Raw genomic sequence first — 288358 nt, forward strand, 5'->3', positions numbered from 1 at the left:
CGAACGCATCTAGTGAGCGGGTCTGAATCGAGCCCTCAGAACGAATATAAAACTGACTTTTGGAAATAACAGGATTATTAATTTTAATTAGAAGTTTTTCGTCGGCGTGGGGGTCCGGCGCTGTAAAAATGACTGGAAAATGGCCGCCACAGCCATTTTCCTGTCATTTGTGCATGCGCAGTAAAGGAAAAATGGCCACCATGGCCATTTTCCTGGTGACCAGCACATCCTCTATAACTCTGGCGGTGGACGCGCACAGCTCAGAGCGCTGACAGCTGCTGGACAGAGAGGAGGGGGCCTGTGTCAGAGACTGCACACAGGGCCCCTCCTCTCTAGAAACGCCCCTAATATATTAAGTTAAAGAAAAATATGTACATTCATCCACTTTTCCACAGGTGAAAAACCAACACCAGTGCTATAGCCTGTGGCTCCACAATATTTTGTATTAGAAAAACTAAACACACAATAGAGAAACATTTTAGCTTAAACAAAATCGTCTCCAACCTCTCCTTTAACTATTATATGTCTAAATCTAAAGAATGAAAAAAAAAAACATACAGAAATTGCTCCTAAGAATTCATTTGTGCCCAGTCAATTAGTGATTTTCCCAATCTCCAGTCAAGCTCAAATCTTTTCTGTTAAAGAAAAATAAAATAGTGTGACCAGTTAAGTCTGATGCTAATTAGCGCTTTTGCACCCGCTTGGTTACCGTTAACGTTCCCTGGATTTATCAGTAGTTTCCACTGTTTCATTTATATCCTTGTTTTTTTAACAGTAAGAATACAGCAGTAATTGTTATGAAGTTGTTGATGGAATCGGTATGACATACCGCCGAACTTAAGCCCAGCGGATGTAATACCGAAGCCGGAAGGCAGAAAATCCTGACTAAGGTAAGTTCTAACCCTAACCCTCTCCTCTCCCCCCCCTAAGCCTCCCTTAAGGGTGCCTAACACCTCCCCCCCTAGTGCCTAACCCTAACCTTCCCCCAGGGGTGCCTAAACCTAACCCCCCCTCTCCTCCCTGCACCCTAAACCTAACCCCCCCTTTCCCTAGCCTATCCCTCCTGGGGGGGATCCTTAATCCTAAATCCCCCGGGAGTCCCTAAACCTAACCCCCCTCCCGCGGATAAGAGGTTCAGACGCCTGGCTTACCTTCGTTAGGTATGGCGGGCGTTGGGATTTCGGCGTCTGGATAATGACAGGCGTTGGTATTTCGACGCCTATCATTAGTTCCATGCCGGGATTTCAGAGTTGGGAAGCCAGCGGTCGAAATGCCGACCGCCGGCTTCCTGACTACATACCATTGTTGATGCTTACAGCCGCATATATGTGTTGTATTTTAATTTGCATGTATCCTAATACTTAAAAATGTACCTGATTTCAAGCTGCTGCAGACATTGTGTCAGGTCAGCTACACCTCTTAATTGTATACTCCATCAAGTAATCCTTGTGAACTTTTAACCGTGGTTTAGAGAGAGAATAGGTATGACAGAAAAGTATCACTGTTCCTGGCAGAAGTTCAATAGGACAAACAGGTCCAAAGGTTGACAGGAAAGAAGTTGATCAGCATTTTTCTTATCTCAAACATCTCCGATCTCATGATACTGAGGAGACAGTATATAAAGGCGCACATCCACATGCTGACTAGGGAAAGATAGTACGATTACGACATCGTAATCATACCTGCAGTGCCTACACTGAATGATCAGTCGTTCAGTGTAGGCACCCTCCATCATCCCCGGACACGGTCAATCTGTCGTTATCGGCAGATTGAACAGCATGTTCAGGTGATGATTGATGTCAAAAACGACCAGCGGGAGCACGCATCGCAGGTCGTTTCCGACATTTGCATGCCCGATTAACGAGCGATTGAATGATAACAATGTCATTATCGTTCAATCGCTCTGTTTAATCGGGTAGTGGATACCCGCCTTAAGTCTGCACAGTTGCAAGACCCTAGATCCCGACAGTGACATCAGACGGTGTCTAATGAATTATCAGTTAAAGTGAAAATATTCACAGCAAACAGTAAAGCACTCATCTACCAATAGACTGGTAATTGTCAGCCACGGAAATGTAAGGACAACAGAGAGCAAAAGGAAATGAGATAAACAGAAGATTTTGCAGTGGCTCAATTCACGACTCTAGCAGTTCTGTCAGTAATCATTTACAGTATATAACATGGTGTTCTGATTGACCACTGAACAGGTGAAACTCATTGAATAATTAGAAATATTTGGGAATAGAGTAATGCTGGGTACACACTGACCGATATATATTGGTCATTCAGTTGTACGGCTGATAATTTATTTTGTGTGTGAGTCAGCCAGTGTGTGCAGACAATATGTCTGTGAATGATGTTGTTCACAGGCATATCGCATTGGCTGTGTGTAAGAGCAGTCAGCTGATTGGTATGTGACCTCACTATTTAAATATAAAAATCATACAAACTCGGCACTCACCTGCTTATATTCCAGACTGTAATATATTTAAATTCAGGGAATGTTAGTTCCAAAATAGTATAAATATATATATAGCTCTCTCTCTCTCTATATATATATATATGTGTGTGTGTGTGCAATATCTTATAAGCACGTCTGTATAATTTTAATATCATTTAAAGTGATTAGCACTGAGGGCCTGATTCAGACTCGGACGCTATCCGCAGTGCGCTCGCTCTTGCCGATGGTTGCTAATCTGCACATGCGTATGCATCGCAGTGCGCGTGCACAAACTGCACAGTGCGTTCGCAGATCCCTCGCTCGCACAGCAAAACCAGCCCAGCAGAGTGAGTGACAGGAGAGGCCGTTTGTGGGTGGTGACAGGGGCAGTCCAGTAAAAACGGGGGAGTGGAGGTGCGAACGCAGGCGTGTCTGAGTGTTTCAACACCGTTTTAGAGGCATGCATAATTAACAGGCAGCGTCATAGTACACGTCACCAGCCATTTTTTTACTCTGTTTTCCTCGCAATGCTTGCGGTAGAAAAAAGCTACCACAAGCACTGCGTTCACATCCGATAGTGGTCGATGTACCGAGGAGATGACGTGGGGCAGTGGGCATCTCTGCATTCGCTAAGGGGAGTCTGCATACACAAAGCGAACACTCGTACAGGTAAGATGGGAGTGCTTATGCCTTGGCGAGCGATCGCTCCCCGCCGCTCCACTTTCAAATATTTGCATACACATTGAGCGAGCGTACGCTCATAGCGACCGGGTCTGAATCAGGCCCTGAGTACAGAAAACAAGCTGAAAATGAAATAGGAAAAATTGTTGAACTGATTTGTCTATACTACAGCGTTAAATTATCAAATAATATGTAACTGTGTTATCAGATGTTCAACTTGGTAGTGGATTTATAAGATGGCCACAAATAAACTTAAAATCTTAAAGAATAAATTCACTGCATAGTGCACAAGCACTCTAGAAGTAAACAGTTATTTCGTCAATACTGACCTTTACAGTGAGCTCAGTGATTCACTCTTCTTAATAAAGTTATGCTGTAATAGGATGAAGGAAATGGTCTTCAAGTCTTGGAATCCTTGCAGTGGGCTGCAGTTGGATTTAACATTTGTGAAAATGCAATGATTAAATCACAAGCAAAAGGTTGTATCTTCTATCACCATGGCTATAGGTACCAAGAGTATAATACACAAAGTTTTACATACATAATATTATTACATACATTGTGCCATTTTGTATATTGTTGCTATTTCTCCATAAAAACTCAAACCAAACAATAGACACACTCCACAACCCCACCACTTAATTAAAATCCTCATATTGGAGATAGAAGGCAAGGGTTGGAGAGGACAGGAAAGGAAACAGTAAAAGTAGGGAGGAGTGGATCACAGTTCATCAGTGCAGCTCCTCCGTGGCTGGTCATGGGGAAGGGCCAGTGTTGAGTAACACAGCAGTGGTGGAACCAGGACCATCCCAGATAATTTCAAGCTGCCAAGACAAGAATCTCCTACAACTCCAAATCCAGGCCCTAGGATTTCTGTCTAGGTTGGCTATTTGGTGGATCCTATTTGCTAGAGCCTGTCCATGGTGAAGCGACACAGCTTCACCCACATGAATGGTGACAAAGCCAGACAGAGTGGTAGAGATCAAGGTAAGTGCACTTTTTATGTGTGTGATGTGTTTCTATGCTAGGTGTCGTCTGTGTTTTTTCTGTGCTTTATTTTATTAAGTTATATGAGATCTGTCACGTCTGAGGGTTGGTTTGGGCTGGAACAGGCATGGGAGATGTGAATAAACCTGGGTGGCTTAAGCCAGGACTTCCTTATGTATTGCTGTGAGGAGGTAGAGAAGCTGCAGAGGATGATGGGCCTGAAGGCGAGGACAGGAATAGAATGTCTTTAAAAAAACAGCAGGTTGGAATGAGAATTTGAGATTATAATACTGAATGAATGAGCAGAATCAGATTGGGACAGATGATGCTGGATTGAGCTGGATCGGTTTGAGACCGATGTTAATGGTTTGAAGAACTTGATGGTTTTGAACACGATGTTGAATATTAATGAATTGATGAACTTGATCGGTTGGGACCGATGTTGATGAATTGAGGAACTTAATTTATATGACTACGATGTTGATGAACTTTATCGATTGGGACTGATGTTGGAGGTTTTGGCTGGAACCGATGGTGGCTGTAAGAACAAGTCACAGTGGTTAAAACCAGACTGGTGTGCAAGATGGTATAGGAGACTTGTTTACCAGATATAGGAACTGGATATAACGAACTGGGGGCCTGATTCAGCAAGAATCGCAGTGGCAAAGATGCATGCAATCGGTCGATTAATTCGCATTGCGCAGGCGTATGGATCGCCGTGTGTGTGCGCGAACTAGCAATAGCAATGGGGAATGCGTTTGCAGAGCTACGCAGACCCCAAGCACATTGATTGACAGGAAGTGCCGTTTGTGGGTGGTGACTGTGAAAGGGCGAACACAGGCGTGCCAGTGCGTTGCAACGCCATTGCAGGGGCGTGCATAAATTATCCACTGCAATACCATACGCAGCATGAGGGCTCATAGCGTGTGCTGAATTTAGCAATTCCGGAGTGAGGTCTGACCTGCCTTAACTGTGCGTATGGGTCCGATGTTACCGATTATTTTGTTATGTAGCCCTAGTATATGGATGTGAGTAAGGGGAAGTGGGGAAGTCTTATGTTAGGCTGTGATCGCAATGCGATTGTAAACATTTGCATTTCACCGCTGATATTAGCAACTGAGTAGCGTGCGTATTAACAGAATATCGATCCTTGCTGAATCAGGCCCTGGGACCATTCAGATACAGAGGACCTCATTCAGAGTCGGTCGTTTCGGCTGCACGGTCGTACGCCACCGATGTTCGCTAAACTGCGCATGCGTAAAATTCGCAATGTGCGTGTGCAAACTAGCTGTTACGATCGGAAATATCTCTCTCCTTGAACTTGGCCAGGTCATTAGTTTGAGTGACAGGATGAGGCGTTTGTGGGTGGTAACAGGGGAAGGTGCTTGTGAACGGTGGAGTGGTGATCCGAACACAGGCGTGCCTGACTATGCAAACGGCGTTTTATGGGAGTGCATAATTAACAAAGTAGTGTCATAGCACACGTGACATGGGAGGATTTTACACTGACTTGATCGTAGTGCTTAAGAGAGGGTATGGTCAACCGTAATCTCTACGACCAGCTCCGATGGTTCCCGATTGTCTCGATTAATCCTTATATGCCCGGAGATGACGTGTAATGCGAACGAGAAGGGGGCGTATTTTTAGTCTTACGGCCGCATCCTCCCCTTGGTCGTCCAGCTAACGATCCCATCTTAACGACGCAACTTGCGAGTGCATCATTTGCATATACGGCCCCTTTTCCCTTACGACCGTGCGGCCGCAACGACCTACTCTGAATGAGGTCCAGAGTACCTGGGAGCTCAGCACTGAGCTGTAACTTCAGAAAGCAGTATCGTTGGACTGGCAACAGAATTTATAGGGGAGGATTCCCAGGGATTGGATGCTGCCATCAGCTGGTCTGGGAGCAGTGCTCTGAGTGGAGAAAAAGTTTGTCAGGTGACAGAGTCCAACTTGGCTGCGTCCATATATTTGTTTATGAGGGAACTCTGTCGTGCAGCCTGTGTGCCATCATGCTGGGAAGACATACTGTGAGCGAGAAGCTGCGGAGAGCTATCTTCATGCACAGTAACAGAACACTGAGCGGACGGGGCAGGTGAAGCACAGACAGACCTCAGCACCAGCCGGGAGCGATGTGCAGCGTGAGCAGACTTCTGTGCTATCCTGGACAGGCACCGGAGCGGTAAGTATGTGGTTTTAATAGTCCGAAGCGTGACAGGATGAAGCCAAAACCCAGCCTCTGATTTTGCATCTGGGCATCAAAGTATCAGAATACAATTTTAAGTAAGACTATGCTTGTGAGACTAATTTTTATTATTCATGTTTGCTGATTTGTGTATATTTGTGCTTTTGTTTCTTTTTATAACCATTATTTTTGTTTTGAGCGGCAATTCATAGAGTTAACTGCATGGACTTAGTATTGTATTCGGTGAAGTAACCTCCATAAACAAACAAATAGCTAGATAGCATAAAACTACTACTGAGTAAAGTCTTGTTGAAATCTGTAATACAGATATGCAATTATTTACAAACATTCTGTAGTTAAGAAATGTGAGTCATAAAACTAATTGATAGCTGTTGGAACAGAAGTTGTAATCAAGTGGTATTCGTACAGAAATATCCTATGTTTTCCTCATCAAAGTGATTATTGATTGGCTTAAGGAAAATCTGGTGACCGAGCATATGGGGATATCTCTTATCCGATTGGATTAGCTCTAGAATCCAACTATCCTTTATCTGAAGGACTTTAGAATCAATACCTTAACAAGGAGATGAGTGCCAGGCCAGAATTATTAGCCTAAAAGATTTATTTGCAGTTCTCTCTGTTGCTGAGGGATAACTGTTGCTGAGGGATAAGGGAAAACCCCACATTTGTCTTTGTAGAGACTCTCAGGACTACATTCTTCTGTTTACAATGGACAGCATGTGCTGTGTACCAATGACAAAAAGCGACATACTTACTATTTTTTAATCTGTTATAAGAAATTGCTACAGTAAGTGACTCTTCTAACATTTTATAACATAATTGTAAAACTCGAGTGGTTTGAACTTTTACTATGGCTCCAACGCAAAGCCTTATTTTCATTTATTAAATAAAATAAATAAATTAAAAATGAAAAGCTACCTATCATTGATAGAGTCTATAGGATAGAATACATACAGTATGTGTTCTATAACATGAAATCATGAATGTTCATGTATAGCTCATTATGTTGTGTAAACATATGTTGATATAGGAGTGGGCAGAATAGCGGGAATGACTTTCCGATGTGAGAAAAACAGTCTGGGATTACTAATCCCTATTACCAAGAGCAGATGTTGATTGTCCTATTAATCAAAGCAAGTCATTAGACATTTAATTACACTTTTGAAGCTATCGGTGGCAGTTTGTTTTGCTCAGTTTATCTCAATCCTTGTTAAAAAGTTGAATGGCGTGTGTGATGGGCAATTTCAATAACTGAAATAAAGTATAATTTAATGAAGTGATTAATTAATTAAGACTCCTTGAAAATGTTAAGTATTTTAGAACTATGAGTAGTTTGCGATTGCACAGGATTGATCTTGACACATACTAAGCTATGGTAAATTATGCAACATTTTTTTCTGAGGGAAAGGCAAAAAGTTATTTTTTGCCATTTAATACCTTGAGTTGAAGAGTTGAAGGTAGGTTGGCTATAATTGCTCCCACATTATGTGTATGGAAAAAATGTGTATATAATTGCCTGTATGCAGGGTTGTATGCATCAATGCTGTCAAACCGTTCCTGTCCGCATACTTAGTTTTATAGCCATCACTATTATTAGTGCACACTTGTATAAGTCCTATCCCTAGTGTCAAAGATCTGAAAACAGATTGAATAAGGCGCACACACAACTATGCACAACCCGAAATTCCGTCGCTTAATTTGGTGACACCTGGTGTGGCTGGAGTGAGTCTTCTCCACGAAGCCACGCCCCCTTATGAGTGCCAATCAATGGGCTTGCTTTACCCAGCGCTACGGCAGCTGCTGGGGGCAGCCCCCAGCCTCACTCGTACCTGCCGTGTGGCTGTTTGGTGACACCATCCAAAGGGGTGACACCAAAATAGCAGAGCAGCTCCACTATTTTGGTGTCACCCCATCGGATGGTGTCACCTGGTGCGGCCTGAACCCCCCTAGTGACGCCAGTGCGTCAAAGCGCCCTTACTGAATTTACAGTACCCTACAGTACAGTGTCGGACTGGGGCATGAAGGGCCCACCAGGGGAATGCAATCACAGAGGCCCACTAAGGACCGTAGCCAGTTGCTGGAAGGTGTGTGAGATACGGCCAGAGAGGAGTGGCAAGCCATTAAAACAAACACACTGGCCCCCACAGGAAAAAAACACACACACTGGCCCCTACAGAAAAAAACACACACATAGTGGCACCCACAGAAAAAAACACACACACATTGGCCCCCACAGGAAAAAAACACACACATTGGCCCTCACAGGAAAAAAAACACACACATTGACCCCCACAGGCACAAAACCACACACATTGGCCTCCACAGGAAAAAAAAACACACATTGGAACCCACAGGACAAAAACACACTGGCCCATAGAGTGAAAGAAATAAAACACACTGTCCCCCACAGAAAAAAACAAACACTCTGGCCCCCACACAAAACAAACAAACAAACTGGCCCCCACAGTAAAAAAAAAAACAAATTGGTCCCCACAGTAAAAAATGTTAGCACATTGGCCCCCATTAAAAACAAACATTACTTATTGACTTGTTAGTAGCAGAGGAGAGGAGCTTCCAGACCCTGACTGAATGTACACACAGGAAGTCAGCACAACCTCAGCCAGCAGAGAAGGCACAGCCTCACATTGTCACTCCAATGAAGCTGCGCTGTAGATCTCCACGGGTTGGAGGAACATTTGATGGCTCCGCCAATCAGAGCTCAGCAGATGATCCCCTTTGCAAAGTCTCATGGAGTTTACCCAGTAGTGCAGTACCTCAGTAGCTACTGGGCCCCTTTAACACGCTCGCTGCAGCCGCCACCTGGTCAGTCAAAACAGTTGATGACTGCCTGGCAAGCAGCTGTGCTGCACCCTATTATATTGAACAGGGCCTTTACTGTAGGCCAGATAGAGGCATGTCTATGAATCAGTGGGGCCTACAAGGTATCTCTCCGACAGGCCAGTCTGAGCCACCTGTTACCACCCCAAACACAGTGGGAGTTGCTACTGCAGGTGATCAATGTTGCTGGACTCTGGTTGGTCAGTGTAGTCAAGTGATCACAACCAAGATGGTGGTGCCAATGCTCAGCATATGCGGGTAATAAATCAGGAGAGATAACAGACTACTATGCTGGTTGGCAAGTACAGTTCTCAGTGATGCCACCTGCGCCCAGGACGGACGCTGATGGCCGTGAGAAGGCACAGCCTCACATTGTCACTCCAATGAAGCTGCGCTGTAGATCTCCACGGGCTGGAGGAGCATGTGATGGGCTCCGCCAATCTGAGCTCAGCAGAGGATCCCCCTTTGCAAAGTCTCATGGAATTTACCCAGTAGTGCAGTACCTCAGTAGCTACTGGGCCCCTTTAACACGCTCGCCACCTGGTCAGTCAAAACAGTTGATGACTGCCTGGCAAGCAGCTGTGCTGCACCCTATTATATTGAACAGGGCCTTTACTGTAGGCCAGATAGAGGCATGTCTATGAATCAGTGGGGCCTACAAGGTATCTCTCCGACATGATGGAGGACGAGAATTCCTCAGCCACAGAGAAACGTACCATCCTCAATCCTCAGTGTGTGGCAGCTGTCACTCAAGTCTCCACCTCTCCTACCTGCAAATGTTTGCAAAAAATTACTTCAGTGGGCTTATTACTCTCGATTTGCATGACATGCTGGAGTTTGTAAAATTAAATAATTAATAATGTCTGTTGCGTGATGGTACCACCAGGAATATGACTCCCATTCACTACTGTGATATAGATAGGAGAGGAGGTGGGAATAAATGGAATGACTAATTTCTTAGCTAATGTTGCTGTCATGAAATTCCCAGCTGCTCCTGAGTCAAGAAGGACTGGTATCTATTTTGACCCAAGAGGATGCTTCAGAGTAACATAAATGATACAGTTAGGTTTGTTTGGAGAGTGAATAGACACTCGTAGGCTGACCTGAAAAAAGAACCAGGAGCCAGGGAACAGGAGTGCAAGTGACAACAGTGCAAGTCCAGGTTTAAATAGTTTGCTCTGTTGCTGGACTCTGGTTGGTCAGTGCAGTCAGGTGATCGTAGCCAAGATTGCGGTGTCCATGCTCAGCAAATACAGGGAAAGAATCTGGAGAGAATGCCAACCACCTTGCTGGTTGGCAAGTACAGTTCTGAGTGACTTCCTATTGGAAGTGCTACCTGCCAGTCACATAAACAACAGGCAGTCCCAGGGGGAGGTGTCTACTCCCCCTAGGTCTGCCAGTCCATGCTGCTTCCAGCAGGAAGCCGCTTCTCTACTTTTTCGCCAGCCTTACCCGGCTCCTTGGGCTGCAGACGATGCAGCCATTTGGAAGCTGGTGATATGCATGGTGCCACGCCACTAGTGCGCATGTGCCAGTAACGGTGCCTGTCAGATCGATTGTACAGGGCCGGGACCCGGCCAGGAGAAGCCAGGTGAGTAATTTTTGGCAGTGGCAACCCCCCTCATCTAAGAGGGTAGAAGCCGCTGCTGATCATAACAATCATGTTTGTGACCACCAGATCGAAGCTTCTCACTTCTTAAAGTTAGGGGTATATTTACTGAAAGTCGTTTGTAATCAATTTTAAATCTAAAGCAATATTGTGTTTCTGGGGCTAAATCACACATTTACTAACTCTTAATGAACAAAAAAAAATAAATGTCTGTTAGTAAATTGTGATTGAGCCCAAATCACATTTGCAGGCAGTAGGTTCAGCAAGGGATGCAGACAGAGGAGTCTGCCTCTGATAGCGTATACTTTTAAGATGGACAAGGTAATTTAATTGGAATTGGGTTATTCATTTTAATGATGGGGGCTATTAATTAATTGGTGGAGTAATAGTAGGGACTATTACTTCAATTCTAGGGTAGTTTGGTGGTTTAATGTGACAGTAAGTAGAGAACAATGAGGCCTAAATATTTAATTGGGTGCAGAGTTGTGGAGGGATCCTTCTTTATTAAATGTCAATCATATTAATTAATAATGTCTAGCTAAAGGCCCCCATACAACTGCGACGGATCATCGCGATGTAGCGATGGGATTAGAAACGCCGATTCGCCGGTCGGAAATGCCAACCGGCAGCCATCGATGTTCCGCGATCCGTCATAGGTTCGGTGAAATTCTACATGTTCATTTTCACCGATCTGCCAATGACGATCATTTTTTGATCGTGATCGGCATATTTGTGAAATCCAACAGGTCGGATTTCAGCGATCCTGACACGCCTGCATCTCGCCGACCACCCCCCGTCACCTCCCACAAATGGCACTTTCTGTCAATCACTATGAGATGGGTCTGCGTAGTCAATGCGATCACAGTTCTGATCGCTGTGGCCGATTCGCGCGGAATGGGATTGAAATGCCGGTGGCTGTTTAGCCGGTTCAAATCCCGACAGCGGCTGCCTGAGTACCCTAACTCCCCCCCCCTTTCTAACCCCAACCCTCCCTTAGTGGTGCTAACCCTAACCTACCCCCTGGGGGTGCCTAACCCTAACCCTCTCCCCTAGGGGTGCCTAACCCTAATCTCCAGCCCCTAAAACCTAACCCCGCTAGACTCCCTAATCCTAACCCTCCCCCCCCAGCAGCTAACGCTAAGAGCGCCCCGGACTTACCTTTGTTTGGGATGTCGTCCTCGACATCCTCTTCACCAACTGTTGTAGATACTTTAGTTATATTTACAAATGTTTGTAACTAAGACTTATACATTTCATGTACAAATAGACCTGCAGCTTTTTTTTACTGGTTCACAGCAGTGTTCTCAAGGAATTTTCTTTCTGTTGTCTGTTTTTAAAGTATGTAATCCCTCTTTTTTTCTGTTACAATAGTGAAACAACTACTGTTTTAATGCTCTTAAACATTCTAGGAAAATAACCCTTAAATGCTACTTACTGTAGCAGATTGAAATGTGTAGACTTACTGTATTAGAAATTGTAATCTCTCCACTACATGGTTGATTGCACTAGTAGTACAAGTTAGTTAATCCTCTTCGGCCAATGAAATAAAATAAGGATTACTTTTTCATTTACTGCTACTGAGTAGGTCATTAAAACCTCATAGACACTAATGAGTCTGAACAGGTGATTTGGTTCTCCCTTACAGCAACAAAATAACATTCTGAGAGCTGCATCTTTATTAGCTGCTACAGTACATCATAATGACTTTAGATACACCTGTTTTTAGATTCAATGAGAATAAATCAACCTGCGGGTCAAAAATTGAGGAAAGGGGAAATGAAGTGTCCAACAACAGTGTATTTTTCTCCCTAGAAATATGACAAATATAACAGCAACCGGTATCTGTGCCTTTAAGATAAGTCAGCTTACGTGGAAATTCTTGTCCTCTAAAATGTATACAGTAGGTTGATTTTAATGTTTCAAAAAGCATATACAGTAAATCACAACAAAGCAAGCTGATATTCCAAGAATACAGGGCCATGATTTCTTATTACTGACTCACACTGTGGATGTTTCAAGGCTACCATCTCTTCTCCCATCTATGCACTCTCTCTGTCATCTCCAACTCTCCCTTCCCAGTCTCCTCTCCTTCACTCTCTCATCTCCAGCACCCCTCCCCACACCCAAATCTACCGTCTGCTATTCTCCTATTCTCTCCTCCTCGCTTGCTAACCCTCCTCTCCCCTCTATCCACTTTGCTTGCCAATCAGACGGCCTCCTTCTACAGCCTCACCATCACCTCCGCTCTCAACTCTGCTTCCCCCACCTCTGTCCCACTTTGCCGCTCCAAGTCCCAACCATGGCACACCAAATTTACCCGGTTCATTCACATATGCACAAGCATGGCCGAACGCCACTGGAGGAACTCCTACGTCTTTGCGGACTTCCTCCACTTCAAGTTCATCCTCTCTTCCTACTGCTCTGCCCACTCCCTTGCCAAGCAATCTTTCTTTAAGTGTATCACATCTTCTTAGTCCTCAAATCCCCACCATGTCTTTGCCAAATTCAACACACTCCTTCGCCCCTCCCCCTCTCACTGCCACTGACCTTGTCACCTTTTGCACTTCGAAAAATCAAAAAATCAAGGCCATCCATCACAAATCTCCTCCTTCCAACAATCTTTTGCCATCCCTGCAACGGCACTCTTCCCTCCCTCCTGCCACCTACCCTTGTGCTCATTCTGCTCCACCACAATCTTCCCTTGGCCAAATTCTGGGGCCACTTCTCCCTCATCCTCCTGTACCTCTCTGCGGCCTTTGACTCCATGGATCGCCCTAACCTACTGCAAACCCTTTGGACCATGGGCCTCTCTGAAACCTTCCTTGCTTGGTTCACCTCCTACCTCGCCAACTGCTCCTTTTCTATCTCTACCTCTTGTCCCCCATCCACACTTCCTGTGGATGTCCCAGGGTTCTGTCCTTGGCCCCCTGCTTTAATCTCTGTAGATCTCCTCCCTGGGTGAACTTATCAGTTCTTTTGGCCTCCAGTATCACTTCTATGCCAATGACACTCAACTTTATCTCTCCACTTCCCTCCTCTCTCGGGTGTCCAATATCATCTCCACCATTTCCTACTGGATGTCCTAGAGCTTTCTCAAACTCAACATAGCCAAAACTGTACTCATTGTCTTTCCTCTATCTAAAGTTTCCTCCACTCCTGACATCTCTATTACTGTCAACAATACCACTATCTTCTCTGTTCCCCAACTCCGTTGCCTGGGTGTAACTCTGACTCTTCCCTCTTCTCTGCCCACATTCAATCTATTGCCCTATGTTGTAGGTTCCAGCTCTTCAACATTGCTCGCATCAGACCCTTCCTTTCCCAACATGCCACCAAATCCATTGTCCACTCACTGATCATCTCTCATCTGGACTACTGTAACCTTTACCTCACTGAACTCCTCTGCTCCCATTCTGCTATTCTCCAAGCTGTACTCAACGTTGCAGCTAGACTTATCTTTCTCGCCCGCTAGTCTACATCTGTCTACCATCTCTGTCAAGCCCTTCATTCCTCACCATCACCTACAAGGCACTCTTCAACTCTGCTGCCCTACATCTCCAACCTCATTCCACCATCCCTGGTCGGCCAATGACCGCTGCCATACCTCCCCTCTAGTTACCACATCACACTCAAGAATCCAAGATTTCTTCCATGCTGCCATTGGAGCAATCTCCCTCATTTCATCAGACTATTCCCCAGCCTGCAATGCTTCAAGCAAGCATTGAAAACCCACCTGTTCATAAAAGCATATCCATCCACCACTTAATCATGGCAGCATGTAGTCTGCCTCAACCTCTTACAACTCCCAAATCTCCCACTCCTGCCCTTAGCTCCCTGTACACTTGCTCACTCCTTATGTCTTCCATTTGTCTCCCCCTTTTCCTTTAGACTATTAAGTTCCATGAGCAAGGTCCTCCTCCCTCCTGTTCTCATTACCTACACCAGCTACACTCTACATCTCCTCCTTGGGCTCTTTGCCCCTTAACTCCACTCCTTCATTCTTTTAGTTCTTTCAGATGACCTAGACCTATTATCTGCACCCACACTAATAGGTGCAGGTTTCAGCATAAATTTCCATTGCACCCCTTGCATCAGTGGCTGTGTTGAGAGTTGTAGTGCTATTAATTACTTGTCAACTGTATTGAACTGTTCTCTGTACTGTACTGTTTTACCCAGTACTGTCTTATTGTTTTGCTCTCTGTACAGTGCTGTGGACCACTTGTGGCACCCTATACATAAAGTTTAATAATTTAAGAGTAATAATAATAATAATAATAATAATAATAATAATAATAATAATAATAATAATAATAATAATAATAATAATAATAATGGTGTTGTCAGGTTAAAATTTGAGTGTTTTTTTTTTTTTACAAATACTTGAAAGTATGTGAAGATATAGGACAAATACAGTATGTTCTAATGCTGTTTTCAAATCTCCCGTCAGAAAATGTAAGGCCCAGTATAAATTAGACAGATAGGGCCCCCCTTTACCCCACCACCATTTAGCCTCTCCCATTTCCCCACTTTTTAGCCCCTCACTTTTCACCACACCCTTTTAGCCTTACCCCTTTCCGCATCCTCTCTCTTTTGCCCTGCACTTGCTATCTTTCCTCTCTCCACTAGAAAAAATACATAAGCTTTGCATTTTATTCTAGTCTACTGGCTATTGCATATAAAACTCATGCACAGAGACATAGATGCCACTGACTTTGCATCCGGAGCAGTAACTAGACTTTTTGGTGCCCTGTGCCAGAGAGAGCATCGTCGCCCCCCCCCTACCCATTTTATAAATAGGGACATAAGATAGTGCTCCTGAAAAAGGTCCATGGCCTCATGGGGAAGGACCAGGGAAGAGATGGGCAAGTCAGGAGATGCTGGGGATAAAAGAAGAGGAAGCTATGAGAATGATAATAAACAGGAAAATTGACAGGTCCAAACAGCACCCCCTGCCCTGCGGTGCCCTGTGCTATGGTACTGGTCGCACTGCCCTAGTTACAGTCCTGCTTTGCACACACTCCTTTCCTGCTCTCATTTTTTGTGCTCTTCCACCTGCAGTGCTCAGCAAAGATTATTTGTTTGGGACCACCCCTCCTCATGACATGTTCTGGCGCAGCCAAGAACATTTCGTAATTTCATTGTACAAAGACTACAGCCTGAGAACCTCAGTGCCGTGAGTCTCTTTGCGCTTGTGGTGGAACCCGAAGTCCACCGAACATGCAGTGGAATATGCAATCCACAATGCCTCTCCCCTCAATATATGCCAGTCTCAGCCACCCTTCTCTGTGGGCCCATAATATTATTATGTGTAGCAGCACAAAAAAGTGAAGAGCAAAAGTAAGGGTTCCTACGAATTCCGGTCCCTTTAGAGATGTACTCCCGTGAGTGTGGCCATGGCTGTTGTCATCCTGACACATTCTCACAGGTATCCTGCTCAGAGCATGACATTTTCTACCAACACGAAAGAAAACCAAGGTTGGAACTGCGCTAATGAAATGATAAGTATACTGATGAGGCAGAGTAAATATAATTATCAAGACATGTAATTAACAAAATAAAACATCTAATACATCGGTATAATGGAACAACGGGCCTGATTCAGCTTTGGGAATAGAGTAAGATAGCAGCAAGTAACTGTGCATCTTGGTAAAACCATGCTGCACTGCAAGTGGGGCAGATGTAAAATGTGCAGAGAGATTTAGATTTGGGAGGAGTGTGTCCAAACTGAAGTTTACATTGCAGTGTAACAATAAAGTTGGCCAGCATTTGTGAGCTACATGGAAAAGCAGCCAGTATATATCCCACATGCAAAACAATTTATGTATTTGTACCCCTTGCATTTGTCCAGGTTCACATTTACTTGCTATATCTTAAGGTCTGTACACACTAGACTATGTCTTTTGTGTACCAACCTCATAAGCGATGGGACCCGGTGCGTACACACTTGCCGATGCCGGCAGCGATGAAGCGGCATGGCCCTCGTTAACGATGTCACCGTCCAATGGGCGATGTTGTTGATGATGCGAGGGAGCACACATCGCCAGCGACATAACAGTACACACTAGACGATGTGCCCGCTATGTCATGCGATCTGCCTGGATCGGACAACATATTGTCTAGTGTGTACCCGGTATTACTCTATTGCCAAAGCAGAGTCAGGCCCAATATACGTATTATTGAAAAATACTGATATTAATTATATCTCATTATAAAACCGCTACACGGGGGTACCATTGGAGGAGGATTAGGCTATGGGACTTTTACCATTTCCCCCTCACACACGCGGTGCACAAAACCCGGAAGTAAAATACCGGAAGTGAGGCGCCGGCAGACAGGGGTCATTATCAATTAGGAGGCTGTATGTGTATGTATATAAAAGATGTTCCATAGTACAAGCACCATTTTGCCCTTGAAAAAGTCTCAGAATGAGATGAAACGCGTTGGACATTCACCTATACTTATTTGTGCTTTTAACAATCAATCCCTGTTTAAAGGGTACTTCTTTTGTAATACTGTTGAATAAACAGTCATTGTATTATTGATTACCTAGTCATCCTTACAACATAGTCTCCCCATACACACCCACATGCAGTGATTGTGGACACAGACTGACACAGGACCAGCAGACTTCAAGGTCAGGTAAGTCATCATATTCCTACCTTATGAAACTGCATTCTGGTGTACCTGTCACTCTGATACTACGTTCCTCTTCTGAGGTGGTGAGGAAAGTGGAGGAGAAGGAGACTGCATTCCTAAACATCCAGACCACGTTTGGTTTAAAACAACAACCTGCCTACAGTTTTTGCTGACCTAATTGTAAACACGTAAAAGACTGCACGTGCGAACACTCTGCCGACAGATGTTGCCCACCTGATTTATATTATAATTTGCAGGTAACACCCAGCCTCAAGTTGTTGCCTACCAGTGTGGTATTACGATAAGACTGTGTCATCCTCATTGGGACAAATATACATTACCTTACTATTGGGGACCTTATACTTGACCACTGGATTGTTTCCATACCAATAGGACTCCAGTCCTGAACATCCAGCCTCAAGTTCTTGCCCACCAGTACATCATTTAGACTGTTATATAGATATATTTAGAAGTGACTAGATATCAATACCACGGAGCGCTTTATCTATTTTGGTATACTCAAACCTATGTACTGTCTGTCAGGACTTTGGATGCTAATTTGTACACAAATTTGTACACTAACTTGTACTCAAACTTTCGTAGTGTCTGACTTTGGATGCCAATTTGTACACTAACTTGTACATAAACTCGTACTCAAATCTGTGTACTATTTATCAGGGTATTGTATCTAGTTCAGTGCTCAAGCCACAACATCGGCTCTCCAAACCAAATCAATTGTCAAACTCTTCAGTACGGATTCTAAGCCACAACATTGGCTCTCAAAGCCAAATCAATTGTCTAACTCTTCAGCATCGGCTCTAAGCCGCATCATCGGCTCTCAAAGCCAACTTAAATATCTTCCTCTCGTCAGCACGGGCTCCGCCACAATAATGGCTCTCAAAGCCAAATCAATTATTTGACTCTTCAGTATGGGCCTCAAGCCACCTTTTCTATTCTTATAACTATACCACATTTGCTACCAACAGCATCTTGAACCAGCTTCTTGCCGCATCGATAGTGTACCACTTCCTGTTCTGGTTCTATTCTCATATCTACTATCCACGATTTAGTCTCCATTCCAACGGTCCAGGCGGCCGCCTAAGTACCGGTGAACGTATCCAAGTTCTAAGGGAACAATGGGCAGTTGTTATTGGCAGAAGATCTCACTAGCCTGGTTCTAGACTTTTTCACATGGTGTAGGCATTAGATATCATAACACTATGCTAACGAAGGAGCATAGGCGGAAAAGGCTTCAATTTTCATGCATGTATCGGAATTGGACCTCCGCTGATTGGCGAAGGGTTGCCTTAGCCATGTTTTCTGCCTCATTGAACGGATGGATGTTGGCGTATCAGACGAGAAAACATTGGAGAACAAACACCTTGCAACCACTGCTGGAAGAACACAAGCTGGCGGTGGCAGCGTTATGGTCTGGTGAATGTTTTCATGGCATTCTCTGGGCCCACTCATCCATGTGGAAGGCACCCTCAACTGATTTTTTTATGAATTCATCCTTGCAGACTACGTACACCCATACATGCTGATTGTCTTCCCTGAGGTGGATGGGATCTTCCAGCAAGACAATGCGACATGTCACAGGGCTAGAAATGTCCAAAAGTGGTTGGACGAGCACGACCAAGACTTCAAAGAACTCCTGTGGCCACCTAATTACACGGACTTGAACCCAATTGAGCATCTGTGGGACCACTTCGATCATTGTGTTCGCTCTATGGATACTGCACCACGCACCCTCCAGCAGCTGTGGGATGCACTGCAGTCAGCATGGCTCCAGATACCTGTGCCAACCTATCAGCACCTTATTGAGTGACTCCCATCCCATCTAGCTGCTGTCCGTGCTGCACACTGGCTATTAGCTGGTGGTCATAATAATGTGATTCAACTGTGTATATAATTATATATATATATATATATATATATAGTCAGTGCTTTTATATTTCATTATATACAACTGATGTCAAATAAATAAAAGTGTTTGTGATTAAGTAAAGGAACTAAAGAATCACAGTTATTGTAAATAGAGTCCTGTACTCATGCACAGGGTTCAATTACCAGAAATGTCCCGGCGATGTAAATAAATGTATAATAAGCTTAGGAGTTCCAAAAACCAGTTTATAAACTGTCTCCAAAATAAAGAAAAGTGGTGGTGTTGCCCATAGGAAATTTAGTATATCATTTACGAGGATGCGTTATAGACATGATGGCTATAATCTGACTGTTTGCTATGGCCCCAGCATCTTATAAATCAATGTAGATCAATGCATGTTTATTCTCCAAATCGCAAGATGTAATAAATGGATATTTGAAGGATGAGAAACTAACCTGTCTCCCATGTGTCGGTGGTTTAAATCCCACACATCACCAGTGGCTTGTCCCATTCCATCGTGTTTTAGGAGTGTTTATAAAAATAAATATATTTTTTTAAAATATGGCTCCATCCTCCAAAGTGTCGCCAGCACTATGTCTTGACAGTCTGGGCTGGAGGCACTATAGCAGGGGAACATGCAGCATAGGGTCCCCCTACCATAATGTCATTCCAACCCTAGTCTGTTCGGCATAGAGCTGAACTTCCTAAGATAATCGGGACCACAAAATAAAATATGCAAGCTGCATCCCTAGGAAGATCTAGGTTCCTGGTGACAACGCCGACGCTCTTCCCACAGACATGGGCAGTGGGAGTGGTGTAATACAAATGGTCAAAAAAGTTGCTTGCAAACTTCAGATCCCAGCAAGATCTGTTAAGGCAAACGTGTATAGGCTTCATTAGCGCATGTAGGGGGGATTTCTGAGTACCCAGAAAGCCCCCTGACAGACTGGAGATCAGGCACCATATTCTTAAGTTCCAACCCTCTCACGGCAAAATGCTTCAATTCGCAGGTCAATCAGGAGGAGGCAGAGCCAATATGACGTGATTCCATTAGAATAGCAACATTTGGCTCCGCCCCCCAACTGACCAGCGAACCGCAGCATTTTGTTGCTAGACAGAGGGGCCTAATGACATGGTGCCAGCCTGCCATGTCCCATCCGTATCGGGTCTACAACCCGCAGCTGCTGCAAGGTATATGTGTGTGTAATGTACAGTATGTGTGTGTAAGGTTAGTGTGACAATGTGTGTGTGTGTATAATATATATATATATATATATATATATATATATATATATATATATATATATATAATTATGTATTAAAAAAAAAACAAATAAATTGTGGCACTCTGAGGCTGGTGTAAAGCAAAATGTATTAAATGTTGTCACAAAAGGTATCCAACGTTTTGGGGCTCTGTGGCTCCTTTGTCAAGGTGTGACAAAGGAGCATGGAGTTTGGCATTGTAATATGCACACCAGTCAGAGGCAAAATATAGGTAAGTCCTGCAAATATTTAGATTGTGTAGTGCAGCTTTGGTTAATTTTTGAGGCACGAGTCCCCCTGGATTGCGGTGCCATGGGGTGGCTTAGTTGGGCTAGTTTGGGGGTGTCCTGTGCTCTGGATTTGAACCCTAGTATGTTAGGGACCTACCCTACAGAGGTTACCCGGATGTGGTGGGTAGGCCCATAACCTTGGCCAAGATTATGCCAAAAACCTCTATTTACTGCAAAAATGTATTTATTTGTATATAATCAATTAATTTGGAGTTGTGCACTTGTATTTATTCTTGTGTATATATTAATTGTAGCACCTCCAATTATATATATATATATATATATATATATATGTTCAGGGTGTGCAGTCTGAGGCCTAATCTCTATATATAATATAATATATATATATATACATAGTCATATACACATACACACACAGTATGTATGTGTGTGTGGAAACCCCCTTGTAAAAAAACAGTGTTTGCCCCTGGGCTTGCTGGCACTTGTAGAACTACTGGACTCTAAGGACCAGTGTGTTGTATAGTCCACAATTAACAATTTAAAATAATATATATCATTGTTACATAATTTGTATAACAAGAAATATTTATTAAATGCATTGCTTATCTGAGACACAAAACATTACATTGCAAAACTGAATACTGATTTGATCATTTAGAAGAAAATGTGTATTTGCAAAGCTACAATAACTAGTGTCAAAAGCTAACTGCACACATATTTAAAGGGACCATTTTAAATAAAATGAATCTGTTTGAATACTTTTATGTAATATAACCCATAAAATAATATTTCAACTGTTAGACAACAAACTGCAGAATAAATATGAAACTAAAAGAATGAGAACTTCATTTTACTTTGTGAAGATTCAAAGGAGTCCTTGGGAGTTTTCAGCTCTTTTCCAAATGGTAACATAAAGCGAAAGTCATCTTTTTCTTCATCAGACGCTTGTGGAGACTTTGATGAAAATGGAAATGCAAATATACTTCCTGAAAATGAATTATAATGCACTGGTGACTCAGCAATACTGTACATTACACATGAAACACAATTTTTTGAACACACCTATAAATTAACATGCTACATTTATGTAATAGCTGTACAGTTTCTTCTATATTTCCTTTTTTTACATGTCTGCATGAAATTCAGTGATATATTCTAGCCAGATATAAGTCATGAGTGTGTACAAAAGAGAGAGAAAAGCACAGTCCACCATTGCTTCAGTGCCTGGGATATGAGAAGTGCTCAGTGTAACTATGGAAGTCCCCGTCACTACCTATTCCATGTATCATCTCGAAGCAACCACAGTGAAGCCAATACTAACACCATGTACCTCTTCCCCAAACCAGCCACCAGTATATCGGTAAGCCGCCCATAAGACCCTATTCTATCACACAAAATAGCACTGTTGTTTAACATTTATTGAAATAACTCCCCAAACAATGAGTCACCAATTTATTAAAGAAAAAAACCCTGACTTCATCCTGCATTTATCACGCTTTAATAAAGCTTCAGCCTTTCATTCATATGGGCCTATTACTTTCAGAGAAGTTTCTACGTACAGCTCACTACAAACCCAATGAAATGGGCCATTGACATGATTGGGAAGCAAAACAGCCCAACGCTGGTTAAACCACTTGTGTTACATCCTAGTGAGTATGTTCATAATAAAAATAGAGATCAATAGATTTATTCAAGTGCTGCGACAAAAAGTGCACTTCAACCATAACTCAACCAGATGCAAAAGTGCATGGTTATGGACACATGAACATCATTTAAACACCATTGGGTAACTAACCTTAATGTAAGGTTTTAAAAAATCTGAATGGCTTGTACAATTTAAATCAGAAAATTGAACTGTCTCAATACATGTATTTAAAGTAATTTCCAAGATTCTAAGGATGCAATATTCTATTGTTTTGGGTGCTGATGGCTTGCCCCATTAAAGTGTGTTTTAGGCATGTTTATAAAAATAAATACATTTTAAATAAATATGGCCATATCCTGCAAGGTGTCACCAGCACTAGCGCTCACACAGTCTAGGCAAGTACAGGTATTTTTGCAGTGAATAAACCATGTGGAGTCCCCCTGAAAATGAGACTACCAGCACCAGAATTTGATGGTCTGTGCTTGGGGCACTATAGTACACATCATAGGGTTCCCCTACCATAATGTCATTACAACGCTAGCCTATTTGGCATAGAGCTTCATTTCCTAGGTACCCTATCCCCTAGGAAAAACTGATCTCCTGGTGATAACACCAACGCTCTACTCACACCAATGGGCAGTGGGTGTGGTATGATAGAAATGGTCAAAAGAATGTTATTTTTGTGCTTGCAAACTACAGATCTCAGCAAGACCTATTAAGGCTAAAGTGTATAGGCATGCTGGCACATGTAGAACTACTGGACTCTATGGACCAGTGTGTCATATAGCCCAAAGTATACCATTTAAAATAATATATATCATTGGTCCATAATATGTATAACCAGGCAATATTTATTAAAAGCATTGCTTGTCTGTGACACAAAACATTACATTGCAAAAGTGAATACTGATTTCATAATTCAGAGGAAAATGTGTATTTGCAAAGCTACAATAACTAGTGTCAAAAGCTAACTACACACATATTTAAAAGGAACCATTTTAAATAAAATTGATCTGTTTGAATACTTTTATGTGATATAACCCATACAATAATATTTCAACTGTAAAGGTACGATTTTTTAAACGATACTGCCGTTTTCAACCGATTAGAACAACAAATCGATTTGTTGTCACTTTTCCTGGCCACTCCTCTCCACCATTTTGTGCTAGCCAGCGGGGAGACAGAAGATGCATCGTGAGGTTGTTTGCTGCCAAACAATACATCGTTAACGATTTGCAGTCATTAATGACCCATCTAAATCGTTTGTACAATCGCTCCATGTGTATGCACAAGATCGTTTGTCCGTGAGTGTTCAGGAGTTCAAGGGAAATCGTTAACGCGATTGGATGGTTACCTACATCATACCGCGTGTACAAACCTTTAGACAACAAACTGCAGAAGGTGAAACTAAAAGAATGAGAACTTTGGCTTACTTTGTGAAGGTTCAAAAGAGTCCTTGGGAGTTTTCGGCTCTTTTCCAAATGGTAACATAAAGCCAAAGCCATCTTTTTCTTCATCAGATGCTTGTGGAGACTTTGATGCAAATGAAAATGCAAACTCATCGCCTTCCTTTTTACTAAATATACTTCCTGAAAATTAATTATAATATATTGGTGACTCAGCAATACTGTAACAAAAGCCCCGTACACACTGGACGATGTGTGTACGGAGCGGGCCCGGCATCAGCAACGACGGCATAGATGGGGAAGGGGGGGGATTGGACTGCATGTACAGATGACTGGGGATATTATTGATCCGCAGGAGCGCGCATCGTTTTACGGTAAGTGCACACACTGGACGATTTGAACGATATATCGTTCACAGATATTGTTATCGTTCAAAGTAATTGTCCGGTATGTACGGGGCTTTACACATGTACGTACGTATATACGGGGCTTTACACATGAAACATGCTTCCAGAACAAACATATAAATGAACATTCTACATTTATGTAATATCTGTACAGGTTCTTCTTTATTTCCCTTTTACATATCTGCATGAAATTCTGTGATGTTTTCTAGCCAGCTATAAGTCATGAGTGTGTACAAAAGAGAGAGTAAGGCACAGTCCCCCATTGCTTCAGTGCCTCGGATATGAGCAGTGCTCAGCAGCCACCACATACAGTGTAACAATGGAAGTGCCTGTCACTACCTATTCCATGTACCATCACGGAGCAGCAGCAGTAAAGCAGATATTACCACCATGTCCCCTTTCATAAACCAGTTACCAGTATATTGGTAAGCTGCTCATAAGACCCTATTCAATCATACTAAAAAAAGTAATAAAATAACATTTATATTTAACATTTATTGATATAACTCCTCCAAACAATGTATCACCAATGCAATAAAGAAAAAGATCCCGACTTCATCCTGTTTTTATCACACATCAATAAAGCTTGATCCATTCATTTTTATGGCCAATTGCTTTCAGTGTTGTTTCTACACATAGATTACATACCTACTGAAATGAATGGGCCTTTGACATGATTGGGAAGAAAAACAGCCCAACGCTGGTTAAACCACTTATGTTAAACATTACTGAGCATGTACATAATATAGAGATCTGTATAGAGATGCTGTGACATTGTTGAACACACTGGAATAATTTAACTAATAGCATCCAGAAAAGAGCACCGCAATGCAAACTCAAGCAGATGCAAAAGTGTACACAAATGGTTACTGACACAGGAGGAGTGTTTAAACACCATTGGGTAACTAAAGGGGCCCATACATCTGAGGTGCATTTCGCCCGATCAGTTGCACCGATCGAAAACGGAATTGACCCAATCTATCATATGGCTTGTACATCTTAAATCCGAAAATTTAACTGTCTCAATATAAATGTATTTAAAGTAAATTCCAAGATTCTAAGAGACAGCCAAATTCAAGTCCATGATCCAGCGGCATATCTACAATGGGAGCAAGGTGTACCCTGCACCCATTGCATTTAATTACTTGTCAGTACCATATTTCTGAATGCTGAAATCTGCAAGATGTGTCTGTATCTGCAGGTATATCCAACTCAGAATCAGGCCCAATGACTGTAACTGGGTGCGGTTAAGAGTGAATCCATGATTAGGCCACACTTTTCTAATGGAAGTTTACTATTACTTTTAAGAATTTTTGAAAAGAAAAACATTCAAATCCAGCAAAATAATACAAGCGTGACATACATTTTGTAATACTGTACTTCTTTTTTACTGCCTTTCCTATTCCTCCATTTCTGTGATACTAACATTCATATACCTTCAAACAGTACCCAACATTAGAATTAGGATAACTTCGGAGACAGGTTGGAATGGTTGCCTCTGATGGACACCTTAGCTATAGATGCTATATGTTCCAGTTTTCACTAGATCGTACCGGTTTTTGGGCATCAGACCCGGCATCCCGACAAATGTCCTGGTTTTGGAGGAGGGAGGCAGGATGGTACTCACTGAAGGGGCGACCGCTGTCACAGTGAGGGTGGAAGAAAATGAGAAAATGCGTACCCATGGTCCCAGTTGGTAAATTACTAGTAGTGCGATCATGACTATAATACTGGCATAGGTTTGGTGTTATTTCAGTTTTATGATAGAATTGTGTACTGTTAGTCGTGTACTGGTATTTTGGCTACTATATGGTGCTTACTATCTGAATAAGTTTATATAGTATCATCAATGTAATCATAGGCTGGTATGGGGCGTGGCCACGGCGTCTATGGAGTAGCACATGCAGGTGTGAGCTCTCCAGTGTAATTATCCTGCACCACCTCCTGTTTCCAGCGCCCCGGGAATAGAGTGCACTGGGCAGACATCGGAGGTCCTGGAGCACCTGCTGCGCTGGGTTTGGGAGCAATTTGCAGCCTCCTTAGAGGCAGACTTTCCGGTGGGTCTAATAGCCACGGCGGGTCACGTGGGACGCCGACGGGCTCCGTGTCTCCGTGCGGTGCTGCTATACACGCTGCCACATACAGCCTTGCTGGACTCTCCCTACTGGCTGGCTTTGACACCCTGCCTTACCTGCTACTGGATGCCCCGGCCTGCTGTCTTGATCTCCTGTATGGGTGCCTTTCTCTCCTGAGGGCTGGATGTGCTGCTGGTCGCCATTTTGTTTGCTGGGCTGTATACTGAGTCTGTGGCTTCTCCTAATACAGATATAGTGCTTGGTGCTGCTGATACTGATATTTATCTATTTTACACTACTATACTGCCTCACCTATTTATTATGGGGAAAACGCATCATGCTGCTGCAGCAGCAAAGCTGGAGCGTTATTCTCATCAACGCCGCAGCCCCCGCCCCGAGATGAACAGGATGTCTGTTCTCCTCCTGCGTCTCCTCTTGCCGATACTGTACCGGAGGACTCCTCTGTAGCTACCTTGCAGAGTGTGCTGGATGCAGTCATGGCCATTGAGAAAAGGCTCGCTGACAAGATTGGCAAAGTGCAGTCTGACCTATCTGTAATCCATCATGATCTGCAACGAGTCCGGGAGAGAGTGGGAGAGGTGGAAACATGTACTTCTACACTTGAGGATACAGTATCCCCGTTAAAAGAAAAAGTGGCTGCTTTGGATTCTCAGATGGCTACGGTGCATAAGAAGATGTCGGATATGGAGGGGCGCCTTCGGAGTAACAACGTCAGATTTGTGGGGCTACCGGAAAAAGAGGAGGGCTCGAATCTGCAGGAATTTCTGGAAAAATGGCTGCTGGAAACATATGGCCAGGAGGCCTTTACTTCACACTTTGCAGTAGAACGGGCTCACCGTGTACCGACCAGAGCGTTGCCTCCTGGAGCCCCTCCGCGTACTTTTATTGCCAGATTTCTTCACTATCAGGATCGTGATGCTGTGATAAGGCTGGCTCGCAGTAAAGGTCGAATGGAACGTAATGGGTCCCGGATTTCGGTGTTCCCTGATTTTTCTGTTGAAGTTCAAAAGGAGAGGGCACAGTTTCTCCCAGTCAAGCGTCGCCTGCGGGATCTCAACCTCCCATACGCCATGCTGTTCCCATCTAAATTACGTGTGGTAGCGGATGGTGAAACAAAATTCTTTTTCACCCCAAGGGAGGCTGCTGTGTGGCTGGATCGTCGTGCCCCGGCCAGGAGGCCGCTAGTTAATGACTGATCAAGTTCGTAACACGTAACTATGCTAAATATGTGACTGTCAACATGGTCAAATGTTCTCCTTTCTTTTTTTTAGGTCTTACGAATCTTGATCTAGAAATGTTATTTCAGATGTTCTGTACATTTTGTCAATATATTGCCATATTTTATTTCTGTGATTAAGTATATGGTTATCTTAGTGGCTGTGGGATGGTGCGGATTGGCATCACAACTATTTTTTAAAATATTTGTACAGTTTTTTATGCTTCCTAACCTATTAGTATTCTATTTTTGGGTCAGGACAGTATTTTGTTCTTATTTCTCTATTCCCGGGGTGTGCAACACTGGTGGGTTCCCTGTGTTTAGAGGTCATTATATATTTTGCCTGACCCCTTGTACGGGATAAATTGTTATATGTTCACGTGGTGAGCTTATTTTTCTGTTGGTTATCTGTGAGGGAGGGGTATGGGAATAGGTATGCTGCAGTTGGGGTTGGGTATACAGGGAGGGGGGATGGAAGGGGTAAGGGTTGTAGTTTTATTATTTTATTACTTTTTTTTCTTTTTTTTTAAACTTTGTGTGGTCTCAAATTATTATCTATTGCAATATTATATGTTTAGATTCCAATGTCTAGTTAGCGCAGGGTGTGCTTATATTGTAGGTTTATACAGTGCTGCCCTTTGGATGTATATTTTGGGAGGAGATGATATCTTGGCTGGAACGTTATGACGCAAGCTAATATTAATGTTCTCACTTGGAACGTACGTGGTCTTAATGATAAAATAAAACGTTCCCTAGTGTTACAACAGCTTAAACAATATGGAGCAGATATAGTCTGTCTTATGGAGACCCACCTGGTAGGCGGGAAACTGTTGTCCCTTAAAAAACCATGGGTGGGTTGGGCTTATCACGCATCACACACTTCTGCCTCCAGGGGGGTCTCCATTCTTGTCTGCAAATCGGTCCCTTTTGTATTGGAGATGGTGCAGACTGACCCAGGGGGTCGTTATATCTTTTTGAAATGTAGGATAAATAATCTATTACTTTTATTGTTGGCATTATACATACCGCCTCCTTACTCTTCGGCAGTTTTAAAAAAAGTAGCTGAGTTTATGGCCTTGTCCCCGGGAACATCTACAATGTGTTGGGGATTTCAATAATGTTTTGGACCAGGCTTTGGATAGAAGGGGTACGACTCAGAAAAGTCCTTCTCCACAAGGCAACAGGTTTTCGTCATATGTGGCTGTGCTGGGCTTGGTCGATGCGTGGAGGACGAAATACCCTACTGTAAAACAGTTTTCCTGTTTTTCGCACTCTCATCTCACGTTCTCCCGGATTGACCTGGCACTCCTCACGTGGGATATGCTGCCTAGAATTAAATCTGTGTGCTATGAGACCAGGGGAATCTCGGACCATTCTCCATTGACACTTAGCCTAGATCTGGGATGTCAAAGGGGCCAATCATTTTGGAAACTTAATTCATTTTGGTTGACCCATATGGGGGCGGGCTCTGATTTGGAAGAAATGTGGAAGGAATATTTTGAAATGAATTGTGGTACGGCCCCAGTTCAGGTAGTATGGGATACTTTTAAGTCTTTCCTTAGGGGGACTTTGATTAAACGTGTTGCTGATTTAAGGTCTTTTTACAAAAAAAAGGAATTGGAGTTGGAGGCTTCCTGCCAATCATTGGAGCTCACTTACCTAGCTGATGGATTAGAATCATCCAAGGATGCATGGCTGTCTGCATAGAGGGCATGGAACGATTGTTTGACAGATAAGGCTCGATATAAATTTTTATTCAACTCACATTCTAGATATGCAACAGGTGATAGACCTGGTAGTTATTTGGCCAATTTAGCAAGATTAGAATGTCCTTCTATAACTGTAGTAGAGATTGTGGGTCCAGGGGGCATAACTTATGATCAAACACCAGATATTACACAGGAGTTTGTTAGGTACTATCAGCGGCTATACAGTTCGGGCATGTCATATAGTAATGAGGAAATGCAACATTATTTTACAGATATAGTTTTACCTCAACTGTCCCCTGAGGCAAAAGTTTTCCTGGATTCCCCTTTGACTGCGGAGGAAATTGGCATAGCTATAAGATCCTTCCCAAACGGCAAGGCCCCGGGGTTAGACGGGATTCCTTTGGAATTATATAAAAAACATAACCAGTTTTATGTGCTTCGCCTACTCGAGCTATTTAATCAATTGTATGAATGTATTTCTCTCCCTCAATCCATGTCAGAAGCCCTTATAATAGTGTTACCAAAGCCGGGAAAAGACCCTAAACAGACGGAGTCATACCGGCCTATTTATCTCCTCCCTACAGACATTAAAATCCTTGCTAAAGTCCTGGCCATTAGGTTAAATCAAGTGATTGCCCAGTTGATACATCCAGATCAGACTGGATTTATGCCAGAAAAATCAACTTTGCTTAATCTTCGACGCCTTTTTACCCAACTGCAGATTTCACACGAGGATCGATCTTCTAAAATAATTGTGTCATTAGATGCCACTAAGGCATTTGACTCTGTGGAGTGGCCTTTCTTATGGGAGACAATGAGGGGCTTTGGGATAGGCTCTGGCTTCATTAAATGGGTTAAATTGCTATACTCGGCGCCTGTGGCTAGGGTATCGGTCAATGGTTTTGTCTCATCCTCTTTCCCTCTTTTGAGGGGTACACGGCAGGGCTGCCCCATGTCACCCATTCTAGTTGCCATGGATATTGAGCCTTTGGCCTGTTTGATTAGGGCTAGTCCTGCTGTTAAGGGATTTTCCATGGGAAACAGATCAGATAAAATAGCATTATATGCTGACGATATCCTGCTCTTTATCTCAGAATACGACACTTCCATGCCTAATGCCCTTGCAATTATTAACTCCTTTGGAAAGTATTCGGGTCTGTCGATAAATTGGGACAAATCATGTATACTTCCCATTAGAGGAGTGTGCCCTGTTGTTCCGCTTATATCCCTCCCATTAAGATGGGTAAACTCGTTCAAATATCTAGGTATATGGATAACTAACGATCCGCATAGTTATATGCCATTAAATATTAAGCCGCAAATAGAATATTTAAGATCCCAGGTGGCTACATGGGGAAAACTGCCATTAACACTCACTGACAGAGTAAACCTTGTAAAAATGGCTTTACAACCAAAACTCCTTTATGCGTTGCAACACTCCCCAATATACCTCCCTCAGAGTGTGTTCAGACAAATAGATGGATTGTTATCCTCTTTGATTTGGGTTAACCATAGAGCCCGTATTCAATTGAATACACTTACTAGGTCACGGGATGCTGGGGGACTGGCATTACAACATTTTAAGTTTTATTATTATGCGACGCAATTGGTGCAATTGTGGATATGGATACAGGGTCTGGAGGCGGATAGATTACCGACTCTTCTGGTGGGACAGGAATCCCGGGGACATACTCCACTCCAAATACTACTTAGTGGCAACCTGAGGGGTGTTAGAGCTCCATTAGTTAGGCAGGCGGTCTTGATTTGGAGGCAGGTCACGCAGATTTTCCAGGGCCAGGGATGGGATCCTGATACTCCCTTACTCAATACTAAGGGGCTTGAGGAGCTTGCCTCGCTGCAGGTAGACAGGGTCTGGGGGAAATGGCGGGTGAACACACTTGGACAACTATAAGCGTCTGGGGTGTTTAAGACGGTTGAACAGCTGCAATGTGAGTTTAATGTTCCAAAACAATATTTTTACAGATATGTCCAGCTTCGTCATGCTATAGATGCACAATTTGTGGATGCCCCCCCAATGATCCGGGATTCCCCTGTAAAAATTTTATTACTGGGTGCTGGACCAAGGCACTTAGTGTCTGTTATGTATGCAGCTTTAATGCGAGAGCATCACGATATGGATTTACCATCCATTAGGCAAAAATGGGAAGCTGACCTTGGACTATTGCCAGACGATGTGTGGAAATCAGCCCTGGGTAGTCCAAGAGTAGCTACTACAACAGGTCGGTTTCAGCAAATTCAACTGTTCCTGCAACAGAGAATATATCGAACGCCAGATTGCTTATTTAAATTCGGTGGTAGATCTGATTCAAAATGCCCAAAATGTAACTCCCCTAATGGTAATTTTTGGCACCTAATATGGTCATGCTCTATTATAAGTTCTTTTTGGGAAGAGGTTAATTGTATATTGACATCCACTGGTGTTCCTAGGGATATGCTAACACCTATGGTATGTACACTAGCTGTTATTGACGAGGATACATTAGATTAGCATTTTGTACAATATGTTGTTAATTTATGTATGCTCGCAAAGGATTGCATAGCTAGAACATGGTTGGCCCCTGAGAGTCCAACAATAGGACAATGGATAGCACTGGTAAATGAGACCTTGGCACACGAGAAATTTGTATATTTAGCCAGGAAGGCTGAGAAGAAATTTTATCTTGTTTGGGGTAGATGGCTAGACTCGCCATATGGGAAGAGACAGGAAGAGAATAGATTTGATCAGGCGCGGATAACCAATGGGGATAGAGATGTGCATAGTACTTAGTTTCTTTGTAATAATTGTAATGCAGCCGAAGGGATGTATATGTGTATTGTGTTACATGCTCGTATGAGGTTATAAAAGTGCTTCAATTTAGGTATGTAATGTATAGACGAGATGTATGCCATAATTGTGAATCCGTGGTGTAATATGCCCTGTATGCTTTATATTATGTTATTGGATATGATTTATATAAGAGACCACACAGAGATTGTTTAATGTGATGTACTTTATTATTGTACTTATTTTGTTTTCTGTTTTATGTTCTTCTTTTGTTTTTTCTTGAAAATAAATAAAAACTATTAAATTCAAATCATAGGCTGGTATCAGTGTTATATCATGGAAGTTTAATTAATAACAGCTTTGAATGGTATAAGTAATAACCGTGTGTAATATAGAGACTGCAGTTTTTGTTAAAGATGGTTACCAGCAAGTGGGTTAGACAATGGCATTACATGTGACACTCCCCTCCCCCCATTGAAACATGTGCTTGATTCATGGAAGTTGTGAATTAATAGTCTTGTGATTATAGTTATAATTCTACCCAGTTTTGTTGTTGTATAGTACAAATAGGTTGTTGTAGTTATTATAATTGTGATCATTAATGGATATATGATTTGCCAGTGTTCTCCCCAGAAAATATTTCCAGCCGGGTGGCATCAAGAAGTAGCCGGGTGGGAGCTTTCGCAATAATAAACTATTTAAACCCTGACCTAATGATTTAAACTTGAAATAACAATTTATATATTGATTCTCGTCTTCTTATTAGAGGCCCAATCGTCTGATTAAGAAAAAGCTGCAAAGTCTGTAGGATCTGGTCCTTTTTATACAGCTCCCAGATACTGTCCCCACTTGCAGGCTCCCAAAGTGCCGGGTGGTAGGCTTTTTCTTGCCAGGTGGTGCATCCGCAATAAACAGCATGGGGAGAACACTGATTTACAGAGTTACAACATAATGTGAGTTTTCTTACTTTCAAAATGGAGTGTATTATGTGAGTTCTCAAAATGAAGTTTGTCTAGAGACCATGCGGTTTGGACAATAGGGCATGTGTCATTCCCAACCCCCCCCCCACACACACACCCTCACCAGCCATCTTGGGCATGTGCTCTCAGCAGACACTTATCTCTCTCTCTCATTGTATTTTGAAGTTTAATCACTGTTTTATGCGTATGCATATCAACTGTACCTAGTCATTGTATAAATTCTTTGCGCTGTTTGTAATGAAAGATCAAAGCGTGTAACTATACTCTTTTATGTGAATAATATCTTTTGTGCTTTGGAAACACAATCCAAGTCTGGAAAGCAATTATTTCTTGTGCGACTCATTACGCTATTAAGCGACAATTTGGTATAGCAGATTAGCTAGAATCCATACAAAAATGGACGGAAGACCTCTGGAGAGATGTTGACCTATGCCATCTTGAGGGAGAATGGACCTTTCCACCAGGTCCCATAAATGCTTGATTGGGTTCATGTCAGGCGAACTTGGTGGCCACACCATTAGTCGGACTCTCCAGAACGCTCCTTGGGCAAATTCTGGACAACTTGGGACCGACGACATGGTGCATTATCCTGCTGGAATATTCCATCGTTGTGGGGATGCATGAAGTTCATGAAGAGCTGCAAATGGTCATCAAGTAATGCAACGTTACTGGTCAATAACGTGTTCAGGTGGACCAGTGAACCCAACTTACAGTATGCTACGTGAACACACCCCACAACATTATGAAACCACCATCTGCCTGCACGGTATCTTCCTGACAACTGGTGTCCATGGCCTCATGGGTTCTGCCTCACACCCGAACCTTACAATCAGCCTGTGCCAGTGCCAGTCCTCCAGGGTCCAATTAGCAATGTTACAAGCCCAGGTGAGGGGCTGTGTTCCATGATATAGTGTTAACAGGAGCACTCTGCTGAATCTTTTGCTCCCATATCCATTAGAAGCGAAAGAACGCTAACACTAACCTGCTGGATATATATGTCTGGTACCTCCTGCATTGAATGTGGTTTGAGCCAGTGTCGCTTGTCTGTCACCATGGTATACACGTGATTGAGGAATGTGGAATGTCCGCACACCTCCAGAAATGTAATTAATGTCACCTTGCCATTAGCAGCCTAGCCGGTGTTCAAACTGACTCATAAGATGTCAAATTACAACTGATGCAGGTCTGGGCAATTCGAAGGCTTCACAGTACGTTGACGCCACCTACCATCACCTTTACATACTGCTATCCCATGACTTTTGGCACTTCAGTGTATTTTACCTTCACTGCAATATAATTCCCATATTATGGGATTCATGGAATAGGGTGTGAACTGACTACACCAGTGGGATCCCTACGACTGTGTCCCGGTTTTTTATTTTTAAAATATAAGCAACCCTACTCTTAGCTTGCTTAGAGTCTTTGGGGTATATTTACGAAGTGGTGGGTTTGAACAAAAAATTTAAAGCAGAACTTAATATTAGTTGTCACACAGTGGACTCTCAGGGCCTGATTCAGCATAGATCGCTATTCTGCTAGAACGCACGCACCGCAGTTGCTAATATTAGCGACGAAATGCAAATATCGCATTGTGATCACAGCCTAACATAAGGACGCCCACTTCCTCTTACACACATCCGCATACTTGGGCAATTAAGCAAAATAATCAGTAACAGCGAGTAACATCAGACCCATATGCACAGTTAAGGCAGGTCAGACCTCACTCAGGAAGGACTAACTTCAGCGCACGCTATGAGCCCTCATGCTGCGTATGGTATTGCAGTGTATCATTTATGCATGCCCCTGCAACAGCGTTGCAACGCACTGGCACGTCTGCGTTTGTCCAACCACCCCCGCCCCCCGTCACCACCCACAAACGGCGCTTCCTGTCAATCAATGTGCTCTGGGTCTGCGTAGCCTCTGCAAATGCATTTCCCATCGCAATTGCTAGTTCGCGCACTGCGATGCTTACGAATGCGCAATGCAAATTAATCAACTGATTGCGTGCGTCTTTGCTACTGCGATCCTTGCTGAATCAAGCCCTCAGACCCTCTTACTGCACCCGGCGCTGCCAGTTCATCAGCTGGCATGTCCCCACTGGTCAGTCTTTCCAAATCACACATGCTGTAACAAGCATTGACTCTGGATGATGGTATTTATCCTGAGGCAAGCACGGCATGGGTGCCTCCATCTTACTTTGGTCAGCTGACTCCTGAGGATTCAATCACTGACCTATTTCTTCTCACATGATCTATGCTACTAATCAACATCCAAAGCTCCCTATTTAAACTTCTCACTTGCACTAGCACAGTGCCAGTACAAGTTGTATTTTACCTTCCCTGGTTCCAGTATCAGCAGCTGTGATTACTGACTCCTGCTTCAGATTGTGCATCAGTGCACCTACGGTATGCTCACTTCCAAACACTGTGCTTGTTTTCTCTTGCATTCAGTTGGTGCTCAGCCTGTCCTAATTATACCTGTGTGCTTCTCTGCCTCAGCCTGCACTTTCCTGCATGCAGTTCAAACCTGCACATACCTGCCTGTGGATTCTACCTGCACATACCTGCCTGCGGATTCTACCTGCACATACCTACCTGCGGACTCTATGGCGGATTCGGCATTGCATGTATGTGCAATGCTGAACGCAGATTCCAGATTAACAGGAATCTGTGCGTGTGCAGAACCCGTTCTGCGAATGTGCAGAATGGGTCCTGCATGATTGCACGCAGCCCCTTCTATGCCTCTGCCTGACTGACAGACAGAGGCATTTAAGGGGCGGTGCGGGCACGGCTGGCATTCTCGAAATTGGGGGTGTGTCTGCCCCATTATTTGGGAGTGGCAAGGCCAGGGGCTGCGTCCACTGATGCAGTTTCCTGGTCTCGCAAGACGGCCAGCCTGAGTAAGCTGAGGCTTACTCAGCTGGCCAGTGGCCTAGCGCCTTCCACCTCGGTCGCAGTGCTGGGATCGCAAATGCAGCAGGGGGTGTCCTACACCTCCTGCTGCATTTGCATATTAGCAAAGATGGAATTGCAAAGCTGCCTGCGTGCAGCTTTGCAATTCTCTAGTAAGCTGAAACACCCCCTCTACCTGTATTTATTGTGTGCAGTCTCTTCCAGTATATTCCTGCATGCACTATTTACCATCGTTTGCTAAATCGTACAGTCCCAGTTGCAGCCTGTGTATTCCTGTATACAGTTCACACTACAAGTCTTCTACATACCATCCTGCAGTACCTGTCGCTGTCTACAGGCTTTTTAGCAATCTATTCCGACCCTCACCTGCAGAGGGTGCATATCCCTAGTGTGTATTCTACGTTTGGACTATTCCACAGTGTTCTTGAAACTACCACATCAAGCACCATTTTTTTTACTAGTGTTCTAGCCTTCAGTTGTATTACTGCTACAGACTTATATAAATGTTCTGTGTGCTCATTGACTGCAAATTTGCTATGCCCTCATATCAAAATAAAAAGCGTAATGCAGATATTGTTATAAGAGTACATTGCACCATAACATTTATTATACATATAAGGGTACTAACCAATGTCTTTGAAATGGGATGATGAAGTGGCATCCACACCAGAAAAGCTAATTTGCTGAAAAAATAAGAAAAAAAGAAAATGGATACAGTTTAATATCAAAATAGTTTCAATAAATAGGGGCATTAAATGATTTTGTAAAAACATTTTCTCTATAAATATTTATCATGTCAACCACCACCTTAATTGCATTTTAGTATCTGTAAGGCTGGGTACACATTTAACGATGTGTACCCAGCCAACCTGTCGTGCGACGGGACCCGGCATCGGCGAGTGCATACACACTTGCTGATGTCGGGAGTGCCATCGAAACGGCGGGGGCCATGCTGCATTCGGCAGCATAGCCCTCGCTGACGATGTCACCCGTCGGACCTGCATGCTCCTGCACATCGTGTACACACTAGACAATGTTGACGACATGTTGTCCGATCCAGTCTAGTCTAGTGTGTACTGGCCATAAGAGTGTATCAGGGCCAGCTTTATGTAGATTGTATCAACTTTTATTTATTTTGCTTTATGTGTGCATAATACAATGTACATTTCCCACAGCTACAGACATTTAACTTGTGTTGCCCAAATAGAAGTGATGCTTGTAGATATAAGGAATTGCAGCACCTACAATCGCCAGTAATACACTTAAATACAATTATAGAACAACCTAGAGTTATTGCATTGACTTTTGAGGAAAAGAGGGGGAAAATGGGTTAATGCCAAACAAAGCTATATTGTAGGTACATGCTATAATTAAATGACAGAGGGTGCCTGCCATGAGAGAATAAGTAGCACAAAACATTGGATCATTTCAAGTTTTAGCTGAAACGCAGTGGCCCAAAATAATTGAGGTTATTTCCAATGGGATGCCAACACCCAATAATGCCTAAAGGCCAAGATCAAAATGCACCGAGCTCATCCAGTACTTTACAAGAAAACCCGTTGTCGTATGAAGCTAATGGGCTAAACTAACCTCGCAGCCAGAATCCGTTTCTAGGGAAGATCACCTTTCCCAAATTAATCCCAGAGCTTTTTTGTGTCACCCAGGGCCGCAACTAGGGGGGGTGGGGGCACCCACCACCAGTGTCCTCCAGCTCGGCGCCGCAGGGGGGCTCCAAGCCCTTCTGGGGTTCTTATCTCCACATCCAAGAACGTGTTGTTACCTGTTAAATTACCCTATTGTTCTTTCCATGTAGAGCAACATTATTCCTCTAAAATAGAATAAAAGATAAGCTGCATACACATGTAAAGATTTTCTGTCCAACCATCCAACTAGTTGATTGGTTGGAATGAAAACCTGGTAAGGTGTGAAAGCAAATGACAATCAGCAATTTGCTCCCAAACGCCGGAAAATGGACAAAAACGGTTGTTTGAACAAATTGTTTGGATCAAACATTTAACAAACTTGTCTGATGACCATTTTCATCTGTTTTCTGGCATTTAGGAGCAAATTGCTGATCATCATTTACTCCCATACTTTACCAGGGGAGTAGTATTACCGCCGGACGTAGGGCCGGCGGTTCAAATCCCGATAGCAGCAGCCCGGCATGGGTGAAAATCCTGATCGTCCCTAAGGTAAGTATCGCTAACCTAATTCTACCCCCTAACCCTTCCTTAGGGGTGCCTAACCCTAACCTCCCCCCAAGTGCCTAAACCTAACCCCCCCTTCCCCGCTGCCTAAACCTGTCCCACGGGGGGGTGCCTAACGCTAACCTACCCCTGGGGGTGCCCAGCCATAACACCCCTTTCCCCTAGCCTAAACCTAACCCTCCCGGGAGGGGGGGGTGCCTAACCCTAAGTCCCCCCAGGAGCCCTAAATCTAATCCTCCCCCCCCAGCGGCTGCCCGCACCCGGCTTACTTTCGTTCGGTATGCCTGGCGTCGGTCTTTCGGCATCTGGTTAATGACAGGCGTCGAGTTTTCGACGCCTATCATTAGTACCACGCCGGGATTAGAAAGTCTGGAAGCCGGCGGTCGACATTTAGACCGTCGGCTTCCAAACTACATCCCGTTACCAGATTTTCATTCCAACCAATCAACTAGTTGGATGGTTGGACAGAAAATCTTTATGTGTGTATGCAGCTATAGTCCTATCCTTACAAAAACTAACAGTAATTATGTTTGTTTAGAAAGAAATTTCATTTTAACAATGTATTTAGATTCTGATTCAGAAAGCAAATTTGTGGAGAACCCAAGTTGCTTCATTGAGTGATCATCTCACTTGGATATGTTATATTGTATACCATATTGTACTTAAGCCTGCTCAGGAGATATTCATCTGCCTAAACAGTATCAGCACAGATACAAGGCTGCCAATGTATGCCTCGCCCCCCCCCCCCCATTTTTTTTCAGGCTGCAGCAATATTACATTATTTATTGCTCACAATTGCATGTGATAAGTCTGTGCTGGGTCATTTATATAGAACTATTGCTTTTGGTAATACCTGTGAATGTTCCTTGAGTGATATGTATTGAATGACTATGATTGTGCACGTTTCTAAAAATTTTTGCAAGGAGCAACATTAGTGATACGGTCTCTTTGTCTTCTGACCTTATTTTGAAATGCTAATTTAGATATAATATCTTCACCACTACACAGTGGCGTCATGAGGAAGGTGCGGGCTGCTCCTGGGTGTCATCCTCGGAGGGGTTGACACCAAAATGCCGGCTCCTCTGCAGTGACAGGAGTCGGGTGCTTCAGTGTGACATTCTTCTGCAGCACCCGGCTCCTGTCATAGAAGAGGAGCCGACAGTACAGACTGCCCAGTATCTGGGGGCAGCACAGCATCTCCGGTGATGCTGGGCTGCCCCCGGAGTGATGTTATCAGGATCCCCCGTGAGACCACGCCCCTTTATTTAGGCCACGCCTCCTTTCTGGCCTGTCGCTGCTCCGCCGCACCAGGGGTATACAGAGTGCACACCAGACTTCTGTGACGCCTCTGCCACTAGATTAAAAATGGTAATTTAAACTGTTTGCACCTCCATGCTTAATTTGTATATCTGAAGCTATAAACGTTTGGGCAGACTTATCATTTATATAGTCTGAATACCCTAAAATTTAAAAAAAGGTGAAATAAAACATTGGTTTTAAATTTACAACTAATTCTATATATTTACATACTTAAGAGTACTCCCTAAAAAGGTATCACTTCTGTATTAGCCTAGGCTAATTTCTGTTTTGAGCACACTGTTTTTCGATTCCAGGGTGCACACACAACTGTGTATTACTATTTAGCAGGTGCTATAGGACATTATTTGTACATGTTGGTTAATATACACATCTGTTTTGAGACACAATCTAATTCTGTGTAGGTTCACCCTCCAAAAAATGTAACTACAGTATATTTGTAATCAGACAGAGTCGGATGCAAGTCCAAATGCGTATGGCTCCTGCAGCTATCTGCAGACTGCGCATGCTGCGTACTTTGCAATCTCAGTCTGCCCATGTGCCGGTCCATGCATACACACACGGATGGAAATTGAGAGAACTGGACTGATTTGTTTGTTCACGGATTATACTTTGCATGAAATGGGCGTTTCAAGGTGGCAACTGGACGATAGCCATGCGTACACACTGAATAGATCCGTCTTGTGGGAGTGCCGTGGGCGTGTAGGCCGACTGCCATACTCGTTAGCAGTGTGCAGAAGGAGATGGGGAGCAACCAGCATGGAGTGGGTATACGTGCCAATACTAAAGATGACGGCTGCGGACGGAAAAACAGTGGGTGGTCCGGCCATCTGCATGGAAAGGAACAGATAATCGGCATAGATGCGCGTATACTCTCACTGGGCAGCAAGTAGGTGGTGGATAGAATAGTGGACTCAGATGCCTCTGACTCGAAATCAGGCCCAAAGTGTTAATACTGTTTAATTTTAGAACTGCCACCTAAAGATACATTTGCTATAAATATATATATTACCTGATCTGGAAAGTTTATTGACCCAGATGTGGATTCAAGACTACCAGAGTTAAGTGTTTTGGGTGTAGAGGTCTTTAAAAAATTAAAGTAGGGTGATTTTTCTGTTTGTCCCATGGTTGTTAAGCGTCTGAAATTAAATCAATAAACAACATAATTTACAAATTACTAGGTGTTATATAAAAGTGAAAAACAACAATTTCAGTAAAGCATCACAGTAGTTTAGTAATTAAATGCAAATTACTTAGTTTCTTGCATATCTAACTAGCAGTGGCGTAACTAGAGGTGGTCGAGCAGGGATTGAGCCCTGGGCGCCATCAGGCCAGCGACGCGGGGGGGTGTGTGTGCACCGCATGACGCGGTCCAGGGTACTGGTCAGTGTAGTGCGGACCGGCGGGCGCAGGAGCGGGGATTAAGGTGTTTTTTTATGTGTGTGTCTTTGTCTGGCACTGCTGGGGGGAGGAGGGGGGCACTGCATAGTAGTAGTCCCCCCGACTCCTACTAGGAGCACTGCATACGGGAGACTACTACTGGGGGCATTATATAAGGGGCACTGCACAGTGGGGACCACTACAGGAGGCATTATATAAGGGGCACTGCATAGGGGGAACAATACTGGGGGCACTGCATGGGGGGACTACTACTGGAGTGGGGGCATTATATAAGGGGCACTATTGGTGGCACTGCATAGGGGGGAATACTACTGGCGGCACTGCATAGGGGGGACTACTACTGGGGGCAATGCATAGGGGGGACTACTACTGGGGCACTGCATACGGGGGACCACTACAGGGGGCACTGTATAAGGGGCACTACATAAGGGGGACCACAACTGGGGGCAGTGTATAAGGGGCACTACTGGGAGCACTGCATAGGGGGGACACTACTGGGGGCACTGCATAGGAGGACCACTAGTAGTGGCACTGTATAAGGGGCATTACTGGGGGCCCTGTATAAGTGGTACTACTGGGGGCACTGTATAAGTGGCACTACTGGGGGCACTGCAAAAGGGGCACTGTATAAGGGTGCATTACTGGAGGCACTGTATAAGGGGCACTACTGCAGGGGGCACTGCATAAGTTGGACTACTACTGGGGACACAATATAAGGGGCACTGCATAGGGGGACTGGGGGCACTATATAAGGGGCACTGCATAGGGGGGACTACTACTGGGGCACTGCATAGGGGGGACCACTACTGGGTGCACTGTATAAGGGGCACTACTGGGAGCACTGCATAGGGGGGACCACTACTGGGGGCACTGTATAAGGGGCACTGCATAGGGGGGACCACTACCGGGAGCACTGCATAGGGGGATCACTACTAGCGGCACTGTATAAAGGGCATTACTGGGGGCACTGTATAAGTGGTACTACTGGGGGCACTCTATAAAAGCCACTACTGGCGGCACTGTATAAGTGGCACTGTATAAGTGTGCATTACTGGGGGCATAAGGGTGCACTACTGGGGGCACTGTATAAGGGGCACTACTGGGGGCACTGTATAGGGACACTGCTACTGGGGACATTACATAAGGGGCACTCCTACAGTGGGCATTGCAAGTGGCGCACTACTACTTGGGGCATTCAGGTGCATATGGAATGGAAAGGAATGTTCCCAGAGTGACGAGAAACAGTGGCGTGTCATGTTGCCCCGCCCCTTGTGCCATGTGACCACGCCCACTTTTCCGCTGCGTGCACCTACTTGAGGGGGGGTGGGGGTTTTTTGGGGGGCTTTTTTTTTACTTGCGTTGGGCTCCAAATACAATTACTAAACAGTTGTATCTATACCTTGTAAAGTGGAATTGTTAATATATCTAATTTCATAGTAACTTTTTGTATATTGTCAGATAAATACATACAAATCCATTGAAGATTGGTGAAAATTCTGTCCTTGTTTTTCCTTGCGGCTTTCAGATTGTTTAACAAAGGTACTTGTTGCACTTGAGGGAGCAAGTGCAGCGAATGAAGATGGAGTCCTTGGGATGGCTAGGACGTCAGGTGGCGACACTTCTCCATAAGATTTACATTCCATTTCTTCATAACTTCCACAATAAGACTGTATAATTCAAAGAGGCAACTGATGAAATTAGGAATTTGTAAGTTGCTACAACATGAGAATTTAATTAAAGAGCAAAGAATTAAGACAAGGTTTTGCTCAAAATTGCCTGTGATGAAACATATACAATTTGTTTGATGGCAGGAACAAATTATAAACTACAGGGCCAAAAATAAATCATCATAAACCTACACTCTACCTGAGAAGCATAACCTGAATCTTTAGAAGTATCTCTGACATCAGTGATCTGCTGTTTTCTGATTTCTATTAATAAATGCAAGAACATGAATTAAGTTACATTATACTTTTCACTTTGGTTCAAGACACCTAGACAATAACTTCTGTTCACCCAAATACAAAGGGGCAAAAAACTTCAATGTCAGGCTCTGGATGGGGCCCGGAAATGATGGCCCAGAATCCTTTGATGCACGACCTGCTCTTCTGAGTATGAGCGGAGGCAGGGGCATATTTATAATGGGTGCAGGGGACACGGGCCCCTGGGTCCAGTGCACACCCTGCACCCATCTTATACTCACCTCTCCGGAGACCCACATCGGCGCAGGTTAGTGCACTGTAAAAAACATCTGGAAAATGGGTGCATTTTCCCGTCGTTTGCGCATGCATAGTACAAGGAAAATGGCCGCCACGGCCATTTTCCTGGTGACCTGCGCATGTGCTATACACTAGAGTGTGCCCAGAGTCTATTACTGTGGCGCTGGCCGCGCATCGCTCAGTGCGCTGCCGGCCGCCGGACAGAGAGGCCCGTGACGGAAACTGCATACGGGCCCCCTCCTCTCTAGATACGCCCCTGAGCGGAGGCAAGCACATGACAACTGGGGCTCTATTTGGGCTTTCAATATCTCTGAGAACCCATAACATATTTATTCAACAAAAATAATCTAAATTGTAGAAACTATGGGCCTGATTCACATGTAATGCTGATGTTCAAGTAGTTGAGTGACTATTAACAATTGTGCATGTGCAAAGAAGAAGAAAAAAAAAGCCCCTACGGTGCTTGGGTGACACAAAGCGTACGCACAAAGATGCTATTGTGTACAGGACAGACAGTATCAGAAATGGATGGACGTTCCAGGGCAGTGACTGGGAGGTGGCTAGAAGTGAACGCAAATAAAGTCAGTCTCATGTTCGTGCTTTAGGAATGTTGCGAGCATGTCAGTGAAAGTGGCTGCGGGTCATCACGTGAGGTGCCTCGAAAAGTTAAACTGAACCAGTCCTTTACTATGTTGCCTGTAGATTAGTGGATGAAGCTTTTGGTTTCTTTGCGATTTCTCTGGACATCATACAGCGTGTATTTGGGTGAATTTTAACCAAGCGCTCACCAGGTAGGGTGACTAGCAATGGCAGCAGATATACGAGTCAAGGTCCCAGTCTACCAATATAATATGATAAGTACAAAAACTGGGGTCGTGAACCGCATCTAAGTGAAATTTCTGGGATGCCCACTCCTGGGAAAATTATTAACATCCTAAACTATGCAATCATGGACTTGTCTGGAAACCGTGTTTTAACCCTTTCCAAACTGATGAGCAGCAAGAAGTGCTTCTTTATTATTGTAGATGCCTTTTCTTCTTGCCACGATGTTAACAGAAATTTGAATGCCCCAGGCTGAGCTGTGTATATAGAGGTGGTGGCACTTCCTAATTATTAAATAATTTGCACTGATTAGCGGTGCCTGGATCAAATTACCTTCTTTACTGATTTGAAACCTATAAAGGGGTAGTTAAATTTTAGCAAATAGGGCCTGATTAAGAGATGGACGCAGCTACGTTCACTCTTGCGCCTGTAGCCAGAATCGCGACTGCAAGTATATGCAAATCCTAGTATCAGCTCTTCCCCTGGTGTACAAGCCTGCATTTGAATGTGCAAGAACTGAAATGCACACTTTCTGCGTCTCTGCAGGCTGTAATACAGCCGGTAATTCTCTAGATGCCACCAGTAGTGCACCATCTCTTGCACCACCAACACTTGCACAGGCCCTATGGAGGTCTTGGTGGGCCGTGAGGGTTGATGGTGATTTGACAGATGATTTCCAAGACTTCTATTAATACAGCCGTCAGGAAAAGTACTGCAAATTCCAATCTGTGCTGGAGGGGCTGTGGATTGCGGGGCACATATTCTGGTGGGATTGCCCTCTTATTTCACAGTTCTGGGATGTAGTTCTTAGGTCTTTGTATCCAGCTTCTTGATGTTACAATCCCTAAAGACCCACTGTCAACCCTGGTCTGTCATCCGATTAAATCTAATAGGACATTTTCTCAATGCTGCTAAATTATTAATTGAAACTTTGATGGAATAAACCATCGCCATCCATGTTGGAAGTTATTAATAAAATCTGTAATGTGGCTTCTATGGAATAAATAACCAAACTGCTCCACGATAAAGTTGATCAATTTCAAAATAACTGGGATTCCTCATAACTGCTCTCTCCCAACCAATATGAGATGTTCTATACAATACTATCTTAACCAGTGTCTCCCCCATCTCCATTCCTTTCATTTCTCCTTACCTTCTCCCTCCCCCTTTATCCATGCTCCCCGTTTTTGTGTTTAGAAAATCCATAAAATTCCAACAGATTTATATATATATATATATATATATATATATATATATACTCTGCAGCCTTCTGTCAATGTATTATGGTATCCTGCGATTTCTGAGAGAGCTTCTGTTTGTTTTCATAGGTATCTTTTTGCCTTGTTGTGTAACTTCTTTCTATTGCACATAAAGAAAGTGAAAAAATAAAAAGTTAAATATATGGCTGTCATGGATAGCAAAGTTACATCTGGACAAAGACTCCAGGATCAATGTCCTCAAAGAGACCAACGGCAAATTGCATGATTTCAATGCTTAATGCCATTTTTGACAAAAACAACAGCATATCCCCACAAGACCCTCTAACTAACCATTAAGCATGGTGGCAGAGGGGTGATGATTTTAGGTTGTTCTGTAGACACAGGACACAATCATTTAGTATTTATTCTAGAGTATTCTTAGAAAAATATGGGGGCATTGGATCACATAACAGGACAGACACTCTAGCAAATCCACATTTGTACTTCTGAGAAAAAAAGTGAGGGCTTTGGAATGGACATGTCAAAGTCTTGACCTCAACTCCAGATGCTGTGGAGATGCTTCCACAGATCTATGCATAAACTAATGTCCTCATTCATGAACTAAAGCAGACAAAAGCTGGGTACATACAATAGCGATGTCATTCCAATTTGGCCAAATCAGAACGACAAATCATGCATATCATGCCATGTGTATGCGCGATATGCGCTCCCGCGGGCGCATGCAACGTCGGCATGCTTGATGTGCTGCATATCAAACCTGACGATATCGCATGATCATTCCATCTTTCATTAATCGCTGCAGTGTGTACCGGCAATCATGTGATGTCCAGGTTTCCGGAGTGTCCCTGGACATCGGCACGATTGCCGGTCGCACAACTGTGTACCCCGCATTAGAAGGAGTTGGACACACTTTCTCAAATACAATTTAAGAGGCTGATCATATAGAATGCAATTACTTTAAGTTATAGCTTCTAAAAGTAATTCTACAAGCTATTGGATCATTCAGAGTACTTACTTTTTTGCATGTTTGCTTACATTTGTTCATTATGTGTTATTTGTCATATGAGATTCAAAGTGTATAACTTGGTCAGCAAGATCATTATTAGTTTTGTCCTGATATGTAAAATCACAGAGTTGAAAGAGGGTGTGCTGTATTTTTCACTAGTGCATGCTATATTTATTCAACTACATTAACAGATAGATAAAATTAACTAGTTTTTAATAGGCAATAAGATACCTATGAAGAGTGATATGACTAAGGAGCTCATTCAGACCCGCTCGCTAGATGCGATCGCTCGCACCGAGCGTATGGAAATTTGGCTAGGTGACATAAAGGCAGCGGCTCGCAGGGCAAGTCATAAGCACTCCCACTTTGTTTTGGCAAACGCTCACTTTTTGTTTGTAGACGCCCACCAGCCTGTCTAAAGACGCACACTTGTGTACGTCATCTCCAGAAAGTGCATGAAACCACTGGTACATCGAGCACCATCGGTTGCGATCGCAGCGCTTGAGGTTTACTATACCCTGCCGCAAGCACTGCGAGCACTTCAGTGTATATTTCTAGCAAGTGACGTGTCCTGTTAATTGTGCACGCCTCTGAAATGGCGTTTAAAAACTTAGGCACGCCTGCGTCCTCAACTCCACTCCCCCATTACTACTGCCCTGCCCCTGTTATCACCAACAAATGGCCTCTTCTGTCACTCATTCCTCTGGGCTGTCTTTGCAGGACGAGCGAGCGTGCCCCAATCACTCGTACTAGTTTGCGCAAGTGCTCTGTGACTCTATGTATGCGCACATTTGCAAACATCGGCAGCAACAAGCGATCGCTTGCTAGAGAGCAGGTCTGAATCAGGGCCTAAGATAGAATGTGATATGTTACCTGTTTCTTTGGCATCCAGTTTTCGATGTGTTTTTTCAGGAAGAACCAACCTGTAGTATATAAAGTTATATATATGTACCTATATATAAATATACATCATCACACTCTCCCGTTACCCATACCCGCTGCCTTGGTGCCATCATTGACATTGCCCTCACCTTTATACCTTTTTTCCTCTTCTGTAACACTGTCAATACATCCCATTCTCCCTCATGACGTTACCAAAACCATGGCTCATTCTCATTATCTCCCAACTTGATTACTATCCTTGTCCTCACAGCCTTCTCCTTCTACAATTCATCTTGAATGACGTAACTAGACCAATCTTACTCTCATGCCACTCCTCATCTGCTGCTCCACTCTGCAAATGTCTTATTCAATTGCAGCTGCTCACTCTCCTCTACAAAGCTCTCACTCATGCTTTCTCTTCATACATCTCTGATTTTGCCACTGTATAAACACCAACTATACCTATCCACCGTTATATATTTGTCTAATTCCTTTCTCCAAGATCTGCTGTGCTACTCCCCAACTATTGAACTTCTCTATCCTATGTCTCATGTTTATCATGTTGGGAGATCAACATTCTGCGCTGTCTCAGTCTGTTCCCGCAATGCCGGTAGGCACTAGGACTGTCGAAGCTGGATAATTGGCTGAGACAAGATCAGCTTAAAATTAGATCGTAAAGACGCCATCTTGCGACTGGCCGCAAGACGCCATTTTAGGAAATGAGATCGTAATACGCCATTTTGCGAATGGCCGCCCAAGCGCCATTTTAGGTAAACTCACACTTAAGTACATATGGCGATATTACTATTAGCATCATGCGATTGCATCTTTCACCATTTCTCATACACACATTAATACGCACAATTGCGCTGTTAACTAGTCGCATATTAGCGAATGCATAAGATCCTGTATGAAAACGCTGTTTATTAGCTTCATGCGCACGCATCTGCCCCAAGTTAACTAGCGTCTTTATATCAAACCCCAAATACTTACACAGTACATATACACATAAAAGGTGTCATAAGCTTTAAAGTATAAGATTCAAGTTTGTTCATTTATTATAATTGCTGTGAAATAAAGGTTATTTGGTAGCTAAGGTTTAATACATGATAAGTAAGCCATGTTTGATATTATACTGATTTGCACCCTCTCCACAGCTTCCCGGTATCGTCGGTGTGAAGATCGCAACATGCATTCTCAACTTATGGACCGCAGAGACTTAAAGCACCGAAATGTACATAATATGACCAACTGTTAGGATGTGCATGAGGCAGGAAACCAGAGACAACCAGTTGTTAGAGGCTGGACTGTGTCTATTTGAATCAACCTGTTAAATGCTCTGCAACAGATGCATCCTCCTTGGGAACCAATGGCATCAGCGACAAGCCTCTCTATTGTGTTGTCTGTTTCTGTGAGAGTATAAACGTGTGTGTTGTGACCCCAGTCTGAGTCTTCTTGCTGAATGCTGATTGACGGGGGTTTCTTGCTGATGCCTACATCTGGTCCAGAGCGCTGCATATGTATAACTGTACTTGGGTCTGTATAATTCTTTGCGCTAAATTGTACTTAGATCATAGCGTGTAACTGACTGTACTTTTACTGGAAATATCACTTTGTGCTTTGGAACCACAGGTTCAAGGTCTGGAGTCTTTATTTACTATATGACTGCGTATGCAAAATAGCGTCATCCTTAGAGGTTTATAGGCAGGATATTAGAAAGTATAGGCAGGGTATTAGAAGGTATAGGCAGGAGTGTATAGAGGTTCTAATTCAATATCCTTAGGACCCATCTCCGCTCTTACAGGAGATGTGTCCTGCTGAATGCACTACTGCGCATGCACGTTTTCCTCCTCCACCGTCCTTGGTGCACTCCACATTTTTCTGGCCCTGTAGAACCATGCTGTACCACCACCGCTCAGGTGCCCAAGCACGCTGCTGGGCCCCACAGTGAGTAAGCAGCCTGATGGTGCATTCTGCACTAGGTGCACTACAACACCCAGCTACCCCTTGCTTGCTACAGGCTGACACTGTAACATTCTAAATCAAAGGATAAGGTGAAAGGGAAGACCACTGCACTAGCAATTTATCAATTTAATATTCCAAATTCTGGTATACTCCAAACAAATATTGATACTGAGTGGGGTGCTGCCAAGGACAGTGCACAAATACACAAACACAGTCCAACCAGAGGGAGAAGAAATGTCCTATAGTGGCGCCACTATAGGACATTTCTTTTCCCTCTGGTTGGACTGTGTTTGTGACACTGTAACTCCACTGCTAATACCACTCTGTGCATACCACTGTTTAACCCCTTTATTACTTGTTACCCTGCTGTTAACAATAAACCTACAAGTCTGGTTAAGGATCACAATGCCGCTGGTGCTATTTGTTAACCTTACAGGTTCAACACCAAAAGGACATATCAACATGTCTCTCCACTTGTTATGTCCTACACTGAATTATTTGTGTAAGAGCTGTGCTGGTTGTTTACTCATACATAAAAAATGTTTACTTATGTTTGTGCATTGGGGCAAAATGGTTGAACAGTGGTTATCATTGTTGTCTCACACAGTGCTGGAGTCCTGAGTTCAATTCCCAAGCAGTACCCCTTCTGTCTGGAGTTTGAATTCTTTCTGTCTTTGCTCTGGTTTCCAAGACATACAGTATATGGCAGGTTCATTGGCTGTTTGCTAAAAATGGCCACGTGTGTCAGGGAATTTAGGCTGTAAAGGTGCGTACACACTGGGCGATTAAAGTGGACGACTGAATGATAACGATATTGTTATCGTTCAGTCGTTCACTTTATCGTCCATTTTTTCACCTAGACGATAAACGATAACGACGAACAATGCACGTTCCCGCAGGTCGTTCATCTTTATTGTTCATCTGGCAAACATGCAGGCCAACCTCACAATATTGTCAGGTTGCTGCATGTTGGGGAATAGGGGAGAGAGCCCGTCACTGAACGATATCGTTAATGATATCGTTCAGCGGGTGTGCTCAATGTCATGAACGACATTGAGCACACCCTGCCAGGGATACAGTAGACGATATCGCTCAGGGAGCATATCGTCTAGTGTGTATGCCCCTTAAGGCTTGAACAGGGACTAATGCGCATTACAAATATTGTATGTACAGCATTGTGTAATATGGTGCCACTATATAAATAAACAATACTATGTTACATTCATGAATCTACATGCTGACTGTCCAGCGCTGCAGAGTATGACGTTGTCTTTACAAATAAACAATTTTCTTCCAGAATTTCTTTCCCAATAAATGTGTGAAATGCTTACTACTATTACCTTAGCTGAAGTTGAGGGCGCAAATTGGTTGTTGCTGGAGCAGCGTCTTTATTTTCATCATAAATGAATGCCTCCTATAAAAATAAAGCAGCATATACAGTTTTTCACATTTTATACTTTTGTGCTTTTATTAATTCAAGGACATTGCTGAACATTAGACAAATAATACAAGTTAGGTATAGTTAAAACACTGTCATAGTAGTATCAAGAATACAGACGATAATATAAGTAACCCTGTTTATGCTTAAAACTCTAATGGCCCCTATTTACTACAATCTGCATTTAAAATGCAGTTGTATTGTGATAGTTTTGACTATTCGCATTGCGAATTTAGGAAATATCACATGGATGTACTAACATCTTGCTGCAGGGACAGAGCTTGTGATAAAGCTCTGTCCCTGCGAATTCCGCCACACACTTCTCTCTGTATTTACTGGAAAAAATACAGGGAGAATGAATCCGCACATGTGCTGCCAGGAGATAGCGCAACCGGTGCTCCGGTGAGGTCAAGGGGGCAGGTGGAGCTACAGCTCCAGGCCACCCCATGAAAATAGGCCCACAGGACCTACGGCAGTGCATGCTGTGTTGACAGAAATTTTTTTTTTCCTGTCACCACCACAGCGTTCCGAAGCCCCGTCCATTCTGATGCCAGAATCATCTCCCATTCCACCCCTGCTGCCCGAAGCCCCGCCTACCCTTGGGCCTGCGTGTAAGTCCGCCTCCAGACTGTCTGAAACTCCGCCTCTGAAAGTCCATTCTGAGTTGCACTAAGCTCTGCCCCATAAACGCATTAAGCTCAGCCCCCTTCAGCTGTATACTCCGGGATGCCCAAAGCTCTGGCCCTGGGTATTGACCCCACACCCCTCCCATGGCAACTGAGCTGGCACACTAGTCAGAAAACTCAGTAAAAAGTATACATAACCAGAGGTGGTTGTGATGTCTGTGTGTGTACATATATATATATATATATATATATATATATATATATATGGAGAGAGAGAGAGAGAGAAATAGAGTAGCACTCACTTTATAGAAAATGCATCAGCTGGGGTGCAAATACTTAAGCCAGTCCAAGGGGAAAAGCCATAATATTCAGAAAAAAAGTGCACTCACCAGGCTCTTTAAAAATTTTGAAATTATACTCATCATTTTATTGTAACATCCATGTAGATAGCGATAGCCTTTGGTTGACGTTTCAGTCCATACACAGACTTTTCTCAAGACCAGCTCCTGCCATATCACAAGACAACAGATAAAGATATGTGCTCCCAGGAAACCACCAGCTACTAAATAGCCTACAGGATACAAATACTAGAAGTCTACTAACAGCATCTGCAGTGGAACGCAAACGATCACCCGGTTGCTAGGTGATGCGTTCCAGGCTCTGTGAACATACCGGAAATGCTCCTGTAGGCGATGCTTTTATGAAGCAACACGGGACAGTGGTGGTTTCCTGGGAGCACATATCTTTATCTGTTGTCTGGTGATATGGCAGGAGCTGGTCTTGAGAAAAGGCCTTGTATGGACTGAAACGTCGACCAAAGGCTATCGCTATCTACATGGATGTTACAATAAAATGATGAGTATATTTTCAAAATTTTTAAAGAGCCTGGTGAGTGCACTTTTTTTCTGAATATTATGGCTTTTCCCCTTGGACTGGCTTAAGTATTTGCACCCCAGCTGATGCATTTGCATCCCAGCTGATGCATTTTCTATAAAGTGAGTGCTACTCTATTTTCTCTCTATATATACCTTACTATTATACCCGCGGGACACCCTGGGACTATTGAATCCTAGGGATAATACTGGAACACATTACCTGAATTATTCTGGATCATTGTGATATACAGATAATCATTTAATCTATGATCTATGAAATAATTAACCTCATCAACACCGAGTGACACAGTGCTATTATGAATGTTTTACTGGCTATAGTTATTTAGGGACAGAGCAATGATATATCATCATCATAGTGAGACCTTTATGGCAGTTTAAAGATTTGGTGTCAAGATACCATTAAAAGGTATAGGACTTACATATTATTGGATATAAAAGCTGCTATCTTAGGTAATTACATGATATTGTCTTACTACATAGTCTCAGGAAAGATACTTTGAGACAATACCCATAAGTAACTTTATACAATTTTGTTACAGTGTAACCTAGCCAATTTAGCATTCACAGATAGATATTAAGAAAGATCCGAATGACTGACAGCACCAGGAAGTGTTTTCAATCACTTTTCATTATAATCTTTTTTTCACTTTCTAAATTCCTTAATTTTATATTTCGCCAAGTACATCTGTACATCATATTTTAGAAAACATAATAAAAGTTATATTTTACTGTTTATTCAGAAAACATAACATGGGCACATTGAACCCATGAAAGTGCACTGGACACTATATCTTATCTTTTCTCTTTTTTCTAATGACAATATTTATATAAGATGGTCTAGTAGCACGTCCATACAAATACATTTTGGTTTAATATTCCTATAAAATATAATGTTATATGGGGTTTCATATGAAGAGAACATTTAGTAAAATTTCTGAATATAATAAATATACATGGATAATAAGGTCGGTGCGGCACCAACAGTGTTTTTTCTGCTATGGTGAAGTTATGTTCTTTCCACTTCCGGATTATGGCCCCAAGAGTGCTCACTGGAACATTCAGAAGTTTAGAAATCCTTCTGTAACCAATGCCATCAGTATGTTTTGCAACAATATGGTTGCGAAGGTCTTGAGAGAGCTCTTTGCTTTTACCCATCATGAGATGTTTCTTGTGTGACACCTTGGTAATGATACACCTTTTTATAAGCCATCAATTGGGACTGAACCATCTTATATTAATTTGCACTGACAAGGGGCAGGATTGCTTTCTAATTACTGATAGATTTCAGCTGGTGTCTTGGCTTTCCATGCCTTTTTGCACCTTACTTTCTTCATGTGTTCAATCCTTTTTCTGTGTAATTTCACATTATTACACATAACTTAATTTATGGACATCTATGGTTTGATTTCTTTGAATGTGTGGATTGCATGGGTTGTTGCTGACTTTTGGTGAAATGTCATTAAAATAGCCCCATTACAAATATATTTACTGAGAAAAATGTTGAGGTGATCAATACTTATCTTACCCATTGTATGTATGTGTGATACATATATATATATATATATATGTGTGTGTGTGTGTGTATATATATATGTAAATATGTATATATATATATATACCAAACGCAGGGCAGCACTCCGTAACAAACATGTCCAACAACAGTAGGTAGTTTTGCAAAACTACCTACTGTTGTTGGACATGTTTGTTATGGAGTGCCGCCCTGCATTGGTATGTTCAGTCTGCCCTGCTGCTAGAGGCCGACTGTGGAGGGCACCCGGCTCAGGAATTTGTGGAACCCATGAGTGCCGGAGTATTGGATGTTTATATATATATATATATATATATATTATCATACAAACTCGGCACTCACATGCTTTTCAAACTGCAACTCCTTTGAACATAGGGAATGTTGGTTCCAAAATATTGCAATAATTTGTTAAGCTGGCCATCGCTTCACGGTCATTCCCATCTAGCCAGTCCCTACACTGATTCTCATATAAATGAACTTGATCTGCCATCTTGGGCTCAAGCTTGCATACATTCTAAACATGAAACTGGGTCCTGCCTTAAAGAGACAGGACCACACCCAGGGCTATCAGTTAATAAGCACCTGGAAAAAGAAAAAAGTTTGTCTTACATTTGAAAAACAGGGTGCCCTAGCAAGTGTGACCACAAAATGTAAATAAACGACAGGCTCAATCCACGGCACTCAACCATCTGGGGTGTCCTTGGTATGTGACCACACCATCTACATAAAAAATATCATACAAACTCAGCACTCACATGCTTTTCAAACTCCAACTCATGCAAGCTTGAGCCCAAGATGGCAGATCAAGTTCATTTATATGAGAATCAGTGTAGGGACTGACTAGATGGGAATGACCGTGAAGCGGTGGCCAGCTTAACAAATGATTGCAATATTTTGGAACCAACATTCCCTATGTTCAAAGGAGTTGCAGTTTGAAAAGCATGTGAGTGCCGAGTTTGTATGATATTTTTAATGTAGATGGTGTGGTCACATACCAAGGGCACCCCAGATGGTTGAGTGCCGTGGATTGAGCCTGTCGTTTATATATATATATATATTAGGAATTGGTCAGAAGACCAACAGTGGCATCCCAATCTTCAAAACAGGGGCTCTAACCCTTCCCCTTTCTTCCTCTAACCCTAACTCTCCCCTGTTGGTGCCTAACCCTAACCTCCCCCCAGTGGTGCCTTAGCCTAACCCCCCCTTCCCACACCCTGAACCTAACCCTCCTGAGGTGGTGCCTAACCCTAACCACCCCTCCCCAGTCGGTGCTTAACCCTTACCAACCCCGGGAGGTCCATAACCACCCCATACCTGGGCAAATGCTTACCCTTACCCATATACTTACCTGGGGGATGTCGACGTCGGTATCTTGATCCCTTCAGGATCGTGGCATTGGCTTCTTGATGAGCGTCAGGATTCCGGCGTCGGTATACAGATGTCCGGCATTCCACCACCGGCATCTTAACCGCAAGTGGTAAATTAAGAGGGTTCAGGAGCTTGAGGTGCACATAAGGGGACCGATTCTTGACTTGGGACAAGAGCTGGCAGTGCAAGAGATATCGAAAACTTCAGAAGCCCTCCCTGCATCGTATAGAGTACCACCTCTGCACTGTGTGATGGGCATAAGGCAAGGACTAAACTCTTAGTAGCACATAGGTTTAATAATTTACCATTAATATATTACAACACTTTAGTACCAAACTTTACATCAGTTAAACTATTGTGTATTTTAATGTAGGCTATCCTTCACCTCATTAACCAGATAACGGTTGTAGACGAAAGCTGCTGAAATCAGATATTCTTGAGCGCTAACTTTTCTTGTATATTAGTCCATAAATAAATTGATATGAAATATAAACAATAACTATGGTAATAATCAAACTACGTTAAATTGGATATATCTACTTATCTACATTGGCAGATATTTCATGTTGAGCAATAAAAGAAAGACCTGTTTGTCTTCTTCCACACATTGATCTGGTCTTGGTACTACACTGGTGCATTTGTTGGTGTTGCCGGAAGTTTTTCCTTCTCTACCTGCATAATGATAATATCATAATAATCCCATAACGCATAAATGTTTATTATTTGTCTCATATATAATTACAGAATATATCATTACAACAATACAGTCAGATGTTAATTAATTCGTTTAGAAGCACTAAAAAGAAAAAAAAAAATATTAACTAAAATGTACCTATTTCATTGAAGTAGGGAGATAATTCAGCATCTCTTGGTGGTCGCACTAACTTCTGAGGCAAGTTTGGGAGGAGTAGTAGCTGTGGCCGTTTTTGATTTGATTGGCTTAATCTTGTTTCTCCAGTGAAAATTCTATTTCAGAAATATTACATATATTTTTTTTTTAATAAAATATAAAGTAATTTGTCAATTGAGAAATTCAAATTGATGAAATATATTTACATCTGCAATTATAGATCTGCCAGCTAAAATCAGGCAGACACACTACAGGTATAAAAGTAAATATTTCAATAGAAAATGATTTCAACCTGTAGGGTGTCTGCCTTATTATAGTGGCAGATCTAGAACTGCAGATGTAAATAAGAGATTAAATTGCATCTTCTATTTTATTTGAATGACATACAGTACAATGCACATATTTTAATTACTGTATATCCTCACTAGCAAATTAGTGGTAAAAGAAAGAGCAGTGATTAGACATAAGCGTCCCAGTGATGTGCTGCTAAACTGGTATGGAGACAGTGATTTCTCACGATCAGTGGTCTCACAAATGTTTTTGTTTTGTTTTTTAAAATATTTTACCAGCTATAAATTACGACAGCCAATCAATAGCCAATAAGACAGAGCAGACTAAATCAACAGCATACTCTGTATGCATGCATGTAGTTTTATACCAGCCATTGTGGTGCACAAGTCACCTGTGCTGGGATTTGTCAAACTGTGTGCCTACTGTCTAAACATATAAATGTACTCAACAACTTATGCCAGGACATAGGGCTTCATTCAGAGGCGGCCGTACGGTCTACGACCGCATGGCTGCCTCGATGTTTGTCCAGTGCGCATGTGCACGAGGGAGGGAGGGAGCCGGCTCCTTCGTGCGCATCCTTGAGACCCGCTACGACCGACAGCGCCGGTCGTAGCGGGTCTCTTTCCAAAGGGGGCGAGCTGTCGATGTTAATGACAACTCGCCCCATTTGGAAGGCGGGCCGGGGGAGTGGCAGCCCAAACGGAGGTGTTCCCATGGGAACGCCTGCCGTTTGGGGGAGGCCCCACTGACATCACTAGTGATGTCAGTGGAGAGCTTCCGGCTCTGACAGAGCCAGAAGCTCTCCGGGGCTTACGAAAAGTGAAACCCTACGCAAGGGTCTCGTCGTAAGCCCCGATGGTCGCGATGGTCTATGACCATCGCAACCATCACCCTAGCGGTCGTTAGAGCTGTGGGTGTAAACCCACAGCCTAACGACCGAAACAGAGGCGGCCGGTCAGGATGCAAGCGGCCGCCCAGTTTCTGAGCGACCGCTTGCATCCTCCGACCGCCTCTGAATGAAGCCCTTAGGCCCTCATTCAGAGCCGCTCGTTAACAGCAGTACGCTCGTTGCGTTCCGATGTTGAGAAAGCGCGCATACGTCGGTGCAACACTGCGAATGTGCGTACGGCATATTGCAAGCTTTTTTTGTCTCGTTCGTCAAATTGCGTACAGGAAGTGACATGTCAAATGTGATTGACAGAACAGGGCGTTTTTGGGCGTTGACGGGGGTGGAGATGGAAAAACGCAGGCGTGGCGAGGCGTTTTTTGGGCGTACATACATTATCTAATGCGAACGTCAAATGTGTTCGTACCAAGTCATATGTCACTGGATGATCCTTTTTCCATTCAAACTGCTCGCACAGCTTGGGGTCTGGATTACTCAACCACATTGGCGATGGCCTTCTCCTCCGACCCGGCCCTCCACGATGTTTCATCGATTAATCACGGCTTGTCAGAAAAACAATTAGTTTTGTATTGAAAGCCAGCTTGTAATGTGTTTTGAAATCAGTTTTTTTGGTTAGCACAAAACCGTACGCAGGTGGAAATCATAGCTGCTAATGTCAGGATTACACAATCAATTAGCGTACATTTGTTGGTCTGTTTTTTTTGGTTGATATTTGGTTTTTGTGCTATTGTAACAATAATGTCATCATGTTTGTGTGTATTTTTCCATTTCGCTTTTGTCTAGAGAATTTGCATCCTTATGTAAATTTTAAAGTGTTCCTTAAATTGCCCTTTTTTTTTTTTTTCGTTTTAATTTTTTGGGAGCTCGTTTTTGCCTTGTGGGCCAGGATTAAATGTAAACCATTTCTAAAATAATGTCAGAATACAATGTCGAACATTTTTTCTAAATTTATTGGAAACTAAAAACATTTTCTGGCACATTTTTGCCCCAAACATTTTTGGCAGTGTCATTCCAAAAATTTTTTTAATTTGTGCAAACATAAAAGGTATGGAAACTTAAATCTAAAAATTAAAAACAATTCACAAGAAAGGAGAGGGAAGTTTTGGCCAGAAAGGAATATGGGGCAAGCACAGAAGGAGTGTGGGAAAAGTAGCCAGTGCTGTCAAAGTTTTTTCCCCCGTTTGGCTGGGGGAGGGTGGGCACCAGACCAGGTCCGGGATGTCATCGGGCTGGCCTGTCCAGAGGCAGATGTTGTGGCCTCTGGACTAGGCACAGGGCTAGGCACATTTGGAGGATTGGCTGATGTTGTGCCAGAGGTGGAGGATCCTGATGTTCCGGCAGGAAGGGAGGTCGGCTCCACCATGTGCTGGCGAACGAGCTGCTCCAGGGCATTGGCGATGCGGATGTTGGCCCTGGTATTTTCCGCCAGGGCCTGACCAATGGTCACGTTGGCCGCAGCATTTTGCTCCAGGGCCTCAGCCACCCGTACCAGACTGGCATCCATCCTCTGCAGAATCTCCGTATGGAAATCCGATTTAAAATTGAGTTCTGTGAGGAGGGACACTGCCTGCGAGGGGGATTGCCCTGGACTGGCTTCTGCAGGGTCCTCAGCCGGATGTACTGGTTCCTCCCCTGCAGAGCCAGCAGAAATTCTGCGGCCAAGGCTCCCCTCTGGAGCAGACTCATCCGCCTGTGTCTCTGTTGGAAAAATGAGAAAAGAGTCACATTAGAATCTACATATTGGCACAATAACATTTCAGAGTTGGTGACATCACAATATTTACCTGGGACAACATGAGGAGCCGCAAAGTCTGGCATGTCCGTATCCATGTTGGACACGCCAAACACCTCCACAGCCTGCACACACCCCTGTGCCAGCTCTTCTAAATCATTCAACTCCAATGACACAGGGGTGGGACCCCCACCTGTCCCCCTTGCATGCCTAGCCCTGTCCGCCATTTTTTGTTTCAGGCGATATTTGAAGTCTTGCCATCTGTGGGTGAAAAAGGAACCATTATTCTGTTTTTTTGGGGGGGTTTGGTTTTAGGGGGGTCAAGTTTTTACTTACAGCCGTTTGACATCCCGGGCTAGACGGACATAATCACCCACCCTATTGACAGCACTGGCTACCTCCTCCCACATTCTCCACTTCTGGCTTGCACTCATATTCCTGTCTGCCTGTGGCAGGATGTCCACACACTTCTGAACCAAAACCTCCATCTCCTTTCTTGTGAATTGTGGCTGCCTTTTCTTTTTCCCTGCTTTGGCCGGAATACTGGGCCCAGCAGCCTCTTCCATGTCATCCTCCTCACCTATTTGTTTAAATGTTGAGAAATTTAAGCTTGCAAACTTGCACTATATTATGTTTCAAAATAATCATTGTTTGGAAATGCATGAAATACTTACCGGCAGACTCTTGGCCATTGTTTCCCTGGTCTGTAGCCATTTCTTATCTCCAAACAAGAAATACACCAGAACGTTTTTTTTGGCTCGTGACGTATTTATACATGCGTCCTTATTTTTCGGCCGCATCATTGATTGTGCGTTCCTATGATCACTCCTTAATTTGTGCGGGAAAATAAACACTATTTATGGCTTGGGGCGTCTCGAGTCGAGGTGGCGGTTGTTGGAGGTTACGTTGGTCGGGGTGGATTGTTGGCGGGATTTGGATTTGGCGTTGTTTGGAGTTGTTTTTGGTTTGTCTTTTTGAAGTTTTTTTTTCCGTTCGCTTTTTTTGGTGTGCTTGTTTTCTTTGTCGTGTTTTTTTTTGGTAAGTTTTTGGCCGTCTTACTTTTGTTCACTTTGTGTCTCCTTCTTTTTGTGAATTTTGGCTCGTTAATTTATTCAAAAATCTCCTTTGTTAGGTTTCTTTTGGCTCTGCCCCAACGACCTTTTTATCCGGTGACTTATATATCCTCTATTGATAAGTTTATTTTTTCACTTGTTTATTACATGTTCATGTTTTTTTAACGCAACTTTGTTTGACCTTACACTTTTAACCTTTGGTTTTGTGAGTCCGAAATGTATGAACTAATTCGTGCTTTTTTATCTGCGTATTTTTTGACTTGTATTTGCGAACTAATTAGCGCATTTTTATCTGTTTTCTTTTTTGTCTTGTATTTGCGAACTAATTAGCGCATTTTTATCTGCTTATTTTGTTCCGTGAAATTGGTTGTTTTCCCTTTAGCATTTTTTTAATACATTTGGGCCCAAATTGAGGTAGTCTGCGCACTGTCGTTTTGCTCTTTGCCCAAATGTGTGTTTCTCCCCTTTTCTGTTTTGTCTTGCACCCAATTTAGATTCCTAAATGCCCACCCTAAATTGTTGCATTGTTTATTTGTTATTATTTATAGGTTTGGACAATCATGACAATACCCCGGCATGTAAGCATCATTGGATTGTATCATCAAGCTAAGTAATTTTTCAAATATTTTTGCCCAAAAAAGCCTTACATTCAAATCTTGCCATTTCAGGTTGATCTTGGTCGGATTGTTCTGGCCATGCTCCCGGAAGCCGACCAACCTCAATCTCGTCCCAGGCGTAGGCATCGTAGGCGTGCAAGGCCCCAGATCTATCGAACACGTGTCACCCTTTTTGGAATGCCCGATGATGAGGTGTTAAGACGCTACCGTCTTCCGCCCCAAATCATCATAGACACTCTCTCATTAATAGAGTGATCTTGAGCGGCAAATTGACAGTCCTACAGCAATACCACCACTTACGCAATTTATGGCGGTGTTACATTTCTGTGCCTCAGGATCGTTTCAAACAACGGTGGGAATAGTGGCTGGAATCTCCCAATCCTCCTTTTCCCGGATCCTGAGGGCAGTGATGGAGGCCCTTTTCAAGCACCTCCATCATTTTATTCAAATGCCTTTGGATATGGGTGCCCTTAGTGTGGCCAAGGCAAATTTTTACCAAATAGCTGGCTTCCCACACATCATAGGGGTTGCGGATGGTACTCACATACCACTTCAGCCTCCAGCACGGCTGGAGGCCATATTTCGCAACCGGAAACACTATCACTCCCTGAATGTAATGGTGGTATGTGATGCCTCCCTCCAGATTCTGTCCCTGAATGCAAAATTACCCGGAAGTGCACATGACTCATTCGTCATCTGGCAATCAGGGATATGGCACAAATTAAACAACCTACAAGCTGGTAATGCGTGGCTTCTGGGTAAGTGGAGACCTTTAGTACATAACAATGTTAAGCTTGATACACAGTGATCCTGATGTTGTCACTTCTTTTTCACAGGAGACAGTGGCTACCCTTGCACGCCCTGGCTGCTCACTCCTTATTTGGCTCCCACACCAGGGCCACAAAGTAATTTTAATTCCGCACTTACAGCCACCAGACAAGTAGTGGAGCACTGTATCGGCCTTTTAAAAGGCCGATTCAGATGCCTCGACCGCTCTGGTGGCGAGCTCATGTATTTGCCGGATATGGTTTCGAAAATTGTGGTCCTGTGTGGGATATTTCACAACATCGCCATAAGGAGTGGCGTCCCAATGCAGCCAGAGGATGCCTTGCCTGAGGATGGCCCCCCCGAGGTTGGTCGGAGGTCAGTATGTGGGGGGGCCATACGCGATGATGTGGTGGCCAGATATTTTAGGTAATTATTGGCAGCAAAGAAGTTTTTTGACACAATGTGGTAAGGATTTTTGGAGACATTCTAATTAATTTGTTTTTTGTTTCCCATCTTCTGTTTGATTTCATAATCTTTGGGACTCAAACGATGACTACTTCCTGCTACCCAAAACAAACCTTCATGGGGACACATTGGATATATATTCTGGAACCAATATTGAAACGCAACATTTGTGGAATCATGCTGGCATGCTCCTTCATCAACCAGTTCTTGATTTTTCTTTACTTTTTTCATATGGTGTTTGATGGGTTGTATTTTTTGTTATCACTGTGTGTATTGTTTGTGAGTCAACACTTTGGTTTTTTTGTTATGTTGTGAATAAATGTTTTGAGAGTGTAATTTTGCAAATTTTATTGACCATTGCAAGCAAGTGTAACCAGGTTCACCAACGTTAAAATTGCTTAAGGGTTAATCCTGTAATGACGCAATTTGATCTAAATTTAAATATGCTTTCTGGGTCAAAACAAACACCAAAAGGTATTCTGTACAATCAGTAGGCTTTGTAATCTCGGCCTAAGCAGGTTTCCCCCCAAATTGGAACATGTAAAATGTAGTAATATATAAATTGTCACATACAAAAAAAGGCCAAGCAGATTGTTACTGTTAGCTGTTTCATGTGCCTGTTTCCTAAAAAAATACAACACACAATCTTAGTGACATTAATTGCAAATACTTGCTGGAAGAGTCTACTTATGTCAGTGTAAACAATCTAAGATTTGGAGACAAGGAATGAGACAGAACGCTAAGTTTAAATTTTTTATTAATACAAAAATTTTTAAATGAAAAAAAAAAATTAGGGACGCAGGATCACAGACATACGGTCAAGGACCACCAGCAGCCCGATGACGTAGACCCGTATCCTTTGGACGCACCCGGCTAGGTCCGCCAAACGCCTCTGGTCCTCTGTGGGTTAGAAAAGTGTGGGGCTTAATGCATAATTAATGAAACCCAATGAAAAAACAAGCCAAACAAAGGTATCCAAAAATGGCAATATTGTGACCAAAAGCACATTTAACCCAAAAAATCCAAGGACACAAAAATGGACACCCAAAAAATTGCAAAAATAACCAACAATTTTTGACAGGTGGGATATGTGTATGGGGAAATCAGCAGTAAAAGATAAAGACAAACAGAGATCAACACCAAATTCAGAAAAACCAAATAAAGTAAAAGGCACAGACACACGATTAGATCCAAACATTTTAAAAAAACAAAAAAGATAAAAGGGAAACATACCGTTCAAAATGACGCCTGGCCCAGAAGCAACTCCCTCGTCCTCCTCGGAGGTGGTTACATTCCCCAACGAGGTGGGAGGGGTGATTTGGGATTCAGGGGAGGGTGTAGTTACGAGAGGGGTGGTTGGAGGGGAGGGGGAATTGGGATGGAGGGGAAGGAGCCCCGACACATGTGCCACAGGGTCTGTGCAGGCTGGGGAGGAGGGGGAATTTAGGGAATTTTGGGGTGTGGATGTTTGGCTGGGGGTTGGGGAGAGGGGCCGAGAGCGCCGTCTTTGACGGCGATGACGCCGTAGTCTTCGCTCTGCCCCTAAAAGATGGAAAACAAATTGTGGTTATTTTAGAACATGACCTTGTTAAACGCTAATTTTTTACACCACAAATATGTAAACATGCCCATGCAGATATGAGTACAAAGAATAAATAGGCCATACATGACAACATGCACATGCAGATATGAGTACAAAGAATAAATAGGCCATACATGAAAACATGCACATGCAGATATGAGTACAAAGAATAAATAGGCCATACATGAAAACATGCACATGCAGATATGAGTACAAAGAATAAATAGGCCATACATTAAAACATGCCCATGCAGATATGAGTACAAAGAATAAATAGGCCATACATGAAAACATGCACATGCAGTTAGGGCCACAAAGATAAACATGAAAACCACAGTCAAAAAAACTTACTTTCCGCGATCTGCATGCGAAAGCATGCCAGCAAGCGGGGCGTCCGCCGTTGCAGGTCGGACCACCTGCGCTCCAGCTGGCCGATCTGGCGGCGTGAGCCGAAGGAACGCAGGCGGCCACGTACCTCCGCATATGCGGAACGCTTTTCCCTATTGGTGATGGGGGGAGGCTGGCTGGTGATCCGCCTATCCATCACTTCGGTTAACACCATCAGCTCGCGCCTGGTGAATGCCGAGGCTCTCATGATGGCAATGGTGTATTTTATTAAAAACAATTTTAATAAAGCCCCAAAAACAAATATGATTGGCTAATGTATTTGGGTAATTAACAGGACAAATTCTATTGGTTAGTGTATGAGTCATGTGTTCGACAGGGCCACAAATCTATTGCGAGTTATGATAGGCTTGATGCAGTGACATGCGTAAGCTAATTTAAATAAAGAAATGAACCCAGTAAAATATGCGTGGTTAAAAACAAAGAAAACAAATGGATAATTGGCTCAAACATGTATTTTGACAAATAAAAGCGAATGTTTAAGCCGTACGTATTCTGCAGGTAAACACAAACACGGACAAGACTAAAGTTTATTGCATTGCCCAAAAAAAATGACGAGCAATTAAGATAATTGATATATTGATTGGCATGATACGATTGAGGGAGGTAGGCAGAATAAAGGAGCAGGTAATCGGAATCTGACAGGCCCACTTCCGGGTTGAACATGTGCGCGCGTTCCCTGCAAGCCACATTGGGGATGTACGCTCGCTATTTGGCACGCTCGTTAGTTAGAGGAGGGGTTGGTAGAGTTTGGGGAGGATGTTTAGATGCGTTCGAAATTACGAGCGAGTGCTTGAATTAACATATTTCTGTACGTACGCCGAACGTACGTACGCCCACTTGCGTCCGGGTCTGAATGAGGGCCTTAGTCTGCTGCTGTTGGCCTACTCATTTTATGTAAACATTTCATTGCTTTATAGGGCCAAATAGTAACATGAACATAGAAAATGGTAGATTACATATGCAGATTAATTTTATCAAACATTAATACATAGTTTAATGATTTTATTCAACGGGACATTAGTTTGTGGTGTGAAAAATCCTAAAAATATACCCACAGTTCAATACGTTAAGCTGGCCACACATCTAAAGATTATCATTCCAACCAGCCAAGTAGTTAGCAGGTTGGAATAAAAATCTGGTAATGTATGGTAGCAAATGACAACCACCCGTTTGTTCCAAAATGCCGGAAAACGGACAAAAACTGTCATTCAGAGAAGTTGTTTAAATGAAACGGAATTAACTTGTTTGAATGACCATTGTTTTTCCAGCGGACTTGTTATAATGCTCTTGAGTGTTTATAGGTCACATTGGTTCTAACAAACCCATATTTTACTTTGATGATAACTACACCCCCCCTCCTTCCTTCAATCCACCTGTCATGAGCTGGGAAATTGGAAGGGGTGGACCCGAATTGGGTTGAGTGACAGACACCTGGACCAGAAGGGAGTTTGAATTTAGATAGTTTAATGTCATTCTTTAACATACAGATGAAAGAGGACTAACTGAGTGATGGTAAATAAAGTCTTTGGTGCAGAGATGCACAACTGCAGATACTTAAAACAAACACAAAAAGTCTCTGAGGTTCAGGGGGTACTGTGGAGGAGAGTTGCAGGGTTAAATACTGTAGAACTTGTAGATGAGTTGAATACTGTAGCAGAGTAGAATATATCTCCTGGATGGAGTATGCAGGATTGGGAAAGCACTTTGAATAGAACTCCGGGATGGAGTGTGTTGGATTGGGTGAGCACTTTGAATAGAACTCCGGGATGGAGTGTGCTGGATTGAGTGAGCACTTGGAATAGAACTCCGGGATGGAGTTTGCTGGATTGGGCAGGAGTACTCCCGGCTGGAGTACACAGGAACAGAGTCACAGGTGAACTGGAACTGGAAACAGCAGGGCTCAGAAGCATAGGTCTGGCTAGAGGAAGAGCACTATTGTACTGGCAATGAGACAGGGAAGGGCTTTTATATCCCTGGTCGGATGGTGATTGGCTGGAGTCACTGGAGAGTGCTGCTGACTGGATGGGCTTGGATCACCTGACCTGATCCAAGATGGCCACGCCCATGATCCAGAGGTCTGGCATGCAGAAGCACTGGAAGTGCATGGGTGTGGCTGAGACACCTAGGCAACAGCGGGGATGCCTTGGCCCCACACTGGATACGAAGTGCGTTCAAATCCGACCCCTCATGTGGGCAATCGTATACCTGTCGGATCCTCTTATTTACCTGCAATCCTCACTGCCCAATGACTGAACATCTCACTGCCTAGTGCCACCTGATCTCAGAGAAGGGAGGACCTCCACTGAGATGTTGGTGAGGATTTGTCCCAGTGAGCACAGGGAATGCCCTTGCTGTTTAACAGCTGTTTTTCCTTTGCCCCCTTAAACAGAGGACCTATCTGGGTGACTCCATATTTTGGCTCATATTTTGCCTGCACAGCTGGTGCTGAATTTTTGTCATCCTCTGTGGGGCCAGTCTCCAGTGACTGTGTAGCTTTGCTATTTTAGATCTCCTAAGGCCGTCTTTTGTCAAATACTCCTGGGGGAATCGGTATGAAATACCACCGGCCGCAAGGCTGGCTGTTCGATTCCCAGCAGCGGCAGCCCAACAGATGGACAGATCCCGGCAGCGGCAGCCCGACAGCGCTGGAAATCCTGATCGACCTCAGGTAAGTATATACTAACCTAACTACCCTAACCCTCGCGGCGTCCAGCATCGCTTCGATCGGGATGCCGGGCACCTGTCTCCCGGCGTCGAGAAAATGACAGGCGTCTAGATGTAGACGCCTGTCATTTAACCCACGCCGGGATAAAGCAGTCGGGAAGCCGGCTGTCAGGATCACGTCGCCGGTTTCCCGATTGCATCCCCTCCTGGGGACCTCAAATTATTAAGTGGAGATGTATCTAGCTCCTTTCAGGATAGCTTACTGGTACACCCCTTTCAGACAGACATCCTGGGATATACACGGGACGTGAATTTCCCGGGTCTCAGTCCCCGACCTTGGTACAGAGCAGGGTCGTGGACCAGGGACTCTTCTTTCACACATAGTCTAGACCCGGGTCAATGCGAGTAGTACTTTGGCATCAGGTTACCAATTGGATCATAACATTTTATTTATTATACTGTAGATTTAACTCAGTGTTCAAATTTTCTGGATATTCTGTGTCGAAACCGGATAATTGGGTAAGACAGAATCTGTTTGCAATCAGGAAAACCTGCACGATGCCATCTTGTGAATGGCAGCAAGTCTCCATTTTAGAAAAGAAAGCTTACACAAGCGCCATTTTGTCAAAAATACATAGTACACAAACCACAGTGCAAAGTTGCTAAAAGTAGCACGAACAGCTTTTTAACAATCTTCCCCAAACACATACCGACAGTGTTCAGAATACATAAAATAACTTTCCAACACATTAAAATCACCACAGACTTATATTTGAGCAACAGCAAAGCAGTGGTGTTTTCCCCGCATACATACATTTAAAAGCAATGGTCCCGTAACGCAAAAAGGATAATTATTACTTGGTTTAAATGCAATGTCAGTATATAAAGAAATGAATGTTTTCTGTAACTATGGCTTAGTAAATGACAATTGGACTGTGTTTGGAACTGTACTGATCTACTCTGTTTCCACAGAGTTCCGGTGACATCAATATGAAGATCAGAACATGCGGCTATGAAATATAAATGTTAGAGAGAATAACTATTTGAAATGTTGTAAGCCATAGCAGCTTAGATTTACATGTGGGGGATGCAAAGGGAGGTTGGAGACCTTTTGTATCCATTTGAAATTGTCCAATAAATGCCCTGTAACAGATTTCTAACCCTTACCAAAGGACAATGACATTGTGTAGGCTTGTTTACATTTTTGTCCAAAGGACTGGTTATTCCAGTCTAATCAATAGAGATAGCTTACTGGGACTAGAATCTAATTAGCAGTAGTTTCAGGTAACCAAAAGGATACTCCCTTTCTGATGACCTCACAGGTGAAAGGGGGCGGGAACATAGCATGCACATTCTGAGAACACACAGGCCAGCAGACACACTTGCAAGAGGGATTTTGGAAGAGAGAGGTTCCCTCTCTCACAAGACAACGGAAAATGGGTCTCAGTTCCCCTGGGTTATAGCTAAGTATAAATTGTGCAATATTTAGCCTATTTGGGTGTCTGTAGCTATTTTTGGTGTTAATCTGTTATTAGCTTAGCGTTGTTCGTGGTTTGTAGTTTGCTAAGGATATTCATGAGTCTGTGTTAGCATACAGTGGATGATATAATGTTATCTAATCTGTACTTTTCATCTACACTGTAGGGTACAATAGTCTGTTATCAGCATGCAGGAAAGGGATTGATTATGGAGTTTTTGTAATATTTGTAAATGATTGATGCTGGTTGATTGAGATCCTCTGGTGAGCTGTGTTAGGGCCTTCCCATGTGCTTGAACAATATCTCTGCTTGGGAGAGATAGGCTTGGTATGTGTTGTATACTCATGATTGTAATCATAGGGTGGTATCAGTGTTATATTATGGAAGTTGAATTAATAACAGCTTTGAATGGTCATAAGTAATTGCCGTATGGGTCAGATAGGTATATTGTCTGCAGTTTATTAGAGATGGCTACCTCCATGTGGGGTGAACAAAGGAAATTATAATTCTATCCAGTTATGGTGTTGTATGGGTCAGATAGGTATATTGTCTTTATTATAATTGTGATCATTGATGGATGTATGATTTACAGAGTTACAACTTAATGTGGGTTTTCTTCATAATGGAGTTTGTTTGTAGACCATGTGGTTTTGACAATAGGGCAGGTAGCTTCATAATGGAGAATAAAAAGTTCTGACCCATACAATAGTCCACACAATAATCCGTAATCAAAGTCTAATAGTTCCAATTCCTTTGTAGTAGGGGAGGATAATTGGAACTTGAATATCTTCTTAAGGAGCTTCAAACACACTGTAATCAGGTGGATTTTCAGAGTCTCTTACAGCATGGATTCATATATATGGAAAACAAGAGACAAAAGAAATGCCACCATAGTGTATTACAGTTTTAATTATAATAACAATTTCACAATAAGATGCAATAAAAAAACGGATACTGATTTAAAAATAAAGGCGTACCAGATGTAGTAGGTGTACTGCTGTAACACCTAAATGCGCTTAATGGAAATAAACACCTCCTGGGTACAGGAATCTGCAATCCTCCAAAGTCTGCATACAGATGTCTTCAGTCCAGTACTCCCCTCTGCTTATGTCGCCCTTACAGGATAACACCAACGCGTTTCAACTCTCCAGAATTGAGTCTTTTTCAAGGTGTGATTTTCCTAATGAACTGGAATCCTTTAAGTACCCTCCCCCTGTACTCAATTGGTCAGTTACAGATCTCATACTCAAACAATATCTAACATACATTATCACATATGACTAGACATAAACATATTCCTTATATGATTTCAAGCCAATGTTTGACCATCATGAGGTCAAATGAGTCCATAAAACACAAAATTATATCATTGGAACGCACTCTGCCGCATTTCCGGTCCGGGGGTGACCCGCATACGTCACTTCCGGCGTCACCTCCGGTCCATCCTTAGACTCTGTCCTCCCAGCCCACAAAGCCAGGCATAGGAGGTTCCTACATGCGGATCACCTCCAGGCTGGTTTCAACTCTGCCTTCATATCACGATGGCCGGGAACTCACTGCCCACGTGACCGCTAGTGTCACTTCCGGTATGTGAATCTCCACTCTCAGCTGATGTAATACCAGAATGGCCCCAAATCTGTGGAGCGCAGCAGGAATACCCATTCCTACTCGTCATATCCGGTCTCGTCATGCATAACGCACATTAGCACCATGGAAACCAACAATAAATAAATAGATAAATAGATACAATAACGTGGATCATTAAAAACACTCTTAGGTACATAAAACTATAAATAAAAGCACACATCTGGATTCTTAAGTAAAGGGGCATAAATCCTGCCTAATTAGTGACCCTATCATACATCAATAATAATAAAAAATATATATGTTAAAAAAAGGGGATATATAAAATCCAGTAAAAGGTGTATATATTATAAAAACCATTTCAGCTCAAAATCTGAGTTTAAACCATTCGGTTGCAAGGTCATAAGATCAAAAATATATTTCATCTCCGTTTTCGCCAAACATTTCTCATGATCTTTGTTCAATCTCCAATGACCTCTCTCTATTTTTATACCCATTATGGACTTAATACCGTTGGTGGATTTGTTATGGTGTTCTTTAAAATGAGCTGATAATGAATGTTTTTCAAACCCTTTTTTAATATTTCTGAGATGCTCTGCCCATCTGTCTTTAAGGGACCTCATTGTTCGTCCAATATATTGGAGATGGCATGTGCATTCTATTAAATAAATACAATTTTTACTGTTGCAGGATATAAATTCAGTAATCTTATTGGTTTGTCCCGTTTTTGTAGATTTGAAATCTTCTATTTTAGAGGCTTGTTTAGTGAAAGTTCTGCATACTATACAAACCCCACAACAATGGAAGCCTTTAGTTGTAATTCTACCTGTTCTTTTTGGTGGGATTGCGCTCTTTACGATCTTGTTCTTGATATTAGGTGCTCTCCTATATATAAATTTCGGTTTCATGGGAATAACAGATTGTAAAATTGGATCTCTAGTAAGTAGGTTCCAATGTTTCTTAACAATTTTTTCTACCTCTTTGTGTTGCGTATTAAATGACGTAATAAATGGAAACAGAAAATCGTTTTTGTTTTCATCTTTCTGAGTGGAGGGTTTCAGAAGGTCCTCTCTATTTACCACAACCATTTCTTGTATATGCTCATCAATTGTGTTCTCTTTATATCCCTTTGCAATGAATCTCTCCTTGTAAACATTAACTTGTTCTTCAAAAACTTTTACATCGGAGCAATTTCTGCGGACACGTCTGACTTGTCCTTTGGGAATATTTTTGAGCCAATTAAAATGGTGGTTGCTGTTAATATCTATATACGCATTACAATCTGTCTGTTTACTAAAATTCTTAGTTTTTAAAAAATACCCTTCAACACAAAAAGAGATTCAGCACCTTTCCAAATAAACCAAATGTCGTCTATATATCGATACCAATATGCGATATTTTGGCTAAAAGGGTTATTATTCCATATCGTAGTCTATAGATTGTAAGCTTGCAAGCAGGGCCCTCTTACCTCTATGTCTGTCTGTTATTACCCTGTTTTGTTCTATCAATGTTTCCAATTGTAAAGCGCAACGGAATATGCTGCGCTATATAAGAAACTGTTAATAAATAAATAGTTCTTTCCCAATAACCCATAAACAGATTGGCATATGATGGCGCAAAACGGGTCCCCATTGCTGTTCCTCTAATTTGTTTGTAATATTTACCCGAGTACCAGAAAAAATTATTATTTAAGATAAATTTTATGCCTTCCGTTAAAAACATAATTTTGTCTTCTTGTATCTCTCCTTCTCGTAAAAAATATTACGCTGCTTCTATTCCTTTATTGTGTTCAATCACGGTGTATAAACTTTTTACATCAGCTGTAACTAAAATGTAGTTATCATTCCAAACTAGACCATTGGTTTTATTCAGAATGTCCGTAGTGTCTTTGATATAGGATGGTAACTTTACAACTTCTGGTTGTAAATAAAAGTCTAGAAAGTGTGATAAATTTGCCGTTAACGAATCTGTTCCTGCCACGATCGGTCTTCCGGGAGGATTTTTGATATCTTTATGGATCTTAGGGAGGACATAGAAGACAGGGGTTACGGGTGACGGATTTATCATATAATTAGCTTCATTTTCTGATATAACTCCTTGGGTTTTGAAATTAGTTAGAAGAGTGATCAGGTTTTTCTCGATCTGTTCGGTAGGGTTCGTCTTTAAAATTTTGTATGTTTCTATGTCATTCAGCTGCCTTAATATTTCTTTGTCATAATCTGTACTATCCATTATGACAATTCCCCCTCCTTTGTCGGCTGGTTTTATTATAATTTCAGAATTTTCACCAAGTTCCCTAAGTGCTTGACTTTCTTTAAATGACAGATTGTTTTTATAGGAGGTTTTTTTCTTTATATCTACTTGTTCTAGGTCTGAACTGACTGCTTTTAGGAAACTTTCAATGAAGCATCCACGATTAAATGTGGGATTGAACAGAGATTTTGGTTTAAAAATTTCCCTACTGCTCTCCCCTTCTGGTTTATTACTCAGAAAATATTTTTTCAAAGATACTTTTCTAACAAATTTTTGTAGATCCAAATAGGTTTCAAATTTGTTTAACCTATTATTAGGGGCAAATTTAAGTCCCTTTTTCAATACTGAATCTTCTTCTACCGTTAAGGAGTGTTTACTCAGATTGAAGATTTTTGTATCTTTGTCTCCCTTTTTCTCTTCGGGACAACTGTTTTTAGGGGTTTTGATCCTAGCCTTCCGCCCCCCCCCCGACATCCTCTGTACCTCCGTTGTTCTCTTTTCTTTCTATTGTCTAATTCCAGTTGTTTCGTCTCGTGTTCCAATCTAAAAAATTCCTATTACCCATAGGTCGGAATCTATTTCTCACTGGAAAAGGACTTTTGTTTCTTTTTTCGTCGCTAATATGCCACTCATCTTTAACAAAGTAGGTATCTCTTGGTGGACTTCGAACTCTTTCTCTATTATACATGCGGGACCTCGGAAATCTCCTCTCCAGTTGTGTGTTTCTTTGTCCCTTATGTCCAACCCACGACCTTCTTGGGAAATCTCTATTATTCCCTCTGAAACTAACTCTCCTTGTTTTTGTATTTTCGGGTCTCCATTCTTTAATGGGTATCTTCCTCTTCTGAGAATATTCTATATCCTCTTCAAACTCATCACTGTCACATGAGCAATCTTCATCATGTGAATATAGACTATTCTCTACAATACATCTATATTGAAATGAAGACCCATTATCTTTTTGTGCTTTGTTGTATTTAACAGAATTACTCTCTTTGAGGTCCCTTCTGAATTTTCTCTGCTTTCGGAGAATGATTTCTTTTTCTTTTCTCAGGATTCTACTTTCCATGTCTTTCTCCCTCATAATATATTCCTCTTTCTCTCTTGAGGGAATAAGTAGTGTGGTAATTTTATTAATTTGATCTTCCAAATCTATTAGATCCTGCTTTCTTTGTTGTATAATTAGTTCCATTAATGCCGTGGAGCAATTATCTAAAACATTGTTCCACCTGACATTAAAATCACTATCATTCTCATTCCATGTAGGTCTTTTTTGTATTTGCAGACCTCTCGGTATGATATGTTTAGCCATGTAATTTTCTAGTGTCACCACCTCCCACCAGATTTTACTTTCTTTTACTAAAATGGCCTCTAGGTTTTTCATCATATAACCTATATTAATTCCTGCCTCTTCTTCATTACTCTCTAATGGGTCAAAATCTTGATCTTCAAAGACTGTATTAACTAATAACTTTCGTTGATCTCTATATCCTAACATGCTGCTGCTGGTTTCTTTAAACACGGATAGGAAATGCTAGAAAAAGGATTTATAGAAAGGGATATAAAGAGAACACAATTGATGAGCATATACAAGAAATGGTTGTGGTAAATAGAGAGGACCTTCTGAAACCCTCCACTCAGAAAGATGAAAACAAAAACGATTTTCTGTTTCCATTTATTACGTCATTTAATACGCAACACAAAGAGGTAGAAAAAATTGTTAAGAAACATTGGAACCTACTTACTAGAGATCCAATTTTACAATCTGTTATTCCCATGAAACCGAAATTTATATATAGGAGAGCACCTAATATCAAGAACAAGATCGTAAAGAGCGCAATCCCACCAAAAAGAACAGGTAGAATTACAACTAAAGGCTTCCATTGTTGTGGGGTTTGTATAGTATGCAGAACTTTCACTAAACAAGCCTCTAAAATAGAAGATTTCAAATCTACAAAAACGGGACAAACCAATAAGATTACTGAATTTATATCCTGCAACAGTAAAAATTGTATTTATTTAATAGAATGCACATGCCATCTCCAATATATTGGACGAACAATGAGGTCCCTTAAAGACAGATGGGCAGAGCATCTCAGAAATATTAAAAAAGGGTTTGAAAAACATTCATTATCAGCTCATTTTAAAGAACACCATAACAAATCCACCAACGGTATTAAGTCCATAATGGGTATAAAAATAGAGAGAGGTCATTGGAGATTGAACAAAGATCATGAGAAATGTTTGGCGAAAACGGAGATGAAATATATTTTTGATCTTATGACCTTGCAACCGAATGGTTTAAACTCAGATTTTGAGCTGAAATGGTTTTTATAATATATACACCTTTTACTGGATTTTATATATCCCCTTTTTTTAACATATATATTTTTTATTATTATTGATGTATGATAGGGTCACTAATTAGGCAGGATTTATGCCCCTTTACTTAAGAATCCAGATGTGTGCTTTTATTTATAGTTTTATGTACCTAAGAGTGTTTTTAATGATCCACGTTATTGTATCTATTTATCTATTTATTTATTGTTGGTTTCCATGGTGCTAATGTGCGTTATGCATGACGAGACCGGATATGACGAGTAGGAATGGGTATTCCTGCTGCGCTCCACAGATTTGGGGCCATTCTGGTATTACATCAGCTGAGAGCGGAGATTCACATACTGGAAGTGACACTAGCGGTCACGTGGGCAGTGAGTTCCCGGCCATCGTGATATGAAGGCAGAGTAGAAACCAGCCTGGAGGTGATCCGCATGTAGGAACCTCCTATGCCTGGCTTTGTGGGCTGGGAGGACAGAGTCTAAGGATGGACCGGAGGTGACGCCGGAAGTGATGTATGCGGGTCACCCCGGACCGGAAATGCGGCAGAGTGCGTTCCAATGATATAATTTTGTGTTTTATGGACTCATTTGACCTCATGATGGTCAAACATTGGCTAGAAATCATATAAGGAATATGTTTATGTCTAGTCATATGTGATAATGTATGTTAGATATTGTTTGAGTATGAGATCTGTAACTGACCAATTGAGTACAGGGGGAGGGTACTTAAAGGATTCCAGTTCATTAGGAAAATCACACCTTGAAAAAGACTCAATTCTGGAGAGTTGAAACGCGTTGGTATTATCCTGTAAGGGCGACATAAGCAGAGGGGAGTACTGGACTGAAGACATCTGTATGCAGACTTTGGAGGATTGCAGATTCCTGTACCCAGGAGGTGTTTATTTCCATTAAGCGCATTTAGGTGTTACAGCAGTACACCTACTACATCTGGTACGCCTTTATTTTTAAATCAGTATCCGTTTTTTTATTGCATCTTATTGTGAAATTGTTATTATAATTAAAACTGTAATACACTATGGTGGCATTTCTTTTGTCTCTTGTTTTCCATATATATGAATCCATGCTGTAAGAGACTCTGAAAATCCACCTGATTACAGTGTGTTTGAAGCTCCTTAAGAAGATATTCAAGTTCCAATTATCCTCCCCTACTACAAAGGAATTGGAACTATTAGACTTTGATTACGGATTATTGTATGGACTATTGTATGGGTCAGAACTTTTTATTCTCCATCGTTGTTTTCTTTGGATCATCATCTATTTTGCGCTTGGGTGTCATTTTTGATTGTTGTGTCTATTGAAGGTATTTTAGGGATTGCCTTGGTACACCTTGAGCAGCATTTCACGGCAGCGCAGGTTTCTATAAATCCTTTTTCTAGCTTTATAATGGAGTTTATCTGTAGACCATGCGGTTTGGACAATAGGGCAGGAAGCATTCCCAACCCCCCCCACACACACACACACACCATCACCAGCCATCTTGAACATGTGCTCTCAGCAGACATTGATATCTCTCTCATTGTATTTTGATGTGTTTCTCTTTCTCTCTCTCTCTCTGTTCTCTGTCTCACTGTCCTCTGTCTCTCTGTCTCATATTGCTCATTGTATTTTGATCTTTAATAACCGTTTCATGTATATTAACTGTACCTTATGACCTAATGTTTGTACAATTTATTTGCGCTCATTATTAGATCATAGCGTTGTAACATCTGTACTTTTACCTGAATAATAATCTTTAGCGCGTTGGACCGCTATTCAACTGTCTCAGTACTTCATTAATGGTATAATCAAACACAGCGCTAATTAGTGACATCTTGTGGTTTTAGAAGGTATAGGCAGGTTTTGTCTTAGAGGTTCTAGGCAGGTGAATCTTAGAGGTTTATAGGCAGGAATGTATTAAAAGGTTTATTTACAAATTCTACATCTGGCTGGTGCACAGGTGTATTCATTAAAAACTCTGTCACATTTTAAAAGATCCACAAGTGGTCTGAAAAACATGAACTGTCAGGGGTCTTGAAGACTGAGTTTGAGAAACACACAGAATTAGCATCTTTTTTGCACCCTACACCCACAAGTTTGCACACCCACAAGACATTTGATACAGTCTTTTAGCCATACTTACAGTAATTTGAAATACTGCAACACAACTGTTGGTGATGATCTTATTAGACTCATGCAATTTTTTATACAACTGTTCCCCTTCCTTATTGATCAGTGGTCTTGTGGGTGAGAAGCAAATATGGTCCGGATTCAGAGATGACGGTATTGCACAGCCGCACAGAAGCGGCTGTGCAATACCATCCAACAAAATGTAAATGCAAAAGGTGTCTGGAGGAAATAAACACCTCATTGCAGTATCTGAGAGATTTGAGTACAGCGTCCATAGACGCTGCCTCGGATCACCATCACAGCCATTGATTTAGTCTATTTTTTAGGTCAATTTTGACTTTAGTAAATCTCCGATTTGCAAATTAAACAGAAAATCGACCAAAAATTATTCTCCAAGAATCCAAAACCCATGGTGCGTTGATTGGTAGAATACGGCTTTGTGTAAGCGGGGGGCAACAAAGGAGACAACTCACAGCCTGAATGTAAATTACAATTTCTTACGCCATCCATACACGGTGCAATATAGTAGCTGATCCGATGGATTGGCACGATATAGCTGCTATATCGTACCGTGTATGGGCATGATATCGTCCCGTACGTGCTCCCGTGGAGTCGTACATCGCATCCCAAGATCTTACGGAAAATTTGCTCGATCGGGGGATGTGATGTACGACCCTATGTTGCGCTATGTGGTTGTGGGAGGGAAGTTCCGGCATATCGGGGCGTTCGGCCAAGACTTCGCACCGTGGGCCCGATTCAGAGCCGCTCGCAAGCGCTGAAGTTCAGTCACTACGGGGCTTGCATCTGTGGGCGGGTAGGGGGGGTGGCCGGACAAATGCAGGCGTTCCCTATTAGAGCAGGACGTCCACTTGGACTTCCGGCAGCTAGACCCTACCCCAGGGTCTCGTCGAAAGCCTGATGGTCGCGTCTATCGCGACAGTCTCCTGGCCACTCGCACAAGCTGTGGGTGGTCTCCCACAGCTTTACGAGCAGCCAGAGAACAAACAAAACAAAAAAAACGCCCTCATTCAGAGCGAGCGCCCACCAGCAGCGAGCGGCTCTGAATGAGGTCCTATGTGTGGGGACCGCCCGATATGTCGGGCATCGGATCGGCCGTCGTCATACATGGTGCATGTCGCACCGTGTATGGGCCGCTTTATTTGTTTGATTGTATTTATTTGATTCATTGCTGGTCGTTGAGGTGGCACAACGTAACTTAATTTTGCTGCAGTGTTTGGTGCGCTGTTTTTCTAATCACATTTGTATTCGATACAGGTTCACAGCCTTATAAATTTATTGAAGATGAATATAAGCATGTGGAAGAGAAAATGACCTTGAAAATAGTAGCAAAAACGTTATTCTTTGCTTATATGCGGATAAACGGCCTTACATGTGATTTATACGGCTTTATTTGTAAAGTGCATATTTTGGACATTTTGATATGTTTTTTAATATAATAATTTGATCTATATGTAAGTTATCTGTCTCCCTTGTTCAATGCCCTTCCTTATGATTGAATACTTAAAAAAAAGCCTTATAATCTAATATAATTGGATCCATTTTGTTGCATTTCGGGGGAGAAGGCACAGGCAAAGAAACCAAGTCATATTTTGCTAAATAATTAGACTTTGAGGCAGCATTTAGGATTTTGAATAATGCACTTCTGATGATTTTATTCCCCACTCCTAGTTTGCAGAGGCTTTTTATAACTAATACAATTGTGTGTGTGTGCTCCTTGTAATGGAAACAAGATATATGCTGTATAAGTGCACATTTATACAGTGTAAACCAGTTTTAACTTTATAAACATTTACATACATTTTGTTACATATATTTTTGGCAATATTATAAGAAAATTAATTTTTTCCCCCATTTGTTATAACATAGCTCATCACATGTAAAATGTAACTATGACATTATACAAACATTGTATTTGTCCTAAAGAAATGTCATGTATAAAATGTGCATTCATTGGTATTATGTTGAAGCATATCAAAATTCTAAAAATAAGTCATGTCTACAGACCTCCAGTACTTCAAGGGCTACCATTATGTGATGGTGTGTGTCACTATTTCTATAATTATCTAGAATAAAAAAAACTTTATTAGAATTTTTAGCCTCACCCTTGCTGAAATTCCACTGTGAGACATGTAGTGTTATTCTCTGTTTCTGTAATATCTTCTGCATGCTGGAAAGTGAAAACACCTTTCATATCAAGTAATATGGTCATTTCACAGTGTTAGAGAATTTAAATTAGACCTTTGGAATAATGTTGATAACATTAAATCATTTTCTATCACAGGGCCTGATTCAGAGTTGTACACAAACCCGATGGTCTACGTACAACTCCAATGTTTTGCAATCTGCGCACGCGCAGGATCTGTACTGTGCATGTGCAGATCGGTGCTTGCGACAATGGTCGCAGTGCCCCCTAAGCCGCAGCATGTTAATCATCAACCATTTGGGAGTGGCGACAGGCTGTCTTCTTGAAAATAGCCAAAGTTTTCAATGCGGATTCCCTGGCCTCTGCTGCGGGATTACACCAGACATCCTGACTAACCTGTGATCAGATGCTGTCTTCAGATGCAGCAGAGGATCACAGAAACCAGCAGGAGGAGTCTACTTACACAAGACGCCTCCTGTGGGTTTACAAAGACACAGAGGCTGTGTTACAGTGTATAACTCTGAGTCAAGCCCATAATACAGTTGCAAGATAAAATATGTGAACCCTTTAGAATTACCTGGATGTCTGCATAAACTGGTCATAAAATGTGGTCACAAGAATAGATAAACACAGTCTGCTTAAACTAACAACCCACAAATTACAATACTTTTCTTACCCATACTGAATACATTCAAAGTAAAGCGTCATGTTTAAAGTTAAAATGCAGACAGCGCAAATGCTTTAAATAACATTACATCCATGTCAGTATTCTTCTCTTATCATCGACTGTCGACAGCATTAGTGTCAAGAAAATCACTACTGACCCATCAAAACATGTAATTGTTTTGTGTCTTATGTTAGTTTAAGCAGACTGTGTTTGTCTATTCTTGAAACTCAGATCAGATTTTATAACTTTTATAACAAATGTGTGCAAAAATCCAGGTAACTCCAAAAGGGTTGCCACTGTACATAAGATGATACAATTACCATTAAGGTATATTTTTTATCATCAGGCTGTGAACAGGTAACAGTTGTTAGTATAAAATTCCACTTCCCAGGGCTGGAGTTAGCATTCTGCAGATGAGGGCTGCCTACATGTGGCCAGGGCTGCCATCAGAAATTAGGGGTAACAACACACAACCTTTCAAACCATTTTAAAGAACACCATAATCAGAACTCCAAAGGTCTGAAATACATGGGGATAAAAAAGTGGAAAGTAACTGGAGGGTGTCAGGACTGTGTTTTGTGATCCTGACCGTGATACTGGTGACTCAGTGGTGGGACTCGAGATCTGAAGACTGGTGGGTCTGATATAGTTTCTGCGCATGTGCAGACACAGGATCTGAAGAAAGTGAGGCAGTGAAGTAATACGTAGGTAGAATTCGAGGTATAAACTCAGGTACTGGACTTTGGCGATAGCCTGGACTCTGCAGAAGAAAGACAAGGAGACTGGACTCAGGATATAGCACAGGTAACTGAACTCGGGGGATAGCACAGGTAACTGAACTCGGGAGATAGCACAGGTAACTGAACTCGGGGGATAGCACAGGTAACTGAACTCAGGAGATAGCACAGGTAACTGAACTCGGGGGACTGAGAACTAGACAGGCACAAGGAGTTGGCTAATACAGTAACCAGGGGCACAGAGTCTAAACACACCAGCAGTTTTCTCCAGGGAACCCCGTAAGGAGATTTGGATTTTGCAGCAACTGGTGTGCAGGTCGTGGCCCCCTCGTGGGGTCTCCCAATGACACTATCTAGTCCTCTCTGAGAATGCTGAGGCCTAAGCACCAGATCGACGGACCAAGATAACTGTGGGTAATGTAGTAGGAGCCGATGGTTAAAGATCCGATTATTCCAGTAAATCTGATGGTTAAGGATCCAATGATTCCGGTTACAGTTGATGGTTATGGATCCGATGATTCCAATTACAACTGATGGTTGAATGAGAACCGGTAAAGTTGGTTATCGGGTAGGTACTGATTGTGCTGGGTTTTGGATAGGTACCGATTGGGCTGATTATCGAATCGGAACCGATTGTGCTGGTTATCGGATAGGAACCGATTGTAGAAGGGGACTTCCACACTTGCAAAGGAGAGAGGAGTCCGGAGCCTGGATACGTAGCACGGGAGTGAGACATGTTGTTCAAGGCATCGCTGACCAAGGAACGGACAACCAGCCTGGATAGATGACCTGCACAGGCTTGCATACCAGCGGGTAGGTGAGATCCGCAGCGCTGTATACCGATTCCTGACAGAGGGGAGGAGATTATGACAAGATACTCAATAGAGAGGAATTAAGGTGGATTTTTACACTGAAAACCTTCAGACCCCAAGGGTTAAACATTGATAATGAAGTTAAAGCAGCTATCACAAGCTAACTTAGAGATAGCTGAACAGCGATTCATATAAAAACATTAAAAATATATGTAAATCAGCCGCTATGACATAATAATCAAGGTCAGGCATAGTACTCCCAACAGGTTTATTACCTGGACATACATTACTATGAGAATGACACAGAAGAGCTCTTCCACATAAGGTTTATTTAGATGGTATGCCAAAGTATTACAGTACATTTATGCTGAACCAGTACATTTATGCGGGGCACCACAGCCAGAGAGTGACGGGGTACACTGCGGGCAGCAGCGCTGACCAGGGAACGGACAGCCAGCCTGGACAGATAACCTGCACAGGCCTGCATAACAGCGGGTAGGTGAGATTCCCAGCACTGTATACCGATTCCTGACAATATATATATATATATATATATATATATATACTAAGGGCACGAATGCTCTTTATACATATTACTAGAATCAGCATTTAAACAGCCAATCACCCATGCTTCTTGTTTTTTCTTTGCTGGGTGACCCAACTGAGTCAATGCTACAATGTTTTTTAAATTATTTTGCAGGGGATATGTATCACCTTTTCGTAGCCATCAAATTAATTTATCCTTTTCCTCTAATTCCTCCAATTGAAACATTTTGGTTTCATACCATAGGGTCATACGAAAACAATGGTGGATTTGTTGCCTAATCGATATATTTAAAGTATTAATAAAGGATTCCCAAATTTCAAAGAAATTCTCTATTCTTTATGTAGGAAAGTTTCCATCCAGTCCATCTTAAAAATGTGAAAGAGTTTGTCTTTGAACATTTGTATGGATGGGGGGGAAGATTTTATCCACTGTTGGAATATACATTTCCCAGCTACGGCCGAGAGCACCAAGAGCAATTTATGACATCCTGGCGTAACTCTTGAATCTGTTGTTAAGATTCCCCAGGATAGCCCATTCAGGAGTCAGCGGTAGAAAATTTGTTAGTTCGGAAATTGCCAATTGTTTATTTGGTACCAGAATTTTTTAACAGAGACACAATCCCACAGGCAATGATAGAGAGAGGCGTCAGCGCTAGTACATTTTGGACAATTAGAGGAAAAGGATAAATTAATTTGATGGCTACGAAAAGGTGATACATATCCCCTGCAAAATAATTTAAAAAACATTTCTTGATATGTTATCGCTGTAAGGACTTTGTTGGAGTATAAGAGTGTTTTCAAAATTTTGGATTCATTAAGATGCGTGAAGTGTTTCTGCCAGCGTGTTATACCAGTTTCGTAGTATCCACAGTAATAAGGAGTTTTCAATATCTTATAAAATAAGGATATTGCTCCTTTTGTATTATCTGGAGCTTGAAAGGCTATGTCTAATTGATTCGTCCAATCCATGTGAGACAATAAGGTGATTACTTTAGATACATAATGTTGTGCCTGCAAAAAGGCTAAATTATGAATTTGTATAAAAGAGAATTTAGTATGTGCTTGAGCAAAAGTAAGCACTTTAGATGTATCTAAATTTGTCAGTTGACGATTATTATTTAAACCATTAATATTCCAAAAATCAAAGAGAGAAGCCAAATTTTTGTTGCTCAATAGTGGGAGAAACAAAGAGTATGAGGCATTTAGTCTCCACTTGTTACGAACAGTATGCCAAACCGACCATGCTGACATCAGAAGAGGGTTATTCAATACTTCCATATAGGGGTGAGCGGGTTCGGATTTCTGAAATCCGAACCCCCCCGAGCCCCCCCGATCCGAGTCCGATCCGAGTCAGGCTCGACTTTTCCCGCCTGACTCGGATCTGAAATCGAGGCAAAACGTCATCTTCCCGCCTTCCGAGTCTCGCGGGTTTTGGATCCTATATAAGGTACACACGTCGGCGCCATTTTCTCACTCGGCTGTGGACAGTGAAGAGGGAGGGTGGGAGTTAGGGCTGTGTAGTGTAGTGTAGTGCTGCTGTTGTCCACTACTTCAAAGTCCATAGGGGCTGGCTGTGTTGTGCTGTGCTGCTGTTGTTAATAGGGGCTGTGTCCACTACTTCAAAGTCCATAGGGGCTGGCTGGACTGTGTTGTGCAGTCAGTTCTCCATAGGGGCTGTGTCCACTCCAAAGTCCTGTGCAGTGTCCCAGTCCTAAAGGAGTGCTGTAGTGTTGTCCAGGGGGTGCTCTGTCCATCAGGGGTGCTCCCCCCAAGTGCTAAAAAAATAATATATTTTCTGTGTTTGTGAATTGTGTGCGCAGTAGCCGCACGTGCATCAACAAAGTAGTGCCAAGCGTGCGCCTGTGTCATAAGTAAAGGGCCGGCTGGCTTGACCGTTAAGGGTGCTGTAACCCCCGAAAGTACACTCCAGTCCAAACCAAAAAAAAAATTATTTTCTGTGTTTGTGAATTGTGTGCGCAGTAGCCGCACGTGCATCAACAAAGTAGTGCCAAGCGTGCGCCTGTGTCATAAGTAAAGGGCCGGCTGGCTTGACCGTTAAGGGTGCTGTAACCCCCGAAAGTACACTCCAGTCCAAACCAAAAAAAAAATTATTTTCTGTGTTTGTGAATTGTGTGCGCAGTAGCCGCACGTGCATCAACAAAGTAGTGCCAAGCGTGCGCCTGTGTCATAAGTAAAGGGCCGGCTGGCTTGACCATTAAGGGTGCTGTAACCCCCGAAAGTACACTCCAGTCCAAACCAAAAAAAAAATTATTTTCTGTGTTTGTGAATTGTGTGCGCAGTAGCCGCACGTGCATCAACAAAGTAGTGCCAAGCGTGCGCCTGTGTCATAAGTAAAGGGCCGGCTGGCTTGACCGTTAAAGGGTGCTGTAACCCCCAAAGTACACTCCAGTCCAAACCAAAAAAAAAATTATTTTCTGTGTTTGTGAATTGTGTGCGCAGTAGCCGCACGTGCATCAACAAAGTAGTGCCAAGCGTGCGCCTGTGTCATAAGTAAAGGGCCGGCTGGCTTGACCGTTAAGGGTACTGTAACCCCCGAAAGTACACTCCAGTCCAAACCAAAAAAAAAATTATTTTCTGTGTTTGTGAATTGTGTGCGCAGTAGCCGCACGTGCATCAACAAAGTAGTGCCAAGCGTGCGCCTGTGTCATAAGTAAAGGGCCGGCTGGCTTGACCGTTAAAGGGTGCTGTAACCCCCGAAAGTACACTCCAGTCCAAACCAAAAAAAAAATTATTTTCTGTGTTTGTGAATTGTGTGCGCAGTAGCCGCACGTGCATCAACAAAGTAGTGCCAAGCGTGCGCCTGTGTCATAAGTAAAGGGCCGGCTGGCTTGACCGTTAAAGGTGCTGTAACCCCCGAAAGTACACTCCAGTCCAAACCAAAAAAAAAATTATTTTCTGTGTTTGTGAATTGTGTGCGCAGTAGCCTCACGTGCATCAACAAAGTAGTGCCAAGCGTGCGCCTGTGTCATAAGTAAAGGGCCGGCTGGCTTGACCGTTAAGGGTGCTGTAACCCCCGAAAGTACACTCCAGTCCAAACCAAAAAAAAAATTATTTTCTGTGTTTGTGAATTGTGTGCGCAGTAGCCGCACGTGCATCAACAAAGTAGTGCCAAGCGTGCGCCTGTGTCATAAGTAAAGGGCCGGCTGGCTTGACCGTTAAAGGGTGCTGTAACCCCCAAAGTACACTCCAGTCCAAACCAAAAAAAAAATAATTTTCTGTGTTTGTGAATTGTGTGCGCAGTAGCCGCACGTGCATCAACAAAGTAGTGCCAAGCGTGCGCCTGTGTCATAAGTAAAGGGCCGGCTGGCTTGACCGTTAAGGGTGCTGTAACCCCCGAAAGTACACTCCAGTCCAAACCAAAAAAAAAATTATTTTCTGTGTTTGTGAATTGTGTGCGCAGTAGCCGCACGTGCATCAACAAAGTAGTGCCAAGCGTGCGCCTGTGTCATAAGTAAAGGGCCGGCTGGCTTGACCGTTAAGGGTGCTGTAACCCCCGAAAGTACACTCCAGTCCAAACCAAAAAAAAAATTATTTTCTGTGTTTGTGAATTGTGTGCGCAGTAGCCGCACGTGCATCAACAAAGTAGTGCCAAGCGTGCGCCTGTGTCATAAGTAAAGGGCCGGCTGGCTTGACCGTTAAAGGGTGCTGTAACCCCCAAAGTACACTCCAGTCCAAACCAAAAAAAAAATTATTTTCTGTGTTTGTGAATTGTGTGCGCAGTAGCCGCACGTGCATCAACAAAGTAGTGCCAAGCGTGCGCCTGTGTCATAAGTAAAGGGCCGGCTGGCTTGACCGTTAAAGGGTGCTGTAACCCCCGAAAGTACACTCCAGTCCAAACCAAAAAAAAAATTATTTTCTGTGTTTGTGAATTGTGTGCGCAGTAGCCGCACGTGCATCAACAAAGTAGTGCCAAGCGTGCGCCTGTGTCATAAGTAAAGGGCCGGCTGGCTTGACCGTTAAAGGGTGCTGTAACCCCCAAAGTACACTCCAGTCCAAACCAAAAAAAAAATTATTTTCTGTGTTTGTGAATTGTGTGCGCAGTAGCCGCACGTGCATCAACAAAGTAGTGCCAAGCGTGCGCCTGTGTCATAAGTAAAGGGCCGGCTGGCTTGACCGTTAAGGGTGCTGTAACCCCCGAAAGTACACTCCAGTCCAAACCAAAAAAAAAATTATTTTCTGTGTTTGTGAATTGTGTGCGCAGTAGCCACACGTGCATCAACAAAGTAGTGCCAAGCGTGCGCCTGTGTCATAAGTAAAGGGCCGGCTGGCTTGACCGTTAAAGGGTGCTGTAACCCCCGAAAGTACACTCCAGTCCAAACCAAAAAAAAATTATTTTCTGTGTTTGTGAATTGTGTGCGCAGTAGCCGCACGTGCATCAACAAAGTAGTGCCAAGAGTGCGCCTGTGTCATAAGTAAAGGGCCGGCTGGCTTGACCGTTAAAGGGTGCTGTAACCCCCGAAAGTACACTCCAGTCCAAACCAAAAAAAAATTATTTTCTGTGTTTGTGAATTGTGTGCGCAGTAGCCGCACGTGCATCAACAAAGTAGTGCCAAGAGTGCGCCTGTGTCATAAGTAAAGGGCCGGCTGGCTTGACCGTTAAAGGGTGCTGTAACCCACAAAGTACACTCCAGTCCAAACCCAAAAAAAAAATATTTTCTGTGTTTAGCCGCACGTATATATCAAATCGATATAACATAAATGGAGGACCAAACTTTCTCCGATAAAAATAAAATAGAGAAAGATCAAGAACCACTTCCTCCTAGTGCTGAAGCTGCTGCCACTAGTCATGACATAGACGATAACATGCCATCAACGTCGTCTGCCAAGGCCGATGCCCAATGTCATAGTAGAGGGCACATACAATCCCAAATGGCAAAGTTCAGGAAAATGACCTTGAAAAAGACATTTAAATCAGCTGAAGAGAAACGTAAACTTGCCAATATGCCATTTACGACACGGAGTGGCAAGGAACGGCTAAGGTCGATCCCTAGTATGTTCATGACTAGTGGTTCAGCTTCACATGACGATGGAAGCCCTCCTCCCACTAAAAAAATCAAAAGAGTTAAGCTGGCAAAAGCACAGCGAAGAACTGTGCTTTCTAAGAAGATATCACAAATCCCCAAGGAGAGTCCAAGTGTGGTGGTGGTTGCGATGCCTGACCTTCCCAGCACTGGACGGGAAGAGGTGGCTCTTTCCACCATTTGCACGCCCCCTGCAAGTGCTGAAAGGAGCACCCACAGTCCACTTGCTGATATGCAAATTGAAGATGTCACTGTTGAAGTACAACAGGATGAGGATACTGGTGTAGCTGGCGCTGAGGAGGAAGTTGGCGAGGAGGATTCTGATGGTGATGTGGTTTGTTTAAATCAGGCTCCGGGGGAGACAGTTGTTGTCCGTGGGATGAAAAAGCCCATCACGGTCATGCCTGGGCAGAAGACCAAACATTCCACCTCTTTGGTCTGGCAATATTTCTATCCAAATCCGGACAACAACTGTCTTGCCATATGTACCATATGTAAAGGTGAAATAAGTAGGGGTAGGGACGTCAACCACCTAGGAACATCCTCCCTTATACGGCACCTGCAGCGCGTTCATAAAAAGTTACTGTCAAGTTCAGAAACTTTGGCTAACACCGTAAGCAGTCCAGGGACACCTAAATCCCGTTGTCCTGTTGTATCCAAGCGCCTGCAAACCACACCGTCAACTCCCTCCTCGTCAATTTCCTCCTTAGTTAGGATCGGAAGTAGTCCTGCAGGCCATGTCACTGGCATGACTGACTCTCCTATCCGGGATTCCTCCGGAGGATCCTGCATTGCTACGCCTACTGCTGCCGCTGCTGCTGTTGCTGCTGCTGGGAGTCGTTCATCATCCTAGAGAGGAAGTAGGAACACCACTACTTTTACTAAACAATTGACCCTCCAACAGTCCTTAGCGAGGAGGATGAAGTACGACAGCAGTCATCCTGAAGCAAAACGTATAACTGAGGCCTTGACTGCTATGTTGGTGTTAGACGTGCGTCCGGTATCCGCCATTAGTGCAGTGGGATTTAGACAATTGATGGAGGTAGTGTGTCCCCGGTTCCAAATCCCGTCTAGATTCCACTTCACTAGGCAGGCGATACCGAGACTGTACAGAAACGTCAGAAAAAGTGTCCTCAGTGTCCTGAAAAATGCCGTTGTACACAATGTCCACTTAACCACGGACATGTGGACAAGTGGAACAGGGCAGACTAAGGACTATATGACTGTGACAGCCCACTGGGTAGATGTATCACCTTACGCAGCAACAGCAGCAGCGTCACCAGTAGCAGCATCTCAGAAATGCCAGCTCGTTACAAGGCAGGCTACGCTGTGTATCACCGGTTTCAGTAAGAGGCACACCGCCGACAACCTCTTAGAGAAACTGAGGGAAATCATCGCCCAGTGGCTTACCCCACTTAGACTCTCCTGGGGATTTGTGATATCTGACAACGCCACCAATATTGTGCGGGCATTACATCTGGGCAAATTCCAGCACGTCCCATGTTTTGCTCACACAATAAACTTGGTGGTGCAGAATTTTCTGAAAAGCGACAGGGGCGTGCAGGAGACGCTTTGGGTGGCCCGAAAAATTTCTGGCCACTTTCGCCATTCAGCGACTGCGTGCCGAAGACTGGAGCGCCAGCAAACACTCTTGAACCTGCCCCGCCATCACCTGAAGCAAGAGGTTGTGACGCGGTGGAACTCAACCCTCTATATGCTTCAGAGGATGGAGGAGCAGCAAAAGGCCATACAAGCCTATACATCCACCTATGACATAGGCAAAGGAGGGGGTATGCACCTGACTCAAGCGCAGTGGAGAATGATTTCCGTGTTGTGCAAGGTTCTCCAGCCCTTCGAACTTGCCACACGTGAAGTCAGTTCAGACACTGCCAGCTTGAGTCAGGTCATTCCCCTCATCAGGCTTTTGCAGAAGCAGCTGGAGAAAGTGAAGGAGGAGCTAAGACGGAGCGATTCCGCTCGGCATGTGGGACTTGTGGATGAAGCCCTTCATTCGCTTTGCCAGGATTCCAGGGTGGTCAATCTGTTGAAATCAGACCACTACGTTTTGGCCACCGTGCTCGATCCTAGGTTTAAAGCCTATGTGGTGTCTCTCTTTCCGGCCGACACAAGCCTGCAGAGGTGCAAAGACCTGCTGGTGAACACACTGTCAGCTGAAGCGGAACGTGACACGTCAACGGCTCCTTCTTCATTTTCTCCTGCAACTGGGGCTGCCAGGAAAAAACTTAGGTATCCTAAGCAACCCGCTGGCGGTGATGCAGGGCAGGCAGGACCAAGTTTGGACATCTGGTCCGGACTGAAGGACCTGGCAACAATTTCTGACATGTCTACTGTCACTGCATATGATACTGTCACCATTGACAGAATGATGGAGGATTACATCGGTGACAGCATCCAAGTAGGCATGGCAGACAGTCCATACCTGTACTGGCAGGAAAAAGAGGCAATTTGGAGGCCCCTGTACAAACTGGCTCTATTTTACCTGAGTTGCCCCCCCTCCAGTGTGTACTCCGAAAGAGTGTTTAGTGCAGCCGGGAACCTTGTCAGCGAAAGGCGTAGGAGGTTGCTTCCACAGAATGTGGAGAAGATGATGTTCATCAAAATGAATTATCAGCTCTTCCAGGGAGACCAGCCTCCAGAAGGTACAGAGGGACCTGTGGTGGTGGATTCAAGTGGGGACGAGTTAATACTTTGTGAGGATGAGGATGTACACACTGAAGAGGGTGAGGAATCGGTGGATGAGGAGGATGAGGATGACATCTTGCCTCCATAGAGCCAGTTTGTGCAGGGACACATTAATTGCCAGCTTGTTTTGTGGGGGCCCAAACGAACCAATCATTTCAGCCACAGTTGTGTGGCAGACCCTGGCGCTGAAATGATTGGTTTGTTAAAGTGTGCATGTCCTGTTTATACAACATAAGGGTGGGTGGGAGGGCCCAAGGACAATTCCATCTTGCACCTCTTTTTTTTCTTTGCATTATGTACAGTTTGGGGCCTAGTTTTTCAATGCCATCCTGTCTGCCACTGCAGTTTCACGCCTAGATGGGTCACGTGTTTGTGCCGCCCACTCGTGTCGCTTAGCATAGTCATCCAGCTACCTCGGTGCAACCTTTTGGACATAAAAACACTATTGTGAGGTGTGAGGTGTTCAGAATAGACTGGAAATTAGTGGAAATTAAAGTTATTGAGGTTAATAATAGCATAGGAGCAGAAAAACCTACAAATTCTGTGATTTTAGCTGTTTTTATGCTTTTTTAAAAAAAAATACAGATCCAAAACACAAAACCCAGAACCCAAAACACGGAAGGGTGGTTTTGGCAAAACCAATCCAGATCCAAAACACGAAGAAAGATCCAGATCCAAAACCAAAACACAAAACACGAAAAGTGGCCGGTGCACACCCCTACTTCCATAGTGATTTCAGATTTGTTTAAATGTAAGAAACTGATCAGTTCAGTATGTTCAAGAAAGGATTTCTCTATGAAGTAATTAGAATATAAACTGGAGTGTGATATCCAGTCTTTTATTTGTCTACAAACGGCTGCTTGATTATATATTTCCATGTTTGGAAAATTAATTCCTCCCTCCGATTTATCTCGTTGTAACAACTGAAGACTAATGCGAGGTATTTTTTTTTCCATATGAACTGTCTAAAAGCCAATTAATTCGTTTAATATCCGATTTTGTGAGAACTAGAAGAACTTGTATAGGGTACAGCAATTTGGGAAAAGTGACCATTTTTATAAGGTTTGCCCTACCAAGATAGGACAATTGTAGGTATTGCCATTCTTCTAATTCTTTTTTTTTTTTTAATATTTTTATTGTTAGAACAACAAAATATTGTGATACAAATATATTCACAATCATCTTCAGCATAGTAAAATAAAGTAATCACTTTGCAAAAATAATCATTCAACAAAATAATTATAAAATTTGCAGTATATAAATCCAGATATAAATTGCAGTTGTGCATATTAGAAACATTTACATACATTGTTACATATATCAATATAGTCTATAGGTCGGCTACCATTATGGTATAGATCAAAATCAAAAAGGGGGACTATTATCAAGTACTTCCAAGTTAAACCATGATGTTAGCTGGAAGCATCTCCATAAAGAATCCTTAAGTGATGGGGATAAAGTATGAATATAGGGCAACCATGTGCCAAAAATTTTTTCAGTGTCATTTTCTTGGTGGACGTCTCTATCCAGTCCATTGTAAACAAAAATATAATTCTAGGATGTAATAATGTAAGAGTAGGAGGGTTAGGTTCAATCCATTGTGAGATAATGGTCTTTTTAGCAGCTGCAGTCAATTTGGTCATAAGAAGCTTATTTCCCTTTGTCAATCCCTGAGAGTGTGTGTTTGCCGATATATTCTAAAAAGCCCAATCTCTAATGATCACAAAAACAATTTTTAGAACTTCTCAATATAATTATTAAGTTCACCCCAGAAAACCTGTACATGTGGACAATCCCACAGGCAATGCACGATATCAGCATTAGGGACTGAGCAGTTATAACAGTTGGCGTTAGGTGCATCACCAATAATGTATTTCAGTTTGGGGGTGTAGTATGCCCTGTGTAAAATTTTGAGATGTATTTCAGCATAAGAGACTGATCCCAATTGTTTATTCATTTTAAAACATGAAAGAGCAATAGTGTCTATGGGGATTTGCGGGAATACCTCTTTCCATTTTACAAGTCCTGTAGTACTTGTTTCTAAATCAATAAGAGATCGGGCACAGGAATATATAAAAGATGTTAAAGGGATAATAATAACAGGAAATTTCTCCTGCATTTGTGAACGAGTGAGAGGTTGGAGTGTTTGGTTGTGTAAAAATTGGTAAATATATTGAATGCCACTGGTATGCCAGCATTTAAATTGGGCTGAATTACCAGGTGGGAAAGACGGGTTTCCCCATAATGGTAAAAAAATTAAGGACAATTTGGATAAATGGGATTGTGAACTAATAACACGCCATGCTATGCATGTCGTATTTATTAATATGTTTTCTCTAGCTTCTGGAGATATACTAAGAGGATGGGTATGTAAAAGAGATACCAAGTTATGGTGGGGGTAAATGCCTGCTCCATAGAGTATGTGGTATAAATGTTATGACCCCCAATCCAGTCCATTGCTATTCGATAATCAGCGGCCATAGCATATTGTCTGAGACATGGCAGATTTACCCCTCCTAAATGTGTCTGCTGTTGCAATTTAAACAATGAAATTCTGGGTCGTTTTCCTGCCCATATAAATTTTTGTAGAGCCTGATTACAAAATTTAAGGTCTCTCTTATCCGGGATAATTGGCAACATTTGGAGAATATAAATAAATCTGGGGAAATTGATCATTTTGTAAAGGTGATATCTACCTATGTAAGATAGTGGAAGATGGGCCCATTTATTGAAATCAGTATATGTTTTTAACAACAGTGGGGTGTAGTTAACCTCATATAATTGAGAAGAGTGCAAAGGAACATTGACCCCTAAATAAGTGATATATTTATCTGCCCACTTAAAGGGAAAGGAGTTTCCCCATCCTGTCCTAGCCTCCCCAAAATAGACCAAGGTCTCCGTTTTAGCATAGTTAATTTTAAAACCCGCTATTTCCTCGAACACCCGCAGAATTTGCAGGAGTAGCGGAATAGCCTCCTTGGGGTTAGCAAAATATAATAAGAGGTCATCAGCAAAGACCGAAAATTTTATCTCATGTTTTGCAAAGAAAATGCCTCGCCAGCCCCTTGTTTTTTCAAAATGACGTAGTAGGGGGTCCAAATCAAAAAGTAGTGGTGAGAGCGGGCAACCTTGTCTCGTACCTCGAGTCAAACAAAATGGTCTGGTGTTTAAAGAATTTATTGTCAAAAAAGGCTTTCGGATCCTGATATAATGTTTCAAATATGTGAATAAAATCAGGGCCAAATCTTTGATAGTTAAATATGCGTATTAAATGAGACCAAGACACTCTATCGAATGCATTGTCAGCGTCACAACTCACTACAATATGTCTTTTACTTTTTTCCGCATGTGTCTGATACATTGCTGCTAATACCATGCGTATATTGGCCCTCATTCAGACCCACTCGCGAGCGGCTGTCCGCTCGCAAGTGGGTCGATGGTCCCCACTGCGCATGCGCACGACGGAGGGAGCTCCGTCGTGCGCATGCGCGAGACCCGACGAGCGAAGGACTTTCCTTCGCTCGGAGTGTCTCATCAAAGGGGGTGTCCTGTCGATGGTGACTGACAGCACGCCCCCTTTGGTGGGCGTGCCTGCCAGACGGAGGCGTTCCCAAGGGAACGCCTACCGTCTGAAGCGGGCACCACTGACATCACTAGTGATGTCAGTGGGAGTGATTTTGGCTCTGATAGAGCCAAAATCACTCCTGGCCTTGCAGTTGAAAAACCCAACCGCAGGCTTTTACTCGCAGTTCCGATGGTCGCGATGGTCATTTTGCACGCTCGTATATGCTGTGGGTGGTGACCCACAGCTATACGAGCGTCCAGGAGGACGCTCCATATTAATGGAGGTGGGCCCTGATTCAGAGCGAGCGCTCTGGTCAGAGCGTCCGGCTCTGAATCAGGGCCATTGTGAGTAGAGTGACGTCCTTTAATAAAGCCTGTTTGAGCCGGATGTAATAATTTAGGTAGTAAAGATTGTAAGCGCTGGGCCATAATTTTGGAAAACAATTTCAGGTACTGATTGAGCAAAGAAATTGGGCGGTATGAGGCGACCAGAGCAGGGTCTTTATTAGGTTTCGGTATAACTATAATGCGCGTGGTATTAAATGCAGGTGGTGCCGGATTTCCACTAAGTATTGAGTTATATAAAGCTAAAAGATGGGGAGTGACCTGTGGTGTGAGTATTTTATAATATGCCGCTGACAGCCCATCAGGGCCCGGAGTTTTACCAGTAGGTAACGCTTTTATAATAGAGGTAATCTCTTGCTCTGTTATAGGTAAAAGAAGGCTCTCCCTATCCAATGATGTAAGTTTAGTTAATCCTGCCTGTTTCAAGAACTCCATTCCTTTATCTGAGTCATCCATAGATGCCTGGTATAACATTTCATAATACTTTAAAAATGCTTCTGCTATTTTATCAGGCATCCTAGTGGATTCGGAGGGGGTAAAATTAATTAAAGAAATAGGTTTAGAAGACGTGTAAGATTTTACCATTCTTGCTAAAAGCTTACCAGGACGGTTTCCCCAATGAAAGTATTTGTTTTTTTGAAAAAAAAGTTTGTTTGGGCTTGTTCCGTACATATCAGGTCATTTAAAGCCTTAGTATCCCTATATCTCTCAGAATGAGAATCAGAAGGATTCTGCAACAATTTGGCATAAGCTGTGGCTACTGAAACACTGGCCTGTTGGGACCTTTGCTTAAGAGATTTTCTCTTATATGAGACATAAGCTATCAAATGGCCCCTCATGACTGGTTTAGAAGCTTGCCACAGAAGATTGATATCGTGTTTATGGATTAGATTGTCACCTATGTAGTTTTGAAAATGACCTATTAATTGTTGTTTAAAGTCCTCTGAGGAGGAAAGATAGTCTGGGAAACGCCAATTATAAGAAGAGAGAGTGGGGGATTGCAAACGGAGAGTAAACCACACTGGAGCATGGTCAGATATCAGGATATCCGCTATCTCAGAGTCTATCACTCTATTTAATAAGGTTTCAGAGATCAACCAGTAATCCAACCTAGAAAATGAGTTATGTGGGTGGGAAAAATATGAGATATGGTAAGAACTTACCCTTGTTATCTCTATTTCTACGAAGTCCATAGGGTTCCACAGGATACCTTGGGGTATAGGTGTGACGTCAGTCGCAGGGCACCAAAGAGTTAAGCTTTCAGCCTCCCAGGATGCACTAGGTCCCCCTCCTATACCCCGCCCCCGGGCCAAGGCACCTCAGTTAGTTACCAAGCCATAGGCCGGAGGAGGAGAAGGAAGAGAGAGAACAAAGATCTGGACACATACAAGAATCACATTCTCACCAGAGGGAGACGGAAAACCGGTGACCAGAGCAAAGCCCATCTGCAGCACAGGTGCGACAGGGCGGGAGTCCTGTGGAACCCTATGGACTTTGTAGAAATAGAGATAACAAGGGTAAGTTCTTACCATATCTCATATTTTCTACTTCAGGGTCCATAGGGTATCCACAGGATACCTTGGGGATGTCCCAAAGCAGTATCCTTTAAGGGTGGGGACGCTCCTGTGCAGAAAGGAGAATCCGCCGCCCGAAGGAAGCATCCTGAGAGGCGAAGGTGTCAAACCTGTAATACCTCACGAAGGTATGGACAGAAGACCACGTAGCAGCCTTGCAGATCTGAACTGCCGAGGCACCACGTCGAGCTGCCCACGAAGGACCCACAGACCTAGTGGAATGAGCCTTCAGAGAAGGAGGGACCGGTAGGCCTTCATGAAGATAAGCTTCAGAAATAGCCATACGGATCCAGGCTGCCAAAGTTTGCTTTGAAGCAGGCCAACCCTTTTTACAGAAGCCATAGAGGACAACAAAGCGTCCGACTTCCTAAACAAAGAAGTGCGGTCAACATAAGTCCTTAAGGCCCGCACAACATCCAAAGAGGCCTCACCCACGGAAAGACCCGGTGAGTAAAAGGCCGGAACAACTATTTCCTCGTTAACATGAAACTGGGAAACAACTTTGGGAAGAAACTCGGGCCGAGTGCGGAGCACTGCCCTGTTCCCATGAAAAACCAAGAAAGGGGGTCTACAAGAAAGAGCCCCTAACTCAGAAACACGTCTGGCCGAAGCAATGGCCAGAAGGAAAACAGTCTTAGTTGTTAGCCATTTAATATCCACTGAGCCCAGTGGTTCAAACGGCGGTCCTTGGAGAGCCCTCAGGACCACAGCCAAATCCCAAGGCGCCACAGGTGGAACAAAGGGCGGCTGAATACGGAGAACACCTTGCATAAAGGTGCGCACATCCGGGATTGTAGCAATCCTACGGTGAAACCAGACAGATAGGGCCGAAACCTGTACCTTCAAAGAAGCAAGGCGAAGCCCATGATCTAGTCCCGCTTGCAGGAAGGCGAGAATCCGAGACAGACGAAACTCCCGCGGTGCATAACCTCTCGGTCGACACCACTGGAAGAACGTATGCCACACGCGATGGTATATCCTCGCGGAAGACGGTTTCCGAGCTCGTAACATGGTACGCACCACAGAGCTGGAAAACCCCCAGGACCTCAGCATGGCCGTCTCAACAGCCACGCCGCCAAAGACAGCCGAGTCAGGTCCGGGTGAAGAGAAGGACCCTGAGACAGAAGGTCCGGTCATAGCGGCAACCGCAGAGGACTGTCCACGGACAGACCCTGAAGGTCTGAGAACCAGTGCCGTCTGGGCCACGCGGGAGCTATCAACAGGAGCGTCCCTCCTTCCTGTTTGAATTTCCGGATTACCCGTGGAAGAAGGGAGACCGGAGGGAACAGGTATGCGAACCTGAACGTCCACCGGACGGACAGAGCATCCACCAGAGACGCCCCTTCGTCTCTTGTGCGAGACCCGTACACCGGCAACTTGTTGTTGTGCCGGGACGCCATGAGGTCGATTTCTGGAAGACCCCACCTGTCCACCAGTAGTTGAAAAACGTCCGGGTGCAGGGACCATTCCCCTGGATGAACGTCCTGGCGACTTAGAAAGTCCGCCTCCCAATTTAGCACTCCCGGGATGAAGACCGCTGATATGGCCGGAAGATTGCGCTCCGCCCAAACCAGGATCCGAGAGACCTCTACGAGAGCCGCCCGACTGCGAGTTCCTCCTTGCCTGTTTATGTAGGCCACGGTGGTAGCATTGTCCGACTGGACCTGCACCGGGTGACCCTGGAGAAACCGCTGTGCCTGCAGGAGAGCATTGAAGACCGCACGGAGTTCCAAGATATTTATTGGAAGCTCCGCTTCTGTCGGTGTCCACCTGCCCTGGAACAAGTGTGGACCCGAAACTGCTCCCCAGCCCCGAAGACTGGCGTCCGTTGTCAACAGGACCCAATTTGGAACCCAGAACGGACGTCCCTTGTTGAGGTGGGTCGTCTTTAACCACCACGCAAGGGACAGGCGAACCTCCGGGGTGAGCACAATCGTCTGGAACTTCAGAGACTGAGGCAGCCCGTTCCACTTGGACAGGATCAGGTGCTGCAGAGGTCTGGAGTGAAACTGGGCGTATTCCACCATGTCGAACACCGACACCATGGAGCCCAGTAACCTCATCGCCGAGTGTAAGGACACCCGGCGGCTGTGCAGACAACTGCGCACCCTTGACTGTAAAGCAGAGATCTTGTCCTCCGTCACGAAGATCCTTTGCTGTCCCGAGTCCAATAAGGCTCCAAGATGCAGAATCCTCCGAGACGGGATTAGAGTGGACTTCTGCCAGTTGATTAGCCAGCCATGCCGTTGCAGCAGTGCAATGGTCAGGTCCAAGTGGTGTAACAGGAGCTCTGGAGATCCTGCCACCAATAACAGGTCGTCCAAGTACGGCAACATGCGGACTCCTTGCAGCCGCAGAGAAGCCGCCATGACCGCCATAGCGTCCTGTATGTCCAATGACACCATGTAGTCCCCAGGTTCCAGCGCCAGAATGATGGACCGTAGGGTCTCCATCCGAAACTTCGGGACCCGCAAAGACTTGTTGAGTGCTTTGAGGTTGAGAATCGGACGATATGACCCATTGGGTTTCTGTACCAAAAATAGATTTGAATAGAAACCCTGGCCCCTCTGGGAGAATGGAACAGGCACTATAACTCCAGCCTGGAGCATAGTGTGCAATACCTTCCGCAGCTCCGTAGCCTTGTTCCGGTCTGATGGTAGACCCGTGGTGAAGAATCGAGCCGGGGGTCTGTGCCGGAAGGAGAGGGCATACCCGTGAGAGACCACCTCCAGAACCCAAGTGTCTGTCGTAGTGAACGACCAACACCGGGAGAACTGCAGCAGGCGGCCTCCCACCCTGGGATCCCCCAAGGGGAGACCCGGACCGTCAGGCCGCAGGCTTGTCATCTGGCTTGGGGGCCGGACGTCTGGTACTCCATGCCTGTTTCCGGGGCTTGACCGATTTCTTAGTGCCAGCCTGTCGAGGAAACGACTGTGGTTTGGGCCTGCCCTGGGCCCTAGATGACCGAAAGGACGATGGTCCAGAACCAGAAGGAGCAGCGGCCGACGGGAGACAAGCAGATTTGGCTGCCGCCAGCGTGGCCACAATCTTATCCAGATCCAGACCGAAGAGAACTTCTCCGGTAAACGGCAACGCTTCCAGACCTTTCTTGGATCTGCGTCCGCCTTCCAGGATCGCAGCCACAAGGTGCGACGAGCAGCTACCGCTGCTGAAGAAATTCTAGACACCAGAGTACTAATGTCTAGAGCCGCCTCGTTGATGTAGGTGGCCGAATCACGGAGATTGCCAATCAACTCCGCCTGTTCGGCCGGACAGTCGGATTCAAAAGAAGCCTCTAATGAATCCGCCCAGCGCTCCATCGCTCTGGCAACCCAGCAAATGGCCATAGCCGGCCGTGCTGCCCCCCCTGCAAGGGAATAAGCGGACTTCAGGCAGATTTCTACCTTGCGGTCCGTAGCATCCTTAAGGGAGGACATGGATGGCATCGGCAATGTGGCACTACGGACAAGACGGGTCACGTGAGAATCCACCTGTGGAGGGGATTCACACTTAGCAAAATAATTATCCGCGAACGGATAAGCCACCGCCAGGCGTCTCTGCGGCTGGTATCTTTTGCCAGGTTGTTTCCACGCCTCCTCTAAATGGTCCACCAACTGACCCGAAAGAGGAAAGACTGTGGCATCGCCCTTCACATCTTTGAAAAAGGCATACTTAGATTTAGCCGCTGGGGGAACTTCGTCCTCAATCACCAAGGCTGTGCGGACCGCCCGAATAAGTCCAGGAATATATACTTTGGACTTAGCATCAGCGTCCTTAGTATGGAAAGGTTCCTGATCGTAAGGATCCAGAATCTCCCCATCATCAGACGTCCCTTCGTCATCCTCATAAGGAGCGGACAGAGACGCCACCGGCCTTTTATGAGGCCGCATCACAGACTCCCCTTGCAACACATCCGACAAGTGCTGTACAGAACTCGTCAGGGAGTTAACCCACGCTGGCTCCTGAGAACCCGGGAGCGGGGAAATAGGGAGACTGTGGGGTACCACCAATTGTCGTGGGAACCCCTGCATGGGTGACGACACCACAGACTGCTGGGACAAACCCATCGGAGTAAACGCGGGCTGCGGAGCTAACTGGCCCACTAAAGCTGTTAACGCCTGAGCGAAACAAGCCCAGGGCGGCTCCTGTACCGGTGCTGTAACCGTAATAGGCCGCGCCATGGACAAACACTGCCGGCAAAGGCCCTCCGCGCTACCCTCCCCCTCCGCTAACGGTACTTTGCACGTGGTACACTGTAGCCGGAGGGGAAAATCACTTTCAGACATTATGGCACCACTTATGTGACCTCTCTCACCAATTAAGTATTAAATAGGCGAGAGACCACCCTGCAGCACCGCACCGCAAGGGCTTTAGCAGAAAGAACAGGGACAGTAATAAAGCTGACAGTTTAGAGAAGAAAAGTTACAGGCAGCGCTAGCACAGTCACATACAATGCAGAGAAATAACAATTCCTGCACTAACAGCGCTGATCACTCAACTACACAGACACAGGGCCTGGTAGGACACAGCGCTGCATACACAGACCTGAGCCACAGCGGAGGAGAGGTATGCGGGGGGACCCAGACCACGATGCTTCCTTCCAGACTTCCAGCAGCGTTCACCATGCATTGCAGAGAAGATGGCCGCCGAGGAGCAGAGAGAAGCTGGCCTGGGGGAGGAGCGCTGACACAGGACCAGTCAGCACAGTGCAGAGAGGGCTGTGTGCAGCGGGGGAGGCGCCGGCTGTGAGACAGGGAAGGCGCGCTCCCCTGGCATGCATTTAACCCCTGGGACGCCGCAGCGCTACCGCTCTGCTGCGGTCCGCTGTCCCAGGGGGTAGTGGAAGCGCAGGTTGGTCGCCTGGCTCCACGCTGCAGCCAGTCCCCAGGGAGCCCCCTGCCTGGGGACTTAGGACCATGTGATCAGCGGGGACCCACCGCGGGACCCCGCTGCTTACCTCTGTCCCCCTTGAATCCGGCCATGGTCCGGAGCATCTGGGGTCACCGCTAGCTGTGACCCCAGACGCCCACCAGCATCCCCGGATCAGTACCGGCGTTCTGGTACCGGCGGGGTGTAGGGAAGACAGCATGGACGTCAGGACTGACTGTCCATGCTGTTCATCCAGATGTGCAGCCACAGCTGCATGAAGAAAAAGCTTCAGGGGCTCTTCTAGCCCCCACTCCAACAGGTGCACCCGACTCCGGCCGGGCACCAAACTAAACTGAGGTGCCTTGGCCCGGGGGCGGGGTATAGGAGGGGGACCTAGTGCATCCTGGGAGGCTGAAAGCTTAACTCTTTGGTGCCCTGCGACTGACGTCACACCTATACCCCAAGGTATCCTGTGGATACCCTATGGACCCTGAAGTAGAAAGAATGTATATTCTCTGGACACGGGATGTAAATAGCGCCATGGGTCTATCAAATGTAATGTGTCTATAAGTAGCGATAGAGTGGGTGGTGCACCACATTGAGTCCCACCCCTCCCCGAGTTACCCGAAGAATCTACAGCGGGTTCCATAGTCACATTGAGATCGCCCCCTAAAATTAGTTCCTTCTGCCCAAACCAGTAAGTTTGAGTATATATCAGAAAAAAAGGATGTATTAGGGCCAGGGGGAGCATAAACACATGCAAAAGTAGATATGTCTCCCTCTATCCGCAATTTCAAAAATAAAAATCTACCATTTGGGTCAGCTTTTTCATCTAATATCTCATAGGTGATAAATTTACTAAATAAAATAATCACCCCTCTGGTTTTAGTAGTGAAAGATGCACTTTTAAATTCCTTTACCCAATTGTCCCTAAGAGTGTTCGAATCTCCTTGCTTCCAGTGAGATTCCTGCAAAAATGCCACATCTGGTGAAAAACGTTTTAAATGGCGCAATATTTTCTTCCTCTTTGTAGGGGTATATAGCCCTTCAACATTCCATGTAAGGAATTTCAATGTACTCATAGCTAATGGCCCTTGTGAATTTGGTGTAGCCATCATCCAATACCAGCCCTAGGCAGAAAGTATACGTATATATATCTATCGGTTCCTCCCATCCAGTCCCAGCAAGCTGGACAAGTGAGGAAGATTGTATAACACAACCTATATTCCATGGTGCGCAAATTGAAAACAAAAACTGCATTTAGATAGCAATTATTAGCAATTATCCAGAAAATCCTAGCATCATTTTTAATTTTAAGAACCCAGGAGAGCAAACAAAAGAGTTGCTCATAATTTGCTTCTAATTCTTTAATAATTTTGTCTACCATATATTTGATATTAAAAGAGTATAGATTATGAATATTTTTGGGAAGTCTAATTCCTAAGTATTGGATTTCAGTATCTGTCCATTGTAATTTATCAATAACCAAACTGTTTTTAGTCACCGAATTGTTTAAAGCCATTATTGTGGATTAGAGTAATTTATAGTGAACCCCGAAAATTTTCCAAAATCGTCTAATTTGTAAATAAGGGGAGTTAGACTATCACCTGGATTTGACATAAAAACCAGAAAGTCGTCAGCAAAGGCTGAAACTTTAACTTCGGCTTGACCTAAGGAAATTCCCTTAAGAAGTGGCCAAGATTGTATTACTCGTAATAGTGGATCCAGCGCAAGGTTAAATAGCATAGGAGACAATGGACATCCTTGACATGTTCCTCTATACATCTTTATGGAATCACCTAGTAATCCATTAATCAAGAGTTTCGTGTGAGGGGAAGTATAGAAATGTTTAATTATGTGTATAAAGGAGGGACCAAATTGTCTATTTTGTAGAACTTCAAACAAATAAGGCCATAGAACTTTATCAAACGCCTTTTTGGCATCTAAAATCACCAATATATTAGGTGAATGATGGTGGACTGAAGAAGAATAGAGAGCTGCCACTGCCAAATGAACATTTTGAACTATATGTCTACCGTGTGTAAATCCAGTTTGATGTGGTGACAAAAGGGAAGGAAGCATTGACTGTAAACGACTTGCAAAAATTTTGGCTAAAATCTTATAGTCTTGGTTAAGGAGGGTGATAGGTCTATATGAAGAGACAGATGTTGGGTCTTTGTTGGGTTTTAAAATTAAGATTGTGTATTCATCATTAAATGTAGGATATTGAACTGTTAGTTTGTGAATCTGTTCAAAAATGTGTTTAAGAGAGGGGATTATTTCTTCTTTTAAACTTTTGTAGAAGTTTCCATTAAAGCCATCCGGCCCCGGAGATTTATTAATAAGTAAGCTATTTATGGCTTGTAGAATTTCATTCTCATCTATTTCAGCGTTGAGAATTTCCCTCTGCTCTTCCGATAATTTAGGTACATTGGCTTCTCTGAGAAAAGAATCTGCAAATATTGGATCTATAGGGGATTCTGAATAAAGAGAGGTCAAATAGGATTGAAAGATTCGGGATATTTCATTTGTTTTGGTTGCATTAGTATTAGTTTCGGAATCTATTAATTTAGTTATGAATTTTTTTTTGTTGTTGTTGTTTTACCATGTATGCTAAAATTTTGCCCGATATACCACTTTGTCGATAATATGTATTTCTAGTATAGTCTAGTCTGATCTGAGATTCCTTAGACAAAAAAGTCTCTAGAATCTGTTTATGTTCCAAATATGTTTTTATTAGCAGCAGTGGTATGTTGAAGATAGTGTCTGTAGGCCTCCTTCATACTATTCCGCAAAGATTGAAATATTCCCTTACGTACACTATTATTTCTAGCTATATACGAAATTATGTGGCCTCTCATTACAGCCTTCGAGGCTTTCCAAAAAAGAACCGGTTCGTCCCAATGCTCAATATTGTAGTCCACATACTTTCTCCATTTATTCTTCAAAAATTTTTGGAAATCATCGTTCTGAGATAAGAACGACGGGAATCTCCAAATACGTGACGCATACATTGTATCATTACGAGATAGATTAAAGAGTATAGGGGCATAAAAATATAAATTTATTACATGAAAATATCACAATTAATAAATAAGATCCACAATAAAAATAATAATAAAGTAGTACAATTGATCAGGACAGGCTATGAAAGAATATATAACAACATCCGTTAATGCAAAACCTGATAATCACATATAAATGTCTATGTCACTTAATTATTGAACTTTTATCCTTATGTATTGGATGTCCATACATAGGATCGTATTATCAGTATAGTTAAGAACTGGGTCTTTGTTTAGAAATATAAGTATTAATAACCCCCGGTTTAAATAGCAGCCAAAATGGAGAAAAAAATGAAAAAGTCAATTATAATCATACATCATTTGTAGTATGGCAAAAAAAGGGGTCCTGATGTATTCAGGATATCATCCAATTCCAAATTGTAGCTGATATTGTAATCCACTGTTGCTATGTAATGATGAGGATACAGTCTTCGATAGTGTACACACTTACGCATTTGTATGGACCTTTCCCTGCTTGCAGTCTTTGCAGGAAAATTGTTCAGCATTGGTGTCAAAATTCGATATCCTGGATGTAATAATCACCAGAGCCTTAATCCAGCAGAGGGGCAGGACAGATGGAAAATGCAGCGTTCTTAGCTGTCAGCAGTGACCCACAGCTGATACCTGCACTTAGTTCCTGTTCCTCCATATGATATCCTGGATGTAATAATCACCAGAGCCTTAATCCAGCGGAGGGGCAGGGCAGATGAACAATGCAGCGTTCCTGCAGCTGATACCTGCACTTAGTTCCTGTTCCTCCGTATATCCTGGATGTAATAATCACCAGAGCCTTAATCCAGCGGAGGGGCAGGGCAGATGGAAAATGCAGTGTTCTTAGCTGTCAGCAGTCACCCGCAGCTGATACCTGCACTTAGTTCCTGTTCCTCCATATGATATCCTGGATGTAATAATCACGAGAGCCTTAATCCAGCGGAGGGGCAGGGCAGATGAACAATGCAGTGTTCCTGCAGCTGATACCTGCACTTAGTTCCTGTTCCTCCGTATATCCTGGATGTAATAATCACCAGAGCCTTAATCCAGCGGAGGGGCAGGGCAGATGAACAATGCAGCGTTCTTAGCTGTCGGCAGTCACCTGCAGCTGATACCTGCACTTAGTGGGCCTGATTCTGACCCGCTTGTGAGCGCATCACGAGTGATGTCAGTGGTGAGCTTCCGGCTCTATTAGAGCCGGAATCTCACTGGGGCTTGCGGCAGACGAGACCCTACCACAAGGGTCTCGTCATAAGTCCGATGGTCGCGATGGTCGAGACAATCACCTGGACGCTCGTAAAAGCTGTGGGTGGTCACCCACAGCTTAGCGAGCGGCCAAGAGGCCGGCTCCAATAAAAAAAAAAATGCCCTGATTCAGAGCGAGCACTCTGAAAGAGCATCCGGGTCTGAATCAGGGCCAGTGTCTGTTCCTCAATATGAGAGAAGTATCTCAGAGCAGCTCTCCGGGGGGTAAATAATTCATAGCCTGTCACAGCAGCTCTTACGCGTTTCACCTCCAGGTGTAACGGAGGTTTCGTCAGAGGAAGTAGTCACCCATCTCCAAAGCAGGGATTTTGTGGATGGAGCTGACCAATAGCTTTTACGGTCTAATTATATTCAACAATTATCTCATTAGGTCCTCACTTGTGTGTGATACCTCACAGTATTCCATTAATCAGAGATTAAATAAAATAAAACAATATATACTTTTAAAATACACATTTATAAAATGTCTTACAGTATATTAACAATTACATACTGTATGTATAAATTTATGTTAGCATCATCCAGGAGTGTTCAAAACTAAACTCAAATATTCCCAGCTGAGTACTCTTTATCTAGATTGAGCCATGGTTCAGTGGCAGTGCTCCCGTCTGGCACACTACACAGCCCAGGTTTGAATCCCATCTAGCCAGCTGCCGTATCTATTCCCCAAAATCTTTTCATAAATATAATGAAATATAATCCCAACAAATATTGACATATTTTTCCTTGCCACTTTTTCCAAAGATAAAGAGAGCAGTCAACCTATTTATATAATGGTAATATATCACTAATTAATCGGATATATCAACCCCATATTGTGACTATTTCCACAGTCAAAATAAATTGAATCATATGGGACATATGATTTCCCTTGGTCCCATAGTCCGATAAATAGGAATGCAACAAGGGTATATTTAATATAAAAAAAACTCTTCTAAAGAATAACCGCACATCAATATTTGGTATACACAACCATCTTTTGTCTAAGGTGGAAAACATGTACAAACAGGATATAATATATAGCTAAGATAATGTTAATATCCCTCAGGAAGTACCATATCGAGTATCTTCTCAGTAAGGGTAATTAAATAGATGAGTGGTAAAACTTGTAGTTCATATCCAAAGAGGCCATTAATAATTAAAACCATTGAGCTCAATTGAATCATTCAAACCCTGTGGAAATAAAGTTCCTAATGCAAAAATCCAATAAGCCTCACATCTGCATAAATTTGTAAACTATCGCCCTCCCCTCTGTGTGGTTGGGACATGTTCAATGGCCAAAATAGTAAGCACATCAACTTCTCCCTTGAGTTCCTTCCATACATGACTGGATAGACTATGCGGCAAAACTCTATTTCTTAATGTTCCTCCTATGTTCCAAGAAGCGAACCTTAAGACTACGTGTGGTGCGTCCTATATACTGGACACCACAAACACATGTAATGAGGTATATAACATGATCCGAGGAACAATTCATGAATTGTTCAACGATATTAACCAACACCTTGTGCCTGTCTAGTTCTCAGTCCCCCAAGATCAGTTACCTGTGCTATATCCCAAGTCTAGTCACCTGTGCTATCTCCAGAGTCCAGTCTCCTTGTGTTCCTTCTCCAGAGTCCAGGCTATCCACAAAATCCAGTACCTGAGTTCATTCCTTGAGTTCTACCTACGTATTACTTCATTGCCTTGCTATCTTCTTTTTTTTTTTAAAAGATATATTTATTAACGATCCACACAAAATACATCAAAATATGTCTAAAAAAAGACAGACAAATTTCACTGAACATAGCAATATGGATATTCAAGGACATAGTTCAGTGTTAAGAACAAAACTGTGGGATACAATTTTACATTTTTAAAGGGAAAATAATTATAAACATTTAGAGATCAGCAAAGAGAGCAGAAGGTGAGAAGAGAAAGGGAGACAGCGTGGCTAGAACTGTCAAAGAAGAAGAGTAAAAGGGAGAGAAAGAAAGAGGATTAAGTGAATGGGGAACAAGCATTGAATGAGGACAACCATGGGGTCCAAACTTTATGAAATGTTTTGCAAGAGTGGTTAAGGATACTGGTCATGTATTCCAAACGCTGAACCGACCAGACTCTGTTAATGACTGACTGTAGGGAGGGAGGCAATAACTATTTCCAATCCGCTGCAAGCTGACAGGAAGCCGCCGAAAGGATGTGCCTGATTAATTTGTTTTGATGATAAGTGGCAGCCGGAAAAGGTAGAGGTAGAAGAAAGAATTTGGGGTCTAGAGGGATCGGGAGATTAATAATTGAGGATATCAAATTCTTAATATTTAGCCAAAAATTAGTGAGTTTTGCACAGCTCCACCAAATGTGGAAGTACGTGCCTTCTGACAAGCACCCATGCCAACATCTATCAGATGTGTCAGGGAACATTTTTTTTATTCGGGAGGGGACCAAATACCATCTGTAAAGAATTTTATAGATGTTCTCTTTTATTCTGACGCATATGGAACTGGAGGCGGCTCTCTCCCTAATCTCCCTCCATTCATCAGGGTTTCACCCAGGTCCCGTTCCCAAGCTGCTTCGTGTAGGTCACGTGTGGAGTCTAAAGGTGTAGAGAGTTCTAAATATAGAGCTGATATTAGGCCAGCAGTGGAAGAGTGGCGGAGACACCGCATCTCAGTAGGAGTCAGAGAACAATGAACAAGGCGGTGTTTAACTGTGCTATGAAAATTGCAAATATTGGAAAAAATATTTTGATGGGATATGAAATTTAGACTGGAGTTCGGCAAATGAGGGAAAGGAGGAGTCACGGGTCAAATCATTAAGATATCTAATGCCAGCCGTTTGCCAGGGGAGAAAAGCTAAAGGAGTCATGCCAGGAGGAAACTCTGAGGAGTTAAATAGTGGGATGATTGGGGTGGGAGAAGGAGAGAGGCCAAATTTACGGGTGACTGTGTCCCATAATGACAGCAAATGAAGGACATTGTTAGTTCCTTTGGGGCATTTTATACTGATTTATATTCTGATCCTGTCATAGATCATGCTCAGAAGCAGGACTTCTGGGATAAACTGGTCTTGCCGACCCTCTCTCCTGAGCAAGCAGAATCCCTTACTGTTCCCATCAGCCAGGATGAGGTTTCCAATGGTATTAAGGGTTTAAAGGCACTTAAAGCTCCCGGTCCAGATGGATACGCAGGGGAATTCTTTAAAATCCTTTCCTCCCTTTCTGAAGCCTCTATACCTTTACATTTTAACTCTGCTATACTTAGGGTTCTGCCCAAGCCCGGTAGAGATGTCATACTGCCTGCTTCCTATAGGCCTATATCCTTGCTAGATGTGGACTATAAACTATTCATGAAAATTATCTCTAATAGGATGAAAGTTTTATTACCTGATGTTACTGATTCAGATCAGACCGGATTTATCTGGGGTCGCCACTCCACTGTAAATATTCGCAAAGTGGTTTCTGTGCTGCAGTCGACTGGGTCTTGTCTTGCCCACAGGTTATTATTTCCATGGATGCGGAGAAAGCATTTGACTTAGTCACATGGGATCACCTGTACTATACTTTGATGAAATTTGGTTTTCCTCCTAAATTTATTTCCTTATTGAAAGCTTTAAACACTGCCCCTTCCACCCAGGTATTCAGCAATGGCTTCCTATCTGCTCCCTTCTATGTACAAAGAGGCACTCGTCAGGGTTGTCCTATGTCTCCCCTTTTATTTGCGATAGCCCTGGAACCCTTGGCTGTAGCACTACGTCAGTCACATAACTTTACAGGTATACGTATTGCTTCGGCCGAGCTTAAATTGTCACTATTTGCAGACGACATGCTCCTGTTTGTTTCCAACCCCGTTTCGTCTATACCAAGTATTATTTCTCTGTTAGCCCAGTTTGGATCATTTGCAGGGTATAAAATCAATTTACCCAAATCAGAATTGATGCCTCTTGCGAATATCACGGCAGCGGATTTGAGGGATCCTGCCTATCAACATTTTCGTGTTCCAGCCTCCCATTTCAAATTCTTAGGTATTAATATTCCTGTGGTTACCTCCTCCCTATATCGTCTTAATTATACTCCTATTATTGCCCAACTGACTAAATTGTTGGATACCTGGAAGATGCTACCCCTGTCCCTACTTGGTAGAATCGCATTACTTAAAAGTGTAGCTTTTCCTAAATTATCTTACTCCATACAAATGCTCCCGATTAGGATATCACTAGCAGACATAAAAACCTGCACCAAGCTATTTACCAAATTTCTGTGGAGAGATGGCAGACCCCAGTTGGCAGTGAAAAAGTTACTACTTTCTAGGTCTCATGGAGGGCTGGGTCTCCCCGATATTCTCACATTTACTAGGGCGGTGCATTTTAGGTATATTGGTGATTGGTTGTTGAACAGGGAAACGTATACCCATGCACCTACTGAGGTAGCTATGTTTTCACCTTACTCAGCTGCTGCTTTGTTGCATACGCCTAAAAAATCTATCCCAACTCACATATTTCATAATGTCTTATTTCATGATACCTATTTGGCCTGGAGAGCTATTTGCACCAAACTATCTAGACCCTATACCGCCTCGAAGTATATCCCTTTTACTGGCAACCCTATGTTCCCACCAGGACTAGAAAACTCTGGCTTTTGCCAGTGGAAACAGAAGGGTATTGCCTTAATTAAGGACATTTTCGACCCAGGTGGAGTTATTCTCCCTTTCTCTACCCTCCATACTGATGCCCATATTCCACACAGACAATTCTATATGTACCTTCAAGCCACTCATTATGCTTGTTCTCTTCAATTCCCAGTTCATTCCTCTAATTCACCTGACCCTCTGCACAGTCTCCTATCCTTTCTCGTGGTACACCCCTATAAGACTAAGTATCTTACTACAGATCTGGTGGGGAGTTCGCATGACAAGGTATGGAAACATACATTTTTATCATAGAGCAGAGACCTGGCTACTGTCACTTCCATGGACTGCTTGTTGCATACTTATGATGCTACTCTTAAATTTTTGCGCTGTTCCTGGCTACAAGAGGTTCACGTCAAAACTATTAATACAGCATATATTTTGCAGGCTCGCAGGAGCTTTATGGTGCAAGGGGAGACGGGTGATTGCTTAAAATGCAGGCGCCCGAATGCTAAATTTTTTAATAATTTCTGGACATGCCCTAAGATCGCAAAGTTCTGGGGTAAGGTAATGATCTTTATTAACTCTATTTTTCACCTAAAACTTTATAGTGATCCGTTGGCCTTATTATGTGCTAATTTCACAAACTGGGATTTGGGCCCTGATAAATCTCGTATAGTCCCATTACTGACTGTCATTGTCACCGTAGCTAAAAAAGTCATTTTATGTGCTTGGACCTCCCCTTCCCCTCCCTTTTTGGGAACGGTTAAGTCTATTATGCTCCAGACCCTGTATTATGATAGACAAGCAGTTTTCCCTGCACTGGAAGGAGGGGTTACATCCCTTTATAAAAAATGGGGCGCATATATTGAATCACTCGACTCCCCTACACAAGCTCAAATTTTGAAGGTGTTTGAGACTACCTCGTGGTATTTACTAAGACAGTTATCTTGAATGAAAAGGAAATTCTTATGTATTGTATTTCCTTTTGCTCAATTGTAAACCTGGATGTTCCTATTGTGATAGGATCACTGGTAAAGTGGTCTGTGACAGGGACATTTATCCCAGATTCCTGTCTTATGTGTTTTAAATCCCCAGGAGAAAGTCTGCAGTGTAGCAGGCTTGAGTCTCGGCTTTTTGAAAAGCCGGTTTGGGACCTGGGGGTTGTGGGTGAGAGGAGAGGGAGGGCTCCACCCACGGCCACTTCAGGTTTTGGTTCTCTTAGCCTGGTAACAGGCTTGTTAGGGTTCCCACCTGAGAGTGGCCAATATAAGCCTAGTGTGTTTAGGGCTGGGGGTCTCACCTGGGAGAGCACGCAGGGAGTTTGCTCAGAGACACTTGGAAACCTAACTGTGAGTGTTGTGCTGTGCCTTTGTTGCTGGCGAGGGCATTAGGCCCTGCCAGGTTCTGGTAGTGAGGGAACTACCTGTGAAGTTAGTGCCCGACAGGGCTAGGATTTATATTTATGTTTTCTTTATATTTCTGACATTGTACAATAAAGACTGGCGCCGACCAGCTTGTACTTGCATCCAGACTGGTGTGCTGCTTCCCTGCTGCTGTGGGTGTGTGTAAGAAAGGAGTCCTTCTACCCAGGAGAGGGAACCCCTAATCTGACTGTGTCACACTATATATAGTATGTATGCTCAGGGAACATGCTCTGTACATCACCCTGATATTGACCATGTATTCTCTCTTCATTGATTCTTCTGCAACGCTGCCTTTCTTTCTTCCTCCAACCCCCCCCTCCTTTTTTCTAATATTTGTATTTTTTGCTGTTATTTTTGTGTTTTTATCCAGATATCCATATGTATTGTTTTACTTTTCTTTGGATATTATAATATTGTTCATGGGCTATTTTTGTACTGTTATACAATTATTATTCAAACTGGGACTATATTTCTACTTCCCTAATGTATGTTTAGCATCTGAATCCACACACCAGTTTGCTTTTCCCAAGTTACCTTTGTATAACTATTGCACATTGTTATTTACTGTTATTGATATCTGCCTGTAACATTTTACATTTTTTTCTGTCACTTGATTTTTGAAATTCCAAAATAAACAGATCTTTAAAAAAAAAAAAATTACAGCGAATGAGAAATGATAAAGTGGTCACGGACTCTTTTAGGGTGACGGGCACCAAAGAAGGGAAGCAGGAGAAAGCAGTCCTATTGCCTCTGCTTCAATCTGAACCCAAATTCTATCAGAACTATGCCATAAGATGCACTGAGCGAGTTGAGCAGAGTAGTAGTAGTGCTTAAAATTAGGGATACCCAGACCTCCTGCCCGAGATGATCTCTGAAGAATTCGGAGACGTACCCGTGGACGTTTTCCTGACCATATAAATTTTGGTGTCTGGGATTGGAGAAATTTGAAAACATAAGGGGGGACATGTATAGGGAGGGGCTGGAAAAGGTAAAGGAGTCTAGGCAAGATATTCATTTTAACTGTATTAGTATGACCTATCCAGGAGATGAAATGATGGGTCCACGAAGCCAGGTCTAATTTGATTTGGTAAAGAATGCGGGGGAAATTGGCCTGAAAAAGTTGATGGTAACGTTTAGTTATAAAAATACCCAAATATTTGATTTTTTGGAGATGCCATTTAAATGGGAAGAGATGTTCCAGAGAGACTTTGTCACTTTGGGGGATATAAAAGTCAAGGACTTCCGTTTTATCCAGGTTAATTTTATATCCGGAAAAATAACCGTATATTTCAATTTCAGTCAAAGTGGGGGAGAGCGAGGAAAGCGGGTCCGAAATGGACAACAAAATGTCGTCTGCATATAAGGCCAGTTTGTGCTCCGTGGATCCAACTAACACCCCAGATATACCTGAGTTAGCATGGATTCTAGCAGCTAGGGGTTCTATTATAAGGGCGAAAATAAGTGGCAAGAGGGGGCAGCCCTGGCGGGTGCCATTGGATATATTGAACGGGGTAGATGTGGAGCCATTAGCGGAAACGGTAGCTGTGGGAGAGCAGTATAGAGCTGAGAGACCCCTCAAAAATTTGCCAGAGAAGCCCATCGACCCAAGGACACCAAATATGAAAGGCCATGAGATTCGGTCAAAGGCCTTCTCGGCATCCAATGACATCAATAATGAGGGAGTTTTACCTTCATGGATGGTGTGTATTAAGTCGATAGTCCTCCTAATATTGTCAGGGGCCTGACGTCCAAGGACAAACCCCACCTGGTCAGGATGTATTAGAGATGGCAGAAGGGGATTCAATCTAGTAGCTAGTATTTTAGCGTAGAGTTTTAGATCTACATTGAGTAAAGAGATAGGGCGATAACTAGAGCAAAGTGAGGGATCTTTCCCGGGTTTTGGTATCAAAACAAAATATTTGCTTGTGTCGTTGCGGAGTCAAATGGGGCACCATCTAATACCTTGTTAAAGAAATCTGTTAGATGGGGAACTAAACTTTCGGCAAATTTTTTATAGTACTGAGCCGAAAAAACCGTCGGTGCCAGGGGCAGAGGAACCTTTGATGGATTTAATAGCTGCGCGTACTTCATCCTGCGTAATGTCAGCATTTAAAGAGGAAAGATGAGACAGGGACAATTTAGGGAGAGGGGTGTCGGCTAGATACGTCTCCAGATCAGCACACCGGGGAGGAGGGTCCTGAGTAGGGGTTGGAAGATTATATAGTGAGGTATAAAACTGTCTAAGTTCTTCGACAATTGCTAAGGGGTCATAAGTGTCGGAATCAGAGCTCTGAGAATTAATTTTATCAATTACATTCAGTGCACGTTTCTTTTGTAATTTTCTAGCCAACAATGAGTCAGCCTTGTCAGCTTTGTCGTAGAAACGTTGCTGACGTTTTTGTAGAATAGAGGCAGCTTTCTGAGAGAGCAAGGTATTTAGTTGGCCTCGGATAGTCAATCTGAAGTAATAAGTCACTAGTGGGGTTGAGCTTATGGACGTCAAGAAGTGTAGATAATCGTTGTACTAAAGAGGATATCTCAGCAGCGGCCCGATTATGGGCTGCTGAGGCAGAGTTAATGAGTTGGCCACGAATGGTCGCTTTATGGGCTTCCCATATGATCCAAGGTGCTATATCAGGAGATGAATTGAACGTAAAATAGTCAGGTATGGCTTGTTTAATGGAGGTAAAAGTAGATGGATTAATTAAAAGTGCATCATCTAGACGCCATCTACGGGGGCGAGGGTAAAGTTGAAAAAAATCAAGGGTAACAAAGACTCCAGCGTGGTCTGTCCAGGAGAGGGGGGTAATTCCGGCTTGAGAGGTCTCAGGAATCAGCGAGTGGGATATAAACATCATGTTGATGCACGAATATGTGTGGTGCGGGACCGAATAATAAGTATAATCATGTGCTGATGAATTTTTAAGGCGCCAAGAATCATATAAATTATATTGTTTAAGCAAGGAAGATAAAGTCCGAGCGTCCTTCCAAGGAGAAATGTTAGCTTTATTGGTTGGTGATGGGGTTTTATCAAGGGCTGGGTCAAGTGTAACATTAAAATCCCCGGCTATTATGAGACGACCCTGAACTTGTCGCTCAATGCATCTAAACAGTCTAGAGAAAAAGGAACCCTGTCCCTGGTTCGGAGCATAAACAGAAACCAAAGTGACTATAGTGGAGCGTAACGTACCAACAACTATAAGGAAACGACCCTCGGGGTCTGAGAATGTGGAAGAGTGCAGGAAAGGGATCTTGTTATGAATAAGTATCGCAACACCCCGTTTCTTGTAATCCGCCGAGGCAAAAAAAGTTTGAGAGAACTGCTTTCCCTGCAATTGAGTGTGGGTACCTGTAAGATGGGTTTCCTGAAGGAACACAATATCAGCCTTTTCTCTCCTGCAGGCGCTCAAAGTGATAGTACCTTTACGTGGCGAGTTGAGGCCATTGACATTAATTGACAATAACTTCAAGGCCATGGTAGCAAAAAGGAAATATCTGCAAAAGAAGAAACATTATGAGGGCCACAAATATTAAGGAACTTTGGGCCTGATTCAGAGCCGGATGCAATTAGCGCTCGCTCGTCCAGAAAATAGGGGTGGCTATTCAAATGAACCGTTCGCTCTTTGCGGTCTGTTCACGCCTCTATGTCTGAACGAGCGAACAAAACTTGCGGTCGTTTTTTGGGAAACTACGCCCCCTGGCCGCTCGCATCCTACGTCATGTCCGCTATTTATTAGATTAATCGAGTACATCGACCAGGGTATGAGCTGCTCGCTATTCTTGTGGTTGGTTTTTGCTACCACAATTTTGCGAGCAATTCTGGCTATAAAATAACCAAGTGACGTGGTCAATGACGCTGCTGTTTTAATTATGCACACCCATAAAACGCCCGTTTTGACCTTTAAGCACGCCTGCGTTCATATCTCCACTCCCCGTTTTCAAGCACCTTCCCCTGTTACCACCCACATACGCCTCTTTCTGTCACTCAAATTATCAGGCATTCGCTATTTTGCGAGCACATGAATTTCGACCACACTGACTGGTTCGCACATGCGTATAACGATCCGTACGCATGCGCAGTTGGGCAAACATCGCTCGGAGCGAACGAGTGGCCGCTTACGAGAGGCTCTGAATCAGGCCCTTTGTTCCCAAAGACAGGCAGTATGGAAAATGGAAGAGGAAAAAGAAAAGAGAAGCCACGAAAAAAAGAGAAAGAATAAGGGGAAAGAAGAGGAAGAGAAAAAATAGCCCATACGGGCGACAACCCTTAAACACAGGAACCCAGAAGGGTTCAAAACAAATAAATGTATAATATATGAATAAATATACAGGAAGTACAGGGAGCATGGGGGCCATAAGCATATACGATTAGGAAACCCCAAAAGGGGACCCAGGGCCTTTAGTAAATATAAAGTAAAAAAAAAAAAAAAACACACACTTTGCAGAAAGACTTAAATACACGATATTACATCTGTAAAATGCTTTCGCAAGAACATACAGTCTAAGTAAAACCTGCGGAAAACATATTAATGAGAACCAGAAAACGAGCTAATGAGAATATGTGTGACCTAGCTAGTAGCAGTAGGTCACGACCTAAGAAACATATTTTCAAACAGTGAAATGAAAGTCCAGCCATTGAGCTAGAAACCGTAATGTATAGTCACGGGGGAGGCTCAGGTGGAAACAATCGAAGTGGTCAAAGAGAGATAATGGAAGATTCAAGTCGGGGCAGTAACGCGGTCCTGACGTCTTGTGACCGTGGACCATTCTGGAGCCGGAGGACGAGAGCGCTGAGGCTTGGGTGATGAAGGTCTAGAGGACGTTGATTCAGGAAGAATGTTCAGTTTTGAAAGTAAATCTTAACCCTGTTCAAGGGATTTCACGGAAAACGAAGAGTTAGCTGTGAATACTTGTAGCTGGAAGGGGAAGCCCCAGCGATATCTAATATTATGTTGTCGCAGGATTTTAGTAACAGGTTGTAAATCTCGTCGTGTCTGAATAGTAGACGGGGCCAGATCTTGAAATAATTGAATGTCCATATCCTTGTAAGAAATGACGGGCGTATCTCTAGTCGCCCGGAGTATTTGATCTTTGGTACAGTAATAATGAAATCGGACAATGATATCGCGAGGGGGTTGGGAAGAAGAGGGTCTGGCTCGGAGGGCTCTGTGAGCTCTATCCATTAGGCAGTCCGCTGCTGAAATATCAGGGAGAATGTGATGAAAAAAACGTCTAAGAAGGACTCCAAGTCCGAGGCAGAGACGGATTCAGATACATTGCGTATTCTCAGGTTATTGCGGTGGGAGCGATTTTCTGCATCCTCTTGTTTTTCCTTAAGGGATTCCATTTCAGCATGAAGACGAGAGAGTTCCTTATCCAGAAATATTTGGGAATGACAGAGATCGTCCGTTTTTATTCCAGGGCGTCCGTCCTGGAGCCTAAAGAAGACAGTTCCGATTTAAAGTCGTTGACCGCCTTGGCAAGTTCCTGAGCAAATGCGGTTTTGACGCCTTCCAAAAGATTGACCATAAACGCTTGTATTTGTGGATCAATTACAGATTCAGCCTCTCTTGGCGGTTGCCTTACTATCTTCAGCGCCTGTGTCTGCACATGCTGAGAAACTGTATCAGACCAAGCAGTCTTCAGATCTCGAGTCCCACCACTGAGCCACCGCCATCACGGTCAGAATCACAAAACACCCCAGTCCTGACATATAAATATTAGTGACAAAAGCACGAGAAAGGTTAAACACGAGATATATTTGTCACAGGTTTCTGACCTATATCTATTAAAACCTCAGGAAAATGTTTGTGATTGTAAAACAGACTAGACGTTTGGGCTTTAGTAAAAGCCGGTTAAGGGTTCCTGAGGTAATGGATGGAGAGTGAGGGTGGGCTCCATGCATTTGGCCCATTCCAGGTCTACAACCTGAGAACAGGCTACTTAGTACTTGCACCTGTAAGAGGCTGATAAAGGTGTGTCAGGTTTTTTTACTCAATGTCTCACTACCTGGGGAAACAGGCAGCAGGGTTGTTAAGAGATTGCGTTTTACTGACCGTGAGTACTGTTTATATGCCTATGTTTGTGGTAGGGGCATTAGGTCCTACCACAGTCGAGAGAAGAATTCTGTTAGTTTAGTTAGAACCCAGACAGGGTTAGGATTTTGTTTCATGTTTTCTTTTACTGTACAATAAACTGGCTTTAGCTAACTACACTGAATATATATATGAGAGCGAGTCAAAAATTATCCGGACTCCAGTTATATTAAAACTTCTGTTGGCCGCACTGTCTTATCAACACTTTCTGTACTATGTCACTGTCTCCCTAGTCACTGCTGTGCAGATTTGAATGTGTTTGGCAGTTCATTTGTGACTGCAGTGAAAAAAAAATATGGCTGCCCCGCTTGTGATTTACACGAAAGAGCAGCGTGCAGTGATTTGTTATTTGTGGTCTAAGGTTGTGTCTGGTGCCGATATTTATTGAATACTTTGTGCACAGTATGAAGAAAGTGTTTTGTTGCTAAGAAGTGTGCATGAATGGATAGAGAAGTTCAAAGAAAGTCACACAACTGTTAGCCATGAAGAAGCCAGACGCCTGTCCATGTCCACGACTGATGAGAACATTGAGCGTGAACTGATTCTGTTGGATAAACGAGTGACAGTGGATTATGTTGCAAATTATTTGCAAATCAGAAGCCCTAAGAGGATGAAAATTCACATCTGATGTAGAGGTGAAGACAGTGGTGCATTTGTGGCTCGCAGCTCAGCCTAAAAACTTTTTTAATGAGAGAATACGAAAGCTCGTTTACAGGTGGATAAAAAAGCAGAGATTATGTCGAAAAATAATGTATTTGTCGTTTCTGAAAGATGATTCAAATAAATTTTACAGCCAGAGTGCGGATAATTTTTGGCTCACTTTTTATATATATATATATATATATATATATATAAATATATACACAGTGTCGGACTGGGACATGAAGGGCCCACAGGGGGAATGCAATGGTAGGGGCCCACTCAAGGGAGGTGGTGCAAAGCTAAAGGGATGTGGACAGCTAGCAGAGGAGCTTAAGTAAAATTTTAAAAACATGCACAGGCCCAAAGTCAAATTAAAAGTAAAAAAAAAATAACAATAACCCTGAATCTGGTATTCTAGTTATAGTTTAAAACCGGGTAAGTAATATTTTTATGTTCAGTCTCCAGAACGCATAGGGTTTAGAAGCTGTAGCTCCAGTCATCTTAGGCTAGCTTGGATACAGCTATCAGCATTGTAAAGTCTGAAATGTATATACATTGAGGGAAAAACCCATTGTTAGCCCTGTTACATTAAGGTGCCAGCGCCTGCTGTGCCCATCATATAATGCAGAGTTGTCGCATTGCTCAATATATAATGCAGAGTGTCGCAGTGCCCATCACATATGTAATATAGTGTCACAGTGTCCACCATATAATGCATAGTTGTTGCATTACTCACTATATAATGCAGTGTTGCAGTTCCTGCTATATCCATATAGTGTCACAGTGCCCTACATATAATGCAGTGTTGCAGTGCCAGTTATATAATATAGTGTCGCAGTGCCCACCATATACGTAATGCAGAGTGTCACAGTGCTCACCATATAATAGAGTTGCACTGACCCCCATATAATACAGAAAGTGCCGCAGTGCCCACCATATAATGCAGTTGTCACATTGCTCACTATATAATGCAGAGTGCTGCAGTGCCCAGCATATAATGCAGTGTCGCAGTGCCTGTCATATACGTAATATAAAGTGTCAAAGTGCCCGCCATATACATAATAATGTCACAGTGCTGACCATATAATGCAACTGTCGCAGTGCCCACCATATATGTAATAGTGTTGTAGTGCCCACCATATATGTAATATTGTCGCAGTGCCCAAAATATATGTAATGCAGTGTTGCAGTGCTCACCATATATGTAATAGAGTGTCCCAGTGTCCACCATATAATGCAGTGTCACAGTGCCCGCCATACAATGCAGAGTGTCGCAGTGCCCACCACACAATGCAGAGTGTCACGGTGCCCACCAAATAATGTAGTGTTGCAGTGCCCATCATATAATAGTGTATTGCAGTGATTGCCATATAATACACTAAGTGCCAAAGTGACCGCCATATACTAGAGTGCCGCAGTACCTACCATATAATGCAGTGTTGCAGTGCTTACCATATAATAGTGTCGTAATTGACGTGATATAATACAGAGTGCATCAGTGACTCACATTTTACACAAATATGAATACACCCTTTACACACACACATACACACACAATACACCCCACCCAGACACACACATACAACATTAATACACCTTCATAAACCATATTAAAAAACAGCATCCCCCATAAAAAAACAAATCCAACCCCTCTCGCCCCACATATACCAACCAGCTTAGCATACACTAAAATATTTTTCACACCACCAGTCACACTTACCTGCCCAGAGGGAGGATGTCTCTCAGTATTGGATGGACCTGGCTCCTCTGCTCTTTGTTTGTGTGCAGTGAATGGTGAGCGCCAGGCTGTGCGTGACATCACAGGGGTAAATGGTCGGTATCTAGTTTACCCAGGAAGTGAGCGGGGCTTCGACCCGCCGAAGGGCTGCACGGGAAAGGGTCTGAAGTTTCACTCGCTCATTGTTAGGCCCGCAGGGCAGTGTACCCCCCCGTTTGTGGCCCGCTAAGCCCCAACCCCTTACTGAAAGGGGCGTGACCACAATGTACTAGGGCCCACCGGGGAATTACCTGAATCCCAGTCCGAGCCTGGATATATATATAGGTTGAGTCTCCCATATCCAAATATTCCGAAATACGGAATCATTTTAGCATGACTGAGATAATGAAACCTTTGATTTTTGATGGTTAAATGTACACAAATTTTGTCTAAGGCACAAATTATTAAATATATTGTATAAAATTACCTGCAGGCTGTGTGTATAAGGTGTATATGAAACATAACTTAATTTCATGTATGTACAAACTTTGCTTGAGCCACAAAATTATTGAAAATATTGTATAAAATTACCTACAGGCTGTGTGTATAAGGTGTATATAGAACATAAATGCATTCTGTGTGTATATTGGGGTCCCATTCCCAAGATATTTCATTATGATATGCAAATATTCCAAACTACGGAATATCCAGTTATCCAAAATACCCCTCGTCCCAAGCATTTTGGATATGGGAGACTCAACCTGTATATCAAAATGTGTGGTGTGGCACTCACAAGATAAATAACACAGGTCTGCGAAATTTAAGGTATTGAAAGCTTTTTAATAATACTTTTATATTCTTAATTATACTCCTGTGTACATCAAGAAATAGTATATTAGAAAAAAAAATGACCACATCACATTTACCTATAAGGGGGTTACATAAATTTTTAAGAAAAAACAAGAAGTTTAATTGTTTTTTACATATTTATTGTGAAATACGAAGAAGTGTAGATGATATCAGTGTTTTTGTCTTAATTACATAATAAAATAACAATAAAATCAAACAATAATAGAAACAAAACCATAATTATTGAAAAAATCGTTAATATCTTGTTTTTTTTGTCTTCAAACTTCATTTTGTCGCTTTTCGCTTATAAGATTTTTCTGAGTATCATCCAGCAGTAGTCAGCCATCATGCTGATGTCCCAACGACCGTGGTATCTTCTTTCTACATCTTTAACGCCTTGGTGGAACCGTTCACCCTGTTCTTCACTGTAGTCTCGGGAAATGCTCAATATGGGAATTCAAAAAATTTACCTTTAAACTCATATTGCAGCCAAGGTTTCTGTAACTATTAAGCATTTCCCTAACAATTTCTTTGTATTTTAGATCCTTGACATTGCCTAAAATTTTTTAAATCACTTGTTTGATGGAAGTCCAAGCCGAAAGTTCCACAATATTCATAACACGCCCAAAATGTTCATCTTTTAGTAACTTTCTAATGTCAGGGCCTGTGAAAATGCCTACCTTCAGTTTAGCATCGGATAGGTTACGGAATTTGGTGCAAATATATTTGAAAGTTTCTCCATCTTTAGGCAGTGTTTTACAAATTGTTTCATCAGTCCTAATTTTATATGTAGAGGTGGAAGTAAAACTTTATTTGGATCTAATAAACTGGATTTGATGACATTATATTTTCCAATTTCTAAACTTTTTTCGAACTGGCCAATTGTTTTTTTGCCAATGTAAATTTTTAGTTCTGCTATCCCATTCACAGAGGAAAAATGGGAATTTAGTGTAGCCTTGTTGCTGGCCAAGTACCATGCATAAAATTTAAGATCTCCACATATTAACCAGTTGTGTCTTGCATATCCAATCAGTTCCAAAACAGTTTTCAAATTTTCATGTTTCTTTAAGATAGACTGAATGTGCTAATGGTATTGACGCGTATGTGTTGCCATTGTGCAATAAAACAGGTTTTAAACTTCTTTTTGAAGAATCTATGAATAACCTCCATTCTTCAATAGCAAACATTTGCATTTAGCCTTTGATATCATTGCAATAAACGATATTGTCCTCTTTCATAAAAAAATTTGTAAATTCTTCGTCGATACCAAAAATACAGTGCCTTGCGGTATTCACCCCCCATTTGCATTTTTCATGTTTTGTTGCCACACAACGTGGAATTAAAATGGATACTTTGAAGGTGTGCATCATTTCATTCACAGAACAGTTGTGTTTTTTTTATATTGTGAATCAAACAACATTTAGGACAACATAACAGAAAACTTCAGCGTGCGTAACTATTCACTCCCCTAAAGTCAGTACTTTGACGAGCCACCTTTTGCGGCAATTACAGCTGCATGTCACTTTGGATAAGTCTCTATGACCTTGCCACATCTTGCCCCTGGGATTTTTGCACATTCCTCAAGGCAAAACTGCTCCAGCTCCTTCATGTTGGATGGTTTTCGCTTGTGAACAGCAATCTTCAAGTCTGACCACAGATTCTCAATTGGATTGAGATCTGGGCTTTGACTAGGCCATTCCAACAAATTTAAATGTTTCCCCTTAAACCACTCGAGTGTTGCTTTAGCAGTATGCTTCGGGTCATTGTCCTGCTGGAAGGTGAACCTCCGTCCCAGTCTCAAATCACAGGCAGACTGAAACAGGTTTTGCTCAAAAATATCCCTGTATTTAGCACCATCTTTCCCTCGACTTGAATCAGTTTCCCAGTCCCCGCTGCTGAAAAACATCCCACAGCATGATGCTGTCACCATGTTTCACTGTGTGGGATTGTCTTGGGTTTGCGCCAGACATAGCGTTTTCCTTGGTGGACGAAAAGTTACATTTTAGTCTCATCTGACCAGAGCACCTTCCTCCATACATTTGGGAAGTCGCCCACATGCCTTTTGGCTTTTTTTCTGGCCACTCTTCCATAAAGCCCAGCTCTATGGAGTGTACAGCTTATTGTGGTCACATGCACAGATACACCAGTCTCTGCTGTGGAACTCTGCAGTTCCTTCAGACTTACCTTTGGTCTGTGTTTTGCCTCTCTGATTAATGCCCTTCTTGCCTGGTCTGCGAGTTTTGGTGGGTGGCTCTCTCTTAGCAGGTTTGTTCTGGTACCATGTTCTTTCCATTTGATGATGATGGATTTGATGGTGCTCCGGGGTATCATCAAAGATTTGGATATTTTTTTTTATAACCCAACCCAGAGTTGTACTTCTCTACAACTTTGTCCCTGACTTGTTTGAGAGCTCCTAGGTCTTCATGGTGTGATGCCTCTTGCCTCTGGGGCCTTTCAGAAAAGGTATGTTTATACTGACAGATCATGTGACACTTAGATTTCACACAGGTGGACTTCATTTCACTAATTATGTGACTTCTGAAGGTAATTGGTTGCACCAGAACTTTTGAGGGGCTTCATAGCAAAGGGGTGATTACATATGCACATGCCAATTTTCAGAATTGTATTTATAATGATTCTTTTTTATATATATTTTTCTAATTTTACTTCACCAAATTAGACTATTTTGTGCAGATCCTTCACATAAAAATCAGATTAAAAAATGTAATAAATTACAGGTTGTAATGTAACAAAAAAGGTAAAAAGCCAAGGGGGGTGAAAACAAAGCAGTATGTAGTGTGTGTATTATGAAATATGTATTACTGTATATGTGTGTGTGTAGTGTGTATGTGGGGTTAAAATGAGCTGGCACAGGGCAAAACTGTGTTGCATCTGTTGTATTTGGTTCCAAATTCGCCAGCTCACCTTGTAGTTGTGTATGCAATGTTCCTTTATACAGTATGGGGTTTAGGCCCTTTGTAAATTTCCGCTCCAGGCCCATGTGGACCTTAATCTGGCACTGGGCAGGGGGAAGTTTTATGACGAGAACTGAATTGCAACGATCTTTACTACCGACTGAATTCATTTAAGACAATGTTTTATAATAAATGTAGGCAGAATACATTTATTACCTTAAAGAATACGTAAAAAATTGTTATTCAGCAAAATGTGATGTGATATGCAAAATCGGGAGTCATTTTCGTATTCAGAAGCCAAAAATCTATAAGTATCACATCAATTCATTAAAAAAAGCTTTTTCATCACAGACCTGTGTAATCAGTCAGATTCAAGCAGCATAATCCAACGTTTCAAAGTATTTACTTAGTCATCAGGGATAAAGTAAATACTTTGAAACGTTGGATTATACTGCTGGAATCTGACTGATTATTTATCCCGTGAGTGCCGCACCACATATTTTGCTATATGGATTGTGAGGGCTCCGGGTAATATACTGCTGTTTATAGGAGTGCCGATTCTCGATGAGATATATATATATAATTTCATCGAGGATCGGCACTCCTATAAACAGCGGTATATTACCCGGTGCCCTCACAATCCATAAGGATCCATATAGCAAAATATGTGATGCAGCACTCACGGGATACATAATCAATATATATATATATATACATCTTAAAAAAGTGTGGTCAGAGTTACTTAAACCACAATGCTATAAAGATCAAAGAACTGTATATTAAAAATATTATTTGTAAGGATAAAACAGAACTCATTCATAGCTATAGAGATGAACATTTATAGCTGCTGTTTAAATTGTGTATTTGCCAATTTTGTTGTCAGATATACTTCATTATAATGTTAATGTTCTCATGTACTTTTATTTAGAAGCTTAATAAAAACATACGATTACCTCACAAATATATTTTATCTTCTGTTCAAGTTCATTGACTTTTGGTATTAATTCAGAATTCGAATGTGACATTTGAGAAATCTGTTCAAAGGTGTCATTAGTGTTCTTCCTCAGTGTTGCACTTCCAAAGTATGTTAAAGAATAACAAATACAATATTGGTTTTATAATTTGTGGTAAAAAAAAATATAAAAATCACCTTTCCTTTCCTTTTCCATTAATCTTGAGAAATATACTTTTAGTTAAACCTATGATGAATCATAATCTGTAAGGATGATTTGTAGTGCACTAAAAGAACAAAATTATATTTTCACAACAAACTGGCCTACCCCTGCTTTATAAAACTTGTTCTGTTTTATGCCCAGCAAAAGATCCTCAATCATACATCTAATAATTTAGGCTGACCACATGGTTATCAATAAAATTTTGTTGGACAAGTTATGTCAGTTGTCAAACCAGTTTTTTTGACAGGTATAAGTGCCTGCTGTTGACTTTACTCTCTTGGCTCTTAGCAAGTGACAAAACTTTTGATAGTGCAAGGAGTGCAGCCATTATAGTGCCTAGAGGTGAGATGGCCCCGGCATTACCTCGTTGCTCGCTTTACCCAAGACCCTTACTGAGGCCCCAGATTGCTGCCGGAAGCTGCCACTCTGCTATCAATAGAGCAAAGCAGAAGGCCTCATCTGCACAGCGCATTTGCAGTAGCTGCAAGCTCAAGACCAAGAGCAGAACAGGGGCATTGTGCTCCTCCTAAATTTTTGCCCATTGATGCACTGTTCTTCCACTATTATTACTGTTATATCTCAAAATAGCGACTTCCCTATAGAGGTGCTAAAATAAACCACCTTACAAAAGCTACTACATCAAAAATAAGGGAATTGATAAAACGACAACAATATAAATAAAAACAAGCTATTAAAAACACTATTGATAAAATTGAAATGTACATATACATCAGGCTTATACAGTATATAAAAAAAACTACAAATCTTGAAGTTATCATTTTTGCCTCATGTGATTTTTAATTTCTAAAGGTCAGAAAATGTCAACAATCCACATTTATTGGCATTTGTAGGCATACATTTATAAGGCGAGGTTGAAATATTTAAAAAGCAACCCTAAAAGCCTTTTGTTAGGAACACATAACTGGCTTTAATTTGATATACCACATAACTGGGTTTAAAGAAGTCAATATTTCAAGGTCACAGACGCAAACACGAGTACTGATCGAGAAAAGCGCTATATAAATAAAATAATTATTATTATTAAATCAAATTTTGAAAGAAAATTATATGGATTTAAATTTTTAAACATATTATGCTTATTTCTTAATGTTTTACTTCAATACCAAACTTCAAGTTGGTACCTCAATGGGATCTTTTTTTTTCTAGTAATTTCTGTTTATAGTAACATAAAAATCTCTTATTTTGCTCTATGTTGCAGTGAAATATCAAAGAAAACAAAATTGACAAGTTTTTTGTGTTTGTTACTTTCTCGATAGTATTTTTTTTTTTTTAGAAAATGGTTACATTAACCATTGTAGACAAAAATCTTTTTTTTTTTTTTATTTTCAAATAACATTTTTTTATTGTGTAGAGCACCAAAAGTGTCAATACATAATGCAGTATGCAATATAAGGATTACAATTGCATGGCTTTGAATAAACATTCAAATAATTAAATATCTCGTTACAGAAGAAAAATGGCAAAACTTACATTTATGAACAGAAATGACCATCTATCAATAGCCATAATGAGTAGAATACAAAGCTACACAGATAATGAGCTAATACATTAAATTATAGGGAGACATTTGTTATGGTTACAACCAAATTGGTACCCATGTGAGAAAAAAAAAAAAGAAAAAGACGGGGGAAGGGGGGCAGGAGCCGCGCAGGACAAGACGACCCAACCTACAAGAGTTGCCTCAAATGGGAAGAGGAAGTCGATGCATTTACTACATACTAATGGGAAGATCTCCCAAAAGTCGCCATTGCTCATACCACATGGTATTTTTCAAGGCACCCTCAATTCTCTGTTGAAATTCCCCAGGCAAGGTGGAGATGTAATTTTCCCATGTGTCAAAAAATCATGAAGTCAAGTGCTCCTCAATGAGGTTTCAATCCAATCCATATTGAAAATATGGAGTAATTTAGTTTGAAACATCCTCAAGTGAAGGAGAGGTCGATATCCAAATTTGTAAAATAGCTATTAGTGCTGCTGCTTGAAAAGTTAAGAGCAGCTTTTACAGTACATCCCCTTGCAGTTCACTGTGTGGTGGGTACCATCCCAAATATAGCCCACTCTGCCGTGAATGGGATATGGTTTACCAAGTTATCATGGGAGAACTTCCTAACCACCAGCCATTATTGACGTAGTAATGGGTATGACCAGAAACAATGGAGGAAATCCGCCTGAGGGGTTTGACAACGTAAACAGTTATGCAAAGAAGTAATTCCTGCTAAGAATTGCCTATTGGGTGTGAAGTTAGGACTATAAAAGATGTTTAAAAACATTTCCTGATATTGCGGTGCAGGTAGTAGTTTAAAGGAGCTACGCAAGTTGTCAAAGAAGGCAACAAATGTTAGTGAGGGGAAGGACAGCCATTGACTGACCTCTGACCTAACCTGCTTGTGATCCATCTGCTTTCTCAAAATAGTGTAATGCAATGGGGATCGCAACATACCATTAATGGCATTTTGCCAATCCAAATTAGAAAAAACCCTTACTACAGAGCTTGCATAGTGCTGTGTTTGGAAGAATGCTAAAGGGAATTGTTGGAGTATCGGGTATTTTTATTTGGCCTGTTCAAAGGTTAATAAACTGTTATTTTATTAAACTGTTACATCCACGACATTACTCACTCCCTCTCTCCACCATAACGTAAAAGGAAAGGATGCAAATCCTGGAAGTCAGGATTTGTCAGGAAAGGCAGAAATAAGGATTTATCTGCATTTAGATTGTGTTGGCGGCGTAATATATGCCACAATCTCCTCATGGACCACAATAGGGGTTTTTCTTATGCTTCTTGACTAATTTCTGCATCATGCTGATGTAAGAAGCTAATTAAATTTTCATCTGGCAAAAACTGTTTATCAATGATTGAATCAGTATATTGCTATTGTGTAGCCAGTCCTGCAGGTAGCGCAAAATAGATGCATGATTGTAGTAGGTTAAATGTGGAAAATTAATTCCTCCTTTGTTCCTAGTCTGTGGTAGCTTTAGGAGGGCTATTCTAGGACACTTGTCCTTCCAAAGAAATTTCCTAAATAAAGCATTCATTTTTAAAGTGTCTTTATGCGTAAGCAGGAGTGGCAAGGACTGAAACAGATAAACGTGGGAAAATCACCATTTTTATTAGACTTACCCTGTCTAGGTAGGATAACAGGAGATGGCTCCACCCCTCCAACTCCCATGCAATAGATGAGATAGCCTTGGTAATATTTATCCGAAAAAGAGTAGATGTCGACCTTGGTAATTGAATACCGAGATATGTGATGTGAGATTTGTCCCAAGACAAAGGAATATGTCTACTCCACAACAGCTGGACCACCCCTGGTGTTAAACATAAGCCCACGGATTTGGACATATTTACTTCAAAACCAGTGACACTTCCAAAATCATTCAAAATATTTAGAACTTTGGATAGGAAGCTTTAGGATTAGATATATACAATAAGACATCGTCAGCAAATGCCGTGAATCGAACCTTGGCGCTACCTATCGGGATGCCCTTAAAGAAAGGAAAGGATTGTAGGATCCTAAAGAGTGGGTCAATTGCTAAATTAAATAATAAGGGCAAGAGGGGGCACCCTTGTCGTGTTCCCCTGTTCATTGTTATTAGAGAACCATGCAAGCCATTAATAATTAAAGATGTTGTAGGATACAAATAGAAATAGCGGGCAAGGCTTATAAATGATCAAAGTCGCGTTCCTTAAGAACCCGAAACATATGGGGCAATGCTACGGTGTCGAAAGTCTTGTGAGTATCTAAGCACATCAACATGCAATAGGGATTCGAGTACAGAGAAACCGCTATTACAGCCACAATGGCAGTTCATATTGCCTTCACTGACTGAGTACCTCGAACAAAACCCACCTGATGATGAGTTAATAAATCAGGGAGGATAGCCTGAAGCCTATTAGCCATTATTTTAGAAAATATCTTGAAATCAGTATTTAGTAAGGAAATGGGTCTATACGCATCTATTAAAGTCGGATCTTTGCCCGGTTTGGAAATCAGAGTCGCATAGGCGTTAGTAAAGGAGGGATAAAAAGGCTTATCATGAAAAAGCTTACCAAATAACTCAAGGTTGGTATGATTTCGTTTTGGAGAAGTTTAACATATGCCCCAGTGTAACCATCAGGTCCAGGAGACTTATTCAATGGTAAGTTTTTCAATACTAACTCCAACTCCCAATTCATTATATCAGCTGATAGAAGATCCTTGACTTGACTCAGTTTAGGAAGATTTGCATTCTCCATTATTTTAGCTTGCAAAGTTGTATCTATATTTTTCGCAGCATATACTGTAGATCAGGGTAAAACTGATTAAACCGCTTCAATATTTCCACAGTGTAAAGGAGGGTTCTGCCAGAGGTCGGATCTCTAATTGCAGAGATGAATGAGCGTTTTTTGCAAGGCTTCGACATCATAGCTAGCAATTTGCCTGCCCTATTGCCCCATCTGTAATAGGTATGTCTTGTATAATCTAGATGCTGACTCGTCAGAGAGGTTAGAAACGACTCTAACAGCTTTTTGTTTTGTATATATTGTTCTAGGGTTGAGTCAGAGGGGTTGCTGTCACGGAAACTACATGATGCAGCCTCCTGCAGTGATTGGTGTTTACTAGTGTTATCCCTTTTTAGTTTTGCAACATAACCTATTTTGTGACCCCTCATCACCGCCTTGGATGTCTCCCAGAAAAGTATTGGATCATCCCAAAGGTTTATGTTGTCATCTAGGAAGTTGGTCCAAGAGTATGAAAGAAAATGCTTAAAGTCTTCTGACTTGGAAAGGTAATCTGGGAAACGCCAAAAGCGGTCCCGTGAATAATCGTATTGGTGCATAATCGGAAACTATAATATCTCCTATGTCCGTTGATAGGACCTGAGTCAGAAGCGAGGTATTTATTGAAAATTAATCTATACGTGATAGGGAATTATGTGCTCTAGCGTGGTGGGTATAGGATCTATCTGTGATGTTCAAAAGACGCCAGGGATCCCCAATCTTTTGTTGTGTTTAGTGAAACAAAACTACAAATATTTACAAAAAAGTACAGTAGGTTGTCAATATTAAAACTAGAAGACAATCGCAGGGCGTTCATTGAAATAACATGACAGAAAAAGAAACTAAATTATTACATTATGTAACTTAAATATAAAAAAGGTGCATACAATACAAAAGAACAATTAAAAACTTGGCAAATTAAAAGTGTCACAGTGCATTATATTAGAAATTGAGATTTATTTTTCTCTGAAATTAAAAAATTAAATCTAATAAATTAGATCAGTTTAGACTGCTCAGAAAACTACTTGTGTGGTGCAGGATGATGATTTATAATATTACCCAAATAAATTATTAGGTTTTTGTATTCAACTTCAGAGACAAAAAATCTCAACTTATAATATAATACACCCTTAAATGTTGTTGTCTCCAAGGTACAAGACAGTTAATAAAACCCATTTCTGAAAAAGAAAATACCACTGACAAGATTATGAGAGTAACAAGCCCTACAAAATTTTATATGTGGTTATAATGTAGTGTGTTATAATGTATTACAGCAGACATGTATACCCAAAACACATTGTAAAAAAACACTTGTTAATTTGTGTATATTAAATGTCCTGCATATATAATAGTGTAATATTTTTTAGTTTTTCTTTGTTAAGGTATAAAATATCAAACACAGATATATACATTTTTTTTTTCTTTTGACTTTTTAAAAAGTCTATCAGAAATTGACAATAACTAATACTGTATAAAATTAAATTTAGATAAAAAAACAAAAATAAAACAAATTCCTGCATTTTAATCTTGTTGCATTTCTGGAAGAATTTGGAAGGGGACACACTTGCAGATGTGTGATGGTGCTGATTCTGCTTCTGTGGCTGCACCAAATGTCCCAAATCCACTTCTTCCTACAAAATAATTCCATCCAAATGTGTCTGGCACAATGTAATCAGACCCAATATGTGTTGACAAGAGACAAGTATCAAGTCTTAGGAAATCAGAGAGGTGCTTCAAAGAAGCAATATTATCCAGATTTCATAGTAGGACCAAGTTCAAAAAAGATCATGGAAAGATCTGTATGGAAATTGTCAAAAAAGTTTATGCTATGTTCTGAAGCTTCGCAGCCGACTCAGCAGAATAATCCTGGTTCCGGAAAGACTGTCGGGTACCCTGCCCAGAACTGGTTCCTGGCTCGGCAGGGCACTGGTCCACCATGGTGGAGCACCCACTTTGGCTAGGAAGTCTATCTTTTATCTCCCTAAGATCTTGGCACTTCTGCTCTCCTGTGCACTCTGCCCTCACACCTGTGCTCCATTTCCTTCTCTATACATATACACACAGACACTTTATTTCCTATAAATATATTTGACCAGATTAATAAACACCCCGGTTATGGGGTCATTTGTTTGAAGACTGGAGTCTCTGAGTGCCGCCTAATTTCCCTTGCTGTCTATATTGTGGGGGTGTGTGACCCCCAGAGAGGGCACCGGAGCAGATATTAAAGAGAGAGCACTGGAGTGCCGGAGTCTATCTCTGTATATATATATATATATATATATATATATATATGGAAATAAGTGAAAAAAAAACAACTGTCATGTGGAGTAATAGACTATAGATTGGTAAATTGTCAAGTTCAAAGTTACAATTAGCATTAATTGCGTGCGCACAACAAGCAATCAATACTAACCTAACATCGAATGCTGTGTAAAGACTGCTTCAGGTCCCGTTACCAGTAGAGAACCTGTGATCAATTGCGTTCCCTCATGAATCAGATTGCAAACGCTATTATATTAAGTGCGTGTGTAAGGGGAGGTGGGAAGATTCATTCTATCATGGGCAGTTTCCTGTTTTATTACGCTCGATCTGCATACGCTATTTGCATATACACGCACGCACATATTGCGCGTGTACACAATATTGCAATCCATAGTGAATCAGTCCCAGTGTCCACTATCTCTAATCCATGGCCACGCAAATGCAGTGCGCCTTTAGTACATTTGCAGTAGCAAAAATCCCTCCCTTACGTCCGACATCAACATTGTGTCCACATGTGAATCAGGCCCACTATTATGAGCATGCACTATTACCATGCTAAAGAAATGATTCTACGTGCTTCTCAAACATCGGCTTCAATACCCACTGCCTTAGATCTTCAAAGCTATGAAGACTTGTCACCAGCCACATTAGCTATTTGACATTCTTTTTACCATGTCATGTCTGTCTTGTGAAAGGCTCAGATCCAATATAGATGGGGATTACCCACTAAACTGATAGTACCTTCTCTCTGGAAGAGGGCACCAAAGTGCTCTTCACCTGTCAGATTCCCTGTGATAGCACTGCTGTGGAACACCGCCCCTGTGTACAGAAAGAGCGGTCAGTGGCAGGTTAAGACTGACCTTCATCTTGTTTGGCCACAAGAAATGACAAGGTATCCCCTTTAATTCATATTTATTTTAGCTTTCCGCCATGTCATTGATATGGATTTGGATTGATAAATAGTTTTGATACAAAAGATGGGGATCAGTGCATCTTAACTGGGATACAATATACGCACACATTCCAATTCACAATCTTATTTGATGTTCCACTGCTCATTTATTGTGTTACACAGTATAACTTGATTTGGTGGATGCATTTTATTTGTGTTTATGAGTATGGAGTTTTACCAATAAAAATTATTTAACACTATGAGAAGCCCATCTTTTTTTGTCCGGAGGTTTATGGTGTCATATTGAAGTCTCATGTTGCAAGGAAGTTGATCTGGGGCATTTTGATGTGCACTGTGACAAGAATTAGGATTGTGAATAGATCATTATTTCCTATATTTGTCCCACATTTTATTAATCTATATATGAAATATTTCCATTCCTTTGAGGACCTGGAATCCTTAAGAAGAAACCCAACTTCATATTTGAATTGTGAGCCTCCTGCTACTCCTTGTGCTGTCCAAATCTGGTTTATATATTGTTTAAGGGCATTGTTCATTTATAGTTTCTCTTTTTCAGTATGGTACCCTCTACCATATCACATAAGCAGTTGGTGAGAGGTGCTGTTGTTGTTACCTTGTTGGTGATGTATTGCTTATTTTCAACATTATGTCATAGTTAAGTTATATATTATTCCTAATTGTACGGTCTATTATATATCTTTATATGGTGGGGGTTTAGGTACTACCCCCAGTTCAAAATGTCTAGTTGCTTAGGTTTCAGCTGCCTTTTTCTGACCCTCCTATGAGTGTAATTTATGTTACTTTTTTCCTATGCTTCTGCATTTTATAAATGTTCCTTGAACACCTATCCTAAGGAGCTATGGGTGCCGATTTCTGTCAGTTCAACACCTGGCTTTTCACTTTTTACACTGCAAACATGCTTAAGTTATTGTCAATGAAATTTAGATTTTTGTTATTTGATGGCAACAGTGCAAAATCACACATTTTCACTTTACCATAAACTAAAATGACTAAAAAAATCAAATTGAGAGCCCAACTTTAAATTTTGATATGGACCATCTTAAAATATCAAGGAATAAACACAAAGTTTTTAAAATTTGAAGACATGTTTTGGGGAAATATGTGACCTTAAAATGTTGATGTCCTTAAACTAAGTCATGTCACAAATGCCAAAAAGTGTGGATTTTTCACACTTACAAATCCTTATAAAGCAATAACTTCATGAGATAATTTAAAACAAAAAAAGTATATTTTAGACACTGTTATAGTATTAATTGCATGCAGAGAATAAAAGTAAGTTGTAAGGTAAGTTGCATTGGACAACATGATATGGAATGACCTCAACATATAAAAATTAAATAAATAGGATATAATATTTCAAGTAATAATAATAAAGCAATTAATATTAATAAAAACATATATAAAATAAATAATAATTCTAACAAATAGAATTTTTTTAGATGCATCTGATATGTTCCAATGACATCAAAATGATGGGAATGTATAAATTTAAACTAGCAAAATTTAGTATCGTATCGATACGTTGCTTGGATGCAAGAGTCCCAAATAAATTATTCAAACAATTTCCATAATATGAGGTCTAAAAATAAAGTGTGTATTTGTCACCTCCACTAGTGTTTATGACAACGTGCTCTATCCATGTAACCTTTAGGCTGTTAAGTATATCATTATGAAAAGAGGTAAAATTTATAGTATTATTATTTTTCTGATTTAGAATATTATGATGATCTAAAAATCAACAGCAGATGTGACCTACAAACAACCAGTAGGCCATATCCATATAAATTAATTAAGTAAAATTGCAATTCTCAATTAGAATATTCTCACCTAATACAAAGAAACTAAATTTATATAGCTTATTTGGGTGTTTCTCTGTGTGACGGGTGAGACATTTACATGCATTCAAGTATGTGAACTGATTCTATATCACAAATGTATTAATTTTTTTCTGGTGTCCAAGTCTTAAATACTTAATTGGTTGAAAATATATAGCAGAAAAAAAAATATTACAGTAAATCATTCTTTCTGGAATTTTTGATAATTCTGCGTAATGCATGGGACTCTCTTTGTAGTATGGAAACAGTTCACGTATTTGAATGTATGAAAATATCCTGTGTGTCACACAGAGATCACCCATTTGTAATATATGAGTAATTAAGTGAATAATACAAGTGGATTGGCTGGTCATGAAACAGCCTCATGGCTTGTTTATTAACTAGCTATCATTTTTCTACAGTTTCTTTTGTTTTGTCCTCCTATTCTTAAAAAAAAAAGTTGCTAAAATGCTGTAAATTATTTTAGTTCTTAAAAATACAGCTGTTTCTCCAGTAGAGAGTTACTAAATAATGGATCCTGCTTTAAGATCCTGTTATATTTTATAGTAATATTTCTTATCTATACTGAACTGTTTTAAAACTTGAAAAAAAAAGAAACAAAACAACACTACCTCTTAATGAATATTTAGGTGTTTCCAGCAAATGATGCCTATTCGGGAACTTCCTTGATGTATTACTTGTACATTATGCACAAAAACTATATAAAAAATAGTTCTCACAGTCCTCATTAATTTATTGGTATTCTCACTGCAATCTATACCCTGTCCTAGATAAATATTGTCTACAATTTCCAACAATTATTTTTTCCTCTCAGATTTAATTCACCTTTTGATAACAGATTTAATTCAAATTGAATGTTGATACGTATGGAATATACAGGTATTTGTACATAATTTATTTTAGATTTCAAAATGCTACAATTTCATGCTAAAACTTATTTTAATTATCTATAATAAAAAAAATGCAAATGGATACAGTTGTAAACTCCAGTCAATATAAGATGCAAAAGGTGCAGGTTCTGTGAAAAAAAAAAAAAAGAGAAATTATATTAATTATCAAGTTTCCATTTGTTTTTCTGCCTTCTCCTGAAATGGAAGGAAGTTCTGTTAAGATAAACAATGGTCATGGATGCCAGAAGTAAACTGTCTTTCTTTCAGATTTGTACAATAGCAGCTTTAATATCAGTGGCTTACAATGCTTCTGCCTTTCTGTGGCCACACACTTATTCTACTCACAACTATAACTGTAAATCCAGTAGCTTATGCATCAATTGTATTGTACACCTCCCTTAAATTATCCAATCATTTGGGCATCACCATCTTTGTGTTCTGTTTCATGTTATTGTATATTGTTTATGTTTTATGACCACATCATTTTAGAGTGCTACATAATATGATGACTCATTATAAAGGACAATAATAACAAACACTAAAATAATATTAATATATTTACCCAAAATATCTAGAATGCGTTTGTCCTTTTTCTTCCATTGTAGGTCATATTTCAGGATCATGTTCTGAATATCATCAATCTCTTTGTTTAATGAATGATATTTCTTTGCGAGTGTGAATTCCATATACTTTTCTTGATGTTGCTTTAAGATTTCTTTATATTTACACACCGAATCTTGATATGTTTTTCTGTAAAATAAAAAATGAAGTAAAAACAGATTATCAGGTGCATAATACTGTTCAAATCAATCAAGTGAATTAAATATTTTTAACATAACAAAAGTAAACCATAATAGGCTCACAAAGATGGAAGAATCATACAGTCAATGTAAACAGATACATACCTTCCTATAAGCAATACAAAAAGGGAACCGTAGCTGAAGCATGCAGCAGACTTCTAAGTCAGTACTTGTAAGGCTGATTGTCATTTGTTAACTTTCACACAGAATTTTTTTTAAAACAAAACTGATTACTTTTGGCAGTTTCTACATAACATATTTTGAAAATAAAGAAGATATAATGTATTTACAGAACAGGTGTCAATCCAGTACTTAAATTTTTTTAGTATGGAGCCTTTTGTTTACAAAAGGTGCCTTTTTACTTTTAAAACAATAAGAGAAGATCATATAAATAACATATCACAATTCATTTCAGTTGTGTTTGCTTGTAGCAGGTCTATCTGTTTACGCTATGAAAGTATTTTCCTATAGTTTTGGAAACCTGTGATGTGATAAGGAAATTTAGGAATCTACACTAAATGTAGAGTACAACATTATTATCCAAATCCGGTCCACATCTTGGAATTGTGAATATTTAAAAACTTATCTTAAATCCACTTACTTACATGCAAGCAAAATATTATATTAATGCAACCACTAAGTGGTTTTCTGATGTTGATTGGGACAACCCTAAAGATAAGCTACCTCTCTCCAAACCCATTGTCTAAACATGCTTTATCCACTTATTACTCTTTTCTGAGAACACAAATTGACCATGCCCAAATACGTACCGGCATGAGTAAATGGACAATAGATATTCGAAACTTTAAATACAATGCTAGCCACCTCTAGGAAAATACTTCCCACGGCACAATACCAAGAGATGTTTATTTCACAGGGCATACTTTTCTCCCCACAGACAATTCAGGGCAGGAATGGTGGTATCGCCCTCATGTCCTCGATGTCAATCTCCATTAGCTGACTCATATCATTATTTTTGGTAATGCCCTCTACTTAGAATATTTTGGTTGCAAGTGCGTAAATACGCTTAAGATAATATGGTGAATTATCTGCCTTTTACCAATGAATGGGCATTGTTTGGGATATTACCGGAAGGTCAGAGAGTCACAAAAGGCTGTAAAAAACAATTACTGACAATTAGTGCGGTAGCACGTAAAGCTATCTTACAAGTCTGGATAAGTATTTCCCCTCCTACTCTAAAATTATTTAAGGAGAAACTTTTCCATGTGTTTAACATGGAATGGGTAGAAACCACATTAGAAAGGGTAATTCAGGTCTCTACATTTTTCGACACATGGGACAGTTATATCTCAATCTTGCTTATTGATATTCGGAAACATATCCATGCATCATTCAAGAATATTCAATGGTATAATCTTCGTGAAATATCTAATGACCCCCCAATCACTCTGGAATCTTAAAAACAGTTTATAGTAGAGAATATTAATACACTTTTATATACAATATGTGTTTGTGGATTTATCAACATTGGAATAGGGGTATATATTTATGTACATTTATTGTTTTATTTTTAGTGGGGGTGTACTGGGTTCTCGGTCTCGCCTCATGACTCCTACCTCATTTTTGACAAAATTTAAACAAAAATATTATTGAGAACATTGTCTCATTGTGGTAGAATGATCTAATTACTTATGTTCAGCTAAACATATGTGTATATACTATTATTGTGATGATTTGAAACCATTTTGTTTTTGATTCTGCCTCCAGCTACTAAACTGACATGTAATAATTATTGTCTTTTTATTTATTTTTTCTCTGTATATTGTATACAGTGTTTCAATAAAAAAAAAACAACTTATCTTAAGGTGTCATAGCATCAGAGGATGGCAGAGTATCTTTATTGAAGGAATACTGTTATTAATATCATTGTATTTTCCCAACATCCCTATTACATATAAAATACTAAAATGTACAGTACCATACATTCTGTAAACCGTAAATATGCAGAAATTGGCATTATAAATCAAATAAACCTGATTTCAATTGGGAGATAACAATATCATAGATAATAAAACTGATGCCTAGGTCTTTAAAAATCAATATATCTCACTTGTCTCTGAACAGAGTACAGGAAACCATCATGCAGTATAAACTGAATACAAAGAAACATAAAGTGCATTGAATCCACATGTACAGTTGATCATCACAAACCTAGGTAAAGGTATATTCAGCCTAACCAATAATGTGGTAACTCAGGTTGTCAGCACCGGTATGCAGTCGGGAAGCCGGCGGACCTAATCCCGACAGCCGGTTTCCCGACTGTCATATCCCGGCAAGGGTCTAAAGACAGGCGTCGATATGCCAACGCTTGTCATTAGACATCCCCCGGGAGCCTGACATCCCGATCGAAGGGACGCCGGGCGCCGATAGCCGCTGGGGGGGTTAGGTTTAGGGTTCCCGGGGGCAACTTAGGGTGAGGCACCACACCGGTAGGTTAGGTTTAGGCTAAGGGAAGGGGGGGTTAGCGTTAGGCACCCTGGGGGGACTTAGGGTTAGACACTCCTCCGGGGGACTTAAGTATAGGTGGCGGAAAAGGGGGGGTTAGGTTTAGGCACTTAAAGGGGGGATTAGGCACTGGGGAAGAGGGTTAGGCACCCCTAAGGGAGGGTTAGGGGGTAGAAATAGGTTAGTATATACTTACCTTTGACAATCGGGATTTCCTCCTCTACCAGGATGCCGCTGTCGGGATTCCAACCGCCGGGCATGGATCCGGTGGTGAATCATACCGATTCCATCAGCACCATGTGGAGTATAATATACATGGTGCTAACAGCTTGCGCTTTGGCAAACTTCTCATTATATTTTGACCTAAGCACTGCAATTGCACCGCTTACAAAATCATACATTGCAGGCACTGAAATCTAATTTCTTTTAATACTGTGCCTTTAAAAGACTGAATATCCAACAAACACACCCACCATACATCCCGATACTCATCTTCTCCTGGAGGGGAAATGCAGATGGTCACTGATGGGGGTGGAAGAGATCCATATGAATTTGGCATCCACAATGCATACACATGACTTAGAAGAACAATTAACACCTCAACACACAGTTCTCTTGAATGAGTTTGTATTGTTGCCATCCAATTTTGCCTATTTAGTGACCACAGAGCAACTGCTGAGATGCGTATGATTCTGAATCATTTGTTCAATTGCAAAATAATATTTATGCAACCAGTAACACATGCTCAATATGCATAAAGTCGCTAGATTCGGCCGCATTCATAGTTGCATGTGACTTAGAATCAAGTCCATAGTGCTTAGTTTATAATGTCTAACACACAGTAATTTTGCAAATGTGCCATGTTCAGTTTTCAAGAGTCCATAAAAGTCAATTTACAGGGCCTGATTCAGAGGTGGACGCTGTTTAATTCTTTGTACGCAGAAATACCCACTGGCCATGCCTCTAATGTCCATCAGAACTAAGCTGCCAGGACCACTGAAACTGCGTACACAGACGCAGTCACTGGCTGTTACACGCCCACAAAACACTTGTGACATGCCCGTGTTTGACTAGCCACCCCCTCCTAGTTACCTCCCATAACCACACTAACTGTCAATCACTCTGAATCCAAATTCTCACTGCAAACGCCATCTGTAACCAATCCAGATGCATGCGGAGTAGAAAAAACATCATTCAACTGCGAAAACATCAGCAAAGTGTCCACCTCTGAATCCAGTCCTGAGAATTTATGGAGACCTGATGTATGCATTATATGTTGTAGTAATGCATGCATTGCTCAAACTATATTATGTTGCAAGACTTGTTTAGGCTATTATTTAACTTGGCTAAGTGCCAATCCACAGTCTATATAAAATGTATCCTTCAGAGATGTTGTCATTGCTCAGAAATGAACAAGTACCTGTGCATTTTCAGATAATAACATTTTATGCTGTGTCATCTGATCAAAGCATTGAAATGTCATTGTATTCCTGCGACATTTGGTATTTTCTGCTGGACAGCTGGTTTCTCTGACTACTGAACCTCCTTTTGCAGAAACTGTATAACTTCAGGTAACGTATTTTATTTTATATGAATTTTCTGTAATGCAATAGTAGTCAGTCATTCCTGTTTAACGGGGATGACTCCAAACACTGACTCCTTGAATGCTCAGTCCTAGAAGTTCAACTTCCTTACTGGCCCAAATTGCTAGTACAACGTAACCACTTAGTTACAGCTCTGTGCTGTACTTCCTGGTACTTTGTATCTGCATGGTTCCAGTCCGATACCTGTTACCATCGGTTCCAGTCCGATGGTAACAAGTTCCAGTCCGATACCTGTTACCATAGATTTCAACCCTATATCTGCCTCATCTGTTCCAGCCCGATATCGCCATCTCAGGTTTCAGTCCGGTCGCCAATAAAGTCACCAATCCTGTTCCAAGAGATTGTCCCAAGCGCACAGCACATATAAGAACAAGGACCAGCAGATGTTGTTAGGTAGCTACCTTAATAACAAGAGGACTAGAAAAGATATACACAGCAGCGCTGGGTCCTGGTCTATTATTTCTATATATATAGAAAATCCAGCGGGTGAGTGGTACCTTGGCTGTGCGGAACAATTTGCTATACGTTATCTAATTAACACCATCACCTTGTTGTTATATCTCTACTGTGGAGGGTCTTGGGTACCCACCTTCCCGTTTCCAACAAAAGGAGGTCAGAAACACATTGTTATCAATGCAAGACTTTTTTTTGGAGATGGCATTTATAGAGAAGTATCAACTCCTTTAATCATCGAATTGTAATAAAAGGGACACTTAATTCATATATATATATATATATATATGTTGTTTCTTATGTCTTTTTGTGGTCACAATTTGAATTGATTTATTGTCACTTTTTTATAAAATTTATACATTTTTTGTACATACAACATTATCTCTCTTTTCTCATGGTCTCTTATATAATCCTTTAAACATACATGTCAATATATATATATATATATATATATATATAATAGACCGCTGCTGTATATATCTATACCAATCCTGTTCCAGTCCGGTCGCCAATACAGTACTAGTCCGGTCACCAATCTGATTCCACTCCAGTTCTAGCACAGCTCAAACTCAATTTTTGTCACAAATGGTGTCTGTGAGTTACCTCTCTCAGGTGATGAGTGGGATTCAACGGAGACAGACATGACTGGAACCACAGATGACGTAGATAGCTCTATTGCAAGATTTATGTAGCAGTGAGAACTGCCTTTGATGATGAATGACAGTAACTTGGAGGAACTGGACTGGGACCGGCGGGAAGACTTGATGAGTTGAACTGGTGAACTTGGAACTTGACTCTGGACTGGAATAACATGGATTGAACTGATGAACTTGGAACTTGACTCTGGACTGGAATAACGTGACAATGGCTGAAAGGAAATCAGGTAATGCTGAGACGAGGGCTAAACAGGGTAATCCGGAAATGGTGTGACAAAGGCTGGAACTCAGGTGCAGGCTGGATAGGGTAATTGGGAATAACAGGTTCAGGAAGGACTCGGTAGGTTTGGGATTTTAGGTTCAGGGAGGGAGTGGGTAGGTAGAAGGAGCAGGAGTTGATCCACAGCAGGAAGCACGATGCAGGGTAACATGATGCAGGTTTGCAGGGTGCCAGGGACCAACCAGGAGTAGGGCTAGCAGCAGAGCACAGGACTAAGGTCAGAAGCACAGGAACTCACTTATAGCTGAAGCTGAAAACACAGGAGTTGCACTGGCATGAGAACTAGCAGGATTACTGGATTGCCAGGTATTGCTGTAGCAGGACGTCTGGATTGCCAGGTATTGCTGTGGCAGGTTTTCTGGATTGCCAGGTATTGCTGTAGCAGGTTTTCTGGATTGCCAGGTTTTGCTGCAGCAGGTTTTCTGGATTGCCAGGGGCGATGAACTGGTCTGGGAACCAGCAGGTTTTCTGAATGCACCAGGGGTTGCTGTCAGCAGGAGCCAAGGATACACTTCTACACAGAAACAGCACGAACCATACACCACGGGAAGTAACGAGATGTTCAGTCCCAGAATGCTATCAGGGGAGGATATATATACCCTGGGTCTGGCTGCAATTGGTGGATATGGACAGGTGGTCTGGCAGCAGCATTCTGAGTGGTGGAAGGCACAACATGCAGAGGGAGTATTCATCTCTGCAGCAGTGAGTCAGACCCACACCTGTGATTCCAATCAGGGCTAGAAGTGTTCACAGACAGGAAAGGACCCAGGTGAAATAATCACTGTGGGAGGAATGCATAGAGAAGTGCTGCAGCAGCATGATCAGAACAGGTCCTCCAGGCAAATTACACATACAGATCCATGGAGACAGCTAGCAGTGATAAGTCAACAGGCAAAAGGTGAAAACTAGACAGGTTCGTGACAATTTTATCCTAATCACTCATCCAGACTTCATTGTCTCTAACACTACTCGGTTGATTCCACTCAGGTGTGACAGATATAGGCAGTCGCCTAGGTCTCAGTCAGATGAAACGGGCAGGTCCACCTGTGTTTGCTGAGGGAGGTTGTGAATGGGGGCATCCACGAGTTGAATGGGTGTGTCCAGCCGTGAGTGGGGGAGAGGGAGTTAGCATCAGATTAGGAATGGCCACTGACGATCGATGGTTTTGTCATCAACGCTAATGTTCCAATGGTTTGTTGCCATCGATAGCTGTGATGTAGCTAAGGATTTTTTTCACCCCCAGTGCAGGGGAACGAAACTTAGCCCTACCCTCAGCTGTGCCACTACACACCGCACCCTTCAGTTCCACATTTTTGACAGCAAAAGAAGCCTCCATAAATTTCTATGGTGGTTGCATAATTTTTAACTTTACCAACCATTCCGGAGCTTGGCCCTGATAGCTAACGCCATTTTTGGATGGTAGCCATTGTGGCCTATGGGCTACAGTCCATAGAGTTTATCAGGAAAGGCTACCTGTAGCACAAGCGTGGTCAGCAGACTGCACATTCGCAACAGCACAGCGTCGGATTTGTCGCCATCGATGGCTGTGATGTAGCTATGGATTTGTTTTACCCTCCCTGCAGGGGAATGGAGCTTAACCCTGCCCCCAGCTGCGCCACTAAGCACCACGCCCTTCAGTTTCAAATTCTTTTTTACAGCTAAAGAAGTCTCCATATATTTTTATGGTGATTGCTTAATTTTCAAATTTACCAAGCATTCTGGAGCTTGACCCTGACCAATGTGGATATTAGCCTTTGTTGCCTACAGGCTACAGTTCACAGAGTTTATCAGGAGAGGGATGGCCATCTGCAGCACAAGTGTGGTCAACAGACTGCACATGCGCAATAGCACGGTGGCAGACCCGAAGGAGAAGTGAAATTAACGCATTAGCAATCACTTCACTTCTAACACATCTTAGGGTCAGAGCCCCTGTCCCTGGATGTGACGTTTAATAAATTTTTTTTGTATATAATTTCTTATTGCCACTTATCATGGCAATAAAAAATTAAAATTTTCGGGTCTAAAACCTGATCATTAATAAATATGCCCCCAAGATATTTTTGTACAGATCAGCTTGATTTTAGTCTGCATTCTTATTTCAGAAATTGAACTGGGTCAGATTTCCTGGGTTCTATGACTGGAGATCAGCACAGCCTGATGACAGAATAGGAACAAACGCCATCCTTTATTGGAAAAAATAAAATGCCAGAGTAAGCAGATAGTGTCTGTGGTGATAAATTTGTGAGAACCTTCCAATCAGACGTGATTATAGAGGTCTGACTTGAATACAGTGACATATTGACTCTGTAGATGCAACAGTTTACCTGTGACAGCCAATTAACCCCATCCCCTTCTGAGTAAACACAGGACATGCAGTCAGGGGGCATGCCCTTCCCCGAGATCTTTCTCCATCCTTGTCAAGCTGTTGCACCAGAAGAAAAGACTATCCTAAAGAAAGGTTAAGATGGCATTTTCTAAATACATTCCTGGCTGTTTTCTTTGACTAATAATACAGTTCTCTGCTTAGCTATTGTTTGCTGAAGTTATTATAACATAATATATGTAAGACAATATGTTAAAAAGGAAATGGCTTTACTGGGTTTATTGTAGTCTGACGAAATCTGAATTACACACAACAGTCATTGGTATAAAGTTCATGAGCACTTTTCGATAGCTCTTGTTCTTTACAATATTTATAACAGACATTTGCAATATAACTCAGAGGGATTCACTCTGAGAGGGACATTGATGAGTTTTATTGTTTTGTGATAATATACCTAATGATCAAAAGCTTAGACATATTTTTATTATGTTTGTCAAGCGCTGCAATGTGTATTTTCAGAAAAGAATAGTGGTAGTTTTCTAATGATTTGGTTAATTTGATTTTAAATGATAAGACAATACCTTGTTGATTGACACAATAGCCACTTCTACTGTAATTATTGTTAAAGGTAATATGCTCAGTTACTGGTAAAAATGATTACAGCTGTTGGGTTATTTGACAGTCAAGATCTTTTGTGTAAACTTGGGTGTATGATCTCCTGTGCACCAAATGGAGTTTGTTTGTATGCCAATACAGAATATTGGGGGAGATGTACTAAGCCTTGAAGAGTGAGAATGGAGAGTAAGGGGGTCATTTAGACCCACTCGCGAGCGGCAGTACGCTCGCAAGTGGGTCGATGTTCCCCAATGCGCATGCGCACGACGGAGGGAGCTCTGTCGTGCGCATGCGCGAGACCCGGCGAGCGAAGGACTTTCCATCGCTCCGGGTCTCACACCAAAGGGGGCGTGCTGTCGATGTTGATTGACAGCACGCACCCTTTGGTGGGCGTTCTGGGGGCGTGCCTGCCAGACAGAGGCGTTCCTATGGGAACGCCTACCGTCTGAAGCCGGTCCCACTGACATCACTAGTGATGTCAGTGGGAGTGATTTTGGCTCTGATAGAGCCAAAATCACTCCTGGCCTTGCGGTTGAGAAACCCGACCACAGGGTTTCACTCGCAAGTCCGATGGTCGCGATGGTCAAGACCATCACGACCATCTTGTTGGACGCTCGTATATGCTGTGGGTGGTGACCCACAGCTATACGAGCGTCCAGGAGGGCGCTCCATTTTAATGGAGGTGGGCCCTGATTCAGAGCGAGCGCTCTGGTCAGAGCGTCCGGCTCTGAATCAGGGCCTAAGTACCAATCAATCAGCTCCTGTCACTTTACAGACAGGGCCATATTAAATTAGAAGCGAAAAGCCGTTTTCCGCGAAAAAGGATCGCCAGTTGCGGATTATTGCATGGTCAGAATTTATCTCCAAATTCATTTCCAGCCGGATTTCACTTACGCAGAAAGTCAATGCAATGTAATAGGTGAAAAAGATTTGCCTAAGAATAGCAGGAGAAAAGAAGTGCAACATTTTTATTTTTAGGTGCAAACATGGGGAAACCACTCAGAACCCTTGGGATAGACCCACAAAGGACAACTGTGTCAAAAAATCCCGGCGAAAAACTAAAGAACACCCCAAAAAGTACTTTGAATTTGGGGGCGAAAAAGCACAGTGGGGGGACAAGCATAAAAACTAGCGAAATAGACTTCTTGGGGGTCTGCAAGGATGGATTAGTGTTTTTAAGATTGCAGGTGATTGCAACAGGTGTGTTTTTCACATTTTTAAAAACATCACTTTAGAGACTTTAAAATATGCTAGCACCCATTTTCAAGTACCCCAAATTTGACTGGACTACTTATTTTCATCAAAAATACTTCTTAATGCATTTCTTCACCACTTGTGCAAAGACGCTAATAACAAGCAATTGAAATAACTTAAGTACCCCAAACTGTTTTATTAGGTCTATTCGGACACATCTACATTGATCCCCAATGTTACTGCATCTGTTTGGGGGTTTGAGGCAGGTTTACCCAATTCTGACAGAACTTTCCGTCTGTTCTGCATTCGCCACTTGCTGTTTTCGCCTGTTTTGAAATTGATTACGGCAAATAGCAGGGACGTGCATGATAAGTTTCCCCGTCCGAAAGACGAGATGTCAGCGAAAAGTCCGGCAGGTAAAAGTTTTGCGCGGGTGCGTAACTAATTGAATACCGCCTGTGTTTGAACGATGACAGTTAGGAGCTGATTGTTTAGTACTTTATGTCTCTCCACTTTATCTCTCTTTAAGGCTTTATTACATCTCCCCCATTATATGGTACAAGATGATTTCTAACAGCCAAGGGTTCACAGATTCTCCAACAATAAGTAGTCCAGCCTCAAACGAGCATTTGATTAATTTAATAACACAAGGTGGCTTCTCCCTCATTCAATGCTTTAATCTGCCCACCTTCACTTGCAGTTTCTAAACAAAACACACAAAAGGAGCATAGAGTTCTAAGGACAAAATTACAATTTTGTTCCCATATAGAACAAATGGGACATTGTATATTTCATGGATATAGACATTTAGCTACAAAAAAGGTTAAAGAAATTGTATAACGTTGTATTTGTATAGGAATGGGTATGAAATCCTGACGCCGGAAGCCCGATCAGTGGACATCCTGACAGGGGCAGGTAAGTACCCTATTCCTCCTCTCTTCCCCCCCTAACCCTCCTTTAGTGGTGCCTAACTCTAACCTCCCTGGGGGTTCCTAACCCTATCCTCCCCCCCCGATGGTGCCTAACCCTAACCCTCCCAGGCTGGGGGTGCCTAACCCTAACCTGCCACCGGTGGTGCCTAACCCCAACCCCCCCCTTCCCACAGCCCAAACCTAACTGTCCCGGGGGGTGCATAATCCTAAATTACCCCCGGGGGTCCATAAACCTAACCACCCCATCCCAGGTCTAATGCTTATACTCACCCAGATCTTTCGTTCGGGTTTCTGGCAGTCGGGATGCCAATGCCGGTGTCCTCAACCCCTTCAGAATAGCAGTGTCAGCATTTTGGTGGGCGGCGGGATTCAGGTAGCGGTATATCGGCGGTCGGCTTCCTGTCCACCAGCATATTAATTACATCCCATTTGTATAAACCTCATGCAGTTGCCACTTTACAAACACGAAAACAATCTTAGAACCTAACTCAGATGCTTGCACCCAGCAATATCTTCATCCTACACTGTAACACCTTAAATTCTGCTACTCTTCTGACTTTATTTTTCAGACTCAGGGTTCTATTCATTATCACTTTACTTCTACAAAAGTAGGTTAACATTTTTCACCTACTTTTGTAGAAATGATCAGGGGCGATTCATTATAAAGGTAACGCAGGAGATATCACAGATATCTCCTGCTTACCTTTCAGTTCCGATCTGGCCCGCTGTCCCTATACAATAGTATGGGGGACCTAAATTCATCAAGCTCCGATAATACTACATTTTCGAAGCTTGACAGCGGGAACCTTCGCCAGATGGCGCATATCCCCGGACCAGTCCCAGGTTGCAAAGAGGGAAAGAGCAAAGTTGAATTTCTCCGGTGAATTTGTATCCACCGCTGCTACTCACAGCAAGTTGGAAACTTAATTATTGGGGTCGCCTGGCACCCGATTATAAAAAGACCCTTTAGAGAGAGGAGAGAGCATAGGGCACACCTGTCTTTCTATTGCTGCACAAAATGTATCCTTTCGCTCTGATCTGATTGATGAATCTATACAAAACCTTGACTTGCATCACATGCGACCGCACCACCCCGCTGTGTGCCCCAGGGCTTTAGAAAAGGAGATCTGTTCTGCACACACATCATTTCCAACATTAGGTACTTACTTATGACTAGTATATTTGTAGCAAAGGATTTGCTATGAAGTCGCAGATTAAGCAAATGCTAAAGCAGTGCAGAGACTTTTGAGCATACTAATGAACCTACACAGAGACACCACTGGCAGAGATGAAATTATAAAAGGAATGAAAATTCTAGCAACGCAGTTAAAGAAATTGCGATGATAATAATAAAATAATGATGTAATGTCTGTACTTGCACACCAGGTGAGCCAACATGCAATCAGCTTCTTATCCACAGGAAATCTACACATTGGAGTGGGAAGGTTATCAGCTTGAAACTATAGATCTGTGGTATACTACAGAGAGAAAACCAGTCGTGCATGCCACTTTTTCCAGCAATGGTGCATATCACTTAGAGCACAACCCATGAGACAAATGCAAATATATATTATATATATATATTGTGATAGAAGCACTGGTAAAGTGGTCAATGACAAGTACGTTTGTCCTAGGTTTTTGGCCTATGTGTTCTAAAAACCACCAGGAGAAGTCTGTTTTGTAAACAGACCAGAGTGTTGGTTTTTGAAAAAGCCGTTTTGGGCCCTGGGGGTGTGGATATGAGGAGAGGGAGGGCTCCATCCACGGGCAATTCCAGGTTTTGGGCCTTTCAGCCTGGTAGCAGGCTCATTAGGGCTTCCACCTGGAACTGGCTGATTTAAGCTGGGTTTGTTTTTTGGCTGAGTGTCTCATACCTGGGGGGAGCTGGCAGTCTAGCCTGTTCAGACACTTGGTTAAAACCCTGTAAGTACTGTGCATGTTTTTTGTTGATGGTGAGGGCAATATGCCCTGCCATTGTTATAGCAAGGGAATCTGCTGTGTAGTTAGTGCCCAGCCGGGCTAGGATTTATGTTTATGCTATTGTTTATATTTTTGTGTGTGGCACCATAAAGACTGGTGCCAACCAGTTTGTACGAGATTCCCAGACTTGTCTCCTGTTTCTATGGCTGCTGTGTGTAAAGAGGGAGTCCATCTACCCCCAGAGAGGGACCCCTGTCCCAACTGTGTCACATTATATATATATATACACACACACACATACATATATATATACACATACTGTAGATGTTTTACAAAAGCTTATTTATAAGTATTGGTTACCACATGTAGCGGATCTTACCTAGGGGTTGCAGCCCTCCAGGAAAATAACCCCACCCAGCCCCATGAGGGGTTGGGTACAGGATGCTTGTGCTAGGGATCCCAAAGGTCACACCTGTCAGTATCCTAACCCTTCCCCCCTCCCTGCTGCCTAAATCTAACCTCCCCCTTAGTGCCTAACCCTAACCTCCCCCTAGTGCCTAACCCCAGTATGTACCGTCGGAATGCCGGCGCCGGAGTTCTGACAGATGTTGGCATTATGACCACATCCCCCCTCAAGTAAGTCCCCATTATGCTAGCCTATGCACTGGCAGCCTTCACATTGGAAGCGCTTTCAGTTCCAATAGGAAGCTATTTCTGCTGTCAGGCCAGTGTTACCTGGCTTGTAGGGACTGCAGCTGATGCAATCCATAGAAGCCGGGTTTTGGGCGTAAGGCGTTCCCCCCCTTTGCCTGTTAGATTGTTTGCGCATGAGCAATGAAACTGAGGGCCTGATTCAGCAAGGATCGCCACTGCAAAGCTGCAAGCAGTATTGACATATATAATGATACTCTGTTCTATTCTCAAACATCAAGAAATTTATCTATTGCTGGGTATTGTACGTATAATCTATATATTTTCATGTAACATTCATTGCTTTAATAAAAATATTTATAAGAGAGACTTCCGGTTCCGGCTGTATGGCTTGAGGACAAGCGTGCAGTAGCTCCGCTATATTCAAGCCCTCCCTGCCTTTGTTCACAGCTTGGTAAGCCTCCAATTGAGCGTCTCTTACCCAGCATCATTCCTTAACGTTTCCGGACGGAGATGAACAAATACATTTCATCAGACACCAGTGAAACCCCCGCAGCCACGCCAAGAGAAACGGCGTGCTGATCCCAATATGGCGGCGGGTGCTGATGGAGACGCTCCCTCTGCAGCTCCAGCTCCTAAGACTGCCGCTGAATTAATTACCCCTGCTACACAGGTAGGATGCTCTCCTGAATCACCTACAACATATGGTGATATTGTGGAAGCCATAAAATCCACCATGGCTCCATTACTCTCACAAGCTGTGACAGACATATCCACGCAGCTTCAGGGTTTAACGCAGAGGATGAATGACACTGAGCTCCAGCTAAAAGTCACTAATCATGATGTGGCTGACATAAGGCATGAAGTTAAGCGATTACAAAAGATAAATCGTACCTTCTAAACAAAGTAGAAGATTTAGAAAACCGGTCACGCCGGAACAACATAAGGCTGGTGGGCTTGCCGGAAACGGTCAAAGGAGCTGCGTTGGCACATTTTGTTAGGCAGACATTGCCCTCCCTTCTAGGCATTGAGGATATTTGTCGGGACTTAGTAATTGAACTGGTCCACGGTTTAGGTCCTCAGCCGGCTTCCTCCCCTACTCGTCCACGTGGAATGATTTTTAAATGCCTTAACTACCTACATAAATCTGCTATCTGGTCCGCTTCACATAAGATAAGGAATATCACCTGGGAGGAGCACAAATTATACATCTTTCAGGATTATTCAGTTGAATTGTTCAGGGCACGCAAAGCCTTCTTCAATATATGTGCTCAGTTGGTGAAAAGCAAGTGCAAATTCGCTATGTTATATCCGGCAACACTACGCCTTTATGTGGATTCATCACATGTGGACTTCTCCACCCCAGCAGATGCCGCTGGAGATCTCCATGAAGAATCTCAGTCGCAGACATCAGATATCGCGGATCAGTGATATGCCTCTTTATTGTGATATTTATCCTATATTTGATATTGTGTAGTATTATGTATGCTAACTTTAAGAGTTAAATGAATGCTACCTTTCATTATCGGATATATTACATATACCAACCAGACCTGCCGTTTTAGGTATAAGGTGATAATGTCTTACTGTTATCTATTTCATTCTGTTGATGCCGTGACTTTTACTTTTTACCTGTTATATAAGTGTTCTTCGCTTCATTACACAAAGAAATGTTAGGATTAGCATATACCAAGTCACAAGAAAACAGATTGGTTCCTGCTGGAGTATCTACTATCTGTTAATTCATTTTATGTAAGGGTTACCACTAAATATTATTAGATGCTTAAGCCTTACTTTGTATTATGACACTATACTGTTACAGTCATGGCAGAATAATAGTTATGAGAAATGGGGGGGAAGAAATAATATCCGCTGTGACTGTTGAATTGTGGGATAAATTCACCAATATATAGAAACAAGTGAAAGCGATGATACCAGATATACAAACTTAAATTCTAAATCACTACCAAATAGTAGAAAGAAAAGAGAGAAAAAAAGGAACAGGGAATTGCATATTCGTTTTAGACAACCAGTATTCTTTCTGGGAAATATAGACGTGGAACAAATCTTTCTCAATAAAGAGGGGAACTAGGCAGGGATGCCCTCTAGCCCCACTTCTCTTCGCAATAGCCCTCGAACCACTGGCCATAGCATTGCGTTCTTCATAACTATTTACTGGGATTCGTGTTGGCAAGGTTGACCTAAAACTTGCTCTCTTCGCAGATGATATGCTGCTATTTGTTTCCAAACCTTATTCGTCATTGCTAGAGATCGTCTCCATTATTGAGGATTTTGGAACAATCTCTGGTTATAAGGTCAACTTTGACAAATCCGAATATCTATTGGTAGACTCTAACTGTTCTCTGTCCTCTGATCTCGCTTCCATTCCTTTTTCACTTACCTTTGCCCCATCTCACATCAAATATTTAGGAGTATTTATACCTGCTACACTTACACATCTATATAATTTGAATTTTACACCAACCATCAATAAGATTATTTCTCTGCCTGATGGATGGCAACATTTACCTCTCTCATTATTAGGAAGAAATGCTGTAATCAAAAGCATAATTTTCCAAAGAAGACTACTATTTTATGCAGATGCTACCTATAACGATCTCCAACTCTGATAATAAACGCTTTGCTAGGTCAATTTGTAAATTTCTATGGCAAAACAAAAAACCTAAAATTGCTTTCACCAAAATGCTGGAAAAACTCGTAAGGACGGAGGACTGGGTGTCCCAGATTTGGCTTCCTACTTCCTGTCTGTATTTTTTCATTATATAAAAGACTGGTTGTGTGAAACAAGTGTATATACTGACTGGAATCTTGCCTGTTCTTCGTTCACATCCTTTCTCACCAGGGCCGCTCCTACATGCTAAATCCTCAGATATTCCATCAGATTTGTCTAACCATAATAAGTTTAAAGCTACATATACAACATGGGTTATGCTAAATAAGAGATTTTCTAGATCTTTTAAACACACTCCTTTTATACCCTTATGGGGTAGCCCATCCTTTCTGCCGTCACTGGACAATGCCAAATTTACCACGTAGAGAGACAAAGGACTGAACCTAGCATCCAAGGTCTTTGATCCTGGGGGTTCAATGCCACCATTCTCCTATTTACAGCAACAATACCTCACAATGAGTTTTACATGTTCTTACAAGTCAGACACTTTATTAATTCCATTCCACCCTTGCACCAGGACACTTCTTCTCCTGATCTTATAGGGTCATTATTGAAATTATCACCAGATATCCATTATAAGACTAGGTACATCTATATTGACCTTGTTAAAATCACAGCTTCACCTTCGTGTGGTAAACTTCTCAAAGTCTGGCAAATAGATATTCCTACAATCCAAGATATTACAGTTCTAATACATTATTATGATTCTACTTTAAAAATCTTGCAATCTACTTACTTACAAGAGGTACATATAAGAACAATACATAGAGCTTATGTATCCTCCACACAAAGAAAGCACTTAGTCGAAACGGAATTAGGTAATTGTTGCAAATGTCGTGTTTCAAATGCAAATTTCTTTAATTGCTTTTGGGATTTGTTAGAAAATTAGGAGATTCTGGAATGAAATTGTTAACTTTAGTAATGTGATGTTATCTCTTCAACTCTATCCGGATTCACTTGCTTGTTTGTGTGCCAACTTTGGGCGCAGGAAATAGGTCTTCAATTCCCTTAATAACTATGTTAGTCACTTTAGCAAAAAAAATAATTCTTATTCTTTGGACCTCTAAATCCTCTCCTTCATTTACTAAAGATGACACAATTTATGTACTTCGATAAAAAAAGCTACTTTGCCTAATCTGGACAAAGGGGTAGTAAACTTCTATAAAAAATGGGGTCCGTACATAGAATTATTACCCTGTGAGGAACAAACTCAAATCTTTACACTGTTTAGTAATACAGAATGGTATCTCCATAGACAAATTATGCTTAATTCATAAGGTTAGGATTGTAGTATATAACAATGGTACCCGTCTCTTCCATAGCAATGAACACCTCCCTTTAGAACAATATTCCTTTTAGTTGTTTTTCACCATGTAATCTATACTTTTATATACATATGCTGATTTCACTTAGTGACTGTGTATTCTGTTCCCCTCCTTTCTCCCTTCATCATTGTTTCCCCTTTGTGTTTTCCTTCTATGTTGTATTTGATGTACATGTTGTTCATGTTATTATCTCTTTAGATTTACTGTAACTATTTTCATTTATACAGTATCTGTTTTTTTTTGTTTGTTACAAAACAATAATTCTAGCCACTTTCCAGGGTCCAACCACATTTAAGTCTTTGGGATGTTGATCTTTTGCGAGAATTTGTATCTGATTGATCCTGCGAAAATTGTATATGATCAGTGCTGTACTTGTTACGCAATTTGATATTCAATATATGTACTATTGTCAATATGCTGTAAAAACTTCAATAAAAAAAGATTATAAAAAAATATATATTTATAAAAAAAACAAAAAACAAAATGATCAACAAAAATCAATATGAAAATAGTGACAAATATTAGTCACTGGAAATGATGAATAGTCATAAAAGGGCCACTGCAGTTACCCGAAAAGAGGTAGAACAAAAAAATTGATATATTGGATGGACTGCGCAAATATGTGAGTTCAATATATATTAAGAAAAAGGGAACGTATAAGAAAAAAAAACATACACACCTATAACTGGGGGTGAAAATTGGACTTGCGTAATACAATTAAATAGACATTGTAAAGGAAAATATATAATATAATCAAAATAAAGCATAAAATAATATATCAATATAATCTCATAAAACAATAAACTGTGCACATAAATAGTAAAAAACATATGGTGTAATCTTAGATATTTCTCATATAACCTTACATATCTCAAATCATACATATGATACATGTTTGTTTTTAACTAGAATAAACAAAAAAAGTATATACTCTATGTCAGGGCTTGACAAATTTTTCTAAAATCTAGGAGCCAGGATGAAATTGTAGGAGCCAGACCACCGCCCCCCCAAAAAATTTACAGGAGTGGGTAAGGAGCACAGCTCTGTGTGTTATGCAACTGTTATACACACTATACTAGTCCACAAAATGGCCACAGTTGAATGGATACAGTAAAATGGAGGCCAAACTGCTCTGCACAGCTCCCCTGCTCCACCCTCCAGTAATAACAAACCACATTTCACATAAAACAATGGTGCCAGAAAGTACAAAACCCTCCTCCCCTCATACCACTATCCCTCTGAAGCCGCTCCGCAATCCCTTGCCCAGCATAGACCCTACTACTGGAGGATCAGCATAGACTGGGACATATAGCAGGGATCAGACTAGGCCAGGATGGAGAGGAGTCGTCAGCGCAGGCTGGGACAGACACAGGCACAGCAGTCACCGCAGGCGACACTCAGCACATGCACTCCTGTGCATGACATGAACACTGCAATACTATAGGCACAAATCTCCGCCAGAGCTGATGAGGATCCGCTTCCTTCCTCACTGCAAAATCTGGTAGCCATGGCGACTTGACCCCCGGGATTTATCGAGCCCTGCTATATACCCCTCTTATTCCATTCATACATATTAAGAGGTACATTATCTGCGCCAGCATACCAATAACCTTCTATAGTAAATCTCTTTGTGACTTTGGAAAGAGAAACAACCCCTTGCCGGCAGCAATAGAAATAACCCTTAATAATTAATTAACCCACAAGGGAGAGCGCAGTAAAAATCTCAGAATCTCCTTAACCCTGATTCAGTATAATTTTATAAACAAATCTGTATTTGTGAATATAATTACCAAACCAACTTTACATAACTGTCATTTACATAATTTGATCATAAAAACATTTGACAATTTCGATTACATTTTTTTTTTAAATTATCTAGTTAAGTGGTTAGAATTGCATTTGAACACGTCCCTCTCAAATATAAATCTCTACACATTTTAAATCTGCCCCACCTGCAGAGAAACATGGTTTTCCAAGGTGCAAAGTTACTTGCTTTTTTCTTGCTTTGCTTACAATTCCGAATGAGCCCCTTTATGCTATAATTTCACTCTGCAATCTGCCCCCTCAACTCTATTCCCTCCCAACTCCCCTGCTTCATCTAATATAATGTATGTACACTTCTAGCTCATCACGTCAACCTACCTCTCTCCACTGCTACATTCCCATCCTCCTTTAAACATGGAATCAGCTCCCCAATCCTAAAGAAACCATCAACTGACCCAGCCTCTTCTCCAACTGCTGCCCTATTTCTCTTCAGTCGTTTGTCTCCCAACTACTATACTACTGTACTTTTCTCATTCCCTTCTCGACTCACTGCAATTGCGCTTCTACCTCATTCCAGAAATAATCTGTGAAGCTATAGTGGTGGTGGTGTGATGGTGTGATTTACTTAATCTCCAAGTTTGAACAATATGTTGTTGAGTTTAGATACGCACAAGGCGTTCGACACAGTATTATGACCACATCTTTTTATGGTGTTGGGAGTCCATAACTTTCAAACCGAATTCCATGCTTAATTTTTTTAAATGTATTTTTATCATGCCCAATATAACATGTTAGTAGTTAATGGCATAAAAGGAAATAGGATTGCTATAGGGAGGGGTACACTTCAAGGCTGACCACTTTGCCACTGCTTTTTATTTTGTCACTGGATCCTCTCCTTTATATATACAAGCTTTGCCATCTTTTAGGGTATTGGAATTGGATCCTGTGAAATCAAAATTTGCCTTTTGCAGATGAACTTCTTTAAGTAGCTAAACCCCTGCTGGCTCTTCTCTTAAACAATATACACTCTTATGGCAACATCACTGGGCTGGTAATTAATATTGATAAGTCAGATTAAATGTTTTGTGTCCCGGGCACTTGGTACCCTGATGGGGTCATTCAATCCCACTACAGTGGACTTCTTTTATGACTTATCTGGATGTCAGCCTAAGAATTCAGCAAATAAACTGAATATAAACTGCACAATTAGAGATATTACTGATATTTATGCATCTCTGTTTATTTACCAAAGCTTTGCACTTGTCTCTGGTGAACTTTTTGCTTTTGCTCCTGTGTTACTGTGCCATTGGTTAATCCGGACTTGCTGAAGGTGCCCCCGCAGTGTACCCAGCCGTATGCAGCCAGGTTTCTCCTTCTCATACCTTTTCTGCTGGGGCTGATAGTACTCCCTTTCGTCATCAGATCCTTGCTTCTGAGCAGGGGGTTATAAACAATTTTGGAGCATAGAAGTAGATATTTCTATGTTCTGCAATACACCAGAAAATTCCTTGAACACCGGCTGGTGTCTGCCTTTTGTAGTAATGCCTTCACTCCCCAGTTCGTAATGAAACGTGCACATCATCTTCCCTCACAGCAGCTTCCATGGGGGGCTCCCTCTCAGACATTTATAGCCCACTTTCTATTTCTTCAAAGATCGGGACACTGTATAGCGACTTGTTCACATCCAAGGTCCTCTCAAATTTGATAATAAATCTATTTTTGTTTTCCCTGATTTTGCTGTGGATGTTCAAAAGACTAGCACCTAATTTCTGCACAAGGGCAAATGCAAGACTTTATACACACACACACATACATGTACATAAACATACACTACTGTTCAAAAGTTTGGGGTCACCCAGACAATTTAATTTATTACATGAAAACTGACTTTGCAAAATGAATAGAACATATAGTCAAGACATTGGCAAGGTTAGAAATGATTTTTATTTGAAATAATTTTGTCCTTCAAACTTTGCTTTCGTCAAAGAATGCTCCTTTTGCAGCAATTACAGCATTGCAGACCTTTGGCATTCTAGCTGTTAATTTGTTGAGGTAATCTGAAGAAATTTCACCCCACTCTTCCTGAAGCACCTCCCACAAGTTGGATTGCCTTGATGGGAACTTTTTGCGTACCATATGGTCAAGCTGATCCCACAACAGCTCAATGGGGTTGAGATCTGGTGATTGCGCTGGCCACTCCATTACAGACAGAATACCAGCTGCCTGCTTTTTCCGTAAATAGTTCTTGCATAATCTGGAGGTGTGTTTTGGGTCATTGTCCTGTTGGAGGCGGAAATTGGCTCCAATCAAGCGCTGTCCACAGGGTATGGCATGGCGTTGCAAAATGGAGTGATAGCCTTCCTTATTCAAAATCCCTTTTACCTTGTACAAATCTCCCACTTTACCAGCACCAAAGCAGCCCCAGACCATCACATTACCTCCACCATGCTTGACAGATGGCGTCAGGCACTCTTCCAGCATCTTTTCACTTGTTCTGCGTCTCATAAATGTTCTTCTGTGTGATCCAAACACCTCAAACTTCAATTTGTCTGTCCATAACTTGTTTCCAATCTTCCTCTGTCTAATGTCTGTGTTCTTTTGCCCATATTAATCTTTTCCTTTTTTTGGCCAGTCTCAGATATGGCTTTTTCTTTGCCAATCTGCATAGAAGGCCAGCATCCAAGAGTCGCCTCTTCACTATAGATGTTGACACTGGCGTTTTGCGGGTACCATTTAATGAAGCTGCCAGTTGAGGACTTGTGAGGCGTCAATTTCTCAAACTAGAGACTCTAATGTACTTGTCTTCTTGCAGAGTTGTGCACCGACGCCTCCCACTTCTCTCTCTACTATGGTTAGAGCCTGTTTGCGCTGTTCTCTGAAGGGAGTAGTACACGCCGTTGTAGGAAATGTTCAGTTTCTTGGCAACTTCTCGCATGGAATAGCCTTCATTTCTAAGAACAAGAATAGACTGTCGAGTTTGACATAAAAGTTCTCTTTTTCTGGCCATTTGGAGAGTATAATGGAACCCACAAATGTGATGCTCCAGATACTCAACTAGCTCAAAGGAAGGCCAGTTTTATAGCTTCTCTAATGAGCAAACCCATTTTCAGCTGTGCTAACATAATTGCACAAGGGTTTTCTACTCATCCATTAGTCTCCTAACGCGCTTAGCAAACACAATGTACTGTACCATTAGAACACTGGAGTGATGGTTGCTGGAAATGGGCATGCATACACCTATGTAGATATTCCTTGAAAAAACAGACATTTGCAGATAGTATAATAATTTACCACATTAACAAGGTATAGAGTGTATTTCTGATTAATTTAATGTTATCTTCATTGAAAAAAAGTGCTTTTCTTTAAAAAATAAGGACATTTCTAAGTGACCCCAAACTTTTGAACGGTAGTGTGTGTATATATATACGTATATATATGTATACACACACATACACTGTGTGTATGAGAGAGGGGTATTGTGTGATTGAAGCAGAAAAAGGAGTGCTGTGCAGCCAGGTGTACTGACCTTTCTACCTTAGGTCTGTTCAACCATCTTCTAAGCGCGGGGGGGTGGCGTGGTGCCACTGCTGCAGCTGTGGGGATGTGCGAGCTGGACTCCCTGTGGTCACCAAGCTGCACTCCGCTTCCGGCTCTCACCTATTCCACAGTGAGTGGCTGTGTGCCGACTACACTCAGAGTCCAGTCTGGGAGCGGGTGGGAGACTGTGGGCCTGATTCAGAGGTGGTCAGAGGATGCAAGCGGTCACTCAGAAACTGACTGGCCGCCTGTTTCGGTCGTTAGGCTGTGGGTTTACACCCACAGCTCTAACGACCGCTAGGGTGATGGTCACGATGGTCATAGACCATCGCGACCATCGGGGCTTACGACGAGACCCTAAGGTAGGGTCTCACTTGTCGCAAGCCCCGGAGAGCCTCCCCTGGGAACGCCTCCGTTTGGGCTGCCACCCCCCCGGCCCGCCTTCCAAACGGGGCGAGCTGTCAATCAACATCGACAGCTCGCCCTTTAGAAAGAGACCCGCAACGACCGGTGCTGTCGGTCATAGCGGGTCTTACGCATGCGCACGAAGGAGCCGGCTCCCTCATGCGCACTGGACAAACATCGAGGCAGCCGTGCGGTCGTAGACCGTACGGCCGCCTCTGAACGAAGCCCTGTGTGTGGGCCTCGCTGCTGCTCCCGAGCAGTGGGTGGGGCCTGGTGGTCCCAGGAGGAGTGGGCCGGCCAGTGTCTGGCTGGACAGAGCTGCCTGCTGGATGAAGAGACAGCGCGGTGGGGATTGGTTGAGACGGCGCCGGCGATTGGCTGCTGCGGTGCTCTGCACGTAGCACAGCCATACACAGCATGTCCTGCAGAAACCGCTCAGATTTTAAAATCGGGTCCGCGTATTTTGCAAGAACTGGGTTCGTCGGGGGGGTTTCTGGGTACTCTGGGTCAAGAAGAAACTCGGGATCTTCAGATAACATATGCAATGCTCTTCCCTGCTCATGAGACTACAAATTTTTTCAACACTCCGAGTGAAGCTGAGGCCTGGCTTGATCACCATCCTAGAATACATCGCTGAGCCTGCTTACGTGATGCACTTTGTGTTGCTTTATTTACCCTGTCACTGTGCCTTTTGATCTGTTTATATAGTACTCCTTATGTGGGTCTCCGTTACTTAACGGTAGAGGCCTGTTACTTATAGCTTTAGATCTTTCTCTTGATGTGCTATTGGTATGAAACCAAACGAGGTCAACAAAAGGCATCAGTGGAATGTGAGTATACAGCAATACAACAGTAGAGACAGTAGTGGCGGTAACAGCAGTATAAGTGGTAACAGTGGATGTAAGTGGCAGACCACCCGGTCATGTAATACAGATATTTGTAGGTACTGTAGCTTAGCACAGTAAATGTGGCATGGCCGCACATGCGCAGTAACACCCTTGGTGGCCATCTTGGTAAAGGGCATTGGACCGATTCAGCAAAGGAACATACAGGAGAGAACGCTGAAGCACACTCCTTTCCAACACTTTCAAGCACTCTTTTTACAGTTAGTACTTACTAATTCTTTTCTGGTTTGTGCAGTGACCTATTACACTGCTTCCATCTGCTGCCTTCTGCGCTGATCAGAATGTACTGTATCTGACCTTTGATGGGGGGGGATATTGTTAGGTAGTTGTGTGGTTGGGGGTTTAAGGTTCCATGTATGCCGAGGTTGGGGGTTATCTATACAGGGTGGGGGGTTATGGGAGGATGAATGTCTTGTTTATGGGTATACTTGTTTTATTTAGATCCAATGGTGAAATTGTACTTTACTATTTTCATGTATTCTCTTCTGGTAATTGTCTACTATATGATAGCTCTAACAGTGGAAGTATACATATGAGTTGTCCAATCTCTTGTTGGTTAGGCTGTCTCCTCTCATAATGTGTATCTTTTGTACTTATACTATACTGCTTTAAAAAAAAAAAAAAGCTTTTATATTTGTAGTCTGTATGTCACTGAAGTCTCATAAATATCTTGGCTTTATGCCACTTGGGCCTGAATGGATGCTTGTTTTACGTATAGTGCTTATCATCGCTTGCTCACACCCGCTGATCCATTATATCTTTTTATCCATTTATTTCTTATTCTTTACTTGCTTTTTCTCTATTTGCTATATACTGGACATTGGAACATTACACTCTGGTTACTCGGTTATCTCCATCTAAGCCAAATTCTGTTTCTTGTCTGTTTTGTTATTGTATTCTTTGTGGGTGTCAATCTTTAAACTCTTTAATAAATATTATGCAATTAAAGTTGATTATTGCCCAATTTGTGTACCTTTATTTGGAATGCACACATTTGGTTTCAGAAGCTTTGTCAACCTAGAAAAAAATGGGGGCATTAATTTCTCTGATATTACCAAATATAATCATGCAGGTCAGTTATATTAAAGGACCGGCTCTATGGGAATGATTCATATACCAATACCACTCTATAGTCTCCATTTTTAAGAAATATTAGTATTGTTTCTTACATCTACATGACCAAGAACGGTCACAGAATTAACGGGGCAATCCTCCTCTTGCCTACGACAAAATTCTCACATCACGAGTGTTAATTCCCACAGATCTCTCTCCATATTTTTTATCAAAAAACTGGAATTGCAGGATGGCATGGCTTCCTACCCTATCATCATTTGGGTTGATTGGAGTGGTTAGTTCATGTCACCATCTTGTTAACAGAAACAACCTTTTACATTCACTGAGGCAGTGGAGACATTTGTGATGCTAGGAGCCTTACTGGTGGCATTTCCACAGGCGCAGCACTATATTTCTATGGTTATAATGGTCTCCACAGACAATGACTGGGATAATCTATTGAACAAACTGCTTTTACAAACACTCATCTATAAAAAAAAATACAGAGAAAAATGGAATTGGTGCTCATTTATAAAAAGGCTATTTCCTACTATTATGTGTTACTGAGAGAAACCATGATAATGTTTACAGTGACTTGAGGCAATGACTTACAAATCTCCCCTTCCTCTTTACTTAAGGGTTAGTACCAGTGGAGGCTCCAGAGATGGGGCTGCAGTGCAGTCCAAAATTCAAATAGGGCAACCACATCAAATGCCAGTGAGCCTTGGCCGGCGATGTTTGGCAGCGTATGGGGTGTATCAGGTTTGGATTATTTTTGAACCCGGGGTGGATGCAGGAGAAGAAACTGGAACGGGTTTGCAGTATTGAAATGCAGCAGGTTTAATAGGAGTATTATAATTCATGAAATGGTGATGGATATATAAACTGGAAGAAATAAACTAGTCCAAGTGATGTGTGGCTGAAAACAAATGTCTGGCAGAAAAACAAAGTCCAATTAGTGAGGCTGGAAACAGGTGTCAGGCAGAGAAAACAAAGTCCAATGGAGGTGAGACTGAGGAACAGAGGTCTGAAGTACTGGAATGGGTTCTGAGTCCATAGAGCTGGAGGGTTCACAAACCATGGTGTGAGTAACGGGGTATAGCAGGGTAGATGCGGGTATCCGGGAACAGCCTGTGATGGAGACAGAGCACTGCCTGGACTGCAAATATCCCACTGAGCACAGAGAACTCTCACACATACATTGCACTGGCAACTAGATGACGTGCTGAACACCCTTAAATAACATGGGAAAGTGCATGATAGGCTGCTGAGAGTAAACACAAAATGCTCCAACCTGATTGGCCCATTCAGGGCACATGCCCAAAACCAAGATGGTGGTGCCCAGCAATCCCCAGCTTGGCAGCGCTGCCAGTCTTACATGTCACCATATGGCTTGTACCCTTCAGACATCCACGCGCACCTCACGCCAACTTCCAGACACCAGCACCACCACCAGTAGGCCTGCGCCAAAGCACCCGCACAGGCAGTGACCGCGACTCACCAGGTATAACAACTCTGGTCGTGACAGTACCCCCTCCTTTACGTGTGACCTCCAGACACTTCCCAGGTTTCACTGGGTTAGAGGCATGGAATTGCGAATGAGGCCAGGAGCGTGAACATCGTCTGCTTTAATCCAGCAACGTTCTTCTGGGCCGTAACCCTTCCAGCCCAGCAGGTACTGGAAATGTCCATAACAAAAGTGGGAGTCCAGGACTTGTTTCACTTAAAATTCTACCCCCCTTCTCAGTGAGGACTTTAGGAGGTGAAGGTAGGACTTTGAGGAACTTATTGAGAACAAGGGGTTTTAGTAGGGAAATGTGAAACGAATTAGGTATCTTGAGATAAGAAGGGAGTTTTAGTTGGTAGGCGGCAGGGTTAATGACCTCAATGATGGAAAAAGGACCGATGAACTGGGGAGCAAATTTCATGGACAGAACCCTGAGGCGCAGGTTGCGGGTGGTAAGCCAGACCGGATCCCCTACTTGCATCTTGTGAACAGTTCTACGTTTCCTGCCTGCCCATTTTTTATATCGCTGAGAGGTCTTGAGGAGAGTAGCATGAACTTGTGCTCAATTCTGAGCTAATTTCCATAGAGTAGAATCAAGTGCAGAAACATCATAGACTGGCACGTCTTTAAATACAGGAACTCTAGTATGGAGACCATAAACCACATAGAATGGTGACTGTCCGGATGAAGAATGGTAAGAGGAATTGTGCGTGAATTCTGACCAAGGAAGAGAGTCAGACCAATTATCTTGATGACAGGTGAATTCTTAATAAGGTCTCCAGTTCCTGGTTCACCCTTTCTGTAGATCCATTACTTTTGAGGGTGATAGGCTGTAGAGAAATTTAGTTTGACTTGTAGAACAGAGAGCTCTCCAAAATCTGTCCACGAACTGTACTCCACGGTCTGATACAATTTCAGTTGGGAGTCCGGAATATGTGGTGTACGAACAACTGAGCCAGTTCAGAAGCGGAGGGTAGTTTTTGGAGTGGAACATAATGGACCATCTCAGACAAATGGTCGACCACCACCCAGATGGTGGTGTAGCCATTGGAAACCGGCAAGTCCGTCTCGAAATCCATGGCCATATGGGTCCATGGACAGATTGGAATAGGAAGAGTATCTCCGGCAAGAGCTTGTCTAGATGTTTTGTGTTGGGCACATTGGGTGCAAGAGGCAATGAACTCTGCCACCTCTGATTTCATGGCAGGCCACCAATAGAAGCGTTGCAGGAACTATAACATTTTACGGATACCTGTATGGCCAGCGAAGCGAGATGAGTGAGCCCAAGACAGAAGTTGTTTCCGTAACTCCGGAGCCATGAAGGTTTCCCAGGAGGAGGTTGTATTTGAATGGTAGCGAAGATCTTAGAGTCAAGGACCGGGATCTCTCTGCTGACTTCCATATTGCTATCTGAAGAGAAGGAGCGTGACAGAACATCATCATTTTGATTGAGGGATCCAGAACAATAAGAGAGTAAAACTAAACCGTGAAAAGAATATGGCCCACCGGGCCAACCTAGAACTGTTGCACTGGATATTTAGGAACAACAGGTTTCGATGGTTGGTGTATACAGTAAAAGGAAACTTGGCACCTTTGAATAGGTAACGCTACTCCTCCAAGACTAACTTAACCGCCAGTAGTTCCTGCTCTCCGATGGCATAATTTCTGTCTGCCGGGGAATTTTTTTAGAAAAGAACCCACATGGGTGGATCTTATTGTCCTCGAATCTCTGCGAGAGAACAGCTCATACAGCCTCAGAGGAAGCATCCACCTTTAAGAAGACCTGTTGCTGTCTGATTGTCTTAGGTCTGTAGCTGATATAAAGGCCTGCTTTAACATTTGAAATGCCGTCTCTGCCTCAGGAGGCCACTGGGAGGGGATGGCCCCTTTACGGGTTAAAGCGGTGATGGGAGCCACTAATAACAAAAATCCTTTAATAAACATCCTGTAATAGTGGTGAGATCCTGTGGTGACAGGGGCTGACGATTAAAAATGGGGGAATGGAGGTGCGAACGCAGGCGTGCCTGAGCGTCTCAACGCCGTTTCAGAGGCGTGCATAATTAAGAAGCAGCGTCATAGTACACGGCACCTGGCTGGATTTTACACTGAAGTGCTCGCAGTGCTTGCGGCAGGGTATGGTCAGCCATAAGCGCTGTGATCGCATCCGATGGTACTCGATGTACCGATGATTGCATACACTTCCTGGAGATGACATGCGCAAGTGGGCATCTAAAGACAGGCTGGTGGGCGTCTGCATACACAGAGCGATCGCAATCCAAAACCTAGTGGGCGTGCTTATGCCTTGCCGTGCAATCGCCTGTCTCGCGGTCCAAGTTGTTTCTAATGGTGCATTGTGTAAATAGTAGTGTTGTGGTTATCACATGTCCAAGGTAAAGTCCTGGTGTGAACTACCAATTGATTCTGTAGGGTGGGTGTTCTACTATGTTGTACAACAATCAAGGGAATCAGTGTGCAAAAACTTGGGGCTGGATTAACGTCTGTAAGTCAATTGGTTCCATCATTAGTCTTTATTGGAAATCCCCGATAACATTATCAGCATAGCACTGTGTGTGGGATATCCAGATTCCCTGGCACAATATTCACTTTATTCCTTTATGCTTTTGACAGGTTGGGACACCTCACATGTGCATAGCAGCTAAAGGTATGACACACACCTTAGTAGCACGGATAGTCAACATTTCTTATAATGAAGTGAACAACCTTCACATACTGTAGCATATACTATATCTTAAATGTAGAGAAAGTTAAAATGGCAGAAACATTTCACAAAGAACTGAGGGACTGATTGAGTAAGGATCACAAATGCGATCGCAGCTGCGAATTTGCAAGAACGCAGCAGCGAAAATATGCTAATACTTGTCAAAGCTCAGCCGGCATAAAGACGTCCACTACTGCTTTCTCACATCCGTCAAATGTCGCACTTTTTTCGTAAACATCGGTATCGTCAACGCATATCACACAGGTACACAGCATTTACACCAAGTCTGACCAGCCGCAGACACTGCAAGTCTCTTAGCACGCATTGGGCTCTCAAGCTGCGTATGCAAACGCAGTGGCTAAGTTATGTACGTCCAAGCAGCGGCGTTCAAACGGACAGTCACACCTACGTTTTTCCAACCACTCTCCCATCACCACCCCCAAACGCTGACAGCCTGTCACTCACTCTGCGATGGATTCTTCTGTCCGTCCATAGTTGCAGTGCCATCGCAGTACACGTGCAGAGTGGCTTATACACAATCGCAATGACTAACAATCTCTCAATCTGTGTACATAGCTGCATTTGCGATCCTTACTGAATCGGGCCCTAAGTGTCAATATGAAAGATCAGTAAAATAAGTAAATATAGATGCCAAGTATAATCCAAGCTCAATTTGATGATCTATTGCAAAGAGGAGATCTACCAGAGAGAGAGGGGAAACCGATCACAACAAAAAAAAAACAAGTGATGATAGGATTGAAGAATCCTCTAAGATGAGTCAAGTCTCATAACAGGAGATACAGCTGAAACAGCAATGTATCTGCGTGCGTAGTGTAGGAGGTAGGTGATCTATAAAACTTTCCCAGACAGAAAAAAAATGAACATTATGTATGGTTCTCTTTGTGTAATGAAGAATACACCCACTCCATACTAAACACATAGTAAAGTTTAGGGGAAAAAAAAGAGGCTCAGTCAGGGGATAGCCCCGTATACGAGATATCAGAATGCACTTCTTTGCCACTCCAATCAGAGTGCGATAAGGTGCGAGAAATTAATATTTTTGGACAGCCTAGTGGACAGCAAAAGCGTGTGTGGTGGGAAAATTATGTTTCGTTTAATAAATTCATCAAGGCCCTTTCAAGAGACTGAATGGGTAAGGAGGCCACTACATTTTCAAATACAGAATACTTACATTTGATAAGAGAAAGGTATTAAAAGTATTAATGTCAGATAGAGATAATAATCAAGATGGCGGATAAGGGTGGAGGAGTGGTTGTGCAAACTACGTGTGATTATTTAAAAGCACATAGGCAGTTAAATAACACTTTGTTCTATAGAGCCCTTCCCCACAATCCTACCATTACATTTCAGGGTCAAATTATGACCTTGCTGGATGATGCTTTGGCCAGTGGCGCAATTTTCAGGGACACATGGCATTTTTTGTTTGCAACACATCCAGTGATCCCTATATATTATCACCTTCCCAAAATACACAAATACCTAATTGCACCTCCTGGGCATCCCATTATTTCGGGGATTGGGTCCCTCACTTCCAATCTTTCACATTTTGTAGACACCCACTTACAGAGTCACGTAGTCACATTGAGATCATATATTAAGGACAGCACTCAATTTATAAACATGATTCAAAATGTAAAGTGGAAAAAAACATTACTTTTTAACATGTGACATGGAATCTTTGTATTCTAACATCCCACACACCAAAGGTGTGGAAGTAATTGGAAAATACCTATCCACTAACTCCAATATGGAAGAGGGACTATGTGACTTTGTAGTGGCCTCTATTCTATTTATTTTAGAACACAATTATTTTTCTTTTGACACCAAATTTTATTTACAGACAAGGGGGACTGCCATGGGTAACAGGTTCGCCCCGAGCTATGCCAACCTCTATATGGGCTCGTTAGAGGAGGAGCTCATTTGGGGTGGAGACTTCGGGGCGAACCTGGTGCTCTATGGCAGGTATCTTTTTTTCATTTGGGATGGAGATATCACTTCTATTCACACCTCTGTTAATCACTTAAATTCCAACACATATGGTTTGAGATTCACCAGCACGATTAGTCCTACACATATTCAATTCCTGGATATTGCGCTGCTGGCAAGGGAGGGATAATTTCTACTGAGACCTTCTTCAAAAAGGTTGACTCCAATAGTTTTTTGAATTATGGTAGTAGTCATCTCAAAGCATGGTGGAACAATATCCCTAAGAGTCAGTTCTTTCGTATAAAGAGAAATTGTTCCAGTGATATCAGTTACCAAATACAGGTGAGAAAAGTATACGAAGCATTTGTGGAGCAAGGTTACCAGACATGGATTCTAGACAAGGCGCTTAATGATACAAATCAGAAAGACAGAGAAGAGTTGTTAACTGGAAACAAAGTCTGCCCGCAAGTAGATAATTGGGCTGATAGCTGTTCATTTATTACACAATTTAATACTCATGCTCATATAATTAAGGAAATTATTTAAAAAAAATACTTCCATCTTAAAAGCAGGTCCGTTTTTAGGCCCAGAACTGAGTGATGGGGTTAAGACTATATTTAGAAGGCCCGATAATTTAAAACAGAAATTGGCCCCTAGCATGTATAGGAAAAATAGGATAAGTGAGAATATGGTTCGCAATAAAGAAGAAGGAAAAAGTAGTCAAGATATTAGTCATCACCTGAATTGGCTACCACAAAAACCAAAGGGTTTCTTTACACGTGGAAGAGAGAAGTGTATAACGTGTAAGAACGTAGGACATAAAGAGAAAACTTTTCAGTCTAAGACATCACAAGAGGTTTTTCCTATAGAGACCTATCTCAACTGTTATTAAGATTATGCTGTGTATCTCATTGAGTGTGGGTGTGGATGCCAATACGTGGAGCGGACCACATGCACACTCAATGTCCGAGTTTTAGAACATCGAAGGAATATCTTAAAGAAAATCCGGCGCATAGTTTGTCGAGACATATCAATGTGTACAGATGGGGACTTCAGTAGTATAAAGATAAAGGCAACTGAACAAATAAAAAGCATGGACAGAGGAGGGAATAGATTCAGTCTATTATGCAGAAGGGAGGCTTACTGGATTTTCAGGCTATAAACTTTAGAACCATGTGGTCTCAATTAAACTATTGAGCTCAACAATATATGATCTTTGCCATCTTTTGAGATATTGTATTGAACCCAATTTTCTCCACACTATATATGGCCAGATTTTCCCTTCTCCTATTAGTTACATGTCCGTTCTATAGGATACAGTAGCGTTCCCGCTAGGCTGTTTTAGCAGGGCGTGGCGCCCTGCCCTCCTTCTGGAGGGCAAAAAGCACCCTGCCCTCCAGGAGGAGGGCAAAAAGCGCCCTGCCCTCACAGCCTGCGGGAGCCGTTCTCACCCGCGGGACGCAGTGTCCCGCGGGTGGAGAAACATGCGGTGACCCGGTCACCGCTGGAGAATAGACGCCGGGCGCATGCGCCCGGCATCTATTCTCCCTGTCTGCAGGGCTTGGGGGCTGCCCGGCGTGTCCGTAAGTGCCGGGCACGCCCCCAAGAGTGACAAAAAGGGGACGCATCTTATAGACATGCCCCCTTTTCCGATGACCATGCCCCCTTCTCGGTCGCGCGCACGTGCATGCCCTCTCTAGCTCTGGCGCCCTGCCTCCCGCCGGAGCTAGAAGGAACACTAGATACAGTGTATATATATATACAGATCGGTATAGTTACACAAGTCCTCGGTCTCTTGACTTTTCCTTCATCCTTTTTTCCCCCATCCTCTTTTTCTTATCTGACCATACAAATATTGTTGTCAGAATGGTTGGAGCTTTTTCTCTTTCTTTCTTGTTTTATGTATATCCCTCATATTTTAATGCACAAGAACAGATAATTATTACGGTATATCATGTGTATTTTTATGTATGTACATATTATATTTATGTTTTTTATTAATTGTTGTATTATGTGTCGACAGATTGTTATTATGTTATACTATATACATCTTATTGGTTATTTAAATAGTCAAATAGTGTTGAGAATGAGAAAAATAATGGTATAGATTAAAACTAAAATACAAAAAAATAGATAGTAAATAGATAAATAATTAATAAAGAAAAGGTTTTTTCAGGATATGTAAAAATGTATGTTCTAATTATCAAGATGATAGTGAAAATAGGGGAACATATGTTTTTCCAAAATAAAATAAATTATTTTTAGTAGGAATATGTAGACACCTCAAGGTATGACAAGAAATAAATAATAAAAAATAGAGTAAAAAGTATTTCATTGTTTTTTTTATTATTCTTGTCAAATATAACATTATTTGTGGAATGTATAGTGATATGTTGAAGTGAGTTAGATTCACTCTCCAGGATAACGATGATAAGGCACATTACCAGTTAACTTTTGATTAGGATTAAAAAGTGACCAATCCTCGGACACCATGAGGGTTACAAGGAAACACCAATGGGTGAACAATCATCCTCTGATGAAACCGCTGTCATAGGGCGGAGAAACGCGTCAGTGACATTTGGAATGCAGGTGGACTGGAAAACTGGAAGCCCAAAACAGGAAGTAGCGAAGCACTAGGCACCAGTGAATCCCATCACACACAGCGCTGCCAGCGGCGACGAGTGCCGTGGACCAGCAGTAGAGGCCCCACTGCCTGATACCTCAGCATCCTGGATCGTTAGGTGTGCACAGCAGACACATTACAAGTGTCCAGGAAACATTGCATACACGTCGGCAGCAGCTTCTAATACCCTCCCCCCATGTGTCAGGGGTAGAGGTCAAGATTACCACACTGGATATCGATCATTGAGTTGGTTGGTAATGTACTGTTTATTAAATCATTTTAAAGTCTTGCTGACCGTCTACTAAATACTAACCCATCCATCACTAACTTGCTGCGACTGCCTATTAACGCCATCTGCTTACTGACTGTGACTAAAATTTCAAACATCTAATACTGTGCTTCATAAAATTTGACATTTGAACTATTGGTAATTTGATATGCAAATGTGCTCTGACTCAGAATAACCAGGAAGGAGTATTTCACTTTTTAGTATTTTTAATTATTTTTACAGAGCCGGATCCGTGCTTTCTCTATTTGATGACAATAATATTCATAGTAATTACTATCCATCTGTGTATCATTGATTAATTGATCTAGGTTTTAATGTGATTATGTGCAATAAATGTTAAATATATTTTAAATTAGCAGCCGTTGATTAGTGCTCCCATTTTTTTTCTTTGGTATTTACTTTTTTTAGGTAGAGGTCCAGGTCCACTGTGTGGGGTCAGCTTTAATAGCTGTATATAAAATAAATTAACCAATTTCTAGTAACATGCCAATATTACATAGCGCCCACATCTCTCTTTGTTTTCTTTTTAAGTAAGGCAAGATACAGTGAATAGTATATATTTAGTCACAGTCTCATATGGACAGACTTCCATGTGTTCCAGGAGAGCGTTGTCAAAAACCACAGTAGATAATTCTGATTTATGCATGTCAATAAAGGAAATTATACTTTATCCAGGAAGGAACAACAGAAGTCGTCGTATAGGTAATTGTAGAATGGAGCCAGTCTCTGATCACTCAGGGAATGCTAACAAAGCTGTAATGTTTAGGAAATTGAGGCCACACTCAGTTGGGGGAAGTTGGAGCTTAAGGTGACTAATTCTGGGGCACTTATGCTGCCAAATAAAGGCGTAGAACTCACCATACATTAATTATTGATCTTTCGGGGAAAGGACAATTTACAGTATCTGTAGGGATAGCTGAGTTTAGTAAAGCGAATCACTTTAAAAAGATTGGCAAGACTGAGGTACAAGAGAGGGAGATTCTGCCAACTGAATCTCAGATAAGACTTGTTTAACGATGAGATTTTGGACATGATTTTGTAGTCAAGATTAAGAAATGTGATAGGCCTATAAGAGCAGACAGAATCAGGGTATTTATTAGGTTTTAAGAAAAACATTGTGTGGGAGTAATTAAATATGTTGTCCCTATGCAACTGTTGGTATAAAGAGTTAAGAAAAGGGGTAATATGGGGATGCAGGTGTTTATAAAACTAACTGCTAAAGCCAGCAGTGCCAGGTGTAGTGCAGGGTTTCAAAAGAGGGCTCTTGATTTTTCATATAAGGCTCAAAACTCTGCTGCAATGTTGTCCAGTGAGGTGATGTGGGTTCCAATAGGATGATGTCTAAGGGTCAGAATCAGTCTCTTCTTAAACAGAGTTTGAGATATGTTAACTAGGATAGCTAGTAGCAGTGGGTAAAATATGTGTGTGTTTATAGGTACTGAGCTTCTACTGTCACCCATGTAAAAATGGGCATAGAACGGTGGATAACTGCATTCCTTGTTCCTATATCAAATGAATATGAAAGGGATAGTCTGCATCTGCTGTCAGCCAGGGTAATGTGAATCTAAATTGGAAGAGCTTTTGAAATACTGAGAGTAAAGACATAAATAATAAATAAAGAAGGTAGACACCTGTATGTGATGTGAATTTATTTGTGCTGATGGTCTGGTATCAGAAGGATCCCCTGGTGCTCACCATGGGGGAGGGGGGGGGAATAGTCTGACCTGTGTTTCGCTACAACTAGATTGATCAGTCAGTCCCGGCCATCTGGAAGTATGACAGTATTTACCTCTAGCTAGAACCAACGGCAAACTTTTCTTTTTAAATTCACATTAACAGCCACATCATAGTATGAGTGTTGGGGCGATAACCAATAGGATCACCAATACAGTGATGGACATGAACGATAGCCACTTGTGGGCAGTAGGAGTGAAAAACCCAGAGCGATCACTTCATCGTAATGTATGCCTAATTGGCTTTGCAGATCCATAGATGGAAATTATTTATCTTATATTAGAACTGAGACTATAGCCACGTAGTGTTCACTCTAGCTCCGGCGGCAGGCAGGGCGCCGGAGCTAGAGAGGGCAACTTTGTGCGCGCACATGAAAAAGGGGCGTGGCCATGAAAAGGGGACGTGTCTATAAGATGCGTCCCCTTTTCGTCATACTTGGGGGCATGCCCGGCACTTACGGACACGCCGGGCAGCCCCCAAGCGCTGCCGACAGTGAGAATAGATGCCAGGCGCATGCGACCAGCGTCTATTATCCGGCGGTGACCGGGTCACCACATATTTCTCCACCCTCGGGACACTGCGTCCTGCGGGTGAAGAAGGCACCCGCAGGCTGTGAGGGCAGGGCGCTTTTTGCCCTCCTTCTGGAGGGCAGGGTCCTTTTTGCAGGGCGCTGCACCCACTAAAACAGCCTAGCGGGAACGCTAGCCACGTAAAGGAAAAACAAAAGTGCACAATCACACTGTATGCATCTACACTGCTAGAAACATGCTGTGGGTGTAACCAATCACGCTTTCCCCTGTAATGATTGGTATACAAGCGGACCAATCATATTGTGAATCCAGTTTGTTAAGAATAGACGTTAACTCTAGTATCCACTTGACTTGTCTAGATGATTTGTACAGCTGTAGGTGTTCCTCAGTGAGGATAGTAATATAGTTAGATAAAGCAGAAGACATGGCTCCATGGATAGAAGAGGATTTTTGCCATTCCTTTGGACACCCAGCCTGGTATAAAAGAACATTTCGTATCATGTCCAGGGTAAGCAAAGCAGAAACAGGTGCATGATCATAAATGAGGATATCAAGGTTAGCCATAGAACGCAACCTTGGAAATAACTTGTTTGTGAACCGTATTACGGTGCACAGGCAAAAGGAATATATAAGATTGGTCAATTGAGTTATACTAACTGCCAGGGATTCGTCAATAAGTGTATATCCTTCCATTGGGAAGTGACAGGTGGCATGGAAGAACATTTGTCAACCATATGTCTTTGAAGCAATTAAACTGATAAAGTAGTGAAAAATCACAGTTGAGCAACTTTTAACAAAAGTGGCTCAGTGCCTATGGTAACAACCAGGAGTACAAGCAATCTGAGTGTTTCCCTCATGCTCCAGGCCCAATCTATGGACACATTCAATGAGCATAGGAGTGGCAGAGGTTGGGAGACCCAGGACAAGGAAGAGAGACAGGTCTACTTGAAGGAAAGTAAAAAGATCAGGCCTTTAATGGATTCAGGGACCCCTATGAAATGGAGACTGTTCCTCCAGTTATAATTTTGTAAATCGCCTAGCTAAAAGTTTGGCATGACAAAAGGTCGACATGTACAAAAGGTCAACAGGTTGAAAAGGTCAACAAGGAAATGGTTGACTTTTTTTTTTAGGGTTAGGCACTGGGAGGGATGGTTAGGCAACAAGGGGAGGGTTAGGGTGAAGATTAGGGTTAGAAAAATAAATTAAAAAACGTGTTGACCACTTCTGTGTCAACCATTTTCTTGTCAATCTTTTGTACCTGTTGACCTTCTATACTCATTTTTGTAATGTCGACTTTTCTGTGTTGACCAAATTAGGGTCAACATTTTTTTTGTCGACCTTTTAAATCACACACTGATAATGACAGACTTTCCTTTAGCTGCATTACCAGTAGGGGAAACATTACCAGTATTAAGGAAAAGGGAAGGTGAGGCATGAGCAGAAGAATTTGTGAGTGAAAGTCAGACTGGGTTTGTCTACTCTTGTACATTTTGCAAAAGGGATTCCTGTCCAGATACCTTTTCAACAGAGGGCAACAGAGACAGTAAAAAAGCAACACAGGTAAAATACAATAAAATCTGTAGCTAGAAAGTCGAGATAAGAGACAAAAACACTCAACATTATAAATACCTGAGCTGTTTTAAGTCGAAAGCACGGGTTTCATCACTAGGACAAGGAACCAATAGAAGTATAGTTCAGATTAGAAACAGGTTGAATATGAAGTAGTCCAGCAGTTTGAGAAATTACAATCTCCTAGGCAAGCAGCAGCTCAGCAACACCACTGTGAGTCGGGTAACAGCAGAGGACCCAGGAGCAGACAGGAACCCCCAACGCATTTTGTTTATACCAAACTTTGGTATAAACGAAACGCGTTGGTGGTTCCTGTCTACTATCTTTCAAGTCTACACCCCTAAGGAAATATCACGGAGGTTCCCTGAATTTGGTACCATTCAGCTTGAACATTCCAGATCCCTAGTTTGGGTGAATTGTCCTTGATTGATACACTATATTCCAAGTTATTATCTTGTACGTGTTCTTAATCTTATCTTTTCAATTATAAAAATTTTGATATACTACCCTATGGTGTATTTCTTGGTTTTGTTTTGATGCCGGGCTACATTCTGAAATTGGAAACTATATGGAGATCGTGTCCTGATTCATTGTATCATTGCTTGGAAATTAGATCAGCATAATTATTCATATTAAACGTACGCACATTATTCTAAAAACAAATGGTGTTCTACATACTACACTATTAGCACCTTCTTGTTTTGTTTTTACATCTTATCTACAGATCCACTCTCTGGCGAGGATCATACAAGAGGAGCAGCTTAAATTTCTTGTTTTATTTTTTCCGATTGCTATTTAATCTGTATAATATTTGTGTCACTACTAGCGCATTCAGGGTTTGTGAATTTTATTCCAGAGAATTTACCTTTCTCTACATAGACAATTTCTAACGGGTTTAAGCACTTTTATATGTCTGAAGTGCCATTGAGTGGAATTTGACGGGAGAAACTTCGTTATGTCCCACTCACCCCAGAATGGGTTACATTTATAATCCCACCATAATAGGAATTATAAAAAGCTGCTAATGGTAATTAGCTCAGTTTGATCTATGCAGGGTTTGTTGTATTAAAAGCAGTTAAATATTGCAAAATGAAAGAAAAAACAGGTGCTTAGCAAATGCTGTATTTTCATGGTCCAAACCGCTGGTGATGCTCATCGGTTTTGATTTAAAACCCAAAATGACACTTGGTAAATATACCTCTAAGAATTTGACAAACTTCATTTTACTCTTCTTGGGTCTCATTTACAGTTGGACGGATTTTGCGCCCTCAGCAAATGCAGAAAAATTCTGTTGAAAAAAAATGTATGCCCAATTCAAGATACAGCAGTATTTCTGCATCATACTGTATCTACAAATGGAAATACTTAATGTATGCCCACAATGGTGTAGATATGTTATTAGTAAAACCAAAAGTCACATTATCCAATTAGTACAGTTTAATTTAATGAAGTGTCACATACACTAGAACAGGATCTTTATATTAATAAATGTGAAAGATGCATTTTCCATATGGAATGTAATGATATATGCATTTGAAATGTAATACAATACGAACACACCCACATCCATTGTTTAGCAATTTATAAATACAATACTGATCTTATTTCCTGAAGTAGCGTAAATGGAAAACACTAATAATTTTGTGGGGCTCTCCCAGACTTCCAAAAGAGTGGGCCAGTCTCCCAAATGCCGCCCACTTCATGAATGGAGTAGACAACCCAGTGGTTTGAATGTTTTTTCGAGGCCCCTGCTGTAAAATACAGTATCGAACTATGGGGAGGTGGGCACCATGGCATGATGGTGGCACCTAGTCTTACCTTCCTCCTGCACCTCAGACATGATTGCCTAGCCAAATTTATTAAAAGCTCTTACTTTTCCTCGCCACAAGGATCTCTCTGTTTATCTTTGTAGACTTCTTTTATTTCTGCTTTAAATGGTTATAACTTAATGGGAAGGGTAGAATATCAACGGTTAAAGATATATACACATGAGGCTAGTAAATATCCTATTTTTGTAAGTACAGGTTAAGTCTCCCATATCCAAATATTCCAAAATACGGAATATATTCAGCATGACTGAGATAGTGAAACATTTGCTTTTAGATTGGTTCAATGTACACAAACTTTGTTTATGGCACACAATTATTAAAAATAAAGTATAAAATGGCCTATAGGCTGTGTGTATAAGGTGTATATGAATCATAAATTAATTTCTTGTATGTACACAAACTTTGTTTGAACCACAAAATTATTGAAAACATTGTATATTATTACTTTCAGGCTGTGTGTATAATGTGAAATATAGAAAAATGAGTCCGCACAAGTAATACAAGAATAAATTGAAATATAACGTATGAAAATCAGAACAAGTTAGTAAATACCAACATAATGGTCTATCACATGTAATAAATTCTGGATGACTCTAGGTTGGTGGTGCACCCGCAAAAATTTGTGCAATACACATATGGGGAAGTTATTGTAAAGAACAAAAACTAAAGAGAAAGACAAATATGCCTTTGTAGGCGCACTCTTGAGAAAAATATATGGAAGTAATGAATAGAATGTAATTAAAACTTAACATTTAATAAATAAACTTACTAAAAGGAATTCTCTTCAATTGGGTGATTCATACATAATTTAAAAAAATTCACACTTCGACATTTAAATAAATATCGACATAATGATGCTGTAATCAGAATCAGAAAAAAATCATGGTGATAAATAGTTGATATATAACTATTATTTATCACCATAATTTTTTTCTGATTCTGACTACAGCATCATTATGTCGATATTTATTTAAATGTCGAAGTGTGAATTTTTTTAAATTATGTATGAATCACCCAATTGATGAGAATTCCTTTTAGTAAGTTTATTTATTAAATGTTAAGTTTTACTTACATTCTATTCATTACTTCCATATATTTTTCTCAAGAGTGCGCCTACAAAGGCATATTTGTCTTTCTCTTTAGTTTTTGTTCTTTACTGCAAATTTGTTCGCAGCTGCTATGTGAAAATATGCAAATGTTGCATCCCCCGGGAGATATATTGAGACACCCACCTGCGGTTTTCCAAATCCAAACATCTGCATACAATATCACATCTGCGTACAAAGATGCTGCACTGGGCACAGATCATTCGCTTGTTACAGTCCTGAGTGAGCCTATGGTCCCACAGAATGGCCATGGGGATTGAGACGCTGAAGCCATATTTCTTGCATACGGGATCGCAGACGCACGATCTAACACTCCCGAAACGTTCATGACACGCCTGCATTCCTTGCTGCCACTCTGTTACCTCCCCCAAATCCTCTCTGATTGTCAATCATACTGCAAATAAATAGTTGCTGCGAGCCACTATAGCAACGGACCTTGACGCATGAGCAATGCGACTTAGAAGCATGGCGGTTTACTGATAATTGCTCAACTCTGTAAACATCGGATATTAATTACAACTCAAGAGTCAGGCACCTGATTCAGCAAGGAACGCAGTTGCTAATACGCATGCAATCGATCGATTAATCCGCACTGTGCATGCATTGAACCGCGCGAGCCAGAAACTGCGGTCAGAACTGCGTACGCGGAGTGTACAGATGTGAGTAAGGGGAAGTGGTACCTTTTACGGTACAAAGTAAATCTCCCTATGGTTTTTGGAATATGTATCAATAAATTTTGTTAGACTTTTAAACACTATGAGGAGCATCTTTGTCTATAATCTGTTGTTGGAGGTTACGGTTCTATGAGTTTGAAGTGGCTGGGATGCTGCCCATATGAATATAAGACAAAGATACCTTCCAGGGCACATTTCCACCTATATAAAATGAGCGGATTATCGTCCATTGTAAAGTGATGATCTGATAATCTACTGTTGCATCCCCTTTTGTTTTGTTTAAGATACTTTTTTAAGACAGATACTAGTGCTTGGAGGCCTTCTTGTTATTTTTGTAGTGACTTGATTAAGGTGTGGTGAACCCGGGCTGGACACTTGCGACTGGATTGTGCGCGCAGGTTATACCACCATTTTTTTTCCTTTATATTAACTGTGCAAGTCTTTGTAAATAAAAAAAAATAATAAAATGGTATATAAAACAAGTTTTCTTAGTTATCATTCTTGTGGGTTATTTTGTTTTTTAAACCCAGAGTGACTAAGTTGTAGTCAAGAAAAAACACCGTTACCCTATATGAATTGCATCAAATGCAATTCTTTTACAAAGCAAATTCTGTGCAGTCACAAATATATCCTGGTTCAAGTACAGTTCAAGGGGCTGATTCTCGGTTGGGAGGAAAGCAAAAAAATAAGCAACTTTGCACCTGGACAAACCATATTGCACTGCAAAGGATGCATATACTGTACTTTTATTATTTTTACATGCAGAGCAAATACTGGCTGCTTTTGCATGAAGCCCACATATGCTGGACAGCTTTATATTTACACCGCAATTTAGATTAGAATTTGAACACACTCCTCCCAGGTCTAAATCTCTCTGCACATTTGACATCTCCCCCACCTGCAGTGTATCACGGTGATGCCAGCTGCAAATTAATTTTTATTCTAGCATTTTTTGCTTTGCTCCCAACTCAGAAGCAGCCACAGAATGTGTTACTTCAGGAAATATGGTACAATCTGGCTCAGAAGCCGTACGGAGGGGTGTGCGAGCGGTGCAATTGCCCAGAATGCAGGGCCTTGGGGGCAGCACCATTGCTGCCCTATGGTCCCTGCATCTGGCTAGCAGGGTGCTTTGAATGGCAATTAATGCTTTGAGTTAAACTGTACAGTTTGATCCTGATTTTGAGTCGCACGCAATCCATAGGCAATGTTCATGTACAGATGTGCCCAGGTATCACGTGGCATCACAGCGTTATCTCACGCCACGCATGGCGCGCCACACACCACGCCATGAGTCGCGCCACAAAGAAAGTTTAGTAATGTAGCGTAACGCTGGAAAAGTCATTACGTGTAATACAACTTTTTGCCCACCAGATGTCACTTTTCCTAAACTACATAGCGCATGCGTCTGATTTCATTACGTGTAATACAACTTTTTGCCCACCAGGTGTCACTTTTCCTAAACTACATAGCGCATGCGTGTGATTTCCAATGTACCGTATGTTCTGTATCACCGCCCGATGATTGGTTGACAGAAGTGGTGATTCGGTACACTATACAGTATTACAGCGTTTTCCACATGGAATCAGGAATGTACGGTATAATAAAGCGGTAGAAGGTCTAATAAAGTTTGAAATCATTAAGCTCTGTATTACCCACTGACTGTGCGGTTGAAATCATACTTGCGCAAATGTAAATACTGTCGGCACTGTCCCAGACTTAGACATTGTAGTGGTTTCATTACTTTACAAACTACAGAACCCTAGTAATGGGTGAAACGTGTGGCCTAGCGGTCTAATGCCTAGTCTCACTGCTTCTCCCTTCTTCTTGTTCCGTGGGTTCGAGACCTTGAAAATATGTTTTTTATTATTATTTTAAAATCTTCACTTAAAATATTCAGTATTCAATACAGTACATGTGGAGCGCATGCCCAGTGCTTCGGGAGTCAAACAGCGAAATTTGGATTTTTATTACTGTACCTTAGAACGCAAACTTGCGTCAATGCCGGCGCTGTCCCAGACTTGGACACTATAGCGATTTTTTATGAACATCAACTGGTAGTGGGCTCTGTTTAAGAGAGTGGGCCCTGTATTACAAACTGACTGCGCGTTTAAACTGCAAAATTGCGTCAATGTCAGCGCGGTTGGCGCATGCCCAGTGGAGGGGTTACAATGACAATGGAATGTGTGCCGCATGCCCAGTGGAGCCAAGCCATAAACCAAGTAGCGCTTATGCCATGGCGCATGCCCAGTTGTCTGCATTCCTACAGTACTGTTGAATTTTCACACTTGTGCCATTCTGCACTGTCCGAGACTTACAGTATACACAATAGTCATTTCATGACTTCAGAAAGTGCTACAGTAGTGGGCTTTGTTTGGGAGGGAAGTCTCTGTATTACAAACTGACTGTGCTTTAGAGCGCAAACTTGCGCCAATGTCGATGCTGTCCCAGACTTGGTAACTTTAGTGATTTAATGAGTTCAGTAACTGATAGTTGGCTGTTTGAGAGAGAGGTCTCTGCATTACAAACTGCGTTTAAACCGCAAAATTGCGTCAATGTCAGCACAGTTGGCGCTGTGTTGACTTATAGCCAGCTTCGAGGGGTTACGGTACAAATAGGATCTCTGGCGCATGCCCAGTGGAGGGGTTGAAATGCATTGCCAGTGGTGCTGCGCCATAGCCATACCCTTGTAGCGCTATGCCATGGCGTACAGTATGGAAGATCATACAGTAGCAGGTCATGACAGTGAAAGTGGGATCTCTGTATTACACACTGTGTAATAATAATAAAAAGTGAAACCTTGACTGTCTAATAATAATAATAATAAAAAAATTTAACCTTCCAGGTTTCAAACCCGGAACCGGGTTGTACAGACGTCTGCAATGTAGAAGTTCTATTTCTTACCTCTACATTACAGCCGCCTGATTACTTCACCGTACGGTACTGTAGATGTCACAAAGCACTGTAGAGGACAGATGCAATTCTTACTAGGAGAGACTTGTGGGCAAGGGGTTAGGTGATCCGCCTTGCTAACACTTCTCTCCTTCTGTTCGAGACCTTGATAAATTATTATTTTTTTTAAATGTTCACTATAGTACTGTAGTTCAGTATTGTTATCCAACCCTTACAATACTCAATACATTATACTGTATATGTGCCCAGCTACAGTACTGTAGTTTGTTGCTCCATACGGTACCGTACGCCATATAGCGCATTGCTAGTTGCGAGCTACACTGTGGCATATTGAGTCTCATAGCACTGCGCATGCCCAGTTGTCTATTATTGTAGACTTACCGTACGGTAGACATTGTAGTGATTCCATGATTCTAGGAACTACAGTAAATGCAGTAGTCTAGGGGGCTAATCTACCATTTTCTTGTCCCGCTGGTTCGAGACCTTTAAAATATATACGGTACTTTTATTTTGTTTTAAATCTTCACTAATACATTATCCAGAAATTCTGGCATTTCTATGCCACAGTACTTTATGACAAAAAAGTGTAACCTTGACTGTGTAATAATAATAAAAAATAAAAAGTGTAACCTTCCAAGTTTCGAACCCGCAAAAGGATTGTACAAGCTACGTAATGTATTGGTTTGATTATTTACCATTACACTACAGCCGCCTGCAATACCAAGGTTGCACCTGGCTTGAGTGTGTCCTACAATACTGTACGTCATCGTACGGTATCTCAGACGCATGGCCAGATCTATACCCATGTAGCGCTTTTTTTTTTTTTTTAAATTCTTCGCTACTTTTGTTCAGTATTGTTATCCAACCCTTACTAAACTCAGTAAATTTTATATATTAGGGGGTAAATTTACTAAGATGGGAGTTCTTCCACCCCCAAAATGAAAGTGAATTTTTGGGGTGTTCTGACTTTTTTTTTTAAAAAAATTATGCAGTTTACAGTACCTTTAGGGGACTGTCTTAAGGCTGCACGTTGAAGGCTTCCAGCAACGTTGCACCCCAATTCACCACTTTTTTCCGCCTGCTATTCATACAGTAGGCGAAACTTTTTCACATACTGTCTTACTGTACATTGCATTGACTTCCCGCCTACGGTAGGCGGAAAAGCTTTCAAATTGAATACAGCGATAATTTTACGCCTGGCGAAATTACGTAATCGGCTAAACTTTTTTTAGCCGATCACGTCTTTTCGCTCCAATGGGTCTATTTACTGTACTAAGCAGTGTTAGTAAACAGAGTGAAAAGTGATAAGAAAGTGAAAAAGTGCCAACCAATCTGCTCCCAACTGTCATCTCACAGGCTGTGTGATGATCTTCCATACGCCATGGCATAGCGCTACATGGCGTATGGCTTGGCGCCACAGATCCCATTGTACCCCTCCATTTCTAATCCATTGCAGATGGCTGACAGCCACCATAGCGCCAACCGTGTAATACAGAGAGCTCTCTCTCATACAGATCCCACTACTACTGTACTTACTGGACATGAGAAATCACTATAGTGTGCAAGGTTGGAACAGCATCACCATTGTCACAAGTTTTCGATGCAACGCTATTTTGCGCTTCAAACGCACAGTCAGCTTTGAACAGAGAGCTCTCTCACAGACAGAAACCACTCTAAGATACAGTCCAAGAGACGTCGCTATAGTGTGCAAGGCTGAGACCGCATCTACGTTGTCGCATGTTTGCGTTTTGCGCTTTAGGCGCACAGTTTGTAATACAGAGCCCTCTCTCATTCTATACAGTCCGTTCACTACCAGTTTCTGCAGTTATGAAATCACTATTGTGTGGTGCAAAATTCAACGGCACAGTCAGTTTTTAATATACAGTATAGACACATTCATAGCGGCACACTAGTTGTCCTAGCAGATGGGGGATGGTGTCCTTGGCAATGGTCACTATTCGTAGCATTTTTCAGGACACTAGGGCAGAGCTGACTGCTTACACTAAATGGATTAACAAAGCATCCTTTATTATGGTAATGAGAGGCTCTTGCTTGCTTTGGGGGAAGGGACCTGATGCACTGTGTAGGACTCTCGGCCCACTGGGCATGCACCAGAAATCCCATCGCAACCCTCCTACTGGTCATGCGCCCTCCAGAGATGAAAATTCAACAGCATACCGACTGCAGTAATACAGCCAACTGCGCATACTCAGTGATGATCTTCCATACGCCATTGTACCCCCTCCATTTCTAATCCATCGCAGATGGCTGACAGCCACCATAGCGCCAACCGTGTAATACAGATAGCTCTCTCTCATACAGATCCCACTACCGTACTTACTGGACATGAGAAATCACTATAGTGTGCAAGGTTGGAACAGCATCACCATTGTCACAAGTTTGCGATGCAACGCTATTTTGTGCTTCAAACGCAGTCAGCTTTGAACACAGAGAGCTCTCTCACAGACAGAAACCACTCTCAGATACAGTCCAAGAGACGTCGCTATAGTGTGTTAGGCTGAGACCGCATCTACGTTGTCGCATGTTTGCGTTTTGCACTTTAGGCACACAGCTAGTTTATAATGCAGAGCATAGTCAGTTTATAATTTAGAGGCTTCCTTCTCAAAGAGAGCGCACTACTGTAGCGGTTTCTGAAGTCATGAAATGACTATTGTGTACAAGTCTTGGACAGCGCAGAGTGGCGCAAGGGTGAAAATTCAACAGCATACCATACATTAGCGTAGTAATACAGACAACTGTGCATGCGCAGTGATGATCTTACATACGCCATGGCATAGCGCTACATGGCGTATAGCTTGACGCCACAGATCCCACTGTAACCCCTCCACTGGGCATGCGCATGAAATCCCATTGCAACCCCTCGAAGCAGACAGCCACCACAGCGCAGACATTGATGAACGTTTTGCACTATTTAAACACACAATCAGTTTGTAATGTCTTACTTTTAAGCAGCCTTTTAAACAACACTACAGTATTACAGTACAACACTACTACAGTAATTTCACTATAGTGTCCAGAGCAGACAGTGCCAATAAAAAAAAAATATAGAGTATACGGTATATTCTTTTCCAGGGATCGAACCCGGGACCATAATTCTTCCAAAGTGATCACCTAACCACTAGCCCACATGTCAGCTACAGTGAACCGCACAGAGCGGCCTCATCCTTGTGCACTCTGCCCGCTGTTTTTAATTAAAAAAAAAAAATTGTCATACTGTAATTCATCCCATCTCAGTGAAAGCTGTGCATGCATCTCATTAATCTACAGTATCGGTTATATACAACTCGGGCAACTTCTCTACTGTTCAGTTACTGCACCTTACGGTACAGTATATATGGTATATAGAAATGTATGTACAATACTGTATGTGCAGTGATTTGCATCCTGTTATAAGATCTTACTGTACGGTACAGTACTGTACTGTATGTACATTATGTGACATTAAAAATAGTGGTTGTGCGAACATGCAAATGCTGTGATTGTGATATCCATCCAATTTACTGTAAGTTTAACAGTGTGGCATTCAGTACTAGGCATTCTGGACAAATTACAACAGTGGAGCACTCGCCACCCAGCGGTTAAGCACTGTATTACATGCAGTAGCGTATCCTTTGTTGAAGAATACCACGGTACGTCACAAGTCCATGGCGCGACTCAGAGGCCTGCACGCCATGCCAGAAGTCCATGGCGCGACTCAGAGGCCTGCATGCCACGCCATGAGCAACAAAAATAGCTGGGCATATCGGTAGCCGAGCAATTATTTGCAACTGTGCATGCATGAAAAATTATAAAATCTCCTACATGCGTTACCCTGACTGGACGCACAAAGGTGCTGTGGTGATAGGGACACACGTCATCAGAAGTGTGGCAGAAAAGTGATGGGCGTTCCTGGGCAGTGACTACAAGTACAAAAATGGTGTGTTTAGTGGGCATATTAGAGGAATGCCGCGGGCATGTCAATGCAAGCAGCTGCACACACAGCAGCACAGCCACAAGCATAGGAGGCCAGGGACAGAGACACAGCACTTGCATAGGGCTGGTGCAGTTTTTGATGGTGTGATTAATAGTGGAGTATAAAGAAGCACCAATCTGTATTACAACGTGCACAGCAGCTAAAAGTGGGCGCCTGAGTCCTTGCACAATCTGCATACGAAAGTACACCAGGGAAGGAGTTGGTAGGCCATTTGCAATAGATGAAGCTGCGTTCGCTTTTGCGTGCGACTGCGAATTAGGCCCTATATCTCATGCAGTAGAATTGTTTTCCATATATAGATATATATATATATATATATATATATATATACATACACACACACTGTATATAGTGTATCATGCATGTCAAACTGAAACAGTAAATTGCTTCTCAATATTTCCAAAGTTTACAGAAGTTTTCAAGAAGTCATTTTTACAACTTATTTTCTAAACCAATTATTTATCCATCTTCATTTGTACAAATACGTGCTGCCTTAGTACACAACTGATGCACACTTTATGGATATTATTTTTAAGATCAATCACGGTCTTGCACAAGTTGATTGAAAATGTTAAGAGTTCAATAATGTTGTAGTCCACTTGAAAAAAAAAAAATAAGTTTTCCATAATAAATCTAGACTCTCCTGGGAATCAATTTCCCTTTCACTTGAAAAGATATGTACTATCCTGAAGTGGCTTCTGAGTGGCTTGCATCAATTCCTCTACCACAATCAACCTCCTGAGACTCACCCAGCCCATGCCAAATAAAGCTAGTTATAAATTGCTCAGTATTATATATTTCATAGAGTGCAATGGCATATATCTGAAATTGATGAAAAAATAAAAAACATTTGTTCAACAAGTTTGAAATATGTATTTGAAATCAAGACTTTTAAAGGTTAGCTAGCACGAGTTTAATATCGTTATTTAAACCGAATGGTGTTTCTGTCACCATTTCAGAATGAACTATATTTATCCATATGTTTTCATAAAGCAAATTTGAGCATAAAATGAGTAGATGAACATTTGGCTGTCAGAGCTGTCGCACACTGTATAGCAACATGCAGACTTAAAAGCATTCCACAGACCCTCTAATGCATGTTTATATATTTGTTGTATTTCTTGAGCGTCACCACAGAGATATTCATTACAATGGTTATGACTTTACATGAACATGGGAATGTGTCTTATGAATGTATTTTCAAGTTAACACATATCGGACAGGTAAGCATGGTATACAAGTAGTCCTTGTTTCCTCAAATAGTTATTGTTATGTACAGTAGTAACAATGTAATAATGAACAGGGAGCATGATGATTCACATACCATGAACAACATAGTTACTGATGAATTTTAAGCATTTTAAACTAATACTCTGTCCACTTTAAACATAATTTTAAAAAATCATCTCATTTATTATATAAAACTTATGTACCACATACTTATCATTTTCAGATGTATTTATTGCATTGTCCAATTGACTTTGAAGGAATGATACTTCTCTGTTTGAAACGGCACCAGGTGGTGTATGTCTGATATAATAAAAAAAAAGTATTAACCAAATTCTATTTCACTAAATTGATACATTCCAGTTTCAATTTAACTTAAAAATTCATTCTATGCTGCTATATTATATTTATAAAAATATTTAATTTATAAAATATATTATATTTATACAAAGCTCTGTACAATTATGGTAAAAGGTGACTGTGGATCCTTAAGCAATTAGACTGGGGGGGTGTAGGTTTAGGCTCAGGCTGGGAGGGTATTGTGGGGAATGGGGTTTGCAGCTAGAATTGTGCTACAGTGGTACAAGATGGGGACACACTGAAGGGTTATTATGATTGGCCTGAGTAGTAGAGGTTAGACTGTGTGGGGGTTAATAGTGAAATTACACTGCTCAAGTAGGGGGAGGAGGATCTTATTTTCCATTTAGTGGTGAGTGTATATATGTTCCACCATTTGTTATTAAAGGAACCATAAAAATAAAGATCTTCAAATACACTTTACAAATAATTACAACTCTTAAAGAAAGCAGGACTTTGCAAAATGTGTGTTCGGACTATTGGCGTGCGCAATTCAGCTGTTTAAGATTAACAATCCCTGCGGGTTGCCATTGCGCAAACATTTTTTTCTGCATATGCGAACCATCAGAGTTCCTTTTTTGCATCAAATTGTTTTGATGTGATGTTTAGTTACCATTGTATCAAAAGTTTTGATGGCGGGCGCCCAGCCATCTATTGATGGTGGGCTTCAAATGTCCATCCCTACTAAAGGGTGTGAAGGCGCACACCCTACATAGCCCGTGCGCACACTTATAGTTTAAACTATGTCTTATTCAAATTACTTCTATAATCTATACCAGTGGTTCTCAAACTCGGTCTTCAGGACCCCACACAGTTCACATTTTCTAGGTCACCCAGCAGGTGCACAGGTGTACTCATTACTCACTGATACATTTTAGAAGATCCACAGGTGGAGCAAATTATTTCACTTGTGATTCTGTGAGGAGACGTGGAAAACATGCACTGTTTGGGTTCCTGTGGCCTGAGTTTGAGAACCTGTGATCTATACTATACTTTCTTAGCACTTTACTTATTTAATACAAAGAATGTTCTAAATGAACAAGATTATCTAGTCTGATCTAAACATGAAACATATCCATCTCAGCATTTCCACACCTGATAAAACTCTTGGCTGTGTACTAGAAGGTTCTTTTTGTTATACATGTTCCAATGACTATGGAAATTGAGGCCATCTCTGCTGCCTTTGATACTTGTCAAAAAAATGATCATATTCTCACACCACATTCCTGCCATTTCCACAAGTTTTACGATATATCAAATTGCTATTTTATGTTTGTTCCAACGTTCAAGAGTAATCAGCATGTAAATTTAAATCACTCTCGATAAACGTGCAATTTCATACTCAACGTTTATCCTTATCTCATTCTCCTGAAAGCTGCCGAGGGGGCCCTTTGCCAGTGGCTAAATTTGTGTTAAGCCAATTTGTTTTCAATTTTACTTTCTAGAAGCCCATGAATCCTGTATCTGCAGAACTCCCAGTTAAAAGTTGTGAATGGCAATGTCCTCTTCACATACAGTAGACAAATCCTAGGGCTCTTATTATTGTTTTATATTTATAAGGGTGCTGACATACTATGCAGCGCTGTACACCGAGAGGATAAAAGACAAAGATTACATACAATGAAATGAAACAAAAGATATAGATGGCTCTTGCCAAATGAGCTTACAGTCAAAGCAGTTCGGGTGTCACGATCCAGTGCAAGAATTCCTCTGTGGAGGACAGTGAGCCGAGGTGTTCGGGTGACTAGGGGAGTGACTAGACTAGGTCTCCTAGTTGTGGCCAAACCCAGGTTTGGCTAGACCTGCCCAGATGCGCGGAGTCTAACTCACTTGGTGGTTTTCTCCAGTGACCCCTCCAATTGGGATTTGGTTTTCAGCTGCACCAAGTGAGCAGGTCGCGGCCCTCTGGACAGGTACCTGGGAATGGCAGAAGACCGGAAACTATAAAGAATGCAATAGCACTGGAGGTGAATGGAATGAATGAACTCTGGAAATAGAACTGAATGTTATAACACAGGCATGGACTGGAAATAGTTAAGTATGCAGAAAAACACAGACATATACTGGGGATTGCTAAGGCAAGAGCAGAGTGGACTCAGAGAATATATGGGAATGCTAGAAATGATTGAAGCTGATTACCAGAGACAAGACACTGAGCAAAGAACACAGACATATACTGAAGATTGCACAGACAAGAGCAGAGTGGACTCAGGGAATATATGGGAATGCTGGAAATGATTGGCAGAGACAAGACATAAAGAGAAGTCAGGCATACACTAGGAGAATGCTAAATGCAAGTGCAGATTTGCACTGACAAGACAAAGGGCAGATTGACACAGATATGTGCTGGGAAGTCCAACTGTGAGCTAATTAATACCAGCAGGTAATCTGACACCTCAGTGACACAAGGAATCTGCAATACTAGCAGCACATATACAAAGACACACAGACATAGAAAACAAAACAGTCTGGATACTGGGAGAGAACTACTCTCAGACTAAGAATAGCTTGGAAGCTAATACTGGAAACTGGAGAACTGTGAACAGGCTGAAGTAACTCTCTGAAAGATTAGCACAGAGCAACGCTGGTATCACTGGAACAGAGAAGAAGTTGAACAGCAACTTCCTGGAGTTCTGGAGGCGGATTTATACCCAGGGGTAGCAGATTACTGAAGCACAGCATCAGCTGACTGAATCATGCTACCATAGGTTAGGAGTACTGTCACATGAGAGGAACTGTCATAGCGGCGCCCATGATGGGAACTCCGATCCCCAGCACACACAGCCGACCATGGAAGCTCGCAAAAAGCACCTAAGGCAGAATACTCAGCCCCACATCCATCACTGCACCAGACGTCTGACCGCAAGGAAGTCAAGGGAAGCCGGCAAGGAGGTGAGAGAGGCCGATCCTAGGCTGAACCATGACATCGGGTTACACCTGAAAAATATAGAAGCAGAATAACTATTGTACCAGTTGGACTGGAAAGTGTTTTGCTATTACATTAGAATTACCAGCAATCAATGGTCTGTAGCATTAGTAGTGGTACCTCATGGATGAAACGTGGAGAGACAAAAGGAAATGGAGACACCAGTCACTGAACAAAATTTTAAATAGTCTGTTGCTCCAAAATACAACGCTTGAGTCTAGGTAGGGCTGTAATTACTTGCTCTTGTTGAGGTCACACTGACTTTCTTCTTACCCAATCCTGGGCAGATAACTCCCACCTTCACCCATGCCCTTTTCTAACATAGGCAGCTAGTCCGCTAACAACTTAAGACACAGTAGGGCTAATTCAAAGCCGCACCTTAAGTGGCTGTAATTGTGGGCAGCCGCAGAAGCCTGATCTACTACTTTATGCTAATGCGAGAATACATTCAACTAATGTGGTGGTTTGCAAACAGAAACCTGTACCGCCCATTGATATTTCACTGGCCACCTCAACCATCATTAGTATTGGCACTTGCACCGGCCCTATACCAAGTGCAAAAAATCCATCAGTAACAGGCTTCCTTTCCCCGTTCGTACAACTCAAAATCACACTAAGCTTTTGATATACGTCCCTGACACTTCAACAAGTCATGATGTTTACGTGCAACCGCTTTGCCAACATCCTATTCAAGCCCCACAATGCTCTATTCCACGGAAAGATCTATCCGACTAAGTTCCATCCAGACAAACACAAAAATAAATAGGTTCTACGAATGTGCTGTGTGCAAAACCTTGCCATTTTCAACTATGATGAGATCCGTGCAACTCAGAATCAGCCCCAGTCTCTCTCAAGTAATCCAGTTTTTCTGGGACAGATCACATGTCCATCTCCAAATTGGACCTTGTTTAGGTTGCCTGCCTTTTACAGCACTGGTTGTACTCCGCTCACAGCTTCATACAGTTTCTCTGGACTCCAGTCTGCTTCCTGTAGGCCTGACCTTGTACATACTTGATTTACATAATCAAATGTCTGCCGGTAAAATGATAAGAATTTTCAAAGAGAGGATGACACAACATAGGTCCTTTTTTACCTGACATTAATAAATAAGATGACAAACATTTTTTTTTGATGCGGAACTTCAGGAATCATCTTCAAATTACATTATTATCGATTGGAAGGACGGAAGAGGTACCAGACCTCTAGCTTTGTTAAAAAGGTCAAATGGTTTTATGACCTCAACATGATCGCCCCTGGAGGTTTCAATTAATGTAATACATTGAGTATGCTTTTTGATTAATACTAACTTCATTGATGGATGCATATATGGTTCATTCTTATAGATGGCAAATGGGTTAGCTTAATTTTATGCCTTTGCTTTTCTTCTTTTTATGTATTAGTTTTACTGTGTTTTTTTTTCAGTATAACTGTTTAAGTGGAATGGGTATGAAGTCCTGACGCCAGCAGCCCAAAGGGAGAAGATCCAGACAGGGCAGGCAAGTACTCTATCCCTAACTCCTCCCCCCCTAACCCTAACTAGTGCCTAACCCTAACTCTCCCTCCAAGGGGTGCCTAACCCTAACTTCCCTCAAAAAACACTAACCCTGCTATGCTCCCTAAAGCTAAAACCCTCCCCCCCCGCCGGCTAATGCTAAGGATGCCCGGACTTACCTCGTTCGGTCCGGCGTCGGGATTAAGATAGGCGCCGGTATTTCAACGCCTATCTTAAATCCCTTGTCGGGATTCGGATGTCTGTATTCAGACCGGCGGCCACAACCCATAACTACATCCCTGTTAAGTATAGCATTATGATACACTGACTGAAAGTATCCTATGATCACCTGATGTATATGATTAATGTCAAGTACTGTTATTTTGGTTCCAAGATATTGACATTAATTTAAGTTGTTAAGCCAGCCAACTCCGTCAAAGTCTTCCCTTCTGGCCAGTCACTACACTGACTCACAAAATCAAGGGAACTACTCTACATCCTTTGCCATTGTCACATATTTTATACACAAAACTATGCTTTTTTTTTCATCGGTTGAGGACTGCTAGCTCATTGGTTTACAGAGACAGAACCTCCCCAAAGCAAGTCAATTAATGGGCACCAGGGGACTTAACTGACAATAAGTGGCTTAATAAGGGAAAATGGGGTACAACAGAAATGTGACCATAAAATGTTAATATAAACAATATGTTTAGTCCACGGCACTCAACTATCTGTGGTGCCTGAGGTAAGTCACCTAATTAAACTGCATTTGATTTAAATTCAGGAAATGTTCCATGGTTATACAAGATCCTCAGGGGATTTCTCATGTTTCCTCTAGTTATTGCTTTGTGCACACTTCCTGCCCTTGGTTGGCCTTACTGTGACTTCTGATATGGGCTATCCACCACAGCCCCCTTCTCTGTACTCTACTAGTATTGTTATAGATATTACTCTTTGTACTCAGGGTGATGCTTCCCCCTACCCCCTTCTCTGTACTCAACTACTGGTAGTTATCTTTCTACTCAGGGATATGTCCCCAATCCCCACTGCCCCTCTTTCTTCCCATTCCAATAAAGTCGTATCGAAGGGAATATGTAAACCCACTGTACAGCCGTGGCCAAAAATTTTGAGAATGACACAAGTATTGGTTTTCACAAAGTGTGTTGCTTCACTGTTTTTAGACCTTTTTGTCAGATGTTACTATGGTATACTGAAGTAAAATTACAAGCATTTCATACGTGTCAAAGGTTTTTATTGACAATTACATTAAGTGTTTGCAAAGAGTCAATATTTGCAGTGTTGACCCTTCTTTTTCAAGACCTTTGCAATTCGTCCTGGCATGCTGTCAATCAACTTCTGGGCCACATACTGACTGATGGCCGCCCATTCTTGCCTAGTCAATGCTTGGAGTTTGTCAGAATGTATGGGTTTTTTGTTTGTCCACCCGCCTCTTGAGAAATGACTGCAAGTTCTCAATGGGATTAAGGTCTGGGGAGTTTGCTGGCCATGGACCCAAAATTTAGATGTTTTGTTTCCCGAGCCACTTAGTTATCACTTTTGCCTTATGGCAAGGTTCTTCATCATGCTGGAAAAGGCATTGGCCCTCATTCAGAGCCGCACGTTACCAACAGTACGCTGCGCATGTGCGTACGGCAGATTGCGAGTTTTTTTTCTCTCTTTCCTAAAATAGCGTACAGGAAGTGACATGTCAAATGTGATTGACAGATTGACAGAACAGGGCGTTTTTGGGTGTTGACAGGGGTGGAGATGAAAAAACGCAGGCGTGGCGAGGCGTTTTTGGGGCGTACATACATTAGCAGATGCGAACGTCAAATGTGTTCGGACCGTCTCATACGTCACTGGAACATCCGCTTTCCCTTCAAAATGCTCGCACAGCTTAGGGTCAGGATTACTCGACCACATTGGCGATGGCCTTCTCCTCCGTCCCGGGACTCAACGATGGTGCTGCGATTAATCGCGGCTGGTCAGTAAAGTAATTAGTGTTGGATTGAAAACCGGCTTGGTATGTGTTTGGAAAGCAGTTTATTGGGATAGCACAAAAGCGTACGCAGGTGGAAATCAGAGCTGCTAATGTCATGATTACACAATCAATTAGCGTACATTTTTGGGGTTTTATTTTGGCCACAATTTGGTGGTTATGGCCTATTGTAACAATAATGTCATCATGTTTTAATTAGCTCCCCTTTTTTTGGGTTTACTGTGGAATTTGCATCACTATGTGATTTTTTAAACGTTCCTTAAAGAGGCCTTTTTTTTTTTTTAAGAGGGTCAGTTTTTGCCTTTAGGGCCAGGATTAAATGTAACCCATTTGTACAATAATGTCACAATACAATGTCAGTTTTTTGTTTTAAATTTATTGTTTAAACACAAACAAATTGGCCTAATATTTTGTTGCCTTTTTTTTGTGGCAAAGATATTTGTTAAAAAAAAAAAAAAAGCCATAACTGCTAACATAAACGTAAATACCAAATGCAAAAACATTTCACAAGAAAGGAGAGGGAAGTTTTGACCAGAAAGGAATATGAGCCAAGCACAGAAGGAGTGTGGGAAAAGTCGCCATTGCTGTCACCGTTTTCTCGCCCGTTTGGCTGGGTGAGGGTGGGCGCCAGACCGGGTCCGGGATGCCATCGGGCTGGCCTGTCCAGAGGCAGATGTTGTGGCCTCTGGACTAGGCACAGGGCTAGGCACATTTGGAGGATTGGCTGATGTTGTGCCAGAGGTGGAGGATCCGGATGTTCCGGCAGGAAGGGAGGTCGGCTCCACCATGTGCTGGCGAACGAGCTGCTCCAGGGCATCGGCGATGCGGATGTTGGCCCTGGTATTTTCCGCCAGGGCCTGAGCAATGGTCACGTTGGCCGCAGCATTTTGCTCCAGGGCCTCAGCCACCCGTATCAGACTGGCGTCCATCCTCTGCAGAATCTCCGTATGGCAATCCGATTTAAAATTGAGTTCTGTGAGGAGGCCCACTGCCTGCGAGGGGGCACGCCCTGGACTGGCTTCTGCAGGGTCCTCAGCCGGATGTACTGGTTCCTCCCCTGCAGAGCCAGCAGAAATTCTGCGGCCAAGGCTCCCCTCTGGAGCAGACTCATCCGCCTCTGTCTCTGTTAGGAAAATTGCGAAAAGACTCACATTAGAATCTACATATTGGCACAATAGCATTTCAGAGTTGGTGACATCACAAGACTTACCTTGGCCAACATGAGGAGCCGCAAAGTCTGGCATGTCCGTATCCATGTTGGACACGCCAAACACCTCCACAGCCTGCACACACCCCTGTGCCAGCTCTTCTAAGTCTGTCAACTCCAATGACACAGGGGTGGGACCCCCACCTGTCCCCCTTGCATGCCTAGCCCTGTCGGCAAGTTTTTGCTTGAGACGATATTTGAAGTCTGCCCATCTGTGGAATGAAATTGGAACCATTATCCTTTTTTTTACAATGGGGTTTATAGGATGGGAAAGTGTTTACTTACCGCCGTTTGACATCCCGGGCTAGACGGACATAATCACCCACCCTATTGACAGCAACGGCGACCTCCTCCCACATTCTCCACTTCTGGCTTTGGCTCATATTCCTGGCTGCCTGGGGCAGGATGTCAACGCACTTCTGGATCAAAACCTCCATCTCCTTGCTTGTGAAATGTGGCTGCCTTTTTTTTTTGGCAGCTTTGGCGGGTTGACTGGGGCCAGCAGTCTCTTCCATGTCATCCTCCTCACCTATTTGGGTAAATATGCAGATTTAGCCACTTCACAACTTGCCCAATATATTTGTTTTAAAATAATCATTGAGACAAAATGCATGAAGGCCTTACCGCCGGATTTTTGGCCATTGTTTCCCTGGTCTGAAGCCATGTCTCTGCTTCCAGAATGAAATCAACCAGAAATTCAATGTGATTTCGTGACGTATTTATACATGCGTCCTTTGTTTGCGGCCGCATCATTGATTGTGCGTCCCTATGATTCATCCTTAATTTGTGCGGGAAAATAAACACTATTTATGGCTTGGTGTGTGTGGAGTCGAGGTTGGGTTGTTGGATTGTTGGCGTTAAGTTGGTTGGATTTGGTTGTTTGCGGTTGGAGGATTTGGCAGAGTTGGTTTTTTGTTTGGTTTTGCTACAGTTGTTTTGGTTTTCCGTTCGCATTTTTTTGCTTTTTTCCCCATCCTTTCCTGATTTGGTAAGTTTTGTGCAGTCAAATTTGTGGCCAATTGGTGTCTACTTCTGTTTTTTGGTTAGCTATTTTTTTTTTAACACTAATTTCATTTTTTTTAGTTTGTTTTGGCTTTCGGACCCAAAGACCTTTTTTTTGGAAATCTTATATATTCGAGTTGGGTAAGTCCATTTTTTTTCTTGCATTTGCGAACTAATTAACGCATGTTTGACTGTTGGTGTAGTGACTTGCATTTGCGAACTAATTAACGCATTTTTGACTGTTGGTGTAGTGACTTGCATTTGCGAACTAATTAACGCATTTTTGACTGTTGGTGTAGTGACTTGCATTTGCGAACTAATTAACGCATTTTTCGAGGCTTATTCATCATGTAAACCAGTTTTGCTTTTCCCTTTTCCATTTTTGGGGTCCATTTGAACCCTATTTGACGTACGGTGTGCAATGTCGTTTTCATCGATGGCCAAATGTGTGTTTCGCCTATTTTATGTGTTGGCTTGCAACAATTTGACAAACAAAAATTCACCCTCTAAATTTTTGATGTCTCATTTTTGGCTTTTTTACAGTTTATACGTATCATGACAATACCCCGGCATGTAAGCAGCTATGGATGGTATCAGAAAGCTAAGTTGTTTTATGTTACTTTTGGGGTGGCTCAAAAGCCTTACATTGTAAACTTTGAATTTCAGGTAGATCTGGGGCGAATTGTTCTGGCCCTGCTCCCGGAAGACGACCAACCTCAAACTCGTCCCAGGCGTAGGCATCGTAGGCATGCAAGGCCCCAGATATTTCGAACACGTGTCACCCTTTTTGGAATGCCCGATGATGAGGTTTTAAGACGCTACCGTCTACCTCCCAAAATCATCATAGACACTCTCTCATTAATAGAAAGTGATCTTGAGCGGCAAATTGACAGTCCAACAGCAATACCACCACTGACGCAATTTATGGCGGTGTTACATTTCTGTGCCTCAGGATCGTTTCAAACAACGGTGGGAATAGTGGCGGGCATCTCCCAATCCTCCTTTTCCCGGATCCTGAGGGCAGTGATGGAGGCACTTTTCAAGCACCTCCATCATTTTATTAAAATGCCTTTGGATATGGGTGCCCTTAGTGTGGCCAAGGCCAATTTTTACCAAATAGCTGGCTTCCCACACATCATAGGGGTTGTGGATGGTACTCACATACCATTTCAGCCTCCAGCACGGCTGGAGGCAATATTTAGAAACCGTAAACACTATCACTCCCTGAATGTAATGGTGGTATGTGATGCCTCCCTCCAGATCCTGTCCGTGAATGCTAAATTACCCGGAAGTGCTCATGACTCCTTCGTCATCCGGCAATCAGGGATATGGCAGAAATTAACCAACCTACAAGCTGGTGATGCGTGGCTTCTGGGTAAGTGGAGACCTTTAGTACATAACAATGTTAAGCTTGATACACAGTGTTCCTGATGTGGTCTATTTTTGTTCACAGGAGACAGTGGATACCCTTGCATGTCCTGGCTGCTCACTCCTTATTTGGCTCCCACACCAGGGCCACAAAGTGCGTATAATTCCGCACTTACAGCCACCAGGCAAGTGGTGGAGCGCTGTATCGGCCTTTTAAAAGGCCGATTCAGATGCCTCCACCGCTCTGGTGGCGAGCTCATGTATGTGCCGGATATGGTGTCTAAAATTGTGGTCCTGTGTGGGATATTTCACAACATTGCCATAAGGAGTGGTGTCCCAATGCAGCCAGAGGATGCCTTACCTGAGGATGGCCCCCCCGAGGTTGGTCGAAGGTCAGTATGTGGGGGGGCCATACGCGATGATGTGGTGGCCAGATTTTTTAGGTAAGTTTGAACAAAACTACAGTGTTTATACCTAATGTGTTTGTGTTTGTTTGCGAACATCTAATTTTTTTTTTTTTTTCTCACCTTCTGTTTGTTCACATAATCTTTGGCACTCCAACGCTCACTACTTCCTGTTACCCTTACCAAACCTGGATCTGGTCCTTTTGGGCATATATTCTGGAACCCATATCGCAACGCCATGTTTGTGGAATCATGTTGGCATGGTCCTTCGTCAACCAGTTCTTGATTTTTTGTTTTTATTTAATTATTTCTTGGTATGTGTTGTATTTGAATTTATCACTGTGTTCTTTTTTTGGGAGTGACCACTTTGTTTTCTCTGTTATGTTGTGAATAAATGTTTGGAGAGTGAAATGGTCTTCCTTTTTTGGGACGTTAACAGCAAGTGTAACCAGGTTAACACAAGTTACATTTGACTAAGGGGTAAACCAGTACTGACGCCAGTTGAGCTAAACTGAAATATGTTTTCAGCTTCCCAACCCACACCAAAAGGAAGCCTGGCCCAACCTTGGGATTTGTAAGATTGGCCTAAGCAGCTTGCGCACCAACTAGGAACCTGTAAAATGTAGAAATATGTAATTGACACTACACCCAAAAAGGGAAATGACATTGTTACTGTTATGTGTTTCTTGTGTCTGTTTGACATACAAAGACAAAACACAATCTAACTTTTAAAAAAGGGAAATCCTTGCAGGAACAGTCTACTTATGTCATGCTAAACTATCTTGGTTTTGGATTTTAAAAATGAGCCACAACGTATATTTGTCTTAATAAATTTATTTTTAAAATATATCAAAAATAAAAAAACTACTGCCGAAGGAGGCCAGACAGCCGGTCGAGGGCCACCAGAATGCCGATGACATGTTGGCGCATCTGCCCCACACAATCCGCCACCTCTTGCCGACGCCTCTGTTCCTCTGTGGGTGAGAAAAGTGTGTGGGTTAATACAATAGGGAATCCACATTAAAAAAAAAAAACACAACCAAATCACTCCTAAACCCAAACAAAACAAAAAAAAGGGGGGACTGGCAAAAATACAAGGCCTAGGTACAAATTCCCACAGGTATGATATGTGTATGTTGAAATCACCAGGAAGAGGTAAAGGCAAACCTTCAAAATCACCAAAAGTCAAGCCACAAAAACACGAAGAAAGGCACGACACATGATTACATACAAACAGTTTGTGCTTTAAAAAAAAACAAAAAAAAAACATACCGGGAGCCAAAACGGGAGCTCCGGAAATACCTCCATGATCCTCCTCGGAGGATCCGTCATTCCCCAAAGAATGGGGAGGAGTTATGATGGACTCCGGGGAGGGGGTAATTGGAAGAGGGGTGGGTGGATGAGAGGGGGAAGTGGGACGGAGGGGAAGGAGGCCCGACATTTCCGGGAGAGGGTCTGGGAAGGATGGGGAGGAGTGGGGAATAGGGGAAAGATTTGGGGTGGAGTGTTGGCTGGGGGTTGAGGATAGTGGCCGGGAACGCCGTCTGGACGGACGGTGACAGCGGAGTCTTGGCTGTCCCCCTAAAATATGACAAAGAAATTGCGGTTAGTTTATGGACAAATCCGGGCAACAAAACTAAAAAAAAAAAAAAAACCAACAAATAAGCCAAATAGCAGTAGACTGAATAAATCAGAAATAGAGGGAAAACATGCACACGCAGATGAGTAGAAATAATAAATAGGACAGACAGGAAAACATGCACACGCAGTTTGACCCACAAACACAAACATTAAAACCACAATACATAACACTTACTTTCCAGGATCTCCATGCGAAAGCATGCCAGCAAGCGGGGCGTTCGCCGTTGCAGGTCGGACCACCTGCGCTCCAGCTGCCCGATGTTGCGGCGTGAGCCGAAGGACCGCAGGCGGGACCGTGCCTCCGCATACGCGGAGCGCTTCTGCCGGTTGGTCATGGGTTGAGGTTGGCTGGTGATCCGGCGATCCATGACCTCCGTAAGCACCAGCAGCTCGCGCCTGGTGAATGCGGAGGCTCTCATGATGGCAATGGTGTTTTTCTTATAAAAAATCTTTTTTGATAAAGTGTGTAAAAATTTTCTGATTGGCTAATGTATTTTGGAAATTAACAGGAGCAATTTTATTGGTTAGTGTATGAGTCATGTGTTCGACAGGGCCAGAAATCTCTGGAGAGTTATGATAGGCTTGATGCAGTGACATGCGTAAGCAAATTTAAATAAAGAAATGAACCCAGGGAAATATGCGGGGATCCACAGCAATAGTACAATTGTTTAATTGTGGTTCACATGTTTTTTGAACAATAAAAGCGAATGTTTCATCCGTACGTATTCTGCGGGTAAACACAAACACGGACAAGAGTAAAGTTTCTTGCATTGTGTTGAAAAAAAACAAACAATTAAGCTAATTGATACATTGATTGGCATGATACGATTGATGGAGGTAGGCAGAATAAAGGAGCAGGTAATCGACATCTGACAAGGCCACTTCCTGTTTATACTTGTGCGTGCGTTCCTTTCAAGCCATTTCGGGGATGTACGCTCGCTATTTCGTACGCTCGTTAGTTAGAGGAGGGGTCGTCAGAGTTTAGGGAGGAATTTTAGATGCGAACGAAAATACGAGCGAGCCATTGAATTTAAATATTTTTGTACGTACGCCTAACGTACGTGCGCCCGCTTGCGAGTGGGTCTGAATGAGGGCCATTGTTCATTACTAAACTGTTCTTGGATGGTTGGGAGAAGTTGCTCTTGGAGGATGTTTTGGTACCATTCTTTATTCATGGCTGTGTTCTTAGGCATAATTGTGAGTGAGCCCACTCCCTTGGCTGAGAAACAACCCCACACATGAATGGTCTCAGGATGCTTTACAGAGTGAAGCTTATTAAAAATGACTACAATATAATAACCACTCGACTTTGAAACAAAATATTTAGACAAGGCTTTTCTTAGTAAAATATAAAAAAATTAATATACATATTCAAAGTTAGCAATTTTGACACACGAGATCTAAAAAATCTACCACATAGTAAAACATACATGTATAAAATAGTGTCCCTTGGACTTCAATTGGTCCTTGTATAAAACAATGTGAAATAAGGTAACTTTTGAGTATAAATCCTCAATAATGAATTACAATTGATCACAGTCTCCTGTATAGTTTAGTTGCATACACATAGTGTGCAATGCTCCCCGGCAAGTTGAAAAAGCACAAACTGAGATTCTTTTAGCTTAAGTGCACTGGATCCAGAGGAAATGCTTTCACTCAATATTAGTGTCTGCCTCCCTGTATAACTTGTGGAAGATGGCGGCAGTGTGTCTCTGCTGTATGGCTCTCATCCTGAGTCTGGGGAACCACAGGGTGTATGTTTACAGCGGCTTGTGCGGTATAACGGCACTCCTCTCACCGGATCCTCCTCGTGGGGATCACTTGCCTCTGGTTACAGCCGGTGATAGCCACTTGGTAATGGATGCACGCTAATGGAGCTTGGTAAGACTAAGGGGTCTATGTACTAAGCAGTGATATGTGACAGAGTGAAAAGTGATAAGTCTGTGATAAGTGCCAGCCAATCAGCTTCCAACTGTCATCTCACAGGCTGTGTTTGAAAAATTACAGTTGGGAGCTAATTGGCTGGCACTTATCACAGATTTATAACTTTTCACTCTGTCACTTATCACTGCTTAGTACATAGACCCCTAAGTCCTGAAAATGGTACAGGTCCACACAATGTGACAAAGCAGGTATATCTGGATTGCCTGGATACAGTCTGTGGGCACTGCTATCCTTTTGTCGACCGGATTCACTTCCTTTAGGGAAAAAAAAAAAAAATAGCAAAATCCCTATTTTTGTCTAAAAATTTGGAATTTCTTTCAGAACCCTTTGGACACCCCCTTCCCCCGCCCTTAATGATAAATTACCCCAAAAGTTTTTTTTAATTTGCGGAAAAAACGACCGGTCAAATTTTGGGTGAAAAAAATAAAGAAGATTAGAAAAAAAAAAAATCTATAAAAATGGGTTTAATGTATTGGGTCTGGTATTTCCAGGGGCTATATAAATGCGTCAAGTGTTTTAAACATTGCACGTGGTTGCAGCAGCCAAGTTTTTAACAGTTTTTAAAAGTGCGCTTTTACGACACGAAAATATACTTGCACCTATTTTAACATACCTCCAATTTACGTGCAACAGTAATTTCCTGGAAAAAAAAAAGCTTTATATAATTTCATTTTTTTTTTCCATATACGCAAATTATCGCCGACCAACGCAATTTAAGTTCCCTAAATACTTTTATTACGGCCAATAATACAATTCTAAATCAATTTCCGATGTAAGTCAGCCATTTTTTGGGGTACAGATGCAATTTCCTGCATATCCTGACTTTTTCAACTATTCTGTTTTTTCATAGCTCCTATCCATTTTCGCCTGTTTTTGGCGAAAACGGGAGCGCACTTGCGTAAATTAGCCAATATCGCCAGCAAAATCGGCCAATTTCGCACCTAATTGAATACAGCCCTAAATCTTCAAAAGTTCTCTAGAACTACAATCCACAGTTGCTTAATGGATATCTTTCATGTGATAGCCAAACTTATTGCACATATAAACCATTGCATAGAATATTTTGAATGTTTATTATACTAATAAATACAACAATTACCTATACTACCACTATATTATATTAAATTTAAAACCTTTCAACTCTGTTAAGGCCCCCACACACGGTGCAATTTTTTAAAACAATTTGGCTGTTTTCGACCGATTGGAATGACAGTTTAAAAAGTGCCGTGTGGACATGATACCTATGCGCGCTCCCATGGTCGCTGATCAATGGAACCTGCAGAAAGATATCTATCTTTCACGATTTGGCACTCATCGTTTCGTGTGTGTGCACGATGAGTGATGCGATCGACAATATGTTGTCACTTATCCTCAGCGTGTGTCGTCTGTGGAGAATTTGCCAGTTGTTTATAGTGAGTATACCCAGTATGGCGGCAATGTATTCCACTGCCACACCAATGTAATTAAACCCACTGCCCCACCAATGTAGTTAAACCCACTGCCCCACCAATGTTATTATTTCGCCACTGCCCCATCAATGTTATGTCAGTGTAGTTTTCCACCAAATTATTTTATTAAAAAGCCCACCAATGTTGATGTTAAATTTGGTATTAAAATACAATGTCAAATTTAAAACACAAAAAATAGTTTTTTAATGTATTTAAAAAAACAACCAATAAACAAACATTTTTTTAAAAATCTAACAGGAAAAACATTAACAGTTAAAAAAATAATAATAATTGTGTATTAAAACAGTTATTTTTCACTTTTCCTACAGATATGACTAGTGCAAGAGAAAAGGAGAGATGGTAAAACTTACCATTGTTAACTCTCGTTCTTCGAAGTCCATAGGGTCCACAGGGGAGACAATGGGGTGTAGGTGGGACTTGGGAGGACAGGACACCAACAGCAAAGCTTTTCAATCCCAGGATGCTCCGGTCCTTCCCCCTATACCCCCGCCCACAGCAAGAGGGCAACAAAGTTTTGTTAACAAGCCCAAGGCAGGAGCAGGATAGGAGAGAATAAAGACTGGTACACTGAAGAATCACACTCTCACTCAGATAAGGAAACAAGTGACCAAGTGAAGAAACCCATAAAAGCCAGGTGCATCAGGGCGGGTGCCCTGTGGACCCTATGGACTTCGAAGAGAGTTAACAAGGGTAAGTTTTACTATAACTCGCTTTCTTCTTCAGGGTCAATAGGGCTCCACAGGGAGACAATGGGGATGTGCAGGGGCCTTGGAAGGAGTGCTGGTCGGTCACTGAGCCCCACCTGTGGAGCTAGCGTCCGCTGTGGAGTGCCCAGTCTGGGATCCAAAAGGGGCATCCCTTGTCTAAGTGGGACGTCTGTAGCCACCAGGCTAGGGACAGGTGAACCTCCGGGGAGAGGCCCATGGTCTGGGATCTGAGCAGATGGGGCAGCCCGTTCCACCTAGAGACGATCGAGTGTTGTAGGGGCCTGGAGTGAAATGGAGTGAACTCCACCATGTCGAAGGTGGACACCATGGATCCCAGGGTTTGCATTGCAAAGTGAATTGACACTCGGTGACTGTAGTTGTCTGCGCACTCAGTGTTGTAATACTGAGATTTTGTCTGCTGTTAGGAAGATTCTCTGAACCTGAGAGTCCAGGAGAGCTCCTACCATTCATTGAGGTGGTGTCAAAGAAGACTTTTTCCATTTGATCAGCCAACCGTGCGTTTGTAGAAAGGCAATGGTTACCTGTAGATGGTGGTGAACAATTTCTGGGGAGCTGGCCAACCCCAAAAGATCGTCTAAGTATGGGAGCAGTCTGATCTCTTGAAAACGAAGATAAGCGGCCATAGCTGCCATAATCTTGGTAAAGACCCGAGGAGCCGTTGAAAGGCCAAAATGCAGAGCCTGAAATTGGTAATGTTGCTGTAGTATAGCAAACCGGAGATATTGCTGACTAGGTGCCATAGGTACATGTAGTAAAGCGTTCTGAATGTCCAGAGACACCATAAAGTCCCCAGGCTCCATAGCCAGGATAATAGAGCGGAGGGTTTCCATAGAAACCTGGGCACCCTGATAAACCTGTTCAGAGACTTGAGGTTGGGGATAGGCCGATGAGAACCGTTGGGCTTCTGAACCAAGAAAAAGGTAGAATAATAGCCCCTCCCTCGCTGTGAGGAGGGGACCGGAATTATTACTCCTGAGAGCAGTAAGGACAAAATGGCCTTTTGAAGCAGCAGGGCCTTGCTTGGGTCCGGAGCACCATGCAGTTCAAATTTTTCGGGCACCACGCAGTTAAAAATTTTCTCCCGGGTTGCACTGGGTCTACCTCTATACCCCGCCCCCGATGCACCTCAGTTCGTAGCAAGCCAAAGGCCAGAGCAGGATAAGAGAGAGAGAAGAAAGTCTGGAACACTCAAGAATCACATTCTCACATAGAAGACGGAAAAACTGGTGACCAGAGTGAAGCCCATCTGAAGCACAGATGCATTAGGGTGGGTGCCCTGAGGACCTATGGACTTCGAAGAAAGAGAGATAAAGGTAAGTTCTTACCATATCTCTCATTTTCTTCTTCATGGTCCATAGGCTCCACAGGGATATCTTGGGATGTCCCAAAGCAGTCCATTTAAGGGTGGGGACGCTCCTGAGCTGAAAGGAGAATCCGTCGCCCGAAGCAGGCATCCTGATAGGCAAAGGTATCGAATGCATAATACCTCAAAAAGGTCTGGACAGAAGACCACGTGGCCGACTTACAAAGCTGAACAGCCGAGGCGCCACGACGAGCTGCCCACGAGGGACCCACAGACCGAGTAGAATGAGCAGTCACAGAAGGCGGTACAGGAAGGCCCTCCTGAGTTTAAGCCTCAGAGATCATCATACGAAGCCATCTAGCCAATGTTTGTTTATTGGCTGGCCAACCCTTCTTGTGAAGTCCATATATAGGACAAACAAGGAGTCTGAATTCCGAAGAGAACGGGTACGGTCCACATAAATCCGTAGGGTCCGTACCACATCCAATGAGGCCTCACCTGCCAAGAGGTCTGGAGAATTAAAGGCCGGTACTATAATCTCCTCATTAATGTGGAAACTAGAAACCACCTTAGGAAGGAACCCAGGGTGAGTCCGAAGCATTCCCCTGTCCTGGTGAAATATAAAAAATGGGTAGCAACAGGAAAGTGCCCACAAGTCCAATACACTCTTCTGGTGGAAGCTATAGCCAGAAGAAAAACAGTCTTTGCCATAAGTCATTTGAGATCCACTGAGTCCAGGGGTTCAAATGGAGAGCCCTAAGGACAGCAGCCAAATCCCAAGGAGCCACAGGAGGGATAAAGGGAGGCTGAATCCGGAGGATGCAGTGGAGGAAAGTGCGGATATCCGGAAGAGCAATTCTACGTTGGAACCACGCAGAGAGCAGAGACATGCACCTTCAGTGAGGCCAGGTGCAGACAGAGATTCAAACCCGCATGCAGGAAAGCCAAAACTCTGGATATCCAAAACACCGGGGGATCGTAACCCCTGGGACGACAACATTGAAAGTAGGTATGCCACACCCTGTGTTAAATCCTGGCATATTCTGGTTTACGCGCTCTGAGCATGAAAGATCTGAAAAACCTTTGGACCTTAGGAGGGATGTCTCAAGAGCCATGCCATCAAAGACAGACAGACGACCCAGGTCCGGGTAAAGACAAGGAACTTGAGACAACAGGTCCGGACATTGAGGCAACGTCTGGCCCACGCTGGAGCCACCAGCAGGACAGTGCCTCCTTGTTTAAACTTCTGAATTACTCGGGGAAGGGAGACTGGATGGAACAGGTACGCAAACTGGAAGGTCCACTGTACCGACAGAGCGTCTATCAAGATCGCCCCGGCATCTCTTGTTCTGGAACCGTACACTGGCAGTTTGTGATTGTGTCGGGTGGCCATGAGGTCCACGTCCGGAAGGCCCCACCTTTCTACTAGGAGCTGAAACACCTCTTGGTGAAGAGATCATTCCCGTGGATGCACGTCGTGACGGTTGAGGAAGTCCGCTTCCCAATTGAGAACTCCTGGAATGAACACTGCCGATATGGCTGGGAGATGACCTTCCGCCCACGTCAGAGTGCGAGACACCTCTGTCATTGCCGCCTGACTTTGATGATTGATGTAAGCTACAGTCGTGGTGTTGTCTGACTGAACTTGCATGGTCTTTCCGTGAAGTATTCTGGCTAGCTGTAGGGTCTTGAAGACCGCCCGAAGTTCCAATATGTTGATTGGTAGGGCAGATTCCTTTGCTGTCCACCGCCCTTGAAACGAGTGTGGACCCGTCACTGCACAAGAACCCTGGAGATTGGCGCCCGTCGTCAGAATGACCCAATCCGGAATCCAATAGGGGCGCCCATTTGTGAGGCGACACGTCTGCAGCCACCAAGGAGAGCGCCATCGTTTGAGCTTTTATCTGATGGGGTAATCCATACCACCTAGAGAGGATCAATATCTGCAGAGGCCGGGAATGAAACTGGGCATATTCCACCATGTCAATACCATGGATCCCAGTAACTGCATTGCTGAGAGGATTGACACTCGGCAACTGTGGAGGCATCTGCGTACTTGCATCTGCAAAGTGGAGATCTTTTCTGCGGTCAGAAAGATCCTTTGCTGTTGTGAATTCAACAGAGCTCCCAGATGGACCATCCTCTGGGATGGAGTCAAGGAGGACTTCCTCCAATTGATCAACCACCCGTGAGTCTGAAGCACAGAAATCATAAGCTGTAGATGGTGGTGAAGTACTTCTGGAGACCCTGCCAACAGTAAAAAAAAAAAATCGCCCAGGTAAGGCTACAGGCGGACACCCTGCATCCGCAGATGGGCTGCTATTACTGCCATAACTTTGGTAAACAGGTGCAGTAGAGAGGCCAAACGGCAGAGCCCGAAACTGAAAATGTTGTTGCAGTACAGCAAACCTGAGAAAACACTGGTGAGATGAAGCAATCAGAATATGCAGGTATGCATCCTGAATATCCAGCGACACCATAAAATCCCCATGTTCCATAGTCAGTATAACTGAGCGCAGGGTTTCCATCCTGAACCGAGGAACCCTGAGGAATTTGGACCCGATTCAGAACCGCTCACTGTGAGCGATTTTCGCCCATCTGCGCATGCGTATAATTCGCAGTGCGCTTGCGCAAGCCAGTATTTGCAAACTGATTTTGGTTGGTCGTAAGCCACTATCAGGTAGCTACTTTGAGTGACAGATAGTGCCGTTTGTGTGTGGTGTAATCAGTGGGTTAAATAGTTAATTTCTACATAGGCATATAAGTAACAAACACATATATACCCTTGCTAGGCCTCTTTGAGGTTTAGAATGAGATTGTCTTAATACAGTTGCTGTTTTTCCATAGAATGGTCAAATGACCTTTTGGGGTCAAAGATATAAATTGAGGCCTAGCTCTACCTGTCATTTCTATTGCAACTATAAATATAATGAGCCATTCATAGCTTCTATGTTCTTATCAGTTAGCTACATTCCATTGGAATGACCATAAGCTGTGTAGAAATGCTAAGCATTATGGGTAATTAACAGTGATGTCCAGACTCTATACAAAGGAGCCTTGAAATAGAGTTCATCTCCAGACATTAGGATACGTCATTAATGTATGTCTTTGTCTGGTAATATCTTACTGCTTACGGAGCATGTGCAAGAGAGATAAGTTTGGTCAATGCTATGCTGGACCAATGAGTGCTTGATACCTAGCACTGTATGTAATTAATATGGGCTTAATATCCAGAAAGCCAACACCCCAGACTAGGGTATATAAACCAGAGGTACACAAAGGACCCATTAGCTCGTGTATGGACCGAAGACTCTGCAGAAGAGGTGCCTGCAATGTATATTGATTATCTGGGCGTTGTGAAACAATGGGCTCCCCAGAGAGAAGGTAAGATGAAGTACATCTTATGCTGAAGATGATGGTTTACTGGTGTCATCTGAATACATAGACAAAAGTTGAGTATACAGTATACTTTGTATGTTGTTTGTTTATTGTTTGTTTGTTACTTGTAAATAAAGTGTGTTCATTTGTACTCGCTCATATTGGTCACATGTGTACTATTTAATTTCAATCAGAACGAAACCCACCGTTATGCACTTGTGGTAACAGGGGAAGGCGCTTGTGAAAGGGGGAGTGGTGCTGCGAACGCAGGCGTGTCAGGCCGCCAAAACGCTGTTTAAAAGGCGTGCATAATTAGCAAAGTAGCATCATTGTACACGTCACCTGCATGTATTTCAGCCCACACTGATCGCAGAACTTGCGGCGGAGAAAGGCAACCTCAAGGGCTGCGAGCATCTCCGATGGCTCTCGATGTTACGGATTAATCCTACAATTCCCGGAGATGAAGTGTGTTGCGAGTGGCAAGGGGGCGTTTTTATACACTAACGAGCTCTCATTGCCGTAGCTCGCTAAGACATATAGGGCATCCTTACGCGACGCAGTGCGAGCGCTTAATTTAAATATCCGGCCCCTTTTTGCCAACGAGCGATCGCATTTTGCAAGCAGGTCTGAATGAGCTCCTTTGTTCAGGGACTTGAGATTGAGTATAGACCGATAAGATCCGTTCAGTTTCTGAACCAGAAAGATTGGAGTAATAACTGGTTCCTCTCTTGAGGTAACGGAACACGTACTATGACTCCTGTTTGAAGCAAGGATTGTATGGCCTTCTGAATTTGTAAGGCCTTGTCTGTCTGACAGAGGGCCTGCACAGAAAAACTGATGGGGAGGTCTTCTGCGGAAGGAGAGGGCGTACCCATGAGACCCCACTTTTCTTACCCAGGTGTCTGTGGTGGTCTGACACCAGCACTGGGCGAACTGAAGAAGTCGCCTCTCACCCTGGGATCCCCCAAGGGTTTGCCTGTCCCGTCAGGCTGAGGACTTGTCGTCGGACGTCTCATACTCCAACCCTGCTTCTTGGGCTTGGCAGTCTTTTTGGGGGCTGACTGCCTAGGAAAGGGCTGACCCCTAGGCTTACCTTGGGGTCGATAGGACCGAAAGGATGAAGTAGATGCCGAAGGCAGACTCGCAAACTTAGCAGCTACCAACTTATCCACAATCTTGTACAGGACCAAACAAGATTTCACCATTATAAGGCAAACCCTCTAATTCTTTCTTAAGAGTCTGTGTCCGCTCTCCAAGAACGCAGCCACAAGGAGCGGCGAGCTGAAACCACAGCAGCTGAAATCCTGGAGGTTAAGAGGCTGACATCCAAAGCAGCCTCATTAATATAGGTAGCTGAATCACAGAGGTTGCCCATGAGATTTACCTGATCTCGGGTAGCCTCTGAAGAAAAGGACTCCTCTAGGGAATCCGCCCAGCCATAGCCATGGCCACCCGGGAGATAGCCATTACGGCCTGGAAGCTGCCCCTGAAAGAGAATACATTGATTTTTAACAAACCTCCAGCTTCCTATCCGTAGAATCTTTTAAGGAAGACATGGACGGCATAGGTAGAGTAGCACTTTTAATTAAGCGCGTCACATGAGAATCCACCACCAGTGGTGTTTCCCATTTTGTACAATGTTCCTCAGGAAAGGGATATGCATAAGCCAGGCGTCTTTGAGGCTGGTAACGCTTTCCAGGTGATTTCCAAGCCACTTCCATGTGTTCTACTAGCTGATCAGATAAAGGAAATACCGCAGAAGTAATCTGTATTTCCTTGAACAGGGCATGTTTGGACTGGGGAGCTGGTGGTTCGTCCTCCTCTATGACTAAGGCTGAACGGATAGCACGTATCAGTCGAAATATTGATCTTAGACTTAGCCTCCGCCTCTCGCAGAGAGGGCTCGGAGTGAGAGACATCTAGAATCTCCCCGTCATCAGATGTCATGTCATCCTATAGTGTAGACTGAAATGACGGCATAGGCCTTTTAGCCGGTCTAAGGGGTTTATCCCCATGCAGCCATAGCCTGGAGGGCATTAGAGGTAACCGCCAGGGTCTGCACTGTAGTAGAGAATGTATCCACCCACGGAGGCACAAATGGAACCTGCATGGGTGAGACCTGTTGAGGCAGGACCTGTTGAGGCAGGACCTGTTGAGGCAGGCCCTGTGAGGGCAAAACAGACTTCTGAAGGAACCCCATCGGGGAAAACACAGGAGGTACTGCCAAATGCCCTGCAATGGCCGAAAATGCCTGAGCAAAGCACGCCCAAGGAGGCTTCTGCGAGGTGGCTAAGACCATAGAGGGGCCTGGAGGATTATAACACCTCACACAAAATCCCTCTTGCACCATGTCTCCGGGAGCAGAATTGTGCACATCATCATCACTACCAGACATAACGTAGAGAAGAGAGTGTACGCTGTAAGTGCCAAAACCACACAGATATTGTAATATATTGTATAAATGTGAGGTATAATACACACCCTGATAACACTTGTACTGTAAGGGCTCAGAGAAAAAGAAAATGTAGAGTAATATGGCTGACAGAATGAGAAAGAAACACAGACAGACAGCGCTAGCTTAAAGTCACATACAATGCAGAAAACACCTGCACAATGGCACTACAAATCAATTACACAGACTCAGTGTCTGGTGGTTTATAGTGCTACATACGCTGACCAGTATTTGAGGTGAGGTATGTAGGGGGACCCGGGTCAGGCCCCTTTGCGCGTACGACTTCATCAAGTGTTTGTGTAGTGCAAATGCCACGTTAGCCACAAACACAAAGTTAAGGCCTGCTTCATTTCCACTCTTGTTGTCAATTTCAGGCTACATGAGGTAAGCCTCTCATAGAAGTGGGTTTTTTTTATCCGAAGCACGGCCATTTTTCCCGACTTCCACAAAGATGAACTCATAGTTGGTGTTCACCACCGCCATGAGTACAACACTAAAGAAAACCCCTTGTAATTGTAATAAGATCCGCTATTGGCAGGTGGGTTTATGTGAATATGCTTCCCATCGAACGCTCACCGTAGTTTGGGAAATTTCACCGCCGATCGAATTCCTCAGCAACAGATTGCTCCACCGTTGACGGGAACTAGAATTAAAAAAAATAAAAACATTAAAACGTGAGATTTCCGCTTATTTTTTTTCACCTCCAACAGTCTGGGACACCTAACCTGGACCTGAGCCTTAACCCCCAATGACTGCCATCAGTGAAAGCGAGGCCAAATGTAGTCAGCCTCCTACAAAGAGAAGATATCGGCGCATAGCCCAAAGTTATCAAACTCAGTGATCAGGACTATTGAAACAAGTGGAGCAGGCCCTCCAAAAACCTCCAGACATGTTTGACAATCTTGGCACCCATATTGCTAGTTCTTTCCGTGCTATGGATCCGGATCAGCAGATCCACGCCGAGAGGATCATATATGACACAGTCAAAGGGGGTAAAACAAAACAACTGGCCAGCACCACAAGGCTTACCGACGAGCTTCTGCCCCAGCCAACCAGCCACTTCAGTTGATTCGTCCCTCCCCATCACATTCTAACCGCCCAGACACCTACCAGCCCACAACACTGATGGGTCCAACCCCATCCCACCCTACTCCCCAACCCAGATACCCCTCCACATCCTCAAGGGCTCTCTACAGAGCCATGCTGGAGGTGGACGAGGAGCCACCTCAATTTTTAAAAAGTTTATTTTATTTTAATTTATCTATTTTCTCATAAAAGATTTACAGAGTTTTATCTCTCCCAATAGCTACTCTATGGTATACGGTGGGGATGACGCAGATTGGACACAGTCACTAAACACATAACATAAGGACAGATTATTGGAAGCCGGTGCCACAATTTGTACTTGCGTCATGTGTTTCTTGGCCTATTCAATCCGCAGTATGACCTACCATATAGCTATTGGGACAGATATAAAAAGTTGCTTTATCAACAAGTTTTATTAGAAATTTAAGCCATGTTGGTTAATAACACTTTAAGAAACAGCAGCCAAGTTGGTAGCATGTTTTAAAATATGCAATTATAAAAGTTACCATGTTGCAAATATACAGCCATATTGGTTGTTTTTTCCACATTTTGGTTAAAAAAAAAAAAAAAATTTCTTTCACAAGAAAAACGTGTAGTGTTTTTCGCATGTAACGTTCTATGTCATAAACACATGGCTTGGTTATACAAAGAAATTTATTAAAATAGATAAAAAATTAATTAAATAATAAATATTAGATATGATCTAATTGCATAAATATACATCCAATAAAACTTTCATATATACTTTAAATACGGATTGATGATATAGCAGCTTTTTGGGAATTCCCCCACAAAAATTTAGGAGTCAATCGAACCGATTATAGAGGACTCCCCCTTATAACGGAACATCTGGAGAATACCAATACAGCATCCCGGACCAGGAATTTGGAACACTTTAAAGGTATATCCAAGCCAAAGGACCTCATTACATGCGAGGAACTCTTGCCTAATGTCACCTTGGTAACGTTAACCCTATATACTTGCTGTTTCTGGACACATTGACTCCTAATTGTTGTGGGGGAATTCCCAAAAAGCTGCTATATCATCAATCCGTATTTGAAGTATATCTGAAGGTTTTATTGGATGTATATTTATGCAATTAGATCATATCTAATAGTAATTATTTAATTCATTTTTTATATGTTTTAATACATTTCTTTGTACAACCAAGCCATGTGTTTATGACATAGAACCTTATATGCAATTAATTAGATCCCACAAGCGCTGTATCCTGTTGTGGTTTTATATGATATATTTTGAGGAGTTTAACACTCTCCTCTTACAGCTGCTGACAGATAAGCGCCAATCATAATTTCCCTTTATACATCTACTATGTGTAGTGTTTTTACTCACCTTAAGGTACTTGTACTTCAGGACATTCACAATGGCTTTGCAGGTGACGAATAATGACGCCCAAAGCCTGTGGGGAAATGAGGGTCCCAAACTTCAAGTCTTCCAGGGACCTTCCTGTAGACAGGAACCTCAGGGTAGCAATCAGCCTCTCCTCAGCAGGGATGGCCCTCCTCATACTGGTATTCTGCCTCCGGATATAGTGGTCACCAGACGCAGCAACTCCTGGAACGTGGCGTCATCCATGCGCAGGCAGTTGCAGTAATCATCCGGGATGTTCTCTCTAATCTCCAGCAACAGCGGCATATGGGAAAGAGTGTCCCTCCTCATCAGCCAATCCTTCGTCCAGCAGGACCTCAACTTCCTCCTTTCTTCAGCTCCCTCATCTCTCAGCTTCATATAGCCATAGGCTAGCAGAATCTTATAGCAATAGGAATCCATCACCACAGAATAGAATGCAGGATAAACACACTTTGTTAAATGCAAGCCACAAACAAACCAGAGCACAATAGCAATGTACAGCGTTCAGCAGGTATAAACCAAGACTCACTAGTCAAAGAGCAGAAGTGCAGAGATAAAATGGCGCCTGCTTTATATACCCCCTAGTTAAGCCCTCCCATTATTTAAATTCCAGAAGATGCATCGTGAGGTTGTTTGCTACAAACAATATATATCATTAACGACTGATCTATATCGTTTGGTCGATTGTACAATCGTTCCATGTGTAGGCACAAAATCATTTGTCCGGGAGTGTTCAGGAGTTCAAGGGAAATCGCAAAACGAGATTGGATCGTTTGCAAATCGTATCATGTGTGGGGGCCTTTACTTTTGCTAGTTAATATCATTGATCATACTTACAATAAAGATAACTGAGATGCTTGTGCCAAGTATTTTTGTAAATCCAATACAGCTTCATCACTTAAGCTTACTTCTTTTTCTAAAGCAAGTATCTGCTGTTTTTCATGCAAATGTTTAGCACAGTAACCTGTGAATTAAAAACATGTATTTATGTTATTGATAGCAATGGGCATGATTGGTTACGTTCTGCGCATGCGCGAACACTTCACTGCGATCAGGACTGCATACGCAGACCTAACACAGTGATTGACAGGAAGTAACGTTTGGGGGGGGTGATGGGGGGCAGCAAAACGCGGGCGTGTCAGTGCGTTTGAATGCCGTTGCAGGGGTGTGCATAAATTAGCCACTGCGATGCATGCGCAGCTTGGGCTTTCACTGGGTGCGTTGAGGTTAGCAATTTCTGAGTAAGGTCATACTGTAACTTGTGCAAGTGTGCGTGAGGCTCCAATTGTACTCTATGTTACCGATGTTTTTGCAGACTTGCAAAGTATTACGGATGTGTGTAAGGTAAGGTGGGCGTCCTTATGTTGTGCTGCGACAGTATAGCGATTGCAGAGGATTAGCGTATTTTCACAGTGAGACTGCGTGTGTAATCGCTATTTCAATCGCAGTTGCAATCCATACTGAATCAGGTCCTATATCAGCATAAATTCAAATTAAGCTGCATTATAATACACAGTAGCGCAAGATGAGGTTTACGAATGCCCAGAAACCACCCTGACAGACCTTGATCATAACACCGCGCCTTCAAGGTGTAATGTCATAATTTGCAGATGTATGGGGAAGGGGTGGGGCCAATATGACGCTATCCTGTTAAGAACTGCTGCTTCATCTAAAGGTAAGTGTGTAAAATATATATAATTATATATATATATTAGGGATGTGCAGGCTCGGATAGGTTCGAGTTTGCACGTGGAGTTCGGATTTTTCCCTCCAAAAAAACGGAACTCAGAACGAGGCAAAACGTCATCTTACATGGACGAACATCATCATTCCTGGTCTTTTGTCCAGGAATGATGATGTTCGTCCATGTAAGATGACGTTTTGCCTCGTTCTGAGTTCCGTTTTTTTGGAGGGAAAAATCCGAACTCCACGTGCAAACTCGAACCTATCCGAGCCTGCACATCCCTAATATATATATATATATATATTTACACACATATATACACAACGTCTGGAATGGCGGCACTCAGGTGAAAAAAAAAATCAGCAAGCACGCAGGTAATGCACCAACATTTCGGAGCACTTCATTGCTCCGGTTTTAAGGTCAATCACATACAAATACAACAGTACTTACTTATACACATACCCCACCACATGTAGTCCCAAGCGTCCGAGGAGCGAGGCGCACACCAGTGACCTCGTCAACCAGCCGCCGCTACCACAACAACACAGGCAGCAGAGGGAGGAGACTGGCTGCGGCGTCGATTCCATCCACCCGAGCTATGGCAACCGTCGACAATCATATATATAAAAAAGTGGTGACTACATAGCAGTGTTCGCAAATACGCGCTATAGCGTGTATTTTACCCACTTTTGATGACCGGGGACTCATTATTTACAAATGAGTGGGTCCCCGGGGACGCGCTCCGCTACAGCCAATCCCTTGCCGCCAATTAAGTGACTGACAAGGGCAGGGCTGCGAGGCAGAGGGGAATATGCTTCCCGGGCTGGACCCCTCCCTCTGTTCTCTAGCTGTAACTATTGGTAGTTACAGTAGTGGGCGGGATGTTGCGCAGAGGACTTCTCGCCTGCCACCAGGCTTCTCCCTTCTCTGCTAAATCCGGTCCTTCTCCCTCCGGCACTGTCAGCAGTGGAGAGGAGAGTGACCACACAACGCGAGAGCAACAGCACTGACTGCAGTGGGGAAGAAACCCCCTGTGAAGAAAATGTGTTTAGTAGAGAGGAGACAGTCTTGTCTCTGTCTCTGCCCCCGGAGGCCACCCGCAGGAGTGACGGAGCTATTACCGACAGAGAGCTGACTGGAAGAGCTCTATGCACAGGATGTCTCCGCCCACATGGACTCCGGCAGTGATCTCCTACTCCCTCTCAGCCCTCAGTTTTGTAAGTACTGTATGCTGATGTGTGTGTGTACTGTATGTATGCTGTGTGTGTGTAAGTATGCTTATGTGAGTGTATGTACTGTGTGTGTAAATATATGTATGTATACTGTATGTTTATGTGTGTGTACTATATATGTGTACAGTATGTATGTTGTGTGTATATATACTGTGTGTATGTATGTATATTGTGTGTAAGTATGCTTATGTGAGTGTATGTACTGTATGTGTAAATATATATGTATACTGTAAGTATGTTTATGTGTGTGTAATGTAAGTATGTTGATGTGTGTGTACAGTATGTATGTGTATGTATACTGTGTGTATGTATCTACTGTGTGTAAGTATGCTGCGTGTGTATGTATGTATACTGTGTGTAAGTATGCTTATGTGAGTGTACAGTATGTATACTGTAAGTATGTTTGTGTACTGTATGTATACTGTGTGTATGTACAGTATGTGTGTATGTATACTATGAGTATCTTTGTGTATGTACTGTATGTATACTGTGTGTAAGTATGTTCTCTGTGTATGTATGCATGCATGTATTGTAATTATGCTGTGTGTGTGTTTATGTATTCACACTGTTTAAGTTTGCTGATGTATGCATATATGTATGTATGCTTGTGTATGTGTAAACTATGTGTGTATGTAAGCTATGTGTGCACATGCTGTATATGTATGTATGCATGCTTGTGTGTTTATATACAAAGATCTATCTATCGACCCCCCCCTTAAAAATCCTGCGTTTGCCCCTGTAGCGGGGAGCAGAGTAACTGTGCCGCGGGGATTACCAGCGCGGAGTAGTGACCACCAGTGCGCTGCAGATCTACCAGTGGGACCCTGGAGAGTTGCAGTATAGGTGAGTGGGGAGGTAGAGTGTCCTCCAGGGAGCTGTACACTGCTGGTGAGGGACTATTTACATTATTTCATTTCAATGTCCTCCCATTATAATAGTGTTAACAATTGAGGACACTCCTGTGTGTTACTCTCTAAATGCACTGCTGTGCTATTTATGGGGTACTCCTTTGTGTGATGCACTGTAAATATGCCTGCCCCTAATCTCCTCCTTGCCCCAGCTGCTGTCTACCCTTACACTCTCCTTACCCTTCAGCACTGCCAGCCACTAACCTTCTCCTTGCCCCCGGTACTGCCCAAGTTGCTATCCTCGACCCCTCCCTACCACCAGCACTGCCTTTCCTTAACCACCTCCTTGCCCATAGTACTGCCTCAGCTGCTATCTACACTTGCCCCCTCTCTACCCTCAGTACTGTCTGCCCCTAGCCCCCTCCTTGCACCTCAATACTGTCAGCTGTTATCTATCCTTGCCCCCCAGCACTGTCCCAATTGCTGTCTGCACTTCCCCCCTCCCTAGCCCCAGCACTGCCTGGCCTTACTCCCCTCTACCCTGTCTTCTCCCTGCCTTTCCCCCCAGCTCTACCCCAACTGCTACCTGCCCACCAGCACTGTCCCAGCTGCTGCCTACTTTCACCCCACCATAATATGTGATGGGACCCAGAAACAGTGGAGTAGGACTCCAATTTATAAAGCGAGGGGTCCCTGGGACCCACAAATTTTTCCACTTTTCGCGATCACTGCATAGCTGTTAATATAATACCATAAGCATTACACAAACAGGTTAATAACAATAGTATCTTACATAATGTAGAAAATGATGTTGCACATAAATATTCAAAGTACATTACAGTCTGCAATAGAGGTCAACAAAGATATATAAGACTCCATAGATACTGAGATTAATACAATACAAAATATAACCAATAGTGGACATAGCATATGAGGAATATGGTACCTCTGTCCCACATATCACATATCAAAGTGAAGTATACTGCTGCATCACAAAGTATACTATTGCACCAATACATATCCCAATCTTATCTACCCCATTTAGGCATCTACTCTAGAATCACAGAATAGCATTAATCATTTATACTAGCCCTCCATAATTCTCAATGGCATAGAATGTAAATAAACAAAACTATTATATTACTATTATATACATGCTTGGACAAATAGATAGATGCATGCAATATCCACATTAGCCCATCACAGTCAGTGAACATACTAATGTATTGTAAAAATTACAAGTAGCAATGTATTATAGATAACACACAAAAGCATATCCTCTGCAAGGATACCACTATAAAATAGCCTCAAAGCAAAAGGCCAAAATTCACTTAATGTACTCAACTGCAAATCTCTCAAAGAAAGCAGTGTAGTCCAAGACTTTGTCTTGCATCTATCCATTTGTCCAAGAATAAATATGATAGTAATAATAAGAGTTATGGTATAACATACCTTTGTTAACTCTTTTTCTTCGAGGTCCATAGGGTCCACAGGAATTACTTTGGGGTATGTGGATGGATTGATCCAAGCACCAAACAGTTAAAAGCTTTAGCTCCCAGGATGCACTGGGTCCTCCTCCATACCCCGCCCCTGGCTACAGGCATTTAGGGCCATATGCAATTAGGTGCAAAATCCGTTTTTAGCAATAAAGTTTCGCAAGTGACGTAATTTCGCCATGCGAAGTTTCCTCTGTATTCAATTCTGGATACTTTTCGCCGATGCAGAAACTCAATGCAATGGAACCTGCAAAAAAGTTTTGCCTATGAATAGGTGTCGGAAAAAAAAGTGCAGAATTGGGGTTTTGGGGTGCAAGCCTTGGAAAAAACCCCTGCACCCTTGGGGCAGTCCTCCAAAGGTAAACTGTGTCACAAAAAAGTTTAAAAAATACTTTAGATCACCCCAAAAAAGTACTTTCATTTTGGGGCGATAAAGTCCAAAGTTGGGGGACTACTTATTTCCTGCCAAAAAAACTGCTAAATGCTATTCTTCAACACTTATGCAAAGACGCTAAATAGCAGCTAATGAGATCATTTAAGTACCCCAAATACCTTCAGCAAGCCTATTCGGGGGTATCTATAGTGATCCCCAATGTCAGTGCATCTTTTGGGGGGTGTCAGGCTGATTTCCCCAAATCTACCAGCACTTTTCGCCTGTTTGCGTTTCACTGGGTCCTGTTTTCGCCGATTTCTAATTGATTACGGGGATAAGCACGATACTTTATTGCATGGAAAACCAGCGATGTCGGCGAAAAGTCCGGCATTCAAAAAGTACGGGACTTTTCGCTCCGAATTGAACATGCCCCTTAGTTTGTTACCAAGCCCAAGGCAGAAGGAAAGAGGAGAAGGAAGTACAATTGTACATCAGAAACACTCTAAGAAGAGAGTCATTGAAATAGAAAAAAAAAAAAAAAGATTACCCAATAACACCAGGTACGTTAGGGTGGGTGCCCTGTGAACCTCAAAGAAAAAGAGATAACAAAGGTATGTTATACCATAACTCTTATTTTCTTCTTCGAGTTCCATAGGGTCCACAAGAATTACCTTGGGGAAGCAGTTCGCTTAAGGGTGGGGACGCTCCTGTTTAGCAGAAAGGAGAATTCGACGCCCAAAGGAAGCATCCTGAGAGGCAAATGCGTAAAATCTGAGAAAAGTGTGGACGGAAGACCACGTGGATGCCGTGCACAATTGTTCAGCAGAGGCACCACGACAGAACGTCCACGATGGTCCCACAGATCATGTAGAATGTGCTGTCACTGTGTTTGGAACAGAGAGATCAGCTTGTGTGTAAGCCTGAGAAATCATCATACGAAGCCATCTAGCCAGAGTCTGTTTGTTAGCTGGCCAGCCTCGCTTATGACAGCCATACAACACAAAAAGAGAATCCGATTTAATAATGGAGTTGGTGCAATCCATGTAGATACGTAGGGCACGCACCACATCCAAAGAAGCTTCACCTACCGAGAGGTCTGAAGACTGGAACCACAATTTCTTCATGTACATGAAAACGGGATACTACCTTAGGAAGGCAACCCGCCCTGTATGAAGAACAGCTCAACCTGATGAAAAATCAAAAAGGGAGAGCGACAAGAAAGGTATGCCAAATCAGAGACCCTGTGGGTAGAAGAGATAGCAAGAAGAAAAACAATCTTAACTGTCAACCACTTAAGGTCTACTGATTTCAGGGGTTTAAATAGGGGAGCCTGTAAAGCCCTGAGAACCAAAAGACAAATCCCACAGAGCTACCGGAGGGACAAAAGGAGGCTGAACCCTAAGAACACCCTGAAAAAATGTCCCAACATCAGGCAACGGGGCGATTCTTTACTGAAACCAAACTGAGGGCAACCCTGCCGATTTGGCAGTGGTTTTGCTATCCGCAGATTTACTAAAACCAAAACCGCTGCAAAAACGCCGCCATAACAAATTTTAGAATACAATAGGACAGGGCTGTCATTTAGAAACCGCCACCAAACCCCCGGGGTTTAGAACCCGCTGTCAAACCGCCAGGGTTTAGAACCCGCCGCTTAGTAAATCTTGCCCTGAGAGTGCAGATACCTGCACTCTCAGGGTGGCCAGGCGGAGACCCAGGTCTAACCCAGCCTGGAGAAAGAAAAGCAAGCACTCGTGAGGCCCTAAAAACTTCAGGATCATATTTTCTATGCTTACACCATTGAAAATATGAGTGTCAAACCCTGTAATAGATGCGGGCAGAGGAGGGCTTCCGTGTCTTAAGCATCGTCTGAATTACCAAAGTAGTAAAACCTTGGCTCTTAAGATCGAAATGTCGAAGCCGGATAATTGGCTGAGACAGGATCGGTGTAAAATTAGATCGGAGCAACGCCATTTTGCGAATGGCTATGAGACGCCATTTTGCGACTGGCCGCCCAGCGCCATTTTAGTGAAACTCGCCATTATAAGTACATACGGCGCTGCTATTATTTAGCGTCGTGCGATTCCCACGCAATAGAAAGAAGTTAAAGGTCCTCACCATACAAATACAGACAGTCATTAAAACATATAAAATGATTATCCCTGCAAAACACGTACCATGGTGTACTCTACAAAACACAGTCGCACAACGCTAACTAGCGTCTTTTCCCAATACTTACACACTGCACTTACATAAAAGGTTCCCCAGCATTAAAGTGTAATATCCAAGGTTTATGGAGTAATTATTAATGTTGTGTAATAAAGGTTATTTGATATCTAAGGTTTAGTACATGGTAAGCAGACCGTGTTTGGTGTTGTACTGATCCACTGTTTCTCCACAGATTTCCGGTATCATCGGTGAGAAGATCGCAACATGCGTCTGCAAACTATGGACTATAGAGAGTTAAAACATTAAAATGTACTCTGTAATGTTAGCAGCTTAGATTAGCATGCAGCGGGAAAAAGGACACAAAGAGTTGTTAGAGGCTGTTTGTGTCCATTCGAATTGACCTATGAACTATCCTGTAACAGAAGTACCTTTAAGAAGAACCAATGGAATCATGTCAAACTTGTCTATTGTATTGCCTATCCCTGTAAGAGTATATATCTGCGCTCTCTGACCCCAGTCTTGAGTCTGTTGACGGAGGTTTCTAATGCTGATGCTGGTATCTGGGCCCAGAGCGCGTGCGTATATTACAACTGTACCTTGGGTCTGTATGATTTATTTGCGCTAATTGTCTTTAGATCACAGCGTGTAACCATCTGTTTTTATATTGAATAATAACTGTTTGTGCTTTGGAACCACATTCAAAGTCTGAAAGCATTTATTAACTGCGCGACTCATTACGTTAACTAGCAACAATTTTAGAAGGTATAGGCAGGATTTTAGAAGGTATAGATAGGATTGCATAGAGGTTTTAATTAGGTATCCATAGTTGGGGGCTCGTAGTGTTAATCACGCTACCGGTCACTTGGTAACACTCGGTAGCGATCTCTCAGCAAAAGGGTGGAGGCGCCATAGCAGGAGAATGCATTGTGCCTTCAAAATCTGCTACCACTTTGTTGCTGAGAGTCCGCTACCTGTTATTGTGGCTTTAGGAGCGCTGATTGAGAATCCAGGGATGAGGGAGGAAAAAGTTTGTTTTCCTTCATCGATAGTTTTTTTTGTGTTAAAAAGGGGAAGTCGCATTATTGTGTATGCGACCAGTCGCACTATAGCATAAAGGTCAATACGTGTTGTGTAGTAGTCGCATTATTGTGTATGCGACTAGTCGCACAATAGCGTATACGTACTTCCGGTATTGCTGCCACATGTTTTGAACAAAGCCGATTGATAGGCAGTATTGTTGTAAGCATCCTGATCAGTGTTGCCATAGTCTGGGAAAACATGTATATTTCTGCGCAGAAAAAGGGTGTGCAACAGTGAGTATTTGTTGGAAGGGAGAACAGTTCCCTAGTTAAGGGTATCGTAGGACCATTAAGGACTAGGTGCAAGGGTCGACCTAGTAGCTCGGTAGTAGGTTCGGCTCCCAGTGTGATTACAGTATTCAGTGATCAGTTAGGGTTAATTGAGCATTGTAATTGAACCGCATAGTTCTGGCTAAATTGTGATTGTGAACTGGGTAGAGGGTGGACGAAATCACTGAAAAGGATAGGTATTATTGGAATGCCTACATGCTAGCAGTTGAAAAAGGGATTAGGTGCGTGGAAGCAGCCTGGTTATTCTTCCATAGGTTTGTGGGCGCGTCCTGTTAAGATGTCCACAGGTAAGTGAAAGTATCTTGATTGTCTTTCACCAGTTTAAATCTCCATTGAAAAGCTTAGGATTCTCCCAGAATGGGGGCCAAGCAAACGGTAGAGATGTTAGATGATGTGCTGCTGTTGGAAGCGCCGCTTGGATCGGCAAGCCATATTATGCATACTAAGTATGGTGCTTATGCAATTAGGTACTGTGATGTATGATTTAAAAATGATGATGAAGAGTGTTAGACCGTTTCCCAGAATTGGCAGCTTTGATAAGGAGGTATTGAACAATGTCAGAGATAGCATCTGTATGGTGCGCTCTCGAATGAAAAAGGTAAAATATAATGAGTGTTTAAAATTATGGCAGCGTGAGGGGGATGCGTGGCTTAAAGGTATGCACACGACGCAAACTAGCGTTGCGAGCATGTTACCAGAGAGTATACACACGGCGCTAAACTGTGATGCGTGCGTGCCGCACGTGCAGCAAGGTAGCATTGCGGAAGGTATCGCCAGTGGTTCACGCGCATCACCACCACCCTATGCGATGGGGGTGCAGGTACAGTTGTTGAAAAAAACATAAAAATGTAACAAGTAACTTGTACCCTCTCTTAAGTAATCATAAAGAAAATGTTTAAGATGTGGATGATGAGCCTATTGTCATGTCTGCCATTTCCCATGCTGCACATATGTACAGATGGAAGCTAAGTCTCATATAATTGAGTAAATGAGAACAGCAGCAATGTTACCATATGAGTAATGTCCATGGTTAGAAGGTATTAAGTGCTGTTGTAAGTGACCTGTACAGGATCATGAGTGTCCAATCATAAAAAGAATGATTCCACTTCCAGAAAATGGTGGTTAGTTAGTGAAAATTCTATGAACCAGTGCTATCCTGACTAATGTTCTTGCACTGTAGTGAAAAAAAGTGTTAAAGTGTGTAAAAAAGTTGACAAGGGTTAACCCAGATGGATATGATGACTATAGTATAAATGGATATTAGATCCAGTACTTAGCTGATGGATGAAAATGACCGGACCGGTCTCAGTATCAATCAGTCAGTATTCCTCCTAGTCCCGTCCTCTTGTGGAAGGCAGTGTCCGGAATGCCGCTCTATGGTGGCCTTAGGAAGGAAGGCAGCGGTGAAAGGGTAATGCTCAGCCTGAGCTGGTCCGTAGGTAGTGAAGCGTGAAATGCAGTCCTCGCTCTTCCTGGTCACACCGCAAGCAGGACGGGTGAAGCCGATGCAAAGCAGCTCACCCTTGGTATAGGGGACGCAGCGGCTGACGGAATAGCCAGTCAGGCTGGAAAGAGATGGCTCGTGAAAGCCTGAGCAGTCCCTTGATTCGAGGGAAGTAGCGGCTAATTGAAAAGCCGGTCGGGCTGGACAGAGACAGCTCGTGGGGGTCTCAGCAGTCCTGTTGTGTAGTAGACCGTGGGTGGTGAGAATATAGGATATCCTAACGCGTTTCTCTGCCTGTGGTAGTCTGGCAGTTTCCTCAGGAAATACCGACGCAATACCGACGTGACAAAGTTTATCACAGATTGTGTATTGGATGGAGATGTTCCCTTAACAGACGAAATTAACCAAGGTAACATTTCCCGCTTTATAACTCAATTGGGTGTATATTTTCCAGTAGTAGTTAACTGGAGCAAAATTTTCACCATAAAACAAAAAGAGTGAATCTGCAGAGGATTATTGTAACCGAGCTCTGCAGGCTATCACCTAGTACACTGGATTAGAGGATATTAAAGATAGCACTCATCACAGGGGAATGATCGTCACTGTACTTATGGATGGTCTAAAAGAGAACCTAAAGACCCGAGTTCAGACCTCACTACCTGGCTGGAGGGGAGTCACTGTAGACACCCTCATAGAATCCGCTATTGAACACGATAAGAACATCCTTAAAAAGAGAGAGACCCAGAGTGAGAAGCTAATGGCTGTTAGTATTCAAGATCTAGAAGGAATGACTAAAACATCACAGCCAGTAGACACACATGCACCTGCACAGCTACACGTCCTCACCAATCCTGCACCACCTCAAACACAACCCTACCCCACTTATCACACACAGCCACAAAACCCATACTATCCACAACCACCATATCTCCCTCAATATCATGACCCACACCCACCAGCTTTTCCTTCTACTCAACCCACATAGCAATCCTTTCACCCACCCCACTCACGAAGGTGCTTCAACTGCAACCAAGTGGGACATGTAAGTAGGAACTGTAGGGTGAAGAAGATAGGACCCCCTAACCAGGGAGTACCTGGAAATCCCCATAAGGGATATACACAGAGTACAGGAAACCTACAACAGTCACCAGCTGAAATTGTGGCCGTAAATGCTGTATTGGAGAGTCAACGCTAGGGGTCAGGTCATACCTGTAGTCTACAGATAGTCAGGTTAACGGGAAGTACTAGGGAAGAACCGGTGATGATGGTTGATGTAGCTCCTACAAAATATCCTTTTCTTGTAGACACAGGGGTGACCAGGTCAGTGATAAACTCTCCCGCTAACTTACAGGTAACCAGCGAGACGGTAGCAGCAATGGGTGTAACGGGTAAAGTGCAACATTATCCTTTAACAAAATCCACAGAGGTCACTATCAGGCCATTGCATACCAGGCATTCTTTCCTCCTGGCAGCAGCGGCTCCTACTAACCTACTGGGAAGGGATTTGTTATGTAAGATGGGATGTGTCATATATTGTACCCCGATGGTGTATTTCTATATATCCCAGAGAGAGTTGCGCACGACGTGAGGGATATGTTGGATACTCCCCAAAGGATAATGTATCACTCTACTGGTTTAAGTGAAAATTCATCTCAGGTAGATCAAATGCTATCCCAAATTACAGATTCACTTTGGGCCAAGGATGGACAGGACACTGGATTAATGGCAAACGTAAGTCCCGTAGTGGTAAATCTAAAAAGTGGTAGGCAAGCTCCTAAAATTCCCCAGTACCCATTAAAACAGGAGGTAGAATTAGGGGTTTATCCCATAATTGAGCGATTGTTACAGCAGGGAATTTTAGTTCGTACAGCAAGTATAGCCAACAGTCCCATCTTTCCTGTAAAGAGTGGTGGGAAGGGTTATAGGCTGGTACAAGAACTTAGAGGTGTTAATAAGGTGGTAGAGAGCCAATTTCCCGTAGTGCCAAATCCAGCTGTCATTCTTATGCAGATCCCACCCAATGCAACCCATTTCACTGTCATTGACCTCTGTTCTGCTTTCTTCTCTGTACCTCGTCATCCTGACTGTCAGTAGCATTTCGCCTTTACATACAGGGGTGTACAATACACATGGACACGATTGCCCCAGGGTTTTATAGACAGCCCCAGTATCTTCTCCCAGGCCTTACACGACTGTTTACAATCTTTTCAACCTGCCAATGGATCTGTTCTAATACAATATGTGGATGATTTATTGTTATGTTCTGATTCGTTTGTCATGTTTAAATGATACTAAACTTTTGTTGCTACATCTCCTGCAAACAGACACAAGGTTGCTAAGGACAAACTACAGCCATGCCGGTCCAGGGTTAAATATTTGGGACACTGCCTAACTCAGGGGTTATGACATCTCACAAACGACAGAATCCAGGCCATACAGAACATGACACTGCCACAGAACCAACAGCAACTTCATACCTTCTTGGGAATGTGTGGATACTGCAGAATGTGGATCCAAGGTTTTTCTATTTTGGCCTTGCCATTACAGGACTTTGGACCTCATTCAGAGTCGGTGGTTGCGGCCGCACTGTCATACGGGAAAAGTGGCCGGATATGCAAATGATGCACTCGCATGTTGCGTCCCTAAGTTCGGATTGTTAGTTGCCCGACCAAGGGGAGGTAGCGGCCGGAAGATAAAAAATACGCCCCCTTCTCGTACGCATTACATGTCATCTCCGGCCATATAAGGATTAATCGAGACCATCGGGAACCATCGGAACTGGTCGTACAGCGTGAGGTTGACCATACCCTCTCTTAAGCTCTACGATCATGTCAGCGTAAAAACCACCCATGTCACGTGTGCCATGACACTACTTTGTTAATTATGCACTCCCATAAAACGCCATTCGCATAATTTGGCACGCCTGCGTTCGGATCTCCACTCTCCCGTTTTCAAGCACCTTCCCCTGTTACCACCCACAAACGCCTCAATCTGTCACTCAAACTACCGACCTGGCTGTGTACAAGGAGAGAGAAATTTCTGATCGTAGCGGCTAGTTTGCGCACGCGCATTGCAAACTTTACGCATGCTCAGTTTAGCGAACATCGGTGGCGTACGACCATGCGGCCGCAACGACCGACTCTGAATGAGGTCCTTAGTCTCTTCCTCAAAGCCCGATCGTGTCATACACACAGAGGAATCAGAGCAGGCTTTCCTTAATCTTAAGGATAGTCTGACAAGAGCACCTGCATTGGGAATACCTGATTATGAAAAAACTTTTGATTTGTATTGTACGGAAGCCGATGGCTGTGCAGCAGGTGTCCTCACACAAAAACATGGTGATGCCAGTAGGCCCGTAGCATACCACAGTGCACAATTGGACACTGTGGCAAGATCACTCCCAACGTGTTTAAGAAGTGTAGCAGCAACTGCTCCATTGGTCAGTAAGAGTGAGGATGTGGTACTAGGCCATGATATGATTGTCTATACTCCCCATGCTGTATCTGCTTTGCTAAACTGTGCCCAAACCAGACATGTCTCCTCAGCTAGATTCACAAAATGGGAACTAGCCTTAATAGCACATGCAAACATCACCATCAAAAGGTGCAGTATGTTAAATCCAGCTACGTATTTACCATATGTGCAACATGATGCACAAAGGGTGGAGAGAGGTGAGCCGCTGGCAACAGGTGAGTTCTGCAGGTATATTGATGCACATGATTGTATGGAATATCAGAATCAAACCTTTACTGCAAGACCTGACATACGGGATACACCTTTAGAAAATGTAGATGTGACATTTTACACGGATGGGAGTTGTCATAGACAAACTGACACTGGAGAGTTATGTACAGGTTATGCTGTGGTAAATGACGAGGACGTTCTAGAAGCTGAACCGTTAGGGCCACCACACTCGGCCCAAGTGGCGGAACTGGTGGCACTAAAGAGAGCGTGTGAATTAGCGGAAGGTAAATCTGCTAATATCTACACTGACTCTAGGTACGCCTTTGGAGTAGTACACGATTTTGGTGCCTTATGGCATCTGAGAAAATTTATGACAGCAGCAGGCACACCAATTGCACATTCCAAACATATAAAAGGACTACTAACAGCAATCCAATTGCCAAAGGCAGTGGCAGTAATTAAGTGTAAAGCCCATACATGTGAAGATGATTCGGTGTCACTGGGCAACAACAGGGCAGACGAAGCTGCAAATTGGGCAGCAGGGTTAAAAATGAATGTACCAACTGAACAAATCATGACTTTTCAAACAATTGATATGCTGAAATTGAGATGCAAAATTTGTGTTCTATCCAGGAAAAGTCAGTCTGGAGGTCCAAGGGATGTGGGCAAGAGTCCTCTGGACTCTGGAGAGACGGACAAGGTAAGCCAGTGGTCCCCAAGGTATACTACCCAAGCCTGGCTGAGGCAGCGCATGGTCTGACTCATCTGGGAAAGCAAGGTATGTGTAAATTGGTGAGAGCATACTGGTGCGCACCGGATTTTTCTTCTCAAGCGGAAAAGAAAGCAATGTCCTGTCTGACCCGGCTTGAGGAAAAACATTGGGAAAACGATCCCTACCGAACCATCCCACATTCCTTCGACTGACGGACCTTTCCAGGTAATACAAATTGATTTCACCCAATTACCACCCTGCAGGAATCTCAAGTATGTATTAGTGTGCACTGATGTATTTTCCAATTTGGTTGAGGCATACCCAGCTGCCACTAATACTGCTGCGTTCACTGCCAAGAAAATTGTTCAGGAGTTTGTGTGCAGATACGGTATCTCTAAAATTATTGAGAGTGATAAGGGTACTCATTTCACAGGTGATGTTTTTCAAAATATGTGTAAACTGATGGGTATTAATAGTCGACTTCATACCCCCTACCGACCGCAAGCCAGTGCCAAGGTGGAGAGGATGAACGGTACTATTAAAAATAAATTAAGTAAGATCATGGCAGAAACTGGACTAGGATGGCTAGAAGCATTACCGTTGGTCCTACATAGCATAAGGACCACTCCTAGACCCCCTCTAAATCTGTCCTCCTTTGAAATACTGTTGGGTAGACAACCTCATTTGATTATAAGTCCGCAGAAAGATTTGAAAGGTAACAATGAGGTAACTGTAAGATATCTTATAACAATGAGTAAACAGTTAAAACAACAACAGCAGAAACTGAAATTGTTGTCCCATGATATGCCTGAAACAAACTGTCATGATGTTGAACCCGGAGAATATGTTATGATCAGAAATTTCTTGAATTCAGGTTGTTTGACTGATCATTGGGAAGGTCCGTATCAGGTGTTGCTGACAAGTACCACATCTTTGAAGGTGGCCGAGAGAGATACCTTGGTCCATTCCACTCACTGCAAGAAGGTCAACCAACCTGTGGAGAAACAAGGTGGAGACGAGGCAGATAACGTGGACCTGTCGATCGCGAGCTTGTTCCGGGAGGGTTAAAAGGTTGCAGTGAGATATCTGAACTAAAGAAATTTGCAGGTCCTTGCTACGGCAATGGACTGGTCTCATGTGTTCATTTTTGTGTTCTCTTCCAGAGTTTCCATCAGCCTGGTTTGTTTGGGGATCTCTGGTTTCTGTGACGGGGGACGGATAGAGGAGATGGGAGCTAATGACAGTATTGATGGAGTGGAGTCGAGAGGAGGCGTGACAGTATTGATGGAGTGGAGTCGAGAGGAGGCGTGCTATGCCAATCAAGGGAGTGTCTGACCAATCTTAGTACTGTAATTGTTAAGAGATCTGCTATTTTGGATACTCGGAGACAGTGTGAAGGTCTATCGTCTGAGGATTATTGTATGTGTGAGTTCTGTGGGTTCATAGTCAACGAGAGATGCATTCAACAGTGTCAACCTAAGTATAACCAGTATTGGGGTGGGTATCCTTTAGAGGATTATCACACCATGGTGGCAAAATTTTTAACCAAACCGACTGTCAGAAGGGCTCTCATGTGCCCCAAGGACAACATAATGTAGGATTAGTGCCATTCCCATTAAATATCTCTGAAATTTTACAAATTCCAAAAATGGAAGACACTGGATGGAAAATTTCTTAATACCAAACCACCCCATTTTAAACTCCACCAGTACCAGGTAGATAAAACACTTGTTTAAACATCACCAACTCCAATGAACCAGGAAGTTGGGAAGTGACTGGGAATAACCAGACGATGACCTCACAAAGAGCTGACAGTGAGCCTATGAATTATGAACTGTTCCGCAAAATTAGGTCAGGTGGAAGACACGTCCGGTATAAATATACACTGAGTAACACCAAAGAAATGATTGATAGAATATCAGAAGGGTACTGTGCTAAGGTTATACAACCAGAAACATGTATTTGCCAGATGGGAGAACCTGAGATAGGATCATTTGTGAGGGAAATGTGTTTGATGATCATGATGCATACTATTCTTATGTTCTCCCCGATGATGTATATTTTATATGTGGAAGGAAAGCGTATAAGTGGCTCACTCCGAGTTCCGAAGGTTTGTGTTACCTGGAAAGAGTAGTTCCAGAGGTTATGACCCTCACACATGGTGAAATGCTTGGTATTCATAAAAACACACCATCACCATATCTTCACACACAGTATGAACACAGAGACAAAACAAATATGATACCTGGTGACGTGCATAAAGCCACTCAGTTAAGTAGTGAGACAACTGGCTTTCAAGTTTTGGTAGCACTGGATCCCACCAGGATCGCTCAAGGTACACTAAATTACAGATATATCCAAGATCTTGCTAAATTAATAGATAATATCACCGAGATGTATGATGACACATTCAGGTATACAGGTAGGGAATTGCAAGAGTAGAAGAAAGAACTCGTGCAACAAAGACTAGTGTTAAATTATTTAACAGCTGTCACTGGAGGGTATTGCATAACTTTGGCCACCCAATTTGGTGTAAAATGTTGCACTTACATTACAAACAATACCAGCAATCCCAAGGAGGTGATAGACTAGAAGATGGATGAAATTCTGCAGCTGAAATGGGAATTTTGAAAGAACCATCATGCTTCAGTGGCTGAAGTAGAGGAGAAGGTAGAAGAATGGGTTTCATGGTTGAACAAAGTGAAATGGTTCTCAGGTCTAGGAAAGTGGGTCCAGGAAATGATTGCGAGCATAGGTAAACTCCTGATCCTCATACTGGTTGTCATCATAGTAATTGGCATATGTGTCAGGTGTGTTCCTACTGTGTTCAAATGTGGAAAATGTAAAGAAAAGGTGAATCAAATGAATGAAATTATGATGGTGGTCAGTAGTAACAATATGAATACTGAGGTAAATGTAGGACTGCATTACAACCCTGAACTAGAAGCTACCATCGTATAATGTATAAGATTTAGACATGCATGAAATGTGTTATTAAAATTTTATTTTTAAGTAATGTAAGTCCCTATTCCCCCTCAAGAATTCCTTTATAGGATTGGTGCATCCCCCCATCTTTCCCATGATCTCCCAAGATCTGCGGTGTGCGTATAGGAGTAGTTTTATGTCCCCTCCTAGAGACACATTGATGGATTAAGAACCACCTTGTGCCATCCCATAATATAACATTAAATAATATGTCATAATGTAAGCCTAAATTAATTTTCAGATCAGACTATGATAGCATGTTGTTTGCTATAAAAGGGTGGACTGTCGAAGCCGGATAATTGGCTGAGACAGGATCGGTGTAAAATTAGATCGGGGCGACGTTATTTTGCGAATGGCAATGAGACGCCATTTTGCGACTGGCCGCCCAGCGCCATTTTAGTGAAACTCGCCATTATAAGTACATACGGCGCTGCTATTATTTAGCGTCGTACGATTCCCACGCAATAGAAAGAAGTTAATGGTCCTCACCATACAAATACAGACAGTCATTAAAACATATAAAATGATTATCCCTGCAAAACACGTACCATGGTGTACTCTACAAAACACAGTCGCACAACGCTAACTAGCATCTTTTTCCAATTCCCCAATACTTACACACTGCACACTTACATAAAAGGTTCCCCAGCATTAAAGTGTAATATCCAAGGTTTATGGAGTAATTATTAATGTTGTGTAATAAAGGTTATTTGATATCTAAGGTTTAGTACATGGTAAGCAGACCGTGTTTGGTGTTGTACTGATCCACTGTTTCTCCACAGATTTCCGGTATCATCGGTGAGAAGATCGCAACATGCGTCTGCAAACTATGGACTATAGAGAGTTAAAACATTAAAATGTACTCTGTAATGTTAGCAGCTTAGATTAGCATGCAGCGGGAAAAAGGACACAAAGAGTTGTTAGAGGCTGTTTGTGTCCATTCGAATTGACCTATGAACTATCCTGTAACAGAAGTACCTTTAAGAAGAACCAATGGAATCATGTCAAACTTGTCTATTGTATTGCCTATCCCTGTAAGAGTATATATGTGCGCTCTCTGACCCCAGTCTTGAGTCTTCTTGCTGTGCTGTTGACGGAGGTTTCTAATGCTGATGCCGGTATCTTGGCCCAGAGCGCGTATGTATATAACAACTGTACCTTGGGTCTGTATGCTTTATTTGCACTAACTGTCTTTAGATCACAGCGTGTAACCATCTGTTTTTATATTGAATAATAACTGTTTGTGCTTTGGAACCACATTCAAAGTCTGAAAGCATTTATTAACTGTGCGACTCATTACGCTAAATAGCAACAATTTTAGAAGGTATAGGCAGGATTTTAGAAGGTATAGACAGGATTGCATATAGGTTTTAATTAGGTATCCATAGAAGATTCAAGAGATAGGATTGGGATATGTATGGTGCAATAGTATACTTGATGCAGCAGTATACTTCACTTTGATATGTGGGAGAGAGTTACCATATTCCTCATATGCTATGTCCACTATTGGTTATATTTTGTATTTTATTGATCTCAGTATCTATGGAGTCTTATATATCTTTGTTGACCGCTATTGCGGATTGTAATGTACTTTGAATATTTATGTGCAACATAATTTTCTACATTATGTAAGATACTATTGTTATTAACCTGTATGTGTAATGTTTATGGTATTATATTAACAGCTATGTAGTCACCACTTTTTGATATATAGGATTGTCCACGGTTGCCATGGCTCTGGTGGGCTGAGTCGACGCCGGAGCCCGTCTCCTCCCTCCGTTGCCTGTGTTGTTGTGGTAGCGGCGGCTGATTGATTAGGTCACTGGTGTGCGCCTCCCTCCTCGGACGCCGAAACGATTGGACTACACGTGGTGTGGTATGTGTATAAAGTACTGTTGTATTTGTATGTGATTCACCTTGAAAAAGGAGCAATTAAGGACTCCGAAAAGTTGGTGCATTACCTGCGTGTTTTGCGGATTTCTCGCCTGAGTGCCGCCGCTCCAGACGTATATTGTGGGCTTCCAAGTGGCAGTCCTAACGGTGGGCACCGGGTAATATTGAATACTTGCTTATTGGAGTGCCGCCCTACAGGGACAGTAATATATATATATATATATATATATATAAGTGTCCAGGGTGTGCTGTCATGTAACAAGACAGACCACAGCGTGTCACTCCAGGATTTAGAAAATGAAACTGTTTAATCAACGTTTCAAGGCTCTACCGGCCCCGTCGTCAGGAATACAAACACAGGGTTGTTTTGTTGCTGTGTTTGTATTCCTGACGACGGGGCCGGTAGAGCCTTGAAACGTTGATTAAACAGTTTCATTTTCTAAATCCTGGAGTGACGCGCTGTGGTCTGTCTTGTTACATGACAGCACACCCTGGACACTTATACCTTTTTTGTGCGAGCACCCAGGTTACATATCTCTTTTTGAAGAATATTGAGTGCCGAACCATACCCCATTATATATATATATATATATATATATATATATATATATATATATAGTGATAACTTGAGGGTAATTAGCTCGGTGTCAGTGGTGCAGTCATTAGATGCAGAACTAGAGTCCACACATGGCATTCCAGTAAAATAAATGAAAATGGTGCTTTTACTTCCAGCATGCAGACCAGGGAGCAGAAATAGAAAATAATAAACAACCTAGCCACTATTTAGGGCCCCTTAAAACGTGGGAGGCACATATAGAAACCGTTGTAATTCCTACACCGTTCACCTGATTTGGATGTAATTACCCTCAAATTAAATCTGAAAGTCCCCAGTTAAAGCACATCTTATTTGTTTCATTTCAAAGCCATTGTGGTGTTGAATAGAGGCCAAAATATGAAAATTATGTCAATGTCCCAATATTTATGCACCTGACTGTAGGCCCTGGCTTCAGCCTGCAGCTTCACTGCTTTATTGTCACACAGTCTGAGCGTTTGGGGTCCCCCCTGCCTCCTTTAGATACATGCTTGATAAGCTTCACTGGGCTCTCTGGCTGCCACAGTCCCACATAGACTGTCTCCAACAGCAGCCTGACTGGTCTGCCTCCTCATCAGCCCACTCCTGAGCTCTCTCCACAAGGCAGCACTTACACATCTTCCCAGAATCCTTCTCTTCTCTGTGTGGGCGGATATCTCCTGCTCACCAGTGCCATCTCTGGTGATACTGCCTATTATATATATATATATATACACACACACACTCACACACACATACATACACACTGATGTGCCAAAAGTTGTGGGATAACAGTATGTAAAGGTTAATACCCAAGACCTGCATCAGATGTAATCTGACATCTCGTGTTGCAGTTTGAACACCGGCTAGGCTGCTCATGGCGAGGCGACGTGAATTATCGGGAGTTTGAACGGGCATGATAGTGGGTGCCCGACGCAAGGGGCATTCCATTTCCGAAGTTGTGCAGACATTTAACATTTCTCGATCTACAGTGTCACATGTGTACCCGGAATACCTCATGGAAGGCATTACCACCCACCGTGGACAACGCAGTGGTCGACTATGGGTGCTTAACGATCGTGACCAGCAACAACATATATACTGCGCTATATAAGTAGCTATTAATAATAATTCTTAGAAATTGTTGCAACTTACGTTGTATAAGTTCCTCATTATTTTTCTTATTTTGTGATACTTGTTCATTCTGAAATGCTAAAAAAAAGTATTTACATACATAATAATATACACACACACACACACACACACCTCAAATACTCAAAAGTTAAGCAAAGGGTAAAGGTTTGAGATAACCTGCATACCTAGTTCAAAGAGAAGCTTGTTGAAATTGTTAAAATCTGCTTCATTCATTTTCTACTGCAATTTAAAGAAAATTAAACCTTAAAATTATAAAAGCGGTCAGAAATTTACATGAAAATTTGCAATTGTGTAACTGGAGAATGAAATAGCAGCAACTGCACATGCACATTTAAAAGTGTGTCCATCTTGAAACTGCAACAAAGAACCTCTAGAGATTAATGCCTGCCATAACAGTTAGTATCAACATTTACCTTGTTCATGGTAACTCATGCATTAAATAACAGAAATTCTTGATTCATCCAAGAATTGTCCATGTTGTGGACAAGTCCCTTAGCAATGTGCTTAAAGGAAAATCTTACAGTTTACCCATTGATGTGGGATGGGGGAAGAGGGATTTGAGAATCACCGCACAGATCCACATATGTCTGTTGGAATGTATAAGAGGTATATATAATAAGCTATATCCACCTAAGCTGTATTATGTGGTAATGAAATACCACTGTGGCTGGTGGTGGTGGTGCTACTCAGAGTAAATGCAAGTAGACAAAAAAGGAAGGGTATATCAGTTCTGTGAGAACTTCAACCCAAAGACTCTATAGGAGTGCACTCTCATAGCTAAATGTCAATCAAAATATCTTAAAACATAACCTTTATTAATTTTTGCAAGGAAAAAAGATTAAAATGGACTTGCACAGATCATTATCTCGGTAGTGGTTACCCAGATGAGGGAAAGGCGAGATATGAAAATATAACAATAAACAATACAACATTAAACATGTATGATAATCATAAAAACACCAGGTCAGAATGTTGCTGAGAATATTCAATAGATACGTGGAGTGACAACCTAGAGTATCAACACCCAGCAAGATAAAGGTTAAGACAGTGAATAATGAAGAGAGGAGTAAGGGGATGTAAGATACTGCAGCTAGGCTCTGCTGCTCCCTATCAAACAAAGGAGTGGAGGAGAGGGAGTGAGAGATCTGCTAGTGCTGTAACCCCTGGAAGTAGCAGTCAACAGTGGTCAACGTCATCAACCCTAACTTCTACTATCGGTTGTCTTGCTAAATTGCATCGGACAACCAATGAGAAAATCAATAGGTTGGTATGAAAAACCACTGGGAATGTAAAGAAAGGATGCTGGTACAAGTACCTAAATCACTGTGAATACGGTATGAGATCACCTTAAAAGAGGATGATTATACAATGGGTATACATATCAATTATATTCTAGAATCCTCACAAAGGTACAGGTAATCGATGTTCAAACATCGTCATGTGATGATAATTAGGATTTAGAGAAAGATATAGATAAGTGGGGATAACCAATTTGCACATAGGCTATTGCAAAAAGTAATAAAGATTATGTTTTAAGATATTTTGATTGACATTTAGCTATGAGAGTGCACTCTTGTAAAGTCTTTGGGTTGAAGTTCTCACAGAACTAATATATCCTTCCCTTTTTGTCAGTTTACCCATTGAACCAAAATAATGGGTCTAAAATCTATTCTTGAGAAGGACATCCAAACCTATACACCTCACAGCACTTCGTGTTTTATAGAATAGAATCTTTTGTACCAACTATTTCAAGCTAATGTGAATAACAACATTTCTTAACACAAGATAAAACATCTTGTGTCAAGATTATGTCATCTTTTTTGGGAAGGTCAAGGATTATTTAAAGATTTGTGTAACTAAACATGCCCCAAATTGTTTAAAAAAGCGGAGTTATATCTTGAGCTATCCTTATATGTTTTGACCAGGCCAGACAAAAATGTAATAAGAAGCCTAGAAACATCCTGTTCATTGGTAAGGTACTACTTCCAAGATTGTTGTCCATAGTCTGGATACTCAAATAACTTAAAAACCTAGATGGGTTATAGGTACACGGAGGAACAAATTAGGACAAAAATCCTTTAACATGGGACAGCTCAAATTGGGTCTGTCCCCTACGATCAAGACAGTTGGGATTTTTGTATATATTTCCAGTTCTCTTGTATACAACTCAGTAGGTATCCCGGAATGTGGATCTGTTTGAAATTAATATAAACTACAGATAAGTAGTGGAAGAGGTCATTTTGCAGAGGTGCAAACATCTGCCGATAATGTTTTCCAACACCGCTTTTGCTTCACCATTCTGCATAATGCCTCCTATTTTCCCATTTAGATATTACATAAATTCTAGAATGAACAGAGTTGGGATGACAACAATCAGTTCATAATGCTGTGTGGTGTGGTGGGGAGAGGAACACTAAAGTCCAAATTCCTCTGTTAATTTTTGCCTACGCAATCTCTAGTACAGATGTGTCCTTGCTCATCCACCCTCAATATGCCATGCAACACAATATGCCTGGCGTGAGTGAGCAGTCAGGTCCTGTGCAACTCTGATAGTGCCAGGCATCTTTTTTTGCCAAAAAATGTGTCCAAGTCTCTATGCGATGCAACTAGAACCCGCCAGGAAACTGTACTAATTAATTTGCTATGTGACACTCGTGCCTCTCTGTGCAATGTTTCAGTGTGCGACAGACTGTAAACAGAACTTATCGAGGAAAAAAGCTGTGGCCGCTTCATTATAGAATTGTGACTATGGGACTCCATACACTAGTGACGGAATGTCACAATGCTGCGATCCACAGATGCCGGATCAGAGGATCGTCGAAATTCAATATGTTAGATTTCACTGATTTGCCGATCATGATTAAAATATGCAAATCGGTGAAATTTAACATGTATCATTTCACCGATCCTCCGACATATTGGGAAACATTGACAACATTTCCGACTGGCGGATCGGTGTTTCCGATCGCAGGATCGGACACTATGTCAGTAGGTAAACATAACAAATTGGAAGATGCTCAAATCAATTTGGCAATACTCTTCAGATGCATGAAAGGGAGGGGTCATAATAAACAAAAAAAACAGAAAGGGGGGTATCCCCCAAATGTCCCCCAGCACACTAAATTGTACCTGTAACAATACTTGAAAACTATATGTTAATAGAAATTCAGAGATATGTATATTATAAACGTTGGGAAGGATTATGGGGGGGCTTTAGACATTTTCGGAAAAAAAAGATGCAAAAAAGACACCTAGCAGAGTCTCACGGAACCAGGTGCGCTAAGAGGAGCAGTTTGACGTGACTGCCGTAAAGACAAGTGAGGACACATCTGTATGTGCATTGGTGTTTTATATTGTATAATGTCCTTCTTTACTGTCTTGAATATCTTACCTTAATATCTTGTGCACTGGGAAAAAAGTCTGGATCAGGAATCTCTTTACACTGTCCCACTCTCAGTATATACAGTATATATACCTATAGAATGTAGAAAAAGATCAGCATTACTTAGGGAATCAACAATGTAATATATGAGTAATAAATCAGAAACATTTATTGGTGTAATATAGACAGGGCCGCACATAAGAATTATGGGCAATTTTGTGACAATTTTGATCCTTCCTCCCGCCGTTCTACTTAAAAGAGAACTTTGAAAATCTCACATCCTAATTGTTAATTGTACATTGACATTTTTTTAAAATGTGGTAATTAAAGCTTATTAGGTTTACTTGCAGGCCCCCCCTATGCTTTATAAACCAAGACAACTTCTATGAATCTCTTCTTGTGTCCCCTCCCACCCAAAACAAATTTATCACTTTAATGTTATGTAGGGTGAAATGACTTGCATGCAAATTATGTAGTCCAGTTACTCCTCTGCAAACTGTGACAGTGTCGCGGTCTTGAAGCATTTTTAGAAGGTGTCTGTGACCAAAAAGCTGCAGTGTGCCAGGTGCATGATGGTATAACTAAGTAGTTCAACTTCAGTACTACAACAGGGTTGTGGGTGCCGCTGGAGCCCCCATGGTCCGGCCCCTGGAGCATGATCAGCCTAATGGTTGCAGGAGGCACTCGTGAGAGGGTGCCCAAGTCATTCACCCCGCCACCACCCCACCCAATCTTGCTCTACACCCAGTGTCAACTGGACCCGAAGCAGGTGCCTAGACTGCCTAATGAGTGACTCTTAATATGGAAATAGCGAGTGCCTAAAAGAGGAACTCTCCCACAGGTGGTGGGAGGGATTCAGTGAGCAAAAGGTACATAGAAAATCAGATCAGTAACAGTATCATTGGGGGTAGACATTCCAAACAGAAGAGGACAAATGCCTGTAAATTATCATCTAAATTAGCTGGTACAGGTTCAGTCTCTCATATCCAAAATGCTTGGGACCAGGGGTATTTTGGATAATGGAATATTCCGTATTTTGGATTAATTGCATATCATAATGAGATATCTTGGGAATGTGACCCAAATATAAACACAGAATGCATTTATGTGTTATATACACCTTATACACAGAGCCTGCAGGTAATTTTATATCATATTTTCATTAATTTTGGGGCTCAAGCAAAGTTTGTGTACATACATGAAATTCATTTATGTTTCATATACACCTTATACACTCAGCCTGAAGGTAATTTTATACAATATTTTTAATAATTTGTGCCTTAGACAAAGTTTGTGTACATGGAACCATCAAAAATCAAAGGTTTCATTATCTCAGTCATGCCAAAATAATTCCGTATTTCGGAATATTCCGTATTTCAGAATATTTGGATATGGGAGACTCAACCTGTAATGGGGTTTATTATCATAACACTTCTACAGATAAATGGCCCTAAACGTAATTCCCTTTAAATATGTTTACTATATATTTTGATTTTAGCGCAACTTAACACACGTTACAGAAGGGCGAGACATACCAATTTTCTTATCAGGGAGGAGAGTTTGAAAAATGTAATTGCCAATAATACATTGCAGTCCGGATTCCAGGCATGTTTCTCAAAGAATGTGTTAATTTTTCTAGCTCACAATTGAGACATATTTGGAGTCAAACTATGTGCAGGCAAATTCCTTCTAAGGAAATAAACCTCAAAACCAAACTTTTCATAACGGATATTTGGAGAGACATTTGTACCTAGTGGAAACAGCCACATGAAATGTGTAATCAGTAGATACCAGCCCCGTAAGTAAGCAAATGTATCTTCAAAAGCAATCCATAAGATTTAATCATGTTTCCTAAGCATGTGTGGAAATCATAGAGTTTAGTGGACCCATTATAAAAATAATGAAATGTCTTGTGATGCACCTCTCATCTTAAAAAAGGTCTTTCGGGGGTGTCCCTTCATCGTACTAGATAATACATTACAATAGGTTGTCAATCTGCAGGTTTGGGCCAAATTGACTATAGCCAGAACATAGATGCCCGAGTATTTCTGTTTTCACAAATGGATGGCACTGGTGAATGACACAACTGGCAATGAGCAATATATCTACGCAAGTAGCAAATCTAAGCCCAAATATTTCAAATTTTGTCTTGCAGTTCAACTTTCTCAATCTCTATCTGAAGCTGTGTAGGATGTCTCTATCTAGCTACTTTATCCTTGACAGGGCTGCTTCTCCTTTCCCTTTTTTGGGTTTGTTTTACCTCCCTCCTTGATGGGACTCAGAAGGCTATGGGCACAGGTTTTTGTAAATCAACTTCTGTACTGTATCCTGGATTCTACGTTGGTTTTTGAACTGGATGTCTACAAAGACTGTAACCTACTCTGTGACCTTCAGTAGCATTTGGTTTATCTTATCCACTGTATCCTCTTTAGTACCCAAGGGTGATATTTTGTTACTAAACCGGTTTTGTTTTCTTAAAATTCAATAAAAAAATTCTAATAATAAAAAAAAAAAAATTAGATTTTACAAACCTTCAGTTCTTGGAGCCCAGCTATTGGTTATAGTGTTCCTGCTAGAAAGAAGGGGGGGAAGGGTGCAGAATCGCAGGAGGGCATCTTCCCGAAAAGGGGCGTGTTGATCAGGGAAGGGGTGTGTCCTTGTAACACGCTCCCAACTCGTTACACTTGGGGCCTTGCCCAGAACTTACAGAGGTGCTGGGCTTCCCCCAAGCTCTCCCCTCACGGTGAATAGCCACCGGCATCTATTAACCGGGCAGTAATCGGTCACTGCAACTTTTCCCACCCGCAGGACAGTACGGCCCGCGGGTGGGGAATGCACAAGGCAGGCTGTTTTAGCGGGGCGCCGCTAAAAGGGCAGGGTGATTTTGTCCTTTTAAAATTCGGCAGGGCGCTGCTAGACTTTCCCCAGGAAGAATTACGACAATTTGCTTTTACCATTTCTGTTTTCATTCTTCTTTTATTTGTAATGTTTTGCATTTATTTTTTGTATGCAATTTTTATTCAATACTAGTGGTGCATTTTTGTCATATTACACTCCACTAAGCATTCTCTCTCAGGGGTAAATATATATATTAGTGTAAGTGGCACAAATAGCTGAAATAACTGTGCACAACTAAAATTAGATACAAAATAAGTACATGAAAAACGTGAAAATTGGTCGAACACCCCTAGAGAGAGAGATGGTGAGAGGAGGGAAGGGGGTTTTAGTGTGTGTGTCAAATTTGACCTTTTTTGGGGGGAGGGGGACACACATAACTCTAACTTGCCTCCGGGCGACTGAGATGAACTTACGCCCCTGCCCTAAATAGACCCCTTAACATTCTCACCGACTGAACAAAGATATTACCACATCAGGTGCATTACAAACATAATTAAAATCACCCTAAACACGAGCTATAATACAGTATATGCATGCCTGTCATACAAGCGTTACATGCCAGACGCCTAGAGCTTCCCATACACTGCCCTCGGTCCACCAATGATATTACAGAGCTGTGTCACAGGCTGGGGAGGCGGGATGGCTCGGTAGTCGGTACATACCGCTCATGTAACACGCAGTACACTTATGAGAGACTCGAAGTGCGCTCAGGAAAAAGGCGGGAAACCTGGGCTTGAAACTGTCCCGAGAGAGAATGACTGCCGACAGCGTGCGCCCACTATGCAAATGGCGCCGGTCAGGTGAGGGGCGTGACCACGGGCGTCTGAGTGACAGCCCATCCATAGCTCGTATATGTAATAATCTCACGCTGTGCAGACTGGCCACACCCACTCTCCAGTCTCCACTCCTTTGGAAAGGGATGGAAAGGAAACCTTGTCTGCAGTTGCTATGATTAATCATATGCTACAAATATGTCTACTTTTTATTATCTTATAATCATTTACCAAACTTTGCATACTAGCAGTTCCTAATAAAGTGCAATTCTTTTCATGTGCTCCAACATTTATTTTTTGTTTCATGTGAGCAATACAAAAGCGTTGTAAAATAAATTAAAGCTGTACTGCCACCTAGTGAAAAAGCTTTTACTATAATTATCTACTCTTCTACCCCCAGCTGGATCCCCTAAATGCAGCCATTTTGCCTGGAGCTCCTCTAGCTCTATTCCTTTCACACACAGCCCTGGCTAAATACCAAAGGGGAGCGAGAGGCTCCGAGGACCAATCGGAAGGCGCAATCAGGAGATTAGTAACACTTGAATGACAGGTGGTAGGGGATGCAGTCAAGAAGCCGGTGGTCGAAATGCCGACAGCCGGCTCCCCGATTGTCAAATCCCGGCAGGGGACTTATGACAGGCGCCGACTTCGCTTTATGTAAAAAGTTGCTCCATCGAACATTGCACCAGCCCTATGGAGGCGCATGATGTGCGCCTGGACATGGGCGATAAAGTCAGTGCAAATACAGAAAAAGTTGCAGTCGCTGAACACGACGACCGTGACACACCCGTGTCTGGCTAGCCCACCCTCCTGTTACCACCCAGAAGTGCAAAATTCCCCCTCCTTGTGTTCAAATTCACACTGCAACCTCTGACGAAAACCATTGGGGCGCATGAGCAATGAAAACATCGGTCACTTGCATCCAAACATCAACACTGCATCCACCTCTGAATCAAACCCAGAGTCACACAGAGACGCAAATAGACAAAGACTGGGGTGTACACTATAGTGTTCCCCTTGTGGTTCTCTCACCTTACAAGCTGGGCAGTTATAGAGATATTCATCCACCATCAATGGTTTCACTGATGGTCGATGGCTTTGGCATTGATGGCAGAGACCTGATGGTTTTCTGCCATTGATGGCACCATCGATGGTTAACACACCAATGGTCATCCCAGGGGTAGTTGTTAATATCTGGGCCCTGCAGTAGTAACTCAACTTCCTTCTCTAACCCATGGTGCTTGCAGAAGTACACATTGGGGCTGATTCAGAGATGTACACGAACCCAATGGGTGTCTTTTGTCCTCAGGCTCCTCCTCTGGCATTAGTATATTTTCCCATCACTTTTGCATCCAAAGACGCAGCAACAATACAAATAGAGGCCCTGATTCAGAGCCGGACGCTCTGACAGAGCGCTCGCTCTGAATCAGGGCAGTCCTTTTTAATTTTTAGAGCGGCCCCCTGGCCGCTCTTATAGCTGTGGGTGACCACCCACAGCTATAGCGAGCGGCCAGGAAGATGGTCGCGATGGTCTTGACCATCGGGCTTGCGACGAGACCCTTGTGGTAGGGTGTCGTTGCCGCAAGCCCTGGAGTGCTTTCGGCTCTATCAGAGCCGAAGGCACTCCCATTGACATCACTTGTGATGTCAGTGGGGCCGGCCCCAGACGGTAGGCGTTCCCATTGGAACGCCTCCGCCTGGGCAGCCACGCCTCCGGCACGCCCACCAAAGGGGGTGTGCTGTCACTCACCATTCACAGCACGCCCCCTTTGGTACGAGACCGGGAGTGACGGCTTGCGCGACCAGTGCTGCTGCACGGAGCGCAGTGCCCACAGAGCACCGCCTGGTTAGTGCTGCATTTACCTGAGCAGTCGGTCACGCCCCTTCAGTGCGACGTCATGTACGCTACTTCATGATACCACATGCTCAGTGGGCGGGACCAGCACAGAGTGCATCCGTGCCCTATTACGGCCATGACACAACCTATCTTGCAAAATACGTAAAAGTAGAAAAATTGCATAATTGCATAATTTTGTGAGGAACATAGACATACATTTGGAATACTCATTATTTATGGCTGACCGTGTGACCAGCTGTAGCACAGTGGCGGATCCAGGGGGGGGGGTGGTTAGGGCGATCGCCCCCCCCGTACACATAGCCCCAATTCCCGAAAGCCCCGCCCAGTAAGCTAGGCAGTCAGTCAGCTCACCTGGTGCTGATACCTGTCAGCAGTGCAGCGGCGCGGCGCAGCACCAGCGCGATTTGAGTGACAGACTGGCCCCCTTGTTGGTTACCAGCGGGCGCTCGAAAGGAGGACATGGGGGCCAGTCTGTCACTCAGACATGCAGCCGGAGACGGAGGCTGGAGCTCACTCCTGAGCTCCGGCTTCCGGCTCCTGTAGTGTGCACTATGGGAGAGACGTTATTGTGCAAAGGAGCAACCGAGCGGACCGGACGGCAGCAGACGCTGGAGCAGGGCTTAAGGTAAGTATTAGGTTTTTATTTTTTTTTGTGCAAGCGGCTGGGGACATTACTCAGGGGGCACTTCTACTGGGGGCATTTCTTAGGAGACACTACTACTGGGGGCATTACTCAGGGGGCACTACTACTGGGGTCACTACTGCTGGGGGCTCTACTACTTGGGGCATTACTACTGTGGCACTACTACAGAGGGAGCATTACTACTGGGGGCACTAATACAGGGGCATTACTACTACTGGGGCATTTATGCAGGGGCACTACCACAGGGGTCATGACTACTGGGGGCACTACTACTTGGGGCATTACTACTGAGGCACTACTACAGGGAGTATTACTATTGGGCGCACTACAATTGGGGGCATTTATACAGGGGAACTACTATTGGAGCACTACTACAGGGGACACTACCACAGGGGGCATTACTACAAGGGGCATGAATACTGGGGGCACTACTAATGGGGGCATGGCATAAGGGGACCTGCATAAGGGGCACCACTCCTGGGGGCACTACTCCTGGGGGCACTGCATAAGGGGCACCACTACTGTGGGCTCTGCATAAGGGGCACTACCACTACTGGGGCACTGCATAAGGGGCACCACTGCTGGGGGAATTCCATAAGGGGCACTACTACTGTGGGCATTATGTGTATTAGGGGCACTACTACTGTGGGCATTGTGTATAAGGGGCACTACTGTGGGCATTGTGTAAAAGGGGCACTACTGTGTGTCATAATTTCAATAATGAACACTACTATGTGGTGTAATGTGAATCAGGGGCACTATGGGCCTGATTCAGACCCGGTCGCTATTAGCGTACGCTCGCTCGATGCGTATACAAATATTTGAAAGTGACGCGTCGGTGGAACGATCGCTCACCAAGGCATAAGCAAGCCCATCTTACCTGTACGAGCGTTCGCTTTGTGTATGCAGACTCCCCTTAGCGAATGCAGAGACGCCCACTGCCCCACGTCATCTCCTGGAAGTTTGCGAAAACATTGGTACATCGACCACTATCGGATGTGAACGCAGTGCTTGTGGTAGCTTTTTTCTACCGCAAGCATTGCGAGGAAAACAGAGTAAAAAAATGGCTGGTGAAGTGTACTATGACGCTGCCTGTTAATTATGTACGCCTCTAAAACGGCATTGAAACACTCAGGCACGCCTGCGTTCGCACCTCCACTCCCCCGTTTTACTGGACTGCCCCTGTTGCCACTCACAAACAGCCTTTCCTGTCACTCACTCTGCTGGGCTGGCTTTGCTGTACGAGCGAGGGATCTGCGAACACACTATGTAGATTGCGCATGCGCACTGCGATGCATACGTATGCGCAGATTAGCAACCATCGGCAATAGCGAGCGCACTGCGGATAGCGTCCGGATCTGAATCAGGCCCTATGTGTGGCGTCATGTGGATAAGATTGCGCAACTGGTGAGTAATATTTCATGTGGGTGCCTATATGTGTGTGTTTTTTTTCTTGTGAACTTTTTCAGTATTTGTTGAAAATAGCAGGGGCAAAGCTCTAAGTGGGAGGAGTAAATGAATAGAAAGGAGAGGAGTCAGTACTAATTCTTAAACTGCCCCCTGCCCCTAAAAGTAAAGTCTAGATCCGCCACTGCTGTAGCATAACGTGATTAAAACGGGGGTTTGGGTCGTGAGGCCACGCCCCCTACCTGCGAGGCCACTGCCCCTTCTTTGCCGGCGCACACTACAAGTCTACCCGCACCGGGTGTCACCAGAGGGAGGGACGCCACTGCGCTGGTCATCACCGTGCTGTCATGATGAAGGGTCTAGTTTTATGGGGAGGCCTGGAGCTATAGCCCCATTTGCCCTATTGCTAATCTGGCCCTACTCTTCTCTCCTGATATACAATACAATGCAGTCAAACTCTGCAAATAATCTTCAGGGTGACCCCCTCAGTAACGGTAGCCTGGCAACCAAACCAATTGCCCCTCTGTGCCCCACCCTTAAGCTCTGGATAACACTATTCCTCCTTTTGTAAAGCCCTTATTTTTAAAACAAATAAATCTTTGATTAATAATGTGATTATAATACTACAGACAATGGATGCTGCATAGGATGTCTGTTCGTAGTAAAGGACGGTGATTATTAAAAAACACTGTTTAGCAACACAAACACAAAAATATTTGCTAGAATAAATGGATATTTATCTAGTTTTCAGCGAAAACATTATCTAAAGCTCAGCTGCTTTCAGTAAATGAAAATAACCCACTGATTTTCATCACATAGTGGACTACACATGTTCTGCAAAATGAACACGTGTCGAAAAAAGGAGCCAGAACATGATATTTGATTTAAAACGCTCTGACCTTGTCCCTGGACATTTCAAGCATTATCTGGGTAGTTCACACTCGTAAAGTGGCTGTTAGTGTAGAATTTCTGAACAATGTCTATACTGGAGGTACATATTGTGTTTGTGACATTGGACTGTACATCTCATCTCTCTGGGTACATAACAGAACTACTGTATAGTGTTTTTTTCATTTTACCGAATAATTAATTTTTCTGACACATCCGCTGGCAAAAATTAATTTATGTTTTAGGCCAGGGGTAGGCAATGTGTGTCACCCCAGCAGCTGTGGAACTGCACATCCCTGCATGCCCTGCCATAGTTTTAGCATGCCCTAATAGCAAAACTGCTGGGATGTGTAGTTCCACAGCAGCTGGTGTGCTGGACGTGGCCTACCCCTATTAGGCGCATATTAGTTATACATCTTGAAAACATTTTCCAAATGCTTTACCTGTTTTTTGCTCTTACACATACAATCCATTGTAGTGGTAGTGCACATTAATACATGAGGAATGAGTTGTTCTACAATTCTGAATACGGAGTTCAAATTTTAGAATGCAGTGGTGGGGATGAGCCCATACAAAGCTATTAATTTTAGTTTATGTATGAAAACCGTATTAATAGCAGATCAGTATGAAGCAGCCTTTAAAGTTTCTGTTTAATGTTGTTGGCAGTCAAATCATGCTGCCTTATACATCTTTTACGTGCTTGGCCCTAATCTGATAACTTTCATTTATATCTTATGGTAGTTTCATGCGTGCTCATAACCCATGTATTGATGTTTCCATTAGTACACACTATTAAAAGATATTTATTATGTTGGTAAAAAGCATGTGTAGCATAATGAATGTTGAATGCATGAGGATTAAAGTTCCCTTTTTGGAATTTTAAAAGCGGAGAACACATTATTATTGTTTTTGACATGAGAATAACGTAGTCAGCATTGAAAGCATCCACAAGAAATGGGGCAAGCTTTAAATGATTTAATGCACGTGCTGTATTGAGTTATGGAGTGCATTAAGGATAGTATTGGCACAGATGAAATCAGGGCTTTTTTTATAAACAAGAGAAGCAGAGTGTCAGGTATACATTAAAGAAAGAAATGAATGATCTGGCTTTTCAGTCTAATATTGATCAGGAATTTGCTCCTCTATGTTGCACACAATGTCATAATGAATGTTATAATTAGCCTGCATATTTATTTATTGATGTCATCGACTCACACTAGGGGGTAAATTTAGTAAAGTGAGAGTTTTTAAAAGTGGAGATGTTGCCCATAGCAACCAATCAGATTCTACTGTAGCTATTATCTTCTAGAAGGTGCTAGTTAAATGTTAAGTAAAATCTGATTGGTTGCTATGGGCAACATCTCCACTTCTAAAAACTCTAATTACGACACGCATTTCAGAGTTACTGCATTGCCTCACCAAAAGTGCCCATTTTAGTAAAAAGGAAAACGGTGTGGCATAAAGTATTCTAATATGCTGTAGTCATAGAAGAAGCTTCTCTTGCTTACAGAAGCACAATTATAGTCTGGTTCACAGGCGTATGTATAATGGGTGAATGGTGTCCAGGCCCCTAGGTCCAGGGGGGACCCCGCACAGCACCACTTGCACCCAAAGTTTACTTACCTTGCTTCGACTAGCGGATCCCTCCTTCTCCACAGTGCCATCTTCCCAGTGACATCTTCAGGAAGATAGCACTGTGCAGTGACAGTAAAGACTCGGCACTGTGCCAGAGATTTTGCTCTCTAGTGCATATGAGCAATCTTCCTGAATATCACTGGTCCAATGGAAGTGGAGGAACCCGCATGCTGGATCGAAGTAAGATGCCTGTTTGGGGGGGGAGGAGGGGCTGTTCAGATTAGAGGGTCCACTGCACACGGGCCCTCTCGGACATTAATACACCCCTGGTCTGGATGTATTTGCAGAAGAAATTCAAATGGCACCTGCATGATAATCATGATTTCCTTCACTAATTATTATGTGGCTGATTCTGAGTAGGGAGCAGAGCAGAAAACTCAAGTAACTTTGCATCTGGAACAAGCCATGTTGCATGCAGGATGAATACTGGCTGCTTTTCCATGTAGCCCACAAATGTTTTTACTCTACAATTTAGATTTGCATTTGGACACGCTCATCCCAAATCTATATCTCTCTGCACATTTTACATCTGCCCCACCTGCAGTGCAACATGGTTTTACCAAAATGCAAAATTACTTTTTTGCTTCACTGCCAACCCAGAATCAGCCCCTAGATTGTCAATAAGTTCTCCATTGGGTGGTTGGGCCTACTTCTGTATGAAAAATGGCACCATCTCAAGCACAGGATATGTCATACAGGTAATTTTTCTACTTGAATCATGTTAGTAACAAAAATCACAGCTGAAAATAACTACAAATATTTTTTCATATATAGTTTTCAACTGGACAATGAACGTGTCATGGCAGTTATTAAGGGTAACTAGGTGGAACCTGTTGGAAGGAGTGCGCTCCTGCGGTCTCTCCTCCCAGTACCCTGACAAGGTAGGCTGACTCGGCGGTCACTGGGACCTGCTAGAGTCAGACAGGCCTGACATCTAACATGCGCTACTGCACCTGCATAGTGTCTCCACAAGTCTTTACTCCATGGGGATGTTTGGACACAGGATAGTCACAACATATGGAGGCATGCAGAACTGCAATACCAATATTTACCACAACGCCTAGCAACACCCTATGCCAGTGTTGGCTAACCTTGACACTCCAGCTGTTATGGAACTACATAACCCAGCATGCACTGCTACAGTTTTGCTATTAGGGCATGCTAAAACTGTGGCAGGGCATGCTGGGATATATAGTTCCACAACAGCTGGAGTGTCAAGGTTAGCCAACACTGCCCTATGCTCTAGGCTACCGTTATATATTCTGCATACTGCTGTTACACCAGCAATATCCTTGTGTCATATGCTACTTGTTGTTCTACCTGATTCAATAAATCTAAGAAATGGTTAAGCTGTACCATGTGTATAAACTAACACCAGCACCAACAACTCTATTACATATTTAGTACCACATGTACCTTGGCCAAAGTGCATTATACTCTAATTTAACTTTCTGTCTGGAGGACTACTGCTCCCAGCACGTCTACAAGTTGTGTCACCCACAATGCTATCACTGGTTATTCTGCTAATAGCTTATGGTCCCAGCAGCCACATGCTAACAGAAACCATCATCAGCAGAATAAACATCTCTCTAACCACCAGGATAACACTAGTAGGATCTGCACCAAGGCCTTCACTGTGCACAAATCTGTCTGCCAAAAGTCCAGATACCCTTGATGTGACACATGCCGATTCCAAGATCAGCAAAGCAGCAGACAGCATGAAATAAGAGGAACAGATTGAGTATGGACAGACCCTAATTCACCTGTATGATAGAAATGTACAGTGCAGGGATCAGCATTAGTTTTGAGAAGTTGTCAGGTGCTGAAAACTACACTTCATGGGAGTTTGCCATAGAGATTAAAGCGAGAGAAGGTATGGAAGGTCACTAGTAACCCTGGTGATAATTCAAATCTTGAAGATGTAGATAGAGCTATAGAGGCAATTGGTCTAGCAGTGGCATCACCTGTTTATTCTATTATCCCCGGAAAAGCTACATTGTATGATATGTGGGTAACTCTGCAAATATCTAATTAAGATAAAGATACTAAGATACAGGCTTAATGAGAATAATTTAAAAGTTTAGTGCTTGAAAGAACAGGCACAAATACTTAATAATAAATTTATTGATATGGTGCTTTTCTCCAATAGGACTCAAGGTACATAGGCCCTCATTCAGAGCCAGACGCTCTGAGCAGAGCGCACGCTCTGAATGAGGACCGTCCTCCATAATTATGGAGCGTCCTCCCGGACGCTCGTATAGCTGTGGGTCACCACCCACAGCCTATACGAGCGTGCAGGTTGATGGCCGCGATGGTCTTGACCATCGCGACCATCGCCACTGTGAGCCGGAGCCTGCGGTTGAGTTTCTCAACCGCAAGGCCCGGAGTGATTTTGGCTCTATCAGAGCCAAAATCACTCCCACTGACATCACTAGTGATGTCAGTGGGCCGGCTTCTGACGGTAGGCGTTCCCTTGGGAACGCCTCCGTATGGGAGGCACGCCCCTGGCACGCCCACCAAAGGGGGCGTGCTGTCAATCAACATCGACAGCACGCCCCCTTTGACCAGACACAACGAGCGAAGGAAAGTCCTTCGGTCGTCACGTCTGGCGCATGTGCACGACGGAGCTCCCGCCATCTTGCGCATGCGCAGTGCACACCATCGACCCACTTGCGAGCGGACAGCCGCTTGCGAGTGGGTCTGAATCAGGCCCTTAGACAGAATGTTATCCATCTCCCACCAATTGACTTCAGTTGGTGTCACAATAGATGATGAAGAGGTTGCTATGGCAATGTTGCAAACTCTTAAGAGTATAACTTTGTGCATTAGAGTCAAGTATTCCGACACTGACCACAGAGACTGTATGTGCTGAATTATTGCAGTTTTAAGAGTGCAATACCTACTGAAATAAATATTGAGAATTTGCTTCTGTTGTCTAGAAGTTCAAAGCACAGAAATGTTAAGATCAGATGTTTTAAGTGTCACAAGTTGGGACATAAGGCATCAGATTTCAGATCAAGTGTATCAAGTGGCACTTAAGTATGAAAGCGGGAATGAGTCTTAAATGTAGCTGATAGACAACGTAAGGACTGCTGCTACATAGACAAAAGATCCACAAGGCATTTCAGCTGTAATGACAATTGATTCAAGTCATTAAAGCTGTGTGAGTCAACCAAAGTCCATGCGGACGGAGGTAATACCTGATACACCAATCATATCATATTATTAATATATTATTTTATCTTCTTTTTATATATGATGTACATGTTGACTCCTGACTCCCTCTAACCTTGCTTTGATATCCCTATTTCCTCCCCCCTTCCCCTTCTTTAGTTATTATCATATGGAGTTTGAATATTTGGTCTCTTTCTATGTCCCCCATTATCTCCTCTTTTCTTACTCTCTCTGTAGAAATGTATACATATATGTGCTATCTGTGCATATGTGTACACACGTGCATGTTATTTTCATGCACGCATTTGTGTTATTCTCTAATATTTTTATGTGAGGTGGGCAATTACCTCTTTTATTTCTGCTGTAGGAGATTAGAGATTTATTTCAGCTGGAATGCTGACAGGCGCTGAGAACTGTTGACTTTGTGATTTTAGAAGGTCCTAAATGCCACTAATATCAGGACAATTACACTATGTTTAAGAAAGAGAGGCAAGACAGCTTCACTGATGCAGAAGACGTACCATTTGTGCCTAACCTAGGAACTCACTTAATTGCCATAAGAGTTCTTAAAAGGAGAGGCTACAAAGTCCAATTTGCAAAGGGTCAGATAATTTTGTACGATCAAAGATGGACTGATCTTGCTTTAGCAACCCAGTACCAACAACTATCTACCACAGACAATGTGTGACATGCAATGGTCACTGAGGAATCCACCCAATCAATGGAACCATGGCACAAGCGGTTGGGGCATTCAGGCTATGACAATGTTCAGAGGCTTTGGAGTGGTATGGTGACTGGGATGTGAAAGGCAGTCCTGAAAGACTAGCATGTGAGAGCTGTGTGAAGGGCAAACAGACACATTGCACCTTTCCTAAGTTTGCATGCAGAGCACAAGTGTAATTGGAGTTAATGCATACTCACATATGTGGACCAATGGAGGTTGAATCCATGAGTGGCAGACTGAAATGAGAAAAGTTTAAAAGACGTTACTTCATGGCACTCATCAATTATGCTACAAGACTGACACGTGTTTATTTCCTAAGAAACAAAAGTCAAGTAACAAGTAAGATCAAACTGTACAACAATCTCATTGAAAACCATAAAGGTCAGAAGCTAAAAGTTCTAATCTCTGAAAATGGTGGAGAATATGCGAAAAAGGGTTAACTAAGTATCTGAAAGAAAATAGCGTACACTATCAGTTAACTATTGCCTATCCACTGGAACAAAATGGTGTCAGTGAAAGAGCAAATAGAACAATAGTTGAAAGAACACAAGCAATGCTGAATGATTCAAATCTTAACAATACATATTAGCCTGAAGCAGTGAGAAAAGCTTATAAATCGATCACCTACAGTGGCAGTCAATGAGATGACACCATTGGAATCATGGAATGATAAGTAGCCAAATATCAGCTATCTATGTAGAACTTATGTTCAAGTACTGTCATATTGATGTGAATCCCAAAGCCTGCTCCGTGTGAACCCCCTAGAAGGGTCTTCCGGTACTTAGGCAGCCACTTAGTCTTAAAACTCGGGGTAGTAGTGATTCACACGAGGGTACAATGGGATTCAGTGGTGATATGAATGACAGGAACAGATACAGGTTCAGGTAAGGCTTGAGAGTTGATGGTACAACTTAGTGAACTGAAGTTGCGGTTTGGGAACCGATGGTGCAGCAAGAACTGGTAGCAGAGCTTGGAGTACAAGTAATGTGGCTTTGACAGATGATGGTGTGGCTTGTGAGCCAATGGTGCGGCAGGAGACAATTGCAGAAGTTGGTATGCACGTGCAGTGGCTCATGGAGCCAGTGGTGCGACCTGGAGCTGGTTGAAGAAGAAAGGACACAATTGATGCGGCTTTGACAGCCAATGCTGTGGCTTGGAGCCGGTAGCATAAGAAAGAATACCCTTGATGTGGCTTTGAGAGCCAATGGTGCGGCTTGGAGCCGGTAGCTGAAGAAAGTTCACAATTGATGCGACCTTGAGAGCCGATGGTGCGGCTTGGACCCGGTGCAGAAGAAAGAACACACTTGATGTGGCTTTGAGAGCCGATAGTGCGGCTTGGAGCCGATAGCAGAAGGGAGTTCGCAATTGATGCGGCTTTGAGAGCCGATGGTGAGTCGGTGGCAGCACGGAAGCTAGGGAGCCATTGGAGCGCCGGCAGCAAGGTAATTCTACTGGAGTATCAGAACACACTTCCACGAGGGGATTCAGAATGCTGACGGTGCGGCTGAGCCAAGAGGACCTACAGAAACTCTATAGTCGGCATGGCAGCAAAAGGCCAGCATGTACAAATAGGAGGAGAAACCAATCACACCGTAGTGTGGACAACACATGACCTCAAAAAGCATGCAGATCGCATAGCAACTGAAGGAACTGGAACAACACTGTCATGAGAAGATAAACTGCTCAAGGGAAACAAGTCGTGACAACGTCTTGTAACAGTACCCCCCCCCCTTGAGGCAGGGTTGAAGAACCCCCAGAACCTGGTTTGTCTGGGAAATCTTGGAAGAAAAGTCTCTTCAGCTGGAAGCGTGTAGAGTAGTTTCAGGAACCCAGGAGCACTCCTCTGGACCATAGCCCTTCCAGTGTACCAAGAAATGCAGATGACCTCTGGAAATCTTAGAGTTCAAGATCTTTTCCACCACAAATTCGTGTTGACCATGGACCACAACTGAAGCAGGCCTGGATGGAAACCTGGGCTTAAGCTTGACTGAACTGAAGACTGGTTTGAACAAGGAACAGTGGAAGGTGTTATTGATACAGAGAGACTTGGGTAATTGAAGTTCGAAGGTTACTGGATTCACCTGAGTAATGATACGGAATGGGTCAATGAACCTTGGACCCAACTTCTGAGCAGGCTGGCGAAGCTTAATGTTCCTAGAAGAGAGTCAAACCAAATCACCCTTCTTAAAAGTACACGACCTCCAAAGTTTATCAGCAGACTTCTTGGAGTGGACAGAGACCTTCCGAAGGCTTTGATGGACCTTGGTCCAAATGCTACAGAGCCAAGAGACAGAAGGCGACACTGGCAAACTGGAATCAAATAATTTGGCTCTGGGATGTCAACCTGTGACACAGAAAAATTCAGCAAACGGCAGATGGGACACCCAGTCGTTAAGAAACTTGGAAATGTAACAGCATAAATATTGTTCCACACACTGGTTAATCCGCTCAGTTTGCCCATTAGATGGTGGATGGTACCCAGAAGAAAGGCTAAGTCAAGGAAGGCCACCAGACCAAGCGAGAGAGCACTTCCAAGGTCTTGCCAATGCTCGGGTGACCAAAAGCTTGACGAGTGTGAAAATCCAATAAAACTGACCACCTGAATCTCTCTGTAACAAAAAGAAGACTAGCAGGTTTATCCGGAGGTGCCTCTGACTGACAGGCCCGAATGAGTTCGGCCAAATTTCAGGTGAAAGTGGAAGAAGGTGTCAGGAAGAATAGGTTTGTCAGAACTGGGAATTTGTTATACCGGTTCAAAGCTCCTGGAGAGAGCGTCAGCTTTAATGTTGGAAGAAACAGGACAGAAATAAATGACAAAGTTGGACCAGGTGAAAAATAATGCCCAGCGTGCTTGCCGAGAAGATATACTTTTCTCAATTGCGCTACTCTGTGGTATGAGGTGTTGGGACATACATTTAAAAACTAGGTAGGTTTCCTAATTGATTTGGGAATGCTTGGTATACATCTTGTTTCTATCTTAGAAATAATCATGCTCCCAAACCAGATAGGGATACCTCCTTGCTGTCTTCATATAGACCCATTACTTTGCTTAACCAGGATTATAAAATCTTGGCAAAGATCTTATCGATTAGATTACATAATATGATGCCGACAATCCTTACCCCACATCAACTAGGATTCACAAAAGGCCGCCAATCGGTGTTGGGCATTCGCTCGGCAGTTGCAGTTCTGGCCTCCTCCCCAGCGGATCAGAGATCTTCCACTATTCTGTTGAGTTTGGACGCTGAGAAGGCCTTTGAGAAAATTCTATGGGAATATTTGTTCCTAGTTCTCGATGCCAGGGAAGTTGGTACGTCTTTTATTAATATGATCAAATATCTTTATTTGAATCCATGTACTAAGTTACTTGTCAATGGCCTTCTCGGCAACACATTACATATGTTTAGAGGTACGAGACAGGGGTGTCCGCTCTCACCCTTTTTATTCAATTTAGCACTTGACCCGCTAATCCGTTCTCTTCAAGATTGGTCGCTGTTGCGCTGTGCTTCCATTGGAGATTACGAATTAAAGCTTATAGCTTTTGCGGATGATCTCATGCTTTTCATATCTAATCCAGAGGTTAGTTTGACCCCCTTGTTCGAAAAATTGGAACGATTTGGTCACATTTCTGGATTTACTATTAACTTTACTAAATCTACGGCACTAGCTTTGGGTAATAGACCTTTTAGACCTAGAGACAATTTAGGAGGCTTAAAATGGGCATCTTCCAGCATACCTTACCTGGGTATACAATTACCCAAGAATATTAACAACCTATATTCTTTAAATGTTACCTCAATAATAAATAAAATTTGTGCGGAAATGGACAGCTGGCAACATTTTCAGCTTTCTTACCTAGGAAGGGCCAATCTAATAAAAATGATAATTTTCCCTAAACTGCTATACCCTCTACAAGTCCTCCCGATACTTCTCACTTTAACTGATATTAAAAAGATAGATGCCGCTTTTCGGAAATTTATCTGGAATAACAAAAAACCAAAACTTAGTTTGAAAATTCTTCAACGCACTAAGGAAGAGGGGGGAATTAACTTTCCCCATACTCTCCTTTATAACCAAGCTGCAATATGTAGATACATTCATGACTGGATTCTACATAGAAATCATTTCGCCCACTATGAATTAGAGAGACAGTTCCTATCTGGTTTGGACTTGGTTTACTTCTTACATATGCCTAAACACGATATACCACCGCACTTGCTTGATAACCCACTCCTGATGTCAACATGGTCAACATGGCACTCGATACGTAACAAATTTAAAATTCATGCTTCCTACTCACTACATCTCCCTCTGCTGGGAAACAATGACTTTCAGAATGGGTCTGCAACACACCCTTTCCGAAGGTGGGATTCACTGGGCCTTCGTACAGTTAGACATTTCACTAATTCTTCACTTAAACGCCCATTAACGTTTGTAACTTGGCCTTCCTACAGGCACAACACTACACCAGTAAAATATTATCTTTTTTATCTCCCTTGGATTGGGATAATAGGTTAGACACTGCCTTCTTGTCGGCTGGCTATCCATATAGGGCTATATCCCTGTTTTACCACCTACTAAGAATTCCTTACTTTACGGGAACATTCTCCACTGGTATCACTAAGTGGCAGACTTGGTTTCCAAATCTAACAGAAACTAATATTTTGCGCACGCTACAGTATTCCCTCCAAACATTGACAGCTACAACTTACAGAGAAATGTTCTACAGATTATTCTATAGGAGCTATCTTTCTCCCAAACGTTGTCACTTGATTGGTATTGCAACCTCCTCTGCGTGTCCAAAATGCGCCCATTTAGAGGCATCTTTATACCACTGCCTATGGGACTGTAGGGTCATCAAAAAATTTTGGATGGAAGTGAAACAATATGTGCTAGCTGACCTAATCAATTATCTTCCATTAACACCAGAATGGGCAATATTGGGTTATATTCCAGGAATAACTAGAGTTTCCAAGGGTTGTAAAAAATTATTATTAATTATTTCGGCTGTAGCTAAAAAATGTATCCTGCAACAATGGATTGCTCCTACCCCTCCTTCATTAACCATGTTCAAAGAGAAATTATTTTATATTTTCAAAATGGATTGGGTCAACTCTTCTATCAACAAGGAAAAGAAAGCAGAACAATTCTTCTTAATTTGGGAAAGCTTTATTGAGGCTTTAAATCCTGAGATTAAAAGACAAATACAACAGTGTTTCAAATCAACACAATGGTATGAAACTAGAATACTGCTACAAGACCCCCCAATAACTTACGCTTAAGAGAAAAAAAAAAAAAAAAAACCTACATAAATAAAAGAAGAGTAGTAGGGGATTGACCCTGGGAGTGCATGGCTCATAACCCCCTTCCCACTTTATTTCCTCTTCTTCTCTGTTTTTTTTTTTTTATTATTTTTTTATTTATTTATTTATTTTCTCCCTTTTTTTTTTTTTTCATCTCTCTCTTCTTATACTTATCCACCCCCCCATCACCCATCTACTTTCTTCCCCCTTCATTTCTTCTATTATGGTTGAAGTCATTATAATATATTACTGTTTAATTTTCAATTGATCGGTAAAAAGAGAAAATTGTGGCAAGTCTATTACCTCAAACCACAAGTGAACTGTATGCTATAAATTGTAATTATGTCATTGTTTCTTGTCATATTTACTTGTGTACCAGAGTGTATTTGTTGACTTCAATAAAAACATTTTTGAAAAAAAAAAAGAAAAAAAAAGAAATAATTATGCAAGATCCCTCACACAATAAATACTCATAGTACTTTGTGTAACTACCCATCCAGTCTGTTAGTGTGGGTAGTTGTGCATTAGCGGTTTCTTTTGCAGTAACTTGTTTAATTTTTTGTAGTTGCTAATTGTTTTTATTATGGTTTGTTATCCATTGTTATGCAGTTATTTATTATTTTACACATTTTTAAAAAAACAAGCATTTTTTGGTGTATATTAATATCTTTCATTACACTTAGTTATGGTGCTTAGTTTTTGTATTGATTTATATTGTTGCTGCTTTATTCTGTTTCTAATCTGCTGCCATATTATGTTTATATTTTCATGGTTATTTTTTACATTCATTTGGTTACCTCCTAGTTGAGATCCAAATAATCCTCACTGCTAGAGCACACCTGTATGGTAGCATTTCAGAGGTCTGCACGTACAGCTGTACAAGTAAGCATATATGTACAGTACAATGAATTCTGGACTGTTTCCACCTTTTATGTTCTGATTTGTCTTTGGCAGGATATAACTTTGTTTCTATGAATTATAGCTCAGTATGATGAGCAGTAGCAAACTGTTAGCAAATTTTGTCTCTCATATGGATAGCTATGGTTAACAGGGCTCCCTCCTTTGCAGTCAGTAACTGCATGATAAAAGCAATTTTAAGGTCAATTCATGTCATTCATGGGGAGAGGGGGGCTGGCTGAAGCTTTGCCTAGGGTGCAGACAGACCTTGCAACGGTCCTGATTGCGCTCTATCTATACCTGTGCTTATGTGTTACAGTAATTTGTATAACTTGTGTTACTGTCAGGATGCGGCCTGGGATTGGCCGCTACTCACCTCCGCGCCAGCGTCCTTGGGGGTGGAGGTGAGTGGTGCCTGAGTATTCTCCATGGGGTCTGCTAGGGCTTCCGTGCGTGCGTCCTGGTTCCTGTGGTGATGGGTATGTTGGTCCATATCACCTGACTAGTCTCTCCCAATGGTAGTCCTGCAGTCACTCAGCTGATCCTCTGATCCAACAACCAACTACCTAAGGGTATTTAGCCTGACTTCAGGAACAGGAAGTTGCTGTTCAACTTTTCTTTTCCAGTTACTGTGTTTACTAGCTGTTGCAGCTTTCCAAGTTCCATATTCTTTTCTACTAGTGTTATATCCTAGCATCTGGATTCACTCCTAATTTTATACTGTTTATTTCCAGTGACTCTTTCAGTGTTTTCCAGGATCAGACTCCTCCAGTGATTTTTTCTATACTTGTCTCTGTGCTGAATCTCCAGCACTAATCAGCATCTAGTTCTCCTGTGTATATGTTAGCACCTGTCTCTGTGTTGAAACACCAGTTTAACTATTTCAGCACTAATCAGCATCTAATTCTCCTGTGTATATGTCAGCGCCTGGCTCTGTGCTAAAACTCCAATTTAACAATTTCTACACCAGTTCTGCGTCTGGATCTCCTGTAGACGTACTCAGCACAACAGCTGTGTACTGATTCCAAGTGTCATTCTCCTGTGACTGTGTTTGAATCTCCATCGTGCGTACTCAGCACAGCAGCTGTATACTGATTCAAAGTGTCATTCTCCTCTGCCTGTGCCAGTGTTTGAATCACCAGCGTGTACTGTCTTCCAGTGTCTTTCTCCTATGTCTGTGCCTATATCTGGATCTCTGGTATTTCCCAGTGCACCTCTGTGTCTACATTCCCATGTTTCCCAGAGCAAATAAATCATCTGAATAATTTCCAGTATTTCCAGTGCCGCTCCATTTCCCAGTGTTTCCCAGTGCCATTCCAATTCTAGTATTATATCTCTGTCTTCTGTCACTCCCAGGTACCTGTCCAGAGGGCCACGACCTGCTCACTTGGTGCGGCGAAACCAAAATCCCAATAGGAGGGGCCACTGGTGAAGACCACCAAGTGGGTTAGACTCCAAGCCTCTGGGCAGGGCCACAATAAGTAGAGCCATAGCTAGACTTTTTGGTGCTCTGTGCCAGAGAGAGCATTGTTCCCCCCCCCCCCACACACACACACTTTTTAAATAGGGCCATGGCCTCATGTGGAAGGGCCAGTTAAGAGATAGGGGAGGCCAGGAGATGCTGGGGATAGGTATCCCTAGTGCCTGAGCATGACAGCTACAGTGTTAATTGGCTTCCACAATGTATCAGTTTGTGTATTGGGTTGCTAAGATACGGGTGATGCCTACTCTCATGAGAACCCACCCTCAGACACGTTTGACTGGAACGGACCTCCGGAGCTCAGGATACAAGCACCTGGGGTAAGGTATATAAGTTTGTTTGTTAGTGTTGTTGTGAGCACCCTGAGAAAAAAGTATGTAATACATTGAAAAATGTTGTTTATGGGTTTTCTCTACTTAAGGATTTCTTTGTAAACCACATTGGTGGTTCTCTCCACAGGTGCTAGAATCACCAGGCTGCTGAGTGAGCTCACTCTGGAGCAGGCCACGTTGAACTGTCGTTGTGAGAAGCAGTCCCCCCTCAAGTCAATCCCTGCCACCTACAGTGACTGTCCCTGGGACCAGTGAAGCAGAGCTCGAGGGGAAACTGCAGCCTCTTGAACTCAAAGGGTAATCTGATGGTGTAAGTGTTATGCGTGTTATGAACACCTACTCCACTCGATCACAGATGGTGAATATTGAGGCCTCTATGACATTCCTGTGGAGAGCCTTCATTTGCAACCTGGTGCCATTGCAGAGTTTGGAGGTTTGAGGTTCCACAGCAACATCACTGGAACCCACACTTTGAGGAGAAGCTTGTACTCATTCTATAGAATACTCATTCTATAAGTAGGACATAGGCCTGTATAGGTTTAGGAATAGGCAGCTCAGGTAGCAGGTGAGACAACAGACATTCACCAAGGCTGCTCCTCACCACTCTCCTTGCCAAAGCTTTCAAGGTTGCGGGTTCAGAGATGAGTTTGGCAAGACACTGGCACAGCTGGGCATCGCGTGCAGCTTCAGGAGGTACCCCTCCCTTTCTTCTAGACCAGGAAAGTTGAGGATGTTAAGGAACACCACGGGGTTGTGGACTGCATCATCCATTTGCACTGCCGAGTCCACAGACCTTTGCTTCATTTCTACCCCTACAAATGATTGAAGTAAAGTGTCATAATAACGGTAGCTGTGTCGTTCTTTTTCTTGGGGGTCAGAATGGCCTTTTTTGGGGGATATCGGCAATATCAGGGTACATACTGGCCGTGAGTTCTGCTAGAGTCTTCACTACTGTGCCTAGGCCTGCAGGGATGGTCACTTTTCCCTCAGATTCGGAATACTCTCTGTCCCCTATTTTGAGTAGGAGTTCGGATAATTTCCCAGCGCAGACATCGCCCCTCAAGTGGACCCTCATGTTCTTCCTGGGAGAGTTTTCAAATGAGGGGCCATAGATATGACGCCTTGACTTCATCAGCCTGAGTTCCCCTCGGTACTACTGGCAGAGTCTCAAGCTAGCAGCAGGATGACACCCCCCCATCACTCCATCATTGCCACTGGTGTCTTTAAGGGTTCTGCTCAGTGCCTCAAAAACCCCTTTGTGCGCCATGGTACTCTCATCCCAGACAATAAGCTTACAGTCCTTACAGAGTTAAGTCCTTAGCAGTGGTGGCTCCAGGGTTGGGGCTGCAGCGCAGTCCAATTTTCAAATAGGAGAGCCACACCAACTACCACATCAAATGCTGCAAACATGACTGGCAGTTGTTGTGGCTCCCCTATTTGAATATTGGATTGCATTGCAGACCCACCTCTGAAGCCGCCACACATCCCAGACAATGAGCTTACAGTCCCGAAGCTATTGGGCCATGTTGCTTTGTCACCCAATCACCTTGGTTGAAATTAAATATTTTACCCCTTTTCAGCCCCTTAGGAGTCAAAGTTTGAAAAATATCTGCTAAGTGGATGCAGAGGTCATGGAACGAATATACTCCCTGAATTTCATGTTTCTAGGTCTAACGGTTTGGGCTGGGCATTGATGAGTCAGTGATTGAAGACATTTGTTTCAATATTTTAAGATACAACAGTCAAAAATGTAAAATCACATTACTCAGTGGACCTTATACAGTTATCATAGTGCCTTTAGTAGTGACACTTTGTATATATGTATTCACTCAAAATTGATAATGAACTGATTTTACAGATGGCCCACTCTTAATTATTGTTATATACAGCATGAGGTTTATGTGCGCTATATGGTTATTACACACGCTATCTTGAGACTGAGGGTTGTTACAAATTGACAAAATATATTATGTTGGCAACATGAGTAACAATTTGTGTCTAGATGGTCAATAACCTTAATAATGGTAAGTTCATAGAGGAAGATCTGATGTTTCTTAAATGGGATACCGTGTTATTGTGTAAATTACCCAACTATGCTGTAAGAGTATAGATGTACTGCTGTAAGGCAGATTAATGATTGTGTTGATACTAGCTCCAAATGGTTTATTTTCTGAATTCAGAATTTTTCTCTTAAACAATATGTTAATTTGGATAAACAATTGTCATCAATATTTCCAGCAACAAATATCCAAGTTAGATGTTCTATTATTTTGCAAATAAGACAGCTATGCTGTTTTAGAACAGATGTACTGCTATTAGGCACATACATAATTGCCAATATTCAAAAATATAATGATATACAGAGGGCTCTAGTCACATGAGTTGAAGCTGAGTTGGATGTATACAAACATATACAGACATGCTGTAAAATACACAAAACAGGACGCACACATATACAGATTTGCTTGCATTTGACACCTGCACCACCTTGCCACTGGTGGAGCGGGTGATGAAGGGATGGGGTGGTCTACTGTAGGCCATGAGCAGTAAGGGCATGTTCAATAATCGCAAACAGGTGCAGAGTGGCGCAGAGAAACATGTCCTCCCAGGGCCGGATTAAGGGTCACATGGGCCTGGGGCTGACAATGTTCTATACTGAGAAGGGGAGGAGGTGTGCCCAGTGCTGGGTGGGTGTGGCTAGAGCCACATGTGAGGGTACACCCTCTACACTATCTGCCCCAATGTCTCCTAAATACATATAATTTAGGGGCCTATTCATCATTACTAAAAATTCAATGGAGGTATTTAGGTTTAGAACTATCATGGAGTTCTACCTAATTACCGGAGGAATTCATCATTGCTCCTCTCCATAAATATCTATTCTGAAAAGTTGTCATTTTTGCGATGACAGCTTTTCGGGAAATAAATACTTTTCCTGCCTGCTCTAACTTACTGCAGCTGTAATCAGTGCTATGCATGCGCTGTTACATTCACAAAGGTGGCGTATGCACAGCACTGCCAACAGCTGCGGTAATTCTGTGTGTCCCTCCCCCCCTCCCCCCTCCGCTCACCTCCCTGTCCCCCACCTACCTGGCCGCTACAGCTGCCTCTGGCTGCGGCTGCTCGGGCACTGTGTTCTCCCGGCAGAACACAGTAAAGTTTAGGGGGAATTTTTTTTATTTTTTTTTAAACTTTACTGTGTTCTGCTGGGAGAACACAGTGTCAGAACAGCAGCCGGAGCTGGAGGAGGGATCAGGGAGTGCCAGAGGGAGTCGAAGAGGACCTGCTCACGCTGACAGCAGGTAAGTGTAACCCGCTGTACGCCACCTCAGAGTGGCGTATGGTAACACCATCAAATTCCAAAAAAATACATAATTTTCAGAATTTGATGAATAGACTAATTTCTACATCCCCGTACTAATGTACTAATGTATGGGGAGTGTGGAAATTAACGTAGACGGACTTAACCAGGTGATATCAGTGATATCTCCTGTGTTAAGTGTCTTCATGAATACTAAAAAAAATGGTAATTAAGGAAAATGTCCTTAAAACCGTTATTTTAGTGTTGATGAATAGGCCCTTTAGTGAGAAAACTAGAAATTCATTTTTAATATTTATCCTATGGGTCTATTTTTATATGGAGGTGAGGAGCTGTAGCTCCATCTGCCCCATGGTCACCTGGCCGTGTATACCCCTGTTAAAGTCATATCAATTATGGGTGCCTGAGAGCTGAGACAAATACAGTACACGCTGAAGATAATGATGATGACAGTCACCATCACTAGCGAACAGCTTCTGCTTGGAGATTCACTCTTTTCATTGATGATACATATATTATATGACTTGGTTGATGTGTTTATTTGTACACAAGAAGGAAAGTTCTACCTGCTATATTAATGGTATGCTTATCCTCCAGGCACGTAGCCCTGTTCCTGGCCACAAGACATGGCCTAGAGGAGACAAGTATGGAGGAAAAGAGCATCAATGTTCCTTAATACGTAATAATTTAGCAGCGTTTTGTTAGAGGTTTCTTTTTAATACTTACCACGTACCACATTATTATACCCATGGGAAAGTAAATCCTTGGAACAATCATCCCGGTACTGTATATTGTCCTTTTAAAGTTTTAATGTGTCACTACCAAATCTATGAAGAAATTATATGCTTTTTAATACATTGGTAGCCATTTCATATTAAATTTTTTCAGTTCAAAATGTATTTATATGTTATTTGTATGTAAACTATGCATAGGGGGAGGGGCCCTAGATTGCACACCCTAAGCACAATGTGAGGTGCTACCTGCTAAGACTAGTAGTGCTACACTCTAGAGTGTGCACTTGCTTTTTTTCTCTTTTTCTGCTTGTATGTAAACTATGTCAAATTTTCTCAATGATTATTTACATATTTTTTTTCTTTACCAGCGATGAATTGGAGAAGGAGCTGCAAGAGTAATAGACAATTGATTGTCATGTGTCTATTTTTGGCCTGCCCTGACCCTTTTCACAAAATGTCACGCAAGTTCTGTCAAGGTCTGACGATGCTGCATGCAGTGTTGTCATAGGTTACTCAATCCTATCCGATAGTCGAGGAGCTTTCCCCTCTCTCTCAATCGGGGACAATTAAATTTGGATCGAAGTTGATGATGTATCATAGGAACAGCATGGGAATGCCCTTAATGTTGGCACATTACGACCATAACATTGCTCATTACCCCTAGAGGAATACACAGTAAAAGGAGTGATGTTGGGCTAAAGTATTGGCTATGTGCTCAGCTTCATATAACATTCCAACAGCACTCTGAATTGAATTGTGCCCAATTTAATTTCATGTGTCTATTTTTGGCCTGTCCTGCCCTTTTCACACAATGCCATGCAAGTTCTATCAAGGTCTGAAGATGCTGCATGCAGTGTTGTCATAGTTTTTTTTCCTGTAGTACAGAGTAAACCCCATCCCTTTACAAGCACCTGTGAAAAAAACATTAAGCTGATATGAGCAACCACTATTTTGTATTGTTGTCATAGGTTACTCAATCCTATCTGATAGTGGAGGAGCTTGCCCCTTTCTCTCAATCGGGGACAATTAAATTTGGAGCACTGTTGATGATGTGCCATAGGAACAGCATCGGAATGCCCTTAACAGCGGCACATCACAACCATATCATTGCTCATTACCCCTAGATGTGCAGTAAAAGGATTGATGTTGGGCTAAATTGTCCGCTATATGCGCGGCTCTACATTACGTCCCAAAAGCTCTCTGAACTGAATTGTGCCCAGTGGGCCTGACTTAAAGCCGCACCTAGTCCACATGTAATGCCGATGTTCTCGTAGCTGAGTGATTTTTTGCAACTGTGCATGCAAGAAGATTTCCAAAAAACATGTATGGCGTGTGTATTACACAGTGTACACACAAATGCAATTAAGACAAACGGCATCAGAAATGTTGTGTTAGAAATGCACGCAAAATTGCTCCGCTTAAAGGGCATGTTATGGGAGTGTCACTAGCGTGTGAGTGAAAACGTCTTTGTACACAGACGCACAGCCACAGGAGGCCATAGTGAGATGGGGAAACTGCATCTGCCATAGGACTGGTGCAAGTTTCAATGGTGCACCCAATGATGTGGTATAAAGACGCATCAATCTGTAATACTGCGTGTAAGGACGCTGACAGTGGGCATCTCAGTCCTTGTGCATTCGGCCGCACGGATCTACACAAGGGGAGGAGTTTTAGCCATATTTGCATAAAGCCGCAGATGAACGACCGCCAATAGATGCTGCTGCGTGCGCTTCTGAATCAGGAGTAATGTCTCACCACAGACATTAGTGGTTCAGCTCTTTTTAATGTTATGTAAGTGTCCTCTACAATCTAAACTATTTATTAGGTTCTTGAATGCCACACGTTCTTTTAGATCTTAAAGTATGTCGTAACAAGCAATAAGAACAATGTCCAACTTTGCCATACACAGTCACCAAGTTGGAAGACATGTGACATTTCAAGCCTCATAGTGATCAATTTGTGCATGATTTGAGTCATGTTAGTGTGTCATAATCTGATTGTATTTACCAACACAACCATTCATAGCAATTTGATCAAAATATCATTGAGCAATCTGCAATAGTGGGCAAATTATCTGATAGCTGCAATATTGCAGTGTGTTTGGCCAGTTAGGCATTCCTGGTTAGTGGGTCTTTGCAGGGGATGGGCATGGGATGCCTGCGCTCAGGATCCTGACAGTCAAAATCCTGACACTGGCATCCCCACAGGGTTAAGGTGCATATACACGTAAAGATTTTCTGTCCAACCATCCAACTAGTTGATTGGTTGGAATGAAAATCTGGTTGGATATGAAAGCAAATGACAATCAGCAATTTGCTCCCAAACACTGGAAAATGGACAAAAACTGTTGTTTGAACAAAAGTTGTTTAGACCAAACATTTAACAAACTTGTCTGACGACCATTTTCATCTGTTTTCTGGCATTTAGAAGCAAATTGCTGATCATCAGTTACTCCCAACCGTTACCAGATTTTTATTCCAACCAATCAACTAGTTGGATGGTTGGCCAGAATTTTTTTACGTGTGTATCCAGCTTTAGGATACCGACACCTGTTGGTAGGTATCCTAACCCTACCCCTTTCCCTTCCCTAAACCCACCGTGCCTGAAACTAGTGCCTAAATCTAACCTCCCCCTCCCCGCACCCTAAACCTAACCCTCCCCCCTAGTGCCTAACCCTACCACCTCCCCCTTAGTGTCTAACCCTATCCCTCCCCCCAACCAAGCTACTTACCTTCGGGATGCCGGTGGTTGGGATGCCGACACTGGTATTCTAAGCGCCAGCATCCCCTGTGTCGGGATACTGAATATATTCCCTCTGCAGATCCTTTTGAGTAACACAAAATAGCCTTTGTGCATGACCTCTAAGATGATGGTGAATGGCTGACCACCATTGGTTTAATGGCACACTTGCCAAATCTATGTGCATTTTATATAGATAAAGGCATTTATACATACACATAAACCAATTTAATGAGGTCATTCATATTTACATATGTGATACATGACATAAAGACAGACATGATGGCCACTTTCTTTCATGACTTAAATAAGGAAGAAATGAGACTTCTTGAGAATTTCAGGAGAAAAATTGAGAACAACTAAGAAGTGATCCACAATCGACTGTACCCTGGACTTTGAAGTGACCATTTCTTGATTGAAAATATAGATAATCCTACAATGGACCAAAATTCTACAAGCGGTTGTGCTGACCATCTACATGTATTCAGTATTGTATCCAGATAATAATGTCTGTCACATCCGGTCGTAAAATAATGATATTAGATTGCAATATAAAAGGTTGACTGTAGGTAGATAATGTTTGTGGTGGTGAGTTACTAAAGACATTTATCCTCATAGCTATTTATCAGGTTAAGAATACTTTGTCTAATTTAAAAACTGTTTCCTATCCTGTCTGGGTGGTTGAGGCAAGAACAGGTGCGTCCACCTGGGAGGAACTTAAGCCTTCTATCCCTGAATTATAAACCGTTATTAGGAATAAACCAGGATGACTTGTAAAGTTTATAGGATATATTGTACATGTGAGGATTTCCTGACAGGGGCGCGTCAATGCTGTTTAATTCACAAGAGCAACGATACTTGAGTATTTATGAATGAAGTATTCAATAGATATAGTTTACTATAAACTCTATCAGTTATTAAAACGTTCACAAAAGTTGCACGCTACTGATATATTTATTGCAGCACCGGGATATCTAACAATTTAGCCCAGACTAGCAAGAAAACATATTGTATAAGGTAACTTTTTGATTTTCTGCTGCATTGCTTTATCAGCTAAGTGAAGGCGAGTGTACATTATTGAGGGCTGTCATCCGACTTCTGCAACACTCTATTGTAGGGAAGACCCTTGAGGAAGAGTAACGCAATTAGGCAACTGGTGGATGACAGATTTCAAAAGGATACGCTGAGGCTTGTAGTTCAGCAACAGCTGGAAAGCTACAGGTTGCATTTTTTCCTGCTCTAATGAAACATTGGCCCGTTTATATTACCCATTTTATTGTTTTTGATACCATATTTGACATGTATTCATTTCATATAATAGAGACCGTTATTTTGAAGGGTACGTATTAATGTAATACTATGGCTGAAGCAATACATACAAGGTGTATCCCATAGTTACTTCCACATAGCAGAATCAATAATATTTATACCAGACGTATTCAATGAAATGTGGTCGCATAAAATGATCACTGAAGCCCATGTTATAGCGGGACTATAGATGTTTCTGTATTTCAGGTCAAATTAATATTGGATTGTTACAGTACATAAATGCAACGCCTAATATATGACATATTGTCTATGCACTTAAATGTGCCCTCTTGTAGCAATGCTATGCACGGTTTGGCTCCATAAAATTACATAAACACCATTATACAGCAATGCATGCAGTAGGCTGGTACAATTTGTAGACGAATAGTGGATCGGATAGATAATAGTTTCAGATTAGTAAAGAAAATATCATTGCAATACATGTACTACCACCCCAACGATATCAGTATTTTTCGTCTTTCATCCGTGCCCTATTGTGCTGCAGCAGACGATGGTAAGCAGGTATAAATAAGTTATGCAGAACTGTATGTAAGTTGCCAGGTCAGATTGTGCAGCGTCTCAGCAAAGCTGGAAACACATCAGGCGCATAGCTAGTACTAATGCACATCTCTCCTCCCAGCAAATATTCTCTAGAAACCCTCAGTAAATTAATATTTTAACTATTTTTTTGGTCCTATTGTCATACAATAGTTAGATCCTTAAGTAGCACACAATATCCAGGCAGGTCTGTATGGATACAATCTCAGAGCCTGAAGGACATTTCATTACTCGTATTGCTAGTTGTTATCTGTGTCCTTGGGGCGGGGGAGAGGCCTTGTGTACTGTATTATTTCTTAAGATATCAGATATTAATACGTGGCGCAATGAAAAAAAAAATCAGCTACACAACTAATTGCATTGTATATGCTGAAGGTGCAATTTGTTTCTACATTAATGTGTTTAGCAGCATCAGATAAATAACAATAGCGTGTGGTCGGGAGGATTTATTTCTCTCGTGTTCTTTAGCCAAAACATTTTCCGCTTGGAAGTCACATTAGCGTTTTAATCAGCACAATTATGCAGACATGTATGAGTGGGGCATATGCCTATGTATGTTTGCATTGCCCTGCTTAGCATAATGTAGCACCGATCATATCTGAGCATACAATCATACAATATGCTTATTATTTTATATCTGCATGTATGTGTGTAGATAGATAGATAGATAGATAGATAGATAGATAGATAGATAGATAGATAGATAGATAGATAGATAGATAGTTAGATAGATAGTGTACGCTTAATATTTATACCCAAAAGGACAGAAATGTACACAAAAGGCAACAATTGCAGTTGAATTCAGGGAAATTGCTGATAATTGTACATTTTAAATTTAATAAAAAATATTTTTTTTCCCTATTGTTCTGAAAATAATTCCATCCTAATTATTTTAGTGTCATCGCACCCAAAAGAGTCTTAATTGACAGATTATATTCCCGAATCATTTTGGCTGCAGCAGCTGAGAAGATAGAATTGGTTCCTGCAGATGGGTAAATCTGCAACAATTGATTAACGCCACCGAAAAATAAATAAAGTAATAAAAATGCGGATGTTTTTGCAACGGGATCGTGTGGTCGCTGCTGTCTGCTTTTATGAAAATGAGCAGTACTGAAAGCATTTTCGTACCGCTAGCTGTGAGCCTCCCATAAATGATGTAAATGGCTCGGAGGTTTTTTTTTCAAGTGAACTGCATGGATCTGTGAAAATAATATCAGGGTTTTCCGTCAGAATGATTTTAGCACTGTACTGAGCCGTATCCTAATCCGACCCGACACCTCCAAGCATCTGCGGTATCTATCTGCCTTCTTATTTACCAAATCTTCACGAGCAAAAGACAAATTGTTCTTGATACTAAATAAAAGACGCTAGCGTATCTCCTTGCTATTGCTGCTTTCATCCAGAGAGAGGGGGTGTTTTATTTTTTATCTCCCATATATTCTGTGGCATCAGCAATTGTCTATCTGAGGAAGGAGAAAAAAAAAAGGCAAGTTCTGGGAGGCAGAAATAAAGAACACGCGTGACATAATGCATTGGATATAGGAAGAATCCTAATGCCTATAGATGCAAATATTAGCCTAGGATCCCTCCTTTCCCTTTGTAGACGGAGTGTAGCAATGGTGTAGATGATTCTATATTCGTTACAAGTCCACAGAAGATGCAGCTCTCTCAGGCTATATGAAAGACTATTTTTGACATAATCTTAAAAATTGCATTGAAAAGGGCAACTGAGATATAACATACTGGATGCAGTGAAGTTAAAGGTCGCTTTTCCCATCCCTTCTGGGTTACAGAAATACACTGTAGTATTTTCCAGGTTAATTCACATGCACAGAAATAGAATAGCGCCTGTATATCTATCCGGCACGAATCGACACTATTTCGTCTCAATAAAACTTCCCCTAATTTTTGATGGTGAATGTCACCTTCATTGTCACCATTCCAGCGAAATGCTGTGTAATGCCCCTGTATTTACTCAGAAATGGCTAATCTTCTTTACGCGGTGCTAAATGAATTATCCCGGCTTTGTTTTTAACCCTTTGCTGGTGAGACACCGTGTACTTATGGAAGTGTTAAAGGGTTTGATTTCTCCCTCTACCCCCCCCCCCCCACCCACCCTCCGCTGTTCAGCATCAGCATCTACTCCAGTATGCAAGCTGACCTAGAAATGACTTCTCACTCTCTCTCTGGTCATTCTCGGGTTTACCTTGCGCCTTTCAGCCGAAAACCACATTTATAACATATAACTGATAATATTTTACATGGCTCAAAGACTGAGTAAATGTTTCTGAGAATGCACAGAGATACCTTTAGTAAAATGGAGACATAACCCCTTGCCACTATGCTACAGCAGGCAACCTTAACTTGGAAAGTGTCTGCATACATACAGATAGAAGATAGTGTGTTTTCCTATTGCATGCATGTGTTGTGTAGAATGGAACACTGAATAATCTAAAAACTGTCAGTATGTAACAAGGTGTAATACAATGGCACTAATGCTTGCCTGTCGTAATTATGGCTTCAATAACGCATTTAACTGGCAGCACATATGATGCTAGCTCCTAGCATTCCCTCCTGTCTACACTACATCGGTCTTTATTACAGTGGAGTCTCATTGCACGGTCACCTTTCTAATTGGATGCCAGTTGCCCCTCAAATGAGAATTGCTTTAGGTGTTTGGTCTAATCTCCTTGCTATGTGCAGCGTGTGGATCACAGGAATGATCGAGGCATTGGATATGCATTCTCTGTGCATTGGGACAGTAGCTGGGAAGGCAGAATGCTGGGCGCTGTCGAGCCCTGGGAGGTGCTGAAAAATCTCCCTCTCTCTGCTCTTTGATTGGCAAAGGCTGACACTGATTGACAAGAACCCATGGCAACCCAGCAGCCAATCTGCCAAGTCCAATAGGAAATCGTTTGTTGGCTCAGGGCAGCTTCTTCTCTTTAACATCAGACAGACTGTGATACCTTAGCTCGGCTCTTGGAGTTAGCAAGTGCATCCAGAGATCATCTCTAAGGAGGTCCCCCCTTTGCTGTTCCTTGTGGTCTCCCTATCTGTTTGGATTCTGCGTCAAGCGCCCGCAGTGTTTGCGTTAAAAAGCTGCGCCAATGTTCCAGTTGCCTATTCTGAACTTCAGCCCCCAGCAGGTTGCTGGGGTGTGTGAGACCCTGGAGGAGAGTGGGGACATTGAGCGACTGGGTCGCTTCCTCTGGTCCTTGCCAGTGGCCCCTGCCGCCTGTGAGGCCCTGAATAAGAATGAGTCTGTGCTCCGTGCCAGGGCCATTGTGGCATTCCACACCGGCAACTTCAGAGAACTCTACCATATTTTGGAGAACCACAAATTCACCAAGGAATCCCACACCAAGCTGCAGGCTCTGTGGCTGGAAGCTCACTACCAGGAGGCGGAGAAGCTGAGAGGGAGACCCTTAGGACCAGTAGACAAGTACAGAGTAAGGAAGAAGTTCCCACTTCCCAGAACTATTTGGGATGGGGAGCAGAAGACACACTGCTTTAAAGAACGAACACGGCACTTGCTGAGGGAATGGTATCTACAGGACCCTTACCCAAACCCCAGCAAAAAGAGAGAACTGGCCCAGGCAACTGGACTTACCCCAACACAAGTAGGGAACTGGTTCAAAAACCGAAGGCAAAGAGACCGAGCAGCAGCAGCCAAGAACAGGTATGGCCAAGATCACCACACACTTGTACATTGTTGGTGCACTATTTGCACCATTGTCTATCTTACACGCAATAAAAATGTATCTCTGGTCTTGTATGTTATAAGTTTATAGCCACAACGTGATTAGTACAACCAGTTCAAATAATATCAAACTGATATTTAACACAATACAATTTTGTAATATACTATTTTTTTATTATATTATTTCTGTTTATTCATACTGCACAGTACTTCAAAATATTAAGATGATAGTGACACAGTGTAAACACATGGATTTCAATATATCTTATTTATAAATATATGCTATTTTAATGTTTTTATGCTTTTTTTTTCAAGTTATTTACGTTGTGTTACATATTTGCACTTTGAAGATGTGTTTGATGTCTGTATTACCACTAACCTCCTGTTAGCAGATTTGGAATTCTTTAAAAGGCGAATCGAGTGTGTGTATATATATATATATATATATATATATATATATATATATAAAAGCATGCATGTAAATATAATGTGTACATATATATATATATATATGTATATATATAAATATATATATATATATATAGTATGTGTGTGTAAAATACTATTGATATTGCTAGACTACATATAACATGCCTACACAGATTTGAACTGATGTCAAAACCTTATTTACAATTTTCTAGACCATTTGTCCTTTGGACAGCTGATTATTTCATTTTTTGTACATTGTCATATCACATAGAATTGTTGTCAATAAAAGTCGCTCGATGTCTACACCTAATCTTCTCTGAATGATGGTGACTAGAAAGGTTATCTATGTGATTTATTCAATGTCTTCTGTTACCCCACTAATATACCAATATTGTACAGCTATGAGCTTCTGGAAGAAACAGTGTTTGTGCGTATATATGTATATATATATATATATATATATATATATATATATATATATATATATATATATATACACACTTGTATATATACGAACATGCAATATACAATACGGGTCATTACTGTAGTGCCGTCTGATTTTATATACGTACAGTACCTTAGGCACGTAGCATATACATACTGTATCTGCTGGAGAAATATAAGACTGTCTTTGCATACAAATGCACTCTCCTGAGATGTCACTGAAGCTCAGGACCCAGTAATATGCCTCACTGTGTCATCCTCATATTCTTACCGTTTCATTGATATCATTTCTGCACATTTATCTTTCTCCAACATGGCTGTGAAGTCACACGTGGAATATGTGCCTGCAGGAAATGATGTATACATGTTATTGATCAGCTAGGCTGCAATATACAGGATGACAATACACAGCATGGCCCTACAGTATGTAACACACAGCCAGTGAAGTGCAAAGAGGGTCTGGTCTTAATGTGTTATGTGGCTTATGGTGACTGTCCCCTCCTGTTGTGTTTTGCCAGGCTGCAGCAGCAGGTCTTGTCCCAGGGATCTGGACGCTCATTGGGCCCAGACGAACGAGGGGAACAGTTGGGCTCAGCCTCCAGTCCTGCAGCTAGCCTGTCCAGCAAAGCAGCCACCTCTGCCATTTCCATCACATCCAGCGACAGTGAATGTGACATCTGACCTATGGGGCATACTTATCGCAGCAAAAACCAGGAGATCAAGCTCAGAACAGTGCCTGACTAAGCATAGCTGCCTTGGCCACAGGGCCACAAAGGGGCTGTCACAGTATCAGGGGGTGCTGATCATCATCTCACACTCTCCTCATATTATTAATTGCTTACAGCTCACTGTAGAAGACTGTAAGGCCTTTCACCTTTACTTTGGGGACCTTCGGTACAACCTCAGATGCCAAGTTGCCAAGTGTGTGAGCGCCTGCCCTCTGCATTCTGTGGGTATTTCATGATGAAAAAGACGCTGTTATATTATTTTATTTTATTTTTTTTCGCTTTACTTTCAAGTTTGTTTTTATAAATATATATAATATGATGACTTATTTAAGGGATTGCCAATGTTAGACCTCCTATGCTTGTCTTTATGTGCGCAGGTGATTTGTGGACGCATGTGCGCCAAATCTATGGATCCACTGAAGAAGCTAAAATAAAATATGTGGTGAGCATCCTTTCCTATTTAATGAGCATTTCTTTCGTTATGGCGATCCCCCGCAAAACTATCTGTAGATTATAACACTCGACACATTTAATATTTGACGACCAGTGATTGTGGTATCATCTGATTGCACGTTTTTTTTCTACTTTGCTATTGTATTGTAACGTTGTGGGAATAGAGCAATGGATTTACTATGAAAATGTTTTACTTATTATTTCCCATTTAAGACGAGAAAAATAAATACACCGAACAGAAGTGATGTCAGGGTAACCATAGAATATAACAAATAATCTGTACATAATTTGTAGTACACAAAACGCCATTGATCATACCGTACATTCATTGATTATATTATATACTCCATACATGTAAAAACCAATGCACGGAAAGCCCAATTCGTCTCGGAACAGTGAGACTCTTTTTTGGTGGTTAGTGGAGAACAATTTATTATTAGATAAGAAAACACCTACCACTTTCTTTTGGCAGCATTTAAAGCGATTTTCACCATCTGCATTGTTATATATATATATATATATATATATATATATATATATATATAATTATGTTTTTTAATTATTTTTTTATTTTGTGTTTTCATGTTTTCCTTGTTCTGCCTCATTGATTTTGGACTCTAGACTACTTACACATAATAATAATAATAATAATAATAATAATAATAATAATAATAATAATAATAATAATAATAATAATAATAAATACTTATTGTTATTATTATTATTATTATTATTATTATTATTATTATTATTATTATTATTACGTTGTGTATTTGAATCTTTGAGTGTGAGATATTATTGCGCTATATTTATGTAAATGCACAGTATAAAATACCACTGTATTTCTGCTTATATTTAGAATTCGCCAAAGAAATTCCGTCTGTCTAAATGTTTAATAACAATGTATGTCCAAGGATATGTTACCATAATTGACCCCTTTATTAACTCCCACATAGCCGCATACTCCACAACTGTGTTAATATTTTTCTAGCTTTTCAATCCCACTCTTTATTTTTTGCATCATTGCTGACTGGGTATATTTTGATGCGAATCTCACATATATTAACATTTTTATTGCAATGCCATTACAATCTGCAAGAACTAAGCTAGATTCGTGTATGTTTAACCTTATACGCGTGTTAATGAGCAACACTCTACCACCTATCTGCCCATGGATGGAAGAATGCTTAGTCAGACGGAAAGACAAAGAAAATGTATACATCCTTCTGTGTGGAATCCCCGGTTACTACATAGCCACATTCCTGCATCTGTGTTCATGGCCGACCCACATACATGTAGAGGAGAGGTACACGGACACCTCACAGGTACTGAAGGGTCTCCACTATAACTAAGAGGGCTAACAATTCTAATATATAACTGATTGCATAAAGCTGCCTAAGAGCATAACGCTCCAGTGCCTGCCCATTGTGATAAACTCCACGAGCTGCCATGATATAGATATAAACGGAATTACTGTAAAGACACATTTCAGACCAGATTTTATTCATAATTATAAAATATAGTGAAACATGCAGTGTGTGTTTTTTTTATTAGATAAATGCCAGTGTCACATAAAAACATCCAATGAAATCCAAGGATCATGTTTGTTTGTTTATTTTAATTTTTTATTGACAATAAACATGTTCCACGCAACGTGGTGCCTACGTGGGAAGGTTCCAAACAAATCCACGAAAAAATAGAAAAGCTCTTTTCTTGTGATGGAGCAGGAATATTGCTGTTGACAGTAAATAGACCTGCAAATTGCCGAAAGGTAGTCAAAGTGTGCATTGTGTGTGTGCATTGTGAGTGTGCTTCTTTTAAACAAAAAAGAAAAAATATTGTGTCAAAAGTAATGTGAACAACAGTGGAGAAAGGCAACATCACTCCCCCCCCCCCCCCCCTCCCTTCTATTCAGCTTGCAACATGGTGGAATATTTCCGTTTCTTTTCATGGCAGGGGCAGATCTGGGCAGACATGAATGGGACTTCTTGTAAGCAGTCTATGAGGCTGTCAAACTGCTCAGGGTAATAAGCGCTAATGATGGGGTTTGGAGTCCTCTTCTGGACAAAAGGGGGCTCAGAGTGTTTTGTGAGGCTGAATGGCTAATAAGTTTTCAGGGGAAAATGAGTTAGCTGTCAACAGATTGATTTAGCCAAAGAAAAGGCAGTCTTACAGGTTGGGACCAGCCTTGTCCTAGTGCAGCTGGGGACAGTGGAGCACTCTTTAAAGTGTGAGTGTAAAATTGTAAAGTGTATTCACTGTCCAGTGGTTACAGCAGTTGTCACTGTGCAAGACTCCCTGTACAAACAGCTAAAGGCTGAATAATGTACACGAAAGCGATTAGAGGTTTGTGTTCCCTTTCTGCCAAACACTTCAACTAAGGACATCGCTAATTACCTGTAAATGTATGAAACTCTATAGGAGAGGGCTCGGAGAGGGAGGTTAATAGCAACATTCGTAATAAAGTGGCTGTTTCAAACATACTCCTTGCTCTCTACCCCCTACCCCCAAAGAATAAAATATTTGGATTTTATTACTGCTAGTTGAATATTTGAATTGAAATCAACGTTCTAGTAAAGATGTATCTAGCATTTTGTTTTGTCTCCCTGATGTTTTTTTTTTTTTTACATTTTTTTTTATATCAGGAACATAAGCAGACAACTGACAAAGACGAATGACATCGGTTAAGCCCTTATAAATCAGCTGATGATTTGTATGATAAAAAAAAATAATCTAAGGAGCTTTTAATTTTGGACCATTGATGCATCCAATTAACTGCCTAGAAGGATCAGGCTCCGTTAGCTTTTACCCAGCATCCACTCACCATAAACACATTAGGTACACTTTGTGGATGCTGCTGTGTTAATGGATTAGACATCACCTGTTTGTAATCTTTCAAAGAAACTCAGTAAATGGGGGAAAATACACGCTTTGACCTGCACTAATAAGGAGATAAACCTCTTTTGTGCACTCACTGCTCCGGTTCTAAATGATTAGTTTAGGTGGGATTTAAGACACAAATTAAACACCTGATGTTTAAAACACCACACAGTGAATCAGTATCCGATGCTGTGATCTGAGAGTACGTAATACTTACTGCATGTATCCAACTGTAAATCACAAACACTCTCATGTCAATGAAATGACACACATGTGTCATTTGTGTAATGGCTGAATATGAACGCTATAACGCCAGTGATAAATGCCACTCTTATACGAGTCGCTTGAAAACTGTGTTGTTGTTTTTTCCTCCCCTACTAGATCACCAAGAGATGTTGGTGTACAGTCAATTTTCCCAAAGTTGAGTCACTCTCAGTGGCATAACTCCATTTACACTCTATGATACCTTCTGGAAAAGGTTGTCACATCGCATTTCGTCTCATTTTAAATTTTTTTTTGGAGAACACTAGTTTGGGCCTCACACCTAAATGTCTTCAGCTATTAACATCACAACTGTCAACAGCTACAGTTTAATTAATTATCCAGTAGTGCAGAAACTGGGTATACTGCATGCACCAATTTATGGCAGTGTGACGTGTCAACTTAATGTATATACAATATACATTTGACTGTATTGAGGAACTACAAATCGCAGGATTATCTGTCATCCACAGGATGACAAGGTATTATGAGATGCAATTGCACAACATCTCACTAGCCCCCTATGTATAAACCGATATAACAGACAAAAAATAGGATTAATATAATTACCTAATTTCGTATGGAAACCAACAGCTGGCTGTACATAGAAGCCAGGTCCTGCGTCAGCTGCCGTTCCCATGTCTGCCCTGCAGGCTGTCGTTGCGTCAGAATATTAAGGTTTTGCCGCAATCAAGTGTGAATTTACTACAGAAGTCTTGTTATAACTGACAACAAGTTCCTGTTATTTGATCTCCCAATGAACACTTTGCAGTACCCATGATACATTTTGCATATATTAGGCATGTTTGTTTTTCATTATCGTTGGTGAACAATTTATTTAATGCCCCGTCCGGTATATTTAACTAACAAAATGGAGAATATATCGTGCACTGATGTTCATGTCCCGACTGATTTTCCATGCATTGTACTTGGTAGTCGTTAGATTGGCATTTATAGGAGAGGTAACTGGAACTCCCCACTAATCCTGTCACAGTTGTCTGTAAATTGATACATTATTAGCAGAATCTCTTATACATGAAGCTCAGACTGCAAATCTGTTTCCTATTCATCTGCCTGTACTGTGAGAACTTCTCAGTGAAGATGAAGTTGTTATTAAATAGCAAAACTCGTTCAAGCAAAAGCAGGGCCTGTCCTTTCACCGCTAAGTATACTCACATGGAGGCACTGACGTTGTGCATACACCCTACAGTAATATTAAGAAGAATACAATGCTGTCATTACGTTAATAAGTAGGGGGTTGTCACTGGTGCTAGCGACCAGGTAAGCGTTCACTGTCATTTGGAACACCAGTATATAAAAATATTAAGTATTGTTTTGTCAAATATACAAGTATACAGTATACACAGCACAGATGCCTAATATACAGGTACACATTCACATTCATGTCAAGTGTTTAGCTGCCAGCAAAGCTTTAATAGTAAATTAACAAGCACTTTAATTATATTTTCCTGAGTCTCTTCCATTAATATTGCATTTGGGTTTCTCAGAACCCCGTGAGCAACTTGTGTGAACAAATATATATATATATATATATATATATATATATATATATATACACACACACACACACGGCGGCGGATATGTAAATAAAGACAGCAGCTTAGGAGTAGTACAGTATAGTATAGTATATATATATATATATATATATATATATATACAATATATATAATATAGTGTAAATAGTAGTAAGTTTCAAGGTTTCAGCGCTTTATTGCGCGTTCGTCAGGAACAGGTGTTGGCGTAATAAAGCGCTGAAACGTTGAGACTATACTTTTATATATACTATATTATATATATATATACACTATACTATACTATAATATACTATACTATAACTACGCTGCTGTGAGTGTTTATCCGGAGTGCCGCCATCAGCATATCCTCTTCAGCTTTGAACCATTCATTGCAGGTTACATTACTACTATATCTGTGTAGGTTACACTACTACTAAACAAATATATATATATAGTTTATCATAATTTGCATTTGTAAAGTTTTTTGTAGCATATATTCATAATATGTACTTTTTAATATCTAAACTAAATCTTAAATGTGCTCTGGGGACAAGTGTATGAATAGAGAGACTGTTGCTTGGGGTTGATAATAGCACACAATGTACATTGCAAACATATCGATGGACTGGGTGATTCTATAATACTTCAATTTGGAGATATGAATATATATATATATATATATATATATATATTAACAGTAACACCTCTGTCCTGAGTGCCCTGTGAGTAGTTCTGTCACACCCCCCGCTTGTAAGAATACCAGAGTGTGCCCTGCCAACTAAGCTGATAGGGTCCCCAGCTGACAGGTCGTTTCTGCCTCATTTCATTTGCTCCATCTGAATTTAGTGATCCAGTCAGGCTTTGTCAGCGGCTCTGTCACCCCCAACTATTACAGCAACCTTTCCCCCCTGGTAATGGCATTGAACAATGCTAAATCTTCGTCCTGGGCACAAAAGACCAGAGCCGCTCTTGAGTTAATGATAGAAACATTTTTAACACAGGTGACAAAACATTTTCATGCCTACATGCAGGCTAATAAGGCTAATTTGTGTTTGCATTTTGCCGTCTTCTGATCTAATTATTATATACCAGTATGTGTTGAAATGCAATAGCAAATTATTTTGCAGGAATTTGCGTCATTTTAATATTTAGTATTAGCGCAGAAATGGGTTCCCAGTATAAAGTAATTGTTTAATTGTGGTCACATTGGTTCACATTATGTTTATTTTAAATCACGAGGCAAACAATCGATACAAAATCCAATATAATATGAAGCAATATTTTACATGCAAATAAGTGATAATAATGTTTCTAGATACATATAGCAGAATTGCAGAACATTCGAATTTACATTTTTTATTATATTTCCTATTGCTAATAACATGATGCATATATCATGTGTATGGTACAAAACGAGACATTATTAATAACATGCATATATCATATTTGTATGGTACAAAACAAGCCAACAAACAAACAAACGAAACATCTATGCTGAAAATAGATGTCCAAAAGAATAAAAAAGTAACAAATCTCATTTATCCCACTTATATATCATTAAAACAAAATAAAGTAGAGCTGAAAGAGCATGTGACACATTTTTAGCATTGCCCAAAGCAGTATGTTTTTTAAAGCAAGATTTAAATTGACATTGTTTCACACATGAACTCTGCATACATTCTTGTGTTTCCCAATAGATAATAACCTGATTTGCATGTTATTAATAACTTTTCAGCTGCCTTCTGGGGATAGGAAAAGAGACATACTGCATATTCAGATTTCTAACCTATCTACTTGTTTTCTGGAAACTTCATGTGACAAAATAAATAAATAAAAGAGAACAGTATATTTATACACGTGCATCCTATTTCCTTCCATGTTCTCTAAAAAAAAACCTTGAAACATTGTTGCTGCATTTTGCAAAACCAAAAAGTGCTGCAGAGGTGCTAACAAACCTCTTCCATTCTATGAAGCAGCAGAAAAAGAAATAGAGAAGTTTGCTCAGTATTTTATTTTCTGTTAGGAACATAAATATAAATAATTGCATATGTTTTTTAAGGTGACTGTTATCTGTTGCAATATTGTGATATTATGAGACCTTACATGATGGTATGCAGAGATTGAAGGAGTCCAGGGAAAAAAGGGATAATAAACTGGGATAATGAGGCACCATAATAGAATGGTTTATAAAGAACAGAATAAGCCAGTTAGAGCATAATTATCAGTGTTGAGCGTGATTGGCATAATTAAGCCTGAGTGTGGGTTCCCTATGTTTGTTCTCATTAAGTAAATGCTTTCATGATAGTCATTGTCGTTGGAAACCTTAACGCAGCTCAAACAATCATTCCACAGTGCAAAAGCTTCTAGACTAGTGCAAGTAAGTGCACCTAGATTTCTTCCAGAGCACATACTGTAGGTAAACAGGCCAGGGTAGCCACACTTGTGGAGGGGCATCAGTTAGCCTCAACAGAGGGTTTAAGCTGGTGGAGTGAAGCCATTCGTGGTGGATTATGGAGCAAGTGCACCAACGTGGCCTTGTTTTTTGGAGCAGTGTGGAAACAAGACTGCGGGCCTGATTCATTACGGATCACTGTTGCGATCGCATCTCCATAATCGCACGCAGGTCTGCTGTGAAAATATGCTAATGAATGCAATCACAAAGCCGCCGCAGACCAACATAAAGATGCCCACTTCACCTATCTCACATCCGTAATGCCTTGCAATCCAGCAAAAACATTGGTACCATCAAGTAACATCGGAGCCTCATGCACAATTACAGCAGGTCAGAGCTTACTCAGAAATTGCTAACCTTTCTGCCCACAGTGAGCACTCAAGCTGCATATGCTGTCACAGTGACTAGTGCATGCATGCCCATGTAACAGGTTTAAATGGTCAGGCACACCTGCATTTCTCCGAACACCCCTCCGTCACCATCCCCAAATGTTCACTGCCTGTCCATCACTCTGCAATGGCTCTTCATAGTCTCCATGATCGCAGTGCGATCGCAATTGATACCCTCACGCGTGCGCACTGCAATGCACACATATGCACAATGTGCAACAATCTACCGTCTTAGCAGTTGCGATCCATGCTGAATCAGGCCCTGTATTTTGCGCAGCAAGTTTTTTTTTTTAAATTAGATAATGGGGTGTCGAGGTTGTGTTTCAAGTGGTGTTTCTTGTCATGGCAAAGGACTTGAGTATTTTGCCAACTGGAACTGCTAGAGACTGAGGACCTGACTCAAACCCGGTTGCTAAGCCGTGGATGCATGCTATGGTGATTATCTGCACATGCGTATGCATCAAAATATGCATGTGCGAACCAGTCACTGTGTCCGGGAATTGTGCGCTCATAGTACACAGACTGGACGCTACTTTGAGTGACAGAATGTGCCGTTTGTGGGTGGTAACAAGGGAAGGTGCTTGTGAGTGGGGGACTGCTGCTGTGAATGCAGGCGTGTCTGGGCATCAAAATTGAGTATTCTGGGTGTGCATAATTAGCAAAGATGCAACATTGTACACAATACTTGGTTGTGTTTCAGCTTGCAGAGATCGCAGTGCTTGTGGCAGGGCGGGGTCTACCTCAAGCACTGCGTGCAGCTCTGATGGCTCTCGATGGTTCTGACTAATCACACACTTCCTTTAGATTATGTGTGTTAAGAAAGAAAAGTGGGTGTCTTTATACCGGCGGGTGTTCGCTCTGCCATCGTTCTCTAAGGCATAGAGGGCGTACTTACACCAGACAGTGCGATAGTGGAATTTGCATACCCGGCCCGTTTTTGGCTGCGAGAGAGCACAGCTTAGCATCCGGGTCTGAATCAACCCCTGAGTTTCACCTCATACTTTTTATGGTTGTGTTTTGTACCTCCATGTTTTACTTAGCGTGGTCTCACATTTCATGGCAGACTCCCAACTATGTATCATTTTATATAAAAACAGGAAAGTTTATTTGCTTGAATGGTATGTGCGCTACCAAATGGTGGGAGATTGGACTGGTTTGGTTTAGTAAAATAGGGAACACATATTAGAACACATTTCTAGAGGCACTGTCATTGTTAATAATCATGAGTATAGTTCTAGAAAAGTGTAAGGGGGAGATGTACCAAGCCTTGGAGAGAGATAAAGTAGAGAAGTTGCCCAACGGAACCAATCAGCTTCTAACTTTCATTTATATAGCACAGTCTTTGGGGGCTATTCAATTAAGAGCGAGTTGAATAGCGCTGGGAAGTTGGTCCCGGAGACATTCAATTCACCTAGCAGTTATGTCTGACTAGTCTGACTTAAGTTGTAGAATGCCATTCTTATGACTAAAGCAGGGTGTTTAGTTGCGAGAACCGGCATTATCTGACTAATGTGCCGGCCGCGAGGCTGTTGGTGCCGAGCTAAGCCAGAAACCAGTCTCGCCGCCAGCAGTTTAGTTGGATATCTCCTTGCACCCAGGGAGGGTGCGAGAAGAAATCATATAGTCGACCTAACAGCGTGCTGAATTGATTAGCTCCGGGGAGCTCCCTCCTGGCGCTATCAACAGCACGCTGAATTGAATCGGCCCATTTGAATTGACAGAAGCTGATTGGTGGCCTTGGGCAAACACTCAACTTTGTCTCTCTACAAGGCTTGGTACATATCCCCCTAATTGTTTTACTCATTTTTCCTAAATTAGCTTTTATAACTCTAAACATAAACTTTTATTTATTTTATAATGCTAACAAAAATAAAGCTGTATCTAACCATATAAATATATATTTAATAAAAATAATAATAATAATAATACCAGCACATAGTAAGAATGCTAAAACTTTCCTGGTTTCCTGGTCACAAAGCTATAAAGTACATTGGTTATTTAATGGGCGAAGAACAAGCAGATATCTAAGGGAGCAGCGCCTCACACACAGTACAGTACATGTGCCTTTCATGTAAGAAATCTGCAGCACTTGTTCCTACGTCCTACGTCCTCTGATTAGGAGGTGGCATTCATATTCAATATTGGAATCAAATACAGCTGTATCTATTAGCTATATGAATACGATACTGACTGGTTTAGTAGGCCTTCTAAATGTACGTATTTAAAATTTCCCATTCTGGTGGAATCCCAATGATGCGCTATCCCCCTATCTATGAGAGGAGTGCGTTTAGAATATCAACCCTATAGCTACTAAGCTAAGGCCATTAGAATCTTTTGTAAATGTACCCATTGTTTACAATTCTGTTTCTGTGTGTTCCATACATTCTCCTGTATGTAGAAAGCATGTAGCTCATGAATGCTGCTGCCATCCTGAAAAATCAAATTTAAAGATGAAAAATGAAATGCAGTGCGTTTCCAGCAAGGCATTCAAGGTTTGTATAGTCAGGAACAGTTATTGCTGCGTTGTGAATCCTGTTTCACAGCTGCCATCCCTATGTTACTTTCAATGCCTTTAGTACTGAATAAAGAACTTCCTTTGTGTGACAGACCCTCAAAATCAAGGTTATTTTAAGTCCCACATAAATCAGGAGGTCTTCAAATGCAGCAGACTGGCTAATAACTGAGAAATTAAATGTTTACATTTGCCAGAGTAGAAACGGAAAAATGCATGACTACCACAATTATCTCATATTCATGTCACTATTATCTACATCCCGACAGACTCTAGTGGTAAAAATGGTGTGAGATGTCTAAAATCAACGGCAGGGCCTCTTATGTTTGGTATAGGCCCAGAGGCCATCTTTTTGCCTTAAAATGGTGATTATACTTTTTTTTTTTACAAATGTTTAGGCTTACTTGAAACAACATACTGTACTGGTGTGAGAAATTTTGCTCATAATTATAGCCAATCATTTGTGGAGCGAAGTAATCCATCCAGCAAGTAGTACAATGCCATGTAAAAAAAATAGGGACCTTCTAAGATATGCAGTGACATTTGTATGACAATTAGTCAAATAAGACTATAAAAGCCAATTTTGTAAAATAAAAATGTTGATTTGTGACATCATGTTTTTTTGTGCATATACAACTTATTTTTTATTAGAAGCACCTGGATTGGGGCCAAAAATGACAGCATCTGTGGTATATAACATTGCACATTCTGGTGTCAGGGCTTGTCGGCAGGGCTGTCTTAACAGCAGTGCAGGCCCCTGGGCAAAGCAATGCACTGGGGCCCCTATTAAACAGTCCTCTGCCGGGGATGGGATGCTATTGGTAGAAGCTGTGCCAGGGGAGGGGGGTGTTGGCTGTCGGCAGAAAAACAGAAGTCATTTACAGTAAAAAAACACAAGTCACAGTCTGAACATGTACAGTACAACAAATTTCCTATGCAGTGCCCCCAGTAGTGCCCCTTATACAGTGCCCCCAGAAGTGGTCTCCTTACGCAGTGCACCCAGTAGTAGTCCCCCCTATGTATTGACCCTAGTAGTAATCCCTCTATGCAGTGTCCCCAGTAGTAGCCCCCCCTATGCAGTGCCCCCAGTAGTAGTCCCCTCATGCATTGCCTCCAGTAGTAGTCCCCCCATGCATTGCCCCCAGTAGTAGTCCCCCTATGCATTGCCTCCAGTAGTAGTCCCCTCTATGCAGTGCCCCCAGTAGAGCCCTCCTATGCAGTGGCCCCAGTAATAGTCCCCCCTATGCAGTGGCCCAAGTAGTAAAACCCCTATGCATTGCCCCCAGTAGTAGTCCTCCTATGCAGTGCCCCCAGTAGTAGTCCCCCCTATGCAGTGGCCCCAGTAGTAATCCCCCTATGCATTGCCCCCAGTAGTAGTCCCCCTATGCAGTGCCCCTAGTAGTAATCCCCCATTTACAGTGCCCCCAGTAGTAATCCCCATGCATTGCCCCCAGTAGTAGTCCCCCCCATACAGTGCCCCCAGTAGCGGCTACCCTCCCCAAACAGTGCCCCCAGTAGCAGCCCTCCCTATACAGTGCCCCTAGTAACGCCTCCCTCTATACAATGCCCCCAGTAGCAGCCACCGCTGACGACTGTGTGTTTGTAAACTGTGTAGGGCAGACAGCTCTAAGGATACTGAATTTGAACCTCTATATGCTCCTACCTATACCTTCTAAAACCTGCCTATAAACCTCTAAAATGTACGCTATTTGCGTACGCAGTCATACCGTAAAATAAAGACTTTAGACCTTGAACATATGTTTCCAAAGCAAAAGTATTATTCAAGTAAAGTACAGTCAGTTACACGCTGTGATCTAAGTACAATTTAGCGCAAAGAATTATACAGACCCAAGATACAGTTATACATACGCACGCGCTCTGGACCAGATACCGGCATCAGCAAGAAACCTCCGTCAATCAGCAATTAGCAAGAAGACTCCAGACTGGGGTCACAACACACACATTTATACCCTTACATAAACAGACAACACAATAGAGAGGTTTGTTGCTGATCCCATTGGTTCCCCATCACGGTGCGTTTGTTACAGGACATTTAACAGGTTGATTCAAATGGACACAGAACAGCCTCTAACAGCTTGTTGCCTCCTCTATTCCCCCTGCATGCAAATCTAGGCTGTTGGTTTCACAAAATACATTTTGGTGCTTTATATCTCTACGGTCCATAAGTTGAGAATGCATGTTGCGATCTTCACACCGATGATACCGGAAAGCTGTTGAGAAAGTGCAGATCAGGATAATACCAAACATGGCTTACTTATCACGTATTAAACCTTAGATACCAAAATAGCCTTTATTTCACAGCATTTGTAATAAATGAATAAAACTTGGATCTTATACTTTAAAGCTATGGAACCTTTTATGTGAGTGTGCATTATGTAAGTATTAGGGGTTTGGGTAAAGATGCTAGTTAGGTTTATCTGATTTGGGGCAGATGTGCACGCATTCAGCTAATAAACAGCATTCGCATGCAGGATATTGTGCATTCACTAATGTGCGTCATGTTAACAGCACAACTGAGTGTAATGTGCGGTGTTTCTGCATGTGATTTTATTTATGATGGATTTAATATATATATATATATATATATATATATATATATATAATTTCTTACTAACATTTTTTTCAAACTGCAATGCAAATGTGTTATGGGCAGTGAGCTTCACTCTCAAACAGGGTGCCAGCCTGTCTGACAGTGAGTTTAAAAGAGCAGATTTCTTACCATTGTTCAAATTCAAGTGTCTGGGCCATATTACAATTGCCACAGCTACACCTGTCCACATGTGGGATCTCTCCATTTACATGCAAAAACACCCACAGTTCCTGGTGTATTGTTTTTTCTAATTCCTTTTCTCAGGGAGCTGTTTTTCTAGTTGCTAACTGATACTGTGTTTGTTTTGGTATATTTCTATGCAAGGTTGTCCCCAGAATGGGCCTGTCATGGCTTCTAAAGGGATTACCAAAAACATTGCCATCTGTACTTAGCTCGTGAGTTGTAACTTAAAATGGCGTTGTGCAGATTCTTATTTTTAAGATGGAGTCTGGTTTCCATTCGCAAGATGGCGTCGCTCCAAGCTAATTTTACACTGATTCTGTCTCAGCCAATAAACCAGCTTCGACAGCTCTCACTGTGGACTGCCCTACACTTGGGGCCCAGGAGACCGTAGCGGGGGTGCAGCGGCAGCTATGGGCCCCTGCACCACAGCGGGCCCCGATGCAATGCACCGGCTGCACCACTGCTAGTTCCCCTCCTGAGCCGGTAACCGCCTCTGCCTCCTCCCCATGCAGGACTATCAGCGGTAACGGCTATGTGATGGGGGGTAGAGGTGCTATCGGCCACGGGCCTTTGGAATCCTGGGGCCCTTGGGCAAGAGACGGCCCTGCTTGTCGGAAGCGTTCCTTGCAAGGTGCATGAATGTACCTACTCATTCAGCCACCGGCACAAACTTGCTTTCTTTTTTGCAATATGAAATTATTTCAATTATATCATGGGGTTTCGATAATACAGTTATTGGGAGTGTTCTCTATTATCCGGAAAGCTGTAAAATATTTAACTTTTACATAGTCCAGATAGGGTTGCTATATTTCAAAATAGAAATCCGGGACTCATTTAGACATTGTATCAATACAGTGATATGTACCAAAATATTGATTTAAATCGATTTAAAAGAAACAAAAACCAAGCAATGCAATGCAGTTAATGTGCAAAAATGTATGTCAATATGTATACAGTGATCAGGTGCTGCTATGAGCTGCTAAACCAAGCAGCTGAAATTAGGAGATAGTCAGTCTCCAAAATGAATAACAACAATGATATAAATCATATACAGTGCTAAAAAATTGTATAAGTGGAGAAAATAATTATAATTCACAATATTTAATTATACTTGGTTTACTTGATGTCTATATTTATAATTAAATACTCTCATTTATAATTATTCTCTCCACTTATACTTTTTTTTTGCCCTGTATATGGTTTATAGCAATGCAGGTAATAAATACTTACTGACAAGTGCCCAGTGGTGTAATGTCCACTGTACATGGTACTGGAACTGGTGTGCTTAGAAGTATTCAGCATTAAAATAGGGGGGATGCAGATGCACACGCTAAGCACTAAGAATACTAAATATCAAAAAATATAAAAGTATTCAGCATTGCTCTGTTAGACCGGTGTGTCTAGCTGTGGAAGTATACAGCCGGGGAGGAATGTGAGCTGCAGTGTAATGAGTAGAGTGCTTGTAAGCTCTCTAACTGATCCCCCAATGTAGTTGGTCCACAGGTTAGGGTCTGTGGTTGGTAGGTAGGAGTAGTGGTGTCGCTGCACCCCGCTTTCCCTGACAGAAGGTGTATGGCTGACTTCTGTTCTGTAGTCAGGTAAGCCCTATGACCAATCCACCCCTGGCTGCGTGTTTGGGAGAATGCAGGGTACTTCAGGGTTCATGCTGCTGCAGGCTCTGTCTTGACTGGTGAATGTGCTTGGATACTGTGCCTGGGCGCTGGGAACCACCAGGCTGTGGTAGGACATACTTGCCTGCATCCTGGCTGCTTCCTCTGTGAGGAAGACGCCAGGTCGGTTTAGCAGGGGGGCAGGACCTGTATAGAGGGGCGTGGTCAGGTACATTAACAGCTGTTTAGCGGCGGGGCTGGGGGCGGATCCACATGATCACGTAATTTAGGCTCCGAGCCGCTACACAATGCCAATATTTCCAGAAGTGCAATGCAGGGGTCGGGGTTATGATGACGTGATTCAGCGCAAAACACGTCATCAGCCCCTCCGCAGCGGGGGTTTGGCTTTATATTGTGGGGGGGAAACTGGAGAAGTCGGGAGGCCTGCCTACTTTTCTGGGGTGCCGGGAGCGGCACCCGATTTTCGGGAAGCTCCCGGCCAAATCGGGAGAGTAGGCATGTATGAGCATAAACATGGTTTGTCCAGGTGCAGAGTTACTTGCTTTTATTTTCTTTGCTTTGCTCCCAACTCAGAATCAGCCCCACAGAGTGAACATGCCAACTACATGTAGATAATAATACCTAGCTGTGGTTACAGCTCACCTGTTATGCAGCTCATCTCTTTTTTCATATTGCAAGTCAGTGGCTTCAGGGTCTCATTCAGACCCGCTCGCGAGCGCAGGACGCTCGCAAGTGGGTCGATGGTACCCAATGCGCATGCGCGAAACCTCGGAGTCTCGCACCAAAGGGAGCGTGCTGTCGATGGTGAGTGACAGCACGCCCCCTTTGGTGGGCATGCCAGGGCGTGGCTGCCCAGACGGAGGCGTTCCCATGGGAACGCTTACCGTCTGGGTCCGGCCCCACTGACTAGTGATGTCAGTGGGAGTGATTTTGGCTCTGATAGTGCCCAAATCACTCCAGGGCTTGCGGCAGCGAGACCCTACCGCAGGGTGTCGTCGTAAGCTCGATGGTCGCGATGGTCTTGACCATCGCCACCATCATCGTGGACGCTCGCATAAGCTGTGGGTGGTAACCCACAGTTATGCGAGCATCCAGGAGGACGCACCAAAATAAAACAAAAACGCCCTTATTCAGAGCGGGCGCTCATTCAGAGCGTCCGGCTATGAATCAGGCCCTCAGTCCAGTAAGTAATATGGTCTTAATTTGCCCATTTACAATAGGACACTTTTTGCCATTACTTTTTAAAAGGCTTAAAAGTCATCTTGCGCTTCCGTTTTGGAACTTGTACACACTTATTAAGTAAATAACACACATTGCCAACTTTTGAAAATAATTTCAGGGAGATTTCTGTAGCATACTTAATTGCGCTATCAGGGGGCTCTGCACAAGGGCATGGCTAGCTGCACCCATGAGGCTTATGTCGTTATGCCTGTATTGTGGAATTATTTTTATTAGAATCAGCCAGAAAAAGTGCCAAGTTGAATTGTAAGTATCATTTATGTCGTTCAGTGCATCGGCACATTCTACTATTTCTTCACCCCATACTTGCCTACTTTTGAAAATGACTTTGAGGGAGACTGTAGATGGCTGCAGAATGAGACACGTGTCTAACGCCATCTATGGGCGTATATATTCCTATAAGCTGACGCCCTAGCTCCCCTGCTGACAGTAATACATCTCTACCCTGCCATATTGACATTAATAGATTCCCCCCAGACACACACATTCATTTATATGAATAGATTCACTCACACACAGACAGTTTCACACACACACACATCACATTAATAGATTCATACACACACACACAGTCTCACACACACATCCCATGAATAGATTCACACACAGTCACACACACATACACACACACACAGTCTTAAGGTGCGTACACACTAGACAATATGCTCCCTGAGCCCTGAGCACACCCGCTGAACGATATCATTAACAATATCGTTCAGCGCCGGGCTCTCTTCCCCCATTCCCCAACATGCAGCAACCTAACTACATCGTCAGGTTGGCCTGCATGTTAACCCGATGAACAATGATGACGAACGACCCGCGGGAACGCGCGTCGTCGTTATCGTTCATCATTTTTGTGATAAAAATGGACGATAAAGTCTCACACACATCCCATGAATAGATTCACACACACACACACACACACACACACACACACACACACACACACACACACACACACACACACACACACACACACACACACACACACACACACAGTCTCTCACACACAGACACCCAGTCAGTCACACAAATCATATGAAGATTTCACCGCCCCCACACACACAGTCACACATACAACACATTACTACACACACACATAGAGTACATCACATTACTACACACACACATACATCACATTACTACACATACATCACATTACTACACACACACATACAAACACACAGTAATAGATCTCCCTCCCTCTCCCTCGGCACTGACATGAGTTATACATTTGGCAGGAGCTGCAGTGAGCTCTAAAGCTGGCCACACATCTAAAGATTATCTGTCCAACCAGCCAACTCGTTGATTGGTTGGAATGAAAATCTGGTTAGGTATGAAAGCAAATGACATTCAGCAATTTGCTCCCAAACGCTGGGAAATGGACAAAAACTGTTGTTTGAACAAATTGTTTAGATCAAACATTTAACAAACTTGTCTAACGACCATTTTCATCTAATGACCATTTTCATCTGTTTTCTGGCATTTAGGAGCAAATTGCTGATTATCAGTTACTCCTATACATTACCAGATTTTCATTCCAACCAATCAACAAGTTGGCTGGTTGGATGTAAGTTGGTCTAGTGTGTGGCCAGCTTTACACTCACAGTCTCAGGCAGCTCCTCTGTCTTCAGTGTCCTCCGGGGTTGGCTCCTCCCCCCTCTGTCCTCTGTCATCACAGGCTGGCCAGGGAATGCTGGGAGCATCAGTCTCTCCCAGCAGCAGTGTGTGAGACAGGGGAAGGCGTGCCCAGGAGACCTCCAGGCCAGCAGCAGCCACACTCCTGCCTCCCTGCACCCGGTGAGTACGCCCCTGTGTCTTAAGCTCAGGCCCCGCCCCCTTTACCTCCAGACTCGCGCATGCGCAGTCCGGATTTTTAGACAGGGCAGAGGGGATTCAACCTACTTTACGGGGTAGCGGGAGCTCCCA

At 42.3% G+C, this 288358-nt stretch overlaps 2 protein-coding genes across 2 annotated transcripts; one reads left to right on the plus strand and one right to left on the minus strand.

Annotated features, from left to right (window-relative positions):
• Window positions 1-23848: 23848 nt before the first annotated feature.
• CUNH14orf39 (chromosome unknown C14orf39 homolog) lies at window positions 23849-237806 on the minus strand. The gene is made up of 19 exons (XM_088473763.1): window positions 237766-237806; window positions 234322-234405; window positions 231095-231146; window positions 230931-230987; window positions 210155-210281; window positions 183404-183493; window positions 133520-133707; window positions 133043-133085; window positions 122533-122653; window positions 78109-78173; window positions 55680-55813; window positions 55434-55519; window positions 50332-50405; window positions 47018-47067; window positions 42744-42808; window positions 42348-42544; window positions 40489-40615; window positions 36581-36635; window positions 23849-24030 (listed from the first exon to the last, which is right to left on the minus strand). The coding sequence occupies exons 3-19, from the start codon at window positions 231141-231143 to the stop codon at window positions 23849-23851; spliced, it is 1710 nt and encodes a 569-aa protein (XP_088329889.1). The 5' UTR covers window positions 231144-231146; window positions 234322-234405; window positions 237766-237806.
• A 30110-nt stretch (window positions 237807-267916) lies between these two features.
• On the plus strand, window positions 267917-270734 carry SIX6 (SIX homeobox 6). The gene is made up of 2 exons (XM_088473765.1): window positions 267917-268661; window positions 270074-270734. Exons 1-2 carry the CDS (start codon window positions 268090-268092, stop codon window positions 270234-270236), a joined length of 735 nt encoding a protein of 244 aa, XP_088329891.1. The 5' UTR covers window positions 267917-268089; the 3' UTR covers window positions 270237-270734.
• Window positions 270735-288358: the final 17624 nt, after the last annotated feature.

The sequence above is a fragment of the Taudactylus pleione genome, unplaced genomic scaffold (genome assembly GCF_031769625.1).
Source record: "Taudactylus pleione unplaced genomic scaffold, aTauple2 ptg000139l, whole genome shotgun sequence".
Taxonomy (NCBI): domain Eukaryota; kingdom Metazoa; phylum Chordata; class Amphibia; order Anura; family Myobatrachidae; genus Taudactylus; species Taudactylus pleione.

Coding starts and splice junctions, on each gene's coding strand:
- SIX6 (XM_088473765.1), top strand. CDS start 268,090: ATGTTCCAGTTGCCTATTCTGAACTTCAGCCCCCAGCAGGTTGCTGGG. Junction 268,662..270,073: donor GCAGCAGCAGCCAAGAACAG/GTATGGCCAAGA, acceptor GTGTTTTGCCAG/GCTGCAGCAGCAGGTCTTGT.
- CUNH14orf39 (XM_088473763.1), bottom strand. CDS start 231,143: ATGAATGAAGCAGATTTTAACAATTTCAACAAGCTTCTCTTTGAACTA. Junction 47,068..50,331: donor CGCCCTCAACTTCAGCTAAG/GTAATAGTAGTA, acceptor TATATACTACAG/GTTGGTTCTTCCTGAAAAAA. Junction 42,809..47,017: donor ACTGGATGCCAAAGAAACAG/GTAACATATCAC, acceptor ATTTATTAATAG/AAATCAGAAAACAGCAGATC.